Here is a 208,526-nt window from a genome sequence, read left to right on the forward strand (position 1 = left end):
AATAACTGCAATTTGTTCTCTACATTTACTTTTACTTAGAGATCTTTCTGAATTATTATGCTCGCAAAGTAAAATAAATTTACATCTTAAAACTTAAAGACCGACTGATTTTGAAATACAGCATCTAAAAGCTTACTAATTGCTGTACAATTGGAATATAGCCGGGAGCACAGGATTGAGTGAGCTACTCTTACTTGGTCAACACCCTCAAGTTCCCCCTCATCTTTTCCCTTTGTGAAATGTTCTTAGATGTTTATCCAATGTTAAAAGCAAGTGCAAGTTATTGATGAAGTTGTGCTTGTGGACTCATCAACCAGTGGGTAACACTATAGGTAGATGAAAAATTAAACCAATAATTAGGGATATTATAATTAGAGGGATCACAACCATTCATTCATACAAGCAAAATAGCTGAGTATACATGAACATACATAGCTGAGTTATTCTTAATCTTACAGGAAATCCTTCCAGTTGATCATTGGGGAACTACCTAAAGGGAATGTTACCAGTTCCATGCCACTGAGAGTCAATCATCTGATGAAAACATCATGTCTACAACCTTCACAGAGCAGCTTAACTTTTCATCTGAAGGACTGCAGCACCCCTCCCTATATTAGCCACTGTGGCACTAGGTAGCCCTATCAATACCAACAGGTGTGCTGCCCCTATCCTCAAACAAGGTCTAAGATAGTTACATCACTAAGTTCATCAGAGAGGGTCCAAAATCTATACAACAAAGTATGTGTTCCTCAAAACAAAACAGATTGTGTGCACTGGGTTCTGAAGGAAACCTCCCTAGTAGGGTATGCTACCACCTAGTGGATGGTGTTAATGCCAGTGTGAATTAACAAAACTTTTTTCCCAGTTGTAACTGATATAGCACCCATAACATGAAAACATATCAAAATATTTCAGAGGTAATTACTGGCGAGAACACTGACCTTGCACTATATTAATAACAGTAATAAGTAATCCTTGTATTTGATACAGCGCCTTATCGCCTGGAGTCCTGTAGCTCAGTGGTTAGAGCACTCACCTCGCAAGCGAGAAGATCTGGGTTTGATTACCGGCAGGGCGAAACATTAGGCAAGTTTCTTTACTCCACATGGCTCTGTTTACCTAGCAGTAAGTAGGAACCCGGTTGTTAGTCGATAGGCGGATCGCTTTTCCGGGGGTAATAATCCCTTCAAAATAAATAAAAATAATTTGGTCACTCAATCCACAACTGTCTGTGGGATACTACTGTGTGCAATTGGCTGCTGCGTTTCGCCCACAAAATACACAGTATGTTCTGTGAAGTGCTTTGAGACATCTCAAAGATGTGATAAGGCTCTATATCAAATACAAGGAATATTAGTATACTATTCTTCTCCACTTCCTTTTCTTTCAGCTCCACGTTCAAGGTTCTTTCCTTGCCCGTTTTCATTGTTACCTAGCCCAATGTCTCCACCTCATATCTGCCAAGGTTTGTCTCAACACCTTCTTCTTAGATTATCCGTTCGGTCATCTTCCCATACCCAACCCCTTTGGCCACCACCCTTCCCAAATCCAACCCTCAGCTCAGGTGCAAACCCTTGACTGTCCAACAACAACAACAAAAAAATTACATTTGATTACCACCTTTCACTTGAGGAGAACGTCCCAAAACCTGGACAGACAGAGTTTTGGACCCGAGCTGGGGGTCGAGATTGGGGAAGGTGGAGGGCAGGGAGATCATGGTTAAAGAGGATCTTGAGATGTGTCTTGATGGAGGCAAGGGAAGGGGAGAGGCGGAGGGACTACGGGATGGAGTTCCAGAGGGTGGGGGCAGAGTGGCAGAAGGCCCACCCGCCAATAGAGCAACATGCAAGGCGGGGGACGTGAAGCAGGCCGGAACCTGCTGAGCAGAGGGAGAGAGCAGGATGGTAGGGGGTTAGGAGGTCTCAGAGGTAGGCGAGAGCAAAACCATGGAGGGCTTCGAAAGTGAAGACCAGGATCTTGAACTGTATCCTCTGTATGATGGGAAGCCAGTTGGGAGAGGATGGGGGTGATAGGGTCACAGAGCCTGGTGCGGGAGAGGACACGTGCGCAGAGATCTGGCTGATCTACAGCCTATGAAGGGAAGAGTTGGGGAGGCCAACAAGCAAAGAGTTTGCATAGTCAAGCCTCGATGTTATGAAAGCATGTATGAGGGATTCGACAGCCTGCGGAGTGAGAGTGGCGGAGCCGGGCGATGTTGCGGAGGTGGGGGAAGGCAGAGCGATTCATGGCACGGATGTGGGATAGAAAGGATAGTTGAGGGTCAAACAAGACCCCAAGGTTTCGGACTGGTTTAGCAAGGTGGAATGTGCAACCATGGATGGTGATGCAGTCAGCGTCTGCGGTGTGGAGGCGCTGACTGGAGCCAATCAGGAGAGCCTCAGTCTTGTTGATGTTCAACTGAAGAAAATTAGCTCTCATCCAGGACTTGATGTCTGACAGACATTCTGTCAGGACAGCAGTGGTCCTGGAGTCAAGGTTGGAGGCAGAGAGGTAGAGTTGGGTGTCATCCGCATACATGTGGAAGTTGACCCCATGTCTGCAGATGATGTCACCAAGAGGGAGCACATAGATATTGAAGAGAAGGGGACCACGGACAGAGCCCTGAGGAATGCTGCACAAGACGGTGTGGGGGCTGGAGGAAAAACTTTTTTTGGAGATGAAATGGAGGTGGTGTGAGAGGTATGATATGAACCAGTCAAGGACAGAGCCGTGAAGGTTGAGGTGAGAGGAGAGGCAGTGGATGAGGATAGAGTGGTTGACAGTGTTGAAGGCAGCAGAGAGGTCAAGGAGGATGAGGAGGCAGAAGGAGCCCTGGTTGCAGATGGACAGAATGTCATTTGTCACTTTGACCAGGGTTTTTTCTGTGATGTGGGCAGCACGAAACCCGATGGAGGGGTTCGTGAAGGGCATGGCGGGAGAGGAAGGAGCAAAACTAGGAAGCAACAACTAGTTCCAGGACCTTGGAGAGGAAAGGGAGGTTGGAGATGGGGTGGTAATTTGAGAGTAGAGATGGGTCCAGGGAGGGTGTTTTAAGGATAGAAGTGATGACGACTGTTTTTAATGGCGTAGGAACAGTACCAGTGGACAGGAAGAGGTCCAGTGAGGAAGACGTCCAGTGCTTTGGGACTCCTCCTGATGTGAAAGGCACTACTTAAATGCAATTTGTTGTTATTATCACATTGTGGAGACGTCTCAAAGTGTTTCACAGGATTGTACTGCAAAATGTAGTGCCTGTGTAGTTATGGGTGAATGCAACAACCAATTTGTGCATAGCCTAACCATTAGATATATCCAAAACAGTCAAGAACTCAGTTTAATATTACATCCAAAGGACTGATCTTTCGACAATGCATTGCATTGGAATAACAGCTTAACTAGTACTTCAAATCCTGATATGAAGTTTGAAACCACAACCTTCTAACCCAGAGGTCAGAGTGCAATCAACTGAGCAAAGCTAAGTTTTCTTTTGAGTAACTAATTAGTCGAATAACAACAACAGCAACAAGATTACATTTGTACAGGGCCTTTCACGTCGGGAGGACGGACCAATAAAGCTTTACAGCCATGATGCCTACACGATGAGTCTCTGGTTCACCCAGACTAGTTAGTGGGTTAGTAGGTACGCCTACAAATGCGAAGTCCACTTTATTATAAAAATGCCTGTGAAGTGCTTTGATGTGAATATATTATTGCCATCCACTGTCTGGAGGTGGCTACAGATCCTGATTGACATGTGGACGGACCAATCAGCGAGACGCTCCGGCGGCTGAGCCCCGATTGACATCTAAACGGACCAATCAGCGAGACGCTCCGGCGGCTGAGCCCCGATTGACATGTGCACGGACCAATCAGCGTGACGCTCCGGCGGCTGAGCCCCGATTGACATGTGCACGGACCAATCAGCGAGACGCTCCGGCGGCTGAGCCCCGATTGACATCTAAACGGACCAATCAGCGAGACGCTCCAGTGGATGAGCCCCGATTGACATGTAAACGGACCAATCAGCGAGACGCTCCGGCGGCTGAGTCCCGATTGACATGTGCACGGACCAATCAGCGAGACGCTCCGGCGGCTGAGTCCCGATTGACATGTGCACCGACCAATCAGCGAGACGCTCCAGCGGCTGAGCCCCGATTGACATGTGCACGGACCAATCAGCGAGACGCTCCAGCGGCTGAGCCCCCCCCTCCCCCGATGGACGCGTCGACGGACGAATCAGCGAAGCGGTCTGGTGGTGGGGGGGGCCAGCGCCGTGATGGACGCACAGACTGGACCAATGAGGCTGCGAGGTCCTGGTGCCCGACTTGCCCCGCCCCCCTGCCCGCCCGCCCGCCCGCCCTCGAAGGAGAAGCCGCCGCCGCCGTCGCCGCCGCCGGAGCGTCGAGTGGGAGTGAGAGCCGAGCGGAGGAGCCTCTGTGAGCCGGAGCGGAGGGCGCAGAGAGTCCCGGGGGGTGGGAGGGGAGTGGGAGGGGAGCGGGTGTGAGAGAGACAGAGAGAGACACAGAGAGAGAGGCCTCGCTGTGTGTGTGTGTGTGTGTGTGAGTGAGGCCTCGGCCACTCAAGATGGAGGCTCTGCCCTGCCTGTCGGGCCCGGAGGAGCTGGAGGACGCGGCCCACGCGCGGGCGCTGCTGCGGGAGCTCAAGTCCTTCTACGACGCGCGGCTGCTGGTCGACGTGACCCTGGAGGTGGACGGCGGGCGGCGCTTCCTGTGCAACCGCAACGTGCTGGCGGCGGCCAGCCCGTACTTCCGGAGCATGTTCACCGGCGGCCTGTACGAGAGCAAACAGAAGAAGGTCACCATCCACGACGTGGACTCGGACTCCATGGCGCTCATCATCGACTACTGCTACACGGGCCGGGTGACGGTGTGCGAGGCCAGCGTGCAGAAGCTGTACGTGGCGGCCAACATGCTGCAGCTCGAGTACGTCAGGGAGGCGTGCGCCGGCTTCATGGCCCGCAGGCTCGACCTCTACAACTGTGTGGGCATCTTAAAGGTACACAGAGCCCCGACACCCACACGCACACACACTGTGGTACACAGAGCCCCGACACACACACACACACACACCACACACACTGTGGTACACAGAGCCCCGACACACACACACACACTGTGGTACACAGAGCCCCGACACACACACACACCACACACACACGCACTGTGGTACACAGAGCCCCGACACACACACACACACCACACACCACACACACTGTGGTACACAGAGCCCCGACACACACACACACACACACCACACACACTGTGGTACACAGAGCCCCGACACACACACACACCACACACTGTGGTACACAGAGCCCCGACACACACACCACACACACACACTGTGGTACACAGAGCCCCGACACACACACACACACCTACACGCACACACTGTGGTACACAGAGCCCCGACACACACACACCACACACCACACACACTGTGGTACACAGAGCCCCGACACACACACACACACACACCACACACACTGTGGTACACAGAGCCCCGACACACACACACACACACACACACCACACACCACACACACTGTGGTACACAGAGCCCCGACACACACACACACACACACCACACACGCACTGTGGTACACAGAGCCCCGACACACACACACACCACACACACTGTGGTACACAGAGCCCCGACACACACACACACCACACACCACACACACTGTGGTACACAGAGCCCCGACACACACACACACACCACACACTGTGGTACACAGAGCCCCGACACACCACACACACACCACACACCACACACACTGTGGTACACAGAGCCCCGACACACACACACACACCTACACGCACACACTGTGGTACACAGAGCCCCAACACACACACACACACACACACACACACGCACTGTGGTGCACAGAGCCCCGACACACACACACACACACCACACACTGTGGTACACAGAGCCCCGACACACACACACACACTGTGGTACACAGAGCCCCGACACACACACACACACACTGTGGTACACAGAGCCCCGACACACACACACCACACACACTGTGGTACACATAGCCCCGACACACACACACACACCACACACACACTGTGGTACACAGAGCCCCGACACACACACACACACCACACACACTGTGGTGCACAGAGCCCCGACACACACACACACCACACACACTGTGGTACACAGAGCCCCGACACACACACACACACACCACACACACTGTGGTACACAGAGCCCCGACACACACACACCACACACACACACACACACTGTGGTACACAGAGCCCCGACACACACACACACACCACACACACACACTGTGGTACACATAGCCCCAACACACACACACACCTACACGCACACACTGCGGTACACATAGCCCCAACACACACACACCTACACGCACACACTGTGGTACACAGAGCCCCGACACACACACACACACACTGTGGTACACATAGCCCCAACGCACACACCTACACACACACACTGGTACACATAGCCCCAACACACACACACACACACTGTGGTACACATAGCCCCGACACACACACCACACACACGGTGGTACACATAGCCCCAACACACACACACACTGGTACACATAGCCCCAACACACATACACACTGTGGTACACATAGCCCCAACGCACACACCTACACACACACACTGGTACACATAGCCCCAACACACACACGCACTGTGGTACACATAGCCTCAACACACATACCTACACACACACGTACACACTGGTACACATAGCCTCAACACACATACCTACACATACACTGTGGTACATATAGCCCCAACACACACACACACACTGTGGTACACATAGCGCCAACACACACACACTGTGGTACACATAGCCCCAACACACACACACTGTGTTACACATAGCCCCAACACACACACACCGTGGTACACATAGCCCCAACACACACACATACACACTGTGGTACACATAGCCTCAACACACATACCTACACACACACACACGTACACACTGTGGTACACATAGCCCCAACACAAGAACAACAAAATTACATTTATAGAGCACCTTTCAGGTCGGGAGGACGTCCCAAGGCGCTGGACAGTCAGGGGTCAGGACCCGAGAATGGGAGGAGGGGGTGAGGGAAGGCAGAGAGGTGGGAGGGCGACTGAAGGCACAACCGAAGAGGAGAGCCTTTAGACCGGCCTTGAAGGAGGCAAAGGAGGAAGCGAGGCAAAGGGACTGTGGGATGGAGTTCCAGAGTGTGGGGGCAGAGTGGCAGAAAGCCCGGCCACCGATGGTAGAGTGGGTCGGGCTTTCAGCCTCTCTGACCCCACATACCCACATACATATAGGCTGCGGTCACATATCCCGAACACACACGCACTTACTACAGTATACATGTCCCCAACACACACACACTGTGGTACACATATCTCCAACACACAAACTTAGTCTGTCAAACATATCCCCAACACACAGACAGACGCACAGACACTGTAGTACACATATTCCCCAACAAATACCCACACACTCACCGTGATACACATATCACCAACACACATTCCCCCCACACAACCACACATCCCCAACACTGCAGATATTGCTAACACATGCACCCTCCCCACCCCAACAAACACACACAGGCATATCGTGAACATATGCAAGCCTCAATATACATATCCCCAACACAGAATTCCTCTGTTATGCATATTCCCCACATGTAAATCCATAAGCCACCCAGTACACGTATCCCAAACACACACAAATAACCTCTGACACCAACCCAACACGGAAACAAACAAGTCCATATACACAAGCAACCTCCCTCCCCATATAGACACACTCCAGCACAGCCCCAACACTTCCCTGACATACATGCCCCCTCATACACGCACATATGTACAACACTATTCATATAGCACCTTTCACATCAGGAGGACATCCCACGATGCTGGACAGACAAGGGTTTACACCCCCATCCCACTCCAAGCAACCACTGGAGCATTTACCACCTAATAGCCACCCCCTGCAAAGAAACCCAGCACACCATCTCCCAACACACACACATTGCAAGCACACATACCTGAGGCTCTGTACCCCAACACACATGCACCCAAATAACTCTTGGCACCCCCCTCACCAACAACCTCGCTGCCCAAATAATTTCTGTGTGCACACCCCCTCCACACCCCCATTAGCCCCAAAACACATCCCAACAACCCTCAACAGACACATACACGAACCCCAACAACCATAGGTGAGCGCACACATCCCCATAACCATGCACGCACATCACCAACCTGTGCACATACATGTTTGTGGAGTCCTGTAGCTCAGTGGTTAGAGCACTCGCCTTGCAAGCGAGATACCTGGGTTCAATTCCAGGCAGAGGGCGAAACCTTGGGCAAGTTTCCTTACTCCACACAGAGCCTAATAATAATCCCTCAAAAACCAAAAACAATAATAAATTTGTCATTTTCAATCCACGACTGTTTGTGGGACACTGCTGTGTGCAATTGGCTGCCGCGTTCGCCCACAAATATACAGTCAATTCACTTTACAGTATATTCTGTGAAGCGCTTTAAGACGTCGAGAAGACATGAAAAGCACTATATCAAATGCAAGGATTATTATTTATTACCCCAAACTTTCCTTGGCATTCTCACACCCTCCAAACCTCCCCAGGGCACGCATACACCCCAAGCCACCTATTGACATGCGCACACCCCCTCCAACTAACCTCTGGTTGTAAACGCAACCCCCAAACCTCCCCGATGCACAGCGCCACCCCCCCCCCCAACTACCCAGCAAGTGCACGCGCCCAAACAATCTTTGTTGTGTGCATACCCCTAGCACAAACACCTTCCCGATACCCTTGTTTTCATCCCACTCCTGCCATTTGGCCCACATCCAATTTCTATCTGCTGTACTTCCAACCATCTGGCATGTATATGCCACCCAACCCATCTTCTCGTATGCAGCCATCCTCTTCTCCTTTGATCTCCTTGCACGCATCCCGGCTTCACTGCACTCCGGTCATACCTGGCCCCTAAAGTCATGTACACGTTTCTGTCAATCAAGAATAATACTGCAGTATGATTTCTAGCTAGTGCGTTAACTAACTGAATACTCACACTTGATATAATGAAAGTTTTACTCTATCTTCAGAAGCCTAAATGAGTGAAGTTTCTATACAAAATGTTTATTCCTGAGAGAAAGCAAGCGGGATAAGAATGATATTTGTGAGACACCAGTACATGTACAGATGGATCTTAGTATTTCAGATCAGTACTCCTGGGGAAAGTGGGTGATTTGGCAAGCTAGTGGCCTATTGTGGAATAGTGGCATATTTTCAAGAAACTGTCTTTGGTTTATAAGCTTTTGTGCCGTCTGTTCTCTAAGAGCAACTGTGACTTTGTAGAATAATCCTCCTATGAAGCATGCATTGTATTTGCTTATGTAAAGTGTTTCAGATGGACTTGTAATTATCTTATTGCTATTTTAGTTTGCAGATGCTTTTGACAATGTGGACCTGAAAGGAAAGGCACTTGCTTTCATTGCACGCAATTTGCAAAATTTGTGCAAAACAGAAGAGCTGTGTGAACTCTCTCTACTGCAGCTGAAAGAAGTCCTGAAGTTGGATACACTGGATGTTGACAGTGAGATGAGGGTTTGTACAGTTGCAATTCAGTGGATTGAAGCAAATGTCAGTGAACGTGCTATACAGGCTATGGAGGTACTGAAGTGTGTGAGGTGGCATCATTTCAGTGGAAAAGACAAAGTGTACATAGATGGGCTTAAATCCAAGCCCTTTGTCAAAAGCCAGCTTCTCAGCTTTTTCACTGATGACTTGTTTGTGCCCAAAAGTGGTGATATGTCCTGTACTTTACAAAATTCAGTAAAGAGGATTGGGTCCAGTGCCAAGGAGATGGTTATATTCTTTGGTCATCGCAAGGAGCCTTTTCTCTGCTATGATCCATATTCTGGTGACATTTATACAATGGCTTCACCTTTAATTAGTCCTACTCTTACCAAGTCCATCACTTCACTTGCTGTCTGTGTTTCACCAGAAAATGATGTCTTTTTGGCAGCACAACCAACCAAACAGCTCTGGGTGTACAATGCTGTTCAGAATATCTGGCAAAAACTAGCGGAGCGATTATTAGCAAGAGAGGGGATGGATGTTGCTTACCTTAATGGCTTCATCTACATCCTAGGTGGTCGAGATCCATCCACAGGTCTTAAGATTAAAGAGGTTGAGTGTTACAGTATTCAGAGGAATCAGTGGATTTTTGTGGCCCCTTTGCCTCATGCATTACACTCATTTGAGCTTATTACAGTTGGCGACTGCTTATATGCAGTTAATAACAAAAGGATGTTATGCTACGTGCCTGAAAGGAATCAGTGGCTGAACTGTGCCTCCTTAAAACGGAGTGAATTTCAGGAGGCTTGTGTCTTCAATGATGAAATCTACTGTATTTGTGACATTCCAGTCATGAAGGTTTACAACCCTTCAAGAGGTGAATGGCGACGGATTAGTGATATCCCTATCGATGCCAACATTCACAACTTCCAAATAGTTTGTCACGGCAACAAACTCCTTCTCATAACCACCACAGTTCCGCAGTGGAAAAAGAACCGAGTGACAGTTCATGAATATGATGCAAACGGTGACCAGTGGATCAACATTGGTACAATGTTGGGATTGCTGCACTACGACAGTGACTTCAAATGTCTTTCAGCACGTCTTTACCCTTCATGCCTAGAGGCTGGTCAGAGCTTCATTAGTGAGGAGGATGATGTCCGCAGCGAATCGAGTGCAGACTGGGATTTTGAAGGTTCAAGTGATATTGACTCTGAATCCGGCAGTTCAAGTTTATTTTCAGACGATGAGGAATGGCAACCACCAGAAGGACTAAGAGTTGAAAGAATACAGCAAAATGGCCCTCCTGAAAATAGTGCTCCCCATATTAATGGTCAAATTGGTAACTAACTGTCTCAATAAAAAATGAACCTATTTACAATCAATAAGATTTAAATTTAAAAAATCAAAATGAAAAGTGGCTTTTTTTCTGATTGCTACTGACATGGTACTTTTGGGCATATACAAGTTATATTTTTTGCTGTACATGTTTAACTGTGTTTGGAAGAACTGGAATAATAAAATCAGCATTGAAAATGTTTTTCTCTTATTTGATGGCTGTACTGTGAACTTTTTAAAAATTACTTGGGGCATAAGTTGTAATTTGCAGAGCACATCTGTTAGTCTGTTTGGAGTGGATCACGACTGTTTAACTTGTGCAATGTAGTATTAATACATTTAAAGTTCTCAGTAATAATAGAAATGTTGAGGATGGATATATTGGTGTGTCTTTCCTATCGCATAAGGATCACATACCTTGGGATTTCAAAACTCTTGGTAGAATAAATGTATGCATGAGAAGCCTTCAGTTTCGGTCGTGTGAGTTATTTTGTAAGTTAGCTTTTCAGTTTCCAGCAAGATTTTGAATTGGTTAAGGAGAACTCTTTAATTCCAGGGCAAAAAAAAATCTTACAACATTTAATTGTTTAAATTTCCTTTCAAGTTATCTTGTTTATTGGAAGGATTGAGGTTGATTGGGAAGTGGGCAATTTATTCTATATGTAACACAGATGGTTCCATTGTGACAGGTTGTTGCAGTGTTGAGCATTTTCATCTTTTCAAAGTTTGAAATGTATCAGGAGAGTAGTTTTGAAAGTACAAAGTAACCTGTATAATGGGCAGGTAAAATCAATTATAATGCTCAGCGCAGCATTGAAGGAACAAGTTGTGAAGCTGGTTTTGTCAGGAAGCAAAATGGAATAAAATGAATATGAGAACTTAATAGAAAACAAGCCTGAAGGTGACATTCCTGCTAATGGAATATCAGAATCAGTCTCCGTTACTGAGATGTTTCTCCCACAAAGTATGCAGTCAATTCACTTTACAGTATATTCTGTGGAGCACTTTGAGATGTCTCAAAGATGTGATAAGGCGCTATATCAAATGCAAGGACTATTATTGTTATAAGCAGGGTGCGTCCCACCGAGTTAGAGCACGCACTCTGTTCCAATTAAGGGGAAAATTGCATGTGTGTGTGGAATTTACCTAGTTTGGATATTCTTAAACTGGTGATTAATGTCAAGACACCTGACTGAGCAAACAAAAATCCTGCAGTCAAGCACTGTTGATAAACTAACATTAACCAAATGTATTCAATAAAATGCAAGATTGATTAGCTACTCCACTTGTTTATGGGATGTTGCTGTTGCAAATTAGCTGTTGCTTTTGCCTCCATAATGTTTCATTTATAATTTCCATTTTGTGAAGTACTTTGAAATATTTCTATGCTATGAAATGTGTTCTGTTCTCAGACACAAAAACATGGACGAACTAATAGATCATCCTGTCCTTGCCCAATTTGCTTATTTATCTGCCTTCCAACAGACTTAGCAGTTCCAGCAGTTAGCGAGATTCAAATCTGATCTTCTCTACCAACCGATAGGGTATGGTAAGTTGATTTTATTTCTTGGGAGTTCTTGCCTTAATAATCCTTGCATTCAGTATAGCATTTCATGTCAGGAGGATGTCTCAAAGCGTTTGACAGGATATAATGCATTTATTTGTAGGCAAATATGACAGCCCATTTGTGCACAGGAGTATCCAGCAAATAGCTGTGAAATGAATGACCAATTTTAATTGGGGATTGCTGGCCAGGATACCAAAACAAACTCCCTTCTCTCTTTCAATAGTGCATGGGATCTTTAATGTCCACCTGAACAGGCAGACAGAATCTCTGGAGTGCATCTTAGACTACGTCCTGACTTATTTACTCACATTCTTACCTTCACCTTTTTAAAATTGGTAGTTAATTGATCAACATATTTCTCTTAATGTTTCTGTTATAAATGTATTCTTGGAATGAGGCAATGAATTAGGAAATTCACGATTAAGTTAAACACCGAATAAACACAAACTTGTAGCATCAACCCTAATTAAAGTATTTTTGTACCGGAGTGCCAGACTTATATATTTAATTCAAGTTTTAAAATGTAGGGTCTCAGCCAATTTTTTCATATGTGGCTTTGTCAAACATGTAAGATAAAGTAACTTCATTTTTTAAATAAATTCTCAATGAAGTCTTCATATGAACTTTGATGAATGTTCACTCCTGAATCTGCTGGTTATAGACAAATTGCTTTCATTCCTGTTCTTAGGCATATTTTACATTTCAATTCTTAACTTACTATATGTGACTGCTCCTATTTGTCTACTTAAAATCAGTAATTCTTGTGAAACATTGTGCATTTGAATGTTATAAGTGTTATAAAAGTGCAAATACTTGCTACAATTAAAAGATGCAAAACATAATGATTATGGAGTCCATAAGAGGTACAGTACGTCCTGTTTTAATGTTAGAGTAAAACCCCAGTACATGGCACCACCATTTAACTACTCCACTCCCGCCCACTCCCATAATTTCTGTGGTCATAATTGTTTATTATGGCTGTGGTCTAATTTCTACTTGAGACCAATGTAAACAGATGGCAAATTCACAGTTGAATAATTCCTTCCCTCCCTCCAGCTGCCTTCACTTTATGTGCTAGTGACGTGGAATGTTAATTTTTATTATGATTTGTGCCTGTAAGAAAAGAAATTGAAATACGGTAAGTTTCAAAATATTTAAGCCCTTCCCTTTGCCAAGCTGTTAAACATTTCTCATATTACCGAACACAAATTCTCAGCATTTAGAGGGCAAGTGTATTTAAACTTGTCATTTTTTAAAATCTGTACGTTTTAAATTTAGTAAATCACACGTACAGTGCAATGTGTGTGTGGGTGAGTGAGAAAAGATCCATGCGGGTAGCTGAAGCCAAGGATGTCATTTAAGGCATGTGTCCCAGTTTGAACAGAAGTTGGAATGAAATTATAATGAACAATTTTCTCTGGTGTAAAACAAAATATTGTCTGTTCTCCCACTTGATATTTTCACATTCTTCTAGTTCATATTTAACTAATACAGTTCCTTACACAATGGAAACTCACGAGTAAGTTCAGCAAACAGGCTCACACAATTGAATTTATATATGTTGAAATGGAAAAAAAATCTTGTAGGGTGATGAGGCAATTTATATTACAGTAAATTTTGCAGGGTGCAAACATTTGGAGCGAAATATAACCATGCACACGTGAAGAAGCTGTTCACCAATGCAGAGATTTTTTTGTAAAAAATGATTAATTTGAAAAATGTCAACATCCGCATGACTAAATTCTCTCTGCTCTGAGGAATGCTATTTGAAGAATCAATGCAATTCAAGGTAGTTAATCTGTTTAAAATAATTCATATTTAGCTCTCAGGTGCCACCCTGCATGAAGGCAGCTGTATGAATGCAAATTGTTGTTACAGCCTTTGAGCAGCCAAAAGAATCATTTCTTCTAAATGCATTTCTGAGTGACTTCCCTGTTAAGTTCAATTATACTATGTCATATAGTGTACTGTAGAGTAATGGTTAGAGCACTCGCCTCGCTAACAAGTGGACCCAGGTTTGAATCCCGGGCAGGGCGAAACCTTAGGCAAGTTTCCTTACTCCACATGCCTGGTTACCTAGCAGTAAGTAGGAACTCGGTTGTTAGTCAATTTGCTAATCACTTTCCGTGGGTAATCCTTCAAAATAAAATAATAATAATTTGGTCACTCAATCCACGACTGTGGGACACTGCTGTCTGTGCACAATTGGCTGCTACTTTTCACCCACAAAATAGTCAATTCACTTTACAGTATATTCTGTGCAGCACTTTGAGATGTCTTGAAGACATAATGAGGTGCGACATCAAATCCAAGGATTATTATTACCATATATAAAAAACTATGGAATAAAAGGTGAGACCCATTATAGGATCTAAAATGAATTTGAATATAGCCCTTGCTAAGTGAAAGGTGCCATATAAATGTAATTTATGTGAAGGCAAATTCTGACAATTCTTTGTGCTTTGATGGTTGAACATATATCTTATTCAGTAAACTGATGATACTTGCATTAGTGTACAGTACAGATGTTCACAAATTAAAATTGAGTTGGGAAAAAGTTTGTTTTCAGAGTGCAAATGATGCTCCAGGTCATGTGGTAATGTCAGATTTACACGATTTAATCAAGATTTGTAATATACAATAATACATCACTTTAAATTTCTAAAATATTTCCATTAATCTCCAGAGTCAGACATTGAAATCATAATATGTACACTTGCTTTAAAAGCATTTTCCCCTTTCCTGACCATTGCTATTGTCAGTTCTAAATGTACCTTTTCCAAGCAGCCATTCTTGAACAAATGTAAGAGGCTAGTTGTTAGTAATCCATTTGATCTTGGGATGGATTACAGCTGAGCCCAGGCCTCTCTTCACCCAACATCCAACCATAGACTTTCCAGCACTCGTCAGGAATTAGTTTGTCTTATTTCTTGTTTACGAGCGCTAAACTCACCTCTGGCATTGGATCACTTACACAGCTGACTTCAACCAGCACAGCATGGGCCAGAAATTGAAACCCTGACCTTCTGATCTGCTCAACTTGATACTAAAGTAAGTGGATTTTACTCACTGTAAGTAGGAAAGCGCGGGTGCATTGTATAGGATGCAATGCTATAATGTAGCAATACGTTCACATTGGTCATTTTAATTTCTCTTCCGCACTTTTGGTTCTTTCTACAAGCTCAAGTAGAGCTTCTTGTTCTGCTGCTTCCAAGAGGTTGCTAATTAGTTCATCCAACTGTCTCCCACTCAATAGAAATTCCTATAATAGAACAAAATAATGAGCCATTGAACTACAACACATACTCCTTAAATGTGTAATTGAAAACATAACTGAAATATTCACGGTTTCCTTATGGTGGCCTTTCCACATTCCAAGATTTTCTTATGTTGATTTTTCTTCAACGCATGAATATATAGGTACACACACACAACACAAAATACTAACCTTAATGTCATGCATGACATAATTAATTCTGTGATCTGTAATCCTGTCCTGGCTGAAATTATATGAACGTATTCTTTCTGATTGGGTTCTTGTTCCAACCTATCGCACATGAAGGAGAATATGTTTCCTACTGCAATGTACACTTTTAGCAAGCTATAGCAAGTGATTTCATTCAGGAAGGGTACATTGGGGTATAACATTCATAATTGTATTGTAATTAGTGAATCCTCCAGACACTGATATGTAGGAGGTTGGTTGACCTGGAACTTCACTCGGGTATATATTGGTGGCAATCTTCTGTTAGATGTAAGAAATGTCCTTTAGCTGCAACCACTTTCACACGTCAGACCTGAGATTGGTGCCCAAATGGAGTCCCACTAGATCAAACTCAAACATGTCCAGTTACCTGCAAGATTTGCTAGTTACTAATCCATGTGTGACTCTTGCACATTGAACATAAGTATCAAACGAAATGATTATCCATTCATCAAGATACTTGTTTTTTAACCTTTTTTTTTGACCACCAGCAATATTAAGCTGCATCATGTAATTTCCAGTTCTGGTCAGCAATCAGGTCAGGTTTGCAGGGCTTGTCTGACAGCTCCAAACCTCAGGATACATAGACATAAGGAGCACCCAGTCTGAGAAGAACTAGTCTTTCGATTTTTTACCCCATCATTTTTAAGACAATGTTATTCAGCAAGCGTTTTATCTTAAAGAGATGAGATGATTGAGCGAGGACCTGACAGAGGTATTTATAATTATTTAAGGATTCAATAAAGTAAATTAATAGCAGTTTCCATTTGTTGATGAATTAAAAGCAACGGGGATAAATAAGATAACCAGTAGTTGGTTTAACAGGGATTTTAGAAGGAATCTCTTTACACAAAGTATATTGAGAACATGGAACTCACTGCTGGCACCTTTGAAGCAGAAAGCTTCAACATATTTAAGAGGAAACTTGATGCATACACAATTTAGAAAAGGATGGCTCATGTGAGAATAAGCATGGACTAGTTGGGCTAAATGGGCGGTTGCCTTTCTGTAACATTCTACGTAATTCCCTTCATTGGGATGTTTACATTTTATTTATCAAAACTTCTCCATCCTGACCGTTTGTTTCATCTACTTTAAATACAGGTTTCTTGGGAAATTGTCTTTACTATTAACAGTGAAAATCAACAAAGATGTACATTTGAAAATGCATATCAGAATTTATTAGCTTAACCATAGTTATTGATTATTCAGTAGGATGAGGTTTAACATTATAGCTTATTACCTGCAGCTTTCTTGTGCTCTGCCTCTGCTCCGTCTCTCTTTCTGTAACCTGATGGTATAGTTTAGCTTTCAATGCACGCATGGCTATCTCTCGGTTCCTTAACTGTGAACGCTGCTGTTGGCATTCTACTGTTAGACCTTAAAAAAAATAGTGAGAACAAGGCCAATTCATTCAGTTTAAGTTAAAGGAAGACTGTCAGTTCAATTTTCCTTAGCCTTAGCATCAAGTTATATTCACATATAGAGTTTAAGAGAATTGAAGAAACTCATTTCCAATAATTATTTGTCTTCAGATCAGATGGGGTACAAAAAGGTACCAATTTAAGCAAGTTAATGTAACTTCCCTCACCCCTACTCCACCTCTCTCCCCCCACCCCCCCCATGCTCGGATCCTGACCCCTGACTGTCCAGTGCCTTGGGACGTCCTCCCGACATGAAAGGCGCTCTATAAATGTATTTGTTGTTGTTGTTGACAGGCACCTGCTCACCTGTTGGAATATGAACAATTCTGACTGCACTCTCTGTTGTGTTTACATGTTGTCCTCCTGCCCCTTTGGCTCTAAATGTGTCAATCCTCAAATCATCGGGCTGTATTTTTATATCTACCTGGAATAAAGGTTGAAACAATGTTAGCTTCTTGTCTCCAAATAAATCTGGGAAGTCATGTATTTAACAGAAATTCAAGCAGAAAATGGAACTCATTAAGAAAACAATAAAATTGTTTGCAGGATTTCTATTGCTCTTTTCCCAGTCATTATTAAAGTAGGCATTTTTGAACTGGGAGCAGGGATGTTAATTCTGGAGAAGATGGTCCTAACTGGACAGACACTGAAGCCAGACTGCTTTCCATGGCAAGCAATATAGTTGGTTAAACACCAGCAGTACCCCCAATGCAGTGCCAAGCTTTGGCTCTTACCAACCTGTTCCTAATACTCTTTGGAAATAGGCAAGCAGGATGCATCTGTCCAGGGAGAGAGTGTGCATCCCATTTGAAACATGAGAATTTCCATATCTAAATAACATGAATGGAACTCTTGTTTGGATACTCTTAAACACGGTGATGTGTTTCTGCATTGTCAAGACTGACCAAAATATAATACATTTTGAACAAGAAAGGTGATTTCAAAACTATTTTATAAAACCTACAACAGCTGCCTGCCTGCACAGCCAAAATCTAGAGCTGCTGAGTCAAAGCCCCTTGAAGAATGGTAAATAAACTAGCGTTTAAAGAATACGAAAAGGAGTACTAAGGTAAGCTGAACCAGTAACATAATAACAAACTTGTATTTTAATAGCGTATTATTACATTACATCTCAAAGTACTTCACAAGACTTTTTATGAAACCAAACCTAACTAGTAATATCCCACAAACAGAAAATCTGGAGAATTTTTTTAATAATCCCTGCATTTTATATGGCACTTTCACGTCAGGACGGCATCTCAAAGTTCTTTACAGGATTTGCCTGCAAAATAGTCATTCCACTTTACACTATATACTGTGAAGGACTTTGGTACATCTGCCTGGCATAAAAAGTCATATCAAATATAAGGATTATCATTTGCTGTAAAGTGTAGTGACTGTATTTTGTAGGTAAATGTAGCAGCCAAATTGCGCACAACAGTGTCCCACAAACATCCATGAAGTAAATGACCAATTTTATCTGGGGGATTGCTAGCCAGGACAACAGGAAAAACTCTTTTTTTCGAATTACGCCATGGGATCTTTAACGTCCAATGGAGCAGGCAGACAGAACCTCAGTTTAAGGTCACCCTAAGCACGTCACCTCCAACAATACAGCATATCCTCAGCCAAGAACATATGCTCAAAATCTTGATGTGGAACTTGAACCCACAACCTTCTGACTCGGGCGAAAGTGCTATCAACTGAGCTAGGCTGGCAATGCTGTGCAGATGTATTGGTTATGGGGAACTATTGCTTTTGGTGTGCAGCTTTCTGAAATTTGCCTTTAGCAAACATCAGAAATCAGAAAGCCATGAACCAGCGAACTAACAACTAACTGACAAGCTCACCTCATCAAACTGGGGTAGAACAATGACAGCCATTGTGCCAGTATGAATGCGTTGCATCCGAGATGACAGCCCCACTTCAGGAATCCTCTGAACTCGATGTGTTCCACCTTCATATTTTAAACACTTGTAAACATTTTCCCCTGAAATACAGGCTGATGCATGATGTAGTCCTCCTGGAAGAAGAGGACAGCACACCTCAGAAAACAAGCTTGGTAAAGAAATCAACCATTGCATCCAATCGTAGAAGCCTCTAAAAACCTTTTGTAGCTTTATTGGTGCTTGCTGGAGGTAGACTTGTCTTTGCAGGCAAACTCAAAGTGAAACCCATGTTAACCTGAAAATTCAGCTTAAACAAATTACCATAATCAGCAGGCATATAGTTGAGCACTTCAAAGCTCCAGTCTTTGTAGTCTGCATAATGCCGATACATGTCAAAGATCTCTTTGGTAAACTGCTGGCAGATATCACCTGGAAAAAACGATCAAGCAGAGCACAATGAAAGTAGCAGTGGTTAGAAATAAACACTGTTACAAGTTAAGGATTAAAACCATTTACAAAGGACAGAAATTTTCAGCACAGATGGTGAATTGATCATTCACTCCATGGCTCTCTGTGGGATACTGCTGTTCACTAACTGGGTGCGGCATTCACTGGCAAAATTGGGCAGTCACTACAATTTGTAGTAAATCCTATGAAGCTCTTTCAAACATCCTCCTGACAAGAAAGGCGCTATATGAAATGCAAGAATTAGTATTTCTTGTGGATGTTTGATGGAAGTTGAATCTTAAAGGTTATATATTTTACTACAACCCACACGAATTCTAATTGAGGCTTGAATATTCCATTACTTCTGCTTATATTAAACTTATTGATGCTAGAACGTTTTATGTTAATCGGGATAAATAAGCTTGATTATTGGATGCACAACTCATCTTTCAAGATAGTATGATCAGAAAACAAAGAACCTCCTGTGCTTCTCTACCTGTCAACAAAGAAATAATTATTTGACTAAAGGCTCTACTAAGACATATTTTGCTGAATGTGTTATAGTAACTTTGTGATAAATCAAATTAGCCTGTAATGTAACTAAAAGATTAACACTGTATAAAATAGTATGCATTTTGTGAAATTAAAGTGCCTTTTGTCACTGGAGTAGGCATTAAAGCATGAACACCTTATCTATTACTATTAATACAACCTGGAATAAACTAATCTGTTAAGCTTTGATGCATAAGCAAAATATTTTAAATGTGAAAATATATTAACCTGTAGAGTTATCATACAGATATTTATATAATTGCTTAACTTCTGCTCTAAAAAGATGCAGGTTAGTTCACTTGGTTTCTTGTATTATCAAAGCAATCTTTTCTAACACTGCATTAAAATCTCACCTCCTGTTGTTCTCCCAGATGTCACCTCAAGAATCACATCTTTATCATTATGTTCCTCCCTTTCCACTAGAGCTTGAACAAGCTGAAGGATAAAAAAGGAGAAGAAATGTTAATACTCACATCTAGAAATAAATGCTTTTTATTTTTTATGGTTTAAAATAAAGGCAGGTTTTAACATTTTTGCTAAAACAGTTTCTGCCGTTTGACTTCCATCATCACACATCATGTCCAAAATGGAAAAGTGTTTCATTCATAGTAATAATATCCCTCACCTTATTGGACACAAAATTAGCACAAAATGAAAAGATAAAATATGGGTATAAAACAGAATACATAGGGATTCAAGTTCTACAAAGTAGCATGTATGAACTAGGGGAATGAGAGGCAAGGAAACGTCTTGTAGATTTTGTATAGCAGGATTATTTGAAGCAAGAGAGAAAAAGACATAAGAGAGGCAGAGAATTAAAGAGAGACTGACACATACACGGACAGTTAGTGAGGTACAGACATGCACAGTACAGATAGAAAGACAGACACAACATGCACAGAAGACAAAGATGTACACGGAGAAATCCATTATCTGTATTTGGTGTCAGACTCTGCCCGTCAAGCGCTACAGGAAGCTACTTCGTATGAAGGGACCTATATAAATGCAAGTTGTTGTTGTATTTAGCTAGTCGCAATTAGTACAGATCAGGCTATCGGAAATTCTATTCATTCTATTATGCACTGAAAATGAATGTTGACCAGTAAAGCTATACAAGTGATAAACATAGTTGATGCATTGGGGAAACATTTTAGCATTAAGGAAAATCGATAACGTTTCCAACGTAATTTCTAGCAGCATATTAACACTCACATTTCTTTGTAAATCTGCAATATTTTTACTGAGCGCCTTCTGTTCTTCATTGACCAACAGCATCAGTTCTCTGTCATCTATGGTATTCAGACCTCCAGAACAGAAATTTGTTTCAAAGAATGTGAAAAGCAACAAATTAATGTAAATATTTTTAAAATCCCGAATAACCAAATAAAATGTTACTGTATACTGCAGCAACAGCCGGCATTATCTCCCCTCCCCGCTTTGCATCCACCCAACCATCGTTTCCTACCTCTCCCACGAGAGGATGTGCGTTGGGAAGGGAGGGAGTGGGCGGCCCGAAGTTGGAAACATCGGATGAAATCATCCACCGGGCCGGATAAAATAATAGTAATCCTTGCATTTGATGAGGTGCCTTATCACGTCCTCGAGACGTCTCAAAGCGCTTCACAGAATATACTGTAAAGTGAATTGACTGTACATTGTGTGGGCGAAACATGGCAGCCAATTGCGCACAGCAGTATCCCAAACAGGCGTGGATTGAGGGACCAANTTTTTTTTGGAAGGAATCATTGCCGCTGGAAAAGTGATCCACCAATCGACTAACAACTGGGTTCCTACTTACTGCTAGGTAAACAGAGGTGTGTGGAGTAAGGAAACTTGCACAACATTTCATCCTGCCGGGAATTGAACCCAGGTATTCGAGGCAAGTGCTCTAACTCACGAATGCAGCTCGCCTGTTGAATCACACTGCTGTACATCATTAAGTGACGAACGGACATGACTACGATTCACACAAACCACAGAATTTCAAAGGAAAATGCAGAAGAAAAACTTTGATTACTATTGTACATTGATTCCAACTCCAGAAAATCTTTTTCTGCCAGGTCCATCTCCTCCAACAGTGCAGCAAGTGGAGTCAGCTCAACATGACGGGCACTTAATATTTTGCGATCTTCCTCACATAATGAAGCACAATTTAATTGGTTGCAAGCTTCTCTGTATTCTTCTTTCAGTCTCTTCATATATCCCTTTACAGCATCTTGCTGAAACAGTTCACGAGAATAAGTGTGACAGTGTCTCTTTGGCTGCTGTTTCATTTTTAGCTCATTGGTACTGGCGTAGGAGAAACAAAGTCTGGCATTTTGTTTGTATATTGCTACACTTGACCTCAGCTTCTGAGATACTTCACAGATTCTTCCCAAATCCTTGTGTCTCCAGATTAGTTTTCCAATTAACCAACTGCATCTGTACTTCATCATGTGAGCAGTTTTCAAAATCTACAGCATGAAAAAACAGGAATGGTGAGAGATGGTTAATCATAGCTAAACACAGGGGCGAGAGAGATGGGAACCATCACATGAATTCAGTATATAAACTTATGAAATGTTTTTTTTTCAGTGATTACAATTTAATCTGCGTTTTAAGACTGAACTTCCAACCTGTGCCGGGAGAACAATGCTTCGTCGGAGGTGCCGTCCATCAACAGAGATGTTAAAGGACCCAAGACGCTATCCTAAAGAGAAGGGAGCTTCTCCACATGGGCAACAATTGTCCAGTTAATTGGTTATTCACTTTGGGATTGCTTGGGAAACATTGCTGTGTAGAAATTGGCTGCTGCATTCATCTACAAATAGACAGTCACTACACAGAATACTAATTACTGTGAGAAGTTTCAATGTCAATAAGGTGCTATAGCAAATACAATGTATTTGACTATAGATACAGACCCTGTGTGTGTCTTTATAGATACAGACCCTGTGTGTGTGTGCGTGTCTCTCTCTATACAGACCCTGTGCGTGTGTGTCTCTCTATACAGACCCTGTGTGTGTGTGACTCTCTATACAGACCATGTGTGTGACTCTCTATTACAGACACTGTGTGTGTGTCTCTCTATACAGACCCTGTGTGTGACTCTCTATTACAGACACTGTGTGTGTGTCTCTCTATACAGACCCTGTGTGTGTGTGACTCTCTATACAGACCGTGTGTGACTCTCTATTACAGACACTGTGTGTGACTCTCTATTACAGACACTGTGTGTGTGACTCTCTATACAGACCCTGTGTGTGTGTGACTCTCTATACAGACCATGTGTGTGTGTGACTCTCCATACAGACCCTGTGCGTGTGACTCTCTAACACAGACCCTGTGTGTGTGTGACTCTCTATACAGACCCTGTGTGTGTGACTCTCTAACACAGACCCTGTGTGTGTGTGACTCTCTAACGCAGAGCCTGTGTGTGTGTGACTCTCTAACGCAGACCCTGTGTGTGTGACTCTCTAACGCAGACCCTGTGTGTGACTCTCTAACGCAGACCCTGTGTGTGTGTGACTCTCTAACGCAGACCCTGTGTGTGTGTGTGTCTCTCTAACGCAGACCCTGTGTGTGTGTGTGTGACTCTCTAACGCAGACCCTGTGTGTGTGTGTGTGACTCTCTAACACAGACCCTGTGTGTGTGTGTGACTCTCTAACGCAGACCCTGTGTGTGTGTGTGACTCTCTAACGCAGACCCTGTGTGTGTGTGTGACTCTCTAACGCAGACCCTGTGTGTGTGTGTGACTCTCTAACGCAGACCCTGTGTGTGTGTGTGACTCTCTAACGCAGACCCTGTGTGTGTGTGACTCTCTAACGCAGACCCTGTGTGTGTGTGTGCGTGTGACTCTCTAACGCAGACCCTGTGTGTGTGTGTGACTCTCCAACGCAGACCCTGTGTGTGTGTGTGACTCTCTAACGCAGCCCCTGTGTGTGTGTGACTCTCTAACGCAGACCCTGTGTGTGTGTGTGACTCTCTAACGCAGACCCTGTGTGTGTGTGTGACTCTCTAACGCAGACCCTGTGTGTGTGTGACTCTCTAACGCAGACCCTGTGTGTGTGTGTGACTCTCTAACGCAGACCCTGTGTGTGTGTGTGACTCTCTAACGCAGACCCTGTGTGTGTGTGTGACTCTCTAACGCAGACCCTGTGTGTGTGTGTGTGACTCTCTAACGCAGACCCTGTGTGTGTGTGTGTGACTCTCTAACGCAGACCCTGTGTGTGTGTGTGTGACTCTCTAACGCAGACCCTGTTGTGTGTGACTCTCTAACGCGGACCCTGTGTGTGTGTGTGACTCTCTAACGCAGACCCTGTGTGTGTGTGACTCTCTAACGCAGACCCTGTGTGTGTGTGTGTGACTCTCTAACGCAGACCCTGTGTGTGTGTGTGTGACTCTCTAACGCAGACCCTGTGTGTGTGTGTGTGTGTGACTCTCTAACGCAGACCCTGTGTGTGTGTGACTCTCTAACGCAGACCCTGTGTGTGTGTGTGTGACTCTCTAACGCAGACACTGCAGTTCTGTGTCTCCAGCACTTACCCAGTTGCTGCACTGCGCAGAATCGCTCGCCGCGCGGTGTACTCTGGGCCGGGGGGGGGGAGGAGGAGTGGGCGCGGCCTGTGAGGTCACTGCCGGTGTGTAACCATGGCGACACTCGGCCGCTGCCGCCGCTGCTGCTGCTGCCGCCCCGCGGAGGAGCTGACGGGCGGGGGGGGACCTGACGCTCTGGGCCTGGGGCGGCCCCGGGGCCGGGGCCCGGGGCAGGGGAGCCGGGAACCAGGCTTGGCAATCGGGCGGTGAGCAGGTCAGAGCGGGAGGGCCTGCACTTCCCTCTGTAAGTCAGTAAGTCTGAGGATAATAATAATAATAATAATCCTCGCATTGGATATAGCGCTTTTCACGTCTTCCCGACGTCCCAAAGCGCTTCACAGAATATACTGTAAAGTGAATTGACTGTATATTTGTGGGCGAAACGCGGCGGCCAATTGCGCGCAGCGGCAGTGGCCCACAAACAGCCGTGGATTGAAAATGACCGATTTATTATTGATCTTGAAGTCGATGCGTTTCCGCACTAAGTATCCCGAGAGTGAAGCCGGGCGTAGACTGGGGTCATAATAATAATAACAATAATAATAATAATCCCAGCACGTGATACAGCGCCTTATCGAAGGCGCTGTATCAAGACATGAAAAGCACTATATCAAATGCAAGGATTATTATTTTATTTTTTATAGATGTGGGAAATGTCGAGGAGGTGGACAAGAGCGGTCCTGGTCAGCATCAAAGGAATCAATAGAATGATCTTAATACCCAGCTTCACTGAGACTTACTTAAAGAAACTTATCATTTATTCATTGAAACAATGTTGCTCTAAATACAAAATTATTTCTAATGAGCCAACCTCTAATCCATTTTTCAAAATCACTGCTTTGATCTCTATCTTAACACTTGTATGTCGATCTGCACATTCCCCTCCAGGTGGCAATGTTCATAACAGTTTACTTGGTGTCGCAACGAAATTTTGTAAAACCGGAATCATGACTTTAAAATTGAAACTCTCGCACTTACTCTCTGAAGTTTTGGAAAAGATTGCATTAAGAATAGAAGGCAGTAATGATGATTTTTGTCTGGGAAACCTCCTCGCTGGAGACAAAATTCCACTCATTTTCGACATTTTATACACATAAAAAATTGAAATGTTTGGAGCAGGTTTTGGAGGTTTCTTTGTCATGTTCCAAAACTAGTTGCAGGAAATCAAGACTGGGTGGACCGTGGCAATAACTGAAAAACAGTCTGAAACAGCAGCATTGCACCTTATGTTTGTAATGGCTGTGGAGTCCTGTAGCTCAGTAGTCAGAGCACTCGCAAGCGAAAGGACCTGGGTTCGATTCCCAGGCAGGCCGAAAGTTTTCTTACTCTACACACCTTTGATTACCTAGCAGTAAGTAGGAACCGAGTTGTTAATTGATTGGCGGATCACTTTTCCAGGGGTAATAATCCCTTCAAAAAAAATAAATAATAATAATTTGTTCACTCAATCCCCACGACTGTTTGTGGGACACTACTGTGCACAATTGGTTGCCACATTACGCCCACAAAATATACAGACGCTCCACTTTACAATATATTCTGTGAAGCACTTTGAGACGTCTCAAAGACGTGATAAGGCGTTATATCAAATGCAAGGATTATGATTACTATTATAATGCGGGACCTTGAATGCCAAGTAAAAATAATAATAATCCTTGCATTTGATATAGCGCCTTATCACTTTGAGACATCTGAAAGTTAGGTAAACAGAAGCGTTTGGAGAAAAGTAAACTCACCTAAGGTTTCACCCCACCCGGAAATCAAACTTGGGTCCTCTCATTTGAGATCAAATATTGTATATTAATTAAGTATTAGAAGTAGAGGTCAAGGATTGGCGGATGCTAATGAGTGACTTTCCAAACAAAGGTAAACTATTGATCGAACCACAAAAAAATGAATTTAATCCAGAGATGGAGATAATGTTATATAAAGTACCGGAAATCCGAAATATTGTTAGAAAAGCACAACAGGTTGATCATCATCTGAAAGAAAGAGATTTATGTTTCGATTGTGATCCTTCATCTAAAATGACCTGTGGTGTCACACTGGAAATCTTAACCTACCTTTCTTTTTCAGTTGCTGATAAACCTGGTGTGTATTTCCAGCATTTTATGTTGTTTTTCAGTCAATGACTATTAATACGCTAGAGATAAAGGAACAGTTAAGAACATAAGAACATAAGAATTAGGAGCAGGAGTAGGCCATTCAGCCCCTCGAGCCTGCCCCGCCATTCGATAAGATCGTGGCTGATCTTCTGACCTAACTCTAATTACCTGCCCTATCCCTATATCCCCTAATCCTTCTATTTTTTAAATAGTTCTTTCAAATATTTGGATGCTATCTCCTTTACACAATATAAAAGCTGAATTGAAACAGTAGTCAATGCACCTAATAGACTTCCTTTATCTCACTGCTCATGTCTCCTGACACACTTCTACAAACTAGTCTCTGCGTATGTTTTTCATTTCCTGTGGTTAACACTACTATCACCTGCTCAGTTTTATTCCAATTCATCTGATACCAACCTCAAAATCAAGTATCTCCGTTTGACTCTGCTTCTTGGCTGGAATATATCACTTGCTTATTGTCAAAGGGAAAGATGACGCCTCTACGATCATCTAATCTTTCTCCACTTGAACTTGTGGTGCTCTCCCTGCACCCCGACTGACTCCATTACGTTAGTGGAGAATATTTTATGTTGACAAATTTGCCATATACTGTTTTTGCAATGTAGCAATCTGAAAATAATAAAAATAATATATAATAATCCTTGCATTTGACGTAGCGTTTTTACGTCTTCTGGACGTCTCAAAGAGCTTCACAGAATATACTGTAAAGTGAATTGACTATATTTTGTGGGCGAAACGCGCAGCCAGTTGCTCACAGCAGTGTCCCACAAACAGTCGTTGATTGAAATGACCAATTTATTATTTTTTTGTCTGGAGGGATTATTATAAGGCGTGTGGAGTAAGGAAATTTGCCCAAGGTTTCACTCTGCCGGGAATCGAATCCAGGTCTCTCGCTTCCGAGGCGAGTGCTCCAATCACTGAGCTACAGGACTCCATAAGTCCTGAAACATTATATTCCGTATAATAAACACTAACAACGAGAATACTTAAAAGATTCATTTAAGCATAGTTTAATATCAATGTGCTCACAATCGATGGCGCAGAACATGTTCAAATTGCTACAATATGCAACCATATTGTGCTTCTTATGCTAGTAACCTTGAGAAGCAAATTCATGCTGAAAGTTGCGAACACTAAGCTTCATTTCGAGAAGTCTTTGCCAACTAAGAAATGTTAGATACAAAAGTGGTAAGACTTCGGGTACGGAAGGAAAGCCATCGGAGACTCCGGCCAAATAGCCTGTTAAAGCTCATGTGAATAACACACGTTAGGACTAGCCACTGCGGGATCAGCGACTGGTTGTGAACAATAAGTTAATTAATATTAACCGTTAGTTAGTTAGTTAGTTAATTAGTTAATATATAATACTGTAGTTTATATATATTACACATTATATATTATATATCATACATCTACAGTCAGATCCTCATCCAAGATAGATTTAGGGTAAGAGATTGATCTTGATGGCTCTTAAAAAAACACGAGCACAGTCACTTTGGGCCACTCTTATTTCTATGGTTTGCAATCGAAAGTGTTGAACTTGAGGAAACTTTTTCCTTTTTTTAAAAAAGAAAACAAAAGAAAGTGGGTTTCCTCCCGCAAGTGTGGTTGAAGGAAGGCTGGGGGGGTGGGGAGGGGGTGTGTGGGTGGGGTGGGGAGGGGATGTGTGGGGGGCTGGGGTGGGGAGGGCGTGTGTGGGGGGGTGGGGAGGGGAGGGTGTGTGTGGGGGGGCTGGGGTGGGGAGGGGGTGTGTGGGGGGGCTGGGTGGGGAGGGGTGTGTGGGGTGGGGTGGGGTGGGGGGGTGTGGGGGGGGAGGGGGGTGTGGGGGGGTGGGGTGGGAGGGGGTGTGTGGGGGGGCTGGGTGGGGAGGGGGTGTGTGGGGTGGGGTGGGGTGGGGGGGTGTGGGGGGGGGAGGGGGGGTGTGGGGGGGTGGGGTGGGGAGGGGGTGTGTGGTAAGGTGAGGTGGTGTGTGGGGTGTGTGTGGTGGGGGGGGATGTGTGGTGGGGGTGTGTGTGTGTGTGGGGTGTGGTGGTGTGTGTGGGAGGGTGTGTGTGGGGTGGGGTGTGTGTGTGGGGTGTGTGTGTGTGTGTGTGGTGGTGTGTGTGTGGGGGGGGGTGTGGGGGTGTGGGTGTGGGTGTGGGTGGGGGGGGGGTGTGGGTGTGTGTGTTGTGGTGGTGGTGTGTGTGTGTGGGGGGTGTGTGTGTGGTGGTGGTGTGTGGGTGTGTGTGGGGGGGGGGTGTGGTGGTGGTGTGTGGGGTGTGTGTGTGTGGGGGTGTGTGTGGGGGGGGGTGGGGTTGGGGGGGGTGTGTGGTGGGTGTGTGTGTGTGTGGTGGGGTGTGTGTGTGTGGTGTGTGTGGGAGGGTGTGTGGTGGTGTGTGTGTGGTGGTGGTGTGTGTGTGTGTGGTGGTGTGTGTGTGGTGATGTGGGGGTGTGTGTGTGTGTGATGGTGGTGTGTGTGTGGGGTGTGTGATGGTGGTGTGTGTGTGGGGTGTGTGTGGTGGTGTGTGTGGGGTGTGTGTGTGTGTGTGGGGGTGTGTGTGGGGGGGGGTGGGGTTGGGAGGTGGTGTGTGGGGTGTGGTGGGTGTGTGTGTGTGGTGGTGTGTGTGGGTGTGTGTGTGTGGTGGTGTGTGTGTGTGTGTGTGTGGGAGGGTGTGTGGGTGTGTGTGGTGGTGTGTGTGGGGGGGTGTGGGGGGTGTGTGTGTGTGTGTGTGGGGGTGTGTGTGTGGGTGTGTGTGTGTGGGGGTGTGTGGCTGCCTTGGGCCGGGGGGGGCCCCCACCGCGGTGTGGGTGAGGTCAGTGCAGGGCGGGCGGTGTGTGTGTGTGTGTATAAGAGCGGGAGGAGCGGGCGGAGGCGGCGCAGTGCTGCAAACTCTCATCGCGTTGGAAGCGAAGCTCCCGGTGGTTCCTGCGCCGCTGAGAGCAGTGCTGCCTTCCTGTGCCTCTGACCCTCCTCCCGCTCCTGCGAGCACCGTTCCCCGGGTGTCCCCGGGCCGGACCGCCGAGATGAAACCCCCAAAGGTTAAAAACCCCACTCGAGGTGAGTACACCCCCCAATCCTTTCGTCAGTACAGGGTGACTGGGGGGGGGGGGGGGGGGCAGTGGGTGCACAGCAGTGCCGCTCGGCTCGGCTCTGCTCCATCACTGCTGAACCCCCCGGTCCTTTGCAACACTGGGGGGGCAGCGAGTGAGTGGGACCGTGAGCCCAGAGCAGAGCAGATGCTCTCCACGTTACACGGTGTCTCCCCCCCCCCCCACCCCCTCCCCGCCAGTTGTTACAGACGGTGCAGGTCTGGTCTGGTCTCTGACGCCCTCAAGTCGTCTTGTTCCAGTGCGAAAGGAGGAGGTGGTGGAGGAGGTGGAGGTGGTGGAGGAGAGGGACGCCGACCTGAGCGCGGTGCTGTGCGAGTTCGATGCGGTGATCGAGGACTTCAGTTCCCCGCGGAACAACAGGCACTTCAGGTACGACGAACACCTGCGATGCCTGAAGAGGAGGAGCAGCACCAGCATCAGCGACAGCAGCTTCAGCGACTCAGAGAGTGAGTGTCGACACGACCACCCACTCACCACCCACCCCACCCCACCCCACCCACCCACACAGTGTGCAAGTCAGTCGTCAGGTTTCTCCTCTCACTCGACGCTAGAAATAATAATAATAATAATAATAATCCTTGCATTTGATATAGCGCTTTTCACGTCGGGAGGACGACCCAAAGCGCTTCACAGAACACACTGTAAAGTGAATCGACTGTATGTTTGTGGGCGAACGCGGCGGCCAATTGCGCACAGCAATGTCCCACAAACAGCCGTGGATTGGAAGTGACCGATTTGTTATTGGTTTTGGTTTTGGAGGGATTATCACAATCGCCGATCATTGTGTTGCATTGAAAGATAGTGGTTTAAAAAACTTTTATCTCATCACAGTGTCTGTGTGGGTGGGTGGGTGGGTGTGTGGGTGGGTGGGGAGGGCATCTTTCCTTATCACACATTGCCTCCCTGCCAGTTCCTTTGGTAAACATTATGTTATTGTGAAGCGCTTTGAGACGTCTCGACGACGGGATAAGGTGCAATATACATCAAACGCGAGGATTACTTTTTTTTTAAAAAAAAGATGCGTGAACCCCACCGCGGTTTCAGTGATCGGTTCCTGTTGTTTTGACTTGGAAATCAGGTGCAGATTCGCCTCAGAGAAATAGTTTCAGCTTCAGCGACGAAAAGCTTAGCGGTTCTTCAACAGTCGTGTCTCCTAAAGGTAACTTTTTTTTTTGTAAAAATTCCCCCTTCAATAAAAGTTGAGGTTCGCAAGTGCAACCCCAAGGATAAAAACTAACATGTGACACTTTTAGTCGTGTGTGCATGTGTGTGTGTGTGTATTTGGAATGTGAAAATTCATTTCCCATTTAAATCTCTGCCTTGGGACTACTGCCTTCTAGATTACTTTTCCTCCAGGCTCCTTGACCAGATGCTTCCTATAGTTGAGAAGACTGGAAAGCTTTACAGATCTCCAGCTTCCAACAACTGTGTACCATCTCAGGGAGGTCTCCTTTTTCTCTCGGTGGTAGGCATCTGTTCTTGGTAATGTTCTGTCCGAACCCACCCCGCCCCAGCAGTTGGGAGCTTGGATTGAGGGCTGCTTGTCACTGATGTTTCGCCTACAAAATATACAGTCAATTCACTTTACAGTATATTCTGTGAAGAGCTTTTAGACGTCTTGTAGGTGCGATAAGGTGCTACATCAAATGCAAGGATTATTATTATTCTTATTCGCTCTCCAAGAGACCTACTACTGAATTATCCAACACCCAACTCTTTCTCACGCAGCTGCATAATTGTATTACCTTTTATACTACGATATTTACTGGGACTGTAGTCAATTCCTGTAAAATATGAGATGTGCATTTGGTTACTCTTTGCTAAGTAGAACACTGACTGTGTTTAATAATGTTCTTTGATCAGTCTGCAACTGGATGAGCAGTGGAAAGTAATTACAGTAATAAAATAGTAAGAGGGGAATCAGTCTTTCACCACGCTTATTTTATAGTTAACCTGCAAGTATCTTTGCTGAAGTATCATCCTTTTATTTATTATTAAAAGGTATGATACTTCAGCAAACCATTATTTATTATTATTAAAATGCAGTGTTTCCAAACTGGATGCATTGTGTTCATTGTATCTTCTAGTTTGCAACAAACAAAACAACAAACAAAAATGGATACGAAAGTTGACAAAAAGATTGAAAAAATTGGCTCTTACCTTCCTTGGGTTTTCTTGGACTTTACTTAGCTCTCAAGACCCTCCTCTTCGACAGTTCCTTCGATCACCCTCCCTTCCCCGCCTGCCCTCCATCCTCCCCGATCCCGACCCCCAGCTCGGGTCCAAAACACTGATTGTCCAGCGCCTTTGGACATCCTCGCAACGTGAAAAGTGCTATACAAATATAATTTTGTTTTGTTGTTGTTGGCTGCTTAAAGGTCTGAAAGTAAACCTTTGGGCTCTATCTCAACCTGGAATTTGAAAGAGCTTTTTTTTGACAATCTCAAAATTGTGAAACACAAACCCGAAGCTGCAAATTATGCAACAATTTAATTTAGCCATATCATGTTTTAGAGCACAATATCTAATCCCCCACCTTTTACGAGATCCCATCCTGATTTTTCAAAATGTATAACTATTCTAAAGACTTTTATTCTGAAGACATTTTGCAGCCAATGGCTAACTAATATTTCCCCCCCAAATACAGTATTATTTCAGAATGGCCCTGAGTGAAACCATGAATTATAGCACAAATTGGATTTTAGTCTAAATTTGCTTTTCATGTTTCTCCGAATGCGGTTTTCAGTTTTGTTGTGGTTGTCAGCTTCAGCACCAAGTGGTGGAAAAATATTAGCTGTAAAAGAATAAAAATTATCAGAGATTGTCAATTGGCATTGCATTAACTACTCCTGGTTGGCTGGGAACAAAGTGATATTACTAATTTCGATCATGTAGTTATTCTTTGCCAATTATGTGTGCGTGAGTTTGTTTTCCTCAGCAAGAAAAAGACTGAATACAAATGTTCAATAAAATAATCTTAGTGAAAGGCTCTAAGTGATTCCCTTATTTACAGCAAAGCTTGGAGACACAAAGGAACTGGAGGACTTTATTGCTGATTTGGACAGAACATTAGAAAGTGAGTAACATCCTTTTGTTTTTGTGCACTGCACTAATAATAAATCTATATACTTTAAACTCAAGATACTTTCAATGACCTTAGAAAGACAAGGAATCACTACATTATTGAGAATAAAACATCTTATATATTTTCATTCAGTGGCTGCGCTACCCATGTATTACAGAATTAGATACCAATTGACCAAGTGGGTAATTCTAATCCTTGTACTTTTGCATCTGATATAGTGCTTTCACATTGGGAGGTTGTCTTAAATTGTTTCACAACACTTCACTATAAAGTGTAGTGTCTGTGTATTTTGTAGGTGAATGTATCATCCAGTTTGGGGCACGTCAGTGTCCTCAGACAATGCATTGTCCTGGAGTATCAGCCCAGACTTTTGAGTTCAAAGTGCCATGTGGGTCTTGAACCCACAGCTTTCTAACTCAAGTGCCAACAATTGAGCCAGATTGACACCTAAATTCTAGCCTCTGTAATGCACCACGCACTTTCTGTTCAATCCCTTTTTGGCCACTCTTAGCGAGATTGACAAATTCTGCTACACCTGAGGTCAGCTAGTTGAGTTGACAGTGAGATGGATTCTTTGTGTCTCAACTACAAGTGGGACAATACGTGGAGGCGACTGACACCGTTAGAAAGCAATACATATTGTTCCAGTGTTTCTAATCTAGTCAGAATGGGATTGGTTTCGTGGACGTGTACCATTATAATCTGTTTTCCATTTCGAGCTTTTGTGATTCATTTCTGAAAAGCAAGAACAAACCTTGAAAGTAGTAACAGATCAATGTGTCATTTTCAAGGCAATGAATAAAATAAAAAATGATAACCAGTGCAGGATAAACATTGTGTAAGTTCACCACAGGAGATAATTCTTTACGTTGTAAAATTGAATGAGAGGAGAGCTTAGACAAAGTGTTTTCACTTAGAGTTGTTGAGATGTGGAATGCCCTGCCAAGTGAAGTGGTAGAGGCAGAGTCCATTTGGGGTTTCAAGAATGCAGAATATATATATGTGCCACTAACTTTCCCCTCAGGCCTCCGAGACCCTCATTCACACATCTGTCAGATCCAGGCTTGATTATGGCCATGCTCTAACGCTCTGCTCCCTGGACTACCTAGCTCTTCCCTACATAAACTGTAGGCTATCCAGAACTCTGCAGCCCTTGTCCTTTCCTACACCAAGCTCCATGAGCCTATCGCCCCCATTCTCACTTGGATTGAGTTCAAGATCCTCGTCCTCACCTTTAAATCTCTCCATGGTCTCACCTACCTCTGCAATCTCCTCAAACGCTACCAACTTGAACACTCTCTTCACTCAATGAGCACTGGCCTTATTATCCCCAGACTCTTTCAAGCCTCCTTCACGTCTCCCTCCATGTATCCTCCACCATCATTTTTGTATTCCACTGTAACCGGATCCTCTCGCTTGCATATGAAGAACAGAGGCTTGAACGGGTATGGGGACAATGTGGGGCAGTGAGATTGAATAAACAATTGCAGATTTGATGGGCCAAATGGCCTCCTTCTGTACTGTAAATTTTTATGATTGTATGTTTCTAATAGTAGCACTTTTATATTTACTTTAAAACTTTAACCTGATGGCACAGTACTCCCCATTTCAAACTCTTTGAATCCAGACCTCTCTCTAGCTGTATGATCTCATTATAGCTATTTACTCCTGCCTATTAGATCACCTTATTAACTATACACATGTAGCACATTCACTTGCTGCATCACTGAACCTAATTCAAATGAGTACAGGCAAATCATTAGGATGAACAAACAAATTGGTTACAGCCAAATTTGCAAGTAACACAACAGCAGTGATGCACTAATGGACTAGTCAAAGAGTGAAACTGACTTTGTAATCTATTGTAGGCATTAGGAATTTGCTTTTTGAATAAAACTTGGATTTATATAATCCTTTTCACATAATATAAAATGCCTCAAAACACCTTACAAAATAAAATCAACTGGAAGTGAATGTTATATAAGCAAATGTAGCAATGAATGTGCACAGGAATGTTTTTTGAACAACAATGAGATGAGTAGTCAATTAATTAGAATTTTGGGGTAAATTTAAATGAGGAAGGAATTAGAAACAGTATTTCTGTGAAATGGTAGGAAGGGAGAGGGGAGGTCCCTGTACATCCATCTGAATCTCAGGACAGACTGAGCCAAATTAATGTCAAAAAAAAGGACAATGGAACTAAGAAAATTGTATTTAGTATAGAATGTTATGTACGCAGATAAAAAGTGGCTCATAGTTTCTTTTTCATTTGCCAATAAATGTTGCTATGCTTAAGGGCCTTTTGACTGGTGCTTGTTTACAAGATTTCGTAATGGTGCTGTGAACGTAATGTAACAAACAGGCTGTTGCTAAATATGTCATTGTAACTCAAGTAACTCATCCAGAGACTAACTATGTTACATGCGTCACATTTGTCCACAGGTATGTGAAAGGAAGGAGCCAGGGTCTTGGCCTCATTCAGCCATGTGAGGAATGTATGCAGACAGCCACCAAGAGTAAAGCGTTACTTCAACTGTCTTGACATTTATGCTCTATATCACAGAGAAGAATTTGTTGACAGTATTTGCACACAAATGCTTTCATACGTATAGACTACTACCAGATTTCGGAATCAGCAGATACATTTCTAAACAAGCCTATTCTACAGTAAAATACATAGTCAGCCATTTTAATATCCCCCCCTGCTGTAATTTTCCTGAAAGAAGGTTGGGAATAATTTAATTTTGCAGTAAGGAAATATTAATCATTTTATAGCGTTGGAAATTATGAATTGTGTTAAGATTGTTTCACATTGAAATATATTTTTGTAAATTTTAATATACATTTACAGGATTCCAAAGTCTTCCCAACTTAAATTTCATAAGAAAACTTTCTTTAAAACCAAGCAGTGCCATATAAAGCATGAAGTGTTGAAGAATGAAATGTATTTAGTTTGCCTTTCTTCATCTATGTTGCTCTTTATGGTAATAATTTCCTGTAATTAATGTTAAATAAACTTATATTTTTGTTTTATGAAAAGTTTGTTCACTTCTTTTTTCCAGCGCAGTTCAACATGAAACTTTGCTGAAAAGACTCCTTATCGGCTTTGAGATGTATGGGCAGCTATTAATGTGGTGTGTGGAATGTATGGGATTCCTGCAGTGCTGAAAAGCTTAATGAAATGTCAATACTGTTACTGTTAGCACCCAGAATGCTTTCCAGTATTCCACATTCACATTTAGTATCCTTTCCCCGACAGTCAGATGGTACATATTTATAGGATTCCCCACACAGGCATTGCTGTGTTTGCCTTGCTTCTCAGGTGTCACCTTGGCGCAGTTGGTAGCACTCGCATCTCTAAATGAGTCAGAAGTTGTGGGGTTCAATGCCCGTGGTGAGACTTTGAACTCACAGTCTAGGCTGACACTCCAGTGCAGTGCAGGCGGTGTGCTGCATTGCCAGACGTGCTGTCCTTTGACTAAACTGAGGTCCTGTCTGCTGTTCAGGAGGACGTTAAAAGTCCTGTGGCACTACTCAAAATGAGTTTCTCCTGGTGTCCTGGCCAACAATCCCCCAAAGTAAAAATTGGTCATTCAGAGGCTGTTTGTGGAACTTTCCTCTGCACAAATTGACTGCCGCGTTCGCCTATAAATATACTATCTTTCAGTAAAACCTGTAAAACACTTTGAGATGTCTCGCTGACATGATAAGGCACCTATTTGAAATACAAGGAGTATTGTTATGAGGATGGCGAGAGAAGTCATGTTTATGTAGGACTGAGAAAATCATTTGAATTCCAACTATCATAGGTACCGGGGCATAAATGTTTTCATGTTTTATGAAATGCCCTCCATGTGAAGCACTGTGAGATGTCTGGCCAATCTGAAATGCGGTAAATGCAAGTTGTTTTTAGTTGATCTACTTCAGTTATAAGCAGAGGCCGAGAAATACAATGCATTGCCTTCAGGGATATGTCAAATGTTGCTTATTTATTAGGCTCTTGGGAGATGTATGAAGGTGGGGATATTTAGGTTAATTTGCTCTCTGGTGGCATAGCAGAGAATAGAAATGCCCTGGGTATAATGTTGAGATTTATTAACCATTCTTACCTATTATAAACGAAAGAAACACTGCTCTGTAAAAACACTGGAAATCCTATCTGTTAGTTGAAATATTACGTTTCTTTAACTCGGTGACATCTCTTTCTTTTGGCAGCTATTAATTATTGCAACATGCTGGGCTGCTGGTGCTGTGGAAATTGCGCCTGGTTTACACTGTGGGCTAGATTCTACAGCATTTGCCGCAATATAGAAAAAACATTGATATTGGCAGCTTGGAAATCAGAATATATAGGTACTGGGCAGATAACTTAAAGAGAAAGTACAACTTGTACAGCAAACCTATCAGTGTGGGTAAACCACAAGGCCATGAAATATGGTCTTTTTTTCCCCATCCTCTCGATGTGAAAGGCACTGTATATAAATGTGAATTATTGTTGTTCTGTAGAATATCTTGGCCCTGATATTCCACATGTTAACAATGTCCATGTCGTAATACAACTATATTTGTAGATTCCAAAGACTATGTACTATAGCCTAGCTGAGAAAATAGTCTGGTGACAAATTCCCAAGCCTCAACTGATGATGCTCTGTCACCACTGAGATGTGTTTAGACTCAGCCCAAGACAGCCCCGTTTCACTGCTTCTCAGAGTATTTGACTTCCACCTAGTTTTTTTACCTCCTTGTGTGGGGCACAAACAGACTTCTTTCCCTTCAGGCGCACTATTCTACTCATATACTGTGAGAAATTCTATATGAGCTGCTATTCATTCAATCCCTGAAAACCTTTTGTTACAGAAATATTCACTGAGCTTCACAGTAATTACTTGTGAAGTGTTTTGGAAAGTTTCAACATAGGACGCTATAAAATGCACATTTCACGATCATCTAATCGCAGCTTCACCGGTGTTTATCATTAGTTTTGACACTTTCTACAGAAGGGAAACATTCTGTAATGTCAGATTTAATTTTAATTACATTTTGGAAATGTGTTCATTGCTGAGCTGCTTCCTCAGGTTAAAAAAATAAAAGAAAGCAGGCGAAGGTGGCAGTCAATTTACACACAAGAATGTCTACAAAAAGCCAAGGTTATCTGCCAGATTGTTGGCCAGGATACTGGGAGAAAGTCCCTTCTCTTTTCTGAATAGAGTCATGGGATCTTTGACAACCATATGGAAATGAGGAGTAAAACAGGTAGACAGATAAAACATTAAACTGTGTCAATTTAAGTATCCCAACATAGTCTCAGACTGTAAACCACATCAGAACTGTAATAATAATCCTTGCATTTGATACAGTGCCTTATCGCGCCACTGAGATGTCTTAAAATGGGGTAATGTTAAAGGGGAATGATATGTAAGTGCCATTCAGAATCCTGTGATTACTCCCCTCCTCCCCCACCTCCTGTAGACTGCTCAGACCTGAAACATTTCTCTTTCAGGTGCTGGTTAACGTTCTGTGCATTTCGAATGTTCACGTCGCGTTAAGCATTCTGACTGCTCTTGCAAAGCATTCACAATGTGCTACAATGTCGATTTGGGCAAGAGATTTAAACATTTTAAATTTCTAAAATATTCTTAAAGAAATCACTAAGGATGTGTGAAACTCAATACATAACCATGCCCTCGGCTACGAGCAGCGGCTCAATTAGACACAATTGCAGGTAATAGAGGACAAAGGGCGGCTTACCCATATACAATGGGTTATGAGGAGAGCCGGTTAGTCCTAATTGCTACCAGCACTGTTGCATGTGGGAACCAGAGGCCTGAAATGTCATCTAGTTTTCACCTGTAAAACCATTTTGTCTGACAATTCAAGATTCTGCAGAATTTTGGAAAAAAAACCTTAAATTCAAGTCTTGATTCAGAAGCTGGTTTTCCAGTTCTTAAAATTAGTTTTTTTTTTACAGGCTTGTAGGCGAAAACCTAGATGAAATTTTACTGGCTCTCCCTTCCCCCACGATCCTACCTTAATAATAATAATAATCCTTGCATTTGATATAGCGCTTTTCACGTCGGGAGGACGTCCTAAAGCGCTTCACAGAACACACTGCAAAGTGAATTGACTGTACATCTGTGGGCGAACGTGGCAGCCAATTGCGCACAGCAATGTCCCACAAACAGTCATAGATTGAAAATGACCAATTTATTATTGGTTTTTGAGGGATTATTATTAGGCTCTGTGTGGAGTAAGAAAACTTGACCAAGGTTTCGCCCTCTGCCTGGAATTGAACTCAGGTCTCTCGCTTGCAAAGCGAGTGCTCTAACCACTGAGCTACAGGACTCCATTTACACCTGAAACAAAGGAGCGCTTGCATACATGTTTTCCTCCCTCACTGGCCCAAATAAAGTCTGATTCACTCTCTTCACGTTGGATGGAAAAGCTGGCATCGGGAGGCAAATTTAAAATGGAGAAAAATTAGTAAATATGAATTGCAAAACATAATGGGGTAATACTGTTTCTCCTGCTCGGTTTTCTCCAAGTAATGCATTTGTTGATGTTGACTAAGAGTTAGTTCTGCTTTGTTCGGTAAATGTTTGAGATTTTGCTACTGTGAACTTAGAAATAACTTTAATGTGATTTTAAAATCTAAATAACACATTAACTAAGTAATATTATATTAGGCTCTTTACATTAGTTATTTCTCTGCACATAGTGACAAATTGACAATGTGCATAACTCAGAGCAAAATAACAGTTCATGCAGATTAATGAATTCCCCATCAGCAGCAACATAACCCTCAATATTATTTTATTTACTAGACGTAGCCGTGTTCAAAGAGGTAGGATTGAGGCAGGACTTAAACACAAAGATAAGGGGCATTTCATGTAGCATGTTATTACTTCATTGAAACATCTCAAAGGTGGTAGAATTAGTGAGAAGTGTGTTTGAGAAGTCAAGTCAGGAACCGACAAAAATATGAATGAAGATCTTGATGACATTTTGCATAAGGTAAGAGATAGAGGTGAGCAACGTGGTAAAGAAAAGCAGTTTTGGTCAGGGAATAGGCATCTTTGTTACTTCCTGAGTCAACTACCAAACACACTCCTTATTAGCAGTTTGGGTCAGAGACTGAACGTAAGGAAGGATAGTGAGCCGAGAATTTAACCGAATGCCAAGGCTGTGCACTGGTTCGATGAGTTTGAGAGAGAGGCCAGGGAGGTTGAGCATCATTATGCTTAATACTATTCAAAGTTCCAAATATGAAAAGGTGTCTGATCCGTAATGGGCTTCTCTCCTTTCAGGAGCTTGCCCTGCTTACATAATTCTGGAGAGTTTGTGCATACTTGGGGAATGCCTTGGGGATGCACTACTGGAGCATAATCAGCAAAAACACATAGTTTGACATTTTGAACACTGGCAAGCTTCCCACTGCTTGCCCAACTAAGACTATCCTATCCTTCAGGACTTAATATTTGTTAACAGTGGGATAGCTAATGTGTGATGCAAATTTAGCAATTCCTAAATTACTGAAAAGGAATTACTAGGATATGCGGGAGGCAGTGTTTAGAATACTAATGTACTAATGAAACCCTGGTCCATGCTTTTGTCACTTCTCGGCTGGACTATTCTAACGCCTCCTCGCCGGTCTCCCATCCACTACCATCCATAAAATCCAGCTCATTCAGAACTCTGCCGCCCGCATTCTCACCCGCACCAAACTCCGCTCCCCAACTACCCCAGTCCTTGCCAGACTGCACTGGCTGCCTATTCCAGAGAGTATCGACTTCAAGATCCTCACCCTTGTATTCAAGTCCCTGCACTCCTCTGCACACCCCTACCTCTCTGACCTCCTCTCTCCTCAAAACAATACCTGTTGTCTTTGTTCCTCCGGGTCTGGCCTCCTCCTTGTCCCCCGAGTTCTCCACTCTACCCTCGGCGGCCGTGTCTTCAGCCACTATGCCCCGAGGCTCTGGAACTGCCTTCCTCGTTCCCTTCGCCTCGCTCACTCCCTTCCTATTTCCAGGTCTCAGCTGAAGACCTTTCTTTTTGACCGCGCCTTTGGTCACCTTCCTCCCCCTCCCCCTGGCTCGGTCCCGGGATCCGTTACTGTAAAGCGCTCTGTGACGCCGTCCGGCAAGGAGGGCGCTATCAATCCAAGTTGTTGTTGTTGTTGTAATGTCCATCTCTACTTTGTAGGTCACTCATTTGACTGCTGGTTAGTGGGATAGTGGCTTTACTTCAAGTTTTGTTTAGTACATTATAAACCTAACCAGCAAGTAGATGGTGGAGTTTCTGCACTCTCAGTGAGACGTACTTCCACTTACTGTCAGGAATCACCAAGTGTGGCTTTGAATCTATACGAATGACACCTGTTGTAAGTCTATGCAGATCAGTCTCCATTATTAATTTTATAGAGGTACTTGATGCCTATTTTAATATACTTTCAGACAGAGATATTTCTAGTTGTGCTCAGTGAAAATTCATCAAACTTTCCATGTTGCACTAACATTTCCAGCATTAAAGTCTTTTCTTTTTGGCTTTCCTATTTAGCAGAATCAACCTCTTTCACACCCTCATAGCAGTTGTCTTTATTTAACAATTGATGCAATAATGCCGATGATGGAATAAAATGAAAACAGCAGCACTAACTCATTGCTGACCATGAGGGATTAAATCAGGAGCTAATGCCTATACAGTTAGAGCATTGGTATCTTTTTAGACATCAGTAAAGTTAGGTACCTTACTGTATTGAAATTGGAGAAACACATTCACAATCCCAAATATTATAAAGCATGAATTATAAAGCAGTCTGCACAAGAACATCTGCGAAAGTGCTTTATGCGAAGAATTGAACTTTGCCGTGCCAAGTTGCTTTCTACCTTTCCAATTTATTGCACTGATGCCTGGTACTTGTTCTATTTCAAATGGCACCAGGTCACAGCCAGATGTAAATTACAGCGCGTCAGGGGATCTTAAAAATGTAACTGTGTGCAAAAACACTGGCAAAACCTCAATGAAGTGTAGCAGAGACTTGATGCCAGAATGTGCATGAAAGGTTTATTCTGCTGTGCCATGTGTCTCTCTGATATCACACTTTGTGCTCCTTGCTTTAGTTGCTGCTGACAGCAGCTATTTTCAGAAGGGGAAATGATGGGAGCTTCTATTCTGACAGTGATCCAGCACTGTGCTGCGTCACACAAGTATTAAACCATCACTGAGCTGGTATCCTGTAGTCAAGCAATAACTTACATTTAGTTGGTATGTCCTTCCGATGTAAAAGGCACTATATAAATATCATTTGTTGTTGTTGTAGGTTCATGTAAAAGAAAGGTCTCACCATGCTTTACAGAGATTAATTAGAAAAGAAGTGAATGTTGTTGCCCCACTCCCCAAACACAACATTGTTGTTTATTTTCATTAACATCTCTTCCAAGATTCCTTTCGGCGTGAAGGGTGCTATATAAATATAACTTGTCGTTATTCCATCCCAATTTTCTCCCCGTCTGTCGTAAAAGCACTGACACAAGCTGGGGTACCTTACCTTGACCAAGTATATCTTCAGGATGATGTGTGAGTGCAGAGAGTGTGCTCGGGTAGGCTACATCAGCACCAAAACTAATCTTGTCCTTGCTCTAATATCTACACGTGCATTCTTTCCAGCAGCAATCACTGGCTGATTCCCTCTTCCCTTGACCAGAGGGGTGACACCCATGCACACGTCTACTGAAACATTTCTAGTTTCAATAAATAAGCTACCTGACTGACAAGCAGTCTATTGGCAGAATGAAGCACATCTGGTATATGCTACGGAAAAGTTAAGGAACAAGCCTGTAATAGTAGAACTTTTCCAGAACATTAAGGGTTCATATTAATTCCCTGCAGTAAGTTGTGTAGGAAGCAATCATTGCCCTGTGAGTCACTTAGCTTCCATTCAGAAAGCACATGCCACACAATAATTAAAGGGAGTGCTTGCGTCCTGGTGGAATAAATGATGTTATGACAGATTACTTTAGTCACAACCAGGAAGCATGGAGACAAGAAGAGGTCTGTTCTTGTTACTCTGCTCAAATCTCAGGAGTTNAAAAAAAAGCAACAAAATTCATAAATAATTGAGGTGAATCAGAGAGGGTGATTTGACCGTCAGTAATTTTACTACAACAATAAAAACAACTTGCATAAATATAGCGCTATTCATGCAGGGTGGTGTTTCAGAGTGCTTGAACCATCAACTTTAGCACCCATTGAACACAGCAAGGATATTTTGGATGATATTACTGCTGCTCCATGTTTCTCGATAGATTTAACTCCAAGGTAAATGCATTATTCAATTTCACAGCAGCTTGAAAAAGGGGACACATTCCTGAAAGTCAGGCTGCTCTCTTTCAAGCTCAGCTACCTGAGGTGAAAAGGTGGTGTGTAGTTTTTGCTTGAAACACACCACAACACTTTATAATAATAAATAATCCTTGCATTTGATACAGCATGTTATGTTACTGCAACGACTCAAAGCACTTCACAGATTTTACCTCTTTCACCGTGCTTTTGGCCTCCCCACCTCCTTTGGCTCCTCACTTTTCCCTTCCCCACCTCCTTTGGCTCCCACCCCTAGCTTGGGCACCCAGCCAGCAGTGTTAAGCACTTTGAAATGTCCTCTGGATGTGAAATGCGCTATAAATATAAATTGTATTGTAATGTGTATTTGCAGCCAATTTGTGCCCAGCAATGGCCCATTAACAGCCATGAAGTGAATAATCAATTTTATTTGGGGGATTATTGACCAGAACAAATCGGTTCAAAACAAGTCTGTCATCCTTTGTGGAATTAAAAGACTCCGCTTAACAATATTTGGGATAGATTGCACTGATTTTAATTCACTGTAATTTTAGTACACTTTAAATTATTTGTGCCTCCAGTCTAAAAAACAACCAGGATTTATTGCATTAGTGTGCATCAAACTCTGCCACAAGCCTTTGGACTAGAAAATTCTATTTATATTTTTTATTGGACTGGGCTGAATTAATTTGATTGAAAATCTTCCCAGGCTATGTTGAATGTCTGAATGTGTTACAGTACCTTAAAATTCATTGAGGGGCACCAAGCTAACATAAACTGATGCAGAGTTCCAACAAAATTGGACCTCTAGATCATCAAGGTGGCTGGCAGTCACAAGTTGTCAGCTGAAGGTAGAGTCAAATAGCCGATGAAGAAACTCTGAGGCTGGGAACAACAGCTTCTGAAGGCATTATCTGGATTAAAATGAATGTTTGGATGTTAGTGATGGCCTCCTTTTAATTACAGTGCGATACAAAGCTGCCTTCAGACATGGTCAAGTGGTCCAATTAACACAACAAATGTATTAGCATTGCATTGATACCTTTAATATTCTGATGGCCACTTTTGCAAACGCAGCAATTTTTCTCCCGAATTTTTTCCTCCCCTCCTACTCTCCTGAAGGGATACAATTTTTTTTCTCTCTTCTTATGGATTGAGGTTCCATGGGCACCCACCCAAGTGACCATTACTCATGCGTAGGCATCTTAGTGGAGCCTGATCCTGTACTCGCCTGATGTTCACACGTCTTTTAGTAGGAATTTCTGGATAGTAATCAGGGCAGGGCACTCGGGTTCATTCTCCACCCCCCTCCAACCTTCCCCTGTAACTAATTGCACGGCCAATTGCATAGCTTTTAATGCTGTCCCAGCTGAGATCTGCACAGAACAGGATTTGAATGTGAAATCTTCTAACCCATATGGTCTAGTGCTGCAAGGTGTTTACAACAACAACCACAAAAAAATTACATTTGTATAGCGCCTTTCATGTCGGAGAACGTCCCAAGGCGCTGGACAGACAGAGTTACGGACCTGAGCTGGGGGTCGGGGTGGGGGAGGGTGGAGGGCAGGGGGGAAATCAGGGAGATCGAAAGCACGGTCGAAGTTTAGCTAATGAAGCTAATGGGAGGGAAACAATTATATTAATTTTAACAGAGAAACTCAATGATTATGATTCAGTCCAAGGAAAAAAAGGACCTGGGAGTTAAGAGAATACAATATCTAATAACTTTCCTATCATTTTTACCTTCTATCCATTCCAGGTCCATCCTGACGTGAAACCCTTCGATTTTCACTTTTATGTTATGTTTCATTTTTTCTCTGTAAGATTTTTAATCTGTGGCATCTGCAGCATTGCTTGTGTGAGATGTTTCCCCTCAGAAATGGTAAATTTGTGCCTTTAAAATTGCCTGTTGAAGTCTTTGGTAACTGAATATTTTAGGGTGGAGATGTTTATTATGTAGCTGGAGATATACCATATCATCTAAACCACAATCTAAATAACTCTTTATTGCACAGAAAAGTGCATAAATGTAAATCTATATTTGGGACAATGAAGCTCTTCATTTCTGGAAGCAATTCATTATGCTTTGGGGATGTATATTACAATGTGAATTCCAAAATATATATATGTATACTTGATTAAACTTTTCTATTTTTTCATCAGTTCATTCCATGCACTTTTATCCACTCTATGTGATCAAGAGCAGTTCCATAGATGTCACCAAGAGCAGTTGACAAAAGACCAATGTTTTGAACTGATAGACTTTAGTCGTGTGTTCAATTCAACACAGTATGGAATAGGGGAGGAATTATGATACCATTCATATTGCTGAAATCTGTTAACCTTAGTCTCAGAGGAGGTGGGATCAACCGTAGGGGGTAAATTAGGATAAGGAGCACCCATTATTCAATTTCACAGCAGCTTGAGAGAGGGGACGTTTACTCAAACTCAGTTCCTCGAGGTGAAAGTATAGTGTGGCTAAACAAGGCAGCACTGTCAAATTCCATCACTACACTCAGGGTATTATTGACTAAATGGCCAATTCTCCTGCCATGATGATTAAGTCAAGTCACCTATATTTTTTGCTGCAGGACAGTTTCTGCTTCAAGAATTCTACCTGTGCTCAGCTATTTAACCTCAGTCGCTCGCTCACCTTTAATTTGGTAGTGACAATTCCAGGCTTGTTCCTATCAGTTGGTTTAAATCATTGATTTGACAAGTGCAGTTCAGTGTGTCATGGCAGCTTTTCCTTTAAGCTTGTAAATCAACACATTGACTTTTGTGAACTCTTACATTCAGGCCAGTTTTATTAGTATTGGATTGTATTTAAAAATCATTCAGTCCTCTATTTGGATTTCGAAGTTTCTGTACAAGTATAGAGACCTTGACAGTAGTTGGGGTTTAGTCACGTTCAATTATAGACACTGGAGTGTCAGCCTAGACTATGTGAGTTCCAGATGCCGACCGGGGGCTTGACCTCACAACCTTCTGGCACAGAACCGACAATGCTGCCAACTGAGCCAGGCTGACACAGACGATGTTTACAGTGGGCACCTTGCCCCACCTGTGATCGTGTTTAACTCCCGCGCCCACCCCATCCATTCCACCAACAGTCAGCATCTAAGTTCCTTTGCAATGATATAGACCTTTGTATATAATTTATAAGCACCAAAATAAACCGTTCAGCCCAACTAACCCATGTGGGATTTGTCAAGCGCTCTGAGACGCTGCCCTACCCTGAGACGCAGAGGGCACTATGTAAGTGCAAGTTGTTGCTGTTGTTGTATGACATTATCTGGGCATCTGAAATGTGGAATTGCAGGTGTTAACCTTTAAACATTGGTAAGCCGTGGTCATAATAATAATAATAATCTTGCATTTGATATAGCACCTTATCACATCTTCTAGACGTCTCAAAGCGCTTCACAGAATATGCTGTAAAGTGAATTGACTGTATATTTGTGGAAGAAGCGCACAGAACAGTGTCCCACAAACAGTCATGGATTGAAGTGACCAATTTATTATTATTATTTTTTAAGGAATTATTACCCCCAGAAAAGCGATCCGCCGATCAACTAACAACCGGGTTCCTACTTACTGCTAGGTAAACAGAGGCTTGAGGAGTAAGGAAACTTGCCCAACAATTTGCCCTACCGGGAATCAAACCCAGGTCTCTCGCTTGCGAGGTGAGTTCTCTCGATGCGAGAGATGAGTAGCTTTGACACAGTTAGATACCGAGAGAGAACAACTGAATTAATATCCAGCTGTGATGCAGGAAACTATTTTTATATAAAGTGCTTCTGACAGAATGTTCTCCTGTTGTTTATCTTGCAATTCCGTTTCACGTGGCCAGTCTAAATATAACGCAAGTTTTTTTTTCTATTTCCTCACATTGCGCTCGTAAAACATACTTGCTTAACACACTTCAGAATAAATACTTTGATGCTATTCTGGTTTATTCAGTGCTGGATTTCTACACAATCTTGGTATAGTATACTCGCAAAGGAATGAGCTTATATAAATGCAGGTTGTTTTCTGTTGTAGTAAACAGACCGTGTTGGAAAACATGTTTTTTTTTGGACTATAAAAACATGGTGTAAAGTAGAAATTGCATCATGATGTAAAGTAGAAATGTGAGCTGATGTATTGGCCTCAAACACTTTTCCTGATAACCATTCCAGTCGCTAATTATCCTCTGGGGAAAGAAAAACTTCCCGGTATCTATCCTGAAATTCCCTAGCAGCTCTAAACTCATGTCCTCTTCTGCTATCTCAGTACATCAGATATTATTGTTCCGGGTTTACTTTCTCAATCCCATTTAAGATCATATAAACCTTTATAAGGTCCCCTTTGAGACATGACCTTTCAAGACTGAGAGGTATCTTTTGAAAACAGAGACATCATGTCTTTTAAATGAGTTAACTGGATCTTCAGTTCTGATTCTAATTTCCGCAATGAAAAATTGTCTTCGGTCAACATATGATTTCTGCCTGATTTATGGTTTAAGACTGAAATGATAAAACAAAAGTTAAATGAAAATCTCAAAAGCAGGAATTCTGAACTAAAATCAAACAGTGCTGCAAACATACACCATTCAGTCAGTTTATGAAGAGAAAGATTGGCTAACATTTCTGCCAGAAACATTAACCTGCTGTTTGTCTCTCTTTCAGATGTTGATTGGTCTGCTATCAGGAGGTATCATTCATCGGTCTATTATGGTCTTCCGTCAGGAATTATGCTGTCACTACAGAACTGGCCTGTACCAAGTTTTCTCACTCTGTCTCTAGCTGTCTGCCTCTCTTCAACTCTCTTTATTTCTGTCTGACTCTCTATCACTTTCTCTCTCTCTTTGACTTTTTCTCTCTCTGACTTTCTTTCTCCCTCTCTGACTGAATCTACCTCTCCCTGTCTATTCGTCTCTGGCTGAATCCTTTTTGTAACCGAAAAAAATGTTTCTGAGGAGCTTGTGGTTAAAGTGGATGAAACATGTTGAGGATTATCATCAGCCGCTAGTTCCAGTTTGTTTAAGGAAAAAGAAGAATGTGGCGTCTTCAATTTCAATCATGTGATTTACATTAGTGACACATAATCGGTGGTGTGGGAAAAAGCATCTCCCCACCAGCGTAGGCTAATAAACTACAGCTGTGCAAATGAAACTGCCTCTGCAACAGAAAGATAGTTGCTTCGAAACTTTATTTTCATATGCATCTTATTTGTTATACCTTCAAGCATGAAACGAGTGCATTTTACAACCCCTTTTCCCTCCCAACAATCTAGTTAGGGATTAGCCTTATTACGAAATAGATATTCAGACCGCAAGTCTTGCTTCTATCAGTTTTTTCCTACAATATATTTCTCATGTACAACTAGTTTAGGTATGTCTTCAGTAGATAGCCAAAGACACCAGTACATAGACTTTGATGAAAATCCTCATCATGTGAAAGCTTTCCCCAAGCCTCGATTCCTTTACCATAACCTCCATAGAAATATGGCTGTGCTCTTTATAGATCCATGTTCAATTAAACCAATTTTATGTGTAATACTTTGGAAGGTCTGTAGCAACAACAACAAGAAATTACATTTGTATAGCGGCTTTCATGTCGGGAGGACTTCCCAAGGCGCTTGACAGTCAAGAATTTGTGCCCAAGTTGGGAGTTGGGATTAGGAGGGTGGAGGGCAGGGATGGGAAGGTGAACAAAGGTACAGTCGAAGAGGAGGATCTTGTGACGGGCCTTTAAGAAGGTAAGGGAAGGAGCAAAGTGAAGAGACTGTGGGATGGAGTTTCAATGAATGAAGAAAGCTGAAGATAAACTCTATATTTTCAAAATTATCCCATATTCAATTAACCAAATGTCACTGTTGTGAGTGTGAACATTTCTCTCAATCTCTCGCCTGTGCACATATGAATACCTGAGCATTCTTGGTCCAAGTATTCTGCCTGCTCTATAGATGTGGAGCAGGGGAGTTTACTACTGTCTCACTACAGAGAAATCCTGTTCTAACATGATCGACTTGATCCAATGTCTCACCAAATCTGTGATAAAGACCAACAAAAAAAATGCTAATTTCAAGCATGTCTGGTCCCCACTGACATTATCTCACAAAGGAAGTGACATCAGTGAAGCATCCCTTTGCCTTTGTGGTCTATACATCTCCATCGTCTCTACACCATTGGGGAATTCTGTCACCTTTACCTGATATAGGCCATCGTCTGAACAACATTAGCTGGTGCCAAGCTTGTTGAACTTGTTGTCCAGGGAACCTCCCACATCAGCCGATGCATTATTTCCCTTCCCTAACTGATTGTGGAATATTTCCAGGAAAACACTCAAGGTCATTTTGACTGAACAGAAGCTACAAACGTGCATATTGACAGCACTGCTAAGTGAAGGTTATAATAATATTTGCATTTGATATGACTCTTTATCACATTAAAATGTTTCAAAGTCCTTCACATATTGTTTTGAAATTTGGTGACCAGAACATAGACAAACATAATATAGCTAATCTGCTATACCCAGAAAAGTACTACAAAAAGCAATGAGATGAATAACTAAATGAAAGGTGTTATGGGGGGTATTTGGACAAGGGTGGAATATTAGTCAACACATTGGAGAAATTCCTGTTCTTTTTCAAAATGTCAAAGAATCGTTAACATCCACATGAACAGGCAGACATGATCTCAGTTTCACACCTGATCTGAAGGATTGGTGTGCCAGCCAGTTTAAGTCATTGCATTTTGCAATATATCCTGTGAAGTGCTTTGAGACGTCTTCCCGATGTGAAAGGCACTATATTAAATGTAAATTGTATTGTGCTGAGCAGAAGCTGCAAGTGAGCTTGTACTCATTTTAGGTTCTGTTGTATTATAGTTTGAGTCAGTTTATCAGAAGGCTGATCTTGTTAAACAGGAGCCAAGCTTGTTGAACTTGTTGTCCAGGATACCTCCCACATCAGTCAATGCTTTAGATGTGAGATTAAGATTCAGGACAGTGATTATTCCAATCCCAGAAACTACACATTTCGACGAGATAAAACCGAGTGAGCGAGCCACTATACTTGTATCAAACAGGACTTTGGCGGTTAGCAGCTACATGTAACTTCAGTCATGTGTATAAAGAGATAAAATCACAATTGATGTTGAGCTGCATCTCCTTCTCCCTGAGACATCAGCCGTCGAGGGACTGGAGCGTGACTGTGAAAGACTTGCTGGATGTGGATCAAACGTTACAAAATGTCATAATTCCAAGCCTCAGGCAGGAAACAAACACAATATCACAGTGAGAGCAGAGCACACCCTGAAACAGCAAACTCCACAGCAACCCTAGCTCAAAGGCATGAATAGAGGGGTGATCAAGTGGGTTATATTCACCTGCAGGGGTGGGGGGGATCCTGGCTTTCAGAGGCAAATTTATAAATTGTACATTAAACAAAACTCTTTGTAAGAAGTTGCTGCTCCAAAGCATTAGATGCCACGAGCAAACATACACACAGTAGAATTTGTAAGGGACAATGTGCGAGGCAAGGCAGCATGGGGGGAATAAAGCGAAATCAAGATAGTGGTAAACAGATGCTCTTTCTTTCCAGATCAGATGTTGACTATATGAACGTTGATGGCTAAATTAGCCAGGCTCAAGCACGCCAATAAAATCAGTGAGAGTCTCCGGGACAAGTCCGAACTTCAATAAGAATTCCAACAATTAACTGAATCAATACCCACGTTGAAAGAAGCAAACATTGAGATCTTTCCATATGGATTTCTGCACAGGGATTGAGTGTCGCTCTCCCAATTATGGAGAAATCAAGAAGTAAATGTAAAAAATGCAAAACTAAAGACGTAAAAAGCATATCAATATTCCATGAGGTAAAATAGGAAAAGAATTAGCTATAAAGGAGAAGCATTGGACAGCACCTAAGCTGGGACTGGATCAAAAGAATAAAACAGAGCCTCAACTTCCATTGTCAAAAGAAACTAATGAATACACAGATTTCTTCAGCAACACTTTGCAAGCGAGAGACCTGAGTTCAATTCCAGGCAGAGGGCGAAACCTTGGGCAAGTTTCCTTTCTCCACATGCCTAATAATAATCTCTCCAAAACCCAAAACAATAATAAATTGGTCATTTTCAATCTACGACTGTTTGTGGGACATTGCTGTGCGCAATTGGCTGCCTCGTTCGCCCACAAACATACAGTCAATTCACTTTACAGTGTGTTCTGTGAAGCGCTTTGGGACGTCCTCCCGACGTGAAAAGCGCTATATCAAATGCAAGGATTATTATTATTATTATTATAATCTCAGAGGCTCAGGGTGAAACGTAACCTGATTTTCCAAGAATTTTAAGTGCATAGTTCGCTGTATAACCATATGGGAGATGTCCATTCCATTCTCAAAAGAATCTTGAAGTGGCATTTGTCACTTAAATAGAATGCACTGACTTGCATTTCACAAACATGGATGTTTTAAGAGATGCAAGGCATCATTAACTGGATGAATCCAGGAATATTATATATATCCAGATATATGTTTGGTATTTGAGGTGGTAATTGAGACCAGAGAATTCAGATAATTGTCTCAGTAAATTATCTACATACTGTATATTCTGTAATATTATGAGCTTTTTTTGAAAATCGCACCCTCAGTGAAGAAATCCCAATTGATCCCAAAACAACAGGTGTAGCAGAAAGCTTTGGGACTGCGGATTTCAAGCCCTGAGACATCTCAACATCAACAGGGTTTATTTGGTTTGCTGAAGTGAGAATGGAGTTGGACTCTGAGCCCTTGGGCAGTTTGATCTGTCTCTGGCGAACAATCCCTCGCTACCATGTTTTAAATGGTACCATAGTTTAGACATGTTTTTAGATGGGTTGAGCTTCTTGAATGTCTCAGCATCTCAGTGTTTGGTTGCTGATCTGATCAATCAGGGTGAAATGAAGCTCACCTTCTGAAAAGCACCTTTGTCACAACTTCGCAACTCCGAGAACCATGCAAGGCTCAAAGCTCCCATGTGAATGCTGGTGTCACTTTGGTAGACTCATTCCGTTTCTCTTATCACATCCTATTTGCGCTCCCTCAAACAATAGGCCAAATCCTGTTTCTTAGGGAGATTATTGTAATACTGCCTTACCAGTGAATAAATCAATTTAAGCTTTTCTGTTTGTTCAAGAGATTCAACAGTCAGAAGTCCAGAGGAATCCCAAATGGCCTTTCTGTTAACTTCTGCAATAAATTAACTGGTAGAATATTTTACACCTGCAAAATCAGAACATATGTTACATCCATAACGTCTACAGAAATAGAGGAACTGGCTACATCTTAACTGCAAATCAGAAAAACATTCAATTGATTCAGGTAATACGAATGCAAGATATGAGCACTTTATAGCCATCATCTGAATCTTGAGATTGCATGACTGAAGATTAGCTTTACTTTATCTCCGCAGTAATTCATTCCCTCTTCTTGGTACAGAGCAAGATTTCTTTGACAATCTTGCACGATGCAGTCTCTATAATGTGGCATCTAAAGCGAATGTTTCTTTTGTGGTTTGGAGATCCCCATTTCGATCAGGCTCTTTCATAGGAAATTACAGGAGAGCTCACTGCCTTCTGTGCACTATAACCCCACATAATACCAGCTTGCCTTAGAGATAAGTGTAAGGCAGATAATAAAGCTATTCATTAAATATCTCAGCAATTTAAGCTTTTGAAGCAAATTATGTTGTAGGTTCAAATGGCTGATGTTGCTCTCAATGGGTTAAATAGGATTGCTTTAATATAAAGAGAAAGCTCTATAGACTCTGTCCCTTTCAGTTCAGCTACTTCCCACGCAGCAGAAGAGTGAACTGCAATACCTAATCTTCACGTTAAACAAGTCTATTCCTAAACTTGGAGTATCTTTATGGACATCAGAATATAGCTACCTTCTCAGGGTTCCCTCTATTAATGCTTTAAAATACCATTTGAAAAAGACTCAGTGGAATATTTCAGTGAAAAAAGGGTCAAATAAAAGATATTATGAAAAAAGTTATGAAATAATCACATGAACAGTTGAATCTGCTGATGTCAACTGCACTGTAATGCGTGCAACAACGCATATGAACACGCATGCAATATATGACTCCCTCCCTCCCACCCACCCACTAAAAATAGTTCAAATAAGTAGTCGGTAAGAAGATAAGATTAAGATAAATGAACAGTCAGTGTCTTTGGAGCTGAGAGTTGTGGAGACACACGGACAGAATGGAATGAGCAGAGTGTCAGCTCCATCCCAATAGGTGATGACAAATAACCCAAGTCTGTCATATCTTTAATATATATTTGGTGCAAGGTATTTTTGACACCCTGAACCTCGTGTTAATGAGATAATGTTTAGTAACAAACAAAATCCAGCCGATGGAGGATATTTCGATGTTCATCAGTTCCTAAAAGTAAACCGTTAGAAACACCAAGATTTTATTATAGAAGGGATTAGAAAGACATGAAACGAATGGAATAAGAGTTGCTGGGCACACATGAAAAATTATAGCATTTCAACTCAACATTTGTGGTTAACCCAATGCTTTATGCTATGTTACTATAATTTTTAATTTATGTCGACTAGTTACCAATTTACTCACAACCTCACAATTTACTAACGAGTGGAATAGTTTCTTCCTAATTTACCTTATCAAATAGCCTAACAATTTTGAACCACTCAATCATGTCAATCGTCCCTGTTCTTGTTACATCATGTTACATGTAACAATATTTAAATGATAATTTGGTCACTCAATCTCTACGACTGTTCGTGGAACACTGCTGTGCGAAAGTGGCTGCTGCATTTTGCCCACAGTATATTCTGTGTAGGGTTTTGAGACGCCTCGAAGACGTGATAAGGCGCTATATCAAATGCAAGGTTTATTATTATTATTATTATTATTTCCTCAACGTGCTTCATAGGATTAACTGTTAAAGCTGGACCAAGCTTGCCAAACTGTGCTCATAATAGCAAGCTCTACAGCTGTGGTTAGTTAAACTCCAGCATTACCCCAATGTAGACTCTGGCGTCTCCAAGCCTTGGCTTTTGACAACCTCTCCTAATACTTTTGGAATTAGATAAGCAGGGTATGTCCCTCCAGAGTGTGTGCACAGCATACCAGACACAGGGAAGGTTCCTCGTGGAAGTGGTATGCAGACGTGAAACTCTTAAATCTGGTTTGGATACTAGTAATGGGTTTTCACACGTGTCAGACACTCGGCTGACCTAAATATATGTAAATATAGAAGAATAATGGCCCTATCAATGATCTCTGGGGGCAATCACTGTTTATATCTCTCTGGTCTGCTATAGATCATCCTGTAGTAATTTCTGTTGTATTTTGCTGCTTTAGAAGCAGCTCTACTATTCTCGACTGGCAGAAACACCACAGAGCAGAAACAAACTATTTTCTTTAAAAATACATTATTAGAGGATTTGAAGGAGTGGAAGAAACAGTAAAACAAAAAAAAAATGCAGATGCTGAAAATCTGAAATGAAAACAGAAAGTACAGTACTGGAAATCCCCCAAAGGTTAAGTAACATCTGAACCAGAACGATAGGTTAATTGTATCAATAGTGAAACATTGTGGAGAACAAGTCAAGAATCCTCTAATAATATATTACCTAAAATTTGAGAAGTATTTACAATGTGATTGCATTGAGAGGCAGGGAAGGCCACCAACAGATTGTGGATTGTTGTGAATGGAAGTTTATTGTGAAAAGGAGAGGAGGGATAGTGAAATGCGGGGTTGGAAGTAAGAGTGAAATGAGGCATAATAAATGAAAGAGAAATTAAAGGAGAGAGCGAGTGAAATGAGAGTAGAGAGGAGTGAGAATGAAATGAGAGGTGTGAGAGTAATACTAATAATCCTTGCATCTGGTACAGCACCTTATCACGTCACCGGGGCATCTCAAAGCGCTTCATGTGATCTACTGTAAATTGAATTGGCTGATGGCAGCCAGTTTGCATACAGCAAACTGTTGGTGAAAATAGAGTGAGGTGGAGTGTAAAACAAAAGAATATAAGATTCAAACAGAAAATGCTGGTAACTTTCCCCCCAAAGTCTAATAGCATCTGAACCAGAAAGATAGGTTAATTCCACTGCCATATCCTCACATCAAGCTCAGTATGTCCATCACCCCAGTCCTCGCCAGGCTCCACTGGGTCCCTGTCTCACAGCCGATTCATTTCAAGCTCTTCACTATCATCTATAATTCCCTCACACTCAGCACCTTCCTCTCTCTGCTCGCCTCTCTATCTTGGGCTTGCTGTGTATCCCCTGCCCTATCTACACCACCACTGGTGGCCAAGCTATACAATTCTACGGCCCTAATCTCTGGAACTTCAACCCTGTGTCTCCCCTTAAAATTTTCTCTTCAACCATGCCTTTGCTCACCTGCTTCCCTCATCCCTTCCCTCTTGTGCTACACCAATGTAAGACGCTCAGAGATGACATACAATGTGAAGCTGTTACTGTTGAGTAAAGCAGTAAGTCGTAGGGAGATTCCTGACAGAGGGAGATGTTCAGCTAGTGAACCTCCCTATTCACCCTTTGGAGCCCAACATTCTGGGTACTTTTAGGAACTCACCAGTTACAAATGAACTTGAGACTATCGTGAATAAGGCCCATTGGCTTCAGTATCTAGGAGCTAAACGTGAACAACAGATCCTGTAACAGGCTGGAAAAGCAACATGTGAATCAATGGTTGATACGGACAATGTGTTTATTTATCTTCTGTGATTGTATGCGGAGGACCCCAGGCAGAAACTAGAATTTTAGAGACAGCTTCATGTTAGAGTTACTGACCAAGTCAAGAATCTATTCGTCCCCTACATGTGTGGTCTCAGTTTTCTATCGGTTATTTTTACCGTGGAAGTGATACCGATGATGTCACGTGGTCTTTGGTTACATCTACATTCATAGCAGTCTTATCCTTGTTATTTTCGCTGGGAATGTTCTGAAGTTTTGCTGTGAATGCTTTCACAGCCCCCAATCAGCAACTTTAAACACGCTTGAAAAACACACTCATTGGGGTCAATTTTGCAATATTTCTTAATTAAGATGGTTAGCAGAGACATCAAATGTCTCTGCTAACCAGCTGCACATCACATTGACTCAAGGGAACTTCATTTTCATTTTGAAAATGGATTGATTTGGAGTGCGTTCCCAAATCTGAGCAAGAATGGCCTGGATTTCTCGTTTTTTCTAAAAACTAGAGAATTCACTCCAATTTACCTAGGACATTTTGTATAAGAAAAACAGACAGGCTGAGTGCCATTTAGCATCATAGGCTTCCCACTGTGGTAAACAACACCAATGCACAACTGTGAATAACGTTTTGAGGGATTTAACTAAGTCCAAAATACAATTTGTCATGTTCTGCATAACCGATTTTAATGGGATGACGATGAGCCTTATTATACAGTAACTGGCACTTGCATGGGGCAGGGTCTCGGAGCACTCAAAAGCAGGAACTTTGGATGTTTTTTCTAACCTCCATAGCCCAAGGGCACTGGTCGACTGTAACACAAACAGCCTCCGCCCAGCACCCTCCCCCCCCACCCCGGCTCATACCACTGGGATGAGCTAACTCCACAAACCAGGGTTTGTATCCATAGTGAAGGACCCACCTGAGTCTTTCTTTTCAGTTGTATATTTTTAAAAATTGACATGTGTGAGAAGCACAGCTGCAGGCTGTTTGCATCGAGATGACTTAGTAACAAACTGTGACTAGAACTTAAATATCGAGGGGCAAAACAGAGAAAAAGAGTCACACAGGAACATTTACAAGTGTAAGGTAATATCTGGATTAAAATGACATCGCTAGAAATAACCTGACCACTGGCTCCAGACTAGAAAAGAAACTAGAACTTGGCTCAACTCACTGCAGTGACTGACATCAATACTGTCACTGAAATCACTCAAGTTAGCCACTTAATTCACTGCAGTCAGTCACTGAAATCACTTAACGCTTGATAAATATGTTGAATTTTATTGTGGGAATCCTGTTACAAATCAAATCATCTTTAGGCTAATTTACTGTTTACATTTGTTTACCAGTTTACAATATTTAGAACAATCACCATTTACATCTTTAGTCTTCTTACAGAAAGATTGCTAGAATCTTTCACATTCTCCTGTGCATTTGTTGTGTTTTGCATTGCTAAAGATAAACTATATTATATACAATATATAAACACATCAGCACCAGTGGCAATGAGAACAAAGCACAGTCACTGACATCTCACTGACATGGATTCTCTATTGTGGACAAGGTGGATGATACAGGGCTCCACAGAGCAGGTGTGTGAGTATAGATAATCTGAAAAGAAAACGTGGAACAAATCAGCAAAGATGAAAGCTGAACACGCTGGGTGCTAGCACAGTTGTCTTCTCCTTTAAAACTTGTTTCCAGGTGCTTTTTGAGTAATGTTTTATTTTTCAGGATTCTTCTAACCTTTCAGTGATGCGCGGTGATGACCATCCGGTCTTTGACTTTGACCAATATGTGCTCGGCAGCTTTCATTTCTCTTTTGTTCTCAGTCTTACTATTTTACTATTTGTATCACAGACAGGAGATACTTGGAAATCAGACGATTATCACTAATACATTTTAATATTGCTTAAGAGAAATTGAATAGATTTAGCAATCTGCCTTGGAATTTTTTTCACAAATCAGAAATGTACATTTCTGCCAATAACTGCTGATTAATTACCGAACAATGTTTAATTCTGGGTTAATTGTAGTTTGGCTTTAGTAACTGGAAACACGTAGAAGAGAGACAGAACTGTGTGATTCACAAGAAGACAGAATTAAACACTGGATAAATAAACAGGACTGTCTGAAGCTTTTTCTATTACATGGGGTTTCAAAGGGCTAATGACATCAGTAACAGTGCCTTTTGGTAAAAGCCACAGTATCTCTTCTGAGAAACTCAGACTCACTGGACTGAAAGCACCTCACTTATTGACAGATGCTCCAACCTTCATCAAAGAATCCCATTCAAAAAGGATAATCCTCTTGAATAATTATTCTCATTGCACCTAGTAACGGGGATGGTCCCAAAATTCACAGCGTTTCTCAAGAACCCATTAACTTTTGGAATACCTTACTTAAAATCATTTACGATAAATGGGATTGATTTAGCAATCAGAATAAGGGCTTGAAATCCACCTGTCCTGGTGACTAGATTTAGTGGTGTAAAACTGTGATTTTAATCATGCTCCTGTTTATTGCAAGTGTACTCTTACATTTAAACATTCAGTTTGTAAGGGTACAAAATCAAAGTGTAAAGAATATTAGTTAAAGGCTAACGTGTGAAGAAGATGAAGGCTGCTGCTTTGTGCCCTGGTGCCATACTTTGAGCAGCTTCAGAATCCACTCCTCACCGTGAAAACGTGTGGTGGCGGAGGCTGATGAGGTCGCCATCCCGACGTTCCAAGCTATCCCTGTCATCCCACTGAGGGCTTGCAAGCGAAGGTCATTGAGGGTCACAGGGTCATTGCATGGACGCCCAGCAGAGACCTACTAACTGAATATACATGTAAACCAATCTTGTTCTTTTTTCGCCCTTCCCTCCCCCTCCTCGGGCGAGTCCCATGCACAGACCACTTCCACTGCGACAGCGCTTAAGCAGTGGACAACATAGTGGACGTGAAGATCTGCTGTAGAATCTGTGGGATCTGCTTGGTGTCCATGGCAACAAATGACCGCCCAGCCGGTAGAGTCCTCTGGAGCCTGCAGTTCAAAGCAAATTAACATTGCAAATTACATGGTCCATCCGTCCGGGTAAAAGCCAAAGAGCTTTGAAAGCTTTTTTTTAAAAAAAGGAAGTTTTTGTTGCTGAATAAGTTAACAATACACACCATTCTTCCACACATTATGACATGACCAGTAGCATGGGAAAGGGCCGGTGGGAGGAAGCACTGAAAGTGGTATGAATGCTGGGTTCTTTTTTGAGAAGCGCAACTAGTTTTCTTCTATGGGGGCTGGCATTCAGAAATCACTCTTCACGGCTCAGCTCAACAAAGGCAAGCTGCAACTTTGCATGAATGAAGTTAGACACTGTTTAAAGCACAGCGTTCGCTTCACACTGCATGTAGCGATTCTGGAAACAAAACTTGAAAGAATGTGAGGGTATTGGGCCATCTGCAAATCTCTGAACTCAGCCTGATCCTTCAAACAGTTGAGAGCTATTAATTTAGACATTTAAAAATTGATAATGCTTGCTGTATTTTCATAATAATAATCCTTGCTTTTGATATAGCGCCTTATCGTGTCGTCGAGACATCTCAAAGCGCATCACAGGATGCACTGTAAAGTCGATTGACTGTGTATTTATATAATTATAAATATTATAAATATTTGTTATATATTTATTATATGGTTTATTATACCATTCTGTATGGGTCTTTCATGCTCTTTAGTCAGCATATAGTAACATATAGTTCTATCTATGTATCAAAGTGGAGTAAGTTACCTTTTGAAAGCGATGTTCTAAATAGTAAGATTAGATAGTATATTTATTAGAAAGTAATAATAATAATCCTTGCATTTGATATAGCGCTTTTCATGTCTTCTAGACGTTTCAAAGCGCTTCACAGAATATGCTGTAAAGTGAATTGACTGTATATTTGCGGGCAAAACGCGGCAGCCAATTGCGCACAGCAGTGTCCCACAAACAGTCGTGGACTGAACTGACCAATTTTATTACGGTCTCTTTTTTCGTGAGGGATTATTATTAGGCTTGTGGAGTAAGGAAGCTTGCCCAAGGTTTCGCCCTGCCGGGAACTGAACCCAGGTCTCTCGCTTGCGAGGCAAGTGCTCTAACCACTGAGCTACAGGACTCCTACTCCTAATAGCAAAATAGTAAAATTTGTATTGCTTTTTAACTTGTTCCTTGTACAATTAACCTAAGGAATGGGTTAATAAGGAATAGTAAATAAGAAGCACTGCAGATTTTACCCCGTAGTAAGTTTCAGACAAGAATAGACTCCCAATTCAACTTCCCAAAAGATTCCTTTCACAAAACTTTATTGCTTGTTATTATTGAAAAAGTAAGGCTTTAATTTAAAGGCACACAAGACCACTGGGAAAGCTGTGACTGAGTCTTGTAAGTAATGCTGGGTTACGGGGTGAGGTGGATTGATAGGACGAGTGCTTTCAGCACCAGGGGAATTCCATGCTATCTTTCAGATTGTCAAATGTGAGGTGCGTCGGTGACTGGAAGGAGCTAAGTTGCTTCACAGCGCGGCTCAATCAACTACAGTAACCCAATGATGTAATGAATGAGTGAATTCTGACCCTGCATAAAGCAAGCAGATCTTGGCACTCAGTATGACAATGGTGATGGGGCACAGCTGATGTGTGTGCACAAAGACACAAGAATAGAGAACCATAGTGATTACAACCAATGATTCCTGCTAGATAAAACAACACAAATTTACATTTATACACCGCCTTTCATGTTGGTAAGGTGTCCTAAGGCGCTGGACAGTCGTGGCCTGGGTAGTGTGTGGATAGACATCGGGAGCAGTTTTGCTATTATTCAATGCTCCATCTACAGTTGCTGCTTTCTCTCACTAACTTGAGGTACCAGAGGGATATTGGTGTCAGAAAACAATACTCCAGAATGAGTCACATCCAATAGAACTGGCGGGGGAGAATTTGGCTCTCGTTATTTATAATAACGCCACCCAGTAAATATAGAATAGCAAAACAGAAAAATCTATTTAACAGATTTCAATAAAGATATAACTTGCGAGTCTAATTGTGCATGACGTGAACATCTGGTGTATATAGTTGAATGATAAAATAATAAAAAATACAATAGATAATAGAGATAATAATAATGATAATAATCCTTGCATTTGATATATCATCTTATCATGTCTTCGCGACGTCTCAAAGCGCTTCACAGAATATACTGTAAAGTGTAGCGACTGTGTATTTCTTGGGCGAAACGCGGCAGCGCACAGCAGTGTCCCACCCACGATCATGGATTGAGTGACCAATTTTTTTTAAGGGATTCTTACCACAGGAAAGCAATCCACCAATCAACTTACAACTGGATTCCTAAGTGTGGAGTAAGGAAACTTGCCTAAGGTTTCGCCCTGCCGGGAATCGAACCCGGGTCCTCTCGCTTGTGAGGCGGGTGCTTTAACCAATATGCTACAGGAGTCCACAATTGATAGCAGAGTGACATTTTAGAGCACGTACCTTTCTGCCTGATCACCCAGGGATCCGATGAAGATAGCAAAGGCATGGACCTGCGGGCTACAAGTTAACACTTGGGCAAACCTTGCAGGACTGATACCGTATCGTTCCAGGTTGGCATCGCTCAGTACAATCACAAAATACTCGTCTGCCTCTTCTCGAGCAATCTCACGAATGGCATGTTCCGTCCCTTCAAGGGTGTGGTCACCGCTCATACAAAACTGGGCGTGGGCGTGCATCGTCTGGAAGAAACGCACACTGAGGAGTCTCGAAGATTGAAACAAAGAAATGGAAAATCAACTAGAAATTGCTGGAAATTCACAGCAAATCCATCGTCACCTGAAATGTCCATATCAGTCTGGTTGTAATTCAGTTTGATGCAGACTGTTCGCCAGGACAGACCTTATTTTTCTGCTGTTTATTTCCTTATTTAGGGAAGGATGAAGGTTGTACTATTATGTGTCTGTGTTTGAACTGCCCCTGCCATCCCCCAGGCTTCACCCCACCCAATAGTTTGCGATCTCTTGAACCCCTGCAGACCCAGCTGCTCCCTTCGCTGAGCACCTTCGCTCAGTCTGTTTCATGTCTCCTTCCCTACCTGGCCCACCATCAGCAGGAGGGCTTTTGGCCTTCTGCCCCCACCCTCTGGAACTCCATTAAAGGGAAAAGCAAACAACAAAAGGTTTACCTTAATAATCTGTAGACGCTGCTTGTTGTCCTTTGGAATCTTGTCACTCCTGACCAGCTCGATGTTGAATCCATCTCCAGAGTGGCCAACAATGTCGTACTGAAGAGAAAAACAAGATCCTGTATTAGTGCTGGCTGTCCCTGTCATATGGTCATATCACAAGTTCAATTTAGATGAGAATCATTCCTATTGCCTCGCAAGTGAGAGACCTGGATTTGATTCCCGGCAGGGCGAAACCATGGGCAAGTTTTCTTACTCCGCATACCTGATAATAAATCCTCAAGAAAAAAAAACCAAAACATCAATAATTTGGTCACTCAATCCACGACTGTTTGTGGGACACTGCTGTGCGCAATTTGCTTCCGCTTTTCGCCCACAAATATACAGTTAATTCACTTTACAGTATTTTCTGTGAAGAGCTTTGAGTTGTCTTGAAGACGTGAAAAGTGCTATATCAAATGCAAGGACTATTATTATTATTATTATTATGACATATTGTATAAAGCAGTGCCACATTATGACACTGATCCTTCCTCACTGTATTTTACTCTCTGTAACATCTTCATTTCATCAAAAAGATTTTTTATGTGAAGTAAACAAACAAGTGAACAGAAAAGACAGCTGGGAAATGAGCAAATGGTTAGGAGAAATGTTTTCACACTCAGAATAATTAGGATATGGAATGCCCTGCCAGGAGTGGTGGTTGAGGCAGAATCCATATTGACCTTCAAGATGGAACCAGCCAAATAGCTTTAAAAAAATCAGGTTCAGGGGTGTGGGGAAAGGGTAGGTAAATAGGCCTGAAAGGATTGCTCTTGAGGGAGCCAGCACAGACTTGTTTTTAGGCCATCTCTGGTGCAAGTAAGCTGTCAAGTTTGTTTACACTAAATTAATTTCATTTCCAATCAATTGCATCCTGTAAAGTGCATGAAGACACTTACTTTGTACAAGAGGCACTGAATGTAATTTGCTGTTGTAATGGAAAGTAGGTCATTGGAGGACTAATGGGAGCTAAGCTCAAGCGGACCACACCTCAACATGCAGTAGAATCTTTAACATTAAAAACTTATGTTTAATTTTGTTTACAACTGCCCGCTTTGAGATGTTTCAGTGTCAATGATAAGACACTATAACAAATACAAGGATTTCTGGTATTACTAAAAGCTGAGACTTTGCATCAATAGCAAGGAACTAGTAAAGAAATGATTTAGATTGAATCTCAGACCAACAGTGTGAGAAACCTTTACAGAGCACAGTTAGGAATTGTTCAGGACATTTCCACAAAATTCCAATCCTCAGTATTAATACTGCAATTCTTCAAAGTGAATTTCTCTCATATAAATATAGTTCAGTACAATAATATGATTTTGTTCTCTGATTCGGAATGTGCTGTGAACATCCCATGCAAAACGTTTTTGTGTGTGTTGCAGTGGGGGCTGGGAGTTTGTGATAAATACAGCTCATGTTGGACTACATTGAGAGAAATACTCTTTAACAAACTGATGAAGTGGATTAATGGCTTCTTTTGTCTGAATGCTTTATTCTAAATCTGTTGCTGGCCCACTGCCAGTTCTTTGAAAAACTATGCTAAATTCCACATGGAAATGGTGTTCTCACTCAGTGAAAGCCTCTACTGTCAGTGTGTAGAAGGGCCTTCTTCATCCAGATCTCCCTTGTGATTGTGTGCTGCACAGAGTTCAGTGGCATTGAGAAGATTCCCTACGTATAATTTGTGGGTGCAGGGCAGAGTGTTTACTCACAGTATTTCCTTTCTGGGTGTATAATGTAATGTGGTCACATTAATACATGATGAGAAAATGTCTGTGTCTGTGCTTGTGTGTGGGAGGGCATGTTCTGAGAAATCTTGTGTTTCCCGGTGACACAATTAAGGTACACCTTCTACAAACAGCTATCATTTGTATAACTTACATATGGAGCACATCCCAGACATGTTTAAATGAATTGGGTTCTTCTGGAAACACATCTCAGCCCTAAGCGCAGAGCAGCTCTTCTTCTACTGCAATGGGAAAACAGTTCCGTTGCCCACAGTATCCATCCTTATAAATATTCTGAAAGGGGCACAAAGCTAGTGCTAATATTGGCTAATATTTCCCAGAATCTGTTCTAAAATTTACCATTGTGACTCTGAACCAGTGCGCACTTGTCCTACAGCCTTGGTGTATCAAAGTATTGTTCTGAGTTAACTTTATCCCATTTAGTATCAAGTATCTCTGTACAGTTTCTTTTCATATGTCTCTTTTCAATGTTGATCTCACCACTTGTTGAATGGTATCTAAATGTTGGTGGAGGACCATGGTTGTGGCAGAACATCAGATGACTTTGTTCCTGACCTTTTATCTTTGTCTCACTATATTTCTGTTTATTTGGTGGCGAGTTGAAAACAAATCCTGCTCATGTCCTCTTTGAAGAGTTTGCTGTAATGCATATGCTGGGCGATGGAGCGAAAAATGCGACATTTTATAACAGATTTGATGATAAGGTGTTCGATAATCACATGATTTAACATTTCACAAATTTCCGATCTTTGGCCTTCTTGCTTTCGCTTCAGAGGATCCGAGATTGTTTTTCAGACCTGGAAGCAGCATTTGAACTCTGCTGCTCATGATACTGACTGATTTAGGTTTAGATGCACTCAAACAACCTCCACTGTCAGAACGACAAAGAAAAATGGAGAATCCTCGAGTTCAATCATTATCTCAAGCTGTGGAGGGGGGGAACCACCCCCTTTTATCTCAGAAATCCTCAGGTCAATATAGTTGACGTGAGGATTTCCTCTGGATTTCATGGAATTGCTCCTCAGTATATAATAATCCTTGCATTTGATAATAATAAAATAATAATCCTTGCATTTGATAATAAAATAATAATCCTTGCATTTGATATAGCACTTTTCACGTCTTCCAGGTGTCTCAAAGTGCTTCACAGAATATACTGCAAAATGAATTGACTGTATATTTGTGGGCGAAACGCGGCAGCCAATTGCGCACAGCAGCGTCCCCACAAACAGTCGTGGGTTGAAGTGACCAATTTATTATTGTTTTTTTTCTTGAGGGATTATTATCAGGCTTGTGGAGTAAGGAAACTTGCCCAAGGTTGCGCCCTGCCGGGAATCTAACACAAGTCTCTCACTTGCAAGGCGAGTGCTCTAACCACTGAGCTACAGGACTCAACGCCTTATCATATCTCATATAAAGAATGAGTGTAAGGGAAAACAAGCCAAGTCACATTCAGGAAAGAAGCTTGGGAGATCTTCTTTTGGCAAACATTTACAAACCAACAAGCCAGGTGCTTGTGTTTAAAAAAGGATCTTTACCTTCAACTTGTTTTCGTAGTTTTCGAAGGCTTCGAGCACCATACAGACAGCCTCCATGGAGCGCTCCAACCTGCCGTCCACTCCATTGAAGCGGTACATGCTGCCAGACACGTCTACGACCAAGCGCAAGCGCTTTGGCTTCTCTTGTGGGCTACCAACCTGGAGCAACAGTACAAATTCATTCAATGTACCTGAGGCCAGATGAAGAAAACAGGGCACTGGCATTTGCATGACACCAAATCGTCTGAAAATATACAACTGCACATGATATATGTGTACGTTAAATATTGCTATATTTATTAAATATTCATGCTCGGTCCCGCACAGCTTCTCCCCACTTCCATAACGGTGCCTACTTTAGCCCTGACCTCTCCCCTCAGGCCACTACAACCCCAATCTATGCATTTATCATGTTCAGACTAGATTATGCCAACTCTCTGCTCGCCAGACTACTACTACTACAACAACAACAAAATTACTACCTGTTTGGATGGAGTTTGGTTATGAGTCAGAAGAGGAAATTGGTAACGAGCAGAGTGACTCCAGGGGTGGACCAAGCTGAGTAAAATAACTGCGGTTGAAAAGACTGTCTGATTTTGTGGCTGTTTTGGAAAGTGTTTACAACAACAATAACAACAAGATTACATTTGTATAGTGCGTCTTACGTCGGGAGGACTTCCCAAGGTGCTGGACAGAGTACAGCATTTCAGACCCGAGCTGGGGTTGGGGGGGGAGGCGAAGGGGGGTGGTCGATGGCATGGTTGAAGAGGAGGTTCTTGAGGCGGGACTTGAAGGAGGCTTAAGGAGGGGGCGAGGTGGAGTGACTGGGGGATGGAATTCCAGAGGTTAGGGGCAGAGTGGCTGAATGGTGGGGCGGGTGGGTCGGGGGACGTGGAGCAGGACAGTTGAGTTTAATTTATGCACAGTTTAAGTGATCATTTACTCCTTATGAATGAACGGACTGTAGTTTGTGTTGTCCGGAAGTACTTTTAATGTCTCTGTGCAAATAGCCCTACCCAGCGATGGGAAGTGTCTGCTGTGTTACTTTGTAAGAGCTCAGTGTGATGGGGATATTTCCATTGCATATCACTCTGCTGTCTGAATTGATATTGTTTCACTGCCAGTGGAACAAATGTGACCTGGGGGAGTACCAGTGGGTGATGTAATAACTATTGATGACTTGTTTCTCTCTCCATGTGGGAAGTGGCCAAGGGTAGCACTCATGGGGTTCCTTGTCAAATAAGTCATTTTTCTTTAAAAACTGTTCAGTTTTGCCTGGCGTTTCACTCGCAGTATGACTAGTTTCTTCAGGGCTTCAACTTCAAAGTTGCAAGGAACGCAATGATTTGGTGTAACACCAGGGGCCGGGCTGTCAGGCACAGAGGGGCAGGAGCTTTGAGCCTTGGTCTCCAAAGGAACTCACAGCAGAGCGGAGGGAGTAACACATCAAGTCAAAGAAACCAGACAGTAAATAGTGTTCACCACTAAAGAATGCAGTTAGCAGGAATAAACATGATCTAAGATTTTTTATATGAAATAAAATGTACAGGAACATATTTGACTGTTCCTTTTATCATGTCTTTTAACTGCCTCCTGGGATCATGAAAAGGGGAGAGTTTAAGTGGTTATAAATGCAGGAGGGTTATTAGTTCATGGAATGCCCTGCCAAAATCAGTGGTTGAAGCAGAATCAATAATAAACTTTTGAAAAGGAAAAACATAAAAGCCAAAATGTGGCACAAAATAGTGGTTCTTTCAGGCTCAGTCAATGATGGCTTCCTTCTAAAATAGTAACATTCTATATCTGACTCTGTTAAATTTCACTCTATCCTTTTTCTAGGGTGAAAGCTTCAGCTTTGCCACTAAGAGTCGTGACTTTACAGATGTGTGGGGAGAAAATCCACCTGGCTCTAGATTTACTCTGTTTAGTTGCGTTTCAGAACATCCAAAACTTAGCAAATTTTAATTGCAACCTTGATTTTGCAATAGATAAAACTGCTTAGCTTTCCACCGAGAGCAGTGTGGTTAGCTTCTTGCTGCTTCCGGTTGCGGCTCCTGTTAGCACCTCCACATCTCAGGCGCTGACAGCATCACCATCCATGGTTGCACACTCCACCTTGCTAAGCCAGTCCGGAACCTTGGCGTCTTGTTTGACCATCAACTATCCTTTCTACCCCACATCTGTGCCATGACCCGCTCTGCCTTCCCCCACCTCCGCAACATTGCCCGGCTTTGGCACTGTCTTACTTCACAGGCCGCCGAACCCTCATACATGATTTCATTGCATCGAGGCTTGACTATGCAAACTCCCTGCTTGTCGGCCTCCCCAACTCCTCCCTCCACAGGCTGTAGATTATCCAGAACTCTGCAGCCCGTGTCCTCTCCCGCACCAGGCTCTGTGACCCTATCACCCCCATCCTCGCCCGACTCCACTGGCTTCCCATCACTCAGAGGATACAGTTCAAGATCCTGGTCCTCACCTTCAAAGCCCTCCATGGTCTTGCTCCCACCTACCTCTGCAACCTCCTAACCCCCTCCCATCCTGTTCGCTCCCTCTGCTCAGCGGGATTTGGCCTGCTTCATATCCCCCGCCTTGCTTGCCCCACTATTGGCAGGCGGACCTTCTCCCACTCTGTCCTCACCCTCTGGAACTTCATCCTGCCTCGCCTCCTCCCTTGTCTCCTTCAAGACCCAACTTAAGACCCTCCTCTTCGACCGTGCTTTCAATCTCCCTGCTTCCCCCCCTGCCCTCCACCCTCCCTGATCCCGACCCCCAGGTCGGTTCCGAAACTCTGACTGTCCAGCACCTTGGGACGTCGTCCCGATGTGAAAGATGCAATACAAATGTAATTTTGTTGTTGTTGTTGTTATCCAGCTCTTACCTGTAGGGCTTTTGGTTTGCAGGTTTAATTGGAGCCAAATGGGAAGAATCTCTGCTCTCAGTTACTGGTCTGACCCTCCAAGTCATGCTGACAAGCTAGTTCTGGAGACTTGCTGGATTACCACAATCGCCAAGGAGGGTTGACTTGATTCCAGGTACGTCAACTTGGAGCCAGCTCAGGCCCAAGGAAGACCCTGCTTACCTTCTTTTCTCTCTCTCTCTCTCTCTCTCTCTCTCTCTCTTTCTCTCTCACACACACACCCCCACCCCGCCATACCAAGCTTGCAGCAAGCCAAATCACCAGTTAGAGGTCAGTGCCTGTCGTATTTGGGACTCTTGCCTGCACGAATTTGATTGACAACCAGAATTGGATACTCTTCAGGCCAGCTCATGGTGACAATGAATGGGAGAACAGCAGAATGTTGTGGCAGACGGCACAACACTCACCAAAGAATCAACTAGTCACTGAAGTGGGGCAGCCCGAAGAACACATTCTTCTCGGAAAAGCTGCAACTTTTTTCTCGGAAAGGTGCAAAATGAATCTAAGCACAAAACAATCTGGCAGATTGCTGCAACTTTTATTTGAACAGTTTCAAGTCACCTCCGCTCCGCCAGTCTACAAAGTGTAGCAACTAAAATTTGGGTTGATGTCTAAAGCTGATCTCCAGTTGGCGGCCAGCACTGCCGGGCTATTTCCCTGGAATGTATCCAGTGTGACAACCTGGAGCTGTGCCAGATCACCTTGGGGTGCGGAGGTGGGGTTGAAGTTACCGGTTTCAAAGCCAATGTATAAATTTCAATGAGTCAAAATTGGGTCAAAATTGAAGTATGTCTAAACGCATTCTTTTCCTTAAATATCGCTGGCAATAATTAAGGAACGGTGCAGAAAATGTTTTTTTTCAAGGATGTCTTCTCAAAAAGCTGTCAGCTGCCCAGGCCTAGAGGCCACGCAGAGGCCCAAGAGAGCAACATGATTATCCCCAGTGTTAGAGGAATGAGCCATGAGCAACTTTTAGACCAGCTAGGGCTCTTCAGTCTTGAAAGGAGAATTTCTCAGAGGGTAACTTATAGATGAATAGGAGATTTTCAATGGGAATGGGAGAAAAAAAAGGAAACCCAGAACAATGCTTTCAGATGTACCAAGTTGGCAGAACAAAAAGACCGGGTTTAAAGCTGTAGGCAATTTCAGGACATACACCAGGATGTGTTTTTATTACTTGATTGAATCTAAGGCACATCTTGATTTGGGGATTTTGGTAATGAAAAAACACTGCCTTAGATTTGAGTAAATGGATTGCTTAGATTTTTTCTTTTGAGCAGCTTTTTCAACATTATGATATCTGCCATATTATTCAACTGGTGTCAGAAATATAACCAGGAACAGTTGGGAAAGATGAATGCTTGGGCTCCATGATTCTCCAGCTTTCACACGGACAGTTTTTCCTCTTTCCTCCCTCTTTCTCTCCGACAATATTTTGCTAATACTCACTTCAGGCTCCAGCTCTCCCCGACGTTTATAAATCGCTTTTTCGCCTGTCAGCCCATCGATTATTTTGGTGTCGTCCAGCTCCCCGATAGCCTGGTTTCTGAGCCACTGCCGCTCTTTGCCTTTTGCCTGTGAACGTGCACACAACGGACTTTCAGTATCATGCTGAGGTGCTTCATAGTGATGATAATAATAATCTTTACGTTTGATGGTGCTACACCAAACGTAAGGATTATTAATATTGATTTAGAGCTTTTCACAGTGAGAGGATGTCTCAAAGTGCACATAGGATTAAGTTACTTTTTGTGGGGAAATGTGGCAGCCAATATACCCACAGCAAAGTTCTACAAACAGCCATGAAGTGATGAAGTGAATGACCAATTCAGGCTGAATCACTCAGTTTAGTCGGATTGAAATCGACAGTTTTGATAAATCAGTAGATTCGGCTTGAAGTAAACGTTCACATTTTTTGTGAAAAGCAATAACTTAATTCAGATATTATAAACGCACAATAATATGGATGCAATTTTTATTATAAACTAACCAAGCAGAATTTCAGATAATTCTAGGAAATGTGTGGATACAACACAAAGATGAAAAATATTCAGAGGAGGTGTAGAGTGGGGAGGGCTTGTGAGCTAGTCACCACTTCCCTCTCAGTGATAAAGGAGCCTCACCCACAGCTGCATCTGGTGTCAGATTGTTGGTTGCTGTTTGTCAGTCTGCCTTGGTCTGTAGCTCTCTTGAGTCAGAAGATGTGGGTTTACAGTTCCAAATCAGGAATTCAAACTCATAGTCCAGGCTGACACTCTCAAATGCGGTGCTGGGGGTGTGCATTGTGCCTGTTCAGGTCGATGTTAAAGATTGCATGGGCACTATTTGACAAGAGAAAGAAAATTTTCCCGGGTCCCGGTCAACAATTCCCCCCAAATAAAATTGGTCATTCACTTCATAGCTGTTTGCGGGACATTGTGTGCAAATCGGCTGCTGTATTTGCCTACAATATGCAGTCATCCCAATTTGCTGCATATCCTTTGAAGTGCTTTTGAGACATCCACCTGATGTGAAAAGTGCTCTATCAAATACTGTTGTTATCAATGCAATCTGAATAGAATAAATTCTACTTCAATGAGCACCTTAGTGTAGATTAGTAACATTTCTTTATAGATATATGCCAAGGAGGCAAAAAATATCTTGAACCTTTTATTGCATATTGTAGTGAAAGTTGTGCATCAGCTACCATTATTGCTGCATTGGCCCACACTTTTACTCACTAATTCAACCTTTCACAAAAACATCAAAACATATGGATACCCTTTTATGTTGAGCAGAATCCATGGACCATTGTGGCAGTGAAGTCCTGCCAGAAAAGGTCAAAGAACATTGTTGGCAAGAAATATTTCTGATGAAATTGATGTTTCTGTATTTTAACAGTAGATAAGCAATGTTAAAGTTATTCAATTCAAAAAAGGCAGATTACACGGCATCCAGTGGTGCGTGATTTTATAACTTAAAAGGATGTGGTGCTTTACAAGTTTGTTTTCTTCCTCTAACTCTACAATTAAGTAAAAAATTCAAAGATACTGCAGTCCATGTAATGCAAGTGATATGAAATTCCTATCTAGCCAAATTTTTACCTGCACTTAATCTGTCCATAAACAGACTTTTCTAATAGAGCCCAGATCAAAGACATTCTCTTAACATACATTCACAGCTTGTAATAGTAAATCAAAGTGGAACAATGTTAGTCACTCTAAGGTTTAACACTGACTTCTGAAGTCAGGTCGTGGCATATGCATTCAAACAAGATTTCTTCTGAATCTCATTTCCTTCCCTCCTCACTCTGGGTTACTACTTCAGCTGGGTTTGCAAGCAAGTCAAGACTGTGCTCCTATCCAGGATGATAGATCTGCTTTTCGAAGGGGTAGACAGATGAGTTCATTTTAAATTTTAAAGTCAATTTACTTTACAGTATATTCTATGATGTGCTTTGAGATGTCTCGAAGACGTAATAAGGCAATATTTCAAATGCAAGGATTATTAGTATATTATTATTTTTCTTAGTATTTCCCTCTTTCCACTTTCTTTCACAATTTGTGGGGACTGGAGATTGGGTTAGTCCTGGTGTATATCTGAGAGTCAGGATTTGACTAGTTGATGAGAGGTGAGATTTATTTTACCCAGGAAGTTAGAAAGTGGATTGTTTGAACATAAATGGTCAATGAAGTTGATTTGATAACATTTAAAAAGGAACTGGATTAATCCTTGATGAATAGTAATATAAAAGGATATGGGGAGGAACAAAATTAGAGAAGATGGTTCCAGTGTGGATGAGTAGCTCATATGAATTTGAATCAACGCTCTTGTGGGTAGTCCCATTACCATAATGAAACGGAAGAGACTAGTTTGAGTCGCACGTTAGCTAGTGGTAAGCATTCCTAGTGTATGGTGCAGGACTAGCCTGGAAACCCACCCAAGGTAACCTGTAGGCATTAATGCAACAAGGGCAACTCAACTCAAAGTTACTGGATGGTCTGCGTGAGGTTTGTGAAGTTCAGGTATCTGGTGATCTTCAAACGTATTAGCATTATGATGGGAGAAATAGTAACAGATTTTTTACAGGTTGTAAGTCAGTAATTAGAGGTAACAAAATTCGAGATAATTATAGAAAAAGAATTAGAGGAGGTTAGAATACAATTCTTTAGGTGGAGGTGGTGCACATGTGGTTTCCTTTGCCACAAACCATAGTAGATGCAGAGTTCACAGATTCTTTTTAAAATGGAATTAGATGCTCGACGAGGAGAAATATTAAAGGGTAATTGGGTGTGAGCAAGAGAATGGGATTAGATTGGCTCATGTGGAGAAAAACACCAGCGAAGTCTAAATGATCTGTTTCTGGGCTGTAACACTGTATAATTCTAGTATTGGTTAGTGACCACAACTTGGTCAAATGAAGACCATTACATGGGCTGGGATTTAAAAATGCTAAACCCTCAGCAGTGTTACACGTTTGAGCCTAATCTCCCGATTGTCCCTGGATTTAAATGTGCCACCTGCCCATGTGTTGTGTCTTGCTGCTCATGATCAGAGAAAAAAATAAACCGCCTGCAGTTTGTAGTCTGTCATTATTAGCACTGTGGTGATGTATAGCAGCAGAAAAACAATGTAAACAAGGACAGAAGCACCAGTGTGTTTACACGACTGCAGGATTTGTTATGCTGTTCTCCCCATTGAGGACTCAGTGCACCTGACAGCAGCAGCACTCAGGCATCAGATAAAGTAGGCTTGAAGAACAAGGCGAAGTTATGTAAGAGAAATGTGATACCCAGCCTCTGGGAAAAGAATATTCCGATTCTTACCAGGGAGTGATCTAATGTGATGGGACTTGAGATGCGATCGGAAATAATGAAGGGTTTGCTTTCCTATTTTATCACAAGAAATTGAGTGTCAGAGTGGTCCTGTCAAAAGGAGAAGGATAGTGACCATGCTGGGAGATGACAGCATAATTGTTAAGTGTGGTGGCTCCGTCCACTATGCTCCCAGCTGCTCCCAGCTGGTGGTCTTGAATGCCTAAGGGTAGCTTTTGTTGAACAAATGCCTCTCATCACTGGGGTTGGGCGAACATCAAATATTGTGCTATTATTTTATTTACCTCCTCAGCTTCTATGCTCGCACTCTGCAATTACCCAGCATATGTATTTAACTGTGTGATTCTTACCCACTCGTCCAGTTTTAGGTGTTTTGATCTCAGCAAATCTGGGGATTTCACTTTCACGATAATTTTCCAAAGTATTTTAAAGTTTTCTTTTTTACACATACAGTATCACATCATCAACTTACTCTGGTACAGTTCCTTTCACATACAAACTATCTATGTGCTGTACAGAATGAGAATAATTAGAAAATAATTCCCTTCTCAAAAGAGAATTAGACAAAATATATTGAAAGAATATAAATGAGTGGAGCTAAATTAATACAGGTGTCAGCCTGGTTCAGTTGGTAGCACTCTTGCCTCTGAGTTGTGGGTTCAAGCCCCACACTGGGACATGGAATTCATTTAGTCTAAGCTGACACTTGAATTCAGTGCTGGTGTACTACATTGCTGAGGTGCTGTCCTTTGGATGAGACATCAAACCAAGGTCCTGTCTGCCTGTTCAGGCGGACGTTAAAGATCCCATGGCACTATTCGAAAAGCGAAGAGAGTTTCTCCTGGTGTCCTGGATAACAATCCCCCAAATAAAATTGGTTACTCTCTTCATGGATGCTTATGGTGTGTTCACTCAAAAACACAGTCACTTCACTTTACAGTGTATCCTATGAAGGGCTTTTGGGCGTCCTCCTGACATGAAAGGCACCATATCAAATATAAGGATTATTAACAAATAACTTTCAAAAACGCTGGCACAGGTACGATGGACCAAATGTCTTCCTTTTGTGCTGCACGTTTTATGAAATGAAGTGGATGTTCGGTAGATTAACATATCAGCTAATGTGCACCCCAAAACATCCTATAAAACAATGAGATGATTAGCCAATTGATTTGAATTTGAGTGAGGAGAAACATATGGAAAAACCTCAACGTTAACCTTGAATTATTACCCTTAATGGAGAATCTGTAAATGACAGAGGCCCTCACGTAATGTTCAGAAGATGAGCACACTTCGCAGACTTGTTAAATCCGACCCGGGCTGGACTAGATGTACTGTGCTCAGTCAAGATATCTTCTTGTAAAATTTAAGACCACAGTATTTTGTTGCTTAAATTGTATTTGAAGAGCAACGGACTCATTGACTCTTCTCTGGTAAGGGCAAACACGGAAACCCTTACTATGGTTCTCCGCACCCTCACCCCACTCCCCCCATCGATCTTCCAAAAATACCTGCCCTTCCTCCTTCGATTTCAGGATGAAATTTGTCAGATCAAAAGCCTTAACATTATTACGAAATTGCTGGTCTCCACGAACAGCCATGAGCATTTGCCCCCCAGAAAATGAATCGGACAATGAAATGCTTGTGAGAGAAGCACTTTTGAGGTGTTTTAATGTGATAAGGGCACTATAAAAATGTAAGGTCATTCATTCTAACTCTCCTGTAACTGACTGACTAACTGTGCTCCAGGTGAGCTCAAACATACCTGCAACGTGTCGAGGATGACTCGTAGGGACTGAACCTGCCGTCGCACAGCGCCTGAAAATGTCTCATAATGGGCAGCATCGTACTCGCTCATGTGGATTTCCTTCAATCTGTAGACACAGCAAAGCAGGGTATAAAGACTCGGAGAAAGTCCGGTGTTGGGTTACCCAAAACGGTGCAAGGTCCACCTACGCTTTATTGCTGAAGCTCTCTCTCTGCCAAATGAATAGCACAAGTCCACTAGAATCACGTTGGAGTCTGTCCTCACACTGGAGACTGCTCCTCACACGCTGAGGTAAGCCATTGAGAGTACATTATCCCATTGGAGGAGGTGGTTTCAGAACTAGGTCAATTCGCCTGACCCTTCCTGCTGCATAAACACAGTGGGAGGAGAGGGAAGGGGAGTAGGATATGGATTTGGGGCGAAGTTCTCAGGAAATCTGACGAACGATACAACAAAAGTTCTTAATGTTAAGAGTTTCTTATGATAAAAATTGTAGCCACGCAAAGCTCTAATGAAATAGGAAGGATCAGCAAGTAACATGGTGTATACAATTCACTTTTACAATAGTGTGTGAAGCCCACATTTGCTTTTCTCATACTTAAAAATCTGCCACAATGTGCTGTGTGTTTTCTATTTACTGTTGTTCTTATTAACTCTTACTAAGTGTTGCTTTGTTCCTTCATTATTCAGTCACTGTTTTCAGTATTGCAGGCCGTAGCATTACTCCAGTCACTCAGACAGAACTTGTACACGTGGGTGAAATCCCCTGGTGTAAAATTTAAGATTGTGCGGAATGGCAAAAAAAGTCTTAAATTCAGTCTGAATGTGGAAGCTGTTTTTCCTCAAAATTCTTAAACAGAAACTGCTTGTACAGCAGGATTGACTTTAAGAACTTTCTACAAGTCTGGCAAATATTAAACTTTGAGACAAAATGGTCTTGCACGCCAAGTCAAGGTGGTCTTTTGGGGTCTCATATTAAACTTGAAACACGGCGTTAGACAAAACACGCGTTTAATGGTTTCAGCCTTAAAATCTCTGACGATATGAAAACAACTATGACTCATAATCAAGTTAAGACTGAGGCGTTTCTCTTAACATGGAGGTCACTGAGAATGACTGCTCCAGGTCTATTGCTCCATGCCTTCCTTCAGTGATTTGCTGAGCTGTAAAGGTTAGAGGAGTTGTGAGAACACAGTGAAAACTATTCTCGTGTTTATGGGCTAGGTGCAGAATTCAATCACGTGACTCCTCAGTCTGAGAAAGGAAACAGTGACTGCCTTGATTTCAGCACAAGTAACAAACTCTGAAGGGCCTTTTCATCCACCAGACTTGGAATGGGCTGTGCTTATACTTTCCAAATCCCTCAGTGCTCCTGGATTCCTCTTTGTATTCCAATAGAGTTGTGAATTTTTGTCAGATGTTTAACATTAGTCAGTATTTTTCTGGGGATTTGAATGTTTGCTTTGCTCTGAATTCAGCACAGACCCCAGAACACTAAACAGCACAAAAATCTTAGGTATAGTTTAACTGGAGAAAACTCATAAGCTGAACAAAGTGTTGACACGGGCAGGAAATTGGATTTTTTTAGAACTTGGAACAGAAAAGAGCTTTTTTGTCCATTTCTACTGTTAACATTCCCAGTTTTGATGATACCCGGTATTAAAAACTTGTAAAAATCCACACTCAAAAGCCATTACAACTGTCTTGTCTGCATTTATGGCAATAATTCCATTGCAGTGAGCCAGTTCTCTTCTCCCCCTCTCCCTGCCAGGATCTATCCCCAGATGTGGGGGCAGGTGACTAATTCCTCTATTAAAGTGGTTTCTGTAACCAAGTACAGGGAGGTGCGCTGTAGTGACCCAGAATGTCAGAAACTATCTATCCCGCCTTCTCCACCGGGAACCATGCTTCCATTGGACAAATTTGGAAAATCATGGAAGTGACGCCACTATTCCATGACACACAGCGCCGCTACCTCGGCTCAATGTATGACTGGATCTCGATCACCGTTTTACTGTCATATATTCCAGGTCAATCACCACAAGCTATCTGTACACCGGTCGTGGTGACTATCAGCACAGAGATTCAAGGAATACAACTGACTAGAAAAATGGATTGAACTATTCCAGAAACTGCAAATAGGAATGGTTGGTCACAAAACAATCGCAAAAGAACCAGAGGGGAAATAAGGAGAATTCTTTTTTACACAGCGAGTACACTCTGGAATGCACTGCATGAAAGGGTGGTGGTAGCAGATTCAATAATAACTTTCAAAAGGGAATGGGATATATACTTGAAAGGAAAATATTTGCAAAGCTATGGGGAAAGAGTGGGAGGGTGGGACTGATTGGATTGCTCTTTCAAAGAGCCAGCACAGATATGATGGGCCGAATGGCATCCTTCTATGCTGTGGGATTCTATGATTCCATGACTGGTTCAGGACTGTCTGGATGTTGGAGTCGTCTCCTCCAATTCCCCCACACGCCTGCAAGTTTCTCCTCAAACTATCCAGTTTCCCACAGGGAGAGAGGGCAGTTAAAAGGAGGAAAAGTTACTGTTGAGTGCTCCTGACCGCCTCCTGGTAGCTGGTTTCACGTCAACAAAGTTGAAGCCTGGGGGTACAAGATGTCTTTCCTTTCTCCATGCCCAGAATATGTCCCAGGAAAAAGTAAATAAACAGAGGAAACAAGATCAATTAAAATAGGCATCAAAATAAATGAATGTTTAACAGGAAACCAAAATGCTCGCTAAAGAACTTAAGTACCACAGGAAGTGATGCAATAAACTTTCTAAAGGAAAGCCAAATGTCCCGTCTTAAAGTCTGTACTCTCAGCTCTCGTGGAACTAAACACAATGCAACAACAGAATTAAGTGACTTCTATCAGTTCACAACTATTAGAGAAGATGGACATCCATTGGTTTTCATAGCTGGTCGACAGCCATTTGTCCTTGTGTTTTAATGAACTTAACAGAATCGTAAGGGCGGACACACATGTATTACCCAGACAGGGAGGGACAGGATACAAACCTCTGTTTGAACGCTTTCTCGCCCATCTCCCTCGCAGCTCTCTTCACATCTTCCGGCACAGCGTCTTTTTCGGCCTGAGACACCTGGTACACCTTATGTCCTGCATCCAGTCGATAGGGTCCACCTTTCCCACCCAGCCCCGCAGTATCTCTCCCACCTGAGTAGGGAGGTGGGGGGAAACATTTATTTTAAAAAAACAAAGTGACAGCTTCATAAGAACATAAGAATTGCTGGATGAAAGAAGACCAAGGTCCATTCAGTTCGCAATTCCACCATCCTGGCGTTCGTATACACATGTCATGTCCCAAACTATATACGGTATCTTTCATGTTCTTACCCATCCAGTTTATATGGTGGTATTTGAATTTATAACGAGAAGGACAGAACCATGGCTTAATAAGCAATGCAGAAACCAGGTGCACAATTTCTCATCTTTGCCCAGATTATCAGATTTCAGTGCTGCTGAATCAGCCAAAGCTGAGAAATGTGCCTGTACATGCATTGCCACATCCTTCTGCTATAAATGGTTGATAATGGGACATATGCTAAGTAGTAGAACTCAAGTTACTTTCTTACATTTTTTCCCAGCTTCAAGCATTTGCATAGATTTACATAGAGCCCTGTGCAGCACGCAAACAGCCCATTTGTCCCATGAGTCGGTGCCAGTGCTTATACTCCATTGAGTTTACGCCCTTACTCCTTACTCCCTCCCAAACCCTTCTCTTCTCCCTCATGTATAGTGTATAATATTTAAGAATATAGAAATATTTTACTTGATTGCAACTATTTTAAAAAAATGAAGCAGCCCACACCAGGGTGGGTCTATCACAGGGAATACTGCTGCAAAATAGATTGTTTTAGAATTACATAGAACGTTACAGCACAGAAACAGACCATCATGGCCAACTACTGGTATTTACACTCAAAGTCTCCACCTCTGCTAATCCCCCCTCCATTACCCCTGTATTTCCTGTATGGATTTGTCATGGACTTCCCAAGACTGAGCCCTCAATCTTGGCTTTGCTGTTGGGGAAGCGCAAGGTTCTTGCTGCAGGAAGGGAGGGAAGATCAACTGCAAATCAACCTGGACGTTTAAAAAGGGAATTAGATGAGCATGTGTGATAAGGAAAAGAAAGAACAGGGATCGGGTTAAGGAAAGGCCGCTTTTTGTATGAGCAAACACTGACCCTAATATGAACTGAATGGCATCCGTAGGTTTCTATAGGGGCCCAAAACACACAAATCCTATTGGAAGGATCCCAAACACATGTGTCATGTGGCAACGGTATCACAATCAAGTACTTCCCAGCAAATGGATCACATCCAGAATTTTCCGCAAGTGGACACACATACACACACACACACACCACACACACACTTACTACACTTATGAAAGACTAGAATATAAGGAGGTACAGAATAGGAATAGGCCAGTTCGTCCGCAGATCAATCATTGTGACTTGAACCTGTTTGGACTTGGCTACTCCTCAATTTTTAGAGTTATTTTAACTGAGTTAAAACAAAGATGACTGTCACATTATTGAAAGACAACCACAACTTACTAACCCACTGCAAATCAATTTGTATCATACAAACCCAAATGTTTTGATAACCGACATTTACTTTCTGACTGTATCCCTCTTGGAGTAAGAAAGGGGCCAGTCTGTGCAAATTAAAGAAAGCTGTATAAATAGTAGGGGCTTTCCTCCAAAAACAAGGCATTCCAGACACACCGATGGTATGGAGTTGATTACAGAAGATCAAAGTGTCATTCAATTAATGATTGCTATGGTGCAGTCGATAAAATGACAGGGATTACAGCTCCTTTAGAATAATTGACGCCACGTGTGCATTTTATAGTTCAGTGCAGATCATTAATTTCCCAATCTTTTACTTTTGAAATTGACAGTTTATGAACACGCCTTTGTAAAACAATCTGCGTAATTACTGCTTAACCTTGAAAATAAAGTTCAATCGGCTGTTTTCTAGTAAGATATTCCCTTCGCTCTCTGAATGCAGTCTGAACTCCACATACCAATTGATTAGCTCCAGTCACCTAAGAGGTACTTCACCAGCACTCACCCCTGTTCTGATCATTTAACAACCCAGTCCCACATGGACTGTGGATCTCCTTCACTTCTGTACATCTCAAACTATTTGGGAAATGCTTTGACTGTTGTCCCAACCGGTCAGGATGGTTGTCTGATTTTTAAACACGGTTGTGATGCAATTTCAGCACCTTGGGACGTCCACCCAACATAAGGCATTGTGTAAATGCAATTTGTTGTGGTGGTTGACGACAGAAATTAATTATGTTATACATTTTATATAACATTAGGTTTCTAGGGGCTCAGTACGCTGAATCGTTAAAAAAAGGCAAAATACTGCAGACGCTGGAAATCTGAAATAAAAACAGAAGTCACTGGGAACACTCAATAAGTCAGGCAGCATCTATGGAGAGAGAGGAAAGTGAGTTAATGTTCAGGTTAATGACCTTTCGTCAGAAATGACAAGAGTTCTGACAAATGGTCATCGACCTGAGACATTAACTCACTTTCCTTTCTCCATAGATGCTCCCTGACAGCGACTTCTGTTTTGAAATTGTGAATTGTAACTTCTGAAATTTTAGAGCTTTCAAAGGGGGTAACTTACTGCTAAGGAATACTAATACTGAGCAATGCTAGAAGAATTATATGCAGATTGTATGACGTGACCAAGATACACAAAATCTAAGACATAATTAATTTTGATATATTATTAGATAATTAGTATGTATTTATTGTGTATTTATCACACAGATTATGCTGCCTCCAAACTTTTGATGTATATCTGCTCCCTTGATGGCTCGGTGAGTTTCTCCAGTGAGACATATTAATCTGGAAAGTTCTATGTTTGATTTTTCCGGGTACAATCTCATTGCGATTGCAATAAAGGTGTAAATAAAACAGAGAAAAATTACCCACTGCTGATCCCTGCTGTAGTGTCAACATTTGGTGAGGATGGGGCCAGGATTAATTGCAATGATGCCCCGTAGTAGAATAGCCTCCTGTCACTCTGTCCAGGAGTCACTGAGTTGGTGGGATGTTTTGAGGATGGTGGGGAGGAGGTTTGGCAGAAACTTAGCAAATCTACTCAATTTTGAATCAGAGAAAGTCCATCAACTCCTTGCAGTTAGAATTGAGCAGGTGGTGGTTGGTGGTTGAAATGCCTAGGGTTATCTTTGACCTCCAGGATGATCCATCCTGAAGTAAAAGCAAATTTGGTTGAAGCAAGGGGCGCAAAAGTAAACTGTGGTAGGGTTACCAGACTGTGAGGTCAAATTTAAGCCACGTGCATTCAGCAGCATGGGTTTTGGACTTTAGGAAATGGAAGTGGCTGTTGTACGGGGGAATTGAGGGGTTCAGAGGTGGTTGAGGATGACAGTGAGGGAATTGTGTGTAAGGTCAAGGTAAGCAGAGGGCCAGGAGTTTAGAGGACTCGAGGGCAGTTATGCAGATGTAGGAAGGGGTGGGTAATATTTTTTTTGACAAAGATGGTGATTAATCAAATAATCTGGAAACATACCCAGGGGCTCATCACGTTGCTTGCAAAGCACAGAGCCCTACGGTTAACTTCTCCCTCAACACATACTGAAACATACTGAAATACTTTAATCAGAAGACCAGGCTGTACTCAGACTGTGGATCCCTCATAATCAGACGTTGATTAACAAAAATGGGTCTGGAAAGCATAGCAGATGGATGACATCACCTTTCGAAACCCGAGACTATTGATGATCTCAGGGTTGGTAACAACTGTCAAATCTTTCATTTTATTTTAAATTCCTCTGCAGTTGGGCCCATCTCATGTTGATCCCAAAGACTTGTTAAAAAAACAGATAAAAACCGCAGTGTTGAGGCTTTTTGGGTTGTTTCCAAGTGCACTATCAATCACTGCTGGAAAGCCTGGAGATCATTCAGCAGAAGCTGAGCGCTAAACTACCTGGACGTACATTACTTTAGGTCATTCAATCGACTTAAGCTGACTTATTGCTTTAATAGTGTATAGTGCCATTACCCAAACTCTCTCATATAAGAGAGACTGGCACAGTTAGTACAACAACTGCAGAGTCCTGTGGAGTCCTGTAGCTCAGTGATTAGAGCGCTCGTCTTGCAAGTGAGAGACCTGGATTCGCCTCCCGACAGGCGAAATGTTGGACAAGTTTCCTTACTCCACACGCCTCTGTTTAGCTAGCAGTAAATAGCAACCTGGTTGTTAGTCGATTGGCGGATCACTTTCGGGGGTAATAATCCCTTCCAAAAAAAATAATAAATTGGTCACACAATCCACGAATGTTTGTGGGACACTGCTGTGCGCAAAAGGCTGCTGCATTTCGCCCACAAAAGATACATTCAATTCACTTTACAGTACATTTTGTGAAGTACTTTGAGACATTTCGAAGATCTGATAAGGCGCTATATCAAATGCAAGGATTATTAATATATTATATGTAACAACTGACTGTCAGATAATCAAAGTTACGATAACATTTTATTATGCACAACTTGGAAGCCATATGCATATAAGGCACACGTAAATTCACGTGTGTTCTCCGCCCTATAATGTATTGTGTGTACAGAGGTAATTACCAGTAACTTTAGTTATGTAATTAACCAATGAAAATAATTGACTAATTATGTAAACAAAAACAGAAGTTGCTGGGAAAACCAAAAAAGATGCTTGTCAGAGTTCTGACGTAGGGTCATGGACCTGAAACGTTGACTCACTTTCCTTTCTCCATAGATGCTGCCTGACCTGCTTAGCGTTCCCAGCACTTCTGTTTTTGTTTTCACATTTGCAGCATCTGCAGTACTTTGTGTTTTGACTAATTATGTAATTTGCAGCTAAACAAAATGAGCATAAATTTACCCGTATAGTTTGGTGGCATCTACAAGATGCTAAGACCCCACCACTCAGAGGAAGCCAAGATTATATACACAATGTTGACGCTACCAGACCCGTGCAGCCTGTTCTAAATAGGATTGCCTCCTTTTTTTCTAACTTCCAGTGTAACTTTCATCATTGCTACAGTCATGGCTATATACCGAACAAATATAAAAATAATCCTTGCATTTTATATAGTGCCTGCAAACACACAGTCCCTACACTTTACTGTATCTCTTGTGAAGTGCTTGGGGTCGTCCTCCCAACTTGAAAGATGCTATACCAAATGTAAAGATTATTATATTATCATCTCATCCAGACGTCTCAAAGTGCTTCACAATAAAGTGTAGTGACTGTCTATTTTGAGGACAAACATACTTGGGTTTCATCTTTTGTCTTATCTCGTGGAGTCCTGTAGCTCAGTGGTTAGAGCACTCGCTTTGCAAGTGAGAGACCTGAGTTCAATTTCAGGCAGAGGGCGAAACCTTGGGCAAGTTTCCTTACTCCACACGCCTAATAATAATCCCTCCAAAAAACCAAAAACAATAATTAAATTGGTCATTTTCAATCTACGCCTGTTTGTGGGACATTGCTGTGCGCAATTGGCTGCCGCGTTCGCCCACAAATATACAGTCAATTCACTTTACAGTGTGTTCTGTGAAGCGCTTTGGGACGTCCTCCTGACGTGAAAAGCGCTATATCAAATGCAAGGATTATTATTATTATTATTATATTATTATTATATATAAACCATCATCACCTCACACCCCACTAACCTGTCCCTCCTGCCCATGTGTTCCCTCCAACATGTGGTGTGTTGTCTGGATCAAATCTTCCATGTTTTGGGGAGTCCACATCTAATCCACTCTCCTTTTGAATTGTGATCTAGGAATAAAAAGTAGCAGAATATTTTGGATATTATTTCAATGACCAGGGCTCCAAAGTTGAAAATATTTAGCCTGATTTAATCGGACACCAGATTATTTGTACTAGCTTTCTGAGTATCTCTACCCAGGCAGGATCAAGGTGCTAAGTGACTGCATTACAATGTTTTGGGGAGATTTCTTTGAGAGTTGTTTTGATGCTAGCTGAGGTGTCTTTTGATTCATGGATTGGTTCGGAACAAAGATTTATTTAGAAACTCTGTTCCCACAAACAATGAAAAAGCAGGCTTTGATTGATGCCTTTCAACTGAATGAACCCAACCCTCTGTTTCTTCTGTCCCAAAAGCTTTAGTTGGGTATGGGAGGAAACGTTGTAAAGTAGTATAATTAAACAGGAATGTTGTGTGTGAAAAGATTATAATTATAAACAGGCTTATCCATTCTCCTTGGATGAGGATATTAAGGGACAGGGAAACAGAATTATAGAATTGTAGTGCAGGTTCTAAAGGGATGGAGAGCTGCTCATTTTCCCTATGTCCCCTTAACCTTCTTTAACTGGGATTTCATTATATACAGAAAAAAAGTCTCAAGATCAATCACTAACTGTATTTTTCCACATTTTGAAAAAAAATCCACTGTTTCATTTCATCTTTGTGGGAGTCAGAGGCTCCCACTGATATTACAATAAAGTTGTAATAGCACCAGATGTGTTCAGGTGCCTGCAAAATATTCATGGCCACAACGCAACATGCGGCAGTTGTGTGTGGATTTGGAAAATATTCCGTCTTATGATAAATGCCACTTACAGGTTATGCGTTCAAGGAATCCATTTTCTGTTGTTCCTTGTCATGCATTTTGGATTTTTGTATTATTATTATCATCATTATTTTATAATTTGGCATTTTATAATAGTTTTATAATCTTAAAAGTGTTTTTACATTGTTAAAAGCTAGTTTTCCGCATAAGAAACTGTTTTAAAAAGTGCTGTTCTCATCAAAAAGCAGCATATTGATGATCACTTATGTAAGGTAGCCCGGTAACTACAGAACAACGGGGGTGCAATATTGGACGGACAATCTATTTCACAGCACCACAGCTTGCTGTGGGGAGTCATGTTTCTCGGCTATCTGAGCCGCCCGTCTGACTCTGGAATTGGTGCAGGAGATGAATCCAAATTGAATTTGCTTGGAATGCAAATAAATAACATCTACGCAAATAGATAGTTGGAGAGATGCCAGTGCCCAGAATCAAACACATATACACCTCTCTGCTACAAGAGCAACACAGCCTCTTCAAATAGCTTCAACCATGTAGATGTCCCAACATTAAAGAGACGCAAATCTCATTAACCTGCACTCCAACTAGCCCTGATGCACACACTAACAAGCCCTGATGCACATACGAATTAGCCCTGATGCACACACTGTTTGACCTGAATTTGAAGAACATTTGCATCTTTCCAAACTGAGAAATCTAGTGTAGACCAGTCATCCACATTCAATACATTTTTGTGTGAGTATGTGTGTGTGTGTGTCCCCACAGGGGGAGTTGCAAGTGATCTTAAATGGCAAAAATCTCTTGGAAAAAATGCCCTTGATGTAAACTGACTTTTGCAGGGACTCCCTTGTAAGTCACGCTAGCCCAATTCTCGAGATCCCAAGATGGAGCCAAAGACTCGCAGTTTGCTATGACATACTGTGGGGTATAGGGTGGAGGTGGGAAAAGGCTTAGTTTACGTTTTGGGTGCTTTTTCAAGCAGTTAATCTCTTTGAATGTTTTGCTATCCCATTGACATTAAATGTCTCAGAAGATGTGAAGGACTTTTCAAGCAGCTCCTTTCATGGTTCAGATCCACAATTGAGCTGCTTTTCATGTTGCATTCTGATCCACCAGCGTACTCCACACTCAGCTCAGCTTAGCCCAACTACACAAATGGTCATCAAAGGCTTTATGTGAAGAGACTTGAAAAGCTGGTTTGTTTTCACTAGAACAGAGAAGGTTCAAGGGGATCGAATGAGAGGTCTTAAAACTTCCGAATAATTTTGATAGGGCTCATAGAAAGACTATTTTCTCTGCATTGTTCAACAAGTCAGTAACAACAACAAGATTACACTTGTATAGCGCCTTTCACGTCGGGAGGACGTCCCAAAGCGCTGGACAGAGGGCAGCATTTCAGACCCGAGCTGGGGTCAGGGAGGGAGAAGGGAGGGGAGGGGAAAGGGGGTGGCCGATGGCATGGTTGAAGCAGCGGGTCTTGAGGCGGGACTTGAAGGAGGCTCAGGAGAGGACGAGGCGGAGTGACTGCGGGATGGAATTCCAGAGGTTGGGGGCAGAGTGGCTGAAGGCTCTCCCGCCAATAGTGGGAAGGGTGGGTCAGGGGATGTGGAGCAGGCCAGAGCCGGCTGAGAGGAGGGAACGGGCGGGTTGGTATGGGGTTAGGAGGCCGCAGAGGGAGGGGCGGGGCGCGAGGCCATGGAGAGCTTTATATGTGAGGACCAGGATCTTGAACTGGATCCTCTGAAGGATAGGGAGTCAGTGGAGTCGGGCGAGAGTGGGGGAGATGGGGTCACGGAGTTTGGTGTGGGAGAGGACGTGGGCTGCAGAGTTCTGGATTATCTGCAGCCTGTGGACGGAGGAGTTGGGAAGGCCGACAAGCAGGGCATTTGTATAGTCGAGCCTGGAGGTGATGAAGGCATGAACAAGAGTTTCAGCGGCCTGAGGGGTGAGGTAGTGGCAGAGTCGGGCGATGTTACGGAGGTGAGGGAAGACAGAGCAGGTCACGGCTTGAATGTGGGGGAGAAAAGACAGTTGAGAGTCGAACAAGACACTTAGGTTCCTGACTGGCTTGGTGAGTTGAAGTGTGCAACCATGGAGGTTGTAACAAGCAGTCATGAAATTTATAATAATCCTTGTATTATCAGAAGAAAAGGTTAGAGGGTTGTTAGAATGTGCAATGGCATACCACATATGGCTAGTGAAATAGAGTCCTTTAAAGCATTTAATTAGATAAATACATGAAGAAAAATACTAAAGGGCAAGAAAACAGGGAATGGGATTAGAGTAGATGGCTTCAGTGGGGAAGCAAACACCATAACAGACACAATCGGCTGAATGACCCCCTTCTGTGCTACAAACTTTCTTTGATTCTATAACCTTTGGATGGTGATGTTATTGATAGTAGTTAAGCGCGACTTATTTTTGAAATAGTACGTTACTGACACATCTAGCTGTTGCAACACTCATCCTCTATCTTTATTTAGTGTGTGTTTCGGTAAAGCTATCCCGAGTATTAAAGCTATCTCTTGCTGTCATGTGGCACAAAGCCGTGCAGTAAAACTCGTGTGGTCAAAGCTGTAACAGTAACTCAAGATACAAAATTAAACAGGAAAGCCCAACAACAAAAATAGAAAGACTGTTTACATTACAACAGTACATGGTGCCTGCGAGTCTGATAACTCTTGCCACTTCGCAGATACAACCTTGTAATTCACGATTATGGCAGAACATCTTTGTGATATAGTTCTGTAACACACTTCGGCTTATCTTGCGCTGTCTTGATTTGCCGCTGCTTTCCTCTTCACTTCCTCTGGGACCTGGATGAACCCCTTATGTTGCTGGGACAGGAACTATACGCAATACTCCAAGTGTGACCCAACCATAGCACTCTATGGGTTGGAGCACCGATCTGGACTCAACTAATTTATTGTTGTAGCCCAGCATCCTGTTTGCCTTGTTTACTGTCTCCCACTGTTTGGGTACAGTGAGCAATGAATCCCTGGATTTCTTTCAGCCAGCATTTCGTGGACAAATTTCAGATATTCTAAATTGATCGAGCAGCCACTGCTTCGGGAAAGTAATTTGATCAACTGCAAATTAAATGTCAGTCATTCTTAAGTTGGAAATGATTTGATGGCATGATTATAAATGTACTGCAAGTTGACAAAGGTTCGGGGGAGAGGGGTGGAAGTCTGCAGCTTTACATGTAGAGTGATGGTGGGTGTGGGAAAAGAGTGGATGGGGGAGTTGTGATTGTTAATTGCAATTAAAATGGAACCTGGCAAAAGAACATGATTACTTTTTAACTTCAGTTAAAATAAGTCGGGTATGAGTATGATAACCGAACTTCCCAGGCAGTTAACAATGAACTTAGTTATGGTGAAGTGCTCCTGGTCCAGCTTTGTCTTGTCTTACTGTGTGGTTCAATGGGTGCTGGTTGCTCTCTGGAATCCCGCTCAAGTGGCTATTCGTCATGGTTGACGACTGTAGAGGGTCATGACGGTGGGGGGGTAGAGGGGGGTGGTCACTGTCCAGCCTGACCTCTCCTGACACACACACACAAGCAGAGGGACTAGGAGAAGGAGCCCTGGATGATTTTTCCCTCTTTTAACCCAGGACAGATTAGTCTCCCTTTGCAACTATGGCTGAGAACAGCAAATCAATGAGCTCTTTTGTCCATATGCTGAACCTCTGTGGTTTACAATTTCAATCTTCCACATTAGATTCTGGTTAACCTCATAGAGTAATATAGTTGGAAAAGCATGACAAATTCCCCTCGATCTAAAGCATTGTGTTCTGTCTGCCTCTTGGCACTCATACTAAATCAACGATGCTTCAGCTACAAGCTCTCCATCTCTGATGCCTACTGGATGGCAGGACCCTCAAAAGGACAGATAAGTTGGTCTCACAAACATCACTGATACTCGGGAAAGCTCACCAGCAATTAGAGAACATCTTAAAAATAGCCCAAATTTCCATGGAGAAATAGTGCTGAGACCTCCTGCTGTTCTTTGTGATAATGACTTGGATTTCAAGAGTCAGGGCAAAGCAGTTCAATTTGCAGACAACAATTAGACTGAATTTCATAAGATTTTGTCTGCCTCATCGGATTTCAAAAGAATCTAATATGATATACACTTGGGCTAAACACTAGCAAAGGGAGTTCAATACAGATATAAATGTAAGGTATTGGATTAGGAGGTAAAAATAGGAGGCACATGTACTCCACGGACAGGATAGAACCTGCCAAGGAGAATCAAAAAAGACGTGAGGGTTGACTCACCGTGCTAATGCGCACCATCTGAGGCAGCAATAAACAAGGAAAACAGGATAATAACACTAATAATCCTTGGATTTGATATAGCCCCTTATCACGTCTTCGAGACGTCTCAAAGCGCTTCACAAAATATACTGTAAAGTGAGTTGACTTTATATTTTGTGAGCGAAACGCGTCAGCCAATTGCGCCCAGAAGTGTCCCTCAAGCAGTCATGGATTGTGACCAAGTGACCAATTTTTTTAAGGAATTATTACCCCCAGAAAAGTAATCCGACAATCGACTGACTAACCAACCGATTCCTACTTACTGCTAGATGGGATTGAGAAAGTAAATCCGGAACAATACTTTCAGATACGCTAAGAAAGCTAAGAGCACAGTTCAGGGGTGTGAAGGACAATTTGGGGACAGACACTGGGAAGCATTTATTTACACAAGAGTATAATAAATAACCTGAATAGATTATCAGAAACGGTGATTGAGGCCGGGAAGCTGGACTCCTTTAAGAAATAATAATCCATGCATTTGATATAGCGCCTTATCACATCTTTGAGACGTCTCAAAGCACTTCACAGGATATACTGTAAAGTGAATTGATTGTATATTTTGTGGGCAAAACATGGCAGCCAATTGTGCACAGCAGTGTTACACAAACAGTCATGGATTGAGTGACGAATTTGTTGTTATTTTTTGTTGAAGGAATTATTACCCCTGGAAAAGCATCCACCAATCGACTAACAACCGGGTTCCTCCTTACTGCTAGATAAACAGGCGTGTGGTGTGGACTTTAATTTTTATAGGAAGAGGGAGAATTGAGTAAGGTGGAATAAGCTGTGAATAATCATCCAAATATCTGATATTTTTGAGGCCTTGGGACTTCCTCCAAATGTAATTTGTTGTTGTAATTTTGAGTGAAGTGGAAGACTTAACTGTGGGGAATCGAAGAACAAAAGAATAAACTTTTCTAGGCTTTATCCAAGTCATTATCTTTATTTTTCTACTTTCCCAGAAAACTTTGGACTTGGGAAATTATCAATTTCTGTCAACTTCATGAGTATTTGCTGCCATGAAAAAACCCTTGGACCACATCTCATGGACAGGAAAAAAAGATTTAAAAGTGTTGACTTTCACACGCGATGACCACCACTAACTACCTTTAATTATTATTTTTACATGAAAGGCACTTTATAAAAGATAGTTTGTATGGAAAGGAGCGGAAAAGACATTCCTCTCTTCATCTCATCTGGTCTAATAACAACAAATCATGCACTTTTTTGTACTATTTTCTTAAGTGTGCATGTATATATGTGTGTGTCTGAGTCTGTCTATGGGGCGGGGGACGGAGGGGGACTGCTGGCCTCTTACTTCAGATGTGGACAAGACCCTGAAGGACTGATGTGGATCTTTCAAGGTGGTCTCACATATACAATGGAAACCTCAGGAGCTTCTGGCAATTGAAGACCCCCCCGTTTTAACTAAGGATTTTGAATAGTTTATTATACTCCAGATAATTATCATTGTGTACGGAGTCAAATGATTCAGGAGACATCTGCTGAAATCATCAGTGAAGGGAAACAATCATACTTCATTTCTCAGAGGACTACACTAGTGTTAAGGGGTTTGGAGAGAACACGCTATCGCTCTTTGCAAAGCTACTGGAGACAACTCCTAGCTACCCACGGTTGTGTATGCTGTGGAATCCAGTCTCGGTGTGTGGTCTGCAGCACAAGGCAGGACCGTGGTCCATTGACTGTTGCTGCCTCCGAAGAAATAATCCTTTACAGCTGGAAATACCACGCAGGACAAGCTGCTCTGTGTGGGACGAAATGCTTTGGACAACCATTTAAACAGGATTTTAAAAGAAGCAAAGAGCTGTAGCTGGACACAACAGAAAGGCTATCACTCTGGAGAAATAAATGAGGACCGTTCACATTCTGATTCAAAGTTAAGCTTTTCTCAGATACTTAAAACCCCTGAAGAGAGGACCCAAGACAACTTATTCATACAGACCATTGTTTGAGCAGGATTACAGATATTAACAAAATTAAGGACTGTCTTATGTTGGAAATAAAAGTTAAAAGCAATTCCTACAAGTAAAAACCACTTTAATAATATGCGATACATTAAAATTCATAGCAATGTTTCTATGTGAAAGGCATTGTATTCCTCAGTTATATGTATCAAACCTGCTTTTATATATTTTATACAAACATTCAACCCATGTCTGTCTGACTGTCTTCTATCTTTAATTGATTACTGGGAGCCACAAACCAATTTCTGATGCAAGAACAGCAGATTGACCAAGGTAAGACCTTGGATGATTCTTATTATTGACATTAAAATACGGTCATTTGTATATTCTTGTAACATTATCTTCTCACTCAAACTCTTGAAATCCCAGCAGTGATCCATAATAAAACCATTAGCTTAATGTCACAGCTCATTCCTGCTCAGAACCAGAGGTGCAATTTTGTACACAAGCACTGAGTCAATGCCCTCTTTTAATACCCAATAGGAGGTTTTACCCAAACGGGAGAGAAAAATAGTGAAAACTATCACTCACGTATGATGGGTGTAACATTGAGAAAAATCTTTATCTACCTTTTGTTTTTTGCTCGTTCTAACAACCCCTCAAACTCAAAGAAGATTTGGCATATCAGAAGATTGTTTCCACTGTTCTCGCTCTCACCTGTCCTGATCTGTAATGCTGAAAAACCTGGGAGGCCTGCAATCTGCTTTTTAATTAAAGAAAATCTCTCCCTCATGAATTTCACTGGCCATGAAAACTTCCGCCTAGACTAAACCTAAAGTCCTGACATGGAGCTTGAACCCACAACCTTCCGAGGCAAGAGTGCTACCAAGTGAGCCAGGCTGATACATGGGCTGCTTGTGGATCTGGAAGTATAAGTAGACTTCTTGTTCCAAATCCTTTGGTCCTAGTAGTATAACCGCAGTGTAAATTGAAGTAAATTATTTAATCCTTTGTAGCTATCGATGATTGAGCTGGTGTGGAGTTCAGTGAGCTACAGATTGAAAAACATGTTCAGTGTAACGTAGGAATAAATCCAGCTCCTACCCATGTGACTCGGTGATAGATTGAGTATATCAAAGGCGAGTACAGGAATTTGGAAAATAGTTGGTCCACTATGGTGGTAAAGGATGCTGTGTATTAATGCATCATTGCTGCCATCTATTGAGGTTTTGTTGCCATCACATCACACTCAGCCACCATTCATTCTTGTGATATTCAGGTTTGTGTGGAGAACATGAAATGATTCCCTATGCTCATTCCATTAATCTCGTATTAAATTATTCAACCACTGATATGTAATTTAATAACACTTCTGAAATACTTTAAAGGAGAAGCCTCTTAATAGGAAGGTACGGTAGAAAATTGATTTCCCTTTTCCGTGAATAATATCACGAGAGGTTCAGTAACCATTTGGTTAGTATAAGACCTGGTGGTGATTAACAGGTGTCTTTGCTCACTGGGCCATCAAGTGACCTTTCACTCCTACACTTTATCCCCTCTCCTTAAAGCATGCAGTCAAATGCAACGATTATCATTATATTAAAGAAAAAAATTATTTGGTCACTCAATCCGCCACTGCTGTGTGCAATTGGCTGCTGCGTTTCACCCACAAAACATACAGTCAATTCACTTCACAGTATATCTGTGAAGCGCTTTGAGATGTCTCAATGATGCAATAAGGCGCTATATAAAATACAAAGATCATCATTATATTATTATGAACAGTTTTGTACCTGCACAGGTCTTCTTCCATCCTCGTTTCCGATCATGTTTTTCCATTCCAGCAGGGAGCGCTGTAGATTACTGAATCCAGTTTCCCAGAGTCGGACATGACCTCCCATATCCACTGTCACCAGCCCCCCATCTCCCATGGGTGCTATCAGAACATCCGTGTCTGAAATCTTAGAAAGCCACTGAGTGTACGGAGAGTGGAACTGTGGGCTGGGAGAAAGAAAGCACAAATCGCATTATACTCTAGAACTACATGAAAAAGATGCCGGATTAGAAAAGAAACCCGACCGGTTGAAACTACAATGTTTGTCCAAGATTAACACATAGAATGCAGCCCTACTAAAACGTGCTTTACTCTGAGCAAATTTGTATAGCGCGGTTGGACAGCCCACTTATCTCGCAGGTGGCAGCCGGCACATGTGCAAAGTAGCAAGTGACGTCAGTGGCAATCTGATAATCTGGCCTTTTTCTTTTACTGTTGGATACCATAGCAAAACTGCCACTGGCAGCACTAATACTGATAGGAACCCTGGCACTGGCACCAATACTGGCAGCACTGCCCTAATACAACACCAGCACTGACATAAGCAATTATAGACACTGACAGCAGCACCAACATGGGCAATGAGAAACTGACAGCAGCACAGACGCCTGCTTCACGTACCCCGTGTTAACCATACCACCATTGGCGGGCAAGTCTCCAGCCTCTCTGCCCCCACCCTCTGGAACTCCATCCCACAGTCCCTCCACCTAGTCCCCTCCCTTGCCTCCTTCAATCCCGTCGCAAGACCCTCCTCGTCGAGCGTGCCTTCGGTCTCCCTCCTACCCCTACCTTGCCCTCCATCCCTCCTGATCCCAACCAGTAGCTCGGGTGCAGATCCCTAACTATCCAGCGCATTGGGACGTCCTCCTGATGTGTAAGATGCTATACAAGTGTATTTGTTGTTGTTGGCAGCTCCTAATAAATGAAACTGTCAGTCTACTTCTACAGTTCAACCTACACTTCCTGAACATTAAGGAACCGAGATCCATTAAAACAAAACCTTAACCTTAAGGCATCAAGTTTAACATGCCTCAAATTCCAACCCTGAAAGTTATTGCAGGAATCGCATGACAAGCAGTGAACCCAAAAGATTATGAACTCGTGAAAATTGATTTCTCCCCTTTTTGTAACTGAGCTCTTCAATTTGACCTGCCAGTCTTACCTAGGAACAGGGATATATTTAATCTTTTTGGTGTTCAGATCTGTAATCTCCAAGTATCCAGCAGCTTTTGGAGGAGTCGCATCTATGAGAAATAAAAGAGATCAATAATTCACGACTGAGTGATCTGATATTAAAACTGATAACAAATGAACGATTTCTATTCAAAACATTTTTGAATGCTATCAAGAAACTACATGTGTAAAAAAAATATATCCTGCAGACCGAGTAATCAACAGAAGTGATGTCAGGAAAACGTTTGAAAGATCATTGAATTTTTAGTGTTCACGCTGAGGTAACAATTGGGCGTTAAGAAAGTCAAGGATATTGTTCCAAAGACAATGGCCAAATTTTTCACACTAGAATTGAATAAGTCATTTGAAGCCCTGGACTGAACCTCAATGGATGGTTTGCTAAATTTGAAGGCCTTTGTTGAGGTATGGGCAGAACTCCAAAAGCTTCAACTGGTGATGTTCTGGGCCAAAGAGGTCTGAGGAGAGGTCATCAAGACAGAGAGAAGAGATCTGTTTGCCTGGATGTTTTATGTCAAGTACTTCGAAGAAAGGGTACTGTTTTGCAAAGTGTTTGTTGGTAAAACCTTGTTTTTATTGAGTTGATTCTTTTATTTAGCACTTTTATAGTCTGTGTGTATATAGCTATTTCTATGTTTATAGTATTCTTTTAGTACTCAGAATTAAAAGCTTAATTTTTAATTATAAAAGGAACAGTAAGATCGATGATAATATCTCTGTTCTTGTTTGGATGATCTGCTTATTAAATAGTAATACTAAAATAATCCTTACATTATTACATCCTTACATTACATGATACATGATAAAGAACCATATCAGATTGTCATGTTCAAAATGTCTAAAAACACTTCACAAAATGTTACTGAAAAGTGTAGTAACTGTGCATTTGTGGGCAATATTCCACAGACATCCACAAAGTGAGTGACCGATTGTATCTAATTGTTGGGTAGTGTGACTTGCTCTTCGCTTTACAAATAGTGCCATGGGATCCTCAGCATGTACCTAACTGGCAGATGGGACCGCTAAACGCTCCGAGATGCCGTCCTTGCGAAGGTCGCTATATAAATGCAAGTTGTTGTTGTCTGCAAATGGGATCCCTTCTGAAGAACGGCAGCTCTGACAATGTAGTACCCACCAGGACTACACTGGACAACAGACAACAACAAAATTACATTTATAGAGCGCCTTTCACATCGGGAGGACGTCCCAAAGCGCTAAACAGTCAGGTGTCGGGGCCTGAGCATAGGGGATGGGTGGTGTAGGGGTGAGGGAAGGCAGAGAGGTGGGAGGGAGATCAAAGGCGCGGTCGAAGAGAAGGGTCTTGAGACCGGCCTTGAAGGAGGCAAGGGAGGAAGCGAGGCAAACGGACCGTGGGATGGAGTTCCAGAATGTGGGGGCAGAGAGGCTGAAAGCCCGGCCTCCGATGGTAGGGCGGATCGGGCGGGAGACATGGAGTAGGCCAGAGCCTGATGAGCGGAGGGAGTGGGCAGGTTGGTAGGGAGTCAGCAGGTCAGAGAGATAGGAAGGGGCAAAGCCATGGATGGCCTTAAAGGTGAGGACGAGGATCTTGAACTCGATTCTCTGGGGGATGGGGAGCCAGTGGAGTCGGGCGAGGGTGGGAGTGATGGGGTCACGGAGCCTGGTGTGTGAGAGTACACGAGCTGCAGAGTTTTGGATGATCTGCAGCTTGTGAAGGGAAGAGTTGGGAAGGCCGATGAGGAGGGAGTTCCCGTAATCGAGCCTTGAGGTGACGAATGCGTGGGTGAGGGTTTCGGCAGCCTGAGGGGTGAGGCAGTGGCGAAGTCTGGCAATATTGCGGAGGTGGTGGTAGGCAGTGCCGGTCATGGCGCGGATGTGGGAAAGAAAGGACAGTTCAGGGTCAAACAAGATACCCAGGTGCCTGACTGGCTTGGTGAGGTTGAGTGTGCAGCCATGGAGGCTGATGCTGCCAGCACCTGAGGTGTGGAGGTGTTGGTGCGAGCCAATCAGGAGGGCCTCGGTCTTGCTGACGTTGAGTTGGAGAAAGTTGGCCCTCGTCCAGGACTTGATGCCGGACAGGCAGTCAGTCAGGACACCAGTAGTCCTGGAGTTCAGGTTGGAGGCAGAGAGGTAGAGTTGGGTGTCATCCGCATACATGTGGAAATTTACCCCATGTCAGCGGATGATGTCACCAAGGGGGAGCATGTAGAGGGTGAAGAGGAGGGGACCGAGGACAGAGCCCTGAAGAACACCACACGAGACAGTGTGGGGGCTGGAGGAAAAGTCTTTTGCCGCAACGAAGTGGAGGTGGTGTGAAAGGTAGGACCTGAACCAGTCAAGGACAGAACCTTGAAGGTTAAAGTGGGAGGAGAGGCGGTGGAGGAGGATTGAGTGGTCCATGGTGTCAAAGGCGGCAGAGAGGTCAAGGAGGACGAGGAGGCAGAGGGAACCCTGGTCACACATGGTCAGGATGTCTTTTGTGACTTTGACCAGAGCAGTTTCCGTACTGTGGGCAGCCCGGAAACCCGATTGGAGGGGTTCATGGAGGGAGTGAGAGGAGAGGAAAGAGAGAAGCTGGGAGGCAACGGCTACTTCAAAGACCTTGGATAGGAAGGGGAGGATTGAGATGGGCCGATAACTAGATAGCTGTGATGGGTCAAGGGAAGGTTTCTTCATAGTGGCTGTTTTGAGGGGGGAAGGAACAGTGCCAGATGACAGGGAGAGGTTAATGATGTCGGCGAGTAGTGGGGCAAGGAGCTGGAGCTGGGATTTAAGGAGAGGGATAGGGATGGGGTCGAGAGAGCAGGTGGTGGATTTCATAGAGGTTACCGTGTTGAAGATAGAGGAGGGGGTGACAGGTTCAAAGGTGTGGAAGGAGGGATGGGAAATTGTCGGATGGGTATTGTGTTGGGTGGGGTTAGGGAGGGGTTGGAAGTTGGGAGGGCAGTGGCAGCTGAGTGGATTCCCTCGATTTTGGGCAGGTCTATGAGCTTAGAATCCCATCGTGGGCCTTGAACCCACAACAACAACAAGATTTCATTTATAGAGCGCCTTTCACGTCGGGAGGTCGTCCCAAGGCGCTGGACAGTTGGGTCAGGACCCGAGCAGGGGGGAAATGGTCAGGGTGAGGGGAGGGAGGGAGTGAGGAGGGGGTAGAGAGTCGAGAGGGGAGCTGAAGGCATGGTCAAAGAGAAAGGTCTTGAGACCGGCCTTGAAGGAGGAAAGGGAGGAAGCAAGGCGAGGCAACCTTGTGACTGACACATGAACTGCGCCTACCTAAAAGGGCGGTATGAAGCACATTAATACCACACAACAACAACTTGCATTTATATAGGCCCATCAAGCAGGGGTAGTGATCCAGAGTGCTTAACCTTGTGGTACCTTGTAAGACATACAAACCTTGTGAGTAGATTTGACTCAAAGGCACCTTTCTGGCAGCCACAGCTCGGATCACCTGATTGCTTCCTGTCAGGATTACACAGTTTCTCTGTTTCACTTTCCCAGATATCCGATTCCCATAGATCATATCTGTTGGCAAATTTGTCCCTGTATTGTCCAGTGGTGCCGACCTTTTCCATGAGTACACCTCGTTGGGAGACTGCAGCGTTAAGTTTCATTAGTGGATGTTGTGGGAATAGGTTGGTGGACATGTAGTGCAGGAAAAGGGGAAAAATAAAAATAAATTAAATGAGTCCATCAGCAGGAATGTAGCTTTCAACAAGAATGTCCCCAAAAATATTTTCTTTATTTCCTCCCTTCACCTCAACCTGCGGACATTTTACTCCTTTACCTTTTACTCCTTAGTTAAGTTAACTAAGTTACAAGTTAACAGTTACTAGGTTAACAGTTCCACCAGTTTTCAGGTGCCCTCTGGTATCTAATGCGTTAACTGTTCCGAGTTTCAAGCATTAGCCAGTTCCGATTGGATCAACTGTTTCTCTAGAAAGTTACCAAAGTGGCTATTATTTACGCAGTGACTGTTGAACACTTTGACTGTTCAACTGTGGTGGGGGAATGAGGCATCACAGCCAACCCTGATCCTGTCCTCACTGAACTTCCTTAGAAACGCACCTTCCAAAGGAGTCTTTGCAACGCGAACAGAAGTGAGAACACTGGATGATTTTTTTCCACCCTCTCAAACCCAAGGGGACTGAGCCCAATTTTATCACCCACACTGCTGTGATCAGCACAGGTCAGGATTCAAACCTGTAACTTTTTTAGTCTGTGTGACCTAGTGCTGGTCTACACTTTTACCTCTGCACCTAAATGTCGTAAGGAACCTAAACTTCTTCCTTCAATCTCGGCCTTACCAATAAATCTGGAAATCCAACTATAATGGTTGCATAGCTCTGATTATCCGAGAGAATCCTGTTTGGAGATGCAATTGTCTGGTCCAGAGCTGCACTCAGGTTTTCCGGTGGCAACTCTTGTGCTGACACTGCAGAAGGGTTTGACAGTTCGAGAGCTTAAAATAAAAGAGGGGAAAAACAGTGTTAATAATAATCATTATCCTTGTATTTGATATAGCGCCTCATTACATCTTCGAGACATCTCAAGGTACTTCACAGAATATACTGTAAAGTGAATTAACTGTATATTTTGTGGGCGTGTTAGCAAAATGTTAGCGAAGAAGAGAGTAAAATAGGGAATAAAGGAGTCAGGGCCACAAAACATCACCAACTTGAATGAGATGAATGATGGTGGGTATTTACACAGATGGCACAGGACAGAAACGGGTCATTCAATCCCACTAATCAATGCCGGGGTTATATGCCACACAAGTCTAAATACTTTGCATCAGCCAGGAATCAAACCTGGGTCTTCCACGTGGCAGGAGAGAATTCTACCACTGAACCCACAATGCACACAAGTGCTGACACTACAGGATTTTAATGTTGCATTGACATCTGCCCAAGTATCATACAATGACAACAACTTTATTTAGCACCTTTACGCGGGTGGCATCTCGGAACACTAAAATACAATACAAATTGACATTTATATAGCGCCTTTCACATCAAGAGGATGTCCCAGCGCGCCCATATCTTAGGTTATCCGTTTTATTAATCAAGCTAATATTGTTTCAGTGATTTAAATTGATTTATTTTTGCTTTCTTTCCCCAAGCTTTTTGTGGTGATCATTGATCTGGGTGAACTCAAAACTAATGTGCGAAAGACAAAAATCTCCCAAAAACCCTACTCCCCACCCTGAGAAAAATCCCAGCTCCAGTCAATTCGATGTGAGTCAGCGAGACATCAGATACCCTACTATGCGACTGTGATATTAGAGATGTGACATATCATAAACACATGGACACCATTACTCCTCACTTAATTTTGTATTGCAAGGATTAGAAATCTAAGAAACATGTAAGCAGTCGTAACATATAATGAGAAAATCTATTATAAGTGCACATCTTCAAAGTTTGCACAATTACCGTTTCAACCTTCCAGCCTTATTACATTTTATTATTTAACTAAATCAAGGGTTAAAGTTTAAACTAAGGGTTCTCAGTCACTGTACTGGCAAGGCAGCCTTTTTAAACAGATTTGGTGTCATTGGTTGAAAGTTCCACACGTCACAGCAAAGCACACCCACGTACACACCACACATACGCACACTCATGCAAGCCCACACTTAAAAGAATGATGTAAAGTTGCCAGGTGTAACATGCAAGAGGACAAATATGAGCAGATGTGTCCTGTATGTTTTCATTTCTGAGTAAAGCATATACCTGCTGTCAATCCAAATCCTGTGCTGACCGGCTCTTCATTTACTTCATGCAGCTGGCAAACTCCGGACATGTCAGACTCAATGTGCATCGGTTTAGTCAGCAGGAACTTCCTGAGAAATAATAAGAATAAGACTTGTTTCCTTGTAGCTGGGTGTGTGTGTGTGTTTGTGTTGAAAGGATGACTTTGAGTCCTTTAGCTCAGTGGTTAGAGCACTCGCCTCGCAAGCGAGAGACCTGGGTTTGATTCCTGGCAGGGTGAAACGTTGGACAAGTTTCCTTACTCCACATGCTTCAGTTTATCTAGCAGCAAGTAGGAACCCAGCTGTTAGTCGAATAGCAGATCGCTGTTCCGGGGGTAATAATGCTTTCAAAAAACATTAATGATAATAAATTGATCACTCAATCCACAACTATTTGTGGGACACTGCTGTGCGAAATTGGCTGCCAAGTTTCACCCACAAAGTATAGTCAATTCACTTTACAGTATATTCTGTGAAGTGCTTTGACATGTCTGGAAGACTTGATAAGGCGTTATATCAAATGCAATGATAATTAATATACAGAATATTTTACAGCATATTTGACCCATCGTGCTTGTGCTGGTGCCAGCTCACTGACTGGAAAGGCTATAGGAATCCCCAGTGTATTATTAAAAGATAAGAAAAAATAGTACTGAACTCACTTGTTGGTTTTACTTTCCACCACCAGCCACCTGTCTTCAGCCACGAGAAAAACAGACTTGATATTGATGGGCAGAGTTATGGAATAAGCACGACCCTCCAGAACATCCAGCACATCCAGGGAATTCCTGCAAGGCACAAATATATTCTTTCAGTGATTGTCTGCTCACGTTTGCATTGAATAGAGTAATGGAGAAACACTATAATTAATAACAGAATCAATGTCAGATTGTCCTGTTCTCACCCATCTTCAGTTGGACCAAGCACTATCATTACCATTCCTGCTGGCATGGCAGACAGTGAGTTAGATTGAATGAGGTTTATAATCCACCAAGCGACAGTGAAACACCATTCTACGTGGTTGAACACAACAATGACAGTGATCGCCAATGGGAGTAAAGCAGGTGGCACCAGTCTCTATGGGCCCACGTACTTCACTGAAGTTATGATGTTCACAACCAAAACCAGTCGACAATGGATTGCAGTTAACATATTCCACGTAATAACTATACTATACCACCAAATCTGTTTTACAAACAGAAATATTCAGCCCAGAAGGGTTTATTTGACCTCTTGACTCTGGGCCACTGTCACTTGTTTCCCTAAGTCTCCTTTTTAAAATATTTTTCCACTTTCCAACTCTTTCCTCAAACTGATTAAAATGTATCTGCTCAATTGCCTTTTCAGTTTCCTTTTGAATGATTCAATTAACTTGAGCGTCAATAGCCTCTTGTGGTAATAAATTCCAAACCCTAACAACCACCTGAGGTCAGAAATTCCTTCTAATCTTAATCTTTATTCTTCTGCTAAGAATCCCGAGACTTTGCCCCTGTGCAACCAAATCCCCAACTAAAGAGAATAATTTCCCTATTTATCTTAGATCCGTTAAGATTAAATGGCCATAAGTCGCCTCCCATACCTCACCCAAGTTGTCTTCATCTATGAGTTCAAACAGTGAGTGTTAATAGGTTAATCGACCAAAGTTAGAGCCACATCTGTGCTTACCTAATAATAATAATCCTTGCATTTGATTTAGCGCTTTTCACGTCTTCTCGACGTCTCAAAAGCGCTTCACAGAATATGCTGTAAAGTGAATTGACCGTATATTTGTGGGCGAAACGCGGCAGCCAATTGCGCACAGCAGTGTCCCACAAACGGTCGTGGATTGAAAATGACCAATTTATTATTGTTTTGTTTTGGAGGGATTATTATTAGGTGTGGGGAGTAAGGAAACTTGCCCAAGGTTTCGCCCTGCCTGGAATTGAACCCAGGTGTCTCGCTTGCAAGGCGAGTGCTCTAACCACTGAGCTACAGGTCTCCACAACCTACTGTTCATACTCCAGGTACTCGCGTGTATACACTCACTCATGAGTAAACATTCACGTGTGTACACTCACCAGGTACACACTCTCGTATGTATGCACATACACAAATGGAATATGTGCGCACATACATGCACACGCACAAATATACAGGTGCACGCAAATGCACACATGGATACACGCGGACAAACATACATGCACAAATGCATTCATAAATATACACACAGACAAACGTACACACACACTTTCCATGTGAGTGATCAGGAGAGAACCCTGGCACATATTTCTTCATCTTGGCCTTGGCTATGCTATTTGCAGCACTCATTGCTATCCTGTCTGAGATCAGTTAACTTGCCAGAATCCAGAGATCAAATCTAAATGGATCAAATTACTCTGGGCAACAAAATTACCAACTGAGCCTTTAAATGTTCTTTCATGTCCTCTCTCGCACTAGGTTCTGAGAGCCAATCACCCCCATTCTAGCCCGACTCCACTGACTATTCAGGATCCAATGGATTGAATTCAAGATCCTCATCCTAACCTTTAAGTCCCTCTATGGTCTTTCTCCTCCGTACCACTGCGATTTCCTCAAACTTTACCAACCTAGTCCCTTCCTCCACTCAGCAGCCACTGGCCTGCTTCACATTCCCCGCTCCACCTGCCAACCATTGATGGTCAGGCTTTCAACTTATCTGCCCCCGCTCTCTGGAACTCCATCCCGAAGTCTCTGTGGCTTTCCCCTTCCCTTGCCTCCTTCAAGGTCCGCCTCCAGATCCTGCGCATTTGGTCATCTTTCCCCCCCTACCCCCCTCATCCACCACCCCCAACTTGGGTGCAAACCCTCAACTGTCCAGTGCCTTGGGATGTCCTCCCGACGACGTGAAATGCACTATATAATAGTTAAATCTGTACTGTTTTGAATTAAGGGAGCTAATATTTATCTGGGGGCTGGAAAAGGTGGGGGGGAAGGCTTCTAGCTCATTTTCTCCCTGGATATTAATACTTTTGAGAATACATTTCTTATAAACACAATCAATCAATGAACTATAATAGAAAAAAAATCCTTACCCCTGCTTTTTGTAGAACACTAGCCAATTTTTGTGTGAAAACTCCTTGCACATTCTGTAAACATTCTGCTATTGGGGAAAAAAATAAAAGTGCATCAATATTACTGGCTTAAACTCTTCTTGCTTAAACATGTCATCCGCTTGTAAATCAGGGTGCATTGTATCTGAACAGTTTCATACTCAATGCAAAGTTAAAGACTGCAGATCAGGAGCATGTTGACCCCATCCACAGAGAGTTCACATCCTGACAAATGTACACAAATGTCCCGACGGTGTCTGTTACCATTCCCCAGAACGTGACTAGGCATCTGTGACCTCTCCACAAAGAAACTGAGAGACAACACTCTGATGTGAATAGTATGGAACCTACCCCCACTGAGATCAAACCCAATGGAAATTGCTGCACCCTCCCCACCTCCCACCCCAAGAGATAACCCTCGAGGCAAGTAGACATTTGCGGGTCATTAAGGCTGTGGATGAATAGGTTGATGGGCTGAAAGGTTTTCCTTTTCTCATTAATGTCTAATGTTCTCAAAACTCTCTCCCCACCTGTCAGGTACAACCACAACAATTCAGATCCGGTACAGTGTTCCTGAACACTTCCTGTCATATGGTATTTATCTAGAACAGGAAACATTCCAAGATGTAAAGAAAAACTACATCAGAAAAACAATATTTAGGGCTGGTCGAACTCGTTCCTCCGGGCCTGGCCTCCTCCTTGTTCCCTGAGTCCTCCACTCCACCCTCGGCGGCTGTGCCTTCAGCCACTATGCCCCGAGGCTCTGGAACTCCCTTCCTCACTCCATTCGCCTCGCCCTCTCTCTTCCTATTTACAGGTCTCTGCTGAAGACCTTTCTTTTCGACCGCGCCTTTGGTCACCTTCGACTGCCTCCCCCTGGCTCGGCCCCAGGATCCGTCACTGTGAAGCGCTCTGAGACGCCGTCCGGCATGGAGATCGCTATATAAATCCAAGTTGTTGTTGTCGCAATTTCCTGCAAACCGGTTGAACTTTGCTTTTCTAGCATCCTCAGAATCTCCAAAGCAATGTTGTTTATTCGTTCTGCTATGATACAGTCATCATAGCTCCGAAAATCTGGAACACTCTCCCTCAATCCCTCCGCCTTGCCCCCTCTCTCCCCTTTATCAAGTCCCGCCTGAAAACCTTCCTCTTCGACCGTGCTTACGGTCACCTCCCCCCTCCCCCACCCCGGCTCGGAGTCAGGCTCCACTACTGTTAAGCGCTCTGAGATGCTACCCTGCGTGGAGGGTGCTATATAAATGCAAGTTGTTGATGTTGTAGTTAAATAAGTACCCAAAAATGCCCAGCTCATACTAATAGGAGAGATTCCCTCTTATTACCACCAGAAAAGAGATTGGAAAGTTCTATTTATATATAACTCTTGCTAAAATAACATTGTTTGGTGGCTGAGGAGAGTAAGCAGAGCTCTGCCAAACTGGCGCCAAGTCAGTTACATTATTTTTAAACAGTCAGTCCTATAATCAATTATCATGCCCACAAACACTACATTACAATAAATATCCTGTGAAGCACTTTGGTAAGTCATGGTTATACTAAATGCAAGGATTACTATTATTATTTATTGTTAGCATTACGAATGATTCTATTTCTCAGTACAGGATGAATCAATTTTGGTCAAACAACAACTTGCATTTCTTCAGTGCCCTTAATGCAGGGCAGTGTCTCGCTTAACAATGGCAGAGCTTGATGTCGAGCTTGAGGGAGAGGGGAGATGACTGTAAGCACAGTCGAAGAGGAAGGTCTTTAGACGACTCCCTGAGTGGGTTCCTGCTTAAACCTCTTTGCAATTACACATCTGGACCTTAAATGACACCATTTTCCATATCCATATTTTTCATGGTAAAAATTGCTATAAAAAAGAATCAACTAAGAATAAACTAAGAATTGTAACCAACGCTTCTGACCCTCTTTCGGTCTATTGGAAGCCTGAAAAGTGAGGACTTCTGTCGAGTTCTGTTCGCATGCTGAAGGCTAGATACTGACCTGATCCTCCTTGTTCATCCACCACTTTGATTTCTTCGGAAACTCCTGTCGCTCTCCGGGGAAGAGGACTCGAGAGACAGCACCATTGCCCAGGTTTAGCACCAGGATCACGTTGCTCTGAAGAAGAATCAATTGTTGTTTTAAATCATCGGATCTGGAGTCAATAACAGTGACTCCAAGACACAAACTGCTGACGTCCAGATAAGCAGCACTCCGATCAGCCAGCTCTCTGCTCTAACATGATCTGGGTCTGCAGTGGCGTTCCCTAGATCTATGTAATCAACTGCACGGTTGTTGGTGTTCTTTGTAATGGTCAAGGGCTTGGAGTAAACTGAGAGAATTTTTTTTTACCAAAAACTGAATAAAAATGCCAAGTGATAGTGGGTCACCAGCAGATACTTGGAGTGGAGTCTGTTTTTATTGACAATATGCTGAATTAGCATTTACTAGTATGCGATGCACTCACTTACTGTTATTTGTCATTTTATTCAGCTTTAGGTCAGTTTTTTTTAATTCAGTTTGAGTTTCAGGTGGATGTTTGAGCAGCTGTCAGTTCACTCCCAATCCCTCAACCGTTACAAAGAACATCCAGCCTCCCTGGTGTCATCACTTTGAGTGTGTAACAATGGGCAGCTCATTGCTGGGATAATTTATGACCACGAAAATAATATGAACAGCTTATACAACAGGCATTTTGCTAACATCTTTGCAGATAAAGTATTTCTAAAACTCCAACATGCATCACACGGAGGTGACAAAATTGTGAGATTCCTCTCAAAGCATTGTTATAAATTCAACAGCTCCTGTGCGGGAATAGCACCACATACAGAATACAGTGCTGTGGAGATGAAGTAGGAAAATAGAGATGAGGCAATGGTCCATTCTCCACAATCGCTCGCAGTACATTTGGCAATGTTACTGCAGTTTATTTTCGCTGAATGTGAAAACTATGTGTAAACACAGCTCTGTTTTGTGCTATGCACAAACCTATGTGTACAGAGGAAACTGTCGGTGTCCTTAACGATGCAAATAACAACTAATGATTTGCTCATTATGGCATAATTAAGGCACTCTAAATAAACTCCCTCCACAAAATGGTGCACATTGCAGCTGTGTTTACGCACGGTGTGCACATGGTTTACTGTGAGAATGGACCACATTGTCTTTGTATAAAGACCTGAAGCAAAATATTCACATTATTTCTGTGAAACACATCTGAAAGATGCAATAGTGTGGTTGGTGATTGTAATACTTCATCCCTTTTCAACAAGGTGGCCAGGAGAGCATAGCAAAGAATGAAAAGGAGCTTTCCAGACACAAGAGAGAATAAGGGAAGTAGAATAACACCAGTACAGTATGGCACTTGTCAACCAGAACTACTCCATATTAGGGACCATTTACTCAATAGCCTCCTTGCAGCCAATTCATTCTGCTTGGCCCCCACACCCACCTCCTTCCCATTGAGGATATAAAGATGTGATAGGGTGCTATATCAAATGCAAGGATTATTATTATATTTTTAGCTTGGAATTCGTTTTACAGATCTCTAAAGGATGGCAGCCTGTTTGAACCTACTGGGATTTAAATACAGAACATCCTGATCCCAAATCCAGTGGGAGGAATATTAATACGCTCCCTTCTTTCGTAATGATCCTTACCAAAATTAAACAATTGTGTATAGTTTTCCTTCACCTGTTACATAAAACAGAACAGACTGGGGGAAGGAGGCACTGGGTGAATGCCCACATGCTAAAGGTTTTGGCACTTCATGAATCAAGGTCATAAGCGAGCTACAGTCAGAATCGTCCTCACTTGTGGAATAAAGGGAGCATTGCACTGCACCATCTGTCCTGTCATTGTGGACTTACTGGGGTCGAATTTACCACCTATATTTAGAAATTCCTCAAGTATCAAATAAGAATTATGCTGGAAAATTCAACCTCACCTCCTGATGACAGAATGGGTATAATACACGACATTCCACGAGATAAGATGCTAGGTTGACAAAAGCTGCTTGGCGATACGCAAGATCGCAATTAACGCAACAAATCTGCTTTTCTTTCAGATACCGACGGACCCATCGTGACCTTCCAGCATTTTCAAATCAGCCGCCTTCGACACTGTCGATCACTCCATCCTCAATACACCACCTCTCCGCTTTACTCAATCTTCACAGATCTGCCCTTGATTGGTTCGATTCCTATCTCTCTCAACGTCTCTACTTCGTTGCCTCAAACGGTTTCTCCTCCAGCCCCCACACTGTCACATCTGGCGTCCCCTAGGGCTCTGTCCTTGACCCTCTCCTCCTTAATATCTACGTGCTCCCCCAGCGCCTTGGGATGTCCTCCCGACGTGAAAGGCGCTCAATAAATGGAATCTTGTTGTTGTTGTTGTTGGTGACATCATCCGCAGACATGGGGTCAACTTCCACATGTATGCGGATGACACCCAACTCTATCTTTCTGCCTCCACCCTCAACTCTAGGACCACTGCTGTCCTGACAGACTGTCTGTTGGACATCAAGTCCTGGATGAGGGCAAATTTCATACAGTTGAATGTGAACAAGACTGAGGCCCTCCTGATTGGCTCACCCCAGCGCCTCAGCACCTCAGGCTCTGGCATCAACCTCCATGGTTGCACACTACAACTCACCAAGCCAGTCAGGAACCTGGGTGTCTTGTTCGACCCTCAAATGTCTTTTCTCCACGACATTCAAGCCATGACCCACTCTGCCTTCCCTCACTTCTGTAACATCGCCCAACTCCGCCATTACCTCACCCCTCAGGCCGCTGAAACTCTTGTTCATGCCTTCATCACCTCCAGGCTCAACCCTGCAAACGTCCTGCTTGTCGGCCTTCCCAACTCCTCCCTCCACAGGCTGCAGATGATCCAGAACTCTGCAGCCCGTGTCCTCTCCTGCACCAAACTCCGTGACCCCATCTCCCCCACTCTCGCCCGACTCCATTGGCTCCCTATCCTTCAGAGCCCCCTCTTTAGCCTCCTTCAAGTCCCGCCTCAAGACCCTCCTCTTCGACCATGCCATCGGTCACCCCCCTTCCCCTCCCCTCCCATCTCACCCCAACCCCAGCTCGGGTCTGAAATGCTGTACTCTGTCCAGCGCCTTGGGACGTCCTCCCGACGTGAAAGGTGCTATACAAATGTAATCTTGTTATATTGTTGTTGTTGTTGTAGCAGCATTATTTGGCATTCCTGCTAACTCTCTTTAATAGGTTCTCTACTAAACTTTACATTGCAATGCTGCTGCTAAATCTACGGGCTGTGTGTGGCGGGTAACCAACAACTGCTTCAGCTCCCCCTCCACCCCCACCGTTCCCTGCCTACATTTTTTCAATAGCTTCCTGATGTGCTGAAAGGACAGATGGTGTCTTGCGTCAGTATCCATAAATAGAGTCCTACACAGTTTGTGAATAAATCACTCTTTGACTCTGGCTCCCTTGGTTGGCAGGCCTTCAGGTGTGTTGGGGGAAGGGGATTTGGTCACAGGTTCCTGTTTATGCTTTCACTCGACTGGGAGAGGGATAACCCTTGGATGGCCTTGCGATCCTGGCATCTGGAATTCTGCACTCTGACAGATTACATTTTATGCTGTTTTATTTTTAGTAACTGTAAAGATCCTTCTTCCTGTCTGAAGAAACGTTGCAAAACTACAATCCTGGTACATCACATCTGGCAGTTCCCTTTACTCTAAATAGTAAATAGATGTACTGTATTACAATTTAAAACAAATTATTTAATCCAAGCTCCTCATCAGGTTTGGCATTGCATGATAACTGCATTTTAACAACATGTCATTGTTTCTACCTAATGGAATCAAAATGGATCAGAGTGGTGCATTAACTGAAGTCCTGTAGCTCAGTGGTTAGAGCACTCGCCTCGCAAACCAGAGACCTGGGTTTGATTCCTGGCAGGGCAAAACGTTGGGCAAGGTTCCTTACTCCACACGCCTGTTTACCTATCAGTAAGTAGGAGCCCGGTTGTTAGTTGATTGGTGGATTGCTTTTCTGAGTGTAATAATTACTTCAAAAAAAATTGGCCACTTCAATCCACGACTGTTTATGAGACACTGCTGTGTGCAATTGGTTGCTGCGTTTCACCCACAAAATATAGTCAATTCACTTACAGTATATTCTTTGAAGCGCTTTGAGATGCCGAGACGATGTGATAAGGCGCTATATCAAATGCAAGGATTATTATTATTATTCAAAAAAACACGATTGCACACAAATGTGGAATTCCCACATTGGATACTCTTAAGCCTGGTTTCCGCAGGTGTCACTTACCAGCCTGACCAAAAGGGAAACACTCTGGCTAATGTACCTCTACTGATCAGACATGTGTCATGGATCACATCATTGAACCAAACCGAAGAGGAAGATTTGACCAGTTTGCACACACAGTAAATAAAAAAAACTGTTCAGCCAATTAACCTGTTACTCAAAAGAAACAACGGTAACCAAGAGAATATTTTGACAATATTACTGAGAACAATTAAACGCTGCTTCTTTTTCATCCAGAACCATGTTAATGTCAACAGAATTGTCAAAAGATGAGGGAGCAGATCCTATATTGCAGGATAACGTAGCAACAATTGCAAGTGGCAGAGCATAGGTCCATTTAACCCACACATTCAATTTCCCACTAGATTCCTTCAATGTCTCTATCTTTAAATTTAATAATCCAGACTCCTTATCCATATTCATGAGATGAGTTTGGGAGGTACATGCTAAGTTCCTAGCAAGTGCAAATTCACAACAAAAACTTTTAATTCGGCAAATAATCCCTACAATTGAAATAACCCCTCTCATATCAAAGAGTATCACAGATTCACAGAAATTCACAGCACAGAACATAGAAGGCGCTATATCAAATGCAAGAATTATTACAGGGTATTGTTATTATTATAATAATAAGAATATTATAATGTCAGAACAGCACCACACAATAAAAAGGATTGTTAAAGTCCTTGTCATTTAAAAAGCTGTGGTACCTGCTCTTCGTGAAGTACTACTTGGTTGTGGAGAGAGTGGCCCAGTGGAGCAAGTGTCACAAGTGGCTGCCAGATGCCAGTAGCTGTGCGAGGGAAGACATCATACAGATCCATGTGGTATACGGTGTTGCCAGTTGCGCTCATTGAGTACAGGCAAACCGGATTGCAGGTAGCCACAAAAATGGTCTCTTTGGTATCATCTGCAGGAATCAACGGTTTGAAAGTGATGCCTCATTTTGTATGATCTCTGAAGGCTGGACAGCTAGATCCAAAATTAATTTAATTTAAAAGCAGCTAAATGTAAACTTAATGTGCCCTGTTTTATTTGAACTACAGCAATTGAATGATTAAAGCATTGATTTTGAAACCCACACCTAGTAAGATGGTAACAGGAGGGAGGTTACAACAGCCCATCGAACCTGATACGCCATTTTATTAGATCATAGAAGACCTTTTAATCCCATTTCCCTCCCTTTTTTTATACTGCTTAATGTCATTCCTTCCCCCAAGTAAGTACTAAACTCCCTTTCAAACATTGCAATTGATTTGGCATTTACAGCCTTGTGAGGCAGTGCATTCCACATTCTCACACATCCTGTCTTTCCTTGCTGCTTCTTATTCCTGTCTGCAACCAGGCACTCTAGAGCAATCCAACTGACATTAAGCCTCATAGTGCTGCTCACTGTTTGGGAAGAGCTGCAGCTGCCAATGGATACATCCAGCGGCAGTCTGTCTCTCCAGCACAGCCACATATTCAACAGCAGCCTGATATTTTCCTGCTCTGCAGTGCTGCCCCGACTGACAATGACAATTCAACACTACCTGTGATTCAAACACAAGACACTCTAAGACTGTCTGTCTGTGTTACCCCATGTGTTTTACTGACTGGTGAAGCCCTTCACTGAGATTTCTTTCTCGCCCACCATGGTATGAATTTTCATTACCTCGACCAATTGTGGGACACTGCTGTGCGCAACTGGCTGCCACGTTTCGCCGACAAATATACAGTCAATTCACTTTACAGTATAGTCTCGAAGACATGAAAAAGCGCAATATCAAATGCAAGGATTATTATTATAGTTTATCGCTGGATAGTTTCAGACTTCTGAGGCTGATCTGGTCCTCGGCCAGACGCCTTCTCTGCCTGTACCAATGCCAAGTGGATGGAATTAGCACTTTGAAAACTAGTGCATGGTGCGTACAAGGAACACTCCAAGTAACTCCATCTGTGTGATGCTCCCTTTATGCCATTACAATCATTGACTGAACCTAACATTTTCACTGCTCCACTCCTCCGCCAGCACAGTGACAGATTTAAATAACAGCATATAAAACAGTGCTTTTTTAACCATTCATTTGCCAGGAAAATCCACAATGAATGGAATTTAAAGGTGAGTGCAAGAGTAAGAGAAATAAAAACGACGCTTTTAATTTAATACAAGAATTTTCCAGATTTCATCAACAAACCGTGAAGTCTGTGAACGTCTAGTGGCCAGAACAGAAGAGTTATTCTGCTTAATAACCTACATCGTTGTAAAGATACCCTACTCTTAGCAGGTGACAACTTCAGTTCAGAATGTAATACCTTTGGCTACAGCAACGTCACAGACTATATTAACTTCATGCAGAGGAATGTTCCAGTGAGCCTGTTCCTCTGTGAAGGCAAGTCCCCTCGCCTCGTGACGCTCCAATGGATAGCGCTGAACCTTCAGGTGGACGGGACCCTATTCACAGGGAAAACAGAATTATTAGTTTGCTCTAAAACTTGCGATTTGACAAGTTCATCCTTTGGATAAAAAAAATCCAATCCTGATTTGCAAAAATATGACTGTTTTACAAAGAGCTATATTGATAATAATAAACCTTACATTTAATATAGAGCCTTATCACGTCATTGGGGCGTCTCAAAGCACTTCAGAATATATTGAAAAGTGGAATGACTGTATTTAGTGGGCGAAACCCGGCAGCCAATTGCGCAGTGTCCTATCAACTGTCATGGGGATTGAGCGTCCATAACAAAGGAACTTTTTTTTTGGAGGGAGTATTATTTATATACTGTCAGAACTCCAATTGCATCATTGAATTAATTCAGTTCTATCAATATGATCAATATTTGCTATTTTCCCTCAAAATAAACATTCCTCATTCAATTATCAGTCTCAGAGCCTAGTACGTATGATCTGTCTGTTTTCCTGTGGTCACAAACACCACCAGGGTTTTCATTGTACCACACCTCTGTTGGTCACCTCCAGCTACACAGTGGTTTAGAACAAGTGTTTCATTAGTGCTGCCTCTGTACTACATTCCACCCTGATTTAAGCCACGGTTCATCAGTCAATGTAGGGTGTTGAAGTAGCATGGAACCTAGGACCATCTGGAGAAGGTGGTTCAGAGCAGTTTGATTCTCACTACGCTGAATCTGATCTCCACAAATTGAATTAGGGACTAGAGGAATACAGAAGAGGGGAAATAACAGGGGTGGAAGCTATTTTTGTTATATAAACACCAGGGCAGACTATTTGGGCCGAACAGCCTGCTTCTGTACCACATGATTCTAAGTAATTCTATTGGACTCCACTGCTGATAGATGTTTGAAAGATCTCAGGTGGGCTAATGAACAGGCCATGAACTTTCAAGTGACTTTTTAATGTTACAAGAGTTTAAATGGGTTAGCATCTCGTCAATTTTTTTAAAAAAACAATAGGATTGAGTTATCAGGGAGTTTAGAGTTTACCATGTTAACAAATGAACAGGAGGAGGCCATTTAGTCAATCCAGCCTATTGTGTAATTTTATGAGATCATGGTCATTCTTTTAATCTCATTTCCCCACAATAATTTTCTTCTTACTTCTAAAATAGCTATCTCCATTTCCCCACAATAATTTTCTTCTTACTTCTAAAATAGCTATCTCCATTTAAACATCCCAATTGATTCTCCATCTACCACCTCCTGGGGCAGTATATTGGACATTCTCATAACCATGTGTTAAGAAATATCTTCCAAATTTGGTTAGTTTTTTTTATTGGGCCCAATGGGATGTAGAGCAGGAAGTATAAGCAAGGCTTCTTGCTGGGCTGGAAGCAAAGTAGGTTCACTGCCAGTAATATAAATGTAGCATTAAAACGCTACATCGCAATATTTCTAGTCTATATTAGGCTTGATTTTGGGAGTGAAAATCTTGTAAGCAGGCCTAAACGTTTGCACTGTTAACATTGCTAGCTTGCACAGTAAATACCAAAAGACAGTAAAACCTTTATGGTAAGTTGCCGAGATGCCGTGGGACAAAGAAACTTCTGTTGCGTGCTTCCTGACTGGTTGAACGTCCAGTAACCAGTTAAACTGCAGTCTGGCAAAGGCAACCTGTCAAACAGTCACAAATTAGAGCAATGCAAAATGCACTCAGTACAACCCCATTCTTGCAGCAATAAATCACTCACTCTAATTAGCCACACTCCTGGTTTGGATGTCATTTGAATCACCCTGACTCCATTATCTTATTTCTATATGAACCAGCTCAGATTGTCAGACTGTGCTGCATCACAGGTAACCTCCAGGGGTCAGGATGCTCCCAGAAACAGGAAAACTAAATGTATTTGGTGCACCATAAAGGAGGAGGGTATAGGTCTGAGACCTTCATTGCAATTCAAGTGAGAACAACTGCATTTCAGGACAGATTTCAGGCCATGCTATCACTTTTCTGCAAAATGCATTAAAGATTACAAAAAGTTCACTTTGAGTGAATTAATACTCTCATGTTGAACGAACTACAAACAGCACTGCAAAATAATTAATAGTTGCTGCCCACAGGTGATATCTGTCCCTTTAAGAGCACATCCCATCCCATTGCATAACCTTCTCCTGAACTTTATGCTAGTGCCCTCCAAGGCATTTTATTTCAGCTGAAATTGACAGTGGTTGATTCAAACAAAATAGCACATTATTATTTCCAACTGAAAGGTTGTGTTTTTAATTACAATGTACATCTTAGCATTTTCCCTTCTCTTTTAAGCGCTCTTTCAACATGACGAAGGCTATATAAATAGAAATTGTTGTTTTTACACACACGGATACACAATCACAGCTCAATTTCCACACTACAATTACCATATTGTAATCACCTTTGACTTTTTAAATCTTTTGTACTCTCTGACTCATTGCTTTCCCTTGGCCTAATACTGTGCCAACAACAACAACAACATTACATTTGTATAGCGCCTTTCACGTCGGGAGGACGTCCCAAGGTGCCATACTTTACATGAGAATTCCTTTCCGTAGGAATTTGTTCCTTGAGACAGATAAAGGTTGAAAGAGAAAGTAATAAGGGTGGGGAAGTTGATAAGTGCAGATAAGCTCTACAATTCTCTCTGTTTGAAATCTTCCTTCCCCAGATGACGACGACTGTGGCTGGTTATATATTTTATAATAAAATCCCTGCATTTGACGTAGTGCTTCATCACGCCGTTGAGACATCTCAAAGCACTTCACAGGATATACTGCAAAGTGGATTTGTTGTGAAATCTACCCACCTCATCTCTGTGGCTATTCCTTCTGTCTAAACCTGGGCAATAAGTGTCATCAGGCTATTCTGGGACATTACCCTGTGCTCTGGGACTCTACTCTGAGGGGGCGCTATATAAAGCAATTTATTGTTGTAAATGCAAGTTGTTGTTGTTCAACAATGTGGAGGGGGGCCGGGAGGAGAGCATCACAGCCAGTTCTCACCCGATAGCTACATAAACACACTGTCCTTGTAGCGGTAATCAAGGTAAGGAACCTGAAGGATTTTCCCCTTCTCCAGCTCAGGGACCTTGAGCTAAATTGCAGCATCTCTACTGCTGTATTGTCGGGGAACAAGAATGAAAACTGATCACATCTTGTGCGAGGAATCTACCATAAGAAACTCTCTTTAGGTCTGCTAAACACTAGTCTCCAGCCGCAGATAAACCCAAACAGTTAGTACAAAAATTACTACGTGAAACTGATTTGCTGACATGCTCTAAGTTCACATGCTGGAATTAGCTACAATTGCGGCTAAAGGGCTTGTTGACAGACCTCTAACTGTGCCGAGGGGAATTCTCTCCCTGCCAGTTCATGTCAGCAAGAGATGAACTCATCTAATCTACTCACTTCGCTTTTTTTTTTTTGCCTCGTGACAGATTCGCTCAATGTCTTGTTTTCACGAGCTGCAAACAGAACACTGGAATTTTTCAAAGCATTTCAGTTGTGTCCACATAACAGCACAGGTTTGTAAGCAATTACACAATGGAATCTGCTGAAACCTCAGCCTCGTACGGAGTATACTCTTGGGAGTTCAAATGAAGCCCAGAAACACTGCTTTTCATAGGAATTACTGCTTTGTTAGTATGATATCAAACGGGGGCGCTGGAGCAAGCTGCACAGTTGACTGAACTTTCCAGCTGCAACTAACACTTATTGAGTTTGGAACTTGGATATGATAAGACGCAGCAGGATAAGGGGAGAAAAGAGGGTGAAGGGTGTTGTAGTGAATCAGATTCAGCTGTCAGGAGCAGGAACGATAGAGTTATCACGTCGTCGAATGTCTCAAAGCGCTTCACAGATTATACTGTAAAGTGAATTGATTGTATATTTTGTGGACGAAAAGCGGCAACCAATTGCGCACACCAGTGTCCTACAAATAGTTGTGAACTGAATGATCCGCCAATCGACTAACAGCCGGGTTCCTACTTATTGCTGAGTAAACAGAAGTGTGTGGAGTAAGGAAACTTGCTCAAGCTTTCGCCCCCCACCTTGGGAATCAAACCCAGGTCCTCTCACTTGCGAGGCGAGTGCTCTAGCCAATATGTTCCAGGAATCCTTTACTAATTTAACTCTCAACGTGTTTACACACAAGCACGAAAATTCTCTAAAAGATAATACTCTTTCAAACATCTTCCAGGTGTCAACGAATGCTGGACATTTCCTATACATGTAATGATTTGACAACTTTTGATTTTAAGGAAAAATGTCACTGTGCACCTCTTTCTGAATAATGATGAGACAGCTAAAGGAGACTTATTTATCCCTCAAATTCAATAGTTAAGACCTTATAGTCTCAGAACACAGCAAACTCATTTGAACGTCTGGTCAGTCTAATCAGCTATTTCAGAAAACAGGGTAGAGAAATCATAATCTACCAAGGGAAAACATATGTACAATTCTCTTTTTCACTTATTTCAAGGGAAATACTTGTTTCTTTAGATTATCTTAGTGATTTGCTTAGTGATATTGTGAAACAGCCTTTACGTGCAATTTCAACAATTGGACAACTTCCAAGACAATATTTTTGCTTTTATTATCAGATGTTCATATTTACAATGTGTAAAAGTTACTGTTTTGGTGGGGAGGGATTAACAGGAACACTCTTGCAGTAAAGTAGAAACCTTTGGTAAGACTTTGAAATCTATTCAAAGGGTAATAACCCCTTCAAAAAAACAAATAATAATTTGATCACTCAATGCATGACTGTTTGTGAGACACTACTGTGTGCAATTGGCTGCTATGTTTCACCTGCAAAATATACAGTCAATTAACTTTGCCACCTTGCAGTATATTCTGTGAAGCGCATTGAGATGTCTCGACCACATGATAAGGGGCTATATCAAATGCAAGGATTATTATTATTCAGCAAATACTGTGAATCAAAAATGCTCAGGTATTTTGGTGCATTTTGCTAGTTCCATGAAGCCTAGACAGACATGAGCAAACAATTTTGAAGAGGTTATGTGATAAAAAAAACACATGCAGGCTTAGAAATTTGCAGTGGCTATAGTTGGTGACAATCCACTTCAATAAATACCTACTCAAACAAGGACAAGTGCAAACATGCAGATTGAAGAAACAAATATTTCCCTTTATTGTAAAACATTACACTTAAGCTAAAATCAGTACAAAGCACTTTGCTGAACAAAGTGGAGAAATTGCTTAGTTTATTAACTGAAGGGCTCATACCATGTTTCTCAGTCTATAAATGATTAGCAGCACAATACTGTACAAGCATCAGAATGATGCAGAATTTGTCTATATGTTCCTATTTTAGGCTTACTCCTTTGCCAGATGAACGCTGGTAGGCTTGGCTCCAATTGGGATCCCATGCTTGTGCAAAGCGCTGATCAGAATTTCACGCATTTCCCCACTATACGAATCAAAATCAAACACATTGCGAACCACGTTGGCAAGTCCTTCATTGGGGAATTTCTGTGGAGAAAGAAAGCAGCAGAATGTAGACCAAGGAGGTTTTGATTAACACCTTCTTACATGTTTCTATCACATGGACATGAGTCCTTTGAACCCAGAAAGATACATTCCCTGTTATGATAAAACTAGATTACAATACAATACAATTAAAATACAAAATGACATTTGTATCGCGCCTTTCAAGTCGGGAGGACGTTCCAAGGCGCTTGACAATCAGGGATTTGGACCCGAGCTGGGGTTGGGATCAGGGAGGGTGCAGGGCAGCGATGATAGGGGTTCGAAGGTGGCCGAAGGCACGCTCGAAGAGGAGGGTCTTGAGACTTGCCTTGAAGAATGCAAGGGAAGGAGTGAGGCGAAAGGAATGTGGAATAGAGCTCCAGAGGATGGGGGCAGAGAGGCTGACGGCCCGACCGCCAATGGTGGGGCAGGCCATGTGCAGGAAGCAGGCTGGAGCCTGCTGAGCGGAGGGAGCGCACAAGTTGTTATGGGGTTAGCAGGCCATAAAGGGCCTTGAAGGCAAGGACCAGGATTTTGAACTCTATTTTCTGGGGGATGGGGAGCCAGTGGAGCCGAGCGAGGGTGGGTGCAATAGAGTCACAGAGCCTAGTGCGGAAGAGGGCACCAGCTGCAGAGTTCTGGATGATCTGCAGCTTGTGGAGGGAAGAGTTGGGAAGGCTGACAAGCAGTGAGTTGGCGTAGTCGAGGTTAGATGCGGTGAATGTGTGGAACAATTCCTCAAGAAAAGAAGTCAAGGTTTTTAAGGGATACATTGGCAATTTTCCCTTGAGCTTGCTTACCTCTAAATGCTTAACGATATTTACAACTTCCCTTGTTGAGTATGGGTAGGTTATTATTCCTTGATCAGCCATACTTCTCAGCTCCCCAAAGGCAGATACAAGCTTACGGAGGACGGCTTCTGGGACATTAGGACCATATTGCCGCAGCATGGCTAGTTCAGAGTTTGGCTTGGGATTATCAACTGCATGGCAGCTAAAAATATCACCTGTTCAAAAGAAAATCATCATTACGAATGATGAATTGTTCAATGAAGACACAACATTTGGCAATGTAATCTATCGTCATTTAGAATGGCAAAAGACTTCATAGTCATTGGACTAATTGTGTTGTTATTATCACACACCAAGAACACAAAGTGCACTTGTCTACCATCACCTTTGCCATTACTTGCTCCCTTGACAACCTGGTGGGTAGCACAAGCCACAAGGTATAGCAAGGCTGCCCTTGTAATAAACCCAACAATGCAAAGATATCAAACACAGAATTAGTCTAAATGGTAGTAAAAGCCACAACACGGGAAATAAAATAACTTACGACACAATGATCTGAGCACTCAAAAAGAGCTGCAATATTGCAATTCTTGTTTCTCAACCGGTTTCAGGCTTCCCGATTGAAATCGGGGAAACATTAAAAAAAATGAATATAAAGGGTACTGAGCACTGAACCACACAGCTTACCTAAAGCACCAAAGAAGTCGTTACCCAGAAAAGGAAACCCTGGTCTGTTTGCCAGAACTATCATTCGGAAATCCGGATGAATTACTATCACATCAGATCTTCCTTCTGCTTCAGCTGGATCTGAAGCATAAATTTATAAAATTGTTATCACAATACGACATTCATGTCACTATATACAACAATAACTTGCACTGATATAGTGCCATTCAGGCAGGGTAGGGTCTCAGAGCACTTAACAATGGCAGAAGGTTGATGTTGAGTTGTTCAAATAGAATGGATTGACTTAAAAAACAACACACTGCTTATCGGAAAAAATTCAGATCAAAAAAATGTTGATGATGGAAATCTGACAGAAAACCAGAAACTATTGGAAATACACAGCAGCTAAATCAGCCTCTTCCCCCTTCCTCCCATGATTAATTTGTGTTTCCAATTTTCTCCATAGTCTCTACTAGGGATAATAATAAATCGGTCATTTCAATCCATGACTGTTTGTGGGACGCTACTGTGCACAATTGTTTCCCCACAAAATACAGTCAATTCACTTTACAGTATATTCTCTGAAGCACTTTAAGACGTCTCAAAGACGTGATAAGGTGCTATATCAAATGCAAGGATTATTATTATTATATTATTACTATTGGTCCTGAAGGCATTTTTCTTTCTTCAGTAACTTGCCCAATGTGAACATTATTCGCATGGTTTGTAAATCTGGACCGTGAGTCTTAATAGGCGATTTTACCACAGGGTCATCACAGCCGAACCTGATCCCATCTTCACATGGAAATCCGAATAGACACTTGTCTTGCATTGTGGTCTCTGGAGAGTGATCAGGAACATGGAACCCTGGCCGATTTTCCCCTCTCTAACCCGGGTCCAATTCTAACAACCCAAATACTACTCCAGATAACACCAGCACGGGTTTCAATCCTGCGACATTCTGGTCTGTATGGGCTTGTTGCCAATACCCATAAAGAGTCGTGAGCCAGAGTATGTGAAAGGATATGTTCATGGTTCGCATGACCCTGGAACCCCAAACCTCCATCTCGTCTGTGACTGGAAACCCATTTTGTCTTAGAATTTAATTGTGTAAAATTCTTAAGTTCAGTCTTAATTTGAAAGTCGGTCTTTTTAAGAACTGTGGAAATCCGCCTTCCAGATTAAGACTGGAATTGCATGATTTGTACAAAATTCTATGCAATTTAAACCTTAAGAAAAGGTGTGCTTAAATGGTCAAAATTGTCAAAGTGTTATTTCTCCAGACTATGAACAGAGCTGTCACATACAAAATGTATGCTAGTCACAGAAATACATTGGAATATAATTCCATAGAACTAGACTTTCAAGTTTTAATGTGGCCCTGGCATCTATTATGCATCATGTGTAAATCATGTGTAAACATAGAGGGAATTATAGGCTGTTAATTACCTAATTAAGGACAACCATAATTTCCTCTATACTTGTGGATTTATACTTGGTGAATAATACGCATGGTTTACAATTGGCGCATAATAATCCTCTCTGTTTCACAAAATAACTGTTGTCTGATTTCTTTCAATGCTGCCAATTCTTCGGTAAGATTCTCCTTGAATTTTAGAAAAAGGTATTTGATCAGCACTTACTGGCAACAATTCTTCTTCCGTCAGCAAGAATCATCTCTCCACTTTCCACTAACGTTTTAAGGATGCAAGTTACATTAGTCGGTGCCTTGTCAGCTTCATCAATGACCAAAATATGTCCACTTTTAACAGCCTTCACCTGGATATGGAGTAAAATCAAAATTGGCTGCCGCATTCATCCACAAAATACAGTCACTATGCTTTACAGCACATCCTGTGTAGCGCTTTGAGATGCCCCAACAGCATGGTAAAGCCATGTAGGTAATATAAAGCAATTATAGGTAATATAATTATAATACTGGACTCTCTTTATTTTCCACTAGTCTTGTGAATAAATAGTGAAGGAGAAAAGACTGCCTGATAACAACGTTGGATAATTGTTATTTTAATGCAGATGTAAGTAGAGATGGCTTACTACAAAATACAGTCACTGCACTTTACAGTAAATCCTGTGAAGCGCTTTGAGATGTTTTTTCAATGTGAAAGGTGCTAAATCAAATGCAAGATTTATGGTTATTATTTTATTACCATTCACTCAAGAACCAGAATTAATTTGCTGATCTGATTTGTTCCCTGCATTTTACTTGGGTGTTTCTGTTGGGGCTAATTCACGGACCTATTGAAATCTGTTCCTGGTCAAATATATCTGCAACATTCAATTCATGCAAAAGACTGAAAGGGTTAAATCAGAAAAGTTGCGGGGTAATTTATTCAGATGTTAAAATGTTCTCAAGGACAGAATGTTTCAGGAACTAAAGGTGGGCAATAATAATAACAACAATCCTTGTATTTGGTATAGTGCCTTATCGGATTGTTCAGATGGGTCAAAGCTCTTCGCAGGATATATTGTAAAGTGGATTGACTGTGTATTTTGTGGGCAAGTTGTAAAGGAGGTGGGACCTGGGTTGCTTCCAGGCCAACGTGGAAAGAATGAGCCACAGCACTCACTGCTTTTCAAATACCCATATTAGTAAATCATCCCATAACCTAAATAATTTAAATCACCCTGCCACGGAAAAAACAAAACCAGAGCATGTTCCAATGCTGCCAAGAAGCTGACCCCTATTTCTTTAAAGGAGTTCTACAGACTTGTGTCCATCATGTCTGTCCTGACCCTCTGAAAGAGCTATCCATTTAATACCATTTTACCTTTTCCTCATACTTTTTTTACGTACCTGACGTCCCAAGATCAGAGATAGATTACAGTGACATAAATACACAGCCACAAAATACTACGTTATTCAGCCACTGTCCTGACGATGGAGCTCACGGTTAATTTGCTTCATTAAACAAAGACAGGAAGAAGAGAAAGCATGGAGAGTGTGGAGAGGGGATATGTGAGGGGATTCGAATATCAAAAATTAAACCTGACCAGAGGGAATCTTCATACGCGATAACACCACCTTGTACAGATGGCTGTAAAGTCAAGCTCTGCACAGTCGTGTCCCTGAAATAAAAGTAAATAAATGTTTCACAAAAAGCTTACAAAATATCTGCAATATCTGTAATTTTTAGTTAGTCACGTGCCGTTTTAAATTCAACACTTGTTCAAAGTAGCAAAATTGTGAAATCTATGTCATAAAGAAAATGACTGGGTCGCATGTGAACATGCTGTTGATTTTATTATATGAGCTATTTCGAAAAGAGATTTATGAAAAGATTAATTAAAAACCTTCATGTATGTCTCTGATTATTCAACTGGTTGTTGAATAGGGTTCAAGTGATTAGATGCAGGAAAAATAACAAAGAGTGTTGATGATGCAGTTAGGTTGGCCTGATAACTCACGAGCATTAGGATTGGGAGTACCTAGAGCAGGGTGTAATTTTTATCAAGTATTCATAAAATCATGTAATGTTACGTACAGCACAGTCAGACTATTTAATCTGCGCTCATGTTTTTCTTCATGAAACACCTAATCAACCTCCACTCTTCTGCTCACACCCTATTCTCTTTAATAGTCAAACATCGAGCTGATTTCCCTTCTAAAACAGTCTATGCACTCTGCATCAATAACGGAACAAGTATGCTATTTATACCCTGCGCTACAAAAATAATAAGCAATTATACATATTTGGAAGAAAATATTCATTTTAAATCTGAAGTAAATTAAAACATGCAATACAGAATAGTTCTAATACTCTGATATCTCTTCTTCACCCCCACCCTCCCAACTCCTCACCCACACACCCACCATCCCCCCAAATACTTCTGCTCATATTCCATTAGGATGTTATTTCTATGACGTTCAAACTGATATTTCACAGAGACTGTATTGTTTCACACAAATTGTATTAAATAAGGTGGCTTCACGGGGCTTTAAATGGGTTTAAGCAATGTTCCATTACTGAGTATTGCAAATCCCACAAGAAGCACATTTCAGAAGATTCACTGCACTTCTCCTTTCGTATGCCAAAAGAGCTGCTGATCTCCCCAGCGGGGAATTGAATCCTGGTCTCCTGTGACAGGCAGGGATACTAGCCACTCTACTGCCAAGGAACTGTACTTAAATGGAGCAGAATAATCCCCATAGAGTTCTGGTTGAAAACAGACCAGGAAACCTAAATGTTTGCTGTCAATTTCATGTTTCAATTCCATTCTTTTTTGTGGTCAGTTGGGTGTACTCACATACATACAGAAACCCATCCCCACACTTAGGAGCTGTCAAACAAAACCACTGATTGTTCCACATCTGCAAGGGTCTGTTTGTTTGCTATGAAGTGCACACACTCTCCCTGGAGAGATACACTCTGCTTTGCCTATTTCCACAGAGATTAAGTCAGTAGCTCTCAAACAAATGTGCGGCCACCAACACTTATTGGTGGACGCAGTGCAACTTTTCATAATCTCTATTACTTGCCATAAGAGTACTTATGGAAAGGATAAAAGAGCAATCAAAGGTGAAGATACTCAACTGGAAGAGGGCTAATTTCAGTGAGTTAAAAAGAGACCTAGCCAAGGTGGACTGGAAAGAAAGATTGGCAGGTAAAATAGCTAACAAAGAATGGGAAGCCTTCAAGAAGCAGATAGTTCAGGGACAACAAATGCATTCCCAAAGGGGAAAGGTAGGGCATCCAAACCTCCCTGGATGAATAAGGGACTTGGGATTAAAATAAAACAGAAAAAGGAGGGTTGTGATAAATGTCAGGTCCAAAATATAGAAGATAATCAAACAGAATACGGAAACTACAGAGGAGAACTGAAAAAGAAAATAAGTGGGGCAAAGAGATTGTACGAGAAAAGATTAGCGGGTAACAGAAAAGGGAATCCTAAGGTATTTTATAAGTGTGTAAAGAATAAAAGTTTAGTCAAAGGTAGGTCCAATTAGGGACCAAAGAGGAAATCTTCTGGTGGAGGCAGACGTACTAAATGAGTACTTTGCATCTGTCGTCACAAAATCAGAGGATGCAGCCAATGCCACAGATGAGAAGCTAAAGAAATTGGATAAGAATAAACCGAGAAGAGGTACTAAAATGGTTGTCGGTGCTCAAGGTAGATAAGTCACCCAGTCCAGACAGGATGCATCCTAGGTTACTGAGGGAAGTAAGGGTGGAAATAACGGAGGCTCTGGCCACAGTCTTTCAATCCTCCTTGGACACCGGGGTGGTACCAGAGGACCGGACGGTTGCAAATGTGACTCCTCTGTCAAAAAAGGGGCAGAAAGATAAACCCGGGAACTACAGGCCAGTTAGCCTAACGTCAATAATGGGGAAACTTCTAGAGACTATAATCCAGGACAAAGTAAATTTTTACTTAGAAAAATCTGGGTTAATAAAGTACAGCCAACACGCATTTGTTAAAGGCAAATCATGTTTAACAAAACCTGATAGGAGTTTTTTGATGAAGTAACGGAGAGGGTGGATGAAGGTAGTGCAGTTGATGTAGTTTATATGGATTTTCAAAAAGCGTTTGATAAAGTGCCACATAAGAGATTTGTAAGAAAAATAGAAGCCCACAGTATTAAAGGGACAGTGGCAGCATGGATACAGAACTGGCTGGGAGACAGAAAGCAGAGAGTGTTTTCCTACTGGAAGGAAGTGTGCAGTGGTGTCCCCCAGGGATCAATATTGGGACCACTGCTGGTTTTGATCTATATAAATGACCTGGACTTGGGTATAGGGCGTACAATTTTCAAGTTTGCAGATGATACTAAGCAAGAAAAAGTAGTAAACAGTGAGGAGGATAGTAGCCCACTGTAAATGGATATAGACAGACTGGTAAACTGGGCAGACATGTGGCAGATGAAGTTTAATGTGGAGTAATGCATTTTGGGAGAAAGAATGAGGAGAGGTAATATAACTAGATGGTACAATCTTAAAGGAGATGAAGGAACAGAGAGACCTGGGGGTTCATATAAATAAATCTTTGAAGGTGGCAGGACAGGTAGATAAAGCTGTTAAAAAAGTATACGGGATACTAGGCTTTATAAATAGGGCATAGAATACAAAAGTCAGGAAGTTATGATGAATCTTTATAAAACACTGGTTAGGCCTCAGCTGGAGTACTGTGTAAAGTTCTGGGCAACACATTTTAGGAAGGATGTCAAGACATTGGAGAGAGTGCAAAGGAAATTTACCAGGATGGTACCAGGAATGAGGGATTGCAGTTATCAAGAGAGGCTAGAGAAGCCAGGATTATTCTCCTTGGAACAGAGAAGTTTAAGAGAAGGCCTAATAGAAGTCTTCAGAATTATGAGAGGATTTGATAGGGTGAACAAGGAGAAACTATTTCCAATGGTGGGTGGGTCGGTAACCTGAGGACATCGATTTAAAATAGTTGTTAAAAGAAACAGAGGGGGGGTCGAGCAGAAATTTTTTCATACAGCGAATTGTTTGGATCTGGAATGCATTGTCTGAAAGGGTGGTGGAAGCTGATTCGATAACAACTTTTAAGAGACAAGTAGATAATTATTTGTGGAAGACAAGTTTGCAGGGCTGTGGGGAGAGAGCAGCGAAATAGGATTGTATTGGATAGCTCTCTTTTCAAAGAGCTGGCACAGACACGAAGAGGCAAATGGTCTCCTTCTGTGCTGTATAATTCTATGATTCCCCTCTTCTCGAGCCAGCCAGCGCACGGGGAGAGACGAAAAGAAAAGGTGAGCCATGCCCCCCCTTCCTCCCTCCCTCCCTCGCGGCACCTCTTAGGAGCTGTAGTCCGGTCAGCCCTCCGCAGCAGTGGGCACAATGTGCACTCGAACTACTAGGACAAGCATGCGCTGCTCTCCACACACGCGTGCACACTCTCCACCTCTCCTGGCTGGGCCAAGGCTGTTGTGGCCGCACAAAATCACATCATTGTGGGTTGCATGCAGCCTCATTACATGGCCACATTTTTAGAATTGCTGGTTTAGGTGCAGGTTACCGGGACCCAAGGTTTGGGGGGCTGAATGAGAAGAATTCCAGTCCCCAGTGACTCGTCTGTTCTTTCAAGTCCAAATAATAGGTCAGTAGGCTCTCCCAAAACATTTACGATTTTTGTCTTATTCGATTCAGCGTTTACCTGTGAAGCTGTAAGTACTCTCTGGGTCTGTTCAGTAAATGCAGGAACCTATCAACAATCTTGTTCTTCCCCACACCCTAAAAAAGAATAAAGTTATTAACAAGTAGCAACTAGGAACGGTATCAATACATCAAACTGTGTGCCCTGATTTATGTAAAGCGCTGCGAGATGCTACTCACATGAAATGTGCTATTTAAATGCAATTTGTTGTTGTATATTTTAATCAAAACTGAAAGCTTATTGAAGTGATTGCTTGGTTGCTTTATTATTTTTAATATATATTATATATAGTATATATATTTGAGAGACACTGATGCAAAACAAGAATGTTAAGCTACACACAGTATAGAAAATTACACTGAAAACAATAGAAGAATTAAGTTAAAAATGGGTTACAAAAAAAAGTCAATGAAATACAATGGGTATGTGTGTATGAGTATATGTGGCATGATTTCGTACCTCCTATGATCATCCAAGTGTAACTAAACAACTAATTTACTGCCGTAATGATATTTTCACTCAAATACACAGATAATATTTTCAGATTCCTTTCATTAGAAATTTCAGGCTTCTTTCACTGCGATAACCATTATACATTATACTAACCGAAGATTCTTTTGTACACACAGCACATTGCCAATATCTGTGTATTCTCCCACTGCGGTGAAAATGCAAATTACCTTTGACTGCTGCTGCTGTTTTCATGAAAATTCTCTCTTTAAATGAAACATTTATAATTGCTGTAATAATTATTTACAACTGATCACCAGAACTGCACCACATGCTTTTTGTCAGATATCAGTTTAAATTCATTGCAGATCGTAAATGCCCTGCAATCAGACTCAAAGATGTTTAAGTGAATGCAAATAGTACCAAAATCTGCTCAGTAATGAGTTCAGAAACTCCCCATTTCAATGGCAATTTCAATAATTTATAATTACTAGAATCAAAATCTAGTTTTGCTTGAGCCAAATACACTGCAAACATTAGGTTTTCAGATTGTAAATATAGAAGACAAGAAGCACTGCCTTTTTCTGATTAGCCACAGCTCTGAGTTTTATGGCTTTAAAATTAGAATAACCCAACTCTCATTAAACAGCAAGGCCAATATTTGTAATGAATCAGGTCACTTGTGAACAACTGAGTAACCTTTATATTTGCAAATGATGCACAAATTTAGTGAATGCTAGCTCAGCAGCATGGACAGCAGTGAGCATTATAAACAGATGGCTCATTCTTGGAGTGATGCAAAAACAGGACCTCAGGATGGACAGTATGTTCTCCTTGTGCCTCCAGTGTTGAGAGAGGAGGGAGTGACTTAACTTCTGGAAACAGTAGTCAAAGTTGCTGCTACATTTGTCTTGTAGCATGTCACTGAGGCGGAGGTTCTCCCAATGGTATTCCTATTAATATAGATGTAGCATCTAATTCTCATCCTATTTCCAAGTTATGAAATTAAAGTAAGGTTCATTAAAATGGTGCCATTCCACACAGGCAGCTGGATCAGTGGGGGGGCCAATTAAACACACAAGGAGTATAAATCTTTCACCAATAAGCTTCAGAAACTGTCTTTTGGATGCAATATTTAAAACTGCTGCATTTTAGCAAGAAGGGAAGAATATTTCTTAGCCACAGATATAATTTTAGAGAATAGCGTGAACAGCTCTTTGCCAGAACATCGACACATTTTACATTACTATTTAATGAAGAAATACGTGGAGCTTATACTTTAGCAAACCAAAAAAGGAAGAGAAACATTCCTGATCTGGAGCACTCTGGAACCAGAGTCAACTTCATTTAAGGAGAGTATTTCCATGAAAACGGTAGCAGCAGTCAAAAGTAATTTGCATTTCCACTGCAGTGGGAGAATACATAGATTTTGGCAATGTGCTGTGTGACAAAAGAATTTTGTGGATCCCAACACACACTCTGGGGTCCCCAAGCCTTGGGTTTTACCAACCTGCACCTAATACACTCTGAGATTAGCTAAACAGTTATGTCCCTCAAAGAGAGAGTGCGCATTCAATTCCAGACATAAGGACATTTCTATGGCATACATTATATGGATCTCTGTCTGGTTTGGATACTCTTAAGGTTTTGACATATCTCAGACACCCGGCTCACCAAAAAAAGGTTTTGTGTGAAAATGAAGTACAGTATTACAAATTGGTTTGACTTTATAATAATGATAATCTTTGGATGTGACATAGAGCCTATCAACTTATCGAGACGTCTCAAATTGCTTCACAGAAAATATTGTAAAGTGTAGTTGTGTGTTTTGTGGGTGAAACGTGGCAACCAATTGCGCACAGCAGTGTCCCACCAACAATTATTTTTTGGCAAGGCATTATTACCCCCGGAAAGCGATCTGCCAATCGAATAACGACCGAGTTCCTACTTATACAGTTAATTCAATTTACTGTGAAGCGCTTTGAGACGTCTCGAAGACGTAATAAGGCGCTATATCAAATGCAAGGATTATTATTATTATTATCATCATCACTGCAGGGTAAACAGAAGAGTGCGTGTAGAGTAAGGAAAGTTGCCTAAGGTTTCCTCCGAACTTGGGTCCTCTCGCTTGCAAGGATGGTGCTCTAACCAATATGCTACAGGATTCTGTGCAGTCAGAGATGCATTTTGTCTTGTCACACTACGGCCATCCACGTTAAGATGTCGCATTGAACATGCGACGGATCATTAGCTGCCGTGAAAATTATGGCACTGACACGCACACATCTATCCTCTGGGATGTCTAAAAACACTTAAACATTTGTACTGAACACAATTAAATATTTCTAAATACAATTAGCATCGTTCGTCCACATGTTTCAGTTGTTAGTCGGTTTGAGTATGGAGAAGCCATGTTCGTTATTTTACAGTCACATTTATACATTAATTTTATCCTGTAGATGTAGCATTATTTAAAAAGGTTACCTTTAAAATTAAAATGACCAACTAAATCTAAAAATCTACGCACTCACCTGGTTCCCAACTAAAAGAAGATGCTCTCCCAGCATGTAGTCTTTGAGCATGTCCTCCATCACCTCCATGTGCTAAAAGAAACAAAACATAGATCTCAGTCATTCTTCTATTAAGGATGACAAAAATAGCAGAAAAACACACATTTATAATAAAGCGGTTTGAAATTTATGGTTCCTAACAAGAACCTTTTGCTGCGATCAGCCATCAGACGTCTCCATTTATTATAATAATAATAATACATTCAAGTGCCTTTGACTGTAATCACGTCTCCGAGCAGTCTGAAAGGGCTTACGGAATATACTGTAAAGTGAATTGAATGTATTATTTTGTGGGTGAAACGCAGCAGCCAATTGCTCACAGCAGTGTCCCACAAACAACTGAGTGACCAATTTTTAAACAAATAATTATGACAGCATAAACCAACTAGCTGATTCCATCAATGCAACAGCAGTTGACTGAGAAGCTCACAACAACAACAACAAAATTACATTTGTATAGCGCCTTTCACGTCGGGAGGATGTTCCTAGAAAATCATGGAGGAGAAATTAAACCCTTTTAAAGGTCAAGGCAAGTTTTGGATGAGTTACTTGTGCTTACTGGAAGAAATCCCTATTTGCATTCTTATTAAGAAATCCCATTTGAAACCACTGTTTTGAACTCTATCGTCAGGTATATACAACATCAACAACTTGCACTTATATAGCACCCTCCACGTAGGTTAGCATCTCAGAGCGCTTAACAGCAGTGGAGCCTGACTCCGAGCCGGGTGGGGGTTGGTGGGGAGGAGCCCGTAAGCACGGTCGAAAAGGAAGGTTTTCAGACAGGGACTTGAAAAAGTGGAGAGAGGGGGCAAGTGGAGGGATTAAAGGAGAGTGTTCCTGCGTTTCGGGGCACAGTGGCTGAATGCACGACCTCCAATGGTGGAGTGGAGGAAGCTAAGGTGCACACCTCACCAAGTGCACAGATCTCTCAGGCCCATTCTGCCATTCATTTCTCCAAGCGCAGCACATTTGAAGAACTTATGTTTTCCTTCCTCTACCATCCTTTTTTCCTCGATAAATTCACACCTTTGAGTGTGGCGCTCACCATTTTTCTTAATAGATATTATATATAGTATACATATTGGAGAGACACTGATGCAAAGCAAGAATATTAAACTGCAAACGGTATAGAAAATTACACTAGAGAAACAACAGAAGAATTAAGTTAAAAATGGGTTACAAAAAAAAGGATTAGATGGTGCTCACTCGAGCACACACCAAACACAGAATTTCCCAATGTATTAATTCACCAAACCTACAATGTTTATCCATTTCCTGCATCATAATATAGTGCTTTGATGTGGTGACTCACCACGGCAGTAAGTGAATGACTCCACAGCTTCAAGACACAGCAACAACAGAACAACGGAACTTTCCACCCAGGTATAAAGATGCACTAAATGGGAGCACACATTCATTGTCAGTTGCCGTGTGGAACTGAGCCAACTTTGAGAACAGAGGCGTTCCCAACCTACACACTTGACATCTAATCTGAAGGCTTGTGGATGGAAGTACAAGAGAAACCAGTATTAAAGGGACAAAAATAATGTAAATAATCTGTTTTTTGTGTCTTGCTACTGATAAGATAATAATTTGCCTGTTGCAGCTAATAATTATAGACGTATGATGAGTGAGCACCTAAATGCCATGGAGACCCAGACGACCATCAAGAGTAAACAGTGAAATGGGGATATTATGAAGCACGTAGTAAATTAATCAGGCTGATGTGATGTTTGGCCCATTTTCACCATGGGGTTTGGGAGGGGGAGAGGGCAAGTTCTCCAGTGGTTGACAAATTCACTAATCTTGGCTGACAAGTGTGGTTGACTCGCTCCCAGTGGCAGGAACCATGATTGTGTGAACTTAAAGTGGGAATTTCCTATTCTGAGCTCATACCGTTTAAAACTACATATTGATCAACCTCTTGGGAAAACAATCTACAAGATGGTTTAAATTGAACACAAAGCTTGCATCTAGACCTATCAATTGACTGTTGTCGGTTTCCTCTTAGAATCCTGTTCATATATTCATCTTACTCAAACCAGCTTATTCCATTTCCAGGTCAGTTTGCTGAGGGATCAATTGATGATCACCCCTTTTCCCCTCCCCTCTATCATCACCGCCTTTACGGTATATTTTAGGGTTTGGGTTAGAGCAAGCTAGACATAGACAAGAGGGAAAGCAATAGAAAGGTATGGGAGGGAGTAAGGAGTGGATAGAGACTCATGTAGAGAGTATAAACACCGGCATGGAGTAGTTGGGCCAAATGGCTTGTTTTCGTGCTGTGCAGTCTATGTAAATCTCAGACTGGTTTGGATACAAATGCGTCAAATGCACAACTGACCAAAACAAGCTGTTCACAACCTTGAAGCTTGTAGACGTATCAACGTAATAGGATTCCTAGTTAAATGAAAGGATTATTATTATTATGTGCTACCATCCTATGCTCTTCCTTCCCTCCTTTCCCCAATCACTTGCAGTAGTTTCAATTCAATTATTGATATGTTTCCATCTCTTTTCTAGATCTCAAGGTTTGACTGCTGTGTTGGTTGTGGATATGATTTGCCTCTTTGTAGGTAGCATTTGAGAACTTTCAGAATTTGACAAACTCTTAAAAGAAATTACAGAAACCTGGCTTCAACATTGAGGATATATTTAAGTATTTGATGAATTGTGGACACTCTGAAATGCTATACAAATAAAGTAAACGCAGACTCAGGTGCAATTTTTTCCCCTTATATTCTCACCAATCCCCTCCCACCACCTCACCCCTCATCCATGTGAAGAAATATTTAACTGCAAATTTACATCCACATCACATGACAAACACAACAGTTAAAAGTGAACCCACAGAATAAATAGAACAATACACAAGCCAGTGTTTTGCAGACATCTTTTCACGAGCACTTGTTTCAGCAAGTTCAAAAGTAGGTCTCACCATGAAATATTTTTCATTAGCACTCTGTCATTGTTACAGTAGCCTACAATGTGACAAAATGGTTTGAATAGCTATTAATATCTCCTCTGATCTGGAGTACAATAGATTCGTCAGTGGCTATTTTCCATTTCGTTTCCAGCAATTCACTTTGTTTCCAGCAATTTTGTAATTTTACCAGCAAAGTTGGCATACAATACTTTGAAGCCAGTGGTTATTAAAAAATCATTACAGCAAGGAAAGGTTAAAGGGACAGAGTTCATTTAGCAAGACGGAAGGTTGCCAAATTCACAAAACAAAATCGGAGTAAAAACATTTCTTAATAATATTGCCAAAAAGTGCTAAACATTTATCTGTTCAAACTGTAATTAATGGATAGATGCTGGCTAGCTTCTCTATGAAAGAGGATTATAATTTTACATCTCTTTCCCAAGTTATTGTGGCCACACATACATGCCTCGTGACACATGGCTGGATGTTTTTACAACAGGTTTCTTAACGGAATAAAGATTGAACTGATTGGAGTTTGGAGTGGCGGTGGACAGCTAAATATCTCGGTGTGGGGGGGGGGGGGGGGGGTCAGATAAAAAAGAACTGCCTAGATGCCTTATTCATATCTGCATTATTTTGGAATAATAGTTTGTAATAAAACCAAGTTAGTCAGTATGTGAAGAGAAAGTCAAGAGAAAGACAAGGTAGGGCACTGCTCTTTCACACAGTGGCTGCAATATTTTCCACATTTGAGGTCCTTTTATGCATTAAACAGGAACTTTAATGTAATGCAAATTCAGCCATTAGATAAATGTGGAGTTAATGAGCCTGACAGGGTGATGGTGTCTACATTTACGGACAAAACAACACAATTACTGAATTGTACCAGAAGTGGTGCTAGAAAAACGGACCAAGCTTGGATCTGATTATTCGTTGAATATTAGTTCTGGATGTATCCTAAACTGATGGCCAAAAATACCAATCATCTTGTTTATTCTGAATAATGGGATTTGTTTGCTATCGAGGCAGTGTGGATTGTGTTATTTCACAGTGGTGCTCAGTGGTTAGAGCACTTGCCTCGCAAGCGAGAGACCTGGGTTTGATTCCCGACAGGGCAAAACGTTGGGCAAGTTTCCTTACTCCACATCCCTCTGTTTATCAAGCAATAAGTAGGAACCCAGTTGTTAATCGATTGGCAGATCGCTTTTCCTGGGGTCATAATTCCTTTAAAAAAATAATAATAATAAAACTGGTCACTCAATCCACGACTGTTTGAGGGATACTGCTGTGTGCAATTGGCTGCCGTGTTTCGCCCATAAAATATACAGTCAATTCACTTTACAGTATATTCTGTGAAGCGCTTTGAGACGTCTCAAAGACGCAATAAGGCGCTATATCAATTGCAAGAATTATTATTAATATAATGTATCTGCACTGCTGCTAATTCATACTCACTCGAGCTATTAAAAAAAATGTTGGCAGAAATTCAAAGAATGAAGGATGTTCAAGTGAATCATATATCTTTGTAACAATTTAGAATTATAAAATGGTACAGACGTTAAGCTCATTAATATATAAATACATTCCCCATATGATATGGTTTCAGTGATATTTAAAACAGTGAAGAAATGCAGTTCCTCCAGTGAGTACTTTATTTGTTTTTCTTCTAACCGGATGATCACAAGATGAGACTAAAAAGATGTTATAATTAGATTAGCTACCAGCATTGATAGTGAAGAAAGTCTGGCTGAGCACCTCAGCAAATCTTCCTGCACAATCTCCACTTGGACGATCCATAAGAAACAGTACAACCATTTTGTTTTGGTCAGTAAGATGTCTGATGTCCAAGGAAACTCATTACCATGCTCGAGAGAATTGCAGAACAATTCACAGAGAATAATTTGCCAGAAAAACAAGAACACATTCTTTCTTTCACAAAGGACGCCCACATCTATCACACTTTCCCAGTGTGCTTCTCTGTGCATTAGATGATCTTGCAGTTTGATTGCTTCTTGGCATTTTAATTCCAGCTGTTAGAAATTGAGCTACAATTACCAGCTGAAAGTGACTAGAGATGGAAGGTACCAATTGGCCTTTCTCAGTCCATTCTCTGACAGTAATCCTGAAATCAGTGACAGGGCTTCTTAATAATTATGTGGATGATGAAACTATTCATTCATGACAGTTCCAACTGAGTTGTTGAGCATCGAACAGCATGACAGTCTTTGTATTACTCTGAGCTCTATCTGAAAGGTCATCAATGACACAACTGTTTCCAGCAGCAAACAAGTGCCATCCAGCAGCTTTCCCTTGAATCATAAGGTGACCAGATTGTCCAGCAGATTCAACCCATGCTATTTATAATAATAATAATAATCATAATCCTTGCATTTGATATAACGCCTTTATACACCTTGGAACATCTTCCTGACGTGAAAGGCTCTATACAAATGTAATTTTGCATTGTATTGTATCACATTGTTGAGACATCTCAAAGCACTTCACAGAATATATTGTAAAGTGAATTTACTGTGTATTTTGTAGGCGAATTTATCCTGCGTAGATTTTTCCCAATGAAAGATATCACCCTCTGTAATCATGGGAAATTAGAGAATAATTAAACATTTTATTAAAAAAAAGAAGAATTTTTGTTTTGAAAATTTCTGAGCAGGCAGAACAGAACATACAGATACAATGAACTATATATGGCAAACTCAATATAGGGTTAAAGTTGCAAAACAAAACCTGATCTATGAAGGGAGTCTTCGACATAAATTCCTCATGCATTTATCCAAAATAATCTGCTTACTTTGGCTGTATCATCGAGCCACAGCTGTCCTGGCAGACTCCCTGAGCAGACACTGACAACTTATTTTTAAAATGCTGCGTGACTCACAATATATGCACTAAAATGCCTCTTAAAATGTTCTCCATTTTACCTCACTTGTTTACAGTGAGATTTTCTGATCTTGAACTGGAAAAATTAGTTTGACGTATAAGGCACGCACTAAAGCAACTGCAGTCACCCAACAAGATAGCACTTTTGATATATATGATAAATTTATATGATAAATATCTGTGACATTCCAAAATCCACTAAACAATTTAAGCACTCAGACAAAATGAAAGACTTTAATCCCGAGATTAAATGAAATTGTATTTCTGAAAACTATAAATCCTAATTGGTTGTGTTCCTTCTTTGAGGGAGATGGTTGCTTCCAATACGATTTACTGTCAGTCTGACCACTGTGTCTAAAACCACTGTCTACAATATATATGTTCAGATAAAATTAGTCATTTACTTCATGGCTGTTTTGTGGGATATTGCTGTGAGCAGATTGTCTGTCCTTTCACCCACAAATCCACGGTCACTACACTTTCCAGTAAGATCCTGTTAATAACTTTGAGATGATTTAACAATGTGATAAGGCTTTATGTCAAATGCAAGAATTATTATTTTTACTAAAGAGATCAACATAAATTCTCAGACTTTTTAAAAAAACATGTTATTTTCAGAAAGATTAAAGTTTGGGGGTTGGTAAATATTGAACCTATACCCATCAATGTGTTTTGCAGCAGAGTTACCTGAGTGTTTTCATAAAAAAGAACATCTGGCACTTTCATCTTTTCATCTGGATTAAAGAGCGGAACAGAAGTCTTCCCAATTGTAAGCATTCCAGAGTTTATCTCACCTGTAATGACAGATGAAAAAGTCCTATGTCTTAAGGCTTCAACACAACACAATTGCTGAATGGCCAGAGTTACAAGAAAATAGTAAATTTAAACTTACACGTGTAGTTGCTCTCTTCTTGTGCCTCCACATCTTCAGAGGTTGCGACAATTCCAGAATCCTTTAGATTCATGTGCAAAGCCGACCTGGCCAGATTTGGTAAAAACCTGCAAAGGCATACGTGGATTATATCTCATTTACATACAACACCACATACATAGTGCACTGACCTTAAGTCACTCCCCTCCCTATTATTAGAAGCACATTTAAAGGACAGAAACATAGGATTTATAAAACGTACTTCACTCCAAATGCTGGTCTAGCCAGGATCAGCTAATTAGGTACAGCTCCTAACTGAACTTAGGATATTTCCTCTTCTATATGGCTCAGTGCCTTTACTAAATGAGCAGTAATAGGATCTGTACCATTTAAAATAAAGGTCGAAGAGCCTGCAACAAGCAATGGTGATTTTTAAAACATCATTATTGTATACAAGTAATACTGAAGTAATTTTCTGAAGTACTGTATATGTGTGTATGTGTATGTGCCTGTGTGTGTGTGTGTGTGTGTGTGGTGGTGGGGGGGGAATGGGTGGCGAATTAGCTTAGATAGAGAATTGGAAGAGAAGATACCTGGAGAGACAGGCTTTATTTATGGCATGGTGGAGACTTTCCTCTGGATACTGGGCAAAGCGGCGGCAGATTCGGAGTAACTGGCGTGTGGAAAGTGATGAGGCGAGTGATTGTGCCTGGAAGAGAATAGAACAAATCCATTCACCATTAGCAGCCACTTTTTCTCAAAATGGTTTCTCATTGGAATCACAAGATACGTTTGGGTGAAGAAGGCCTTGTACTGTTTTGACATGAAGGATGACAGGACTGCTAACACCACGCAGTCTTGCCCAATTCCTCCTTTGGCAAGTTCTGTACAAGAAGGCCATTCAGCAGATGTGCTTCTTATTTTTACAGTTTATAACTCAGAAGCAATAGCTTGCATTTATCTATATTCAATTGTGTTTACCGGTGATCAGCTCATGTGCATAATCTATCAAGCTCTATTTGTGAGAGCTTAGCTCCCCGAACAATTACTCTGTTTCCTTCCCTACAGCTAGTTATTGATCCACATCCATGTTTTACCCTCAACACCCACAGGCATTAGTTTGTGAAAGAGGTCTTTCATGTGGTAGTTTGTCAAGAGTTGGAAGCTGAGGTACATCATATTGCCACAGTCATAGTAATCGTAATAATAATCCAGCATTTTAATGTATCACCATGGAACATCTTGAAGCGCTTCACAACTCATTGCCTCTCGAAGTGCTTCACAATTCGTTGCCTGACTATTTGTAGGCAACGTAGCAGGCAATTTGTACACAAGAGAGCTGCGACCTCTTCAATAAAGTCTGTTGGATCATGAAGCCATTCTGTCAAGACTTTTTATTCAGTTAGTTTCAATCTTCCATTTTCTTTCTTAGCGTTGATTCCATTCGTGTTCCAATTACTGAGGTCATCCTAATGGGTCTGTAAGGCTTAGTCAACCTTTTTAAATATATGAAGCAACACATTTTTCAGTTGGAACCTCACCAATCTTTCACGTTGTCTATGAATGCCTCACAAATCTCTTACCTATTATCTTTAAGTACGGTTGGGAACAGATTGTTCCAGAAAGATTTGTTTCCTGGTCGGATAATTGTCTCGATAATTGGTTATTCACTTCATGGCAGTTTCTGGGACGTTGCCGTTACAAATTGGCTGCAGTATTGCTTACAAAAACACATAGTCGCTACACTTCAATTACCTTTAAAGTGGTTTGAGATGTTTCATCGTTATGGACACTCTGTCAAATGCAATATGATTATATTATTATGATTAGAACCGCATCTTTGCTGATACTGCACAGCTCAAACGCGTGTTGAGTGGCAGGCTTTAAGACTCCTTGTTGGTAAAATCCTTAAGGAACTAGTCATTTAATAAGTTTGGTAATTCCTGTTTATCTTCTTGTTAAATCCCCTTTAGATGCCTTAACATTTCAGCTTCTTACCTGACCGTACTGTTATACTATTTTGGCATTATGTCTTGCATCCACTATTATGTCTCTTTCCAATTCTCTCTTGCTCCTCTAATCTATTTTTGACCTTCTTCTGTACAGTGCTGCATCCCACCATTATTCACTCTCTCCCTTGTCCTTACAAGTTGTATAAATCTCTTCACAAGATCATCCAATCTCTTCCCTCCAGAACACCCAACCTACCGACCCCCATCATTGCATCAAGCTGCTTTTTAAGTAAGTCCAGTGTCCTAGCCTCTATCACTTTCTCTGGCAACCTGTTCCAGTCACTGAATACCCTCCGTATAAAGAAAAAAATACTGGTATCCGTTCTGAAATTGTGCTTTATAACTCTAAACCTCTGTCCTATTGTTCTGCTGTCTTGTTGCATCTTAAAGTTTTGATCTGGGTTTTCTTTACAGGTCACAATACTGCTGCAAAGGCTTACTTACTGTAGGGTCACTGGTCTGTCGAAGCTTGTGTGTAAAACGTAGCAATTGTTGAACAGCTTTTTTAGGGACATTGGGATTCTGCAGGTTAGAGAACATACAAATGTTTCATTTCCAAAAATGTCATTTTATATTTCTCCATGTTAAAACCATCAATCACCTTAATGTTACAGCAACAACTTGCATTTATACAGCACCCTTCACCCAGCAGAGCATCTCTGAGCTATCATATATATTATAACTAATGACAGCTGAAATACTGACATCAATTCTAATCTCGGTGCAGACCTAATATTTCATTTTATAACTGAATCTTCTTTTGAGACAAGCTATGTAACAAATTACTTTTCTATATGAATTGCTCTCCACAATTTTTAAATTCAAAACAGGCATCAAAAATACTCAACAATCCCTAGTATTACTCTCCCGTATTGTGGACAAGATTTAGAGTTCAGGCTGATGGATGAAAATCTCTTCTTCTGGCCAGGCTGTGTGGGTGTCAATCTAAAGTAGAACCCTGCTATAATGCACTTTGAACCTGTGTTTGTAACACACTGAACAAATGTGACTAATAATGGCTGACTTTGGGGTATCAAGTCACACTAACACCACTTCCTGCCCATTGCACAAGTGCTGCAAGTGACAAGGGCTAGGTTACACACCACGACAATGCGAGATCTAACCTTGTTGCACTAAGATGCTGCGTTGTGTATTGCGAGGTTGGCTGCGTTCTGCGCATAAGTACAGGAATTTACGTCAGTAGTATGCTATGGTAGGGCATATTATGTAGGCCATAGGCCATACGAGGACAAGGGCCATATTTCAAGCACTTTGAGATGTCCTCGTTTCCAGTGCCTTGGGACGTCTTCCTGACGTGTTAGGTGCAACACAAATGTAATTTGTTGTTGTTGTCCTCCTGATGTGAAGGGTGCTGTATAAATGGAAAAGGCGTGGTATATTTCAGTGTGGAAAGACGAATGTGAGCATGAGCTGCTGACAAGTCATGCAATCGGTGACCTGATATGGAAACGCTGACTAGGGATCACGCTCCATTTTAATGTGGGTTTGGATTTTAGACCCCAAAGTAGCACATTATAACAAGGCTCTATTGTACTTCTTAGTAGGGGGGTGGGGGGGAAAACAGAAAATGTCAGTTTAGCACCAATTCTTTGAGAGATAACAAAAGGATGGTAGCTCTAGAAAATGATGAAAACTTCTCGTAGTTGGGTTAAAGGCATATTTTTTAGCCAGAATTGAGAGAGGATTTCTCTGTATGACCTAGAAATGCCAGGTACTGATGCTTAATGGCCAGATTTGAAAGACTTTCCATTTCCTGAAATGAAATCCTTCACCTTCGTCAAACAATTCTCCAAAAAAAGTCTTAATTTGAGTAGTAAAATAGGATCCTTTCTTGGGTAGAAAAATGGATTAAATGTGCTAAGATAATCCTCAGTAGAAGAAGGTAAGTGTAAAGAGGGATTCAATATAAACCACTAACTCCATCTATGCAATTTCATTTCACGAAATAATCTTTAAAATTCATTTGGCTTTTGGACTTGTGTTCGCTGTTACTTCCAATCTGAGAACCGAACAGATTGCAGTACTTTACCCGCAATGAATCTCCCCTGCGTACACACTGAACCATCGGTATCTGGGATGGGAAAGGCCGTCAGGCTGTGCAATTTCCAAATGGAGACGCTCGCTCATAAGCTTGGTCTGGCCAGCAGCTCCTGAGAGCAGAGAACTCAGACAGTCAGGCTCCATGACTCAATTCCAAACTGTTTTTAGGTGCCTCACGAGCCCATGATTATGCTTTTAACGCTGGTCTCTGGTGGATATTGGAAATGCATTTCCATTTAGTGTAATTGTTTGTGGCTTATGGTGTGGACTGTCTGGCTGATTGGTCTGGGCGAGGAAGTGATATCCACAGCAACTTGAAAACTCAACTGTATAATAGAGTATCTACCAGGAGGGTTACTGCATCATAGGCAGGTACCAAACAAGGTTTTCTGGTTCACATCTTAAATCATGCTGATGCTTAAAAGCATTGCAGTTTTATAGTTTGTTCACTCCCTGGTCTGCAACACGCCACTACTTCACTTTGTCATTCAGAGTAAATGCACCTGTGAAAAGGTCATGTGGCTGGCCTACTTTCTGCGTCACTGCTCCGTGGTTCTGTAATTGAATTTAAAACCCACTGCGCTCAATGATCAGTCATGTAAACAGGCATGTCGGTTATGCAATTCATGTAATCAGGAGACAAATATGACACTGACTCTGACACGCATATGACAAAATACTCCCTCCCTCCCTCCAGAGATAGAGGCGGCTGTGGAAACCATTCAAAGTCACAAAAAATAAGCATAGAAATTCATGTTGCAGCATGATTAAATATCCTGACACTAAAATGTTCCAAATTACCAAAGTATTCCAACATCAATTTCCACAGGAAAAATAGGTCATGCTCACTATAGTCATTTAGGTAATTTTATCATGGTGCATATTTGGAGCAAATTAGTAACAGCCCAGCACAGGGCAAAGTTTCTATACATTTCAGATTTTTTTTTAAAAAAAGTAACCGAATCCAGCATCTGAAGTGAGGGATTCATTATTTCAATCAAACTGAAAGTGTGTGGATAGACAGATAGGAGCCTCAATGGAAGTGTTACTTCTTATATGTCTAAAATATTCATACAGAGCACAGCTTTAAGATGGCTATCTTTATCCCAGAGAAAGGAGAGAGCTGCCCACACTTAAAACCGGAATATAAAAAGGAAAATTATTTTTGCAGTAAATTGTGGTGGTGTTCAACAACCTAGCAACATCAACACAGCAAATGCCACCAAACCTTGAAAAACAGTTGAGCAGTGTTTTACTGCCTGCAGGACATTTTAGGATGTAAGTAGAGTTTGTGGCTCTCATCTGTATGATCTCAAACCTATGTTTCCCTCAAACATCCCTCTTGCTTAACCAACTGAAGCCAGCTCATTCAACGCAGACAGGACTTATACCTACAATCTTCTGGTATGTTTGGCTCATTGTTGCCTTTACTCACTTTGCCATCTGGGGGAGCACTTTATAACTGCTGTGTGCAATTAACTGCCCTGTTTTGCCCCAAAAATGCGCAGTCAATCCACTTTACAATATATTCTGTGAAGCGCTTTGAGACGTCTCAACTGCGTGATAAGGCGCTACATCAAATGCAAGGATTACTGTTATTATAAAAATGTTTGTTGTGAATTCACTTTAGAAATGGGCAGACAAGCGCACAGATGATCCTTACCATTCCTGTGATAACATCAATTTCCTCTTTCATGGAGAACGATCTGATGCTATGGAACAGGAACATAGTTAGCAGCTCTGACCCCAGCCATTGTTGAGTGTTACTTCCCACCACAGGAGGTTCAGCCAAGGCTATAATCCTGAATGATGGATGGATGGGGAAAATGTATCTGCAGGTACAAAGCCAATAATCAGTTGTGTTATAACCATAAGACCATTTCACAAGTTACCAATATCAGAATAGCAAATGGCACTGAGCCTCGAATACAGGTCGAGCAGTGTTTTGCAGCGTGCAGAACGTATTAGGGTGCAAGGTATTAATAAGAGATAATACATCTCTTACTCTGATATGTATTGTCCAAGAATAATGCATTGTCACTTGGACTTTGACGCATTTTCACAGTGTGGACATGCCCACTTTCAGAGGCTTGTGACTGCTAGAAATATGATATAAGAACACAAAATGCAGGAAAAACACAGCAGTGTTGATCATCACCTGAGAAAGAAGTTAATGTGACATGTGTGACCTCGCCCCCCACCACCCCGGACCCAATAGTCTTCAACTGGGAGAGAATCACTGCTCGATCTTTAATGCAAACCTACAATGTCGCTTTCCCTTGGAAAAGGGGGAAAGTGTTGTGACTAAGTATTTGTAGCAATGTCCCACAGACAGCCACGATGTAAATGACCAATTTATCTAGAAGATTGTTGGCCAGAACATCTGGAGAGACTCACTTCTATTTTCAAATAGTGTCATTGGATTTTTAATGTCTACCTGAACAGATGGATGGGACCTTGGTTTAACATCTCATGCAATGGACGTTACTTTGAAGAGGAAGAGGTGAGAGAGAGAGGGGAGGTGGTGGGGGGGGGGGGAGGATGAGAGGGAGAGACGGGGGAGGGATTGGGGGAGTGAGGGGGAGAGAGATAGCAAACACGCAAAGGAATGCAGAAGGAATTACTTGATAGGCTGTTGAATTTGTGAAGTTGTATAGGGTTAATATTAGTGGAATAATTCTGCAGACGTTATCAGTTTAATTTCAGCAGCATCATGTTTTCAAAATAAAATGAAATATAAATGGGCAATCAGGGAAAGTCAAACTACCTAGAGTTACCAGCAGTTCACAGCATTACAAACAACAAGAAACATGAAAAGACATGAACATAAGAACATGACGAGGACACTCAGCCTGTTGAGCCAGTTTATTAGATCACACAAGATATTTTAATCCCATTCTCCCTCCTTTAGTCGATTAGCTGATTGCCCTTCTGGGGGGCAATAATCCCTTCACACAAAAAAACATGTGGTCACTCAATCCACGACTGTTTGTGGGACACAGCTGTGTGCAATTTGCTGCCATGTTCCACCCACAAATAAACAGTCAATTCAATTCACTGGAGTCCTGTAGCTCAGTGGTTAGAGCACTCGCCTCGCAAGCACGAGAACCTGGGTTCGATTCCCGGGCAGGGCGAAATGTTGAGCAAGTTTCCTTACTCCACACGCCTCTGTTTACTTAGCAGTAAGTAGGAACCCAGTTGTTAGTCGATTGGCGGATTGCTTTTCTAGGGGCAATAATCACTTTTTAAAAAAAATATTAAGAAGAAGTTGGTCACGCAATCCATGATTGTTTTGTGGGAGACTGCTTTGCACAATTGGCTGTCACATTGCGCCCGCAAAATATACAGTTAATTCATTTTACAATATATTCTGTGAAGCGCTTTGAGATGTCTCAAAGACATGATACATTAAATGCAAGGATAATTTATTTTATTATTTACAGTTTATTCTGTGAAGTGCTTTGAGACGTCTCAATGATGTGAAGGGCACTGTAAAATGCAAGTTGTGGTTTTTCTCTAACGTCACCTGTCTGTCTGCCAGTTAAATACCCAGTGCATTCAACATTCTCACAAATCTCTGTGAGAATAAATGTTTTTTAATCTCACTTCTACATGTTTTAGCTCTTATTTTAGTATTTGGTAATTTTTGGGGGATGCTTCTGTCAGAGGGATATATCCACCTTATCAACTGCATTCATTATAGCCTCTCCTTTAACTGACAGTATACTTGTAAAACTCTTTTGCTGCTCATGTCATTCAATATCTATTCAAACTGCTTGCAATTCCTCTAATCAAGGTGATAGTTTCTGTATAATTTCAGTTTACTTCAGGAAATTCAGAACTTAAGTATGTTTATTGTATATATTTCAATATGTAATTTGCCACAAAAGAGAAATTCAATTTTGTATTTAAAGTAATCCTTGCTAAAATATGGGAGTTTAGGGATGACTTGTTCAAGCAGTCATATTTACTGATTTGAATTTATAAATTCACAAGCCGATTCTCACACTTTTATTTTGTCTCTTCCTATCATTGTGAAGCAGAATGCATCAAAGTGTTAAATTGTTCACCCGTTAATACGGAACGTGAGCTGGTATTAGACTATCGTGAGACAAATTAGTTTTACTAATGATATGTTGTTACAATACTAATCCTTTTATTATTGCAATACCGTTTTGTTGCAAGTGTCTCTTTCCAATTTGTGCAATCATGTAATGTGAACCCTCCCACTGCCAACACTGGATTATCCTGAGCCCCTTTCTATGAATGCCCAATCTTTCCTCTTGTTCTTCTTGTGTGGTATCCACGGCCCCCTGACCCATTCAATTGGTGTGCAATCTCCTATTGGCCTCCTCACCCAGGTGCAATGGTTTCCATTTACTATCTGTTATTTTATATCTGTGTTACATAGGTTGCTACACAGTGATAGGGAATCAATTATCACTGTCACACTAGCACACATCAGGGCTGAATTTCCTAATCTTACAAGTATTATGTGAGGTAGCCCCTACAATCAGCAAGAGTGGTAAACACCACATAATCACACATGTCTTAAAACTCTTAAGAAATTGTGTCCCTAAACAATGGACCTACAAATTTATTTGCAAAGTGAGTGAGCAGGTAGGAGAGAAAGGACATGCACGTATGTAGCACCCTTCACCTAGTGTCTTGGATATTGTGTCTTATTACATCATCGAGCCGTCCCAAAGCGCTTCACAGAATATACTGAAAAATGGAGTGACTGGTATTTTATGGGCAATCTTCCAGTAATCCACCTAATTGGCCAGATGATAAATCTAGAATATAATTATTTTTCTATGCCACAAGCAGGAATCAATGCATTTAAAAGAAAATATGAGGGAAATAGGAGTAGAGAGGTATATAATAATCCTTGCATTTGATATTCACGTCTTCTCGACATCTCAAAGCACTTCACAGAATAGACTGTAAAGTGAATTGACTGTATATAATAATCACAATAATCCTTGCATTTCATATAGCGCTTTTCACATCGGGAGGACGTCCCAAAGCGCTTCACAGAACACACTGTAAAGTGAATTGACTGTATATTTGTGGGCGAACGCGGCAGCCAATTGCGCGCAGCACTGTCCCACAAACAGTCGTAGATTGAAAATGACCAATTTATTATTGTTTTTGGAGGGATTATTATTAGGCGTGTGGAGTAAGGAAACTTGCCCAAGGTTTCGCCCTGCCTGGAATTGAACTCAGGTCTTTGTGGGCATATAGGAGAGACAAGTAGGAGAGATGGTAGCTCATGTGGAGAATAAAACACTGGCACAGAGTATTTGGGTCAAATGGCCTCTTTCGTTGACCTACCTCTTTGAGTATGGTTTTTGTCAGGTTTCCCCTCCCACCCCCCCAGCTGCAACCTCAGCTTGAGGGCCCAGTCAGTGTTTGTAATGTCATCCTGACACGAAAGGCACTGTATAGATGATGTAAATTTGTATTTGCAGCATTCCATGTAATTTCAAGCACTCTGATTCACTATATAAGTGCAAGTTGTTGTTCTATGAATCAAGACAGAATATACAGCATTTCTGGACAGACTAGATTTCAAGTTGATTTAAACTGTGAACTGAATTAACTGCACAAAGCAGCAGCAACATTTTATTCTAACAGATTCTGCCGTCTCCCTATCAGAAGACATTTAGTGGAATTAGTGAAACATCTCTGCAGAGAAGCAAAAAGGCACAACGCACAAAATGCAATTAGTTAGCAATGTGGCCACAGAAGTAAAAAAAGGAATTTCAGGCCAGCACTCTGTCAGCATTACAGTAAGAGTTCAGAGGAAGATAAAGTAAACTCTGCCTGACTCAACACAGCAGCCAAAGTCTGTATGACCAACAATTTGGCTTCCCACATCAGATAATGTTTTGTGCAACTCTTGAAAGATCGTGAACATGGAAAACCCCAATCAAATGAGTCTGAAACCAGATAGAAATGCCACATGTCCTACTTCTTTACTGCTGCAAAGCTTACTGGAATCTGCAGGCAAAACAATAACGGCTTTGGGTGCAGTTGCCCAGCAATTTCCAATTATAGTGGATCAAAACTTCCACCAGGCACAATCCTCGACTTGCCTGCTACAAAATATTAACTGGAACATAGCAGAAAATTCTCTATAGAAAAGTAGACAAATGGGTAATTATCTTGGCAAATTAATTGTAAATGAATAAGGCATATTTAGCTGGTCTGTCAAGGCCCCATACTATTCACAGCCTTTCAGTTTTCATTCAGAAGACACTCTTGGCTTCCTCGGACTGAATCTAGCCTCAGGAGATAACGGGCTGTGTGTGGCAGCAGCTTCTGTGACCTGCACTAGCTACAACATCAGTAACAGTGAAAATGCCACAGAAAACAACAATCAAGCCAGACATATTATTCGACAAAGCACAAGATTGCGTTCCTGCCACATCATCACAACACGTCCAGTGTTTGCACGGGAGCACATTTCTGTCCTAATATTCAACAAATTTATTATGGACTAAGATACATCTGTGCCATTCACAAAAAACACAGAGGCTTTGAGTTGGTTTTATTACCTGTAGCTAATTAGACCCAGTGACTATTAGACAGATTAAAATTCCCAATGTTTGTTTTCAGCAATTAATATTGAAAAAAAACTTGTTAATAACTATAGATTTACATATTATGTACAAGAGGTGCGTGAAAGGATTTATTGTAAAGAGAATTAACTGTATATTTTGTGGGTGAAATATTCAAACCGTCTTTTGTACCAGCAATAGAAGCATTAGGTTCATCAATCCTTATAACCACCATTCCTTATGCTAAAGGCCACTCTAAGGATTAATATTGTAAAACTCCGAACCTTAACTAGGGACGACAGACTTCCTCCCCCACACATAAATTAAGTGTTGTACTGGCTCATTAATATTCAGAAGCACACAGCAAATGCAGCGGAAAACGTTCTAGAATGTAAATTGATGGATGTTTTTAAATTATATATTCTCATCTAGAAGAGAATAATCCACTAATTGAACAGCAATCATAACTACAGAGCATTTGATTGATTTTGTGGTTACTGTTGTAAGCAATTGCTTTTTGCACTTGCATTTATAGCAGCGTAATAACATTGTTTCCTAATCATTCTCTGCACATTTATATCGGCAATCAGATTAAAATGTAGCAGTTTGGAGACATTTACTTTGGCCATGTAGTTTTTTTAAAACACATAAGGTATCGTCTCCCCATCCCTAGTGATCTATAGGCTTCTCCGCACTATCACCATTGATCTATGGGCTTTTTCTCCAGTCCCCAGCAATCTAGGTTGTTATTGCAATTATAGTGATTTAGCACCAATAGCTAATGATATAGCTTTATAAAACAGGGTTAGTTGGCAAAACGTGTCCTAAATTGCCAGGAACGGGTGTCCTTTACCTCATGCCAGTACAAGTTGTTACACACTTAATTGGTTTTACGGACTGTTCCATTTGAAAGCAATACATTCAAGAGCAGTAAATCTTCGTGATCAGTCGGCACCATAGAAATGCCACGGCAAATAGGTAACCGTGTCTGATGGATGGAAAGTATCCTGGGGTTTGCTCAAATTACATTTGGGGCACCAGATTGAGGGGATGAATTAATTATGAATATTGGTGCAGGTTTGCTCAGCAGAGTTCGGGGAGTATTAAAGCAGACCTTTTTTCTTAAGGGCAACAGTGGAACAAAGTCCATGTGAGTTGGGCTGTACGCGGTCCGCGGAAAGAGACTAAAGGCTTCACGGTCCTGTATGTTTCTTTTCTCATTCCATACATTGTTATTGTAACTTATGCAAAAGGTTTCTGTGTACCTAAGGTGGCTGCTAATCCTGTATGTTTTACAGAGAGGCACAAAATAGCAGTTGTCAGGCAGTATTGGAAACCTCTTCTCCCTTCATTTCATTTTGTCCGTTGTTGTTCATTATGGTCTTGAAATAATCTCCCAGATATAGATCACTTTCATTTATTTCCTCTGTTTTTAAAGTATCTCCAAATGGTCAAAATTTCACTGCAAATTGGCTATGTGGTTCATCATCAGTTCATGCTGGGTGTTCTTTCACCTCTGATACCAAAGAATGTCAATCAAATGTGCATTTGAATAAATATTTGTAATGTTAAATTGGTCATTCACTTTATGGCTGTTTGTGAGGCACTGCAATGTAAAAATTGGCAGCCACGTTCACCTACAAATACAGTCACTTCACTTCACAGTCCATCTTGTGAAGTGCTTTGAGACGCTCTGCCGACGCAAAAGGTTCTATACCAAATGAAAGGATTAGGATTATTAAACAGGCATGAAGTGAATGATTAATTTTATCGAGCTGGTCAGCACACAGAGAGAAACTCACTTCTCTTTTCAAATAAAGAACTGTTTTATCCTGTACAAAAACTATTTGCTGATACTTTCAGACAGCAGCTTCTATTTTTATCCTCTACAAAGACTATGAGCAATTGGCTGCCGCATTTTGCCCACAAAACACAGTCAATTAATTCACTCCAGAATATATGTTGTGAAGCCGTTTGAGACATCCCAACGAAGTGATAAGGCGCTATATCAAATGCAAGGATTATTATTATTATAGTCTCATAGGATCTTTAACATCCACCTGAACAGGTAGATGGGATTCTGGATTAATATCTCATCTGAAGGATGGCACTTCGAACAATGCAGTACTCTCACCCTATTGGAGTGCCAGGCAAGATTATGAGTTCAATCTTGACATGAGCCTTGAAGCCATAACCTTCTGACTCAGAGGCATGAGTTTTACCAACTGGGCCAGGATGACACCTGAACATATATATTAAAGATATTAGTTAACACAGAGGAATGGGATTAGAGTAGATAGCTGTGAGTCAGCTTGCAGAAGCAGACACAAAGGCTTCCTGCTGTGTTGTGAACATTCTATGATTCTCATTCAATACAGGTTTTCTTTGCCTTTTAAAAAGATAATGTGTGGGCGATGTGCAGGTTACACTGGTGATGTAAGAGTAATTCATTGCAATCGACTGTTTCAGATCTGTTGCTAAGAGCAAAGAGGTGAATTCCAAAAAAGGGTGCTTTCAAGAACCAACACTGTTCATTTAATGGAAATGTCTGCTAGCATGAGAACTGACTGCGCTGAGCCCCAGTATTCACTACGAGGAGAAGATGAAGCATAAACACGCAACAGTGAACCTTCCAAAACTGGAAAATATCTGAACCGGGTCCCAATTTATTATGCTGTCACACAAATACAGCAGTGTCAACAATCAATGGGAGTTTAATGTCAAAGTGTTGAAATTAAGACTCTTTTAAACATATTTTTTAAAAATTGAAGCACCTTTTCGATTCCCTTCACATTATAACAATATGCCCTCTGGTTTTGTATCAGATGATACTTTCAGACAGCAGCTTCTATTTTTATCCTGTACAAAGGCTATTTGCTGGTCTTATGACCAGATGATATATAAAAAGCCTGCTGCAACCATCTATAAATAGACAGTCAGTTTCCACCAGGGAATTGCTGTATTAAGTGTGACATTTGAAATAATTTTCTTTCCTTCTTTAAATGCCTGGAACTGGGTCACTAACGAATGTAATTTCAGATCAAAATAACTTTGAAGCAGAAGATGGCAAATTAAAGCATACAGCTGTTCTTTGTGGAAATGTGCCTTGTAACCCTTTATCTACAGCCAGGAAAGAACACAGACTTGTCACTTCAATATGTGTTGTAAAAGTTATTTACTCCGTTTAGCTGGAAATGGCACGTGGCTGGCGTGAAGGTTATGGAGGCAATTTCATAACATGGAAAATTCTCTGGTTCTAAACCTCTTCTTTCCCTCCACTCCACCAGGATAGAGAAACTCTAGTTTCTTGAAATTAGAGATATCCTTTCCCCCAAGATCTAAGGGTTCTTATTAACTGAACCTTTCAATTGAGTGGAGTCCTGTGGCTCAATGGTTAGAGCACTTGCCTCGCAAGCGAGAGACCCGAGTTCGATTCCCGGGAGGGCGAAACGTTGGCCAAGTTTCCTTACTGCACATGCCTCTCTTTACCTAGTAGTAAGTAGGAACCTGGTTGTTAGTTGATTGTCGGATCACTTTTCCAGAGATAATTCCTTCAAAAAAAAATAATAAATAAATAAATTGGTCACTCAATCCACGACTGTTTGTGGGACACTGCTGTGCGCAATTGGCTTCCAGGTTTCACCCACAAAATATACAGTCGATTCACTTTACAGTATAATCTGTGAAGCGCTTTGAGACGTCTCGAAGACGTGCCAAGACGCTATATCAAATAATAATAATCCTTGCACATGATATAGCGCCTTATCGCGTCTTTGTGATCCCCATTTTTGTGATATTCTTTATTTTTTTAAAAATGGCTTCCCCTCCTCACTTCCACCAACTCTGAGAGCACCAATCTTCTTTCTCTATCCTCTGCTCAGTCAAACTCTTAAATTAAGCAAATGCACAAATTATCGGATGACTTTCTTTAATAGCAACATTGCTTTCCTGGTTTTGTTTTGTGTTGTAGTTTATACAACATAATTTGCAATGATTGGAATGGCGTTCAGTATTCTTGAGTGCAGCTCTGAGTGTGCAGAATGCACTTCTTTATTTGGACTCAATTCTGGGCAAGAGCTTGAGGTTTAACTGCAGTTTGCCAGCTCCTAAACACCACATTACAGGCACTCTTGGAATCAACATATTGACATCAGCGTGAACCAGATATTTTTCTCGAACTTCACTGGATGCTGATGCTCTTTATTTTACACAGAAACCATTCAACCCTTTATTGCAACAATAATGATGAAAATAATTCTCTGAACTTGTCTCTGTCCTATATTCATTCCTTAACTGGTCTTTGTACTGTATCCTGTATATAATGTGTGTGGTTCAGACCCACACATTAGTTTGCCCCCAAATGTTTATATTCTTCAGCTGATTCTCTGTGGGTCACTATTGAGATCATATGATAGATAAGTTTATCTAGATAAGGGTGAATCAGTGGATGTGGTCTATTTGGACTTCCAGAAGGCATTCAATAAGGTGCCACATAAAAGGTTAGTCCAAAAAATAGGGGCCCACGGAATTGGGGGGAGCGTATTAACGTGGATTGGGGAATGGTTAACGGGTAGGAAACAAAGAGTAGGGATAAACGGGTCCTTTTCAGATTGGCCTCAGCTATTTACCATCTACATCAATGATCTAGATGAGGACATCAAAGCTGATATATCTAAATTCGTGGATGACACAAAATTAAGAGGAAGTGTCAACACAGAGGATGACATTAAAAAAAATGCAGCATAACATAGACAGGTTAGGTGATTCGGCAGGCAAGTGGCAGATGAAGTATAATGTAGGGAAGTGCGAAGTCATCTACCGAGGTAGCAACAGTAGAGCAAGTTATTTTTTAGAAGGGGAGAGATTGGAATGTGTTAGCGTCCAGAGGGACTTGGGTGTCCTTGTACACCAATCACAGAAAGTTAGTCTGCAGGTGCAGCAGCAATTAGGAAAGCTAACGGTATGTTAGCATTCATTATGAAAGGATTAGAGTATAAGAGTAGGGAAGTCTTGCTGCAACTGTATAGGGCCCTGGTGAGACCTGGAATACTGTGAGCAGTTTTGGTCTCCTTATTTAAGGAAGGATGTACTTTCCTTGGAGGGGGTGCAGCGCAGATTTACTAGGTTAGTACCAGGGATGAAGGGGATAAGTTACGAGGATAGGCTGACCAATTCTCTAGAATATAGAAGAATTAGAGAGGATCTTATAGAAACCTATAAGATCAACAAAGGGCATAATAGAGTAGATAGTGGGAGATTGTTTCCCCTGGTTGGAGAAACTGAAACCAGGGGTCACAACCTTAAAATCAGAGGCCAGCCCTTTCACACTGAGTTGAGGAAGAACTTCTTCACTCAAAGGGTGGTGATGTATGGAACTTGCTACCCCAAAGGGCTGTTGACGCTCAGTTCTTGAACATATTCAAGACCAAGATAGATATATTTATTGCAAAAGGGATTAAGGGATATGGGGATAAGGCAGGGTCAGGTTATTAGCTGGAGTTAGATTAGAAGATCAGCCGTGATTGAATGGCGGGGCAGGCTCGAAGGGCCGAATGGCCTTCTCCTGCTCCTACATGTTATGTTATGTTAATAGGATGCTTCCTTATTAGCTTATTGGGACGTCCTCCTGGCGTGAAAGGCGCTTTATAAATGGAATCTTGTTGTTGTTGTTGTTGTAGCTTGCCCAGAAAATGTTTCAATACTTATACCTCTCTGTTCTCCATATCATATCCATGTTCCTTTAAGTCTTCACCTCCCAGTTTCTCAATCCGACTTTGAGTTATCCTCTCAGAATTCTGGGTCAGTCACTGATTATCAATTCACTTGACAGTATATCTGGTGAAGCGCTTTGGAATTTCAGATCAGACACCAGGAAATAATAAAGTAGGTAAAGGAAAAAATAAAGGAAAAAAAAAGGAGTTTGCCTGTGATGGGAAAACACGAGGGCGAGTAATCTGAAAGAATGAGATCCAATGGACCCAAAGGCCTTCTTCATCCTGATCAATCTTGTGAGCTTTTGTGTGAGGGCTGTTTTGTCAAGAACAGCAGATGGACTTAGACATTCCCTCAATCACAACTACATATTCACACAAAGTTTGCAATCCTGACTTAGCTTATTGGCATTTGTTTTCCCAGTTTTCTGTTTTATAATTTCCTTGACTTGTATCTAGCTTGTAATGTGCTGCAACTGCTGTGTTGGATGTTCTGTATACTACTAACAGCTGCTCGGGTTTAACATTGGAGACTATTATGCTCCGGATGTAACCTTTGTGTAAATCAAATGTAAAGACAGCTGTATTAGGCATCAGCTCGACTCAGAAGGTCACATTCTGACTTCTAAAAATTGTGGGGCAGAAAATTGAGGGTCCAAGTCCCAGACGGGACTTTGAACTCATAGTCTAGGCTGACACTCAGCGCTGTGCTGGGGGAGCCCAATATTTTTCGACATTCACTCCTTCAGATGAATGTGAAAAGTTGCCATAACACTATTCAAAAAGAGAAGGGAGTTTCTCTTCGTATCCTGCTCAACAATCCTCCAGCTTAATAAATCATTCACCTCACACTGAATGTTAGTGTCCAATAAACAGACAAGATTGCTCCTGACTTTGCCTACAAAAAAGTCACTACACTTGACAGTAATTATTGTGAAGCATTTTGAGTTTGTTCAATATTACAGAAGCTATAAAGGTGAAAGTTCTTTTCTCTCCTTTGCGCGATGTGTAAACAGGTGTACAGGTGGCCCTAATTGTATATTTAGTGAAAAGGAATGATTATCGAGTACATATTTAATAAATCATTTTCATTGTTTCGTCCCCCACCACTATTTAGTCTATCAGATGAAAAAAACATGTATGTGCCTGTTAGTTCAAGAATAATCCTTACATTTGTTAAAGCACCTTTCACATATTCAGGTGACAAAAACTTGACAAAAACTTCATGGGTCATGGTTTCATTCAGATATGATGAAAACCAAAGAAAATCAAAGCTTTAAAGGTTTAGTTGCATGGGACGAAGGTGCAAATGTGCCTTTGGTCAAATAACTCAAAAGTGTAAATCACTTGCAAATGATGTTATATTTTGGGCTTCTGTTTTTCAGGGTTTCAAAATTTTATTTGGGGGGGGGGGTTTAATTTTAGCAATTTTTGGAGTTCTAAAAATTGCAGGTTTCACTTACTTGAACTGAGAAGATTCAGACGTGCCTGTGCACACACACATTTGTAAAAGGAGGGAGGCCCTGGGTATGCATAAGGGCACCTCTCGCCACTCTGTGTCAGGTGTGTCTGGTGACCTGTTTGTGAGGAGGCAGGTTCTGCGCATGCGTGAGGAAGCCTCCCTCTCCTTTCTGTGTGCAGAACAGACTGGGTTCCAAAGGCTCCCTCACGCACGCTCAGTGCTTCCCTCCTCTCACAAATGTATGTGTGCGCAAGCACGTCTGAATCTTCTCACACGGAGGGGAAAGCGAGAGTAACATATGTGCAGTTGGCGTAAGGACTGGTAACAATTTGTGGTGTTTTTCCGTTTTTTTATTGGATAAACACTGATTTCGTTTTTCTTGTATCATGATGTTTTATTGGTTTTTATTCGGTAAACAACAAAAATCAGAAGCCCTGTTATATTCTAGTACATGAACTGATCAGCAATAACAACAATACCTGGCTTGTAGATCTTCATCAGAAAGTTGCAGCTCCTGTTTTAGAGCCTGATACCTGTCTGGTCTGAGTAACCTGGAGCCATCGTAAAGTGTCAATTCCCTGTCATGGACTAACCTGTTGAGGAAAACCAATTATTCAGTTTATTCATTTATAAGCAGTTATGTAGATTAATGGTAATAATAATAAGAAGAATATTAAGCCTTGCATTTGATATAGCGCCTTATCACGTCTTAGAGACGTCTCAAAGCGCTTCACACAATACACTGTAAAGTGTATATTTTGTGGCTTACATCCTTCAGCTTGTACATTACGAGCTAAAGGCGAATGTATAAGACCATAAAGGCTAGCAATGGGAATAGTTCACTGCACCCATCTAGCTTGTCTTAGTTGCACCAATTCTCTGAATCTCCAAATAACTATTTTGACGTCTGACTTTGACATTTAAGATTGAATCCACAATGCAACCTTTTGACCCAGATGGGAGAATGACAGCAACTGAGTCAGGCTGGCATGGTGAGAAAGCAGAGAACCATTACCTCTGAAGAACTGATAGGGTTCCAGGGTTAACGCGATGAATGCCATCAAGGACAACGAGTTTTCCTTTTAAGGCAGCAGTAATCAGAGGTGAAGGTCGCCAGGCAGTGTCACCATTGGGAAGTGTGTAGCGCTGCTGCAGCAGATCTCTGGCAGTCATGTCCTGTAACACAACAAGAAGATTCAACGTCAAAACAAACCTCCGGCTACACTGGGTTTGGTTCAATAAACGCATATGTGTAAAAATGTATACATCTTTAACACGACCTTGACAGAGACACAATATTCTCCGAATGGGGGTGTTCTTCGAACCTACGGTAAATACTCCTTTGAACAGGCGAATAAAATGTTTATAATCCTTGCAATTAAACGCAAGGATTATATATTATAAGAAAATGTTTAATTGTACAGTGTTTTAGTTGTACGGTGTAGTTGTACAGCGTATTTAAGTATAACTATTCAAAAGGAACCTCAAAACGACTTCAAGGTTCCTTTAAGAATAGTTATACTTAACTAAATACTTGAGTAAAAAATATTAAAGGGTGCGGTGGGGGGAAAGATCAGGAGAATGGGATTAAAGTAGATAGCTCCAATTAGAGGAGCTGTCACCAGCACAAATACAATACACCAAAAACATTCTATGATTATAGTACATCAAATATATTTCTGACTAATTTTAAGTATAAGTAGTTTTAAATTATTTTCCCTCCTACTTGCGTACAACTCCATGGGACCTGGTCATCTTCTAATAATAATAATCCTTGCATTTAATTTGGTGCCTTATCACATTGTTGAGACGTCTCAAAGAGCTTCACGGATAATTCTGTAAAGTGGACTGACTGTGTGTTTTGTGGGTGATCTTCCATTAATTCACCTAATTGGCAATGATAGCAAATTGAATGGGGGGAGGGGCATGGAAACAGAGTCTGAATCTGTCCTCCCAATCCATGTGGTCATCTCCATGAGAATTTAGAGGATAGCCATCAGCGGCAGGAACCCTGGCTGATTTTCACCTTCCCAACCGAGTCATTGGAGCATAAACTCCAGTTTCCCTGGTATTGCTCTGGCTCAAAACAAGGAATTCAACATAGATCAGGGAACATTTCCAGACAGTAAGGCTGAGCTTTTCAATGAATGAAGTTCACTGAGTCATCAGGAAACCTATCAAGCAACATTGGATGACTATTCCACCTTCTGCAGTGCCCTTAATTTTTACTCAGTTGAATATTGCTCAGATCTGTTTAGAAAAAAAATGGCATCTAATAATAATCCTTACATTTGACATACATAGCACCTTATCATTATCGAGACATCTCAAAGCGCTTCACAGAATATACTGTAAAGTGAACTGACTGTATATTTTGTGGGCAGAATGAGGCAGACAATTGCACACAGCAATGTCCCACAAACAGTCGTGGATTGAGTGACCAAATTATTATTATTGTTTTTTTTTGAAGGGATTATTACCCCTGGAAAAGCAATCTGTCAATCGACTTACAACCGGGTTCCTACTTACTCCTGATAAACAAAGGCGTGTGGAGTAATGAAACTTGCCTAAAGTTTTGCCCTGCCTGGGAATCTAATACGTTACAGGACTCTGGTGTAATTGTAATTCTGACCTATTTAGATCGATTTAGAAAAAAATGACATTCAAGATTGTCAAGGGGGAAAAAAATAACCTTCAAAGCACATCTGGATGCAATAAATGTTAAATTTGATTTGATAGCTTCAAAATCAATTCAGCCTCAGCAAGAGTGTGAAGGGAATGGGGAATTTCAATAATTGAATTTGGTTCTGCTATTTTAAGACTTCTGCTCTTGAATCAAAATTTTAGACTGTAGAGAACAATAATCATTTCTCTGAAACAGAAATCACAGTCTCATATCACAATACATCACTGGTTTCTTTTTCTAACTTGTCTAAGACCAGAATTCTTAAAATAGCAAAAATCAATTATTGAAACTCCCCCATTCCCTTCTCACTCTGGCAGTGCACTAAAAAGATTATCCCTTGGCTCTTACTCACCTGCATTAATTTAGGACAAGAACCTCTCTTTCCTCATGAACTTTACAACAGGGGAGAATAATTATTCAAAGCGTCCATTTTCCCTGGAGGCACTAAACATTCCAAACTATACATCTCCAGTGGATAGGACTCTTGCCTATGAGTCAGAAGGTAATTGGTTCAAGGCTGTGTCAGGACTTTGAGCTCATGTCTAGGCTGACACTCCAGTGATATGCTTGGGGGAAGGGGCTGCATTGACAGAGGTGCCTTCCTTCGGATGATACGTTAAACTGATCCCAACTTCTCTGCCAGAAAAGTGAGTGGAGTTTCTGCTGGTGTTCTGGCTAACAATGCCCCAGATAAAATTGGTCATTCATTGCATGTCTGTTTATGGGACGTTGCTCTGAGCAAATTGCCACTGCATTCGCTTGAAACATATACAACTACTAAACTTTACAGTAAATAAGACATCTTGGGATGTCGCTCTGACGTGAAAGATGCTAAAATATAAATTTGTATTGTGTTATAAATTCAGCAAATGGTTTTGAGATGTTTTCCTGATGTGAAAGATCTTATATCAAATACAATGATTATTAATTTTATTATTATAGATTAAGTTATCCTACTATATGAACATAATCAGCAAAAGAGTGCTAAACATACCTGATTTTAAATGTTTTTCTCGGGTGACTGATNAAAAAATCCCACGTATGGCCCTACCTAAAATCTATTCATGCCATGGATTAGAATGGTTTAAACTTTACATTCAGTTTAGAAAACACTTCAATTTTATATTTAAAAAATTAGTTTGATGTGCATAAAAGCTTACCTGATAGAGCATAATAGGTTCAACGCTGTAACCCAAAAGGTCAGCAAATTCCTTTGCAATCACGGTTTTCCCAAATCCCTGCAAGACAGAATTCATTTGATGGATTTTATTTTAATGAATCAGACAAACGCACTGTAACATTGAGGTATAAAGAAAGCTTTGTTATATTAAAACCCAATAAAACTTCTAGTTACCTTCCCACCAATTAGGCATATGTCCTTCACCATGTGAGACTGCATCATCTCTGCCAGGAGCTGGTCATGGTTGTCTGTCCTAACAAAATCTTGCGAGGTAGTGTGCAACCTCAAAGGTCTTGTTCCGATAGGAACCTGTTCAAAATTGAAATAAGAAATAGTAAGACTTTCTTGTTAATAAAGCAATGGAATAAAAATCTTCATATGTCAACAAAATAAATAACAAAAAAAAAGCTGTTTCAATAAACAGATCTTTACAAATCAAAAATGTCATTATGTTTTCTTCCATCACCCTGGTGTGACATCCATTGAAAGTTACATTGCCAAGGTTTGGCAAATCATTTTACTACACTTTAAAACTTGGTAATTCTGCCAGTAGAAGCTTTTGACCTCTTTTGACCGTTCAGCTACTGGGAGTTGTGACGATGGCCAGTGACCTCTTTTGAGGTCACTGGCCATCGTCACAATTCCCAGTAGCTGAACGGCCGGTATCATCGGGGATTGTTTTTGTGCTTGCAATGAAGTGTAAAGGAATATTTATCTGATAAGGAAAGGAACGTTCAGGAATTTGTTATTATAGTGTCTTATCACATAAAAACATCTCAAATGCTTTAGGGTAATTAACGTTGTGTAATAACTGATTTGTAGACAAACTGCCTGCTACCTAACAGGCACAACTCCAGCTCCACTCTACCATTAGTTAATTAGCTAAAGCAAATCAAGTGGCAACAAGGCAATGATGGCATTAGTTCTGTATACAAGCCAGCGACTTTCAAAATTAAAACATAAGCAGCGCAAAAAGCAATACACAGGTCTCAGGCACTCTAAGCCTCAACTCACCAGCACTCAAATACATGCAGCACTACATCCAGCTAATTCCAGATTCCAAGCTTTATAATCAGGGTCAGGAATACAAAAGCAAGAAAATCCTGCTGAAATGGTATTGAGTGTAGGTAAGACCTCATTTGATTTCAGTATTGGGTGCCTAGCCTCAAGAAGGATAGGTTAACGTTGAAGGGCATCCAGTGACAATTCACCAGATTTTCACTAGGGATGGAGTTCGGCTATGATGAGAGGTTGACTAAACTGCGGTTACATTCTTTAGAACCAAGGAGAATAAGGGGATCCACTGAAGTGCACTGAGGCATGAAAGAGTAAACTGGAATAACGCAATCCAATGCTTTTAGTGAATGTACTGACCAGGAAATCACATTGCCTGGTCCTCAATCAATCAGAGAATCACCCATCACTATCACTGAACTAAGATGACTTTTCAATGTAATTTGCAATATCTGATGTCAATAGATGATCGAGCAATTAAACTTTGGAGTAGGTGAGCCATTAACAACAGCAGCAGCAACAAAATTACATTTGTAGAGCGCCTTTCACATCGGGAGGACGTCCCAAAGCGCTGAACAGTCAGGTGTCGGGGCCCGAGCATGGGGGAGGGGGGTAGTGTAGGGGTAACTAACATAGCAATGTCACATTGCTATCATCAATGTCACATTGCCACCACCGGTCTAACAACCCTCTAATTTGAGGAATAACATGGAGTGACACTGGGTTCGTTTGCGCATTATTAGCCATTAAGTACCAAGGTAATAAAATGTGGGAACCCCGGCCCTGCTCAATAATGAAAAACTAATCAAAACTGCAAATGCAGAGCAATCAACATCCGGCATCCGACAGACATGTTAAGGTTTGCAGCACGACTCTTCTTCATAGGAACAGGAGTAGGCCATTCAGCCCTACGAGCCTGTTCCACCATTTAATTAGATCATGGCTGATCTGTACCTCAACTATTCCTTTCAATTCCAATTTCACACTTGCTCCCCATATCCCTTGATACCCTGACCTGCCAAAAATCTATCAACCTCACTCTTAAACGTGTGGATGGATCCAGCATCCACAGTCTTTTGGGGGAGAGAATTCCAAATTTCTACCATCCTTCGAATGNAAAAATGCTTCCTGATTTCACCCTTTTATGGCCTGATTTCATAATGACTGGAGTTGTATAAAACCAGCTCCGACTGGCAAAAGAAAACAAAGAGACAGATCTTATCTAAGCATAAATCTGGAGATTCAAACAAGACCATCTCCATGAGGACAGGAGCTTATATACATTTAATGCAAGATGTAATCTTGCTTGTTTTTGTGCACTGAACCTCTCTATCGCATCTATGCAGAAAATACACACAAGAGTTAGCACAAATCCCTGAAGCTCTAACCCAGTTACCCAATAGGAAAATATTAACAGCACACAGACAAAATAATAATCCTTACTAATCCTTGCATTTGATATAGTGCCTTATCAGGACTTCGAGACATTTCAAAGCGCTTCACAGAATATACTGTAAAGTGAATCAACTGTATATTTTGTGGGCGATACGCGGCAGCCAATTCCTTCAAAAATAATTTGGTCACACAATCAACGGCTATTTGTGGGATAAACAGCCGTGGATTGAGTGACCAAATTATTTTTGAAGGAATTATTACCCTGGAAAAGTGATCTGCCAATCGACTTAACAACCAAGTTCCTACTTACTGCTAGGTAAACAGAGGCATGTGGAGTAAGGAAACTTGTTTGCCCTGCTGGGAATCAAACCCAGGTCCTCTTGCTTGTGAGGTGAGTGCTCTAACCATTGAGCTGGGCTATGTCCTTAGTGTTATTGATAAGTTCAATAACACAATAGAGGGAAACGATTAAACGGACGTGTTACAAAACAAGATGCATCAAGAACATATGTTGGGATAATTCTATTGTTGTGGGAAGTATATTACCTGAAAGGCCACCTCTTTGCCACTGACTTGGACAGTGACTTGTGCATGTGAAGCTTTGCCTTTTATTGCAGAAACAATTTGAAGAATGCAGGGACTTCTGGATTCCAATAACTCGAATGTCTGAAACAAAAAAAACCATGGTCAGTTTATCTATCAAACAAATCTTTGTATTTCAACGACATGGGTTGAGTACATCTCACTGTAAGTCTCAGTGAGCGAAATTCCCAGGTGAAATATCCAGTCACCAATTAGAACTTACATTATACAGTGATTTTCAGGTAAAAGGAATGTTACCAAACAATTTCTGAAATTAAATGAATTAGAAATGAGATGAATGTTGTTATGGAAGCAAATGCGACAGCCAATTTGCATCAGCATCATCTTGTAAATAATGTGGTGAGAAGCTAATTAGTCAGAAATTGTTTCAGGGTGAATTTGAATGAGGAAGGAATGAACACAAGCCAAGATAAGTGGAAGGAAGAAAAACACAAGACATCCTGCCAGTCTGGCACCTCAGGTCTCCTACCAGCTGAACAGAGAAGGCCATCAGGGTTTCCCACTCTGTGTCTGAGAAGCAAGTGTAAATCCAGTGCAAGTGCAGGCAGGTGCACGATAAGAAATAAGAACTATTTATTTATTATATTATATTTAGAATAATTATATTATTATTAATATTATTATTATATGTGAGTCCCAAACCTGACTTTCACCCCTTTCTAAGCTTTCCCTTCATTCGCTAACTGACAGTGCATCACAATAATAATAATAATACTAACAATCCTTGCATTTGATATAGCGCTTTTCACGTCGGGAGGACGTCCCAAAGCGCTTCACAGAACACAGAACACACTGTAAAGTGAATTGACTGTATATTTGTGGGCGAACGCGGCAGCCAATTGCGCACAGCAATGTCCCACAAACAGTCGTAGATTGAAAATGACCAATTTATTATTGTTTTGGGTTTTGGAGGGATTATTATTAGGCGTGTGGAGTAAAGAAACTTGCCCAAGGTTTCGCCCTCTGCCTGGAATTGAACTCAGGTCTCTCACTTGCAAAGCAATTGCTCTAACCACTGAGCTACAGGACTCCACAAGTTCTCCCAGGAGAGGAGGAGAAAAGATAACCGGAGATAAAAACAAGAGATGATCAGTTCAGTATTTCTAATTTACATCCTTTTCAACCAGCATCATGTTGTACACCACTCTATTTATATCCGGCGTATAAAAGATATGTACAACAGCAACGAGTACGCATTGCTAATGAAGAAATCTCTACTATGAAGGAACGCGTGACCTCCTGTCACTTAACAATTTGTTGCTGGAGGAAATTCATTACCTTGTTACCTCCAGATATGACTGCTCCAATGTATTCCTCACAGCCCTTCCCAGCATTACTATCCATAGGCTCTAGCTCACCCACACTAAACTTCACATGTCCATCACCCCGTCCTCCCCCGGCTCCACTGTCTCCCAGCAGATTGACTTCTGATCCTCACTCTCACCCACAAATTTCCACATGACCTTGTTCCTCTCTGCCTCTATGAGCTTCCTCAGCCTCACTCTCTTGCTTGGCCCCTCTCCTCTCAGTAAACTCAGTCCTGTTATGCATTCCTCACCCTCTCCATCCCATCATCAGTGACCGAGCCTTCAGCCGCTATATCCCCACACTCCGGAACTCCCCCCACATCTCTCCGCTTCCCCCGCTCTAATTGTTTAGAAAAGTCTCCTGGAAACCTACCCCATCAACTGTGCTAATCGCCTCCTTGCTCCCCTTCCCCCATGCTCAGTGTCCAGCAACAGCTCTGTAAAGCGCTTCATAACATTACCTTCCATGAAAACTGTTAAATAAATCCAAGTTGGTATTGTCATCATTGGTGAACGTTGCTGATTCTTGTTGAGTTTTCAGGAACTTTAGCAGTACTATTTGCAAACCATGCTGAATTACATTTGGTTAAGATAAAGCTACCAGTTCCTTTCAATTTTTTTGCTTTTACCAATCTATGCAACTGACCTATTTTTCTCTGAATTAAAGTTTACGGGCTGTAATATTAAATGTTTAACGTACATGAAGTATGCATCGGTGTTTGGTTATTCCATCTTTTCTCCATATCTATACTATACCTTTATTTATCTATCTCCCACTTCCACATCTCAATTTATTCTGCATCTAGGGCGAGTGCTTTGTAAATTTTCAAGTTTGTGCAAGGAAACATTTCTGGATTCACTTTCAGTTGGTTTATCTGCTGATTTTAGCATGTCACTTGCCATTCCCTAATCCACTTTGTCAATTCCCTTTATTATTTTACAGGCATCAATCAGATCACACCTTAACCTCCTTAGTTTTGGAGAATTTAACCAGTTTACCCAGAGCTTTATCGTAGTGAAGTCCCTTTAATCAACGCTGAGACGCCCAAGATTGAACAGATGTAATCCTCACTGTCATTCAAGCTGCGTTGCTGGACTTTTCTGGTAGTCAATGTTTGGCAATGCGGAGGCCAGTAATGAAGGCTCCACTCTTAAGATCACTAACTTACTTTCAGCACGTCCTTCACTCCAGTTCTGCCTTCGTTGCCAAGCATTACATCGAATGGATAAAGTCGCTGGAGTAATTGTTGCGTCGACATCATTGGAAACACATCCTGGTGATACCAGATAATAGCAATTAGGTTTGCAGTTAAGTACATTGTATCCAGAATTAAATCACGAGTGCTGCTAAGTTACTGCTGGCACTTACCAAGATTTTGATGGCAGCTTGGAGGTTATCCACAGGGAACTCGGGCAAGCCAAGAGTTGTTGACTCTTGAGAGCAGAGCGTTGTAGCGAAGGACAACATCTGAGATACTCTGGTGAAGCAATAATCGTTCAGTCAACACCCTGCATAACACTGAAGCAGAAACAACTTTGATGGCCTCATACATGGCCTCCGATTGAAGCGGGGGGAAATTCAAAACAAATCTGCGGAAACACTATTTCAGTGAGTGAGTAGTGAATGTATCCAACAAGCTCCCTGGGGAAACATTGGGAGCAGAAAGTGTTGATTCTTTCAAAAGCAAATTAGATGAGATTTCTTTCAAGAAATAATATCTTGAGATACAGTACAATAACAACTTGCACTTAAAAAGCTCCCTCCACGCTGGGTAGTGTCTCAGAGCGCTTAACAGTGGCAGAGCCTAACTCCAAGCTGGTATATAGTATATATAGTATATAGTTTGGGACATGACATGTGCATGCGACTGCCAGGACGATAAAAACTTTGAGGTCATTATTAAAAAAAGCAAAGGCAGAGATGAGGAATTCTTTTAAAAAAACACAGGATGAATACCGTATTAATAACAGAGATTGCAGGACAATCCATAATGACTCTTAACAGGAATTAGACTAAATATTGAAAAGGAAAAAATGTACAAAGTTGAGGAAGAAGGTTATGGGATGGGTACAGAACAACAACAAAATTACCTGTGTATAGTGCCACGTCGGGAGGACATCCCAAAGGGCTGGACAATCAATGTTTCGGACCTGAGCTGGGGGTCAGGATCGGCGAGGGTGGAGGGAAGGGGGAGAAGGAGGGTGACTCAAGGCACGTTGAAAAGGAGGGTTTTGAGATGGGTCTTGAAGGAGGCAAGGGAGGGGGTGAGGCGGAGGAATGGAGTCCCAGTGGGGGCAGAAGGCCCGCCCTCCAATGGTGGGGTGAGCGAGGTGGGGGGCATGAAGCAGACTGGAGCCTGCTGAATGGAGGGACCAGGTAGGTTGGTAGGAGATTAGGAGGTCGCAGAGGTAGGGGAGAGCAAGGCCATGGAGGGCTTTGAAGGTGAGGACCAGGATCTTGAATTGTATCCTCTGTGTAATAGGAAGCCAGTGGAGTCAGGCGAAGATGGGGTCGCAGAGCCTGGTGCGAGAGAGGACACGGGCTGCAGAGTTCTGGATGATCTGCAGCCTGTGGAGGAGGAATTGGGGAGGCCAACAAGCAGGGAGTTTGCGTATCCGAGCCTGGATGTTATGAATGCATGTGTGAGGATCTTGGTGGCCTGCGGTGTGAGAGAGTGGTGGAGTCGGGTGATGTTGCAGAGGTGGGGGAAGGTAGAGTGGGACGTGGCATGAATGTGGGGTAGAAAGGATAGTTGAGGGTCAAACAAGACGCCAAGGTTCCAGACTGGCTTGCAAGGTTGAGTGCGCAACCATATTTGGTGATGCTGTCAGCGACTAAGGGGTGGACGCAAGACAATCAGGAAAGCCTTGGTCTTGTTGACGTTCAACTGCAGAAAGTTAGCTCTCAGAAACAGAGATTGCAGGACAATCCATAATGGCTCTTAACAGAGATTAGACTAAATATTGAAAAGGAAAAAATATACAAAGTTGAGGAAGAAGGTTACGGGATGGGCACAGGGAGAGGGAATAAGGAGGGGTGGAGTATAAACACCAGCACAAATGCGTGGGCTGAATTGTTTGTTTCAGTGCTGCACAGTTTATGCAATTCTGTGAAAACGATGTAAAGAAAGGGCAAATGAGCAGGACTAAACAGTGATCTCTTATAGAAAAAAAGGTATAGGGACAATTTGAATAGCCTTCTTCTAGTTTAAAATTTTAGGATTCTGGGGAGAGAATCACCCGAGCAATAATTGACTGGTTTGGACAGTTTATCGGTCCTTTTTGTGAGATGCTACAAAATACCTCCATACCTCTCAGCAGGCACATTTGGTCCAATGGCATACAAGAGTGTTAATTGATCCTAATAAAAAAGGGAAGAAAAATATTTTCAGTAATATTAAAGGGTCTATTATAAAAGAAGAGAGCAAAGCAACACTGTCAACGAGCCCGATTTTCTTCTTTCCCCAAACATTCAGATTTTTCTCCTTACCAGGCAATGGCCACCATCCCTCATGGCCTATTCCCATCTGTGAACATGTGGTAAGAGTTGGTGTGTTATTCAACCGTGGGGAGGGGTTTGGTTATCACACTTGAAACCAATCATGTCCAAAAGCACAAACATTTTTTTACAAACTCGCCCACAAGGTATACAGTCAATTCGTTTAATATTCTGTAAAGCGCTCTGATACGTCTCGAAGATGTGATAAGGCACTATATCAAATCCAAGGATTATTATTATTATTTTATGCACCTAGAGCAAAGGTTACTGGACAAGAATCAAGAGAAGAAATTCAAGTCACCTCCCCTTCCTAGCACGAGCACTTTGAAGTCAACCGCAATCTTGTCTTGTGAGTTACTAACACAGACTAGGGATCAAACTAAGTTGCAAGCTGGTCTATATAGCTTGGTTGCCCCACCATTCGCTCATTAGCCATTTAATACCAAACCTTTTACACAAGGCATTAAACAAAACTCAGAAGGAGCAGCATAATTATATGAAGCCTCTCTTCAACCATATGTATGACATTTAAATGTTGAAATAATTAGCTTGCAAAGCATGGGACCCGGTACATAAGAGGTTGAATGTAAATGTCAAATTTGTCATCTGTGTTGCACAAGTTTTGTGAATTTGGCTCAAGCTAAAAGCAAATAACTTGCAATGAATATGATGGAGGATTTGAATGGCTTAGCAAATTGGAGCATGTTGGTCTCAAAATAGATTTCTGAACTTTGAAAACAAGACAGCTTTTATTGATGCAGCAAGTGATGCACATCCACTCCATAACAAAATACACTTTGTTTTAGCAATTAGATGCCATACTTATAGTTGGCGAGGTTTCATGTAAATAAGATGCTCCTTCTCAGTGTTAACCTAAGGCCTGTGTAAAAGTTACTGTATCATATGTACTGCATTTTTAAAAAAAAATTGTTTTTTGATCAAAAAGTAGCAATCATGAAAAATAGCACACTTCATAATTGAGCCACTCACAAATGGCACAGTTAAATCTCAGTGCAGGAATAATCAGCAAATAAATAGATTGAGGTTACCTTAAACGGTAAGTAATAAATGTCTCTGGCTTGGAACCGTGAACGAAGTGGGGGATCCAAAGGATTTCCAGGATACTTTGGAACTGGTAGACCCAACGCGATGACTCTAAAATCTTCACTAACCCTCACGATCTTCATTGCATTCAACTCTTCCTTGGTATGTTCCTATTCAAAGTGCAACAGGTCAATTACAGGGCGCAGAGGGACAGTTTATTACAGGGCGCAGGGGAACAGTTTATTACAAGGCGCAGGGGAACAATGTACAACAGGGAGCAGGGGGGACAGTGTATCACAGGGAGCTGGGGGACGGCAATAGCAGAACAGGAAGGCAGATTTCGCGAGAGAGGATCTAGAGGTAGATTAAATCCTTTCTGGACAATTAATAGGGTTTTTGTCAGACAGGCACTAGGAGCAATAAAAAGCATGTGGTAAAATCATCATTGGAGTAAGGGGAATATTTGGAATAACACCCAAGTTTAACTAACTACTTTGGGTCCAGGCGAGGAGGACTTGAGGAGCGAGAGAAGAAAATTGTGGCAGATGAAGAAAAAGGGGAAAAATAAGTAGCATCATCAAAGCAAATATTCTAGAGTAACATTAAATATGTTTTTAAAAATTGCATGTTACAAGAACCAAATCTGGAAATGAGGAAACAGATTGCTCGCTACAATATGTATTCCTGCGTGTAGTGTACGGGAATATCCATATTATGTTCTACGGAAAATGTGAGGCTGGCATCGGAGAGCACTGTAATGTCCAATTCCAACCAATGGATGGCATTGTGTAGAAACTAATACCTTGTACCATAAACCAAAATTGATTTCAAATGCCTCCTCCCTACCACCCTACTTCTGCGACTTCCTACAATACTACTGCCCCAGCCTCTCCTTCTGTTCAACAAGCACTAGCTCTGCATCATATACCCAGCCCAATCTGCCACTACGTCATTGGAGAGCCTACTGCCATTCTGCCCCCGCTCTCTGCAACTCTATTCCAGAGTCTAACCCCCTTGCTCCCTCCTTCTCTGCCTTCAAAACCTGCCTGAAGAACTATCTTTTTGACCATGCTTTCAGCTACCTTCAATCACACAAACACACACACCCCAGGCTTGAACTTCCAGTTAGCTGCAAGACATCCTTCCGAGGCTCTGTGTAAATGTAAATTGTTGTTGATGGAGTTCAAATTAGTAAATTTATCTAACAATCAGTCACGTAATAAAAGAAAACAAACATCCCCCCAAAAAAGATCAAGAGAGGGGCTGAAGCATTCTGAAAGTACGCGAGTATAACGGATGTCCAAGTTATTGGACTGTCCACAGCAGTTTTGATGTAGAAATTCAAATGGCTGGTTAAAAATAAAAACATCATGACCAGTTACACTTAATGAAGATAACCACAATTCAATTATCTCCAGATAAAACACATAACTGATTCATATGTGAATTCAATTGAACTCAAATGATCAAACACCTCCTCGTGCTGATGGTGATAATTGTTTACTGAATGGCTTTATTCTGACTGAAATGGGACACTCTTATCAGGAAATTGATGGCCACGGATTTTTTGCTTTTTGAAAAATAATTTAGGAAGCTACAGATTAATATTACAATTTTTAATTTTAGCCATTGGAGGGATGTGAGGGAGTGTGTTTTTCTTTGAAAAGAAAGAAGCAAAATATGGTTTACAATAACATGTTCACATTAGCCAGACAGTCTATGGATGCTATGAGTTCGTAAAAAAGGAAGAGTGATTGGATTTACCTTCAGCAGTTTGTCATAACGTTCTGCAGACATTAGAAAACGCCCATCTTCCAGCTGCATTTCCCGGTTTTCCAATAAATTGTTTAGAACAGGTAGAACATTGCGCTCAGCTTTCTCCAAACCCTCTAGGACAAGTATCCTGCCTTCAGTCGCTGCACGAACGGCACACTTGTCAGGAAAAGAAAGAAAAATATAGGAAATGTAACAGCAAATATACAACAGGTTTTTGCACAAGCACAACAGAATCTACCACAAACAATAAAAATCCACATCACAGTCTGGCAGGAGTAGCTTTAGACAGTGTTTGCTGATATAAACAACTTCAGGGGGAAACAGATAAGATTAGTTAATTGGGCAGAAAAATGAGAAATGAAATTTAATGTGGACAAACGTGAGGATATACATTTTGGGAGGATGAAAAGGAAAACAAGTATACGCTGAGCGGTAAAATATTAAAGGGAGTGGATGAGCAAAGGGACTTGGGGATTAATATACATAAATCCTTAAAGGTCTTTAATACTGTCAAAAAGTTAATGGAATCTTGGTTTTTTAATAAATAGAGGTATAAAATATTTTCAGCATCTTGGGACATCCTCCCGATGTGAAAGGCGCTATACAAATGTAATTTCGTTGTTGTTGTAAAAGCAATGAGGTTCTGTAGTACTGTAATGCTAAATTTATATGAATAATTAGTTAAGACCGCTGTTCGAATATTGTGTTCAGTGTTATTCCAATGGATTGGTGTGCGGGGGGTGGGGTGGAGGGGGAGGGGTTTGCAGTGGGATATTGCTTTGGAGTAATTGCAGGTGCCGTCCCCTAAATAAAATTGGTCATTCACTTCATGGCTGTTTGTGGGATATCGCTTTGTGAAAATTGGCTGCGAGTTTGCCTATAAATACAGTCACTCTACTTTACAGGATATCCTATGAAGTGCTTTGAAACATCTTCTCAACGTGAAAAGTGTTATACTAAATGTACGGATTATTATTATCATGAAACAACAGTGGCCATTGACCTTCTGAAAAATGCGAATCCAATTAACATTTAAAGAAGACAATAAAAATCTGGAGACATTTCATGGCTGTTGATGATCCATTGCAATGTGTAAACCGGCTGCCACATTTGCATACAAAATACACAGTAAACACACTCGATAGTAAATTTTGTGCAACATTTTGATGATGTGATGAGGTGCTGTATCAAATGCAAGGTTTCTTATTATCCTAATCCTTCTTCTCCTGCGTTAAAAGTTCTCATTATTTAAAATGAGTAATATTACCGACTATGCATTCGATAAAAGAAATGATGAAGGATAGAAAAATGATCCATTCCACTCAGGGAAGATCTGATGGTAAATCACTATTAGAATAAATTACATAGGTCATAGTTACCTTCTGTTAGTTCCCGTGTTTATTAACTGTCACAACTTTAGCAGAAACGGCGGAATCAATTCTAAACTGGATATTTTCAAGTGAATTATCACTTTATTGACTTCATTGGAGCAGTGATTGTAATGAAACCTGCCCCTTGGCACAATGTGGTGCTCTTGGCTTCCACTGCTTAAAATGAGCAATGTTAGAGCATTATGGTGCTAACGAATACCATTTAGAACATTTCAATTTCACTCATGCCTGGCAGAAAAAAATCTCAGAAATTAACAGATAATCAAACAAATACTACACTAAGTTCTTCACACAAAGTCCAGTCAATTAACACTATGAATCAATGAACTTTAGCATGTGTAAACAGTGTGAGAGGGAACTGATCTATAGCCTACAGAACTGTGTTTTATTGAATGAATTAAACTAAATGGACGACCCTTGCTGATAACTTGACAGGAGAGTTAGCAGTCTGGCCCAATCTTTGACATGATCGGTGTCCACAAATGGCATCATTCAAGGGGTAGTGAACAGGAGGGAGACCGACTTTTTATTCTCTCCTTTCTAAGCAGGGGTCACAGAGAGTGACTGCAGTGTCTCAACATCTAATCCAGAACAGCAGCCATCAGAGATGGAATATCACATAGTACCCTTCAACTATTCGGACCACACAGACTTGGTTAAAGACTCAGGGGAAAAAGGCCAGATGAGTGGTGGACCCTAACTGGAATGTAGGTCTGGAGAAGACTAAATAGTGAGGCAAGCAACACTGAGTATTTTGAAGACCATGAGAAGGATTTTATACCCTGTTCTCTGCGATATAACAAAGCTTGCCGAGGATGGGAATAATGTGTGTGTGTGTGGAGCTTTGTGCAAGAAACTTCTCAAGCAGCAGAGTTCTGGGTCAATAAGAGGTTTTTTTTTCAAAAAATGGAGCTTGGGAGGCCGACAAAGAGGACATTTTAAATTCTCCTCCCAGGGAAGAAGGCTAAGATATGGGTTTAAGCAGCAGTGGGGTAAGGCAAGGACGTAATGGGAAACCTGGAAGGTGTCTGTTTTGGCAATGAACCATATGTGGTTTGAATCAAGTCAGTCAGTCACTGCTCTGTTCTTAAGTAAAGATAACATGGGCAACAGGTCATTTCATTTGAGGCTGGGTATCAACTGTTACACCTTAATTCCCATCCGAGTCATTTTTATACTTGGTGTTATGATTCTATCTCTCAGACAGATAGATATACTGTTACAGCATGCTAGTAGTGAGTGATTAACAAGGCTTACGTACGTCAGAGTCAGATTCTCTTATGTATTTGATGGGGGAACTTTGGATCCACAGGTTTTGTAAATGTTAACTGTAAAGGTCACAGGTTCACAATTGGAATTTAGTACCAAAATATCCTGCTTTTTCCTCCAGTTTTAGCTCTATCCTGTGGAGTACTGCAAGTAAGCACCGGGTGCTATTGTGATCTGATTTAAACTTATCTACTTCGCAGTTTGAAGTACATTGATCTAAGACTCACTTTAGCAAAAATGATTTCCACTGTAGCTTGTTGGTGGAGTAGAATTTCCTTTGACTGTTGGAAAAAAGTTATGTCTTTACTGAAATATAACTTATGGCCCCTCAGTTAGGGAACAATGTGGTAGGTGAGGTTCGCATAGGACAAATGATGTGACATTATGAAGGCTGTCTACACTCTCAAAGGATCATTAAGCCTCCTGGGATTTGCTGTGTGTGTCCCACCAACATCAGTGGCCAAGCCTTTAAATTGTACACCCCCTAACCTTTGGAGCATCCTCCTTCTGCCTCTCTCTCCCTCCCTCTCCCCACCATAAGTTCAGCCATTCGTAACTTGGACATCTTAAATTCTTCCTCATTCGTTCAAACTCTATACGCAGTCAATCACACTAAAGAAACAGCTGGATGAAAGAAACGAGGATTTAACATTAATTAATATATAAAAATAATCCTTGCATTTGATGTAGCACCTTATCACGTCTTCGGGACTTCTCAAAGTGCTTCACAGAACATATTGTGAAGTGAATTGACTGTATATTTTGTGGGCAAAACGCGGCAGCCAATTGCACACAGCAGTATCCAACAAACAGTTATGGATCGAGTGACCACATTTTTTTTTAAATTTATTTTTGTTTTGAAGGTTTTATTGCCCCCAGAAAAGCAATCCGCCAGTCAACAAACAACCGGGTTTCTACTTACTGCTAGGTAAACAGAGGCATGTGGAGTAAGGAAGCTTGCCCAACCTGTCGACCTGCCCGGGAATTGAACCCAGGTCCTCTTGCTTGCGAGGCGAACGCTTTAACCACTAAGCTACAGGACTCCATATTAAGGCCAGCTTTTGGGGCAAAGTAAAACCTAATAACGCTGTCCACACAAACATTCTGTTTTATAAAGCAAATGAATATGTAAATTCAATGAATAAACCAATGAAAACAATTATTTGTGGAAGTAACAGCATGAACTGCTATTGATGACAGAGAGGAAGAACTGAGGTATGATTAAGCTGAACCTAGTGTAGTGTAGGCGAGGAACACTGGCCGACTGTGATGCATTACACATTTCTAAAGGGACAGTCTCTCGAGTGGTTTGATCACAAGAGCCCTCGGCATGTGAGACGAAAAAATGAATGCTGAATTTTCCATTTCATCATTTTTCATTTTTCCAAATAAGCACATAAGTATGAACAATAATGGTACGTCAACTTCTGAGGCTAGAAATTGGTTGTTCAAAACATACGTGCTATATTGGCTATAAGGTCATATTACTTGAAATGTTCACTGGACTTTCATTTAGTATTCATGGAAATTGAAATAGTAAAATGAAATAAATGCAGAGCAAGGCAGGAACTTGCAGGTGCAATTTTGTCTTTGGAAGAATAATTTGCCATTCCCCTTTGAAACATTTCCCTTGATACTTTCTTCTCAGCTCTCCTTTGCTCCTTAATGTCTTTGAATTAAAATCACCAGGACCGATATTGATTTTATTCCTTACCCCACTTACACACACCCACGCACACACACAGAACAAATTGGAAACCCATCATTGTATGCACAAAACATGCTGAGATTAGCACTTCAATTACTGTAACAGCCAGCACACAAGTCACATCATTAGACTCATTTCACTATCTATTTAGATGCAATTTAAGCGTCAACACTCTGGGCAGGTGAACAGTCAGTTCTTGTCACACAACATAAGGGGCTGCCCGGGCTCTCAAAACAGTGCACAGAAGAGCAACAAGAAAGATTGTCAATGTTAAAAGGGTTCAGGAGAAACTAGATAAGACAGACAGAGCTCTTTAGCCTCAAATTAAGACATTACAGCGGTACATATGATACTGAACAGGATAAAGTAAACCATATTTTTGGATTCGCCAAGGCAGCAAGGATTAGAAAGTACGGGTTCAGGATGTGAAGAGCAAGTTTAGAAACAATACCAGGAAGTATGTCTTTACACAGATAGTGGTCAACAGGTGGAACAGATTAACAGAAAGTTGGCTGATGCCAGGTCACTGGATTCATTTATGAAATAGTTTGATGGTATAATGAGAAGACGGGTGGATAGTCTGGAAGGTAAAATCAAATGTGCCAAAGGGCCTTCATAACCTTTTGTGGGCAATCTAATCATAACAGCATTAATAGGCAGAGATTGGACTTTACATGAAGATATTCCTATTCTTGTCGATTCATTAAACATAAATTGCCTGCAGTACTGACAGAATGGTATTTTAAAAATAGTCAACAGAATGTCAGATATCCATGTAAATGTATTTCACACCTCACCATGACACCACTTGAAAGCAATTTAGTGTAAGAAAGAGTGAAAGAAGTGCCTAAAAGACAAAATCTCAATACAAATGTAGAATGTTATGTTTTGTGTTTGAAATTTTTATTTAGCAATACACAAATAGACCATTTGATTACTGCGGGATAAGTCAGGTATTGGCAGGCTGGGAACTTGTCAGCATATCTGGCAACAATAACATGCACTTCTCCACTTTTAACTCGGGAAGTGTGATTAACATTTCAATCACACTAACTATGTGTTATGCAATACGATGGTTGGTCTTATTCCTTCTGTGGCATCATTTGAAATCAGCACAGAAGAATTGGTTTGGGATCGTTTTGAGAATGTTTGCAGATTAAGGCTTTCGCCTAGAAAATGACTCACCAGGGGGGTCTGTCTAACTTGTATTATTTCTTAACGGGAAGAAATCCAGTTCCAATTCATGTTGGCTGGAGGGGATGCTCCTTCACAAATAGATTACAACAGAGCTGGGTTACCATGAAATTGGCACAACATTCTTCTAGTTGCTCGAAGGAGTCCCCGTTAGCGTGACTGATTCATTTCAAATATAGTCAAGTTCTGTTATAACTTGGGTAAATGCTATAATCAGTCTTTTTACAGCATTGATGAAGCGTGGATCTGCACCAGACGTATGGTACGCTTCCAGCTTCTGACACACAGGCAGAGAAGGTAAGCATCCCAATAGTTTCTGGAGACTCTCGCGCTGTGCGGTTTGGTGATATTATCAGTGATCCTATGACACAGTGTTACCAATAGCAAGACCCATTGCAATGGGGACCCAACCAACTGGATTACAACAAGATCCACCTCTGCTCTGTATTCCTTTTTCATTTCATTCATTTTCTAAGATACGGGCACTTGATATTTTTACTCAGGTAGCAGCCGGTTAAGGACAAACTATTTGCACAGGGCAGCAAATGGTTGGGACAGGGATTTTCATTTATGATTTCCCTCATCCCAACACTGAGAATCTGATCTCAGCCACACTGTGGCTATATGAAGGCTGTAAACCCACCTACAGGAGGGAAATTGACATACCATATCTAGTTCGTAATGAAAAGACGCAAAATCAAACACTTGACTTACTTAGAAACAAGCAAAACTAAACAGACCATCTCGTAAACACACATTTATCAATCAACTCAATGAGTGTAAATCATTTATGAATTAACTATGAGAACTGAGTGTAGATCGTAAACTTGCCTGGAGTTTACCACTGCATCTATATTATTATTTTGTTTGGTACCGTTGTGAGTGATTTTTGAAGCTCATCCATACACTGTAATTGGCAATAGACTTGTTTTTTGTAACAGAATAAAATCACATCAATTGTAACAAATACAGATAGAGTAAATCGGGATTCCTTATTTCCACTGTTGGTGATACAGTGACTAGAGCACACAAGTTTGTTACTAAAGGAGTAAAAGCGCTTTGGGACGTCCTCCCGACATAAAAGGAGCTTATACACACGTAATTTGTTGTTGTCGAGTAAAAGGAGATATTAGGTGACATTTGTGTTTTTTTAGACAGAGGGTGTAGATGTAGAATTCCTGCCAGGAACAGTGACTGAGGCAGGATCCATATTAGCTTTCAAGAGGGAACCAGGTACATGTATACAAATGAGTAATTTCACAGGTATGGGGAAAATGCAGGTAAAATGGGGCTGATTGGATTGGTCTTTCAAAGAGCCATCGCCGATGTGATGAACCACATGGAATTTCTTCCCCTAAATTCTATGATTCTAATAATACAGTGGATCTTCTCTATATTAGAGGTTTATTCAAGAGCACACGTAGCATGAGTGGCGACCTGGTTCAAGAGTACACGTAGCATGAGTGGCGACGTATCTGATCACCTATTGGGAGCACATCACACAAAATTACTCATGGCTCCACAAAACGCATTTCATGCTCCAAATCCAGTTGTTGCAATGGGTACATTATGAAGCAAAACAACAGGATTTGAAGTTCAACAACAAATTCGGATTGTGCAATATTAGGATTTTGAATTTTTTTAGTTAAGAAAATGTTGGGGTCCACAAGGGTTATAAGCAAACCCATGTTATAACAGGGTTCCACTGTACAGTATCCATCAGTTTTAAACTTAGCCATATGTTATACAAAAACAATTCAAAAGCAAATTAACTCATTCAATAACATTGTACATTGTTAAGCTAATTGAATGCCAATATTGACATTACTTAATACTGTTTGACATACAAAATCAATTGTGGTTAACACGAAAAAGCACATTGTACACTTTTTACAGGGTTTTTACAATGACTCGTAAGGTGGCGCACTTCATCATTCAAGCCAATGACATGAACTGTACAGCGCCTTGGGACGTCCTCCCGACGTGAAAGGCGCTCTATAAATGGAATCTTGTTGTTGTTGTTGTTGTTCTAACTCAGCTTGCATGAATGTTCTCATGTACTGGATTCAAGGTCTGAGTTTGAGATATTATCCGAAGGAAATTCTATCACTGTATGTTATTTTGAACTCTATGCTCGCGTTCAATGCAAAATAAAACAGCTAGGATTACCTGTGAAAATAAAGTACTTTTTTTAGGCCAAAACTTTAATTTCCCGTTTTGAGATCAAACTTCCATTCATCTACCACACAAGAATCAATTAAGAATCATTCTTAGATTTAGAGATATAAGCACTAAATACAAATGTAATTTGCTGACCAATTGCAACGTGGTGTCTAATTTTATGGATCCAAAACATAGCATTATAACAGGGTCACCCTGTATTTGTGAAAGCACTTGGGAGTCTTTGATGTTTTTGGTGCTATATCAAATGCAAAGATTATATTATTTATTTATGGTCATTTGTTGGACTTTGCAGCAAGCAAATTTAGTGCCTTGTTTGTTTGTCCACACAAATAGACTGTTAGAACACAGATAATACTTTCAATGCCAAAGTAATCCTTCCAACGGATCAACAAAACAAAAAAGTAATTTCTGGAATTGTATAGGATAACCAACATCAAGAAGAAAAGTCATTTTGGACGCACTTATCATGAAAAGTCTATTTCATCTCTATTCAACTAATACTGTCATTTCTCACCTTGAACAACTCTAAACTATGTGTAGGAGATTTCCAGAATATCATATTCAGCCACTCCCCAACACACCCCGTTGTGAAAGGATGACTTCCAGATTAAAAGTTTTAAACTAGTAACTCAGCACCAAGTCAGAACTTGAGGTCAAAACTATCTATACAACAGGAGTAGTCCCCCCAGATTCCAGAGAATCCAAGATGTAGAAGCACATAGAGATTAGGATAAAAATTAAAAGCATTACAGATGATACATTGACCTGGTTCGGAGTTTAGTTTGTTGGAGGAACTGAATCAATATTTTGCAGGTCACTCTGGCGTAATGCAGAACACCCCAAATATATGGGAGTACCACATAAGTAAGCAGAGCTCTACAGTCTCCACCAAGAGAAAGCTGAAAAACTGCGATAGTTGTGACTTAGGAAAGCTCTATTATACTATAACTAGGGCAGAGCAGAGTTCAAACGACGTGGTGTCTCAAACTTTGTAAACAACTCAATAATTGGGTAAGCCATGTTTGGAATGCATAACCCATCACCTTAGAGTGCAATGTCTTCACAAGTGGGTAGACCAAAGAGTCAACTACTGTTCTATCCACAACAGCTAACTATTGAGGCCAGGATGTGGGAGGCCAACCTGAAATGTAACTAGACTTAAGGTTTGGAATGCCTGCAACTATCATCGTAAATAACGTAAATATTAAATTCCATTGAAACAATATGTGGGATTGGTTTCTGAACCCACCGGAATTTTGAGCCACAACAGTTTTTATGAATAATGTTTCATTAAATGCTACAAAACATGCTGCACCAATCAAGATTTACAAGTAGTATATTTACCAAGGAAATGCTTTGGTCGAAATGCACAATAGCATTTGCTGTTGCTGGGTTGAGGATCCGTCTGGTGGTAGGAAGAATATTCCATCAGATCCATTTAAATGTCCACTTACAAAAAAAATAGGATTGTGCTCACGAAAGCACTGAAAAACTAATTCTATGGATTGAGATATTGTAACCTAGAGTGGAAGCAACTGGAATAAATCAGATTTATAGAAACAGCTTGGCTGATGAGCTGAGATCAACAAATAGTCATTCATTAATTGGAGGTAAAGTCTTGAACTTTCTGTGCTATGGATCAGGAAGAATGCATCATCTCGATCCACAGTGATTCAGCTTGCCAGTTTCTACGGACGTCTGCTTAAACAACAAGGTGTTTTAAGAGTTTTCCTTTCACATGAGTTTATTCAATTGGATCAATTGCCAAATGCCATGATCTTTTGTGATTTCACTGAATAAATGCATACCGAATCAAAGAGTAATTGTAACTCAGTACTGGCCAAACTGTGGCTCACGGGGCCTTCGAGAAACAGCCCCCCAGAACATTTGCTCTAGTCTAGGTAAGACCGTGTTCAATCGGCAGTGTGTTTCCAGATTTTTCTTGATTGAATATTTATGGCATAAATCAAGATGCAGTCCTGCCGTTATCTCTCCTTCCCCTCAAAAGGATAGTCAAGTAGTGGGTCGTTCGACATCTGACAAGCGCAGATTTGAGCGCTCACTAGGTGGATGGTAGGTACAAGGAACTCCCTGTGAGCTTCCCAGTGACCAACACAACTCAGCATGAAATGGGTGAGAGCACGGCCACCGTCTTCCTGTCCGCAGCTCGGGCACACATCCCTTCCCATTGAGCCATGGTTCCACCAGTTGGAGGACCTTTATCATGTAAATACCACAGACCCCAATGCCTCATTGTCTCAGTCCATCACTTTACCAAGTTTGGATAGAGCATAGAGCAATAGCTAAAGTTGAGTAAGGCGAAGGCAGTTTATTTAGACACAAGTTATTAAATAATTCAATACGCTCCAATGTACATACAGTGAAGAAAGGCTTAAAACAAACTAACTGAAATCAGACAAATATAACAGTTCATATGTCAAACCATATTTAGCTACAATAAATCAATTTCTTGTTGCTTGTCGCATCAGTTTCTTTAGATCAGGCAACACTATATCATCTGCTCAACATACATATTTTGCCCACAAAGTATACAGTCAATTCATTTTACAGTATATCCTGAAAAGTGCTTTGAGACGTCTCGATTATTATTATTATTATATTCCTTTAATAACGGAATTAGTAGTTTCCAACTGGAGGGGCAGAAAAAAGAAAAAAAACTCAGCTCAATACAGGAAATCTGAGAAGTGATTTGGCAGAAGCTACATCCACATCTATTTCTAAAGCCGTCAATCAAATTAAATTAGGAAAACAAATAACATGGTTTACTTCATTTTAGTAAACACCCCAGCTTCCAAGCTGTCAGTAATGGCAATGTATCTGTCACTGTTGTTTAGCTTTTGTCTGTGCACTCTGGTTAATGAAAGCTATTGTATAATTCACTCCACAGCATGACTAAAAAGGGACTCTCCTCCAGGGGGTGGGGGGCTGGAGTGGGGAAGAGTGGGAGAGAAGGGAGGTAAGTGGGACTGCTCGGGGATGAGCTGGAGCCAAGGTAACGTGCTTGGCAATGCAGTGTTGAAAATTATTCAATCTCTGGTGGTCTTGTTTGTCTAGTTCCAAAGCCAGGCAGGTCTGCAGTACTCAACAGAAATGTCCCACAAACAGCCATGAAATGAATGACCAATTTTATCTGGAGGATTGTTAGCCAGGATGTCGGGAGAAATTCCCTTCTCTTTTCAAATAGCACCATGGGATATTTAACGTCCACCTGGAGAGACAGGCGGTATTTGTTCGCCTACAAATACTTAGTCACTCCCACCTCACAATTTCAAAATTAAATAATTAATTCACATTCAGGTACAAAAAAATTCACCTGATCAATGTAAAACGCGGTTCCTTCCCGAATCTCTCTCCGCTGCTTGAGGTCTGTCTCGGTCGTATCTCTCGATAGTGCCATGTACTCTACTTCTCGCCTTGTCAGTTCCTGTGGGAGATCAGAAGAGAGGTACAGATAAAGAAGGTCAATCAGCCCATTTGATCTTATCCTTACAGAACACCCATCCTATTTTCTTTCCATTACAACATCAAACCGTTTTTTAATTAACTAAAACTTCCTGGCCTTAACCACGCACTTCCTGGCAACGCGTTTCAACTCTTAATTACTTTCTGTGTAAAGAAATATTTCCTGGTATCTGACCAAAAGCTTGCTCTTCATAACCTTAACTTGTGTCATGAACCCTACTCTTCTACCTGCCCCCTTTGCTTAGCTGGCTCCAGCCTCCTGCACGTCCTTCATTTCTCTGCTAAGCACAAGTTGTTGTTGCATTGTTGGAGCTGCTGTCGTTCAGATGAGACGTTAAACCCAGGTGGAAATGCCTGTTCAATTATTATCACTATTCTTGACCTAATCAAGCTTTTTTTTTACAGATCTCTAAAAACAGTGTGACTTCAATTCCAACTGAAATGAACATTTTAAACAAATTCTTATTTTCTTTTTGAAGCCCTAGTACTATGTCTTGACTAAGAAAGTACTTATACAATTTGCGCACTGGCCCCAGCTAACTACAAAAAAGCTGCTCCACCACAGCAACAGAAGGAAAACGGCCCTCCACTTATCCTGTATTCCTGTAGGTCTTGGCATGAGCTCAGCAGCTCTCTGATAAAGTAAATTACCACATGGTTAATCAAAAGCCTAAACAACCACGTCTGCCCACTCCACGGTGCCTCGTGCAATATTAATTCTAATAATTTATTTATGTATCAGTGCGGCAAATGTAATGCCATTGCGATTTCTCAGCAGTCAGATAAAACGTAGGGCAATTCTCCTTTCAAAATATTCGTTCATCAATTTGGTGGAGTGATGAAGAAAAACTCAGCAGAAACATTACAAGTGGATCAATATCAAGTGTGCAATGAAAGCATTGCACAAAATATACAATCAATTCACTTGACAGTATATTGGGTAAAGCACTTTGAGATGTCTCGAAGACATGATAAGGCGCTATATCAAATGCAAGGTTTATTATTATTAAAGCAAGAAACCAAACTGGCCAAAATAAAATTTCTTTGTAGTGTGCATGTTTTTCTGATCGAAATGAACACCAATTTGGCAGCTCATTGTCTTGAATACATTTCTGGGTAGAAGTTATCTTCTGTGATCTCAGATATTTGCTGACGAAGTATAAAAGATGTGTAGGCAAAGGGCCCAAAATTCCATTTTGTCTGTTTGAGAAAGTGCAAGATGGTGGAAAATTCTCAAATTCACTCTTAATTTGATGGTTAGTTTTTTTATATAAATAGAACTACAGAAAACTGCACATTCCACAATTCCCTCTCATAATCAAGACAAAGTAGACATAAAGGCTCAGACTAGGTAGAATTTTGGGAGCTTTGTCTGTCTGCACACATTACACAGAACTATTTACGATCATAGGTGCATTACAATTGTGTTACAATTGACTCAATCTGAAACTAAATCCTGGAGGTCTGACAGGCGAGAAGAGACAAATTCACAGCCTAATCGTGGAAAAATTGTTTTACACACCGGCACTGAACTGTAACTTTTCTTCTTCAAGTTTTGAAGAGTCGACTTGGGACAGATTTATACCAGGCAAGTTGATCAAAGAGATTTCTGGATTTCATATCTGGTTTGAGGTTTCCTTCTTGTAAACCTCTTTTAAATTGGTTCTTCAAATACTCCAGGAATGTCATTTCAGCACTCCTGAGTGGATCGGGAAGGTCTGAGAGAAGTCGAAGTGGAAATAAACATAACGTATATAGACCTCATGCAGCAGTATGTGCAACAACAACAACTTGCACCCTCCACACAGGGCAGCGTCTCAGAGTGCTTAACAGTGGCAGAGCCTGACTCCGCACCGGGGTGGGAGCGAGGTGACTGTAAGCACAATCGAAAAGATTTTCAGGCAGGACTTGAAAAAGGGGAGAGAGGGGGCAAGGTGTAGTGGTTGAGGGAGAGTGTTCCACAATTTCGGGGCACAGTGTCTGAAAGCACAACTTCCAATGGTGGCGCGGAAGGTGCGAGGGATGAGCAGGAGGCCGGTGCCAGTCGAGCGGAGGCCCTGGGCGGTTGCGGAGGTGGAGGAAGGCAGTACTGGTCAGGGTACAGGATATGCAGTGGAAAGACAGATGGGATCGAGCTAGACGCCTAGATTGAGCACTGGTTCGTTCGGTGAGCCTGAGGGAGAGCCCAGGGAGATTGAGGACTGCAGGATTGAAGTGTTGATGGGAGCTAAGGAGTATGGCTTCCATTTTGTCCACATTCAGCTGCAGGAAACTTGCACTCATCCAGGCCCTGATGTCTGCCAGACAAGCTGATAGAACATCAGAGCGGACCTGGAATCGATACTGGAGGAGGCAAAGTAGATTTATGTGTCATCCACATACATATGGCAGTATACCCGTGTCTGCGGATGATATCACCGAGAGGGAGCATATAGATGAGGAAAAGAAGAGAGCCAAGGATGAAGCCCTGGGGTACCCCACAGGTGATCGGGCAGGAGGAGAGACCATTTGCTGAGATGAAGTGGAGCGGTTGGTTAAGTAGGACTCGAACCATGCGAGTGCAGTCCCACCAAAGTGGATGAGAGAGGAGAGGCCATGGAGGAGGATGGTGTGATTGACTGTGTCAAATGCGGCAGAGAGATCCGGGAGGACGAGGAGGCAGAGGAAGCCCTGGTCACAGATAGAGAGAAGGTCATTTGTCTATCAAAAATAGACAAGTACAATGCATCCAAGGTGCTAAAGTATTGAGTCAAAAGGATTATGGAGGCACAAAGCCCTGCAGCAGCACCAGCAGAGAGTTGATGCAAAGAGATTCACACTAAAATTGAGCTCATGAGATTAGACACAGGTTTTAGTCTCTAAGAAGAAAAACACAAGCTAATTAGCATCCCTTTTTACGCAGCAATGATCTGCACTAAATTCTGATAACTTTTTAGAAGCAATTCTGATTCCATTTCTATAGCTACTAAAGGCATGAGAAACTTAATTTGCAAATATGTATTTACAACAATTCAGCTAATGGAATGTTTTGACAGAGAACAAAATATATTTTCAAAGAAGGTAGAAGGAAAGAAAGACTTTTGAAGACCAGAAATGGCAACAGAAGATGTTCATGTAACAAAAGGCATATAAAAAATAATCAATGTGCTTAATGTTAAATAAACATCATTCATTCTGTCAAAACAATAGTGCAACTGAACAAAAATAGACAATGATTCATTTCCGTTGCAAATTTCCACTATTTCCAAATTTCTAAAATTTTCACCGACCATAACAACAACAACAAAATTACATTGTATAGAGCCTTTCATGTTGGGAGGACATCCCAAGGCGCTGGACAGACAGACCCGAGCTGAGGGTTGGCGTGGGGGAGGGGGGAGGGTAGGGGGGAAGCAAGGAGATCGAAAGCACGATCGAAGAGGAGGGTATTGAGGTGGGTCTTGAAGGTGGCGAGGGAGGGGGCGAGGCGGAGGGACTGCGGGATGGAGTTCCAGAGGGTGGGTATAGAGTGGAGGAAGGCACACCAGCCGATAGTGGGGTGAGCAAGGCGGGGGACGTGAAGCAGGTCAGAGCCCACTGAGCAGAGGGAGCAAGCAGGGTGGTAGGGAGTTAGGAGGTCGTAGAGGTAGGGGGGAACAAGACAGTGGAGGGCTTTGAAGATGAGGACCAGGATCTTGAACTGTATCCTCTGTGTGATAGGAAGTCAGTGGAGTTGGGCAAGGATGGGGGTAATAGGGTGACGGAGCCTGGTGCGGGAGAGGGCATGGGCTGCAGGGTTCTGGACGATCTGCAGCCTGTGGAGGGAGGAGTTTAAGGATTGTATGATACTGGGTCTGTAAAATGCAAGCGCTGTAGTCGAGATTAAAAATGAGGATCTGAATAGTCCCAAGGCATCTGCAGATATTCAAGCTGCACAAGCGAAGAGTACTTCAAATATATCACTTTATGCTCATGAGGCTTGAACAGTCAGAATAATTCTAGCACAGAAGGTGGTCATTTGGCTCATTGTGCCCATGCTGTGCTGGACACTTCACTGAAGCTATCCACTCTTACCCCATTCCACAGCTCTTTACTCTGTAATACCAAAGCTCATGTCCGACTTTTGTGATTCCCACACTCTATGAATCAATCAACTTCAAGCTAGTCTTTATTTCCACTGGCAACTGTACCTAAACAATCAGATTGTAACTATTTAGTGCAACAGTGTTACACACAATAGTAAACTTTCTGTGTAAACAATAAAATAACTCACCAAATATTGCATAGCAATGGAGCGACGTAGCGGACCTGGGGGTCCTATGAGGAACACATCTTGGCCCAGCAGGTCTTTCTGCATGATCCATCGAAGATGCTGCGCTACTGCCTGAGGTACAGGATCTGATACTGAGGACAAAACAAATTGATCTCTTAGTCTGTGACACAGAGCTTTCCCATTTTCATCTCATTAGCTGAATACAGGACAGCGATTGAAATACTGAACAGGTAGGAGAGTTCCTTGAATAAATTCTTGGAGTTGTCCTTTATTAGATATCTCAGTTAATAGCACTCTTGCCTCTGAGTCAGAAGGTTGTGGATTCAAACCATTGGGTCTTTTGAGCTCACGTAGTCCTGGTTGACAGTCCAATGCAGTGTTGAGGGTGTGCTGCACAGTTGGAGGTGCTGCCCTTCAAATAAGATGTTAAACTGAGGTTCTGTCTGCCTATTCAGGTAGACCTTTAAGATCCCATGGCACTACTCAAATAGAAGAACATCTCTCAATGTCCTGGCCACCAATTCCTGGATAAAATTGTTCAATCGCTTCAGCAATGTTTGGGGGATATTGCTGTGCGCAAATTGGCTTCCATGGGTGCCTATAAGACATACAGTCACTACACTTCATAGTAAATCCTATGAAGCATTTTGGGACATCCTCATGACGTGAAAGCAGTTTTATGAAATGCATGTATTATTATTATAAATAATATTATCATAATATTATAATAAAAGTCATTGTGAATTTTGATTTGGTGTCTGTACCCTGATTAAGATTAATATTAAACACAAGGGTTATTATTATCATCATCATTATTATTATTATCTAGCAATTCAACACAGAACAATACAATGAAAAACATCTTGGATCTTAACTGTTCGGTCTTAACTCAGTTCTTTGTCAAATATTCTGCTAGTAACTATATTAAGAGTCACCCCAATACAACTATTATTTGTATCTCGCAAGCTTTGCCTTATAGTAAGCAGCTTAGACTCCTGGAGACCAAAGGAGGAGCAGTAATACCAAGAGAAGGACAACAGTGAGAAGTTGGCGGGTGTTCGTGCAGGTCTGGAGCACCTATGGTAGGACAGAATGATAAATTAATAACTGGTTGGGCCTTTATACCTGTGTGAAAATTAAACCAGGCTCCCAGTGTCAGCTTTTCTGGGTCACACTCACTAACAAAGGAGTCACTGTAAACTTTGATTCTGGGTCTTTGCTGTACCTTGACCAGGACAAACTATGTTCACAACATCGCAGCCAATTGTAATCTTTTAATATGTTACCAGATTAAAGGAAGTGCTTGGCAAGAGGGAAAAGGTAAGGCCAAGAAGAAATGTTAGCATGCACTGAGCAGGGATTTGTTTCTGTAATATATGCCGTCTAATCTTTTACAAAAGTCACATTCTTTAATGCCCTATACATCCCGGGAACATAATAGGAACAGAAAAGATGACAGAAAGAATCAATTCCAATCAACTACAGTTACAATTGTCACAAAACAATTATGTTAAAAACAAATCACCTCACAAAAAAACTTATAATTACAAAATTACAAAACATTGTTGAGCTATCTATCCAGCAACACAATGAGCAGTTAATAATGGATGATAGATGTTTATACATTTCTGACCAGAGGTACAGTCAAATTAGGACTATTTGTATTGTATCATCCATGGCCATCCATGGCCTTGCCCCCTCCTACCTCTCTGACCTGCTGACTCCCTACGCGCCTGCCCGCTCCCTCCGTTCATCGAGCTCCGGTCTGCTCCATGTCTCCTGCCTGACCCGCCCTACGATCGGTGGCCGGGCTTTCAGCCTCTCTGCCCCCACACTCTGGAACTCCATCCCACGGTCCCTTCGCATCGCTTCCTCCCTTGCCTCCTTCAAGGTCGGTACTCAAGACCTTTCTCTTTGACCGTGCCTTTGGTCTCCCTCCCACCTCTCTGCCTTCCCTCACCCCTACACCACCCCCCTCCCCCATGTTCGGGCCCCGACAGCTGACTGTTCAACCCTTTGGGACATCCTCCCGACGTGAAAGGCGCTCTATAAATGTCATTTTGTTGTTGTTGTTGGTGTATAGCATGAAGTGTTCAAAAACATTATTGTTTCAATTATCGGTGTATGAAACAACTGACACAAACTATATTGAATCTTATTTTAACAGTGTTTACTAAATAATGAACACATATTGTCAATAGGCTTTTCCCAATTACAAACTGACATCAGACACAAAAAAATTAGGAAAATCTTACAGTGCTTGTTTTTTTTGTCATTAAAAATACATAAGAGATACATTTGCACCAATTGAGGAAGTAGCTGTTCAACGAGAGAAATTCTGACAATAGCCCTGCAATTGCAATTGGATGAAATGCTACAATTATTAAATGGGATAAGGCTATTTTCCAAAAGTGATTTTTATGCAAAATTTTAGCCAGCAAATTAGTTCCCAGTTCAAAACCACATTCATTTTGTTTTGGTGAGTGGGGTTTTCTCCACTCACCCCCCCGCTAAACAGAATTGAATCAAGTCTGGCTCCACAAACCTCCCAGGCAACCCTCAACCCCCAAACCTGGGCCCCAAACCGTCAAGACAGTGTGGACCCGATTTCTTGCATCATGCAAAAACAACAACAACAACAAGAATACATTTGTATAGCGCCTTTCACGTCGGGAGGACGTCCCAAAGCGCTGGACAGAGTAAAGTATTTCAGACCCGAGCTGAGGTCAGGGGGGAGAAGGGAGGGGAGGGGAAGGAGGGTTGGCCGATGGCATAGTTGAAGAGGAGGATTTTGAGGCGGGACTTGAAGGAGGCTAAGGAGGGGGTGAGGCGGAGTGACTGGGGGATGGAATTCCAGAGGTTGAGGGCAGAGTGGCTGAAAGTTCTCCCGCCAATGGTGGGTGGGTCGGAGGAAGTGGAGCAGGTCAGAGCCGGCTGAGCAGAGGGAACAGGCGGGTTGGTAGGGGGTTAGGAAGTCGCAGAGTTAGGGTGGGGTGAGGCCATGGAGAGCTTTGTATGTGAGGACCAGGATTTTGAACTGGATCCTCTGAAGGATAGGGAGCCAATGGAGTCGGGCGAGAGTGGGGGAGATGGGGTCAGAGTTTGGTGCGGGAGAGGACATGGGCTGCAGAGTTCTGGATTATCTGCAGCCTGTGGAGGGAGGAGTTGGGAAGGCCGACAAGCAGGACGTTTGCATAGTTGAGCCTGGAGGTGATGAAGGCATGAACAAGAGTTTCAGCGGTCTGAGGGGTGAGGTAGTGACGGTGTCGGGCGATGTTACGGAGATGAGGGAAGGCAGAGCGGGTCATGGCTTGGATGTGGGGAAGAAAAGATACTGAGGGTTGAACAAGACACCTAGGTTCCTGACTGGTTTGGTGAGTTGTAGTGTGCAACCATGGAGGTTGGTGCTGCCAGAGGGATGGGTCCAGGGAAGGTTTTTTCTGGATGTGGGTGATCACAGCTGTTTTTAGGGAGGTGGGAACTGAACCTGTGGACAAGGAGAGGTTGATGACGTTGGACAGGAGAGGGGCCAGAAGGTGGAGCTGGGAGATGAGGAGAGAGGTGGGGATGGGATCGAGGGAGCAGGTGGTGGGTTTGAGTTTGCGGATAGTCGTGGTGAGGGAGAAGGGAGAGATAGGATTGAAAGAATATAGTTGGGGATGGGTGGGGGGTGGGTCATGAGGGAGAGGTGATGTGGGGGTGGGTGTGGATGGAGCAGAGGTGGCTGAATGTATCCCCTCGATTTTGGATTCGAGGAAGTCCAGCATCTCCTCACAGTTGGAGTTTGAGGAGAGGATGGGCAAGGCATGGGGTGGATGGAAGAGACAGTTTGTGGTGGAAAAGAGAAGCCTGGGGTTGTCCTTTGCCTCCAAGATAACCTTGGAGTAGAAGGAGGATTTGGCAGAGGCAAGAGCACAGCGGTACAACCTCAGGAGCAAATCAATCAATTCGTGGGCTGGGCAAGCCTGGGCTGATTTGAAACGATTTGTGGCCAGTTAGTTCTAACTCCATTCCAACTTTAAATGAAAGATGTTAAATATGTTCTGAATTACCTCCCCTCCCCCTCAAACTGAACAGCAACATCCATAGATGATGGAAAGTGCTGGGAGCCACTATCTTGAAGTCATGCTTAGCAAGCGTTGTAATAGCCACAGCCTGCTGGGATGGTGTCCCCGCAAATTATATTTGCATGGAGTCACCCCTTTATTTAAAAAAAATCCTTGCTGCAGGGATGTATGAAATACCAGCCGAAAACTATCAAATTTGACCCCAATTTTTCTTTTTAAAAAAAACACATCCTCCCAACGTGAAACGCGCTATTATAAGTGCTAATTACTGTTGCTGAATCTGACATGTTTAGGAAGGTGATGGGGTGAAATGTAAGTTAAAAATTACTATCGTGTTGTTCTGATGACCCTATGATGTGGCACATACAAACAACAGTCTAAGGATCAATCCCTGTTGAGAATTGTGTATGTGTGTCTGTGTCTCTCTGAGTGGATGTGGGGAGGGGCTAGCCTTGGGGATATTCCGTGAGGTACTGTTAAATTGAGTAATTCTCTTATCTACCAGCAGCACTAGTAGAATGCACAACTAGAAGATATAAAGGAGAAAAAATCATTCTAAAGCCCCTAAAAGACAGTAATTCTCAGTTTTTAATTAAGGATAGTTTGAATCTTAAAATATTAAATGAACAACAAATTAAATAATTGATTCATTGTTTTTACATCAAACCAGCTGGTACGGGCAATGGTGAAACACTGTGCTAAGCATCAATCATTCATTTAGATCTTCAATTGAAGACTTTATTCTTGTAATTACTTCTGCAAATATGGAAGTTGTAGCCTTTAATTTATTTTATGGTTAATTGACATTGGCATAAGATGCTGAATGCAATCAAAGCAAGCAGTTTTTCAGGCAGCATGAAATCCGTACACTAATGTGAATAATGCCAGGAGACATTGCAGCAGGAAGTAGACAGGTGGTTTAACTCAGTCAAGCAACTTTTTCAATAATCAAGTCTATTATTTAATTACAAAATAATCAGTGCTCAACCTGTGATAAATGGGATATAGCACAGAGGGCCAGAAGTGGTGCCAAGCATAAACCCGACAATCCAGAGATCAGCCATTGGATCGCTTAGGACTCTGTCAGTAAGATGCTGGACCCAACCAAGGTTTCCCTGTACGTCAGTAAATTACTGTGGCCTTCATGGACATTCCTCATCCTTGGGGTAACAGCTACAGTATAAAGTAGGAAAGTTTTATTATCAAATTGTCACTCTACAGTTAGTAGGAATTGGGATCAGCGCTAAATAATCTGACCTCACCTCAGGCAGAACAAATCCCCCACTATACCTGCAGCAATTCTCCATCTCAAGTTTTGGTGATGCTAAGTTTATTTTATTGGATTTTAATGATACATGAATATATGGCACGATACACAGTTTATACCAAGAATGGGAAAATACGTCACTATTAACCTCTGCTTCTTCCTACACTAATACATTAACACTGTATTTGCTCTAGATAAATATACATAATTATTCACATAAAGTTTCCCAAGTGGACAAACTATATAGATGTTTAATAATTATGGACAATTGCTAATATGAAAATAAATTAGCCCTAACTATGACCATTCAACACAGGCACAACTGTGATAGGAAGAGAGTTTTTAAAAAAATCAAGTACTTACTGTGCTTAAATGGGACAAGTTCAGGGTTTGTTGGCAGTTTCAACTTAAACTTCACATCACCAATGTTAACTGTATCACCTGCAAATAAAAGAGTAAATCTCTGACCTATATTTCACAACAAATCTGCCACTTAAACAACGACAAAGTCCACTGAAAAACAACGGACAGCTCTACAGCTATGACTCATAGTGGCAATGAATTATTAAAAAAACACACATGCATTTTTCTAATTCCTTAGCACTATGAAACATATCAAAGAAATGTCTCAGAGTAATTGCTGTCAAGTCTAAGTGACTGATTTTGTAGATATATGAAGAACAACAACTACTTTATTTATATAGCACCTTTCACGTGGCGTAGTGTCCCAGAGAATGTATTAATGTGAGCAAGGCATCAACACATTAATAAATTTGGAATACTAGTGGCTGGGAAAAACATCCTCCCTTTTCCAATTGTCATGAGATCTTTAACATCCACCTGAATAGGCCAGGACATTGATCCAACATCTAAACTGAAAGGTAACGTAGCATTCATCCAGTACTGCATGAATATCAGCAAAGCCTGGACTAGGAGCTCAAGACCAATGTGGGTCTGCAACCCACACATTTCTATCCCAGAAGCCAGTGTTCTCTCCCAGCTGAGTCAAAATGGTAGTATGACCACAGACTTTTTGAGGCTGCTTTTCATTGGATTTTACTTTTCTGAGATCTTTGTATCACACACAACCTTCAGACAAATCAGCCACAGCTACAATTAACATTCTCACACCACCAGAAGCAGACCGTGGGGACAGATATGGAGTACAACTGTTAACAAGAGCCGGCAGCCTGTGTTATATATGTAGTTTGTAAGATTAATTATTTTTTAAAAAGGAGAGCATTCCTATTTAGAGGAAATCGTACAAGGTACATTATTACAACTACTGCTATACCAAAGCACTCATGGAAATGTGTGTATCCCAAGAGGAATCACTGTATTTAGTCCTGATTGTGCTGATTTAGGTAGGGACTAGGGAGTCCCAGGGACTCCCGATGATCCAGCAATCTAAACTAAAGCATTCATGTGGAGGCAGGACTGGACTCAGCTATCATGGCCTCAACAGACAATTTACAGACACTCGAGCTGTGGCTTCATACATAAAGTACGGCCATGCACATTCTATAATAATAATAATCCTTGCATTTGATATAGCCCTTTTCACGTCGAGAGGACGTCCCAAAGCGCTTCACAGAACACACTGCAAAGTGAATTGACTGTATATTTGTGGGCGAACGCGGCAGCCAATTGCGCACAGCAATGTCCACAAACAAGAGGTCACTGAATAGCAATTAGGAGCGGGGACCCTGGCTGAACCTGCTCACAGGATTTCTTGTTTATAAAATTGTGTTTCAATTACAAAACCTACAACAAAACATTCAGCCTCACCCACAACATGAACATACAGAGCAGGACATAATATAGGGGGATAATTAGAATGCCTTAGTCAGTACATCAAATACTGCAGGTTGCATTTTCAAAGGTGATTCTGTGCGCATTTGCAACTTCACTGCCTTTTCTACAGTCATGGGCCAATAATGAGCAGAATTACTAAACGGACAACTCAGTGTTGATTATCCATCTCAGGATAAATCTAACCCCATCTTGGGTGTTCAGCCAGTAGTGTTGAGTGCTTTGCGACGTCCTCCCGACATGAAAGGCACTATATAATATAAATTTCATTGTTTTGCATTGTATAAATCAGCATTTGCCCAAATCTGCAGATCTCACCCATGTGAACCATAGCCAACAATATTTGAGAATTACAGTGCCAAAGTAAAAGATCAATCGATTTGAGGTGTAGCTGTAAACAGACATGAGAACTGGTGGTGCCAGTGCTGAAGGATGCACAAGCGAAAGGAAACATTCACCGCACCCTCAGGGCATGGCCTTCTTATACAGTGCTATGCAGTCAGGTTACGGGAAAGTTGTGGGTTCAAGACCCGCGTCCGGATTTTGAGCTCATAGTTTAGGCTGACACCAGCGCAGTGCTGCACTGTCAGAGCTGCCGTCCTTTAGATGAGATGTTAACTGATTAACTGTGGCCCTTCTCCCTCTTCAGGTGAACATTAAAGATCCTGTGACGCTATTCAAAAAGTGAAGGGAGTTTCTCCTGGCATCCTGGCTAACAATCCCCCAGATCAAATTCATCATTCACTTAACGGCTGTCTGTTGGGCATTGCTGTGCCAATTGCTGTGCCGGCCTACAAATACAGTTACTGCAGTTTACAGTACGTCCTGTGAAGTACTATGAGGTAATTGGAGGATGTGATAAGACACTGTATCAAAAGCAAGGATCATTATTACTAGAATCATAGAATCCTACAGGTGAGGAGGCCATTTGGCCCATTGTGCTGATGCTGGTTCTTTGTGTTGGATATAGCACCTTATCACATCTTCGGGACGTCTCAAAGCGCTTCACAGAATACGCTGTAAAGTGAATTGACCGCATAGTTTGTGGGCGAAACGCGGCGGCCAATTGCGTCCCACAAACAGTCGTGGATTGAAGTGACCAATTTTTTTAAAGGAATTATTACCCCCCGGAAACGCGATCCATCAAACCGACTAACAACCTACTTATTGCAAGCTGAGCAGCGGCGTGTGCGGAGCAAGGAAACTGGCCCAAGGTTTGGCCGTGCCCGGGAATCAAAGCCTGAAGCTCCTCGGTTGCGAGGCGAGCGCGAGTGCTCTAACCTGAGCCGCGGGACTTCTCTTTCTCCTCTTTCTTCTCTTTCCCCCGTGGGCTTTTTGCCATTTTTTTTCTCTCTCTTTTGCGGGAACTAACTGGCGATTTCCAAAAACCCTTTGGAGGGTTATGACAGATTCCGCTCCCTACCACCACGCTCTCCGGGCATCGCCAACGATAACTCTGGTGCCTCCCGTCGCCCAGGCAATTGCGTGTCCAGGGTACACTTTGGGTGTGCTGTAGCCTGGGCTGATGTGTGTGTGTGTGTGTATAGATATAGTGGAGTCCTGTAGCTCAGTGGTTAGAGCACTCGCTTTGCAAGTGAGAGACCTGAGTTCAATTCCAGGCAGAGGGCGAAACCTTGGGCAAGTTTCCTTACTCCACACAGAGCCTAATAATAATCCCTCCAAAACCAAAAACAATAATAAATTGGTCATTTTCAATCTACGACTGTTTGTGGGACATTGCTGTGCGCAATTGGCTGCCGCGTTCGCCCACAAATATACAGTCAATTCACTTTACGGTGTGTTCTGTGAAGCGCTTCGGGACGTCCTCCCGACGTGAAAAGCGCTATATCAAATGCAAGGATTATTATTATTATTATTATTATTATTATATATATATATTGCACAAGGGGACTATCACACGATGAAAAGAAATCAGCTGCAACCCCGCACCTGTCGCTGTGGATACCAGTTGCACCTGATAGACCCCCGAGAACCGAAAGCCGCCGCCGCCTCTGCCCGGGAACAGCGGCCCCACTATAATGCTCCTCATCCTGCGCAGCGCCGTGGCGGCCGAGCCGCCTGTGTGCAGCAGCTGCCGGACCTGCATGGCGGGCGGGCGGGCGGGCGGGCGGCAGCTCGCGCTGGGCAGGGCCGGGCAGGGCAGGGCAGGGCCTGGGAGCGGAAGGAACGCCGAGCGCCGCCGCCGCACACTCCGCCGATGGAACACGGCGCTGCGCCGGCGCATTGTGACGTGACGGCGCCCGCCACTGCAACCAATAGGGGAGGCGCTGGGACAGCGAAACCGGGGAACAGTGACGCAGCACAGAGCCCCGCCCACACGCGGCACAGAGCCCCGCCCACATACGGCACAGAGCCCCGCCCACATACAGCACAGAGCCCCGCCCACATACGGCACAGAGCCCCACACACATACGGCACAGAGCCCCACACACATACGGCACAGAGCCCCGCCCACAGCACAGAGCCCCGCCCATACACACAGCCCAGAGCCCCACACACACAGCACAGAGCCCCGCCCATACACACAGCACAGAGCCCCACACACACAGCACCAGCTACACACACACACACACTGACACACACACACACTGACAGCACAGCCCAGAGCCCCAGCTACACACACACTGACACACAGCACCAGCTACACACACACAGCACCAGCTCACACTGACACACAGCACCAGCTACACACACACAGCACAGCACCAGCTCACACTGACACACACAGCACCAGCTACACACACACACACACTGACACACACACACACTGACAGCACAGCCCAGCTCACACTGACACACACACACAGCACAGCCCCAGCTCACACTGACACACACACACACTGACACACAGCACCAGCTACACACACACACTGACACACAGCACCAGCTACACACACACAGCACCAGCTCACACTGACACACACACACAGCACCAGCTCACACTGACACACACAGCACCAGCTGCACACTGACACACACAAACAGCACAGCACCAGCTCACACTGACACACACAGCACCAGCTCACACTGACACACACAGCACCAGCTCACACTGACACACACACACAGCACAGCACCAGCTCACACTGACACACACAGCACCAGCTGCACACTGACACACACACAGCACCAGCTCACACTGACACACATACAGCACCAGCTCACACTGACACACACAGCACCAGCTGCACACTGACACACACACGGCACCAGCTACACACTGACACACACACACAGCACAGCACCAGCTCACACTGACACACACAGCACCAGCTCACACTGACACACACACACAGCACAGCACCAGCTCACACTGACATACACACAGCACCAGCTCACACTGACACACACAGCACCAGCTCACACTGACACACACACAGCACCAGCTCACACTGACACACACACACAGCACCAGCTCACACTGACACACACAGCACCAGCTCACACTGACATACACAGCACCAGCTCACACTGACATACACAGCACCAGCTACACACTGACACACACACACAGCACAGCACCAGCTCACACTGACACACATACAGCACCAGCTCACACTGACACACATACAGCACCAGCTCACACTAACACACACAGCACCAGCTCACACTGACACACAGCACCAGCTCACACTAACACACACAGCACCAGCTCACACTAACACACACAGCACCAGCTCGCTGACTACACGCAGGACACTGACACAGCACCAGCTACACCTCACACTGACTACAGGCAGAACACAGGACAGACTGGATACACTGACACAGCAGTACCTACACCTCACACTGAATACAGGACAGGGCACAGGGCAGACTGCACACTGACACAGCACTAGCTACAGCTCACACTGAATACAGGACAGGGCACAGACACACCGACACAGCACCAGCTACAGCTCACACTGACTACACACAGGACAGGGCACAGACACACCGACACAGCACTAGCTACAGCTCACACTGAATACAGGACAGGGCACAGACACACTGACACAGCACTAGCTACGTTCAAACTGACTAAACACAGGACAGGGCACAGGACACTCTGGACACACTGACACAGCACCAGCTACATGTCACACTGACCACAAGACAGGGCATAGGACAGACTGGGCACAGGGCCGACTGACTTTCAGACACAGGACAGACTGGCTACAGGATAGTGTGGCTACAGGACAGACTGGACATATGCAGGACACGGGATAAGCTGAGCTACAGGACAGTACTGGACACAGGACAGACTCGCTACAGGGTTGTGATGTTCTGGTATTAGGATTAAGTAGGCGATTGAGAATCATTTATATTTGTTCACAGATATGTGAAATAATTTATATTGCAATTATAATCTGATGAAAAACAGAACGATTCTTATAATATTCCATATATTGGTAAGTAGCCCCTGAGCCTTTTAATTTGTCAGTTAATTCAACCAACAAAACAAATAGAAATATATATCTTTTAAAAATAGTATTTTCAGTTAAAGGAAATATTTCTACTTCCCCAGGTCATATTTATTACACATCAGTACACATCAATACAATTTTTAATGGAGATCAGAGTATTATGGAAACTGGAGAACAGCCCATTAAAGTCCAGAAACTGATCCTATACTCTAGTTCTTTCTCTTGGAGCATGCTCCAATTTCTCTGTTTTAATAAACATCTCTCTGTTCATTAAAACAGAAATTGGAGCATTTTTCAAGAGAGAGAAGTAGAGTAACATGACTAGAGTGCAACAGAATGATATCAAGAAACTGGAGCAAGTTCCAAGGGATTTATTTATATTGTAGACAGGATGCTCGAACAGAGAGAAGTATAAAAATCTGAGCATATTGAATGAGAATGAAATGGACCTTTATTCTGATGCGTCAAATCAAATATAGATAATAATAAAACAAAAATGTATTTGGAAAGTAAGGGTTAAAGATCTAATAAACTAATGAAAAAGGCTCAGTGGGATAAATGACTTTCTCCTGTTCCTCAAATGTACGGATTATTATTACTTTGCTAAACTACAGCACAATACAAGTCAATGAATTAGAGAGACTGCAACATGGTCCACAATGGTGAAATACACAAACTATAGAAATGTTCTTCGTGAATGAAATGTAGAAAGTGCAGCATTGATCAAGAGATGAGTAGCAACAGTAGCACATGATTTTAATATTAAAATAAAGTTGCTAGACAATGGCAAGTTAAGTCTTGGATGTTGCCAACCTGTGCCTGATACTCTCCAGAATTAGGTTAGCAGGATGCAACCCTCCAGAGAGAGACTGTGCATTCTAACAAATATCTCGGGAATTTCCATGTATGCATAGGATGCATGGAACTCTTAGCTTGGTTTGGATACCCATAAGCATGATATTGGATTACTGCATGTATCTGACACACACCCAGTTGACAAAAAAGGTCCAATTCAGTGATGTGGGAGGATTAAAGCAAGTTCAAAGAGAGAACGTTTGAATCGAATAAGATTCAAAAGAAAAACTGAAACATGGTGGTGTAGTACACAGACTGACAAAGAGAATGGAATAAAGAAATTGTAAACAAAATTGTTAATAAACAAAGAGAATGAAATGGACAAAGTGCAGCAGGGTCTGAAACAAAACATGCTGTGACAACCGGGGGAAAAAACAAAGTAAGTATAGCAAGGGAGAAAGATGGATTGAATGTAAAACTTATTTATGATTTCAGAGAGTCAAGCATAGAAATATGAAAAAAGTCCTTGGGACTGATGGGGAAGAACACTGGAAGAGAACTGAACTGGAGCATGATCCAACACACCAAGAGAATTATAATATAATAATAATAATAATAATTTTGCATTTGATATAGCGCTTTTCACGTCTTCTCGGCATCTCAAGGCGCTTCACAGAATAGACTGTAAAGTGAATTGACCATATATTTGTGGGCGAAACGCGGCAGTCAATTGCGCACAGCAGTGTCCCACAATCAGTCGTGGATTGAAAATGACCAATTTATTATTGTTTTGTTTTGGAGGGAATATTATTAGGCGTGTGGAATAAGAAAACTTGCCCAAGGTTTCGCCTTGCCTGGAATTGAACCCAGTTGTCTCACTTGCGAGGTGAGTGCTCTAACCACTGAGCTACAGGACTCCACAATTGAATAGATACTGGAACATGATCCAGCAGTGACCAAAGCATCACTACAAGGAATCAAATTTTAAAAAATGGACCTTGACTGAAATAAAAAAAACAAGGGTTAGGTCCAACGGGCGAAGTAGAGAAACAGCAGCATTGTGCAAGAGAATAAAATGACAAAACAAGGCTGTACTCCAAGAGACTGAAGTGAAAATTTTGGAGCATGGTCAAAAGGAGTAAATAAAACAGAAGGGCCAAGAGCATGATGCTTGAAAACTAGGAATGTTCTAAGACAGTAAAACTTCATCATGGTCCTACAGAGTGGAATAAAAAATTGGAGGATTATCTAATAAAGTGAAAAATAAACTGCAGTCTGTTGATGGACCAAATGACCTGTTTCTGAACCCGTGATAGGGCATGGTTCCACGATAAAGCTGGAAAGCTGCAAAAGACAAAATAAATAACTTTAATTTTTATAGTGCCTTATCAAGTCAAAATGTCTCAAAAATAATATTTTTTTGCAAGATTGTCAATGGTCAGTGCAATGAAGAGAAAATAGAACAGTTTTGATCAGCCAGCTGACACCTGCAAGAGAAAACTCATCACTATGCTCAGAGAATCCAAAGCACACTGAGTGCTATATGTCTGCCACATAAGGATTAAAATTTCCCTGTGTCTGGAATGAAATGTGTGCTCTCTCCTTGGAAGGATGTACCAAGCTTAGATAATTCCGGAAAATATTAGGTACAGATTGGCCAGACCCAAGACTTGGGGGATCGAGAGTGCGGATTACCCGACTAAAACTGCATAACTTGCCATTGAAACCACTGTCTGTTAAGCTTTAAAGATGGACTTGATTCCATCATTTCATTGACAAGTTTGTCACCTTTGATCTAAATTATCCCAAAGAGACCCTGGTTACCTTTTCTCCCCCTCCCCCCACCCCTGATAGTTACAGGTTGGTAAACCTGCGTGACGGGCGCTATATAAATTTGCAAGTTGTTGTAGTTAGTTATTTGATATCCAACAAGGACAGGTTTGAGCCCTCTCTATTTGGATAGCAGGTACCAGGAATTCTCAGCAAGCTTCCCAGTGAGTAACTCTGGAACATAGCTTAATAGAGTGAAATACAGAGAGAAGGGTGGTCCAAGAATTAAATAAACATAATTGGAGATTGGCCTAATGGATGGAATAAAAGTCTGTAATATGACCAGAATAATAATTAGAGAAAGAAAGATACTGGAGTGTGATCCAAGAGTTCAGACGTGAAATTGATCCATGGTCCAAGGGGTGAAATAAAGAAATTACAGCATGATTCAAGTGACAGAAGTTGGAAAAACTGCAATTTAGTCCAAGAGAACTGAAACTGGAAATTGAATCCATCCCTGGAAGTGAAGAAGAACTAAAGCACAGTGTGAAACTGAGAAAGTGTAGCAAGGATACAGAAAAAGGTACTTTATCCCTCTAAACATTGCATATTGAAGAAGTAAAATTCTCTTTTTTTTCAATAAATAGATTCTGTCAATGCTCTCCTTTGGTTAAAGGGATAAACTAGACGATTCAAGGCATTGTTTTGCATCATATAAGGATTATTATTGAAATGTCTCAGGATTTTCTAGTACCTCTCATTCTCCTTAGGTTGCCCCTATCTAAACTTTAGAGCTGCTGGTCAGCAAGCAGCCATTTGTGTAAAGCTCCACTGTACTCCGTACCTTGTAATGATTTATTTTTGACCCAATGCCCTTGTGAATCCATTGGACTAGTTTAGGACCTAAGCCCTTTGAGTTTTACGCGTGTATCTTTCCTGCACACTCTTTCAATCTTGCACGTGGAGAGTTCCCATTGCTGGACCATCTTTTTCTCAGGGAACTTAGCTATCCAACCTCTACAAATGTAATTTTATTGTTGTTCTTTGCACTATTCACGGATATGGGGAAAAAAGATGAAAAGTGGGATTGAAGAGTGATAATAGTTATAGGTTTCACAAACACCCGAGCCCAAGTGGCATTCTGTGCAGAAAATATCCATTTCAAAGAGTGAAGTGGAAAACTACTGAATCTGTGGATGAAACGGTTACCAAAGAAAGAAATTTGAGGCAATGAAATCCAAACTCTAAAGGAAACTGGCATAGGAAATAATAAGAATCCTTGCATTTGATAAAGCGCCTTTCACGTCGGGAGGCTGTGTCAAAGGGCTTCACAGGATTTTACTGTACGTAATGATAATAATCCTTGCATTTGATATCGCGCCTTATCACGTCGTTGGGAGACATCTCAAAAGCGTTTCACACAATAAGCTGTAAAGCGAATTGACCGTGCATTTTTGAGGCCAAAAAAACCGTGGCGACTGTGTGTCTTGTAGGTAGCGGAAACCCGCGCCGTTCGCGTTCGGTCCGCGGCGGTGAGAACAGCCCCATACTCGCCTGAATTGATTTTTTTTCTCAACGCAGATTGATTTTTTTTTGCTGCGGCTCTGCAAACAGCTGCAGTGTATTTTGGGGATGGGATGGGGTGGGGGGTGTCTTTGGTGAGGGGGGGGGGGGTGTGTGTGGGTGGGGGTGGGGGTGGGGGTGGGGGGGGGGTGCTCTGTCGAGTGCTGGATTGCATCCTTTTGTAAAAGTGTTGGACGAGCTGCTTTGCTTGTCCTGCAGGGGGAGTGAAGCGGGTCATCACAACAGCCTGTCTGGCTCTCCTCTCCTCTCCTCTCCTCTCCTCCCTGTCTGTCTGTCTGTCTGGCTGTCTGGCTGTCTCTCCAGGGCGGGGCAGGGAAGCCTGGCTCCAGCCTCGGCGCGTCACTCACAGCCCCCAAAAAAGATCCCAACTCCTTATAGGGAATGACAGCGGATCACGTGGCGAACTCCCTGAGAGCAGCAGATAAGGGAGAGAGAGAGAGAGGGAAGGAAGGAAGGAAGGAGAGAGAGAGAGGGAGAGAGGAAGAAGGAAGAAGACACACACACACACACACGCACAGAGACAGCGCTAAGTGACCGGGGACCGGATCGCGGGGACCAAAGCCGCACCGCACCACAAGGCTCGCAGTCGCGACTCACAGCGACACAGGACGAGGCGCCCCCCTTCCCAGTGCATCCGATTGGAGGTGACCTGGATATGGAGGATATGTATCACACTTACAGTCGGAGTCCTGTGTGGGAAGAACTGGTGGGTAGTTAGTGTCCCCCCCACCACCAACCCCCCAACCCCATGCAACACTTCTCTCGATCTTTGCCTCGTCGTACCCGAACCAACCTCTCCATCTCCCCTCTCTCCCCCTCTCTCTGTCTCTGTCTCCCCCTCTCCCCCCCTCTCTCTGTCTCTGTCTCCCCCTCTCTCCCCCCTCTCTCTGTCTGTCTCCCCCTCTCCCTCTGTCTCCCCCTCTCTCCCCCTCTGTCTCTGTCTCCCCTCTCTCCCCCCTCTCTCTGTCTCTGTCTCCCCCTCTCTCCCCCCCTCTCTCTGTCTCTGTCTCCCCCTCTCTCCTCTGTCTCTGTCTCCCCCTCTCCCCTCTCTCCCCCTCTCTCTGTCTCTGTCTCCCCCTCTCTCTCTGTCTCTGTCTCCCCTCTCCCCTCTCTCCCCCCTCTCTCTGTCTCTGTCTCCCCCTCTCTCTCTGTCTCTGTCTCCCCCTCTCCCCTCTCTCCCCCCCCTCTCTCTGTCTCTGTCTCCCCCTCTCTCTCTGTCTCCCCCTCTCCCCCTCTGTCTCTGTCTCCCCTCTCTCCCCTCTCTCCCCCCCTCTTTCTGTCTCTGTCTCCCCCTCTCCCCTCTCTCCCCTCTCTCCCCCCCTCTCTCTGTCTCTGTCTCCCCCTCCCTCCCCTGTTCTGCACAGCAGCTCCAGGGTTTAGTTGGGATGTGTTTGGGTGTCTGTCCTTTGTGTTGTTGTTTGTTGAGGTGTCATTGCCTTTTCGTTTCCCAAGTTTTTAGGTTTTTTCCCCCCCCACAAAAAAGGGGGAAAGGGGTTGGGTGAGGGGGTGGGTGGGGTGAAAGCACACAGTTTAACTAAGGAAACAAATGTCTTCAAAAAGGGGCAGAGCGTTGCTGGTGTTGTATTTAATATATATATATATGTGTATATATATATACATATATACATATACATACGTGTGTGGAGTGTTTAATTAAGAGTTAATTACATTAACCAGTGCTCATTTTCAAGTGATTGCAATATCCTGTCAAATGACCTGATCCGAAAGCTAAGCTCGTCCCGGGTTTTAGGACTTTTTCTTTGAAACCAGTGCTGTGGACGTCGAGCCATTAGATCCAGGATTTCGTGGGAAACGTTACAGGACTTGGAACCGGACTGCAGACTCTCGGTAAAAAAAACAGGAGCAAGTCCAGGCTGGACTGCTGAGGGAGTAGTGTGTGTGGAGGGGGGAGTGGGTGGGGGGTTGGTGGCTTGAGTTGAGTGTAGTCCTCCCTGATGACATTTCCAGGCCATGTGGACTGAAAATAGGACCAAACTGCTCCGGGGGACTTCGCTTTTGTTTTCTTAACTGAGATCAACCGACTGTGATGTTGATGGGGGGCAGTTGAACGATTTGTCAGATTTACTCGTGTGGTTTTTGCGAGGCGAGAAGGCAAGAAAAGAAACAGGAGGGAATGGAGACTGTTTCCACGTCGTCCTTCTTTCTGTCTGTTCATGTCTAATCTTTGTCGAAGCAGTGCATGAGGACTGCTCCAGCCACCCGGCCCGGTCCATATCCTGTTGCCAAGTCCGCTCAAGGGGTAGCCCAGATCTCCTCCAAAGTTAGCGATGCGACTCCCGTGTCAGGACGTGCGAAGTGCAGTAGAACAGTGTTTGCGAATGAAGTACATGGCGGTGAAGTTCTGTTGCTGTGTTGCTGTACAGGTGCAAAGGCATTCGGAAAGAGGTTAAAACGCGAGTAACCAACTGTATGTGTTGCATTTTTTTCTCCCCCCCCAGTGACATTGAATGTAGTGAAATGCAAATGCAAGCGGCTTATCTGGTGACTGTTTTTTACGCACCGAGGCACTGCTCACCGGCAGTGTAAAGCTTTGCCGGGGCCGAGCTCTGCTTCTTTTGCATTTCAGCTCTATCCTGATGGGGTCAGTGAAGAGCTGGTCCCCCCCCCCACCCCACCCCCCCCATGATGATCCTGACCATGTCATTACCATTCCCTGGTGTTATAATCCCGACAAGTTACTCTGTCTGTCTGTGGTCTGTGGACAATTTGACAAAGACGCGCACGATTTGCAACTTCGCAAAGTTACGCGGCGTTTCACATTTCGAGCAAAGCTGTGCTTTGTTTCGAGTCAAATCCTGACTTCAAAAAAGAAAACTATCAGAAAGAAGCAATTCGGGACCAACACGAGGCACACACCGGCCTCCCGCTGATCCTCCTGTGAGGATCGCCTGTCATTCGTTATTCTGTTGGAATGAACCCCAACCGCTTTCCTGTGTGAACAAAGCGGGTGTGCGAAGCTCTCACCACGAATCCAAGCAGATGGTCTGTCGCGGGGGGTTGACCCCCCCCCCTCCCCCCCCCCCTCCCCCCCCCCCCCCGTTACAATCTTCTCCCGATGCCCTGATGGGCTCAGGGGACAGTGAAACCGCACTCACCCACCGACACACTCGCATCTGACTGCAGTCTAAACGCCAACACTGGGCAGGGAAGCATTGCTCAGCATTGCTCACGACTTTGCAGTGATACCTTCTCTATCCATTCGATCTTAAAGTATTATAATGTTATTATTATTATTATCATTATCATTATTATACGCCCTGATCGAATTCGATGCTGTCGGTTTATTGTGGTGCAGACCACAACGATAAGACAAAAGATGCTAAACTGGGAAAGCCCGAATGCCCCGTTATCTCCAGTGTCCAATCCATTTGCACCGCTGTGCAGCACAGTGTGTCTTTCTGACTGTCAGTCGGGTTTTCGTGAATCTTTGCCGATTTGCAATGCATTTTGCATCAGGCATCTACTATCTGAGTGGGCGGAAATTGCAAAATAAATAGATCGTTCTAGTTTTGTTTGTGGGAAAGATGCAAATTATCTGTAAATGAATGCCAAATAAAATATATAATTTCCAAGCTCACGAAATGCAACACCTGGTACCTAAGATCATTGCGAAGGTAATGTTAAGCGTGTGCATAACATTGCCATTCATAATTTATTTATTTGTTTGTTTTGACTGTACTCCAGGATACGTACATCCAGCATTTTAATAATATCCACCAAGAGGTAAATTAGACAGTGTCTGCCTGATACTAGAAGATTAATGTATTCTTAGCAAATGCATTATAAATTCCAAAGCTGGTGTTTTTTTCCCTTCTATTCTCTAATTGGCCACCCTGGATCAACATACATGTATACAGCACCTTTCAAAGAAAGAAAGCTATTTTAGTACTTTTAGAATGAGATAAATTAGAAATAAATTGAATATTATGTTAGGAAATATGGCATCTAACTTATGTCAGCAATATCCTACAAACAACAATGAGATAAGGATTCAATCGTTTTGATTTTTTGAGATGAATTTGGATAGGTGGGGAAATATAAACCAGGGTAATAATAATAAGAATAATACTTGTTTGATATAGCACCTACAATGTTGAAAGATCTCAAGGATAACAAAAAGAAAAACTCCATTCATCCTTGAAATAAACAATCCACATACAATTTAGGATGTAGCAAATCAAGATATTTGCATAATTCAGCTTCAATTTTCTAAACTACTTATCAACAAACGAATGAAAAAAACGCCTTAATAAACAATGTAAACATTTAATAGATTATCTATTAACAATTCGTTTTCAAATAAACTGCATGAATCAGCATTATTTTTCCTTGTTATTGTTTAACCCAACTTAAATAAGAATATGTATGTTTCCTTTTAATTTCACTTTGTGTTCTCTGTGGGCTGAGTGAGTGTCCTTGAGTCACCACTAGAGTCTGCTACTGAGATACCTGAATCAACTTCGCATGAAAGGACCAGCAATTCATTTGATTCTAGAGAGAAGCAGGAGCTTGGTTCAGTCCTGCATTGCCAGTCAGTCAACTTGTATTTTGCTTTATTTTAACTTGTGTGTGCATATTTTGCGAGTGGTAACTTCTTTCTATGGGATGTGCGAACCAGTGTATTTAAATTATTTGTTTTCTTAAGAGATCTGAAAGTAAAATATTTTACTGTGAGCGAATGATTTCTCTGTGAATGTGGAAGTGTTAGTATGACTACTTTAGTAATTTAAGCAAATCTGTCAATCTGGGTTTCTGTTGGTTTTGTGGTTGCAGTAGGTGCTGATTTGGTTATGAGGGACAGCAGGACTTTCAGTCTCCCTTTCCATGTTGGTAATGCACAGGCACACATTTCAGTGTATATCACACTTGCAGTTCTGCTCATCCTCACTGTGTATGTACACAAATCTCTTATTGTGTGTCTGGGGCTTTTACACATTCTTGCTCACTGTAGGTGTCACACATTGATTCTCTGTGGGTATCTGTGTGTATCACTTACTCTTTCACTGTGTTTATCTTAGCTGTGTGCCTCTCACCCTGTGTATATACCTCTCATTCACTGTGTTTGGGCCTTGCATTTAGTGTATTTTTCACAGTGCGCATCTCTCTGTCTGTCTGACTTGCTCACTATGGCCTCTCATATTTTTGTCAATATATGAATGACTCATTCTGCCTCTCTCTTGCTCACTCTCTGCTTGTGTGTCGTATTCTCCATGTCTCTTAACATTTGTGTACGACTCAGTTTTTGTCTGTCACCTTGCGGGTGTCTATCCCTCACTATGCCTCATTCATATATGTCTCTCACTCTATCTATGTCTTTTTCATTTTTAGTTAGTGTGCATCTCTTTCTGAGCCTCACTCATCCTGCTGTCTCTCCCTCTCACACACAAACTCTTGAGTTTATGTATTTCTCACTTTCTGCATACGAGTCACGTTTGGGTCTCTGGTCTCTCATATGCTGAATTTCAATTATAAACACGTAATAAAAAATTTAACATTTAGAACCAGCTAAATCCCCTCTATCATTTCTGATAGTATGCATCTTTTTCCTACTCTTCGTCTGTTTATGTATCTGCTGCTACCTCTTTACGTGTGTCTATCTCTAATACTATTTGTGTGTGTCTGGACATGCCCCGTCTTTCGCTAGTTGTGTGTGTGTGTGTGTGTCTGTCTGCTTCCTCTAAATCTGTGAATCTCTAGATCTGTGTGCGTCTGTCTGTATCTATGTGCTTACGTGTATGTCTTACTGTTTTTCTATGTGTGTCTGCCTGTCTGTGCATCTGTCTAAATGGGTCTTTCTGCCCATCTGTGCATCCCTCTATGTGGGTCTGCCTATCTGTGTGTCTCCATCTACGTGCCCATCTGCCTAACTACGTCCACCTATATGTATCCTATATAGGTGCAACTGTGTGCCTATGTAAGTGTAACTGCGTATCTACGTGCAACTATCTGCTATGTTCATCTGTCAATCTGTGTGTGTGTTTGTCCATCTATGTAGGTCTGTGTGCCTATTTACCTGTGGTCACCTGTCTATCTACGTCAGTACATTGCTCTATCTATGTGCCTCCCATCGGTCCATCAATGTACGTCCAGCTGTCCATCTATGCTTGTCCACCTGTCTTTCTACGTCTACCTCAGGCCGCTGAAACTCTTGTTCATGCCTTCATCACCTCCAGGCTCGACTATGCAAATGCCCTGCTTGTCTGCCTTCCAAACTCCTCTCTCCACAGGCTCCAGATAATCCAGAACTCTGCAGCCCGTGTCCTCTCCCGCATCAAACTCCGTGACCCCATCACCCCCACTCTCGCCCGACTCCACTGGCTCCCTATCCCTCAGAGGATCCAGTTCAAAATCCTGGTCCTCACCTACAAAGCCCTCCATGGCCTCACCCCACCCTACCTCTGTGACCTCCTAACCCCCTACCAACCCACCCGTTCCCTCCACTCAGCCGGCTCTGGCCTGCTCCACGTCCCCCGACCCACCTGTCTGACCATTGGCGGGAGAGCCTTCAGCCACTCTGCGCCCAATTTCTGGAATTCCATCCCCCTCCTTAGCTTCCTTTCAAATCCTGCCCTCAAGACCCTCCTCTTTAACCATGCCATCGGCCACCCCCATTCCCCTCCCCTCCCAATCCCAGCTCAGGTCTGAAATGCTGTACTCTGTCCAGCGCTTGGGACATCCTCCCAACGTGAAAGACGCTATACAAATGTAATGTTGTTGTTGTATCTGCATAACTACACGTGATCGTCTATCTACGCAGGTCCGCTTGCCTCGCTATGTGCAACTATCAGTCTATTTTTGTGTCCATCTTTCTGTTAGTCCAGTCTATAGATTTATGAAGTCCAAGAGGTAGAATTATGGTAAAATGGGAAAATAACTTCAGGGAGGGAGGGCTCTGCCCTCCAGACTTGTCATTGAGCACTTAAAAGATGGGAGTCAGCTTCATGGTATGCTTATTTGCCAAAGCCCATCCTATGAGCATCTGGATTTAGCAGTTGATATTGAATAAGCCTGGTACACGGCATCAGACGTGGACCTCTGGAACACCAAGTTGGCAGGCACATCACACATTGTCCTGTATAAGTCGTCCCATCATACTGAAGCCAGATGTCCATCGAAAAGCCAATGAGGAATCTGAGGCTTGGGATGACCTCAGATGGAAGGCACAGCCTGGAATCCAAATTTGTCAACACAATCTTATGTATCCAGGGGCTTGGTAGACACCTTGATTGGTGAGCTTTGGGTGACATTAAACTGAGATTGCGTCTATATCTCCTGCTCTGGTGTACATTAAAGTTCCCATGGCACTATTTGAAAAAGGGAGTTTTAATAATAATAATTTTCCCCAATGTCAGCCAAAAATTTCCCAGATAAAATTGGTGGCTGTTTGTTGGACATTGCTGTCTGCAAATTGTCTGCCTTGTTCACCTAAAAAAGTAGTCACTACACTTTACAGTAAATCCTGTGAAGTGCTTTGACATATTTTGATGATGTTCTGATGTGCTGTATCAAATGTAAGAATATTAGTTAAATCTCTGTGTGTGCACTTGTCTTTTTCACTATGTGGTGTCGGGTCTCCCTGCCAATAAATATCTGTGTGTGTTTATGTACGTCTCTCTCTCACTACGTCTTTATATCTCATTGTACCCCCATCTCTCACTGTAGCTCTGTTGTTCTTTCCGTGTTTCCATTTTTTCTGTGGCTCTATTTCTCTTTCTCTCCATCTGTGTGTGTCTTTCTCGTTCTGCATTTGTGTGTCTCTTCTTGTCTCCATCTATATCTTCTTTCTCTCTCTTTGACTTTGTGTAAGTCTCTGTAATTATGCATCGCTTTGTTTGTGTGTCTGTCTGTCTCTCCCTCCCTCTCTCCGGTCTCTCCGTCTGTCTCCGTCCCTCCGTCTCTGCCTCTCCCTGTCTGTCTTCGACTCTCCATCTCTTCCAATCTGTCACCCTTCCTTCCGTCTGTCACCGTTCCGTCCGTCTTCCCATCTCTGTCTGTCACCTTTCCGTCTCCGTTTGTCTCCCTTCCCTGTATCACCCTTCCCTGTCTGTCCCCGTTTGTCCACTCTCCGTCTGTCCCCGTTTGTCCCCTCTCCCTGTGTCCCCCCCTCTCCTGTGTCCCCCCCTCTCCCCCTCTCCCCCCTTCCCCTCCGCTCCCCCTCTCCCTGCCTGTCCCCCTCTCCCTGCCTGTCCCCTCCCTGTCCCCCTCTCCCTGCCTGTGTCCCCCTCTCCCTGCCTGTCCCCCTCTCCCTGTCTCCCTGTCCCCCTCTCCGTGTCCCCCTCTCCCTGCCTGTTCCCCCCTGTCCCCCCTCTCCCTGCCTGTACCCCTCTCCGTTTCCCCCTCTCCCTCCCTGTCCCCCTCTCCGTGTCCCCCTCTCCCTGCCTGTCCCCCCTCTCCCTGCCTGTGTCCCCCTCTCCTCCTGTCCCCCTCTCCTGTGTCCCCCTCTCCCTCCCTGTCCCCCCCTCTCCCTCCCTGTCCCCCACTCCCTGTCCCCCTCTCCCTGTCCCCCCTCTCCCTGTCCCCCCTCCTCCCTGTCCCCCCCCTCCCTGTCCCCCCTCTCCCTGTCCCCCTCTCCCTTGTCCCCCTCCTCCCTGTGTCCCCTCCCCTGTCCCCCCTCCCTGTCCCCTCTCCCTGTCCCCTCTCCCTGTCCCCCTCTCCCTGTGTCCCCTCTCCTGCCTGTCCCCCCCCCCCCCCTCTCCCTGTGTCCCCCTCTCCCTGTCCCCCCTCTCCCTGCCTGTCCCCCTCTCCCTCCCTGACCCCCTCTCCCTGTGTCCCCCTCTCCCTGTGTCCCCCCCTCCCTCTCCCTGCCCTGTGTCCCCCTCTCCCTGTCCCCCCTCTCCCTGCCTGTGTCCCCCCTCTCCCTGCCTGTCCCCCCTCTCCCTGTGTCCCCCTCTCCCTCCCTGTCCCCCCTCTCCCTGTGTCCCCCTCTCCCTGTCCCCTCTCCCCTGTGTCCCCCTCTCCTCCCTGTCCCCCCTCTCCCTGTCCCCCCTCTCCCTGTGTCCCCTCTCCCTGTCCCCTCTCCCTTGTCCCCTCTCCCTGTGTCCCCCTCTCCCTCCTGTCCCCCTCTCCCTGCCTGTGTCCCCCTCTCCTGCCTGTCCCCCCTCTCCCTGCCTGTGTCCCCCTCTCCCTGTCCCCCCTCTCCCTGCCTGTGTCCCCCCTCTCCCTGTCCCCCCTCTCCCTGCCTGTGTCCCCCTCTCCTGCCTGTGTCCCCCCTCTCCCTGCCTGTGTCCCCCTCTCCCTGCCTGTGTCCCCCTCTCCCTGCCTGTGTCCCCCTCGTCCCTCTCCCTGCCTGTGTCCCCCTCTCCCTGCCTGTGTCCCCCCTCTCCCTGCCTGTGTCCCCCCTCTCCCTGCCTGTCCCCCTCTCCCTGCTGTGTCCCCCTCTCCCTGTCCCCCTCCCTGTCCCCTCTCCCTGTGTCCCCCTCTCCCTGTGTCCCCCTCTC

General features: G+C 42.2%; 4 protein-coding genes across 7 annotated transcripts; 2 read left to right on the top strand and 2 right to left on the bottom strand.

Annotated features, from left to right (window-relative positions):
• Nucleotides 1-4,528: 4,528 nt before the first annotated feature.
• kbtbd7 (kelch repeat and BTB (POZ) domain containing 7) lies at nucleotides 4,529-11,881 on the top strand. The gene is made up of 2 exons (XM_007907171.2): nucleotides 4,529-5,016; nucleotides 9,516-11,881. The coding sequence occupies exons 1-2, from the start codon at nucleotides 4,585-4,587 to the stop codon at nucleotides 11,001-11,003; spliced, it is 1,920 nt and encodes a 639-aa protein (XP_007905362.1). The 5' UTR covers nucleotides 4,529-4,584; the 3' UTR covers nucleotides 11,004-11,881.
• A 3,274-nt stretch (nucleotides 11,882-15,155) lies between these two features.
• On the bottom strand, nucleotides 15,156-24,906 carry mtrf1 (mitochondrial translational release factor 1). Of its 3 annotated transcripts, none has more exons than XM_042334651.1 (10): nucleotides 24,880-24,906; nucleotides 22,372-22,807; nucleotides 21,567-21,658; nucleotides 20,708-20,789; nucleotides 19,677-19,784; nucleotides 19,317-19,489; nucleotides 17,773-17,890; nucleotides 17,286-17,422; nucleotides 16,007-16,105; nucleotides 15,156-15,820 (listed from the first exon to the last, which is right to left on the bottom strand). In XM_042334651.1, exons 2-10 carry the CDS (start codon nucleotides 22,787-22,789, stop codon nucleotides 15,698-15,700), a joined length of 1,350 nt encoding a protein of 449 aa, XP_042190585.1. In that variant the 5' UTR covers nucleotides 22,790-22,807; nucleotides 24,880-24,906; the 3' UTR covers nucleotides 15,156-15,697. The 3 variants fall into 3 exon arrangements, with proteins under 3 accessions (XP_042190585.1, XP_007905363.2, XP_007905364.2); XM_007907172.2 differs by lacking the exon at nucleotides 24,880-24,906 and adding an exon at nucleotides 22,970-23,056; XM_007907173.2 differs by lacking the exon at nucleotides 24,880-24,906 and having other exon boundaries at nucleotides 22,380-22,436.
• Nucleotides 24,907-29,884: 4,978 nt separating this feature from the next.
• On the top strand, nucleotides 29,885-36,273 carry rgcc (regulator of cell cycle). 2 transcript variants are annotated; one of them, XM_042334726.1, is made up of 5 exons: nucleotides 29,886-30,096; nucleotides 30,389-30,595; nucleotides 31,228-31,308; nucleotides 33,163-33,225; nucleotides 35,677-36,273. In XM_042334726.1, the coding sequence occupies exons 1-5, from the start codon at nucleotides 30,063-30,065 to the stop codon at nucleotides 35,682-35,684; spliced, it is 393 nt and encodes a 130-aa protein (XP_042190660.1). In that variant the 5' UTR covers nucleotides 29,886-30,062; the 3' UTR covers nucleotides 35,685-36,273. The 2 variants fall into 2 exon arrangements, with proteins under 2 accessions (XP_042190661.1, XP_042190660.1); XM_042334727.1 differs by lacking the exon at nucleotides 31,228-31,308 and having other exon boundaries at nucleotides 29,885-30,096.
• A 21,285-nt stretch (nucleotides 36,274-57,558) lies between these two features.
• Nucleotides 57,559-192,599, bottom strand: vwa8 (von Willebrand factor A domain containing 8). The gene is made up of 46 exons (XM_042334046.1): nucleotides 192,443-192,599; nucleotides 189,044-189,121; nucleotides 183,347-183,477; nucleotides 178,946-179,056; nucleotides 167,854-168,021; nucleotides 166,095-166,259; nucleotides 164,858-164,907; nucleotides 162,916-163,024; nucleotides 162,716-162,820; nucleotides 160,183-160,302; nucleotides 157,402-157,536; nucleotides 157,208-157,285; nucleotides 154,377-154,537; nucleotides 153,841-153,954; nucleotides 141,286-141,454; nucleotides 138,006-138,083; nucleotides 136,143-136,258; nucleotides 135,571-135,677; nucleotides 135,366-135,472; nucleotides 128,813-128,884; nucleotides 125,832-125,908; nucleotides 121,707-121,781; nucleotides 121,605-121,614; nucleotides 120,338-120,473; nucleotides 118,716-118,835; nucleotides 118,038-118,243; nucleotides 117,089-117,240; nucleotides 113,277-113,385; nucleotides 111,610-111,748; nucleotides 110,025-110,224; nucleotides 105,017-105,133; nucleotides 102,995-103,059; nucleotides 100,607-100,732; nucleotides 99,925-100,034; nucleotides 98,500-98,654; nucleotides 97,589-97,787; nucleotides 94,182-94,263; nucleotides 92,979-93,186; nucleotides 84,055-84,163; nucleotides 78,356-78,512; nucleotides 75,325-75,433; nucleotides 70,195-70,320; nucleotides 65,826-65,984; nucleotides 62,492-62,590; nucleotides 61,807-62,045; nucleotides 57,559-59,325 (listed from the first exon to the last, which is right to left on the bottom strand). Exons 1-46 carry the CDS (start codon nucleotides 192,597-192,599, stop codon nucleotides 59,217-59,219), a joined length of 5,724 nt encoding a protein of 1,907 aa, XP_042189980.1. The 3' UTR covers nucleotides 57,559-59,216.
• Nucleotides 192,600-208,526: the final 15,927 nt, after the last annotated feature.

This window comes from Callorhinchus milii, unplaced genomic scaffold (genome assembly GCF_018977255.1).
Source record: "Callorhinchus milii isolate IMCB2004 unplaced genomic scaffold, IMCB_Cmil_1.0 Scaffold4, whole genome shotgun sequence".
NCBI lineage: Eukaryota > Metazoa > Chordata > Chondrichthyes > Chimaeriformes > Callorhinchidae > Callorhinchus > Callorhinchus milii.

What these genes read in the sequence shown, in the direction of transcription:
- mtrf1 (XM_042334651.1), bottom strand. Translation starts at nt 22,789, where the DNA reads ATGATGAAGTACAGATGCAGTTGGTTAATTGGAAAACTAATCTGGAGA. An exon ending in ATCTGGGAGAACAACAGGAG is followed by an intron (nt 19,785 to 20,707) that starts GTGAGATTTTAA and finishes CGTTTTTTCCAG; the next exon opens with GTGATATCTGCCAGCAGTTT. An exon ending in AGAGCACAAGAAAGCTGCAG is followed by an intron (nt 16,106 to 17,285) that starts GTAATAAGCTAT and finishes CATGTGCGATAG; the next exon opens with GTTGGAACAAGAACCCAATC.
- vwa8 (XM_042334046.1), bottom strand. Translation starts at nt 192,599, where the DNA reads ATGCAGGTCCGGCAGCTGCTGCACACAGGCGGCTCGGCCGCCACGGCG. An exon ending in TATGCCTAATTGGTGGGAAG is followed by an intron (nt 157,286 to 157,401) that starts GTAACTAGAAGT and finishes TCTGTCTTGCAG; the next exon opens with GGATTTGGGAAAACCGTGAT. An exon ending in GTGTTCTACAAAAAGCAGGG is followed by an intron (nt 100,733 to 102,994) that starts GTAAGGATTTTT and finishes TGTGCCTTGCAG; the next exon opens with GAATTCCCTGGATGTGCTGG.
- rgcc (XM_042334726.1), top strand. Translation starts at nt 30,063, where the DNA reads ATGAAACCCCCAAAGGTTAAAAACCCCACTCGAG. An exon ending in GGTTAAAAACCCCACTCGAG is followed by an intron (nt 30,097 to 30,388) that starts GTGAGTACACCC and finishes GTCTTGTTCCAG; the next exon opens with TGCGAAAGGAGGAGGTGGTG. An exon ending in CAGCTTCAGCGACTCAGAGA is followed by an intron (nt 30,596 to 31,227) that starts GTGAGTGTCGAC and finishes CTTGGAAATCAG; the next exon opens with GTGCAGATTCGCCTCAGAGA.
- kbtbd7 (XM_007907171.2), top strand. Translation starts at nt 4,585, where the DNA reads ATGGAGGCTCTGCCCTGCCTGTCGGGCCCGGAGGAGCTGGAGGACGCG. An exon ending in ACTGTGTGGGCATCTTAAAG is followed by an intron (nt 5,017 to 9,515) that starts GTACACAGAGCC and finishes TTGCTATTTTAG; the next exon opens with TTTGCAGATGCTTTTGACAA.